Here is a 288,358-nt window from a genome sequence, read left to right as displayed (position 1 = left end):
CTACAACAGGAAACAGATGTGGTGTAACCACAAACACCACCTTTACTGAAAGAGTGAGTAGTTCCATGAAAAAAAAATAAAATGAAGTACAAAAATTAAATGGCCTCAGAAAAAATACCAGATATCCTGCCTGTAGGATAAGGGCTTTGCTTATCCTAGAACAACAATGAATGAAAACCTATGGCCTCATGAAAATATGGCTTATTCAAAATAAATGAATTAATGCTGAAAATGTGGTTGCATTTCAAGATGCTGCACTTAATGGTCAGCAGGAACAATAAAATAACAACTTCGAAGCATTACTTCTATTTTAAAGTTACAGACTAGATTGCACAGTGATATATTCTAAGGGTCTTTCTTGCTGTCAGATACCCTGGATTCAATCCACTCTTGAATACCAGTAAACAACTATGATAAATAGGCTAATGCAGTGAATTTACCTTTTTGATAATCTGGGATTTGAATGTACGGTAGTTTACACTTGTCATTTGATTAGTTTAAGTCTAGAGCTCAATCATTATACCTATTTGATTTGTAAAAATAACATTCAGCTCTGCTTAGAGCTCATGCTGGAACCCTGCCAAAGCTATGCAGACTAGCAGTCCGCTCAGGTCTAGCGGACCAAGGCCAGTGGCAGTAGAGACTAGTCAGATGTACACTAGCTTATATCCACAGCACTGAGGAGATGCTAATAATATAAACTGTCCCTATCGGGCCATACTTAGGTCAATATCAAGCATAAGAGCCCAATTCAACAAGGTTCCAGACAGCCTCAGTACTGACGACTCCCGGAGGAGAAGACAGCACACAGGCTCTGGAAAGAACACACTTTGCAGTGTAAATCTGGGAGACTGTCAGACAAACCTGATATGATTTACTTGTAATTAACCTAGTGCCATAAGCAGGGTGACAGCGTGCAAACCGTTACCTTTCATCTTAACTCATGAGCACAGTTTAATTTTCAATCTAGAACCACAGAATCATAGACCAGCCCAGGTTGGAAGGGACCTCGAAAGATCATCTAGTCCAACCTTTTGTGGGAAAGGGAGCCTAGATGAGATTATCTAGCATCCTGTCCAGTCACATCTTGAAAACTTCCAGGGATGGGGACTCCACTACATCCCTCGGGAGGTTATTGCAGTGAATGATTGCTCTCACTGTAAAATATTTCTTTCTTATATTGAGATGAAACCTCCCCTAGTGCAACTTATACCAGTTGCCCCTGTCCTCTCCATGTGGCTCCTTGTGAAGGGAGAGCCTCCATCCTCCTTGTAGCTGCCCTTCAAGTACTGGAAAACTGTGATGGGGTCCCCCTGAGCCTTCTCTTCTCCAGGGAGAAAAGACCTAAATCCTTCAGTCTTTCCTCATAGGGCAGGTTCTCCAACCCTTTGATTATCTTCATGGCCCTCCTTTGGGCCCTCTCCAGTCTGTCTGCGTCTTTTTTGAATTGTAGGGACCAGAGCTGGATACAGTACTCTAGGTGCAGCCTGACAAGCGCTGAGTAGAGTGGGATGATCACGTCTCTATCTCTGCTAGCAATGCCCCTGTGGATGCAGCCCAGGATCCAATTTGCCTTCGCCGCTGTAGCAGCACACTGGACTCATGTTCAGCTTGTTGTTCAGCAGGACCCCCAGGTCCCTTTCAGCAAGGCTGCTCCCCAGCCACACAGATCCTAGGCTGTACTGGGCTCTTGGGTTATGTGCAAGGTCCTGCACATGGGATGAGTTGTCTTTGTTAAACTTCACATAGTTCTTGCTAGCCCACTCTTCCAGCCTGTCTAGGTCTCTCTGGAAGATGGTTCTCACTTCTAACATGTCCACCTCACCACCCAGTTTAATGTCATCAGCAAACTTGGTGAGGGTGCTTTCAATCCCATCATCCAGATCATTTATGAAGATATTGAACAGCGTGGGGTGCAGTATCGATCCCTGGGAGACCCCACTTGTGACAGGCTGCCAGCTTGAGTAAAAAGCACTGATCATCCCCCTCTGAGTGCAGCCTGTGAGCCAGTTCCCTACCCATCTCACAGACCACCCATCCAGTCTGTATCTTGACAGTTTGTCCAGTAGGAGGCTGTGGGAAACAGTGTCAAAAGCTTTGCTGAAGTCCAGGTAAACAACGTTCACTGCTCTCCCCATGTTGACAGAAAATGTTATTTTGTTGTAGATGGTGATCAGGTTAGTCTGGCATGGTTCGCCCTTGGTAAATCCATGTTGGCTTTTCTCAATCACCCGCTTCATTTGGCTTGCAAGTTTCTAGGAGAACTCTTTCCAGGGACTGAAGTAAGACAGACTGCCTGCCTGCAGTTTCCTGGGTCCTCTTCTGGGCCTCCTCTTTTGGACGTAGTTATAAATAATAAGGGAGCAGGTAAGTATCATGAACACTAAGCTCTCTCTCAGGATGACTGGAACAGAGGAAGTCAATAATCAATGAAACTTTATAAACAACAGCCGGTAACTCTGTATCTTCAAAAAATTAAACATTACTTATAAGAATGGAATAGGCCTCTGCGATAGACTGAAAGCCCCCAGCTACACTACAAGGTGTTGCCAGAATTTTATTTATTTCACAGACACACACATCAGTACAACAAAAGCCAAAAAACCCAAACCAAACAACTTCCTCTGGTAAAATCCATAAACTGCTCTAATTTCAGATACAAACATCTTAGAACAAAATGAGAATAACTTGAACCTAAGCCCTGATCTTTAAAATTGACAGCCAATTTTTGGACAAATGACAGAGACTTTAGCCATCTATTGGTTCCTGAACTTCAGCACCTTTACCAGTACCAGCTTACAGATCCTCAGAGAGGCCAGGAGACCCCGCTTAATATACGGGACCTCAATTGCCCTGCTCAAGTACTACTACCATCACTGCACCAGCTCTACAATATTTCTAGCAGGGACCACAGGTGGAAACCATCTCTCCTCACTGACTCACAGGAAGGATGCAATTGTAGCATTTGTCTTCCTTCTGAAAGGATAAGGAATAAGAGAGTGTTCTGACTCGGTGGCAATGCTTTGCATGTCATGTGTCCCACAAATGCAGAACACACTAGCTTGTTGTTTCCTTGGTACATGTTGAAATATACTCTCAAATATATAGTTATGGTTTACCTTACAGCATGAAGAAAACCCCAGCCATTTGGCACAGACTTATATGAAGGAAATGTCACAGAAAAAAAGGTAAACTCTTCCTGAGCAGACCTTAAACTGTTTGAGTCATTCTAGCGACAAGTTGCGTTTCTTGCCACAGTCTAGCCACACACTCTAGGAATAGATACAACTGAAAAACAATGAGGTGAAAAGGTGAATTGCTCATGAGTTTGATCATTAACACTGATCTGCATAAGATGATTGCAAAGAAGTATTACTGTAAGATGGCTGTGAAATACCGAATTCAATACATATATCCCAGATATTTCAACATACCATGGAAAAAGATCTTGAACGAGGCCTGCATTATACCTGAAATAGTTTAGGAATATTCAAGGCTTAGGCTTAGTTACTTCAGCCCTGATTACCCAATGATAAATACTTACATGTGCTGTTTGTTTGATGCAACCCATACTGACTCAGTTCACGACACTGCTAATCAAGGATATGACTGTTCATCTTCCACCTAAATGTACATGAATCTTACTGTATCAGAAAAGTGAAAAACAACACTGATTCATTAAATTTATTTGGTTAAGGGAAAAAAGAAAACTGGGGCAGCATCTCTCTTAAAAATAACTCTAAAAGATAGCTAGAATGCCTTCTGAACATTACATTAGCATTTTTTCAGACTGGGTGTGAGAACTATGTACTTTCAACTTGCTTCTTTAAGAAACGTAAACAGAACAGACCAGAATGATTTTACTGTCATGGCTGCAGTAATATCATACAATTAACACATGTATCTACTATAAAACAGCAGCTCTAAGAGAGGAAAAAGGGACATCTTGTCTAAATTTTCAGTTTTATTAGTCTTCCCCTCTAAAAAAAAAGTCCTGATCAACTATACTCTCTTTGACTGAGCAATTGAAACTTTAAACTCAGCTTGAGGAAATTATTCTGTCAGTGTCACTAACTTACTGTTAATAGCATTTTCCCTCAATTCCAAAATGTTAAGGAATGTTTTAGCTATGAAATGGGAAGCCATCTCTTCACTGCAGTAAAATCCTCAGAAATCAGCAGAAGGGATACCTGGAACCCTTTATATTTGCTTCAGAAACCAAATGCCTCCAGCCAACTCCACAATTTCTTACTGTTAATTGTTTTATAATAGCCATTACCAATTTCTAATTTAACAGTTCCCCAGCACCCTCAACTTCCTTTTGAGTGCTAATAATTTTGCCAAAGAATTCAAAATACATTTTTCCTGAGCATGGATAATATTCCTAATAGGACTGCAGTGAAGATAAATATGTAAAAACAGAATAGAGATTAACTTCATAAATAGCCCTTTCTATCATGCTGCAGACAGTTATAAGCTCATTTCTTTCACAATAGGACAACTTTCCTAGCTCGCTGATCAATCAATGCCAACAGCAGAATTGTTTTCTCAGCGATGGAATTTAATTTTAGAAACAATTGGTTGGGTTTTCAATGAAACGGCTCAAATTAGGTGAAGTGACAAGCAGCCAGGGAAAGGAGTTTATAACCATTGTGACAATCAAATACGACATCTCCTAGGCAATGTCATGCAATACAGAAAAACCCTGCATTCGTAAAGAACGGGCTAAGGCAAAAAATTGAGCTGAAACGATGAACAGGATGAGAAGAGAGGTTTTCACAGAAAAAGAGGCTCCTCTGAGAAGATTCAGTGGTAAAACAGGTGAATAAAGATGTTTGGCTATGGAAATTAATTTTGGTACATTAATACAGAGGGTGGAGTTGCAACAGTCAGAAGGTGTTCTGTTACACAGGCATAGGCTATAGGGGTAACAAAGGAAGCTAATTACTGTGATTTTGCAACTTACCATTTGTCAACTAAGTCCTATGAGCAACCATACACACGCTTCGCAGGAAGCAAAGGAGACTACCCAAGACCAACCTGAACTCTCACAGTGGTTTGGGGAAGTTTTACAAGATTAAGTTCAGCAACACAGCTTCTAATGCTCTTGCACATGGGCAAAAGCCTCTGTTCTCTCCTCTTCCTTCCCAAGGTACTTTCTTTCAGTACCTTGTCCCAGGAACTTCTTATTTTTAATTTGTTCTCTACCTAACTGGGTACTTTCCAGACTCCTCCATAAGCAACTATAATTGATTTTTTTTTTGTAGAGGGAAAAAATGTGGAAAGTTTTCTGCTGTTTTGGCAAGTCCAAGTGGTTCAGGGAACAGTCCAATGAGTGACTCAGCCAGTGCAAAGCTGGGGGCGGTGGGTGTCTCTGGGATACTTTCCACTTTTGGTGGCAGTAAGCTATTAAGTTGATTCAACTGCTCCCTTCGCTAAATCACTTCAATCCCAAGGGTCTCTGCATGTCCAAAAGCTTGTTTTTCCACCATATGTATTTACCTGCCTAATAAAAGGCATTAACTTTCTTATAATCCTTTTCTCACAGACCTTCGCAAAGTTACATCATCATGAATGGTATCAGAAAAAAAGCTTAGGTTAGGACTACAGAATCTCAGACAAAAATAAAAAGCTCGTGTCAAGAAAGCTGAATAATTATTAAGAGAGATCACAAGGTGTCCTGGTTTCGGCTGGGATAGAGTTAATTCTCTTCTTAGTAGCTGGTACAGTGCTGTGTTTTGGATTTAGGGTGAGAATAATGTCGATAACACACTGATGTTTTAGTTGTTGCTAAGTAGCACTTATCTTGTCAAGGACTTTTCAGTTTCCCATGCTCTGCCAGCAAGCAGGTGTGCAAGAAGCTCCGAGGAAGCACAGCCAGGACAGCTGACCCAAACTAAGCAAAGGGATATTCCATACCATAAGACATCATGCTCAGTATATAAACAGGGGGGAGTTGGCCGGGAGGCACGGATCGCGGCTCTGGCATCGGTCAGCGGGTGCTGAGCAACTGCATTGTGCATCACTGTTTTTTTTTCCCCCCTCTTTTTTTTGTTATATTCCTTTTCATTACTATTATTATTATTATATTTCATTATTATTATTATTATTGTTAGTATTATATTTTACTTATTAAACCGTTCTTATCTCAACCCACGAGTTTTACCTACTTTCCTGATTCTCCTCCCCATCCCACTGGGAGCGGGGGGGTGGGGGTGGTGAGGGAGCGGCTGCATGGTGCTTAGCTGCTGGCTGGGGTTAAACCACGACACAAGGTCACGTGAATGCTTCTGAAGAAGCCCAGGTCCAAGATCAGTACAATCTTTTTTGTATGGTAATGCAACTAAGCTTGGGAGAAGGAAAAAAAAGCCAGAATATTGGAGAGTAAGGGATAATAGCAGACTGACAAACAGCACTCAGCTGAATCAGAAACACAGAAGATAGCTCAGTATCTCTTCACATCACTCCCCAGCTTGCCTTCAAATATTAAGTATGTCAGACTCAGTGAGGTCAGATGATGGCTCTAGTTGTTTTAGTTTGAGGGATTTTTGTGTTTTCCCTTAGGTAACCGATACTGACTGCCAGCAGAGGTTTTTTACTTTCTAGATGAGACAACAGCATAAACTAGAATACAATTTCCAAACTCCAACAGGAAAAATCTAGGAAGCATGTATAACACATTAGTGGGATCCAAATGCTGTACTTCAATCAGCTCCATGCTGGGCCATTGGGAGCCATGAGGTTTACAGAGCTATCATTAGCAAAATGGGACTGCTCATCTGCTAGCAAAGCTTGTAAGAAATATTTCTGAATTTCCAACATGGAAAGTCTCAGTCAAGCTGCACAGATGTAAGCAACAACCATGTCTGAGAAAGGTAAACTTTTACTATTAATGATAATGTGCAAAAAGCTTACAGAAATCAGAGCAACTTTCTGCTTGAACATGTCTCGAGTGTGGGCATCTGCCTCTGACATGGCCACTCCAGGCTCTCCTTAGAGTTAACAGAAAAGAATAGGTGCTTTTAGAGTAGGACTCATCCAATCTATTCTAAACATTTACTTTAGGGTAAAGCAAGGCACACTGCAGAAGTGCTGATTTCTAACATTTTCTATGAAGGCAACAGAAGGCAACTGACTGAGCTGAAGGTATCTACATCTCATTAGATGAAAACCATCCACAGATTTCAGGGAGAAATGCAGATCTATGACACAAGAACCGTTTTAAAACTGAATGTCAAAGTCTTCTGTAATATCATATAATTTTTAGGGCAGTAATTTCACTTCTTAGAAAAATACCATGCTTGGTACCCAGATCACAGAGTCAGGTTACTCTTGGACAAGAGTTCTGGCTCTATCTATCCAAAACCTCTCGGTATCCTCTTTCTGTTGCAAGGTGCTGGGAATCTCTCCCTGTTCCATTAAGTATGACAGCCTGTTGATAGGAGATCTCTCAGGACTTCTCTGAGAACTCATCAGCACAAGTGGTTCATAATGGGTGTCTCAATAATCAAACTTTTCACATTTCAGTTTTATTTAGATATTCTCAATTTATCAAAAGCAATAAAAAGTTGACTTCTTAATGTTCCTGAATTGAAACTGGCATGGATGTTTTAAATATGTTTCTTCTTTTTCACTTTTACATTAAAACACTTTGAACAGCTGCAAAAGGTACATGCCTGACAGACAACTCTGTAGCACCATGATCAAAAGTCAAAGCAAAAAACAATATGTCTTTTTTTTTTTTTTTTTTTTTAATAACAAGCTTACAATGCCAGGAGGTCCTGCCTCAGCATTTGGGGTCCACAGATAAGAGGCCCCTCAAATTCTTGTATCTGGCTCTTTGACAGTCAGGAGACCTTACTAATATGTGGTCTGTGGCTCTCATTCATTTGTTTTGTAATATAGTTTTCCTATCTTGGTCTGCATCATGAAATTCAATTCTTCCCTAAGTTCATTCAGAAGTTCAAAAGAAACCTCCCAAATGGAAATTATACAAAGTATAAACTAATTTTTTTTTTTTTTTTAAATAAGCCCTTACTTTACTACTAATTTCAAAATTCTCTTCTTTTTCTTAATGCAGGCCTAGCAGGCATCAAGAAATAGCTGGAAATTCCCTGACAAAGTAAGCTTTAAATGTCTGAAACTGGGATGGAGTAGAGTGATTTGCCCCTACCCTCTGCAGCACACACTTGCTGTTCTTTGCTGAATGAAGTTCCCAAGTGCCACAACTACCCAAATGAGGTGGACAAAGAATTGTGGCCAAAATTAAACAGCAAAGCAACTTCAAGTATTTGTTTCAACTACCTTACTTCTCATACCTGCAAAAGCTTAATGCAAGTACACAAAAGCAGCTGTGTTCAACAGCTAGGAATTCAATGGTTTCTGGTTTCTGCTTCTCAATTTTCAAACCTCTGCTTCAAAGTATGGTGGATAGCGTAGGATCAATAATCAGGCTTACAAGTCATAAGCATTTCACAATACAAAGACTAATGCTATGAGACAAAACTTCTCAGTCAGAAAATAAATGGTGAATGCTTAGAAAACAAAATTTCCTTATTAGGGTGGCGGTAAAATTGAGGGAGTTGTCATCACAGGAAAATGTAGCCCTGCAATTTCAGGATTAGAATATGAATTAGAGCATTCTCTAGATGCCAAGCTATTAGCTCCTAGGTCAAAGACAAAAAGGTCCTCTCTGTTCAAGATTTTTGTGCTCAAAAAAGTCTTAGCAGCATCCGCTTTCTGTTGTCCGACAAGGCTGGGTTCTGAAGACTTGTGTGTACTTATGCTGAAAAACAGCAGGATATAAGACTTTCCATATTAATCATAAGGATTAGAGACAGTAATGCCAGGCACGGCTAATAGATTTGGGAATGCAGAAACACTTCAAGTTAGAGCTGCACTCAAAAAATCACTAGATAATGGATGGATCTGTATAGGAGGCAGAGTCTCCTTTCTTTAAACTCACCACTAGTAGGTGTAAGTGGGTGTCATCTCTGGCTCTGAGAATGGAGAATAGGAAAGAAGATGAATAAAGAAAAATGAAGCAAAGACTGAAAATTTGTGAGAAATCAGCCATATCATCATTATTTCCTCTTAATGCACCCAGCCATACATGCACGCAGCCATTTATAATTGCTTTATCAACAGGAGCTTTGCTGACCATTTTAAATCCAACCTATGCCTTAAAACAGGTAGCGTACGTGCTCAGAAGACAAATATTCACTTGAGCAGGAAAACATAAGACCAATTCAACAGAGCAGATCATACATTTTTAACCTCATAGCACGGCAGGAAAATGCTTTAAACCTGTAGCAAGTCAATGAGAAATCTTCCCTACTGGTAAGCACAATAGCAGCCATCCATTTCAATAGAAGTTTATCAGCAGTGAAACCTGACCGAGATAAATGACGAAGCTGTTGAGCCACAGCCTGCTTCTGCCTGCTGCAGGCTGCCAGATAAAATGGGAACAAAAGCTCCCTGCTGTACCCCCTACCAGTCTCCATTAACCCCTGCTGATGCTTTATTATCGTCTGGGGGCTCCAGAACAGCATAGCATGAATCAGTGTGTAAAAAATAAATAATAAAAGCTCATATGTAGCACAAACAAACGAGAAACATAGCTTGCAAGAAACATTCATTTTGGTAGCACTGCAATTAAATAATGGTTCTGAGGAATCCCACATACCAGAAAAAAAAGACAAAGAAAAAAGCACAATGTATGTAAAATCATGTATGAAAAAACTACTTAAAGGCAATAGAGTGCAAGTACACAAACATGTTTCTCCTGCTTTTACACCCCCCCCTTCCCCCCAATACATACAAACACATACAAGCAAAGCAGGGACCAGACATATATTCTGATGTCTTCATGTCCAATTCCAAGTTTCATCTTTTGATCATGTCACAAATATCCTCTTTGTTGCACCTCCTCCAGTGTCCTTTCTCCAAATGTAAGTTTAAACCATTTACTGGAGGTCAAAGCATCTTCTACTAAACTGATATAAAAAATGGATGGGAAGGGCAGGGAAAGTGTTACAAATCTCCTCGGATTCATGGTTGCCATAGGAGAGAAAGGCAGTGGGAGGAAAAGGGAAGACTTGAAATGTTAGTAATATTTTAGCCATCATAGATTTAGATAGCGTCATTGCAGCCTGAGATATCTGTAGCCTACCATAACAAAGTCAATCTCTCATAAAAGATTACAAAGGCCACACAAGATCCTGGGGAAAATTCACTAAGATTCATCAGTAAAGAAACTCACCACTACATTTGCATTACTTAACACATTAGAGGGGGAAAAAAAAAAAATCTACTTTAGACTGAACCATTCTCTTGGATGAACACCCCCTCTTCACCCTATAGAGCCTCTCCATGCTTTATTAATTACAGAAGCTGTATTGAACTCGCACTCTGATCTATCACTATCAGAGGTCATCGATTTTCAACCCATTTCTGCCTCTCTGAAGTGCAGTTAGCAAGTAGCAATATTACATCTAAGGAAGAACATGAAGTTTTTCCTAAAGCTAATGCAACAAGCTAACAGAATAAAGACTCCACAAACCGTCAAGGAACAGAATGGCCTCAACACAGGAAAAGAGAGAGGCTGTATGGGTTCAATCCAAAGGTCCACCCATCCCAGTATCCTGTCTCAGAGAATAATCAAAACTTACACTTACAGAACAGCATAATAAAGCAAATACATACTGAAACTTTTCAAGACGACTCTTTCATTCTACAGCAATTTACAGTTCAGTAATTTGTGGTTCAGAAGGCAATTCTATTTTCTAGTAAACTGCAGTGGAATTCCCTTTCACAGACTTACCCAGTTTTCCCAGTAACACATGTAAGCTTTTAACATCCACAACCATTTCCCCAACTTACCACACACTGTTTGAAGAACCATCTGCTTTTGTTTGTTCTGCACCCATCACCTGCCAGTATTATTTACGAATGCCAATTTCTTCTATCAAAAAAGGTGTGCAGGGGGAAGTCCTGGTCACCTTATACAGAATTTTCTTGATTTTATAGATCTCTGTCACATACCCCTAAATTAACACCTTCTGCAATAAAAAACAACCCCAAATCCTCAAACAAAACTAAAATTCAAAAACACCAAAGAAAAACCGTGGGAGAATTTCTCCTCTGTTGCTTTAAAGGTTTTAGCCAGGCTTTTTCAAGATTTTCTGTACATTGATAGGAGTTAACAAATGTTAACTTTTTATAAAAAGCAGCAGCAGTAAAATCATAACTCTAACACTTGGAGCCTCATAGGAAAAAAACCCCTAGTAATTCTGAAACTGTAAGATGATAAATCTTCTCCGATACCCTGCATAGATGTTAAATGACAGCCTGGAACAAACTCATTCTGCTGGCTCATATTGGTTTAAAAACAATGAAATGGAAATTGTCCCAGCAGACTTTGTGCCAGATCAGATATCTTCTGTCCTGCCACAGACATTGTAATGTTGGCATAAACATTATATCATGTGTTCTAGCCAGTTTGACAGAATTGCAGCAGTGAGCTCATGCCTGATCTAGATGAAAATTTCTACCACAAACTGATCCAGCACTGAACAGAATCATTATTAATGAATACGGAACTGTGGTCTGAGTAAGACTGAAGCGTATGAAAAAATCTCAGTGTTTTGGCAAGCATGAGAGTGGAGAATGCCCAACTTCCCTTTTGCAAAATACATTCAAGTCCAAGGCAGTATCAGGGCTGAAGTGCTCAATCTGTTATAAATCAATCTCTAAGCATAGCTAAGGGTCTTTTTCCCCTCTTTTCTCAGAGCTGGTATAATGTTAGGTGAATTACAGGCTCTAAATCTTGTTTTCAGGACAAAGAAAACTGTGCTCCCTGAGGGTCTCCCAAGGAGAGCTTCAAAGCAACTCACCTTGCAGGACTGGAGTTACTTTGACTCTGAAGGAGAACAAACAGTTATGTGACCTTCCAGCGCAAGACTATGACTTCATATTGACTTATCTGAAGTTATAAATAAATAAAACTATTTCGTAAGGCTAGAGAAGATATTGTGCCTAATCTGGTAAGTGCTGAAAACTACTTGCAATGGTAAGGAATCACTAAGGAAAGCTATAATTCATCAAAAGAAAGGTAAATCTACCAGGATATAGCAAAGGTAGATGGTGCTACTACACACCAGGTAGTAGCCAAGTCTCCTGCTTCCAGATAAACTTCTGCCATTTGATAATAAACTGTACAAATACTAAACAATAATATTTTCTCAAAGACTGACAAAGAGATAATAAATGTCAAATTTGTTCCATAATGTTATATAACAAAATAAACATAGGCTTTTCAATGTGGGAGAGAAGAAAAATGGCTTTCCCCACCCCACCCCACCCCCAATTAAAAGTTTCAGCAGAACATACCAGAAAAAGGAAAATCTATCCCCTTGCTGGAACCCTAATAAAACAATGGAGATGCAAATTATAGAGGATTTGTGGGAGTACAAATAACTATGTGCAATGAGATTTATTTCTTTAAAATATGTTCTACTAGCATCTAAGTTGAGCAGTGCAAAGAATGAAAGATAAATTTTTTTAACCTACAAACATTACTCCCAGTAAAAAGCTTTTTTCCCTGATGACCTAAGAATTGACTTATTTAACAAATCCTTATCATACTTTCTTAAAAAGAGGGATCTACTACATGGATATAGTTTCCATTTTACACACAGAAAAATGAGGGAAGAATAGCAAATAACTTGCCCAAAGACAGAGAAGAAACTGAATTGTTTCTTAAAGCACAAATCAATCATTGCCCCATTGCCCTTTTGGGCTATACCAGAATTTGAACACCTAGAAAAGTAGAGTAACTACATTCTATAACTCCATGGAATTAAAAATGCAGGTGCAATTACAAACCTCTATTTTGTCCGTTTTGGCATCTCCCCAGTATATTTTGCTTTCTGCATAATCCAATGCCAGTCCATTTGGCCAGCCAAGCGAGGTATTCACCAGCACAATTCTGTCTGAGCCATCTAATGCTGCCCTCTCGATCTTTGGGATTTCTCCCCAGTCAGTCCAGTACATGTACCTGCCAAGGAAACAAAATCTTATTAATCCAAACTTTCAATATTCACATAGCTTCTTCTGGACTACTGTTCCCCGAAACCACACCGCACACAGAAAAGTACATTTCTAGCCAAATATATTTCCTTACCTAAGTAAGGATGCACAAACGATTCAGAAAGCATTGACATATAAAAACACTGTCCCTTTACACAAAACTCCTATATCAGTCTGCTCAGCAAGACAACATAACCAGTACTATGAGCTAGAATAAACAGATCTACACAGTCCCCAAAAATATTTTTAAACAGGAGAATAAAACATAAAGATATGTAAGATGACTACCCAGGTGGTCAAAATAGAGCAGTAGTCCCTGTGCCTCAGAGCCTTAACTTTCAAAGAATCCCAGTATTTTCATTTTGAAGGCTCAGAAGTTTATCATTGCATTCCATTATCTGCATACAGGTAGACAGAGTTATCTTCTTTACATAACTAATATTTAAAAAAATGCTCATGAACAGCTCCTCACCCAACCATGGGATCCAGCACAATAGCTCTGGGTTCTTCCAGGTCTTCTGATATCAAGATTTTTCTCATGGTCCCATTAAGCCTTGTAACTTCAATACGGTCTGTGCCAGTGTCAGTCCAATACAAGTTTCGGGCAACCCAGTCCACAGCAATGCCATCAGGATGTGCGATCTGTGCTGTGACAACAAACTGACTACCTGACCCATCGATGAATGAGCGGCGGATGGCCCTAACTTCGTCATCGGTCCAATAGATGTATCCTTCCAGAGGATCAAAGTCAATGGCGATGGCATGACGGATGTCCTCTAGTGGCAAAACAATGTCTGTAAAATCTGGGGTGTCTAAGGAAATTCGCCTCAAATCTGTCCGGCGGGCTAGAAGCAGCAGTTCAGTGGCACCTACATGAACAAGGCAAAAACACAACCATCTTACAAACACTGTGCAGTAAGCTTGTAAATAGTGAACCTGACTCTGTACCATTTGGTACAAGCTAGTCTAGCTACCTTGATTTCACAAGACCTAACCAAACTGATGGGCACCAGCAGAGAATTCCACTCAAAGGCTTCAGATGTGAGGTTATTCTTCTGCAGAAGAAGTCAGATGTGCTTATAGAGAAAATTCAGTGGTCATTTCCTTGTCCAAAATGTATTACGTTGGACATGTTTTCTATCCATATCACTCCCTCCAAAGGTACTGAAATAGATATGCGGTGACTATGCTGCTATTTCACACAAATCAACAGATGGCCTGCAGCCTCTTAGATGAAAAATTAATTAAATAAATAAATCACTGTTTGCTGTTGTTGGTATAGGGGACAATCATGACAAACAAGCTGCATGTTTCAACAACACCCTTAGAAGGGGAAAAAATGTAACACAGAACACCACAAGTAAATCTCCTTTGAGAAACTCCTGTCGGAGGAATCAGATTTGGGAACTGACAACTGTCCAGCAGCCACACAAAGCAGGAGGGCTGTCAGCTTCTCCATATTTGTTGAGAATAGGCTTACTGAAGACATGGAGATAAGTAACAGTGTGTCTTATAAAGTCATTTTGAGCTGAAGCGTACAAAAGCCTTGCTGGCTTTTAGGTCAAAAGTCAGAATCACAATAAATAACTAAGATCAGCTTGCACTGCAGAAGATGTTTTCACATAGGGCAACACAAGCTGTTTAATGGTACATGTGCTGGGCATCTGATCAATGACAGATGTACTTATTGTCTATTCTAATTCATTCTCATTTCATTTTCTATTCTATGTCACTAGACTTCAATGTAATGAAGGATAAACCACCACCACACCCCATTCCAATTAAATTGGCTTATCAGTTTGGAGTCTCAGGGAGATAAGAGCAGCTCAGGCCTCAGGGAAGCCTGAGCTAAGGTGAAAAAAGTGTGCATCCTAAATGCAGGGAAAGTGTGTTGCAATGGCTCTCCTCAAACAGTGAGAGGAAAGCGTTTGGCAGGGACTGATGTAGGTGTGAGGACAGAAGCGGGGGGGAGGGGGAAGGTTTAGGAAAATAAATGCATCAACATCGCAGTGAAAAAGAGCCATTGCCAAGCCACATTCTGTCCATGTCTTGATCTTACAGAGGTATAAATAAGGGCCAGAAGACTGAAAGAGCAACAACTAAAGCAAGTAGGTTGCTGATGAAAAAAGAATTTTGGTGTCTGATGCCAAATTTCTTTTTAAAAAAGTCAGTAATTGTTGTTGCTGCTAGATGAAACCTCACTGCATGTCAAACTTTGGAGATAAGCCAAAGCAGCCATTGCTTCATTTACAGCAAGTTTAACACATTAAAAACATCTAAGACACGTCCACAGTGCTGCAAGAAACAGCACCTTTCAACAACTGAAGTTGAGAATATTATTACAAGTGTTTCTGATTGGTAGTCCAGAATGGATTAAGATCAGCTTTGGGATCCTCTGTCCTAAAACACCTTGTGTCCAGAAACACATGTACACACTACTCAATTGTTCTTCCAGTGAATAACTCTTATGCATTAATTAATATCAGGAAGGGGGAATCTGTAACTACATGTCTATGCATACTTCAAAATAATGTAAAGCATGTGACATGGTAAATGGAAAACAGCATGTTAGTAAGATTATTTTATAATTACAGAAGCAACTAATCTTGTCACAGCAGTCTATGTGTACATATGTGTTTGTTGCTATTAAGTATATCAAACTTAGCATCAAGATCCAAGCATTCAGCTGCATTATGGTCATATAAAGTATTAATACATAACTAATCCCAACAATTTAGGTTCAAGTAAGAAAGAAATCCCTTTCTTTCTTACCAACTTCATGGTCATTTATCCAACTTACCTTTTAAACAAAACTATGAAAATCATATTAAAAACCCAAACAATAATACCTTTTTTGCATTATCTAGTAAAACAGAGGTTGAGCAAATGCACTAACCTCAAATTTCTAAACAGTTAGAAAGCTATATATAGTCTACCATATACAGAAAAAGTGTAAGGCATAATTTAAAAATAATTTGTGTGGTCTAGCTGAAGTTGACCGTCATTTTGAAGAACCAATGCCAGGTCCCCAGAAAGACTTGGCTGAGTACAACGATGCCTTTGCTGAAACTCACCCTTAAAATTGACCAACTGACCTTCCAATTCTTCTCGAAGACGACCCATTTCAACAGCTTCAGTACTCTGCTTTCAGGTTGCAACACAGTTTAGTCAAATAACCCACTGTGTCTAAGCTTTAACTCAGTATCAGGAAATGACTGGCTTTCAGCAACCCATGTTGCACTCTGGATCCCTGAGCTAAGAATTTCATGGTCTTTATCTGGGGGCTTCGCTAACATTGCAGCCCCCAATCAAACACGACCCCCCACCCCTCCAGTCAAGCAATAAAAAGTTTAAAGCTTACTTTAGAGCTATTACCCACCCATTTGCAAACTGACACCTCAGCTGTTTAGTTAGATCACCAGTCATTCTGTTCAGGAAAAAGAAACTGAGTAGCAGAGAAGCATCTCACCTCAAGGCAGGTTGGGGGAAAGATCACTCTGAATGCCTACAGGCTTGTCCTGACAATAGCAAAAATAGCAAATGCAAGAGCTGGGCACATTTATGGACTGATCCCATTACCACCTTGATAGCAGTCAAGGAAAAATGATGGTCTCAAAACTACAACAATTTGCTCTTGCAGCAAACACCAGCTGTACAAAGTCTACCTGCTTAAGCACTGATCATCACTCAGTCAGAAGACTGCTCAATGTACTCAGGGTTTCCAGGACATAACAGAATTAACCAATTAACCAATTTTGTTCACTTCTATTCCAAAGACCAGTTACGATGCAAAAGCTAAAATGTGACAGCAGGATCTCCAGACTTCTTCACTCTGCCTCTTCAAGAAAAACCCTGCCTCTAATGATGAGCATGATGGAAAACATTGGTATGGAATCATATTTAAAAAAAAGAATGAAAAGGCAGGAAAAGACAATGCAGGTTGCATGCCAGCATAACTTCTTTTCAATTTATCAGCACTTACTGGGAGACTGGAATGAGCCATGAACGTATAAACCACCTCAAACCTCAACTGGCTCAAACACTTTCAAAAGGTGCATCGAGGCTGCAACCAGAGCTCTGACCTCAGCATTGCATATGCAGACCTGAGGCAGTTTTTCCTCTAGACACCTTGAACTGCACATACAGGGATGAAGTGAACACACAGGGGACTTAGAGCAGAGTTCACTGCCCACGCTGCTGTCTTCTCTCTAACTACTGGTGATCTCTACTGCACCCAACACAAGCATGCCTGTAGACACAAATGCATCTCGAATACAGCATTGGGTTTGAGGGCACAGACCACCTGGTATGCCGGGGTGTGCCCTCATAGCCTTCAAACCATGGTGCGCAATGTTCCCATGCAAACACTTGCAGCCAGAGTAAGCATATGGCTGTCCAATATTTAAAGTAAGGTCCATCTGCCTACCCTCCGTGTTGGTCTCCCACACAATCCTAAGTGATCTTAGCAACGCGTAATTTATTTAAAAAAAAAAAAAAAAAAACTCCCAAACTATTCAAATTGGGGACCAAGCTCAAGATTCTTTTTAGCAGTGCCTCAAGTCATGGGGTATTCAGGATAGTCAGCAATTTTTCTAAAATCAAGTCCCTTACTTAAGAAGTCTAAATATGGACATAAAAGCTTTACTCCAGATTCTTATTTTTGAGAGCTTTAGCCTACTTTTATTAAGCACTTTGAAAGCTGGGATTACAAGCTCACGGATGGTGCATTACATTAGTCCTGGAACTAATACTTTCCTCAAAAAGTCACTATTAAAAATCAAAATAATTTAAATCTATGTGCTAGCTGAAGTCAAGGGAAGGGGGAGAAAAGGGGAAACAGAACAAGCATACAGATACATGCAACGGCATAGCTTTAAAGTCCAATATCTAATGCCCTGCTAACCTTTACAATTAATTACATCTTCTCTACGATACAAAGGCCTCAGTCATTTGTAAGTTATTGAACTTTAAAACCATCAGTGGTTGCTGAGGCTAGTACAGCTACACAGACACATGCTCAGGAATTCACACATAAGAAGTGCTAGACCTAGGACATGTATAATGCATTCTCTGTATCTGAGAAATCAAGATTATTAATACATCCTCAATAGAATTACCACACATTTGACTACAATATTTCTTTCCTAAATGTCTTTCCCCCGTTGTAAAATCACTATTGTCAGAGAGCCCCTGATACTACAATACAAACAAGACTTTGTTCATCTAGACAAGCTCAACCTTAAAACTACAAAGGCAAAAGGACATGCATCTGAAATTAATCAGATATTTTTTCTTTCCTTTAAAAGAAATGACAGAATTAGGGTGTTAAATTAACATCTTGATCTGTGCAGTCAAATCAGGATTCTGGCTATTCCCAACAAAGCAAATTACCCACTGGGCAGCCCTAAATTGCAAAAGGAAGTGCAAATTTCTGATTCCTGCCTCCAGGCCTATGAGGGAAATAGGATGTGAGCTCCATGGGCAAAATAAAGACTTTTCCTGGAAGAGAATGGAATGGCCAAAGCAAGGCTGAAATGAAAGTCTGAAGCAGTGCTTTTTCTTCATGAGGAAACTCGCATCTCCTTGCTCAGCTGAAGTCACCATTGGTTTTCTCAGTACAAACCACACATCCATATTGCTAGTAGCAAATGGGGGAAATAAGTAAAATTCACTACAGGCAAAGACAGAAGCTGAGCACATGGCAGAGAGATCTTTGAGCACTAATAAGAATGTAACTCCAATGACAAACTCTTAAGACAAATCTAAATTTTCTTATAAAAACAACTATCAAACAGGTCATTTAAACGTAGCACTGCCAAACTCAGAACAGCAGTGCCTATAATACTGAAAAAGAGAAATCTCAGTATGTCCTGCAGAAGAAGACAATAAACTACCAAGAATACGACAACAGTAGGTAAAAGCTCTCTGGTAGAAGTGCCTGGGTGCTCAGACAGGACTCTTCGCTTTGGACGTTACTGACCGAGGAATAGCTGGCTATGAAAACTGCTTATTCTGCCTCTTCTTTGAGGGACAGGGATTTACAAACTTTCACCTAGGCAATGGAGGAGCGAAGAGCTTGCTACAAGCCCACATCTCAGTTATTTAACTGTTTTGTTTTGTAAGAGGAACAGAAATTAAGACATGAACGACCAGCCAGTATTATCAGTTACTAGAAAAACAGCTAATTTTATTTCAAGTTATCACCCCTTCCTGAAACACTATGGAGAAGTGTTTCTAAATGGAGGGGGGGATGGGGAGAGTATTATACTCATACCTCTCACAAGAAATGGTAAAACTCCTCTAAGGTGTGACCAAAAAAAAAACCTACAAAAAAAACCCGGAGAAACTAACACTGGAAGAAAGAGGAGGGAGGAAAAGATTTCCTATGAACCAAGATTATTCAAAAATGCTAGGTTGTCATGGAAACTGCTCAGGGAGGGTCAGCCAGCCTCACCTTTGGCTGCAAGGATCATCTGTCAATGCCAAAGCACTGCAAACACCACAAACACGCACTCAAAATTCACCCATCAAAATCTTTCCAGTCCAGGCCGGTGCTCTCAACAGCACAGCATGAAATGACGTTCTCTCCTTAAAGAGGCTCCTTTCAGCATGAAACAATTCTGTTTAGGAACCAGTTTGATTTTAGTCTACTGCTAGAAGACAAAACCACCTTAAAGAAGAGAAACTCTTAGCTTCATTTTTCACCTTTCTTCACCTGTAAGTCACCCCTCCCTCCTTCCTTCCCCCACAGTCATGTACATGTTCTAATTGCAAAAGGAGATTTAATCACTCGGTGTTTCAGTGTTTCAGCATAATAGACACCTACTGAAACGATCCAAGGTAAAAATGTTCAGTTCTCAGGGTTCAGCTCTACTTTCACAGCAGATAGAGTAAACAGGCAAGTACGAAGGGAAAAAAAACAGCCCAAGAAACCAGAACCAATCCTCCCACCCCACACACCTGAAAAAAAGAAAATAAATTTACTTCCCCAGGGTCACTGAGCAGCCTAAGAAAGGAAGTCAACACACAAACACGTACAGATTTACATCTCAAAATCTGGTCTGTGGCTAGTCTGGCTCTGTTCTACTCCCTTCCCCGAATCATCCCTGAATCAGTAATTGCAGCCTTTGCAACTACGAGAAGAAATTCCAGTGAATCTCTGCCTTGAAGAGCTCTGGAAAGTTGTAGGTCACTTGTAAAAGCCCTAAGCCTAGCACCCGCACCTCTCTTCAGTGAGAGGAGTGAAAAACAGTCAAATATACTTCATTATTTTGGGGTAAGCTCAGCTCTAAATGCTGAACCTGAAGCTCCCTCACGCTCCTCCCAGAAGTTAGTTCTGCACAGGATCATCAAAGTTAAGTGAAACCAATGGCTCTGATGCATAGTTTGAGTAAGTTGTTTCACTTGGGTTATGTACTAACTTGTTTCTAAGTCCAAGAAGCAGTGGTGTGCAACACTCACTGAGCTAAATAAACACAGACTCAATTTTCTCCCCCCCACCTCCCCACCCATTTTTCTTCTTGAAAAGGGAGAGGCAGAGCGTTTTGGAAAGATGCAATAGAAAAATGGTGGTTACAAATGCAACATTATATTGACAAGCATAAGACAAATAAATGTTCTTGTATAAAGTTCTTTGCATACAGATGGGCAACATGCTGTAGTAAACTGGTTAAGAAAATTTCTGATAAAATGGGAGCTATATTTTGTGAGCCAAATATACTTTATGGCTGACTGGGAACATACAATTTTTCTTCTCGTGTTCAGGGAGTGGGAGTAAAGTGCAACAGTTACAAATTCTGAGACATAAGCAATGGCTGAAAAAGTGAACTGATGATTTTGCGTATCTCTGCATGAGAAATTGAAGTCCTTTTAATAAGGTTTTGGGTTTTGTTTTATTTTACTACCATTCCTCTACTTGCCTGTGGTAATTTACTTTGATACACTAGAAAGTTGCCATTCAGCACTTCAGCACAGGGCAGTTAACCTGTGTGGCAGGTTGTCTCCATGAGGACATGGGGCTAAATCTGAGCAGTGAAGCGGGCACTTCTGTGATACAACGACCTGTTCCTTGGAACACAGCACAGGGGGAGCAAAAAGATACAGCCCCTCTTGCCCGAAGTCCCTGGCCCTTTTCCTATCAGCAGCAGGTCAAAGGGAAGCAATTTCTCTCTCTCTTGGTCTCTCCAGGGCTTGTTCCAACTCTTGCCCTTAGTCCTTCAGCCTCTGCTGCCTTACCTTTCCACCTCTGCTTGGCAAGTGACCAAACCTTCACCACTCCCCATCCCCGACATGGACTTTTTGTGCAGCTCTGCTTTTGGAAACATGCCTGTATTGGGTAACAACTGCTTTAGCTATCTGCTGCCACAAAGGAGTTTATCCGTGCGTATCAAGCATTTTTAAAAAAGCACATGAATTTGTGTTACATTCTGACTAAATATGACCAACCCGGAGCAGTATTATTAAAGCTTGTTCCTTGTACTGGCAGAAATGGAAGAAAAACATCTTGTGCATATATTGGTAAGTTCTTACAAACAATCCTGCAAGGCTAATTTGGGAGCTGCTTTTGAGTTTTTCACATAAAAGCAGCAATTTATTTTAACAAGGTTCACACAGACACAAATAGCCACACAAAAATAATCAGCAGAGAGCATGAAATAGCATGAAATTAAAGAAAACACTGAACAGTAGCTGACAAGCCTAGAAGAATTTTTAAAATATAAAATGACAATTTAAGAAAAATTATTCCTGTATACATTTAGCCTACTTACAGTAAGTTCTGCTGTATCTTTCTGTTTCTTCCTCCATTTACTTTTGCCATAGAGAGATGATATGCATAAGAGATGGTTATTTATGAATGAGCTAATTATCTCCCAGTGTTTATTTTGATCCTGTTAATGTACTACAGCAACCACAGCACAATGTCACAAGACCTATACTTACAAAATGTAGCAATTTAAAATCATATACATTAACCCACAATGAGACACTAAAAGCAGTTTTGGGTGAGCACTTGCAGCTCTAAGTCTCGATCACATCTTGAGTTTTAAGGCTGAAACTTTCAACACCTCTAAAAACATGCCATTCTTTTCAGTTCCTCTGTACAGACGTAGGTGCCTAACTTCAGGCATGTGAACTGAAAGAGATTCCACGTGTATGTGTGTATAATAAAAGGACATCAGATCTTAAAAAAAAAAAATTGTGTTTATTGTACAATCCTATTAGTCAAATACTAATTCATGAACAATAATGTTAGAAACACTTTAGAGACAACAGAGGAGGTAGGTATCATTCTCTCTAAGAAAAGGGAACAAGAGAGCCCCCCAGAAACTTGCAGGGAATTAGTGACAAAGACAGAATCGCAACTTAAATTTTGTAACTGGAGGTAACCTGTTCTTCAGTCATGAGACTCCTTTTTTTAAAAGTAGAGGGCATTTTCCAATCACTTTTATCTGTACTGCAAAAGCATGCATGATTTCACAATTTGCCACCCCTAATGTGCATTATACAGTGAAGCTGGAAGAACCTCCTTCCCTCCAAAACCTACTTTGTGCTTAATCTAAAAGGATTTTTAAAAACAAAGCCTACCATCTTTGCAGGTCTTTCCATTTTCAAGAAGTTTCACACCAGTGGGACATGCACACTGATAAGAGGGCTTGGTAGGAGACATCAAACACAAGTGGGAGCAGCCACCATTATTAATTCCACATGGATTTGTAGCTGTTAAACATAAATCACACAGATTAATGCTTCTGATAATGAATGACCTCATCTCATGTGTTAAGACACATACGGCATTTGAGTGGTAGAATTGGTGGCAGCAACACAGATTAAAGAAGGAAATGATAAACACAGAACAAGGAAAAATTAATTCCAAGTGTTGAGTAGTGGGGTATTTATGGTACCAAAATGCACGGATGTTGAACGTTTCCTTTCTTGGGGAATTAGCACTTAGCTCTAAACAAGAGCCTTGTTTCAGCTCTGCTCTTCTCATTTTCACAAACTATTCAGCATGTCAGTGCTGAATGCATAGTAGGTTGTATATATAAAAACAAAATGCAAACACAGTAAATTAACACAATGGTTAAGACAGTGGTTATTACACAGAGCTAGTCTTGCTTAATATCATCTGCCAAATTAACACTACTTTCCATTCAGGAACTACTACTTGGAAAAAATAAAAATACCACGTTGTCTAAAGTTATGGCACATGAAACAGAAAAAGGAATACGACAACAGGATAAATGTGGCAGGCAGAAAATAAGCAAGAGGGGGTTTTTTTGCACTTAAAAAAACAATGTAGAGAATATTTGGTTTCTCTTTGGGTCTTTTCCCAATCTCTGCATTGGAAAAATTGCATCATGACACGAGTGAAGCCACCCACCGCCATACAGAAAGACTAATTAAGATTTTTGCAAATCAGTTCCAACTTGCAGTTAAAAAAAGAAAGCAAGACAGCTTACCATTTGGCTGCCTCTTTTGGCTGAAAGCATGGATATCCATGGGAGAGAAGATGTTGGAATGTATTTCACGCAGGTCCTCCCCGGAGTGCTTGCTGCAGGCCAAGATCGAATGCGTGTTCCAGTCAGTCCAGTACAACGTGTCCCCAAACAGCGTCAAAGCAAAAGGATGTGGAAGGGAGCCTTTAACCACTGCTTGCCTAATACGAGTACAGGGAAGAAAATGAACGCTCAAAACACAATTCATGCTATGGTTTTGCTTGAACATAGCTTTTGTGAGAAGAAGTTTTACAGTGTAAGCACTGTTGATCAGAACTTTCTATTTAGTTACGGGGAACAAATACAGTGCACCCACTTTGGGGAATGATATGGGGGAACAACACAGGAGTCCTACTTGCAGGCTGCCTACTGATGCTGAGATGGCCAAGAGATGCCAACTGAAATCCTTACTTAGGTCTGTGGCTATTTCTTAGCACCCTTGTAACACTCAATACCTGTGGGGCTCTATATCACCATGCGCAATGGGGAGAATGCCAGCTGATTTTATGGAAGTCTGACTGCTACCTGCCAATATACAATGTCCATCATTTCCAGCCTCAGCAGATTTCAAACTGAGACAACATTTGGTCAATTAGCAGTCCACCCATCTCTTCCAGTTTCACTCTTTTGAACCATCAGAAAAATACTCTAATGGCAAATAGTTTCACTATAAAGAAATCCTTAAAGTTACTTTTAATGATTCATTATTATGATAATTATTAAGCTATTGTTTTTATTATAAGCAGTGCCATTAAACAGAGTTCTACTGATCTGCCATGGTAATGGTATCATTTCTAAGCAAACTGGGTCACTGCCTGTCTCCAGGTTCATAAACAAAATTAAAGAGTATACCCATATATTTTATGTATATATACAAACACAGGCTCATCAGCCATCACAAAAATGCAGCACAAACATTACTGAAGACAGTTTTTCCAGGTTCTTGCGATGTAGAAACTAATTATCTGTACCCAAGCTCCTCAGAACTGGAATTAAGTAGCTCAATTCTTATGGTTATTTTATTCAGAATCACAGAAAAACTTAGGATGGAGAGGATCCTGGAGGTTATCTGGACCAATACCCTGCTCAAAGCAGGGCCACACAAGTACCATTTACACAATTGCTTCTTCCCACCTCCTTTCTTTTACCTGCGTGGGTGCACATGCATTCCCACGTATGCAAGCTCCCACTGAACAGTGGAGATCGCCATCCCTCTCCCAGACTAAAAGCGTAAGGGATTGACACACAGCTCTACTACTCCTCCAATATAGGGTACACCATGAACACCAGCGTCCCAATTTTCTTCTTGCAGGGAAGAGTCTCATTATCTGTCTATTTACTGAGGAAACACCCCCATGCTGTATGCATCACTTCTGCAAAGAAGTCGGTAACTGAAGTGGTTTAGTAGAGGACAAAAATACTCTTACTTCCAAATATTTTCCATTAAAATATAACAGAACAGTATATTAAAGCAAGAAACTTGAAGGTGTCTTCTGCCAATGATTCTGAGTACAAAGAGACTGCAGTCATTACTGCTCTTTCACCTTCGCTTCAGGAAAAAGATGCATTATCTTTAAAGCTTCTATTTTTTTCTGCTCCCGAGAAAAACACATACATTCCCTTACTTGTCACTCCAGTGTTCCAATTCTACACCAAACAAAATTTTCTATTTCTTGATATTTTGCACTCAAAAGTAGGACATATTATCTTTCCTTTCTTATCTCTGTCTGGAGTCAGGTATATATTTGCTTCTAATTAAATGCACCAACTAAGCACCTTACAAAAGACTACTGTAATAAAATTTACAGCTGAAACCTACTAGCCAAACAGTGAAGCCAGAATGACACAACGCGCTCCAGTACCAAGAATAAAGGCATTCTAATTCTGTAAACATTTTTACCGACCCCACCCCCAAACCCTAAATGCCTTCAGATTTGAATAATTTTAGTTTATAGCAGGCTTGGAGACTAAGTCTTTATGACAAATTTATGACATTTGTCATATGGGACAGAAGCAATAAAAGTCCAAAGCTCTCACTGCATCCAAACCTGCACCAAAGACAGCATGCCCATGCGCAAGGGAAGCCAAATTTTTCTGAAGCATTCTGACTATCCTGCAATTCACTTTAAAAGAAAAAACAGAGGATTTTTAAATGCCATTAGTACCTACCATTCCTAGTGGGAACAAACCTTTGAGTACAATAGACGCTGCTAGACGTCCCCAACTTTCAGACAACCATTATTCATATGACAATGCATAAGGTGAACTGTGACCCTTATTTAAACCAGTCCTTATCTGGAGAGATTCAGGAGCACTTCATTTGACCGCACCATCAGCCACAGCCTTGAAGCAATTACTCTTAAACTTGTATAATTTTTCTTGGCAGATATAAGGTACCGTCACATGAAAATGGCTTTGGGCCCAAATACAACAGCATGCATTTCTTGCATTTCATTAAGATGAGTATTACCAGTAACACATACTCCATATCCCCCGTTTCCAGCAAGCCATTACAAGGTGATAGCTCACTTCCAATCAGCAAAACCAGCAGGGCTTTTTTCCCCCCCGAACATACTCCACGGGCCACACTGTCAGCCTTGTTGAACGGCAGCCACATGATGTGTGTCAGTACAGAAGCAGTGGCCGAGTTGCAATAAATGAGCCCCCACAACCTAATGGCGGGGGGGGGAGGCGGGGGGGGGGGGGGGGAGAAGGGCTGGAGAGCCAAGGTGCTAAAAAACAGGAAAATGAAGGGGAGAGTGAGCAAGAAATGTCCTTCTGATGGCTGCCATGAAGCAGTTATGCTTTAGTGCGATCTGCATTAGGAACTGCAGAGCTCTGGTTTTGGTAGGTGAGAAGATGAGTCTTGACTTCTGCCTTGACCAATTATTTACTAAATACACCCAGGTGAATGAAGGGGACCAGAATGTCACCCGTAGCACTCAACTGCTGCACACAGTTGACAGGAGCAGGCGCTTCCCACCTACAGTGCATTTCACAAGCACCCGCGTGGGGTTTGGGAGCAGCCAGGTCTCCACGTTTCTGGCCTCGCTAATAAAGCCACCGACCTGGGTACCAGGTACGGTGCTGCAGGTGTAATTGGACTGACATGACCTGACAGCTCTTTGGTGGCAACCACCTTCAGCCTCTACATTATCAGCCTAGGCTTGATTAGAACAAGTGATACGACAGCAAAAAGCACTACAACCTATTATCCTTCACTAAGCTCTTCAGTTCCTTCAAACTGCTGTACTCGTATCATTAGTCTCGTTAAAAAGAGACACCAGAGATGATGAGAAAGGGAGAGATGAGGATAAGGAGTAATGTTATTTGTGCAGGAGACATCTCTAGGGCTTCAGCAACATGCAAATTGGCTACATATTAGATGGCACTAAGCACACACTAACTTTAATAATTTTCCCTGTGCCAGACATATAATCACACAAATTTGCCTTAAAAATCTTGATGGTGATTGACATTTAAAACGTCACCATCTCTACTCTGTTTAGTTGGCTGGGAAGGAAATGCAGAAGGGGACAGCAGAGAAGGAAGCTGGGAGGAGAAAGAGAGAGAGAAAACAAGCAGTTTCCACAGAAATTAAATTCCATCTGTGTTGTGTATCGCGATTTCCTAAATACAACTATTTATAGTATCATCATGGTAATCAGAGATGCAATTACAATACAAACTTGTTATAGTAAAGAGTTTTCTACTGCCTGAGAAAACGTAGATCCAATTTAAATACATTCACCTTTGTTCTATTCTTATTCTGTTAAAGAGGCCTGTGAAATACTTTGTGAAGATAAAGGAAACAAATAATAAGTTAAAGCAGGCATTACAAAAGGGGCTACTGAACTCTGAAATGGAATACATACATGAAAATTCATAGACAATCTATTCAGTTTTATATTAACAATGACAAAAGTGCTCCTGCTTCAGGATAATATGCATTTCAGACAAAGACTAAACTCACTTGAAATAAAAATTAAGAGTAAAATGACCAAAAAAGATTAACTTTAAATTCGTATCCTTTATCACGACCAGGATTTCCTCAGTCTGCCTTTATTTCTTTTTCAACTAATACTAGCTTCAAATCCAAAGCTAGATTTTAGCTATGAAATTTAAGAATTCTTCGCATCAAAACAAAGCTACCAAAAATCAAGATAATAAAAATTTGAAATATCATCAGAATTACTATTTTTCCCTAGAATTTTAACAGATAATGTTTTATATCCACGCATAGTAGCATTTCTCCATAAAAATAAACAAGCAAACACTTTCAATTAACCAAATCCCTTCTATTCTGGCTGCATTACGGTTCTCTAATTTCAAAAACTGATCAGAACACCTGTAGAAAACCTGGGGTACTTTAGACATCCTGGCCTGTACGTCTCTAAACCATTAACATTCCAGCTTCACAGTCACTAAACTCCTTTCAGGTGACCTCTGAGGCTGCCTGCGCTCAATCTCCAGGGCAGGTGCAAGAATTTTCACATTTATGTTTCAATCCATTTCTCCAGTGTCCCTCTGGAGGATCCTGTACCTATTACCATCTCCTAGGCTATTAGAAAGGGAAAAAAAAACCTACTGTTGTATCAGTCTTTGCAATCCCATTTCAAATACAACTGTGAAGACTGGGAAAAAAATGAAAGTAATTCATCTTAATACTATGGCAAAATTTACCATATTGGCATCCTATGACAATACAATATTAAGACCTGGAAATTCATATCAACTAGAGGTAAAAGCTTTCTGATTACTCTATATATTGTTGACAAAGTCTTTAAGGGATGTTTATATCTGCATTTACTGAATTTTAATGTATTTTCCTTCTTAGGCTATACCAGATCAATTTTCAGTTAAAGATACCTGGGGGCTACATTCTTATCAGGCCTTCCCCCCCCCCCCCCCTTGGTATATGAAAAACAAACCAGAAAGTTGTTATGCTGCAAATACCATCACATCTTCCTTCATGAAGAATTAAAAATGTAAAGACCCATCTTCTGAACCTTGCTTTTAGTGCTCATCATGTTAAAGAAAGCATATAACAGACAGGCTTGCATGAAGCAAATTATAATATTTTACACAAAATGTTTTTCTCCATCTACAGATTACTTAATGCCTGAGCATTCAGGAAATTGCAAGAATTACACAGCTTCAACTTGTGACAATTAGAAATATTAGCAAGTGGCTGAAACACTTACAGCATGAATCCCGCACACCATCAGATGAAGCAGGATGAAAGACCAACAGACAACCATGTAACACCACACCAAGGATGCCACAAGGAGGGCAGGAAGCTCCAGTTCCTTCAGAAGCTAACAAGGTTTCCTCTCCTGCCAACCTAACAAAAATATTTGCAAAGCAAACTTGGAAAACTAAGCTGGATTTTTACCATGAATGCTTGTTCAAATATTCCTATCAGGATATAAGCCTGGTTCTAATTACATGAGAAAGTAAACAGGAAACATGACTTGTGGGATATAATACTGTCTTTTAAAACCAAAATATTTTCTCTTTTGCCACTTCTTTAAGCCACAATTGCCATGTGTTTCCAGAAAGTATACGTAACAAATAACAGGTCTAGCAATGACATTTCAAATCCCACCTTCAATGAAAATCTGAAAAAGTCAATCAGAAGTAAAACTGTGGTTGAGAAATGAAGTCATTCTGTGGGGCATTTTTCAGGCAAACACCATCATGACCAGCAGTGTAGATGAAAGGCCTCCGGCAAGAGGGGAGGAGACTGGGAAGCCAGCACGAGGAGATGAGGGAGTTTAGGAGGAGGTGCACCAGTAGATCCACTGACTGCTGAGTGGTCTATGTGCTTCCTAACTGAAGCTGCTCTTCCTTTGCTTTCAGCAGAGCTATGATCCTGAACTAATTCTGCATTTGCCATCTCAGGTCTTAGAAACAGTATCGACAAGCTGCTCCATTGATCCACCTGGGCTAATCACCCTGCACTACATATTTTTATTTAAAGTCTAGAAATATGCAGAGACCTGTGACCTAGTGACTCTGGCTATATACACAGTGTATGTGTCTCTCACACAGTCAACTACATACGTTTTGAAGCTCCACTTTTCCAGCTTTTTATTCCAGAAGCACCTCAGGGAAGAACCAAGAAATTCACCCTAGCTCTGTGTCCAAATAATCTAATTAATTCTGCTTATGCAGGATTCTCTAGCAGTTTTAATTAGGGCACTATTCGTCTTCTGCACCGGCCTGTAATGTGTTGGTGAGGTATTGAAACAGGCTTTTCACCATAGACTGGTTCCTCTTCACTGCTTGAGGATATTAAGCATTTTTTATCTTACAGAAATATACACAAAGATATACACAGAATGCAATATTTTATACCTTGCACGTAATGTCATATATTGTACACATCATAGGCAAATAATGAAAAAGAAACTCTTCTAAATGCAGGGACACAGTATTTTTAGTGTTTCATCAAATCTGCAACTAATCATCTGGCAGACAGACATGAGCTGATGCTTGAAAACAGAAACTAGAAAAATCAATGCTCGAGTGCAAACTTAAAGACATTCACCTCCTCGCAAGAGCTTCCCAGCTTTCTGACAGTTGCTGAAAGTATGTTTTCTTACAGTGGCCTCAAAACCCATCTCATTAGCACAAACACTTCCTGGGGGACCTTGTAAATGCATTTCCCTTCAGCCAGTAATGTGTTAACTTATTAATTAGAACTGCTGCTGCAGGGTAAAGGAAGAGAAAATTAATTCAAGAGCTGCCTTAGCAGGCCAACCTATCTCGGGTACTCTACTCACAGGAGAGCTGTGTGCAATTCAGTTTTGTTTAATTAGTCCCACAAAAAGCAACTGTTCGGTCTGATAAGAGCGGGGCGAGAGCTGCAAAAAACAAAACTATCTCTTCTATGCACCAATTTAATTTTTTAATTATTACATTCTGACATGAAAAACTGTTCGTTTCTTTCTCTCTCTGGCAAACCAAGGGCATTAGTCATCAATTTCTGCACTCTTCCTCTCTGTTCTAATGAGCCCATCACTGGAGTAGCTAGGGCTAATAAGTCCCAGGGCTAGCAGGTAACGAACGATACATCATCCCCGTAAAATTTGCTGTAGAGGTTCTCTCATGAATTTATGACTCTACCACATATTTACTGAGTGCTACTGCCAGCACTGTCGTACTGCTTGCTAGTTTTGATGCACAGGCTCACCGACTCCAAAGGGAACTTATCTAGGTCCTGTCCGAAGAGGTGACAAAAAAAAAAAAAAAAAAAAAAAAAAAATCAAGGCTTCCTTTGTTTCTCCCCCTGCATATTCCTCCCACCTGCCTACTGTACTCTTCCACTATCCAGACCCCTGCAAGCAAGAAGCAAAGCATCCATGCATATCAATGTCCTTCTCTGACAAATCTTTAAATTTTAATTCTTGTGTAGTGCCAGGTGTAGAGACGTGATAGTCAGACTACAGGAATAAAAGGACAAAAAAAGTTATGGATTTCTTACAGATTTAGAAATATGCCAAGAATGTTTTCCTTTCACTCATTCCAAATTTTAGACCATTGCAGTCTGAACCTCAATACTTTAATACTGTCAGCGACACTAATTAAAATCTTTTCCAATTCACATTGTATTCTCTCTCACCATCCAAACCACAAAAGCAGTTCTTTGAACTGTTTGAAATTCTTTTTTTGATATAAAGATGTTAGTTCCTGCTAACTATTTCTCACTTCCCCCAAAACAATTAAAACTCATGTCATCCTGCTTTACACGAAGCTTTTACAATCACATTTATCTGCTATAGACTCTTTCCCACTTCATGTTATGCAACACTAAAAAACTTGAGACAGATCAAATCTTTACTCATCTGCTCCCTTTGCTGAAAAAACTATTCAGATCTAGAACATAGTATTTTTATGAAGCTATATGTCTTTCAATAACTCAAATGCCTTTTTCATTTCTTCAATAGCTCCAGCTTCCAGAAGCATAAATATTTTCCCAGACATGTTGACAGTAGGCAAAGCAGCAGAAAGACTAGTAACACTTCCAACGATAAAACAAAAAAAATCTGGTTTAATCAAGAGAAATTTAGATAGCAACAAAAAAATTAAACTTACTTTCTAAATATAAAACAGCAGTTAGAAGAATGGCCTAAATATCAAGAACAAATCACCAAGACTAGCAGTTTCTAAATAAGCCAAAAAGTCTGTTTTAAGTTAGATTATGTACTCAATGATAATGATCTTGTCTTGCCCCATTCTTAACTGTACAGGAAAATAACTCTAAAAGGTGACCCTCTTAAAAGCAGATTTTAAAAGGCAGTGGTGGAAAAAAGGTGGCCTAATCACACAATGGCATCTTTTCACATGGAAACAAGGCTATTTGATCATTCTAGCTGTGTCTGTACAGTATCCATCTCCTCCAACCCCATATCCCAATGCATCTTGTATCTCTTGGCCAACCACTCAGGAAAGCAGGCATCACAAAATTTAGGGTTTTATTTTTACTTTTACAAGTTTTCCTTAACAAATGGATGGCTGTGAAGACACGAGCAACCCTAAACCCCATGTATATGACCCACCTGACAAGAGGAACAGCTGAAATAAGCTGCCCAGGAACACTTTGTGGAGCTGCCAGACCCAGCAAGAGTGCACAGGGGACACAGACAGGAGCAAGGGATAATGCTGGGTGAAGGAATATGAGAAGCCATAGGTGCATTTGAGGGATGGCAAGAAGGAGGGAGGAAAAAAGGGGGGGCGAGGGGGCAGGGTGAACAGGGCATAGGAACATACAGAGAGAAGCCAGAGGGGACTGCTGCTGGGGTGGAGGGATAAGTAGAAATCCTTCTACACCCAGATGTTATTAGTTCTACTGTTCATAGAAAAATCTGATTAGTTTTTCTCCTAGTCATCGCCACCCCAAAAAAAAGAAAAGACTGAAGGCTTTGTGGGTTTGGGGTTTGTTTTGGTTTGGGGTTTTTTTTCCACTTAAAAGGAAGATCTCAAGGGTTTTTGTTTTGTCTGCAGAATTAGAAATTGTCTTCTCTTTTTTAGTATCAGAAAATCAGTTATTGAAAAAGATTAATCAAATAATTAAGAGCCAAAATACAGAATTACAGCTGTAAAATATCATATTGAGAGAGGTGAATTTGCTGAATAACTGAAAGACAGTATTTAACAAAAAGAGAGTCACTTTAGACAGCCCCAGAAGATCTTTTTTCCTAAGACAGGCAGAGGCTAAGAGGTCACAGCAGAGAAAAAAAAAAAAAAAAAACCATAAAACCCCATTGTAGAACAGATTAACTTCTGCAATTCTTTCCTTTTTCTTCCCCTCCCAATGATGTAATTGCAAAGAATAAAAAACAAAACAAAAATGCCTGGATACAGATGTTGACTGTTTTCTGAATCTTCAGAACTTTCTCATGCCTAGGGAAAAACAGGTGCTGTTAGAAGTGGTGTGCGCGCTTCTGAGCGCTTAAGGGAAGTCATATATGCTTTCCTCTCTAAAGACAATTTCCCTTTCTTCCCCTCAAATGGTAACATATTAGCATACTGCCATGAAATATTTCTGATACGTTTCAGTATCAGTCTAAAAAATAAAAACAAAAACTTTAAAGTATTAGACTAATTGTTTTGTTTTTAATGAATATGTAAGAAAGAATTAGTAGATCTAAAAATCTAAATTACTTGTCTATACAGGTTTTTATTATAGGTTTCACCAATCCCAGAGAATTTACTGTGGAATGAGGTAACTGCTGGGACCCAGGTGACTTCACTTCTATGTCATGAGACAGCTGTTAGATGCAGCTTTCTGCGGACAGACAAGGTTGGTCAGCCCTTCACACCAAGAAAGATCAGCACCTTCACAGCCTCATCTCTAGAATGAATCATTTCCAGGTTAGCCAAAGGCAGACCAGGGAATAAACACCATTAAAATAAAAACAAAATACCAAACCCAAGTATATTTACACCGCTGCGCAACAGACCACCAGTAAGGGAAAGATTGCAAAGAAGTCTGTAGCAAAAGAAGACTGAAAACACAGTAGTGCCAGCAGGAAACACCGAAGTAGCTCTGCAGCCAGAAAGACTGGAGACACTAGATAAGACAGGGAGGTTTGTGCTCCGTAGGAAAAACACAAATATAGATTTGGATGGTGGTGGTGTCAATTTTTGATCGGTGGACACTTTTCAAGCAATTAACATTTCAAAAAAATTCTCTACATACTGCATCATTTTCCAGGGGGTACTATCAAAAGCAGTACCATTTAATGCAGCGCCCAATTATGCACTCTGTTCCTAGAAGGGCAGCCGCCAGACTGCAGTAGTGTGTTGTTACACTAAGGTGGTCCTTTCCCTCTCATATAAATAGAAGAGCACAAAAAAAGGTGACTCAAGAATAAAACGAGCCACCAAATTATCCTGTTGGACAAAGCCACTGAAGTGCGTTTTAGGTGTGATGGTATCAGTAGTCATTTTGGAGTGGTACTTTCTTCTCACTGGCGTTATTGTTTGGAGGGTGGGGTTGTTTCGGTTTTGCTTGTTTCTGTTACTCCTACAGCAACTGTGAGCATTTCATATTTGTATGAGAATTTCACATTTGGACTGCAATTTTTCAGGTGGCAAGCTGTCACATTGAGCCTCACGTGTGATTGCTATCAGTAGAGATGACTCTTTTTAAAGTTTTTACACACTGGTTTCATGATCTCCCTATTCTTATCACGGGAGATATACAACATACAAATAATTTTTAACAGAGAAAGAGATTTTAGGGTATTCCAGTTAACCTGCACCAATTTTAAAAAAAATTAAAAAAAGACTCAAGTCACTATTGTACATGACAATTCCTATCCCTTTCTCTCCATTACTTGAAAATTTATGTGACAGTCTTCCTTTTTTAAAGAAAGTATCACTACGAAATATTTCTCTTTTTTGTTACTATTAAGTTTTCTTTCTTGTGAAATAAACAGCAAGTGAAGGACTACTTCAAAATAGATATCCTTATCTCCATGTTTTGAATTAACAAAGCTAGTTATAATATTTATATCCAAAGACACAAATTTAAAATTGCATCCAACTCCTGTTACTTTCTACGAACAAACACCATTACAAAAATACTGCATGAACTTTTGGTCTCTTAACAAGCAGAATTTAAGAAGAAAATGACATAACCTTTCAAACCAGGGTTACAACAAACTGTGGAGTTCAAAATAAATACCACAGGAAGACAGTGGATATGTTTCGTGCGTGCTGCCTATGTTCCTACTCACAAGTCCACACAAAACACCTATCTTGTCAATATGATTGATTTCTTTATGCCAAATTAACATTTGTGGTGAAAGAAGGGACAAGTTCCTAAGAGGTCAGAACGAAGAGCATAATAAAGGACATTTCATGCCCAGATAAACCAGCTGAAGCATCACAAAAATTTGCAAAGAATAACCTCAAAAAATCATCTCTCTATATGATACCTTGGGCACAAGCTGTGATTGATTTGTGTGTGCAAACAGTACTTGTCAAAGCTACCTCATTTAATGAGGAGGGTCATCACCCAAATTAGGGATAAATGCATATATACAAAGTACCAGTTATACCCTTAATTAAAAAGTAGCCGTGACTGGATCAAAAAGAATTACATCATTGCTATAAAACTGTTAGAGGAAAACAGTCATTTTAGTATAGTTCTCTGTAAAGACTGTTTTCCACTAATTTCCCAACCCCTAGGATTAATGAAACTGAAATATTAGTATATGATGACCCATTTTTTCAGATTATTTTCTGCATTTCTGAATACCACAGCAACAGAGCACAGAAGACCTATTGAAAAGGGGCAGTTTTGCTACATAGTCTTACACAATGAAGAATAGAATTCAAGGATTTCTTTATGGGACTGGTTCTGAGAAAAGACTTAGTGAGAGTTACAGGATACCCCAAAGAGGAGCACACATTCAACTTCACAGTGTTGGAAAGGGGAGGATGGGGAAGGATAAAAGCTTCTGATAGCACTAGTTTGCGTAAAATTTTGCGAGTGCTAACACGACGATTCCCTGCAACACAGCTTATGATGTTGCTTAAGCAACATCTGCTAAGAAAAGCACCACATTACATATATCAAACAAAAACTTCTTACCTATGACTTCCATCCAGATTTGATTTGTGGATGAAATTCAGTTTAGCATCTGCCCAATAAAGTTTCTGTTCCTCATAATCCAACGTCAGTCCATTTGGCCAATATATGTCTGTGTTAACTATAATGGAGCGGCTTGAACCGTCCATCCCAGCACGTTCTATCTTTGGCACTTCTCCCCAGTCGGTCCAATACATGAACCTATAATTATTTTAAAAAGAGAAAAGACAAAAAAAGAAAGTAATCACATATAAATCTACAACTGGAACATTGGCTACAACTTTCAGTAAAGGCAAAGGCGCTCTCTATTCCGCAGAGACAGTGTCTGTGGAGCTCTGTTCTACTGGGTAAAGTACACACATTCTGTGAAACACAACAGAACAAAGTTACTTTACAAAAAGCTGAAGAAAAACAGCTTAAGACAAACCCACAGTACTACGTCATGTTATACTTCCATATGTTTGTTTCTTTCCTTGGGTCAAGTGAGAAAGTTGGGGATATCCAACAGATCCTGACAATAATCTCAGAATTCAACATTAAACAGCGAAGATAGATATTACAGACTATCACAAAAGTACACCAGCCTCTTTAACATGGGTCAGAGCATCGCGGGGGAAACAGAAAAAGAAAGTGTGTGGACTTATAGTGGACATAGCAGTTGCACGCGAGGCAGTGAAGCGGATTTGATGGAAGACCAATTCATGTCCTTTTTTTCCAGAGAAATTCAGAGACAGGCAGCTAAGTCAACATGTTTAGAAGCACAGTCTGCACCCAGTGACTGAGCAAAACACTCTGTAAAATCTTTTAAGACTAGGGAAGCAAGTTTTAAAACATGTTAGCATATACTGGCACATGTTTAAACATGATTTAGCCAGTAGTGGGGGGAGGGAAGTTACCTAGTTGCATTTAAGACTGAGGTGAAGCAAGGGAAACCACTTTATTATGGCTGGAGAATAGTAGGGGATAAGAATATTTGTCCTTTTTCTGCAGGTGGTAGAAAGTTGATTTACTTTTGTGGGTTGTTAACAGAATGCATAACTAAACAGAAGTAACATATAATATAAACAGATCTGACAAAGCGTGTCCATGGCGCTTGCTCTGTTTTGTTGTTGCAGCTGGGACAGACAAGAAGACTACTGTCCTAAATTGCTTCTCATAACCTCCTGACATCTGCCAGCATACCTGCTTGTATCTGTGCTCCCTAACCTGCCTCAGTCAAAACAATCCAGATTAGGAAAGATCTGAAGCCTTTAAATTAACCCAGATCATCACACAACCACAACATGTCACTATATGGTGCCCACATGTGAAGAGGCCTGGCCACCCATCCTTTAAAGAAAAACAAATGTGCAACACATTTAAGAAACATTTGCAGATGAAGTTATTCTTGGCAAAGACTTATTTTTTTTATTTTAAAAGGTCAGGAAATTCCATGTCATATTTTCCCCCTTAATTCATGTTTACAGTGTGTTTGTTTTAATGCAGAGCTATATCTGCAGAGAGAAATGCAGCTGATTAACACAAATATTGCCCTATTCGATCCCAAGTGAGTCATTCTTCATGGAGCAACGTGCCTGTCTTAAACACAGACCACAAATATCTGAGGAGAACATGTGAGATTTCTGTAGGCATAAACAAGTGCTACAGAGAAACTGGTTTTTCATCAGGAAGAAGGGAAAAAAACCAAATAATTTTCAGATAGGTAGCACAGAAGCAAGTCACCTGGTCAAGCTATGCAATAAGAAAGCTACATACTTGAAAAAAGAAAAGTTAAAAAAAGTCAGGCAGCATTTCACCAGCAAGCACATGTGAGAAAGAATAGAGAAAAAGAGAGATTTATTTTAAACTTCTTTAAAAAGATCCTTCTTTGCCCCAGCTGTGAAGTCCTAGACTTCCAAATACTTCATCAAGGTTAATAGGTTCCAAGGCTCTGGCCACCCTGCTAGACCGATTTTTCAGGCTGAAACAGCTCATTAGTTGCTGTACAGCCTCATCTTATTCCCTGTCTCCCTCTCACCTCTCATGCACGCTGCAATTACTCAAGCAAAAACAGGTAAGGGTAGTTTGGTAACAAAGAAAAGCCTTCCTGGACTTCGCAAAACCAGCCCTATTTCATTTGTCAGAGGAGCACACATGCACATAGAACTGGCTTTAAGATTCAGTAACATTTCCAGTCAGCTCTGGTGACCTCTGCTTGGTTTCTCCAATAGTTTTTTTTTCCCCCACTATCACCTGTTTGTTTTCCTCCACCTTGCTTGAAAGCCTACAGGTTTTAATATCTCAATCAAAAATCTTTGGAACCAGCCCTGCTCCAGCCAACGGCATCAAGGGCTGTGCTTCACTTGGGAAGTCTGGCTTTTCACTGCTGCAAAAGTAATGCAGGTTATAGCCTGATGACCATTTCTTTCAGTAACAGTTGCTTTTAAGCAACTTCTTGCAGATCATCTTTGCTTCCAGTACAAGGCTTATATGGCCACAGAGGAAACTGGATTCAAGGAACAAGTCTAGGGTAAAAATCAGTTATCAGTCTAAATGCATTCCAGCACACAGCTCCATGCACACTTCCACTTGCACGCAGGGTGTAGGTTTCTATAGCTGACCCAACCAGCACGGGTGCCAACAGTAGTCACTTTCTTACTCAGTGCACTCAGGTCCTTTTCTGCAACAGCTGAGCAAGTACAGGGTATAGGCACCGGGTATAGGAGCAGGAGGGGATGGAAGAACTGTGTAAAACAGCTGGAAGAAATGCCCCTGTCGTAACCATGCTTTAAGTTAACTGCAACTGATAAGAGGCAAGGGAGACCTGGCTAACATCCAAGGGAGAGTGGGGGGGATGGACAGACGAACACAACTGCAAATTCCCATTGCTGCAGAGGTCTTTCTATAGATTTTTCTACAGAGACCTCAGATCCCTCTTCCAGGTAATTTCAAACTGTTCACATATGTGTGCTGGTTCCTCCTTTCTGGAAGGCTTAGAGATTCTTGTTTCATTATATAATGGTTGGTAAGTAATCCATACGGAGACCATACAGAAAGGAAGATGTTACAACATACAGACTTACTGAACAATGGTAAGCCAGCCATACAAACAAGGTAAGGTCATTCTCCCTCCTCCCCATCCTCTTCAAACACATTTAAGTATTTCCATTTAAAAAAACCAACCAAACAACAACAAAAAAAAGGCCACCACCAAAGCTCACAGGATAGAGCAAAATATTAAGTGAAAAGTAATGTTTTATGCTAAATTATGGCATTCAGATACCACCAGAAGACTACTGTTCCGTTTGCCTCTCTTCTCATCCAGTTATACCTTGCTATAAAATTTAAATCCAGGAATCAAGATTTTAATTCTGGCCCAGAAGAGGAGAAAATAGAAATTTAAAATTAAAATCTATACTACCATTTGAGTTTTAAGGAAAAAAAACCATATGTAGGTAGCATGTTTACTGTACAGTGGTACAGGCACAGAACTGGGCTCCATGCTGGGCAATCCCAAATCCATAAGATCCAGAGGGCAATACACAGACATGCTGTAACTGACTTCAGCAAGCCTGCTTGGGCCCAGAAACAGGAATGCTTTCTCATGCTTCTTAACTTTGGCTCATAGTATTGTTATTCCAGGCAATTACAACCAGGACAGGCTGGTACTAGAGCTCCGGACCTGTCCAGCTGCTTCTTACTGCCTCCTTGCTGAAGGTCACCCCCCACCGGGGTCAGAATGGGGACCACGAGCCCAGACCCTGCTGCTGTACTTCACATACCAGTTACTTCATCCAAACTCATCTTCGCAAGGAGTTTAAAACTAGTATGGAGAAGCTGTAGTGCAGCAACGCAATCAAATGTAAAAACTGCCAAACTGAATAAATCTACCCTACGCCTAGGGATTTTTAAACATACATGTCATACTTTCATACCTAACAGGAGTAGTAGACTTTAGCAGGAAGACCTTTAATTTAGTATCATATCAACCCATATAGAGACAAATCTCTCTCCAACCTAATAAGAAGTAATACCACAGCTGATGAAAACTGATCCCGTTAATCTAGTCTTCTTTTTCCTATTTAAATAATTAACCACTTGTCCTGGTTTCAGCTGGGACAGAGTTAACTCTCTTCTTACTAGCTGGTACAGTGCTGTGTTTTGGATTTAGTGTGAGAATGATGTTGATAACACTCCGATGTTTTAGTTGTTGCTAAGTAGCACTTATCTTAAGCCAAGGACTTTTCAGTTTCCCATGCTCTGCCAGCAAGCAGGTGTGCAAGAAGCTGGGAGGGAGCATAGCCAGGGCAGCTGACCTGAACTAGCCAAAGGGATATTCCATACCATGGAACATCATGCCCAGTATATAAACAGGGGGGAGTTGGCCGGGAGGCGTGGATCGTGGCTCTGGCATCGGTCAGTGGGTGGTAAGCAATTGCACTGTGCATCACTGTTTTTTTTACTTCCCCCCCCTCCTTTTTTTGTTATATTCCTTTTCATTACTATTATTATATTTCATTATTATTATTGCTAGTATTGTATTTTACTTAAGTTATTAAACTGTTCTTATCTCAACCCACAAGTTTTACTTTTTTTTTCCCCTTTCCTCCTCCTCAGCCCACTGGGAGGGGGAAGGGGGAAGCGGCTGTGTGGTGCTTAGTTGCTGGCTGGGGTTAAGCCACGACACCACTGTATTTTTAAAAACTTTGGTTTTAATCATATAACCTTAATATTTTGAACTGCTTCATTATTTTTCACCTGTTGTATTTTCTCCCTACTGTTAAATGCCATGCTTGTCAGACTTTACTAGCAGACTTTGGAAATGGTTGCAAGCTGTTATAAAAATCTAACAGAAAAACAACAACAACAAAGTGTATTTCTATCTATCTACGCTTGTAATTTTAATATTAGGGACTCATGTCAGGCAACGATACAGCCCCTCACCCCTTTAAGGAATTAAGGCACATCAAGTATTTGACATACACTTATAGAAAAGAGGAAGGTTCTTAGACTGCTGTACTTAGCTGGTATTTTGTTTGACTGTGGCCCAGAATGTTGGTTTATCTTATAAGGTTATACCATCTATAAAAATTATGAACAAATAGAGGAAGAGCTTTGATGTTTTTTCCCTACAAACTTTTTTCTATGCATCTTTAGATTCAGCATTTTTAAATTTTTGCATCTTGGGTAGGTAAGGTGAACCCAGGCAATAAAACTTCCTCTTAAAAGGCATCAGAAATCACTATGCACTGTACAGCTGTAACTTCACAGTTTTGATTTGCCCCAAATTAAAAGGTTTTGCCACAGCAAAAAAAAGGAGGAAACAGTGTTTCTTGGTTCCATTCTGTGCAATGAACAAATATAATAAATAACAGAGCTTCTTTTCTAAAAAGCTCATAAAGTCTAGGCACACTGACGGCAGAATATCCCACATACATAGAAAAAAGCTTGCAGAGTACAAATACCAAGATTAAATGCTATAATTTAGCAGTGATTTCTGACAGTAAGCACAGAGGGAGAGAAATTCATCGCCAGCACCCATCAGCTTTGCAACTTTCTGATCCATACCGCTTCCCAACGCTGAAGCAGATCCTTTCAGCCCTACTATCCCACACGAAACTAGGCTCCTGCTAGGAGTGTCATTAAAACACCAGCCCCCATCAAGATGCATGCAACTGTTTCACTCATTGAACAGAGATACCCCACGTGACACTTAGCTGATTTTAAGGCAGTTAATTGGGACACCTTACAGGGCAGACAATCGTTTACCTTCCTGAACATTATTCAGTGGGAAGAACAGCTGCTTAATTGGGACAGCCAATTATTTGGAGAGGCCCTTCACAGTGAATGCTCCGACTTTGCAATTATGCTCATTTCAGCCCCTAAGAACCTCTGAGCTCTACAGGGACCCAAACAGCCGCCAAACTTCAGAGCCTGCAAAGGTTTCAGAAGTGCAGCAACCCCTGTGGAGCTCATCAGCTCTGCAGTGGTCCTTGTGAAATGCAGCCTGCTCTAGCTCCAGCACTAGCAGGACTGGCACTCATCTAATGAAGAAATACAAAGTTAAATGATAGGCACTAGAGTAGCTCAGCAAAATTACGCACAATAAATGTGCATTTGGCTACCGAAAATAGCTCTTAACTTGAGAAGAAGAAATGTTCGCAGCCCTTCAGGAGTTTAAGAAAAGACATTTGAACCAAGTAACCCTTCAGGTATCCTTAACAGAACCTTCTTGAGGCAGGTTCACAGAGGGATGGAAACCGCAATCCAGAAGGACATAATAAGTATCGAATGACACAGAAAATGGATTTTCAAATAAGAGGGCAAAAGTACCACAGGAAGGTTTTAGTACAAAGTTTCACAACTGATTGCAAAATTCAGGAAATATTTTCAGTCCTCCAAGAGAAGCAAAAAATGCACATAGCAAATTAAATATGGAGATAATTCTTCATAAAAGAGAGGAAGAAATATCCCTTTGGGGTACAATCAAGATAAACATGAGAGAAAAGATGTTCTTAGCTAGCTGAGAACTGTAGTTTTACAATAGCTTGTCTCTGTGAATAAGTAAGTGTGGACATTAGTTGAATGTCATTTTCAGAGTTGCTCCACAATAATTTCTTATGTTAACATTCAATGCACTCAAGACCATTTTTTGTGCGAATTTACTTACCCTATGCAGCTTTTCAGCTGCCTCTACAGCATCACTCTTGCACATACTAAGAGCAGCTATGTGGGGAATGGGTGGGAAGTAAGTAGTGAGCTACTAACATCCTAACACACTGAATCTCCTTGCCCTAAACTTACTGGTTTTAGGAGCCCACAGGTTTCCAACAAAGCTGCAGTTTCTCATTTCAGCTAGGCACAGCTGGCTCAGAACCACCTGTCTTAAGCATTGCTGCATACACCAGACAAAAAGAAAACAAGATTTCTTTCACTGAAAACCAAGCCTTTTTTATTTTACTTTCCTCAAAAGCATCAGTGTGCCTAGCAAACGACTGAACAACCCAGATGTGAACAACCCAGATGTGCTCAAAATGCTTGACAAGCAAGCACCAGCGGACCAAGCCACACCTTTTTAACTCCCCCCACCCCATCCCGCCATCCCCATCCCCTGCATCCTGGTGAAGGCTGGAGGACAGGCAAAACTCCACAAGTGCTTGCACCTCAGCTATTCCATTTCACAGCCCAGATTATTAGTGCTCAGACCATCAAAACTAGACATGAGTCTGTCCAGTGACTTTAACACAATGACCTGTAACAGAGACATCTCATTTTGCCACTGCTGCTAACAAAGCAGTAACCTTGCAGAAACAGAGGTCAGTAATGACAAACTACTGCAGCCTCCATAGCTGATCTGTCAGGGATGCTAAAAGAGTCGACTGACAAGAAGGAGAAATCAATGTGCAAAATTCCATGTCTTTGTATGTCTACCATACACTAGAAAAAGGTCTACTGGAACACATATTTTAGAAGGCATACAAATATTTTTCCCAGTATACTCTATACTGGTTCCCTCAAGAGGAAGCAGCTATCCTGGTGATAGTACTTTTATGCAAATGACTACATTTATCCTAAGATATCAGACAGTACACTAATTAGGCAAAGACCCACCTGTAACCAGTGTGGCAATATGAGGATTTCCACTTCAGAGCTGGCTTTAGTCTCCTATTCAGACCTTATCTAGCAGGAGAAAGAAAATTATCTCCAGACCTTCCCTTTTCTTGGAATTCATTTCTAAAATAAGGGATAAATGCAAACAGTCCAGTTTTGGAAAGAAAACCTGTGATGAAGTGATCAGAAGCTGATGCTTTGTTTCCAGTTCAGTATCAACAACACAGTATAAAGCTAGAATGAGATCTGGAGATGGTTTTTCACAAGTCCTAAAAAGAATACCTTAGCAAAAACATTGAAAGTCATTCATAAGAAATCAACGTGGAAGCACAAACTTACATGATATTCCCATTTCATAAACAGAAAGAAACAACTCAGTATGCAAAAGCATCTCTCACCCATCATGCTGTCTGTTTTCAGGTATTCTAGTTTAAAGAATATGCTGGGCAATCTGACAAGAAAAACACAGATGAGAGATTGTTTTTCATTTTCACCCAGACACTTCTGAGAGTCTGTGGGAAGTAAGATTTGACTTAACTGTCAAACATACACTGATGCACTGCAGAGTCACATGCATATGGTTGTCCTTTCGGTCACAGGTACCAAGGAAAAAGAGAAAGAGGTTCATTAAAAAACAAGAAGCAGCTATTTTTGCTGAATGCTCACAAAGGCAGAAATTCAATTGTTTGAGCAGGTGGAAAGGTCTCTTGCTCCTCGAACTTGTAAATTAACCTCTCCTATCTCCAGACACAAAAGGTCTAACAACATGCCTTCCACAGTTATGTAACAGAAGCCATTTTCTGGTTTCTCCTAGAGCAAGCAGGAAATAAAGCTTGTCAGAACTTAGCAGCTTTTAAAAACAATATTTGAAACAACAATTTTTGCAGTTTAAGCCAAATAAATATAGAAAGAAACCATTTCCCCTCTCTGTTACCTATTTAACACTGTCCCTAGACCCTAGCTGACTGCAAGATGGAAGCAAGATGCAGATGTGCTTTGGAAGCCCTCAGCCAGCCCTTTGCACAGGAATCACTCCAGATGTAATACACCAGACGCTGCGAAGTTCAGCCAGCCTTTTAGCAGCAGGTAAGCCAACAGACAACTAAAACATAAGTTAATGTAACAGAAGATGGACAAATTAACAAAAGGAAAATTCTTGCCTTCCAACCTACCTTGGTTCTTCAACTATAACAAGAAAATAGCAGACGAAAGCAAACCAGCTAGCAGTTTTGACAGACTTTCAAAAAACAAACACACAAACAAAAAAAACCCCAACAACCGTGCCACAGTCTCTCAAGAGGCCAGAAAAGAAGCTGAGCCAGGACCGCATGCTGCCACTGGGTAGCTCTTCAGGGCTGAGTTGTCTTACAGAGGTCTGCCCTGGCAGTGCCTCGAGCTGTAGTTGCTCAGCATTGCCCTGGAGGAGCCCCCATACACAGAACCACCGTTTCAAACAGCTCTTTGAGATCCTATTAAAAGGTGCAGATCTACACACCTGTGAACTGAACAAAATGCTGAAAGCAAGTATAAAAGAATATTTAGCTACATTAAAACTATAAGTGGTGGAGAGCAGTGAGAAAATGGTGGGATCACTGTTTACCGTCTTTCCCACATAAAATTTAAGTTCTTTGTACAATGAAAAATAATCTGTTTCTTTACAGGGACTTGCACTAAAAATACAAACATTTGCACTGTATTTAGTTTGTAAATGAGAATTTAGAATTCAGTAATTTCAAAGAGCCTTGTGCTGAAACTAGACAAGTCAGCTGCTACCAGGAATTTTTCACTCCCTGCTTTGACACACAAGGATCTTTTCAGTTCAGTCATAACCAAACTTGCTTCTTACCTTTCAATAAAAACCTGGAAGAATTCTTCTCCTTATCTCCTTATGCATCCTGAATACAGGAAGTGGAGAAAGATTTTCCCTATACTTGTATCTTAAATTGAAGCCCTAGGAGCTCACCCACTTCTCCAGGGCAGGAGAGCACGGTCATACATCCTAATCGTGTCGCCCAGTGAATAAGGGCGAGAGGGAAAAAATCTACCATTTGGCATTTTGGGCTGTTTCTAGCAAGCAAAAATCTAGTCATCCCACCGTACATCACTGTGCAAGATTTTGAGTTATGAACTGCACATAGGGTAGTACATAGATACATCAACTACACTCACATTAAACAGAATGTGCTGGTATAGCTATCCTAGCAATACTTAATGCAGACGCAGCTTACAACAATAACAGTTTTTATCCGAGACCTACTCACTTAACTTTATTCTCTGTTTTACTGGATTAAGCTAGGGCCCAATCAACTCCCTGAAGCAGCTCACCATACCATCAAGTGGGTACCTGTGCTAAAACATGAGAAGGCAGGACAGCACAGCCAGGAACAAGAGGAAAGATTAGCTGAAATTAGCTGAAAAATACATCAGGGAGATGCCCTGTCTTCCATCAACTGAAACTGGGGAACGGCATGTTCAGTATCATTATATCCTTCTGCAATTTTTGCTCGGTGAGATTTTTTTTTTTCAATCATTCCAAGTAAGTCTTTCATCAGTAAAATATCCCCTCGTTATTCAGCCCCTCTCTCAGTACACTACTCCCAACTGGATCATTTTTATGTTCTTGATTCCTGACTCCTCCAAGAAACCCTAATGAACTTTAACGGTTTACTAAACCAAGCTGGCTCTTACCTTTCAATATCACATTTCCAGCACTCTACTAACTCTTTTTTCATAGTTTCCATCCTGTTGTTTGGTATGTAAATCAGGCTTACTTATATGTAACCATCATTCCTTAGGCTTTTTTTTTTTTATTAAATGAATTCATAATGTCATTTAGGAGTTCAGTACATTTTCAGTGCAGTTCCTGTCCTTGTGATTTGTTTATCAATTTGTTGATATGGAAACCAACCTGATGCCCTCAGTAAGGAACACGCAGGCAGGCAATTCATTCATTTCAGCTTTTCTGAAATGGCTTTATTTGCCTTGACTTTTTTTTTTCTTCTATACTTTGATCATCCACTAGACTCACTAAATCGCTTACTCTCCTGTAAGAAAGCAGCATGCACTAATTAGTCTTTTCATACTACAAAATTACCAAAAATAAGGCCTTATTTTTAACCCATCAAAAGCTACATGATGTTCAATACAAAATAACCCCCTCGCAAAAAAAGGGAAAGAGGAGAGATTGCTCTATGGAGGGTAAAAAGAGTAGAAATAAAGGGACACAATGTAATTAATGCATAACAAGACAGGCTACATTACACTGCAGATTTGGTTAGAGCCCTAATTCTGGAGATACAAACCTAGGTGGGCTTGGCTTTTACTGAGAAGGAGGAATGTTTTCACAGAGCATTTAGAAAGGCCCACTAAATGCGATCTGAATACTGGCCAAAGGCTTCACACTTGGATGAAATAAACACCCCTTCATTTTTATATTGAAAACATTATTGTCAAATAACCTAATGTCTGAGACTTGACTCAATCTTTTTCTAGGTTACAATTTGCAATAAAGGAAGTAAGACAGCTTTTACTTTTCCATTCCTAGTTTAAACAGCTCAATATCAAGTACTCAGATTCAATTTTTACGGAAAAAGTGGCTATGCATTCTACAGCAACTACGCTTCTAGTATTTATGCACCTGGAATTCTGAAGTTAAAAATCAATTAAAACAGCTTCAAATCCAAGTCATCAGCATTTCTCCCTACAAGCTTCTTTTGCAGGTCATTCACCTGCTCTTCTGGTAAAAGCCAACATTAACCATGCACAATTGCATACAAATCACTTCCAGCACAGAGATGCATTGAAAGGGGGGAAAAAAAAATCCCAAATCCTCCCCCAAGCACAGGCCTTACTCACTAGGCACTTTCTAACAAGGCACAAAGAAAATGCTCACCAAACTATTACACTAAGGGGAGAAAACCCACGTATGCTTCCAATCACTCAAAAGTGTCAATGTAAAGCTTTCAGCTCAACCCTGAATTGCTCAGAAGGGGAAAAAAAAAAAAAGTGCCGATTATTTGCCATCTGCTCACAGAGTTTAAAATAATTATACTAAATACCATTAAAAAAATTTTAAAAAATACAGGCTGTTTACAAACAAGCAGAGAAGTACTCTTCTCTGTTTTCACTACAGCATCTGGAAAAAGAAAAAAAGATCACATTTTTAACAATTTAATTAGATAAAACCACAAGTTTTGAAACTCAGCTGGTGCTTGGGAGGGGGAGTGGGAAATGGATACTACAGAAATGATACAAGGATATACTGATAAACATTTTGGGAAAGGGAAATCTACATATACTTAGCAACAATGTGAGGAACTATTGCATACAGAAGCAGCCTCTAGAAATTGCACACCTTATTAAAAAAAAGAGATTTTCAAAATCAGCAAAAAGCCCTTTTTCTTAGTGTGAAACTCTGATGTTCACAAAAGCAGAAAATAATACGCAAAACATTGCTAGAATTTTTAAATAATGTTGCTTTCCTGCCCAATAAATACTATACCGATAAAACTGATTTGTCTGTTCGCAGTTGCTTTTGCCAGAGGCCCAACACCTCTGGGCTGCCACTTTTCCACCTCTCTCCTGCATCAACGCAGAAGGCGGAGAGTTGAATCACTGATGCAGAAGGGACCAACAACTACTCTCATTACACCTACTGGCTGGCTACCTTCCTCTGCACTAATAAAAATACTTCAAGTCCTCTCTGAAGAATACATCTCTTTTTCTTCCCTTATATCACACACAGAGTCTCCAAGCATCTCAAAGCAAGCTAGCTATTGCCAGCCCAGACAGAAAAGATTAGCACCCCTCAGTCCAGAAGACATCATCTGGCCCAGGCTTTGTGAAGCATGGAGGATCTCCTTGCGCTGCACCAATCCAAGGGGATGAAGGCAGTGCAAGCAGGGCCTGCTTGCTCTTCTTCCACTCAGAAACCCTCCAAAGAGATCAAAAAGAGGTGTTGGTGACAACACAACAGGAGAAAAATGTAGAGACGTGCAGAAATCCCAAGTATAGTGCTGGCACTGAAGGAGCCCACCTAGGCCAATCCTATTAGCTTCTATTTTCAAAAATCAGACGTTTTACTTAGGGTTTACCTCTGATTCAACAAAAACCAGCCAAACCCAACATTACATGGCACAATTCAGAAGTATGCAACACTAGAGAGTATTAAGCAGGGAGAAACCATTCAAACATAACAAAATCTGTCTGATTCAAAGCTTTCCCTGCAGAAGATAATAATTTGAGTGGTTTTACAGAAAAAAAAATCATACAACTATTTCAGAGTATTTTAACAAAACAATGAAATAATTCTTTGCATTTAACTTGCAAAACCAGTTGTCACGGTAAACAAAACACTAACCACATATAAAGTAAATTCTATGCTAATACATGTAAAATAAGCATAAGAAAAAAGCTCAAAACCAAATAGACATTTTTTCTATATCTAAATATATTGTGAATTTACAGTCCAGTACTTTAAAGACTCACTGTTAGGTATGAGAGATCCTTCTAGTATACAACTGTGTTATATTAGAAAGCTGGCGGTCTCTCTTACCCAGCTATAAAATGCTCACCAATTTTCCATGTAGGAATAGAAAATGGCAACTTTAAACATGTGATTTAATCTGATATAATATTTGTTGCTGTGTTTTCACTCACTACAGTTCATCTGTTAAAAATCTGCAGAAAAAAGGCACAGAGAAAATAAAGAGTTGGGAACATTAAACTTAAGCATAGCAAAAGCCAATGTGCACAGCTGGGGAAAATTTCTTACTGCTCTGAACCAGTGGGAGAAATCTGCTTATTGAAACCGAGGAGCACAGAAGGAGCTCAGGCACTAACCCTGTTTGAACAGGTTGCAAGAGGGGAGAAGGGAAGTTTTAGAAGTGCCTTTTTTACTGCACTCCTTACCTATCCTATACTTTAAGACTTTTAAAGAAAAAAAAAAAAGAAAAAAGAAAGAAACCCCACCAAGTTACAGCTTGTTAAAAAAAAAAAAAAAAAAAAAAAGAAGTGCCTGGTACATTTGTGTTTTGAGTAATTTTGTGGGTACTCAGCACAATGATGGTTAATTCATTTTATAAGCGTAATATATATGCACCATAATTTACCCTTCGGAACAGCCTGCTGGCGACAACAACACTATTGGTCATTATCAAAAGGGAAGGGGAACAGTCACTCTCCCACATTCAGCAGGATTTAAGCCAGCAGAACACATGAAAAGGCACTTCTGCTTGTACCTAGATCCTTATCATTGTTGCAAATTGATTTTTAGTTTTGATTTTGCTCTAGGGCCAAACTTACTATTTCATTTAACAGGAATCTAACATATCCAGCTAACTCAAGGATAATATTTGGAAGAATAATTTAAAACATGAGAACATCCAGAGGGAAAACTGAAAAGTTCAGGCCTAGAATGCTTAAAACCTGCAATGCACAACGCCACAAAAGAGCAAGTGATGCATGTGTTGATATACAGCCGGGAACTCCACTTCTATCACATCCTGAACCTGCTGGTGGTTTTCTGTCTTTCAAACTTGGTGTTGTGATGTTCCTTCACCTTTGTGTTTCTTTCACAACACTTTGTTACCAGACTTGTTTTAATAGCGAGAAACCCACAGTCCTCTGTGCCATTCTGCAGGTGCCTTTTGAGCTTCCCCTGCAAAACGAAGGACAAGGCAGCTGAATTTGTAAGTGAGAACCTAACAGATTGGACACTGAGCAAGGTAAGTGGACAGCATGCTCTCTTCTGAATCATAAATATGCCACTGAAGATCTGACACGCACATTTTAAACATTACAAAACAAAATTGGACAGCAGACTGTGTCTGAGTTTTTATGTGAATTACTCCATACAACTAAATTTACTTTGCAAGTGGAAAGAGGACATACAAATAACATGGTACGGATGTAAGTACCTGTCCCCCCAATCAGGTAATCTTCTAAATTCTTGCCTATGGCCAACAGGTGAGTGAAAGCAAAAGTTGAGGCCACAGGAAAAAAAAAATAGCAGGTAACAAGGGAAGGGATCAATCCCAGAGACAGGGGTACACAAAAAGTTTAGATCATTCCTCATGGTGGTGCCAGCCTTAGGTAAGCTTCACCCAGAACTGAATACCACTATGACAGCAGTTACTGACACTTTAGAAGTTTGCACTAGATATAAAGGCTTCAAGGGAGCAAGAGCACAGAGAAGCTCATGGGAATATGGAAATGTGTAGCAAAGCACACGTGAAGAAAAGCTGGTGGCTGATGACAATCTTGTCTTATACCTAAGACCAACATGATGAAGAAACATTACCAGCTGGGAATCCAGATATGGAGGAGGTTGAGTCTTGAAGATATAGTGCAGAATAACACTCCAATCTCGCCAAAATTACCTAAATAATTTATATGAAAGAAGTCAGGAACAATGAACAGAAATCTGTAGATTCGGTAGCAAATTCAAGAAGTTAAAGTATCCTGATACACCCCTGCAGCACAGCTGCATTTCAACAGCAAGCTACAGCTCAGCAGAAGCAACACCAACTTAATGATTAGTAATTAAATTCACACAAAAATTGCATTTTTAATAGTTTAATATGTGTAGTCTTTACACTAGGCAAGATCAACTATTCTCCAGTGTACAACTGTTAATTTCCAGGGGTGGGAATGCAACGCGAGAGAGAACGGTGTTTTCAGCTGCTACACTACTCTGTTCTTTCTGACCATTGACATATAACACAGTGGGTTTCAGCCCTTTTTCCACTGCAGGAATTGCTCTAGCGGGACAACTGAAAGGATACAAATTGTCTGTCAAATTTCTTGCCACTAAAACTACACTTTAATTATTAGTGCTCTCCCACTGTTCTCACTATATCCCTGTTACACCCAAAAGCAGAGGTTTTAGTTCTTGGTATAAGACTATTCCTCTCCACTATTACTCAGCTCTAACTCAGTGAAGAGTTTCTTAAGTTGACTGAACACTGCATCCATTCACCATCAACCCAAGTCCGCCAAGCAACTGTATATCACTCTAATAAACTCCAAAGCAGGACAGCGTTAGTATCCTTTTTTTGAAGAGAACAAAGCACTTAAACTCCAAAACTCTTCTAAGAGTCTGTCATGGTTTAACCCCAGCTGGCAACTAAGCACCACGCAGCCGTTTCCCCCTCCCCACTCCCAGTGGGGTGGGGAGGAGGAAAAAAAGTAAAACTCATGGGTTGAGTTAAGAACAGTTTAACAACTAAAGTAAAATAAAGTATACTACAAACTAAAAATAATAATAATACTATTATAATTGTAACGAAGAGGAATATAACAAAAAAAAGAAATAACACCCAAGAAAAGACAAGTGATGCACAATGCAGTTGCTCACCACCCGCTGACCGATGCCCCAGCAGCGATCCACCCCTCCCGGCCAACTCCCCCCTGTTTATATACTGGGCATGATGTCCTGTGGTATGGAATACCCCTTTGGCTAGTTTGGGTCAGCTGTCCTGGCTATGCTCCCTCCCAGCTTCTTGCACACCTGCTTGCTGGCAGCGCATGGGAAACTGAAAAATCCTTAACTTAGGATAAGCACTACTTAGCAACAATTAAAACATCAGTGTGTTATCAACAGTATTCTCACACTAAATCCAAAATACAGCACTATATCAGCTACTAAGAAGAAAATTAACTCTATCCCAGCCAAAACCAGGACAGAGTCACAACTACAATCTTAAGGGTGAAAAAGATTGGGGCCAAAAGATAGCTTCATTAATAGTGGCAGCACTGAGTATGACTGCTGACAGCTTGAGACTGGTGTCTAAGCCATGTATAATTTACAGGTTTCACTGTATATGATTTCTGTCCCAAGGCAAAGTACGATTAATTCATCTAGGTTCTGGGTTTTCCTTTAAGCTTACATTTTCCATGGAAATGCAGTAACATGCTCATACAACCCAGCTCCTCAAAGTTTTGCATCAGCCAGCACTTGTAACAAAATATAAGAAAGTAAAATCCCAGATTATGTATGCGTATGTATGGATATTCTTTTCCCCAAGAGCTGAGTTTATGTACATCAGGGATGCACTCAAATCTCAAGTGCAACAATTTCTGAAAACTATCTGTGTACACTTCCAAAAAAAAATTGTATTTCACTCTAAATTTAATTTATTCCTTTCATATCGTGTCCCATTTAGCCTGTCCATTCCATGGTCTGCTTCAGATAACAATACTTTCTTTTGTTGTAAGTCACGAACAGTAATCCCTTCATGCCTGTTATCCAATTTTACCAAAGGCTTTTATCTGCTTTATTGACAATTACTGTTTAACTACTCTTCTCTGAACTGAATTTAATTGTAATAAAATGGATCTCCAGTTCTGTAAATTACAAAAAAAAAAGTTTGGGATTATCACTGAGGACAAAAACATGTTTGGAAAAGAACTATGTGAAGAAATTCAAATAAGAGGACAGAGTTATTCTAATAATACACAGAAGTGATGGCAACGGTAAGATTTTCCCTCAAGTGTGTAAGAAATGTAGACAGCGAATTTGTTCAAGGGAGTCTTAACTACTCATAACCTTGCTCCTGTGTTTTTTTGTGGACTGCACTGTGAGCTGCCAGAATAGGTTGGTTTTGCACACTGGTAATAGTGAGGAGGCAGATGACACAGACAGACCAGGGAAGACTGTGATTCAATGGTACCCGACGCTGACAGCTTGACAGAACCAGGCCAATTGCACAAAAGGAATAGCTAGACCAGAGGGATACACTCTTGTTACTCGAGAATGGAAACAAATGCATATTTACCTTAACTTGACTAATTAAAAATCCAAGAAAATAGGCACTGCAGCTTTTTCACAGCATGGGGAAAGTAAATGGACTTATCGACAGCAGTAGGGCTAGCCCTAGCTGCTGAAAGCTTCTTCTAACCAACTCCCTTCCTACATCGATAACAATGCCGATCCCTAAGTCACAACTCAAATTTGAAGAAAGGGGTTGGGGGCCTTGAGATATTTTTTCCACCTAGAGTCTAATGTCTTCAGGATCAACTGAATGAGTTGACATAACTACCTGAGAAAGGGCTCTTCCAGGCCAGCAAGAATTCATTCTGTAAACGAGTCTTTTTCTAGGATAGGAACTGGAGCCATATTCAATACCATGCTCTGTACTCAGGGAAGCAAAGAAGCTGAAGTTCCAAGTAATACATAAAATTACAGGGTTGTACATATTTATGGCTTTACTATCACCTTACAATTTTCAGTATGAAAATCTTCTCTACTCCGAACCCTTCAGTGCTCCTCTATGTTGGGCTGCAACACCTAATAGAAGGTTTTCTGAATTTTCTTTGGAAATGAATGCTATAACAACCATGAGGACTTCTATTAAAAGGAAAAAAAAGAAGGGGGGCGGGGGGGGAGAGTATAAGGCTTCAATTTGCTTCACAGATAAAACAATTATTTTAATGGAGATTAAATACAAAGACACTTGCCTTCATCACAGTTTTATCAGGAACAGTGCTTTAATGACTGCGAGAGTCTAAAATATATGCAAGTCAGTCTCGTCTTACTAAATCAAGGCTGATGTCCACTAGGGAGCCTCCAGTGCAGGAATTTCTACGAAGCTCTAGTTTCTTGAACTGGAATAGGAGAGTGAGATGACCCTTTTGCTCAGTGTTTTACACCACATTAAGAAATTATCCAATAAACTCACATTTACGGTGTTTGCTTTATTTTAGGGGGCATTTTTGTTTTTAAACTCGATTGTTAAACTATAGTCATTTTCCAAAACAAGAACATACATTTTTGCCTCCTTCCTTCTTAAAGTCCATAGAAGCAATTGCGCTCACCAAGTTTGGCACTGAAACAAATCATTATTATTTCTAAATAATCGGACAGTCCTCTGAGGGGAAGCAGCATTAATCACAAGGTCCAATTTTAGAACCCAATTCCAAAGGGTGAGCTCGCCAGCTAGGCTCCTCAAACGAGAGGTGGAGAGTAGTAGCAGCTTCCTGCAGAGGTTACAGTACTGCTCTGACTCAGCGCAAAGAGAAAGCCACCCTTCTCCAGTGACTCTAAAGGGAGTTGAGCTGGCTAGCTCAACTCAGACAGTTGAGTACCTAAGTACTCATGGGAATATCTCCCCTCAAAGATCGTTTTCTGGCTCACTTTCAAACAGAAAGGCACAAACTCACTTTCTTTTTTGGGGTCCAAGATAACAGTGAAAGAAATACGGCTTGCTCAGCTTGGCAAGAACTCAGCTTTCACTTAAATCCTAACATGAGAGGTTACTATGTGGGTTTTTGTTCTTTTCAGAGGCAGTCAAGTCACCAATCCAAACTGATGTCAATGAGGCAGTTATATCTGGGACTAAGTGAAGACACAAACTTCTGCTATTTAAGCAGGGACATCGTCATCTCCTCTGTAGGTAGCTCCCCCTAAAGAGATATGAAACTTCTGTCAAAGCAGAGACTGGGGTTTTTTTCAGCACAAAGAAAAAGCAAGCTTTTTCTAGATCATTTAAATAAACTTTATACACATTGACTACCTGTTACAAAAAAAAAAATAGTACCAAAGATCTATGTGCTGCTTTTTCTGTAGTGCATCCCCTGCGATGAACTGGCATCTGCCTGGGCCCTCTCCATTAGCCATACTTCTAGGACAAGACACAACCACTCTAATAATGACTAATGGGCAAAACCTCTGGAAAAAAAAAAAAAACCATAACAATGCAAGTTTCTCTGTGAACACTGGAATTAGGAAAACTTGGTCTTCTAGAGAGAAGCATGTCATGGCTAGTTTCCTTGAAGTCTAACGAAAACAGAGGCACTGAATGAAGCATGTCCAGCAGCTACAGCATTTGGAGCGGGTCTGTCCCTGTTACAGACCTGTACGATGCCACCGGGCTCCCACCGGGAGGTGAAACTGGGGCCCGATTTGACTGAAATTGAGCAACAAATTGCGAAGATCAAATTGGGACTTATTTTCTGACTTAGGCTCAGATACCTACAGTATCCACACATGCATCTTAGACATTAGCTAGAAATGGTGCTTGTCCCTATTTTTAGGCTATTGTCAGCTCCTAGGTCCATCAATTTTTTGTGTGTGTGTGCTCATTGCTAGCTTAACATAACCCAATCTCATACGCACAGTGTAAAGAGCTGTGAACATTGCTCTTCTCAGCTACACAAACCTCAGATACATAAACCTGTAACCTCAGAGGAGCTAATTAAGAGTACAGCAAAATTCTGCAGCAACCCTTTTCCTTATCACTCGTACATGTGACCCAAGGTCAGGAGTGGAAATTGCCACCCATCACCAACTCTCCCACACTTGTAACGTGTTTTGGCTTTTAATCACATCAGCAGAGGTAGCAAGAGACACCAAACATCCATGGCATGAAACACGTGGAAAGCTAGATAGCTAACAGAGCTGTTGGTAAAGCTTCTTGTACAGAGAAACATTAGCTCTTGTAGTACCACTGAAGGGAATGGCTTGCTGATCATTTGGTTAAACCCTCCACTGGAAGCACTAGTCTGTGCCAGGACTGTTTTTGAGCTGCGCGTATTTAAGCCAAAATTATCAGAGAAAACAGGTATTAGTTTGCAGCACAACCTGTCACTAATTATGCTGCCCCACCAAAATAGTATCCAATCCCCACACCATTAAGCAAGTCAAACATTTGGTTAACAGCTGTCTTGACGAGATTGGAGAGGTAGATGAGGCCCATGAACTATTTACTTTGGCAGTATAATGCTGCGACTTCTTTTCTATCCTTCCAATCCAACCTGTAGAAGCAAGAATGCATCCTGTGCTGGAAGGTGATGGAGCAAGAATATTTACCAAATGATAACAAGGGTCTGTTAAGCAACTGTGTATATTTCCTCTTTTGCATCTGATCATATACATAAAGACAATACGACTTTCAGGAAGTAAGCTGCTTAGTATTCAGACAAAAGACGAACAAATCACAGGGTGAATTAGAAGGCTGCTGGTTGCAATTTAATGACATTGCTTTTGACAAGTAATAAAAATGCTTCTGCATTTCGTAGTGTGGACTTGGATATGTCACCATGAAAATCAGACCTTTAACAGGGGTGACAGAGAACTTGAAAAGCATCTTAATTTGTAATAACCTTAGAGAACAAACACCAGTGAGCAAAAATTAGAAAACTGATAGACAACTTAGTAACTCTTAAAAAAAAGATTGCCTCTGAAAACAGTTAAAAGATAATTAGCTTTCCTATATGATAACCAGAATCTACAACCAAGACTATGCAGGTCAACCAGCACAGGAAGCTAAAACTTCTGACAAGGGGAAGAGACCTCACCTCTGAGGTCTCTCAGATGCTCTGTTTCTGTCTCCTGAAAAAAAAAAAAATTTTTTTTTTAATCCATTTTTTTCCCTCCTCTATATTCTTATCACCCTCTTGCCTCCTAGTGTCTGCAAGACAGGTATTAAAATTCTGATGACCCAGATAAGCTTTACGCCTACCTTCCATGTAGGCAATACCCAGTGTAGCACAAACTATAGTGCCAGGATGAAGAAGAGCTGACAAAGGAATGAGAACTGGGGATGTGGAAAAGGCAGTACTGTTTCTTTTAGCAGGAAGTGTTTCACTCTGATCTAAGTCCTGCCGTCATCAATGAAACAAAACCAAAGTTTACAAGTTATCACTGAAGTGGAATAACACTTGACAGTAACATTTGAAATTGAAAGATCTACCTGGATAGAAACACCTAAGAACAGTGAGAAGATCACAACACTACCACAGCCGAAAATCCTCAACCATTTTATCAGCATACAGCTAGCTACTGTGGGATGACTGCAACACAGCTGGAAGCTCAAGGCTCCAACCATGCGAACCAGGATGACAGCCTGATGAAAAGTTGTCAAAACAAATGTTTCCACAAAACATTTCCATTTTGATGACTCAGCATTTTCTACAAACATAAACCATCAGCTAATTCAACTAACTGAAAATCCTTTAATGCAAGCGTTAGGCTCTTACTTCACCATTTAATGTAGTTTATATAATTCAACTCCTCAAATTAAGAAGGCAGGTCAGCACCTCTGTTTCTTTATAAACAGTTCAGCGGCACATTAGCACCATGTTTTTTGCATTTGGGGATACAGCAATGGAAAGGAGTGCTTTTATCACAAACATTCCTTGAGTCTGTCTCAGCATCCCCCAAAGTGTTCCCAAAAGTGTTTATACTTATTCTGGGTTTTGAAACACATTTTTGCTTTTCCCCTTCTAATTCGTCTAAACTGTTTGACAAGCAGTGCTGTTATAATGAACGTGCAACAGCATAGCTGCTGCTTCATATATTTTAAAACACAATCAAAAGGCTGGCACAGCGTTGGCCCAGGCCTACGCCATTCAGGCAGACAGAATTTCAGTACCTCTTCCAGCAGGCATCTGCAAGAGTGGGAGGAGGGAAAAGGAAAAGCAGAGAACTGCGCTGTGCTCACAAACCAGCTAAATAACATCAAATGTCTTGAAAAAGAAAGTTATGGCAGGAATAGTGATTTGCCCAAGATTTCTCATCAAAACAAACAAACAAAAACCAAAACCACAACACACCACACAAAGAAGAATCGGAAACCAAATCCTCAGTCATCCATCCCTTGAAAAATGTTGCAGTAAGCAGTGTATTTGCTCAGTGATACACAAATCATTCATTCCACCCAACTATAGTGATAAGGCAGACAGTACCACTATCAAAACTCTTGTCTTTTTAGACACATTACACCACTGAACGTCTGACGCTTTTGTAAACTTACATGCTTGTAACTGCTGCCATTTCATGGCATGAAGTCTTCAACTAAATCTGTACATAAACATTCCTTACCTGAAGAAGTTAGCTCTGCAAGCTCAGATGATGCAAACCAACCATACTGTTACTATTTTCTACACACTGACTTTACTTGTGTAAAATATCTGTTGACATTTTAAGAAGAATGACCATACTGTCTGGATGCCTGTTACTTTATATCATGGCCTGATTTCCTTCTAGACACAGGAGTTAAGCTTTCATTATACCAAGAGTTACACACAGAAACCTTCCCTTTGAGAGATCGCCTATTTATCTATGCAAGTGGTTTGACAGCTTTTAACTTTAAATTAAATAGCATCTGACCCTCAGCTAAAATATCCAGTTGCTAGGCTTCCTGACTCCATACTACCACCATTCCCCAGGCTACGTTTAGACCTTTACTATACTGAAAACTCGCAGCTTATGCCCTTACAGATGATAAACCATCAATTAAACACTCCCCTAAGCGATTACCTATTTTAGGCTTTGTGCAGTGTTGTGATTTTAAAACTATCATCTATACGCTTAAAGACAGAGGAGAAATATTTCCCTTATAAACAATGCCATACATATTCCACAACAACCACCTTTATGTTCTACAACATTAATAGCCTTCTGCAGAGTAAATACCTTCTCGCCACACAGCTCTCACTATGGTCTAGTTCGGAAAACAACCACAGCTATGTAACACAACCCAGCCATATGACGTGCAGCACTGCCATACCACCACAGACCCCGTGTGACCTGCCACTGCTTGCTCAACTGCGGAGTTTTCTTAGCACTACAAGGTGACAAGACCAAAACACCAGCTGCTTGGCTGCAATAGTTTTTGCCGTCCCCAAGAATCAGAACACACAAGACCCAGATGAAAGGGGAGACAGTTTGCATTTCTTGAAGTCACCATCTTCAAACCGCCCTGGCCTGTGGCCATCAGCATTTTGAACAGGCTCCCAATAGCTTACGCAGACCAGATCTGGCCATCTCGTCTGTGAAGCTGTTCAGCCAGTTCTACACGGCTAGAAAGAGTCAGTCGAGCACTTCTGTGCCGTGGGCGTGCACACAACCTCTACCCATTGACTGACCAACCAAGTGCACAAGACAACAGACACCTCCAAGTAGACTTGGGTTCCAAGCTAGCAGCTACCATTTCCATGTGTTGGTGTACGCATTATTCACACAATCATTCCACAAATCATACAGTATTCTACTTAAGTGTTTCTATGCAAAAAGAATTATTAAACAACAACAACAAAAAAGTGCACCTACCTAAGTCTCTATCTATGAACAAATATCCCAGTACAGTACATTTACCCCATTCACAGTCACCTTGGAAATTGTCACAGACCGGGGAAGACAATTTTCTAACTGAATACACACGGTGTTACCATTAAAATGCCAATTCAATTGAATGGTAGTTTTCTTCTGGCAGCGACAAGAGTTTGTCTGTGGGATCATTCAGTTTACTTCTGTTGACACGTTTTGCCCACTCTTGTGCTTCTGAAGAGACACAAAGGCAAATAAAAGAACTGCTTCTCTAAACAAATTCATCCAATGTGCTCTGAAACATGTCAAGAGTGACACAGTGCAGATTAAAGGCTGAAAAAGCAGAGGAACTCTAAAAAAAGTGATTGGCAAAACAAAAAAGTTTACTTCCTTTTATGATATGCGAAACCAACTCTGCTTCTGATAAGAGGAATAGTAGTAAAACATTTTGGTTGCAAAGAAGTGGTAGAAAGGAGAAAAACAGCCTGGTGTTCACGTGTTTTTGTGGAAGACACTTTATCAAGCCACATTGTCCTCACTACTGGTCATTTTTATTTAAGTTAGAACCTCCTATCTTTCTATTCCACTTTCATACCTTCCCACTTCAACAGTTAGCATAGTGCTAGACATAAACTTAAAATTCAGTCAAACCTGTGAAAGAGACCAAGACTAAAATAAAACTGAATTCTGAAAGAACCCATAGAACTCTTCCACTATTAAACTGCAGCTACCCTTGCTGAAGGGCAACTCTATGCCCCAAACCAGAATGCTGCCCATGCCCACTACTGTCTCTGAATTCACTGGCTGACCACAAAGAGTTTCAGTTTCTGAGAAGAACTTCAAGCACCTTGAATCCTAAAGTGGGTAACAAATCTATCCATGAAAAAAGGTCTTGGATAAATAAGACACTTAAGCTCTGAAATAAAACTGGGCATGGCCATTCTTGTCAACAGTTCCTATTGCTGAAACACTGAATAAGGTGTTGTAATCAAATTAACTATGTAACAGGGCATGTGAATTGCATAACTCAGCCTACAAATGTCTAGGTGGAGATTGCACCAGGCCATAAATTACCACTTTATTAACTTCCATGATTTCTTGTCGTGCATAGAAACACAACTACCTTAAAACAGTGTTGTCTTCAGTTACGCAAAACAGGGTAATTCTAGGTGAAATAAAATGATTTAAGGTCAAAAGGTTTGTTCTGTACATAGTTTGCCTACAACTTTTTTGTTGACTCCCTGGATACAGCAATTGTTCATAACATTTTATGATTTTGGAGCATTAAAATTTTTTTTTTTTTAAAGACTGACAACTCTACAGTTAGCCACGCAAATAAAACACCAAACTGTCTCTGTGAAGATTAATACACAGCTCTCGACAGTATTGAGAAAATAGATGCCAGAACTTAGCGACTTCATAATTCCAGAGGGACAGGCTGAAATGAAGAAACAAGTCATGTAACATCTTCAAAGTCAGTCATAAAAAGGCTAACTGTTCCCATAGATTTTTCTTATTGTTTCTAAAAAAAGGAGCCAGAACTTTTCCATCAGAAAAACATTAGTCAAGCACTCACTGAACATATGTTTGACAAGCTGTGTCTTATGTTCATGTGAACTTCTTGACCATGGTCACACCAAAAGAAACTTATCTAGAAGCAACAGACAACGATGAAAGTGGCAAGTTTCATGGTTCACCAGAACAATATATTTGCCAGGAAGATGCACGTGCAAGAGAAAAAGGTAGCCATTCTTTTCACAAAAAATAACAAAAATTATCAAGCATAGAATTAACCTGATACTTGTTCTCACTACCCAGCTTGTGCATTTTTCAAATTCTCAACAAAACTCCCTTTTATTAACTAGATTTGGCAGATACTTACATAGGGGAGAGCAGTCATCCCTTACACTGTTTTAAACATGATTTTGGTCTTTCCTTATTTAACAGAAAAAATACATAGATCAAGCTTACTCATATCCTTTACCATCTCAAGGGAAAAAATTTGAAGTTAATATTCAGCAGTTCCTGAAAAGAAGTTTTATATAGCATCTAGGTCCTGCACTAAGAAAACAATCATTTAAGTCTGGACACTGGAATGCCACAAACTCTCTTTGTGCAAAACCACAGTTCTCTACCTAAGCAGCATACTCAACATTGCTATGACAAAATAACTATTAATGCTGTGATTTTATCTGTCCGAGCTTCAGGGTCTACCACAAGCCAGCCTGAAAAACCAGGCAGTTCACAAGACAGATTCTACGAACCATCTTTAAGATACTTTGGAAAATAGAACTTCAGAAAGAAAAACACTTAAAAGCCACAGCCCCAGAGGATATGCTTAATGTTTACATTATATACATCCCCTCAAAAAGTTGAAGGTAAAGCATACTTTGAAAATTGAAAGTCAGAGAAGTGGATGGTGTACGTGGTGGTGGCAAATATTGGGGGTGAGGAGGGGGGGAGAGAGAGAAGAAGAAAGGCACAATTAGATAATTTGGGTAAACACATGTTTTTTAAAACATCTCATCTTCCTCCACTTCAAAATGCAAATATTTCTTCTAACTATCCTTTTTAATGCAGAAACTTCACTGAGTACAACTATTTTCAGAATACTACTGACTTTTCCATTAGTACAAAATGAATATTTTTTTAATATATTCACTTCATAAATTTACTGTATAGCTAACTGGCTCTGCAGATTCCTTCATTGGCACAAAAGAAATTTTTTTCTTACTTGAGCAGGCAATTGTGAATTCAGGAATGACAATCCCCCAACAAACTCAGTCTTGGAAATCAACAATAGAAAAGTCTTATGCCAAATCATTCATGAGCAGGAGCCTAAGATTAGACTTCTTAATCTGTAATACGACAGGCAGCACTCAAGTCAAGGTTTAAGTATCAAGTAACTACCATAGATGACCTTCCACTTGATTTCAGGAGTGTTCTCTTTAAGCCTATTTAATTTTTCAGGATCACTTTCTTTCCTTTCGTCTAGTTTTAAATACAGGACTTCTGCTAGTCTATAAAAGAGCTGTCAGGCAGCTTTCCCCAATATGACAAATTTTACTTCTCATTTTCATAAAGTTACTTTTAAAGTATCTTAAGAAGTTTCTCTCTCCTCTATCTTTTCATCCTTCCAAAAATACTGATAGCTACTCCAATCTCTTAGCTCCAGGACCACAAACTGCTAAGTAAGTATTCAGCCTGGGTCCTGCAAAACGTTCAAGTACATTTTTAATTTTGGATGAGCAGTCCTGTCAAGATCAACAGAGCAGTCACAAGTAACATATGCTTATGAGGGTCACCAGACAGAAGTCTGAAGGCTTTAGCCTCCAAAAGACCTACACTCAAAACAAGTTTTTCTGTAACTCCATTCAGTTTTTAATGGGTCAACTTCTGTAACAGATTTCAGGCACTTCTTATTTGTAGATCATTTGGTGTATGTACTGCATTTACACTGGTGAACTCTACAGCTAAAATATGCATACACACACTTACGTATATCAACAGCCATGTGCATGCACATGTGGGTGAACATAATGTAGTCCACCATCTTTACAAAGTCACATCTCTTTATTCAGTGTTTTGGCTGAGGTTATGTATTTCTAGGGTGCCACATGTCAAATTCTCTAAGGGAGCTTTTAATGTGTCATTTATAAGGGGGATGAAGGGAACGGGCAAGACGGTTTGAGAGATTTTTCAAACCATGCAAGTGGGTGGGGAGGAAGAGTCCCAAACTATGCAAATCCATAGTCTGTCTCACATTGTGTTTTGGAGAATCACAGAAGACAACTAATACTTTCACAGCCACACATGAGAAATTCGGCTCATAAGATTTCAACTTTAGATTACTAGCAGTTGTTTGCAAAGGGCCAGGCTTCAAAAGGAGAAGAGTGACAAAGAACTTAAATAGGAACCAGAGCTCAAAAATCTTAATCTTCCCACCCTGTTGCACGGGTGGCCCTTTGGCATCTGTAATCCTATTCTCACTGAAGAAAATGGTCAAATACTTCCGTCTCTGTATCTGTACAGCTCCCGGATGACCATAAAGTCTATCAAAACTCAAAAATCACTAAGCCTTTCTCCCAGTCGTTGCTTGGCTCCATTCAAGTATGTCCTGCTGCACATTTAAAAGCTCATGCATAGAAATCCTCTATATTCTGACCTGGATTTTCCTTTTTTAACCTTCATCAGCTAATTATCTGTGTGAGACCAGTTGATAGCATCCATTTTATATGAAGGGGGATACAGAGAAATCAGAACATGCAACAATAGGGCCATGGGCCACCGTTTATAGGGAATCTGCCCCAGACAGGGGAACTTGGGAGCAAAAAGCCCGTCTATGTTTCACGATTATCAACAAGACTGCCCTTTGGCTACTTACTAAACAGTGCGCAAAACGCTCTGGTTACATAAGCTGATGAGATTTCACCAATTTTAATGAGGCTAAAACAAACACATTAATATAAAGAAGTCTGTTTAGGAACTCACTGTTTTCTGAGTCTCATTTCTGCCTTGAAACAGAAAAACATTTTTATGCAAGGAGACAATTCTTCTCTAGTTAAGTAACAAATTTCTGTCAAACCTCAAGAACACATTGTACTTTGATACTTTCATAGTATCCATCTTTTTAAATTCAAATTTGGTTTGTAGCTATAAAACGTTGATTAGGACTATATAATTTATTTAATGCTAAAGCTTTTAGTGGTTATGAGCAGCAATCAGACCTTTACTAAAACAAATCTCTGGTTTCGCTATTGACTACTTGGCCAAGCCATTCTGTGACTGCCAGCTCAACGATAAGTGCTGGCTTGAACACCACATCCAGCAACCCTTCTCCTCAGTCAAGCGACTACTTTTATGCACATCTAGGGGCCAACAGAAATTCTCAGTCAGAACCTCCAGCCATCACTTCTGGCCACAATAAGCACATTATTAAATGCTGTTTAAAATAGCATGTCAGACCACTGCAATAAAACAACAAATTGTTTAATCAGGAAAGCACAGTAAAATCAATGCACAACCCGTACTTTATGCAGTTAACAGAACATTTGTGTGAGAGCTCATGATCAGGTGAAGCATCAGTTTACCAACATACACACACAATAAAACCAGACAACCCTGGGTTGCTACCAACTGCTGAAGCTGCATCATATTTCAAGTGTTTACAGTAAGAAATAGGCATGTTTTGTTTTACACATCTGAAAGTGTTTTTCCAGGATCTTCTTACAGTTTGAGACCTACTGGAGCCCGCTACTTTATAAACTGCATGTACCTCTTGAGCAATTTCCACCCCCTGCCTTAATTTTTACCTCAGACTAACCATGCTTATATCTAGATCTAAACATGTACTTCACAGATTTTTTTTTAAATTACACAAGAAAAATGCATGCTGAAAATAAAAAAGAAATATCAAAATAGCATCTTTTATTTCAGCTTACTCAGAAGTTTGCCAGAGTTTAACCTAAAAGTTAGACAATGATATAAGATACAGTTTTATTCTGCAATAAATGCATTTTTAGCAAAAGAACATTCTACTCGAGAATTGAAGATATTTCTATGCATCACTACAATACACAGCAAAAGAATCACGCAAGCTTAATTTGCAAGACAGCTTTCTTTAATTTTAGGATAATTTTTAACAACCTGCTAGAGCAAAGATAATACTTATCCTTTAAATAAGAAAAATAAATTTCACACTTACATAGATTTATTTAGGAAAAAAAGCTCTCCGACTTAACAGTGCTCTTAGTTGCATAATCTCCTATCTTTACCACTTCTTGCTCGAAGTGACAGAGAAAACTTAATACAAGTAATACTTTATGCTGAAACATGGAATTAAGATGTAAAAGTGAGAAACGACAAAGTTCCCATGAGAAATGAAAATGTAAAGTATGTGTTAAACAACCCTGGGGAAAGAAAGGGCGGGGGGGAAGACAGACCCAGAATGAATGCTGACTTTTTTTCTCTCTCTCCAAAAAAAAAAAAAAAAAAGAAGAGTGATGTTAGAAGGATTCTAATTAAAGTATTAAGGTCCAGAAAATGTGTTACTATTCTTTATATTTCTACTCATCAGTCTGAGGAAAACAAGGTTTCAACATTTATGGGGGTTTGGGTTGTTCATTTGGTTTTGGGGTTTTTTTTGGGGGGGGGAGATGTTTTGGACATTGGTTTGTTTAGGTTTTAAGGTACAACACAATTAGCATGTTTCAAATATAAGATACAACTAAGCAGACACAGATACCACAAATACATATTACATATACATTCTCACCCACACATATGCATTTAAAGCACACAACTTAAAATCTAGCACAGCATCACTGGCCCATCTGAAGTGACTCTGCTCCCACAGACAAGGCTCAGGTTTTTCTATTGCTTTCTTTTATTATGAAACACCCACAACTGGGCCAGATATTTTAAAATCAGCCTGGAAGGTGGCATCCCATACCGAAGAAACAAACAGACCAGAAACTTGACAGAGAGGCTACAGTAATACAACAAAGAGTTAAAAGGAGTAATTATCCAAGCATCAAGCAGAAATCCAAAGCACTAACTTTTGCTTTGCTCAGCTCATTTTCAGGTCTTTTATACACAGATCCTGGTACCACTTCAGGTACAGGCCCAACTAACAACCCTGCCACACTGACTGTAATGTGAACCATCTTCTCCTGTTCTGGGGTCACCACACAAACTCTAGAAACACTTACTTAGGTATTTTATTAGGCCACCTCACAATTTATGTCCCTGGTATGTCCTCCTTTCTTACTAGCTGCACTGTAAAAGCTGCATTTGCTCAACGTCCTCTGTACAATGTATTATCCCATGACATTTTATCTGATCACTCTACAGAGAAGACAGTACTGAAATACACTCATTCTCCACAGGGATAGTCTTATTTTTTCCAGGAACACAGCCAAAGAAAGATGGTTCTTCTATAGACTTTTTCTTTGTTAATTGTGCTGAACTTTCATACAGCTGAGTGTGATAATTTTAATTTTTCAAACAAACTTAATCCATAGTTTATTTAAAGAATATTATCAGTCTGTTTCAAATCATGCTAGCAAGTGGATTTATCAGCTTTCTTCAAGAAATGAGCCATAAATCAATCTTTTTTGTCAACAACATAAATCCAACAATCAACTTCCTCCACAGCAACAACGGTGACTTTCTGCTCCATTTTCTACAATGCAGATCAAAACCTTTGGTCTAAAGTTTGGACCAAACTTTAAACTCTAAAATGGACACATTTCAGTCACTCCCCAAAACACTGAGGGGGGAAGGAACCCAACCCACAATCAACCAATCCTATCTTGATTTTAAATAAAGAAAACGTAAGATTTTTTCCTCCAGCATTCCTCCTTCCATCTGCACACTCCACAAGCCCATGAATGAGCAGACTCATTAACGATAAGGCCAGACACTACCATGCTCCTCTTATCCACTGCAACTCAGGCTGAGTCTACATTACACATTTCTGCTGCAAATGCACTTGTCAGGTGTACAATGTGTTGGCCAATACATTGCAGCAAGAACTGTGACTATAATCTCAGTTTATAGCAGAAAGTGCATTTTTGACAGTGAAGCTTATTTAGAAAGGGAAGAAGATGGTGGCAGGATGAACAAAGTTTAAACCACACTGCAATGAGCTGTATTTGCTAAAGGCTAATTTGCCAATAAATTTCTTCTGGTGCAGATCTGCTTTAACACACATTGTCTGCAAGGCTCATCATCATTTCTGAAAAAATCCCCTTTAAAATATCCTGCCTTGAAATAATAAAGAGATTACAAACAAAACTTTTCCCTAAGATGAAATATAAAAATAACTTCTTGCAGCAATTTGCAATTATTAAGCTGAGTCAGCTGCAACGGTGCTAGTGAGCAACTGAAAGCTCTCTCCTACAAGTCTTAGTAGATATCATGGATTCTCAAGTAATGATTTCCTGACAAACACCGCTAAGTTATGTAAGTTATATTTGGGGGGAGAGGAGGATTACTTGTTTTTTATGTTGGTTTTTTTTTGTTTTTTTTACTCTGGCCCATTCCCCAGAAATAGCATAGACGTTCTTTTAAAGCCACTCTGCTTCCTTAACAGCCAATGCTACTTTGAACTTCTGAAGCAAGAACGAAGAACGAACAATGTATCAGATTATAACTCTCTGCTGTAGCTTAACATGGCCCCTTTGAGTTCCTGTTAATAGTTATTAAAAGTTGTTTTAGGATTATTTTAATTTTTAAAAGTCTGTGAACAAACATTTTTTAATTAACATCTACCTAGTAATGCTTACCAGAAGTCTAAAATCGTAATTTTAAAAATTACTTTCCTTGTGTTCACTCAGCATAAAGCTTCATTCAAAATGTCGTTAGTGAAAACTTGTTTGTTCACAATTTTTTTTTTTAAATACAACAGGTCTTCATAGTCTAGACCTAGATGTTAAGTTATAATTGTAGGGACTGAAAATGCAGATAAACAGAAGCATGCCCAAAGACTCATCATCAAAGGTTATTCACACAGACCAGAAATTACTACCTCAGTTTAAATACCTAGTTCTAACTTCTGAAGTATCCATTGATACTTCACAGTAAGTTGCATAAAGTTTACTAATTCTTATCACCGAAGCACTGAGGTACACGTTAAGGGATAGGCCAAATCATCCTCTTGAATGTTACCTTAAATTGTCAATAGACTATCATTTAACATACCATATTCGCATGCCTCACCGGAACAAGTCCGAAACTGAAGACACAAAGTGAAAAAAAGCCAATGAACTTAGTGTTTTGACAAACTCTACAGTGTTTCAAGATGCTACTAGCTTATTCACAGGAAAGTTGGCAGAAGGGAAAGAACAGCCCTCAACTGATCCAGTCCACAGTCTTGTTTTCTAGGCCAAGCACTGAACGGAGGGAGGTAGGGATGAAAGGCTATTTTCAAATTTGCCTACAGCTAAAAGCATCTACAACTTTAAGATATCTGAGACTATAAGAAAAATGTTTGTCCTGCACAAATCAATTCTGTGCACTCTAGTTTGATTTCTAAACAGCCAAATCTCTCCCATCTCCTTCCACAAAGAGAAAACTAGGTAAAACGCTTGAAAATTAAAGAAAATATGTTAGTGAATATGTTCCTCTGAGTTCCTGGCAACCTCTGGCAGTAGGGTAAGGACAGGCAGTCAATGGCAGTAAAATCTAAAACCAGCACAGCAAGATTTACAAGAGAGGTCACCTCTCCAAGCCTTCACTCTGTTTTAAATATGTGGGTTTCTGGTTACTTTCTGGTTACCTTCCTTCACCTCCTCCTTCAGATGAGGTGAAAAGAGAGGAGGAGAAAGAAATTAACATTTTGAGCTGTGCAATAAAATGACACCTTTACAATTTTAGCATCTAGCCACACAGAAATATCCTAGCATTGGACTGGAAACCAGCATCACATGAACCATACATGACAAATCTCAAACAAACCTTGCAAAGTTTTGTGAAAGAACCTTTCAAAATTAACAGACTGTCAAGGAGATTAAAACAAAACAAAACAACCCCAAAACCTAGAGTTAATATTCAGCTCTATTACAGTAAGTGAATAGTGTCTGATCTTGTTCCCAAAAGCCACAAAGATCTTCATAGGACCAAGAGCCAAACCCAAAACATCTTATACTTCAGAGGCAGAGGGAGTTACAGTAGTTCTGGGGCAGAAGATGGCAGGGACATTTCAGATGCCATGCTAGCCTCTTGCAGGGTGAAGCACCGCTTTGCATGCTGCTGGGTTTTGAATCATGCAGTATAATCCTGGCCTAGGCAATCTTCTCTGATTTGTAGTCTCCCATGCCTAGAGATTCAGGTCACCCAACAGTCCCTGTGCTAGGATCATCCAGCTACTAGCAACATCGGTGTTGCATTTTAGATCTTCCAAGAGTTACATGCAGCTCAAGAGCCAAGGCAGGCCACTCCTGATGCAGTGTCATCAGGACAACCTGTGCAATACTACTGCAATCTTTTGTGTTAGCTTCATTATCTTTAAGTCACCAAAAAATACCTTTTGGTTTGTTTAATATCCTAGCTGTCTGTCGTGGTTTAACCCCAGCCAGCAACTAAGCACCACACAGCCGCTTCCCCCTTCCCCCTCCCAGTGGGCTGAGGAGGAGGAAAGGGGAAAAAAATAAAACTTGTGGGTTGAGATAAGAACAGTTTAATAACTTAAGTAAAATATAATACTAACAATAGTAATAATGAAATATAATAATAATAATAGTAATGAAAAGGAATATAACAAAAAAAGGAAGGGGGGGGAAGTAAAAAAAACAGTGATGCACAATGCAATTGCTCACCACCCACTGACCGATGCCAGAGCCGCGATCCACGCCTCCCGGCCAACTCCCCCCTGTTTATATACTGGGCATGACGTTCCATGGTATGGAATATCCCTTTGGCTAGTTCAGGTCAGCTGCCCTGGCTATGCTCCCTCCCAGCTTCTTGCACACCTGCTTGCTGGCAGAGCATGGGAAACTGAAAAGTCCTTGGCTTAAGATAAGCGCTACTTAGCAACAGCTAAAACATCAGAGTGTTATCAACATTATTCTCACACTAAATCCAAAACACTGCACTGTACCAGCTAGTAAGAAGAGAGTTAACTCTGTCCCAGCTGAAACCAGGACACTGTCACCAGAATTCAGTGATGTATTTGCAGTCAACAACATCTTCTGATAAACAGAGCCTCCTTAGGTGAAGGAAGATTAAATACACCTTATAAATCTACGTGCTAACACCACAGCAATCTGCAGATTTTGTATCAGCTTAACACTTGCATATAAGTCAGCTATAAAACCTCAAAATTAACTCCTTACTGCACAGGCCAGGCTATACAGCAAATGATTAGCTGAGTGCGCTAATTTGCTGCCTGTGAAATACGTTAGTATCAGCAGAGGAGCAGCAGAAAGATTTTCAGCCAGAAGCAATCTGCTCAAGGGAGAGGTGGCATCAAGCAAGAGAAGCTATGAAGCAAAGCCTTCAGTTATTTGCATTATTTTGGGAATTTACATCTAAGGTGCCATTTTATATAATACTAACTTGCATGCAAACAAAAACACCTTCACTCAACAGGTGAATTTACAAAGAAATTCTGAATTTTTTCATTTTTAAAATGTTTTTTTCCCAAAAATCAAAGATACTGTAACTGTTATTAGAACTGTCCATTTTCCTTTCCTTATATTGTTGTATAACATCTACCACTCAACAACAAATATTACCAGTTCCCATGAATCTTTTGCTATGACCTTTGTGCTTGATATGCTCAGACACAAGTTTCCAACTTTCAAAGAAACAAAAGAAGTAGGTCCATAAAGAAAGAAAGTATACAAATTCCCTGCAAAGGTTTTGCATGAAAAAAATAAAGAGAAAAGTCTGCTGGGGGAGGGGTATGCGTTAAATCTGAAGATCTTCCCCAACATGCAAAGTACTTCAGAAATCAACTTCAGCTGTCATAAAAAGTGTTGTAGCTCTTTGTACCCTAATTCCATTCATTAACTGAAAACCTTTACAACCCGAAAGCTTTACAAGAGTTTAACAATTAAGGTAACTCTATAGAGTAACTTGATTTAAAACATGTCCTGAAAAGTAAGCAATTAGTCAGCACTTCTAGCAGGCACTTAAAATACCCTTTGTGGTGAACAATACATCTAGAAGTGAGAAAAGCCAGTTCATTTTGATAGTGCTTCTTATGAAGAAAGCTGATCAAGTTGTCTAAAGGCTAATTTTGGGGGAACTGTAATGATGATAATGAAGTCTTTTCCCCGAGGACAAAAGGGCTGCACAAATTTTAAAAAGTAACAAGAAAACAGCAGAACAAATATACAATACTGCATTTTCAAGCAGTACTTGCTCAAGAATCTGAATAGATATGCCTTTTTTTTTTTTCCATATTGAGTGCTGAAGCAGAAAAACCTCTTTTCCACGTGCTCAACTTTCACATGAGCAGTTCCTAAATCTGGTGCTCTCCTGCACTCGGTGGTCTAACACCTGGTCTTCCCCTGGCAAAAAGTCAACATTAAAGTGTCAGAGTATGTGTTATTCCCAGCTGCTGATCTTATTAAGAGGGTTTCATGTTTTAACACAGGTGAGGAATAAACAGTTTCAGAAAGGATGACTAGAATTGAGAAGCCTTCCTGAAACTACCCTGAAACACCCTGGCTCACTTCGAAAGAAGGCTGAACAAGCACCCCATTCCCTTCCTCTTCATCAGAGGTCCCTTCTCCTCTCTCCTGGTATACACACAATATTTTATTGAGTATCAGGACAACTAAAATAGAAAAAAGTAAAATAAACTGTAGTGTACGAACGTGAGAAATGAGAAGCTCAAACCTCAAAATGTATGTAGGAGATGGCCAGTAAGAAGAGTCTAGACATTTTAGATTCTGATGGCTTCCTAGACAAAAATATCAGAGTAAAAATTAGACTTGGCTGCTGTGTCTCAGTTACCAACAGAGAAATATTTTCCATTAGTAAATGTATTGCATTTCTCATTATTGATAACAGACATGGGAACTAGTCTAACTTCTACTCCAGTATTTCAGTTACACATATAACCTCACACACAATTAACAGATGGTTTTGGCAGTGGTAGCAAAGGCTACCCAAACCAGTTATTCATTAATCGCCCCTACTGTTGCTGTAACATGCTCTGAAAGAGTCCAATCATACTCCTCCGAACTATCACAACAGCACTGAGTAGTGACCTTCAGAGAACAACTGTTGAGTATTCTACAGCAGATAGGTTGCTAAAAAGACCAGAGTGTTGGTGAAACATTTAATTTTTTCTACATGGGACACTGCCAAGAAAATGCATTATTTGTGCTAGCTTATACTGTTCTTAACATTTAATTTCTAAGTAGGTATTCTCAAGTTTTCAGTAAGATAGATAGATAAATATAATAAATACACGTGTACACACAAGCACAGAACAGACGAGCAGTTTGGTACTTAAATCAACTTGATTGTGAAATACTTGATGTATGCTACTTTAGATCAACTACATTTGACAAATAAACTTTAATGAAAAATTGAACTTGTGGGTAATGATGACCTTAGTGTAAGTTTTGCTGCTAAATCATTTCTTTTCATGAATTGCAAGAGTTTATAAAACTGTATCTGGAATAACCATCAACTGAGCGTAACAGGAGATGGATTAGACTGCAGGAAAATGAGAGGGGTTTTGCTTTTCCAAGTTTCAGGTTTTATTAACTGTTCTTAGATCCTTTTATGGCTTATTCCTACCACTGTCTGCCAGGCAACAGTGTGAAACCAAGAGACATTTACAGGGCTAAAAAAACGTAAATATTAGTGAAAGAAGCATGCACACAAGAACAGTTCGGGGATTTTTGTTTTGTTTTGTTTTTTTTAATTTACATCCCTGTGCTGACGCCACCCTTCCACCTATGTTTCAAGCTTTGGAGGCCATTCCGAAATGTAACCAGATTAAAAGCTGAGAGGTTTTCTGTCATAAAACTGCATACGAGAATTGCAACTTTTGCAACTGCAATATGGTAAGACAGAAAGTGGATATATTACTGTATTGCCTTCCTAAAACATACCCTTCATATAACAACTTTGAAAGTGACCTCTACAAAGATTTAGAAGACAAAAATATTTTGTCCTTCAATTACAGTTGTTGGAGGGTTTTTTTGTTTTGGTTGGGGTTTTTTTGTTTGTTTGGGGGAAGGGGGGGTTGGCATTTGGATTTTTTGAGTTGTTTTGTTTTCGTTTAAATCTAAGCATATTGAAGTGATTACTCCTGCTTTAACAGATCATCAAGTATGGAGAAAGTTACGAGTTCACTTTACCTTTGATCTATTTCATTTTTCTTCTTGTAGTTTCCTCTTTGTGTAAAGCATTACGAAAGGGTGCAATAGTACGTAATCATCTAGTTTTGATCACTGAGCATATTACTGTACATATTCAGAAAACACAAATACTCTTTTAAAAAAGACCAACTGGCTTGACAACAGTGCATTATTCCTAACTAACAAGAATCTCAGTCTCTCTGGTTATAAGCCAAATCAAAACCACTTCTGATTGCATTTTTCCTCCCTTTTCTCTCTCAGTTATGGGATGGTGGGTGGAAGGGGCATGAGTGTTACATCTTTTCTTGCATTCTTAAATGGTTTTAGAATCTAATAAAATAAAACTAATGCTATCCTTGGCTCCAATTTATAAGTTGTAAAGAGATAGGAAAAGCATAAATCCATCCTTTTGTTATTTCCAAAGCTGGAAAGGTAAGTAATGCAAAAGAAACATCTTTCCTGTTTATATATTGTCAAAGACCTATTGAAACTGTGGAAGAAAATATTCATATCTCTATGAGGTTCAGGAAAGAAGCCATATTTTACAAAGAGATTGCCTTCTTTTGGAGGAAAAGACCCAAACACTCAAGTTCAACAAATTATAATATAAAGAAGCTGCAAGCAGCTAAAACAGCCCTCATCTTTCCAAAGAAACAATACATTGATTTCTCCCCTCAGAAAAGCTGACTGAAAAAAATACGTGAAATGACAGTACAATAGATGCATTTTCTCGCTTGTTCAGGGAAAAAAGACAGTATAAATAAGATCTATACTACAGATTTAAAAAACTATCAAAAGATTACACAGCATCAAGGGTATTCCTTTAGTCTTTCACTTCGGGAGAGCCAGTCACTTTATCACAGATGACCACCTACGGGATAACCTCAAGCTAGTCATTTACATAACATTACCAAAAACACCACTGAATTTAGCACTTCTGGCAACCACGGCTTTGTCCCAAGAACAGAACAAAAAGATTATACTGTAAGTCACATCCAGGGACTGAAATGAGAGCTGAGAAGAATTAGACCTGTTCTAGAACACGTGAAGCCAAAACACAGGACTTTTTAAAACAAAGGTTGCCTCAAGGGTGGGGACAGAAACCCTTCTGTAAATTTTCTGGTTAAGTGCTAAAACACGTCTCAAATTGTTATTAATACAGTGTACTGATTTCTCTCATTTCTTTGGCTGTTTCAATAAAGCATAAATATCAACAATGAACAAAGGTCCAAAAAATTCCATTACTGGACACTGCAGAGTGGCACAAGCCTGTCCACAGGCAGCTGATGGCCTTTCAAGCAGATTATATCGGGGTTTATGTTAGAACTTCTCCATTTCTGTTCATCTTCTGCACTACTGCCAAAATAAGTTTCTAGTACTTTTTTTAAAGTCTGATGATTCCTAGTTGTTCACAAACCAATATGAATGCAATTTCAGAAGTGCAAAAGTTTTCAAATCACACTAATAGAAAGAGAAGCAAATAATGCAGAATGGCTTAGGATAACTTTGATAACAGTACCATCACTTATTTAAAATCATTCAACAAACAACAAGTAGCAGAAATTTTAATATTTGTAATTATGTTGTTTTAACAAAGACTTACCCTCTTGCAGGATCTAAGGCAATTGCTCTGGGTTGATCCAATTCTTGCCAAAACAAGACTTTTCTCAGTGATCCGTCTAAATTAGAAACTTCAATCCGATTTGTTTCAGAATCTGTCCAGTATAATTTCTCTCCCAGCCAGTCACATGCCAGCCCATCAGGTGACAGAAGTCCAGAAATGACCACATTTTGTACACTCCCAGATTTATTGAATTCTGTTCGTTTAATGGCTTCTTCACTGACATCACTCCAGTATATCAACCCCTTTACAAACACGAAGTCCACTGCTGCTGCGTCCTCTAAGCCACCCACAATCACTGTGGCATTCTCCTTTCCATTTGCAGCATCCACCAGTCGCAGATCACGTCGGTTCGCGTACAGCAACAGCGGGGCAGCTTTACATGGGAGAAATAAGGGGTGGGGGGACAGACAGATGCATTAACACCACTCATACTAAATGTAACTTGCACTATGATGGTGCATATTAAGAAATATTAATAAAATAAAAAAAGGTGGGGGGACATTTTGAAGTTTGACTAAAAAGCACTGACTTGAAGCCTTTCAACAGTGCTACAACTCAAGATGGTAATTTCGTAATGGGCAGCTCATTATTCTGGGATGTGCATTATTAAAATAAGATTAAAGAAGAAGGGAGAGAACAAAGAAAATGGGGGTTTGAAGTGCCCAAATGACACTGTTCTGTAGAGAAGGATGCTTAAATAAGAATCTGAAAGACAATGGTAAAGCAGTTTTCTAAGCATTCAGTGCTGACCCACCTGAGCAAAGATTCTTTTTTTTGCTAGAGTTTAGTAATATACATCCCACTTCTATAAAAGCATAATTCATGTCAAGCTATCAAAGCCACCCGTATGTTGACACTCTCCGAAATTATGCATCTTGGACATTTTACATATAATACATATAAATACAAAATTCATTGCACAGCATGAGACGAATGTTGTTTTAGAGTGTTGAAGTTGGTACGAGGAGGTAGGGAGAGAAATAAATCTACAGGAATGGACAACACTGAGTTCTTTCAAACTCAGCTCTACCACTCCTGTTTAGTTGTCTAACATAAAGCCTTTATTTTACGTGCTTTATTTGCTTACTCCATCCATTTACACGGTCTGTATATTTTTCATACACTACACCCAACATGACTAATGAAAAGTAGTAACCATGAAAACAGATAGTTTCTTAAATGTAATATGGCTGTTTAATTGTCCTTAACCACAAGCTATATATAATGTTATGAAAATTCCAGCCTCATTCCTACTTCAACAAAAGGTTAAGAAAAATACTACAATTGTATAAAGCAGACAATCACATCCTTTTAAACCCGCTATCAGAAAACATTTCTACCTTTTCCTGTGTTTACTCAGGCACTGTAGCAACAGAGCTGTACAGCAGCATTTAGATACATACTATGATTGGCATACTAAATGCTCCTCTACCTGTCACCACACAAATTTAACAAAAATCTTGCAGATTTATTCATCAGCATAGGTGGGCACTTTAAACTTCTAGCAGGATATATGTCCTAACCAAAAGGCTTACATTTATAGAACCAAAGATGTGCATGGTTGAATAACGTCAAGGGCTACACTGCCAGAAAAGATACAGTTCCTTGTATGAGAAACTCAAACTGAAATCAGAAGTACTAACACACACTTCAGAAAATTCAAAAGCTAGTTTTCAAGATCAGACGACTACTCTCATTACCACAAAACTGTTTATCAAAGACACTGCCACACGCATATTGGGAGAAGCTGAAGGAAGTAAGAAGTTTCTTAATCTACCTACAAATAAACAAGTTCTGCTATGTATGTTTGGAAGCTTTTTACTTTTTCTTCCTTTTTTTTTAAAAAAAAAAAACAACAAACAAAAAACCACAACTAAATTGTTTAGGCTGTCATCCTAATTTTAGAAACACTGAATATAAATTGATTTATAACAATCTTTAGATAGAAAGTTACCAAAATGAGGGGAGGTGGGAAGCTTTGTTGTTTTTAGTAATGCTAAATTTGTATTCCCTCCTCCAGAAAGCAAGTTTTTATTGTGCAGCAAAACATTCAGTTTAGAGATTATATTTCCATGGAAAAGGAGTAGACTTCTTTAAATTAGAAAGCAGAATCCTTATATTAAGTAGGTTTATTACCTTACTTTGCTATCTCCTTCCCTTCCTTGCATAATTTCCCACCCCCTAAAGATTTAAAATTAATTACAGTAGAGTTTCTTGAAGTGCAGGTTGCTTATGATGACAGCATTTTTCAGAAAAAAAGTATTCAATAAACTGAAAGTGGTAGAAAATAGATACGCAATAAAACCCTCTACTTTTTAAAGCCTGCATACAATTGTAACCTGAAAAATCTAGTTAATAGCCAGCTCAATGTCATCTAGTGCACCACAGGAAAGCGTGCAGCCAACTGGCAGAGCTCTCTCTAATAAGACAGCATGCCCAGCATTTGAAAAAAGGTAAATCCATGCACAAATGAGTACAGGTTCCATTATTATGTGCAACACGGAGCAAGAGTACCCATGCACACAGCATGCACTGAATTGGAACACCAGGCATGTCAAGTGTAATCACCGAGGCCTGAAGGCACTGCTGAGCCTAACACAACTGCATTGCATAGGTTATTCACTCCTTGCTGGAGCTCAGAGCTGGCTGAGGAAGGACTGGAGAAAACCTCCTTTTCATGAATGATACAAGTTAGTTGAATGACAGCTCAGAAGAAACACAGTTACACTTAGGATGTGTAGTTTCATGCAGATTGATTCAAAGCTGCAACTTGTAACACATTCCACAGGGCTGGCAGATGAGGATATTAAGCTTTCCAATTTGTTGCGACATTCAGGAATGAAGCATGCATCACCAAAATAATAAAAACCAGGTTTGTTCCCCCACCCCCTCCAACCCTTCCCAGAAAACATGAAGGCTTCAATATCCTATAAAACCCAATTACTAAAGTTGGCATCATTAGTACCTAGTATCATCTTTGCCATTTACTTCACTCAAACAGCAATGCCAAAAGGAAAATTGTGGCAGAAGATCCCATCCTGCCCCATATAACTCCCTTTAAAAGCAGCACAGGACACTGAAAAGACAGCTTTCTTGAATAACGTGGTTATGAACTATACTAATAACCTAAAGGAAGAATTCCAAGAGAAACTCCTTTCAAAGCTAGGCAACTATTTTGCAGTTTAATTTATAATGGGGCAAAGAGATACAACTCAGAGGTTTTTTTTAAGAAGCTGAACTCTTTACTTATGTTTCTATTTCCCTTTCTATAGACATCGTAAAAATACATTTTTTAACTGCAACAAACTATAATACATTGAAGAGAAGCACACATTTTTATAAGTAAAAGAAAAAACACCCATTGTGGAAATCAACAACTGAAACAGCAATGAATATTACCATGTCCTCTATCACCTGAGAGGTCTACATGTAGTTTATTCTTCTAATTAAGGAAAAGTACCCAATACAGAGTAAAAGCTATGCTTAGTTATAAAATAACCTTTTTTTGGTATCCACCAGCACGAAAAAACATTTGCTAAGAGAACATAAAAGTTACAAAAACTAAAGTTTAACACATTTGAACCGCAACAAAAATAACTTAAATCATAAGAAACTCCTGCCAATAGTGGGTCACTGAGCCTAACTGCTTCTTAACTCCAATATTCACATAACACCTTCCCTAAGCTTACCACATTCAATATTAAAATCCAGACACTCCCTTTTTTGCCTTACCTTTACAACTAGAATTCTATATCAGCATCCTTCTCCTCACCACCAAACTCCAGTTCTCATACCAAATATTTCTCTTTGCTGCAACTCTTGTCTCTCTCCCTAGCATACTGAAAGTTGCTAATCCCCAAGATACTTAAGTATGGTTTCCCTAACACTTGTTTACTTAAGTCTTGCTTTGTACATCTGATTTCTGAGCATCTGATACTGGCTTAAAAATGCTGCAGCCCACAGGATGCAAAGTGACGAACCAACATAAAAAGATCATTTTACCAGCTAAAAATGTTTTTCAGTTTTTTTGGTGTTCAAGTGGCAACTTTAAGCTGTCAGAATTTGTCATGCTTTTCTTTAACTAGTCCAGAGGCCTTCTCCACAAGTTTCCGCTTGCTCCTTTCCACTTTCAACAACCCATGACACCTCTGGGTGCCACGAGGTCAGTGTTATCTTCAACACGCTCATTCTCTTTCACTGATGTGGAATTTAGCCTGGTTAAAGCAATTAGCATAGTTTCATTTTCCCCAAACCCTTTTTTCAGATTCCCAACCCCCAGCAATGCTGTTCTACCCCCTCACTTAGCTAAGGGCCCCTCCCCAAGCTGATTCAAATCATTGCGTCAGTGAAAGGTTTGACTGGGTTAGCGAGTTGAATCAACTCAAGAAGTGGTCCGGCAAACTCCAAAACTAACATAAGGCGAGCAGCAGGGAGCTGGAAGGGGGAGCAGCTCTCCCCCTTTCCACTGGCAGCCTGCTAGATCTGCTCAAGATGCGACTGCAGCCACATCCTTTCTCCCTGGCTCCACTTTCAGCTGTCGGTTCCCAACCTCTCTTTTGTGTTGGCACTAGCACTTGTCCCGTACCATGGCGAGACAATGCAGGGAGCTAAGCCAGCAGAAGACAACCGTGCTCTCCCCCGCACCTGCCAAGAAGTAGTTTTTAGCCAGCCATCATCCAGAACCAGTTCAGAACAAAACCAGATAAACAATAGTTCCAGCACACCAGGGAAAAGGGAGGACTGCATCAGCTTTCACAAATTAGTTGAACCAGTTGCTTGTGAACCTCCAATTTAGGAACAGGACCTGCCAGACTAAAGGTGGCCACCATGTTGCGGCAACCTGCCCCAGAATCCCAGTGCAGCCCAGCCAGTAATACTGGGCAACTGCTCACATTGTGGAAAGAAATACCCATGCAGGAGTCCACTGGTAAGAAACCCATGGATTGTTACATTGGAAGATGTCATTGAGCTGGGAAGAGAAAACTCCCCGTCTTTTAAAAGTCTTGCTGAAGAACTCTGAGCATCTAAAGCTGAATTAATACTGCCAAGCACACTGGCACGAGGATGGCAAAGATGAGGACTGGAAAAGAGGAGATGCAGTGATGAGACGTGCCAAGCAAATACACACTGTCCTGGATGAGGCACACTAAGCAAGGATTTCCCAGACGCCTTGATGGAATGACATGCACCCACATTCAGCCCACAAGGGAAGGAAAAGCAGATAAATGGGCATAGATAACCAGCAAAGAGCACTAAGTGCAACCTCCTCAAAACCATTCTATTCACAAAACTCCTTGTATGTAATACAATCCTCCCCATTCCCAAAATGTCCCACAGAGAGCCAACACAAGAACATAAGAAAAACTCTCTGGACTGACACAAGGATTCTGGCACAGTCAGTTGTGAGGACTCTCCCTTCACTCCCCAGGTTTCAAATTTCTTCATCATTGCTTATGCTTATAAGGAATTCTGCATATTTGTTATCTGTGAATGTTTGAGTTTTGCTGCTCAGTTTGGCCGAGCAAGAAGGAAAAGGTTGAGGTAGCACTGGGAATAAAAGCCTGGGAGACTTGTATCAAATAAGAAAGGCAAGTTGCAAATGAAAATAAACTTCCCCCAGAAGCAGGGACCCAGCCTCAAGAAATTTATACAGAGATGGTTCATATTTTCAAACAAACAAAAAAATCACAAGGAAATACGTAAGAGTTTCAGCACAGCAAGCAGCAGGCCAGGATTTTGCACCAAGTGCTCCATCACAGCACTTTTCCTGATTTATTCCACACTATTCACAATTCCACGCAATTTTTTTAAGAAAACTAATGAACTAACTTAACAGTAGCCCCCATTCCACCTTCACCGTGAACAGAGAGCTCTCTTCTCTCCGAACCTCCTTGTTCTCACAAATATACTTGCAGAACACAGCAGGCAACCAGGACTTTAATAAACAAGCATGAGGCAGCCCAAGCTTGTCAGAAAGGACCTTTTCTCCTCTTTTCAGCTAACCTGAAGTGTATTCCACATGCTAAAGCCATCCAAGGGCTGTTCAGATGGTAAGTCAAAAGATCACAAGAACAGTTAGGCTTGCCAGTGAATGCGATGAGTAACCACATCAGCGCAAAAGCAAAGACACCAAGCAGCAACAACAGCACTTGGATTCTGCACCAAGGTTCTGCCATTTTACAGGCCTCTGGCCAGACAGGAGCTGTGGAGACCAAGACATCCTGCAAGACTAGCTGGTACAAAGGCAGTAAGTCATCCTTTAGCCTGCTGAATAACAGGAAAAAAATTCTCTTACTACAGAGCTAGAAGGATGGAGGCAAGAGAATGAGAGGAGGAAAAAAATGGAGTACAGGGAATGATAGAAATACCAGGTCCAGGCATAAAAAGCCAACACACCTGGCAGAGTATAGCAAAAGCACACACGACTGAAGTACACCAATGAACTGCAGCATATCATAGGCAAATAACTTTCTGAATGGCAGGCATCTCCTGTCAAATCATCCTGCTGGAAAGAGAGCCATAGAGCCAGCAGTTGATGACTTCCAAATTATCACAGCATGTCTCTTCTCAGTGTTAGGTAGCACACTCACACTGATCCTCTGTCCATCTTTCCATAACATTGACTCTCCTACTCTGAAGTTCTTTCCATTGCAGCACACTACTTTAGCAGCTGACATCTTCATAACTTTATATACTGAACCTATCTTGTTGACAACAACCTAGGATGAGCAGAGTATTATGCTCCCTGGTCAGGCATCTGCTTGCAGCTGCATTGCCGTATAACACTACCACCTTCTTCCATTACCCTGCTACTTACAAGAGGGAGCCACAAAGTGGCAAGAAAATAAAGGTGACCTGGCAGCAGCACAGTACACCTTCCCAGGCCAGCAGCAGACTCTGGAAAGCAGGAAGGCTCCTAGGGATGTGTGACCAAGTCGTACCATGATCCACATTAATGTCTGCAGAACCTCAACGTTACACTTCCCATTTCCTCAGGCGTCTTCATAACCTTCCTTCAACACTCTCCCAGTTTCTCAAGTAGTTGTCAGAATAACACACAGTGCTGCAGATGAAGTCATACCAGTTCCACACACATTGGCAATACTTCCTTAGTTCTACTGGAAACACCCATGTTTAAATTGACAATCTGTTTAATGAAAAAGTTAGTATGCATGTAGACTGCTGCAAAGCATCTCTTGTCTGCAAGGTATATTTCTGACAGTTCTCCCGAGCACGCACCTTCGCTCATGTGGAAAAAGAAATCTTGTTTGGCTACACTGCACCAATTAGAGTCCCACGTCTGAATAGGGATGATATTTTGCAATCCAAACTTGAAGCTGTATGATGACAGATAAGACGACCTGATCACACTGAAACAAAACACTACCCTTCACACCTTCTGGTGTCATCATTTCCTACAGTGCTTCTAACAGCAAGAAAACAAATCAAAAGCCTCTATCATATCCCTCATGAAGCTGTTGAAAGACTGTGCATTAAGTCCCTCCACTGAATTAGAGCACCAAGACTCAACATTGTGATGCTATGACAGAGGTAGCCCATTTCCCAAAGCCTAGGAAGGCTAAAGGCCGCAAGATACACCTTGTACACCCTGGCAAGCTGAGACAGGAACACTCCAGTTTGTTGCTACCCTGGAGCGATCACAGTTCATTACGTGTTCCAGCCTGGACAGCACGTGTGTTTAGGGGTGCACATCCAGTCGAGAATGGCCTGGGAGTGTTTGCCCTCAATCACTCCTGCCAGCTCACTTGCCTCCATAGCTGGAGGACCCTATTTATACTGGCAGGCACCGTGTGGGAATAGCCCCAGCCAAGGGGTTTCACCCAGATTGCTAATAGTTCCATGAGGACCAAAAAAATCCACACCCTGAGCAGCAGCACACTGGTTTACCTTTAGACTAACAAAGCCTTTTTCCACACTGACAAGAAGTTCATAGGCATTGAGCTACCCTTAGATGACTTTCAGCAATTTATCCGAGCTGGCATGCCTGGTACTTAAAAAATATTTCTGAAGTGTGTCAGTTTGTCTCATCAGGTAAAAATCAAAACAACTTTTTAATTTATTTACTCTGTTTTGTGGTTGGGTTTTTTTGTTTGTTTAGATTTTTGAAGCACTATCAGGAAGTTGCTGTAAAGCATGAACACAGAATTTAGCACAAAAGACCCCAACTGGAGGACAGAATGACCCATAAAACAGCAAAAGTTGCCAGCACTGACGAGTACACCACAAAAGTAAGTGACAGACCTCGGGTGTGACACAATAGTGGGACTGATTTGGGGCGGAGGGGGTGGGGGGAGCAGCAGTACTGCCTTGAAGGCTTATCACATTTTCATCCCCGCTTCTCTGCAATTCTTCAACAAAGAACGTATCAGCCGGTGATATCCAGTCCATATCTATCCAATGATTTCTTAGTGACATACTTTCCAGACCAAGCTTGGTGAATGGCACCTTTGTCAGTTCTTCCATCATAACAAATATTGAGAACAAAATAAGCCATACCTCCAACTAGTAAAAAAATTTCACAGATTTTGTTTCTCATGCAGGTAAAATACTTTCTTCAAGACAAAACAGTATCAGCAATTTTGCAAAAATATGAAGGATTCACACTGAACTAGAAAATAGTTTTATAAGAAAAATGAAAGAAAATACTCACAGTGCAAGTTTAAAACAACTTTCCATCAGCCAAAATAAAAAAGTTCTCAAACCAAAATTACACTTTAAACAGTCATATTCTTAACACTATTAAGTTTACTACAGATTAATATAATAAATAACAATTCAGTTCAAATGAACAGTTAGGGACTGTTTTCAAAGGGTAAGGAAAGATGTGCATATACTTCAAGAATTTTGAAAATTATTGCACATTTGATTTTTTTTTTTAAACAGTTGGACCTACGTGATTTATTTTATTTTTTTTAACTCTCAAAAACACTCACATCCCAGCACTATTAATGTCAAATCTTCAACATGCTTACATTAGATGTAGTGACACATGGGGGGGAAAAAAAAAAACACAACCAAAAACCAAAACAAAACACACACACAGAGGATCCCTTGAAAAAGGTGAATGAACTTGTCTTTTTCATATTGAATAGGATTCATTTCTGGTAATCCTAAAGAAAAAACAAACAAACAAACAAACCAACCCATAAACACAAAACCACCCAACTTGGAATTATTTTACTTATGAATTTTACCATTACCTACAGGGTAAAGGCTAACTGTTGAGCCTCAGTTAAGTTTCTGAGTTATTAGAACACTAGTGCATTTCCCAAATGGACATAATAAGAGTCACTACAAGGTTTATAAATTCCTACTCTTCTATTATTCTTAATATTCCCACTCTATTGATCCATGTGTGGACAAGAGGGTTCTTGTATTTCCAAAGTGTTAACATTTTAATTAACATTAATACTATGAGTACAAGCAAGAGTTTTTTTCACTGCTTTGACAGAACAATAAAGGAAAAAAAGTCTGAAATTCTACGACACCTTACATTTCTATTACTTTCCACATACCCTTGACTTCCAGAATTCAAGTAAACACACCAGCTGCCTTCTAGAAGCCTGAACTTTCTGACAATGGACAGAGGAGAATGCTTATTATTGAGGAGTTCTGAAGCCATAAACAGTTTAAAAACAAAAAGAGACAAAAACCAAAAAAACCCAAAAAACATATGAAATATGTTTTTCCTCTGGGAACAGATCAGGGCAGGAGGGAAGAGTAAGAGGAAAAAAATAAAGGAGAAAATTACATTTTGGTATCATAGAGAAGGAAAACATGATTTTTGATTAAGCAAAATTATATAGCTAGTTGATTAAGATTTTCTGTCTCAAATACAATTACTTTTCAAGTCTGACATCAAGAGCTCACACATGGCCCTCATGAACAGAATTAAAACTATAATCCCATTTCTGCCGCATTGATTATATCACGAGGGAGTAATTCTATTTAGGTAATGTGATCCTGTAACAAGATACTAAAAAAATCTGTACAAATGTTGCCATTTTCCATGTCTGTTTATATTAAAAACATTTCCTTATTGTTCTCTCCGTATAAATAATGAAGCTCAAAAAGCATTCCATCCTTTAAACTGATGTGCTTCTTTCTTCAAATAGTTTATAACATTTTGCAAAGGAAAAAGTATTACTAACTAAACCATTGCTTCTTTTAGCCTACACTTTGAATGGTATGTTCTTAAAAGCGTATTATAAATCAAATGGAAAAGGTATTACAGTATTCCCATTCTAGTCATAGACTGGTAGGGTTGACTCCATTTCAAAATTGGTGGAGGACTGTGCCAATTACATTGAAATAGAAAGGTCTGTAGCAAGATAATCACAAGGAGACAAAAAACCCACCCTATTTTCATAACCGTTTCACAGGAGAACATACCGAAAAGGAGAGACCACGACAAGCTCATCTCTACTTGCAAACACCATCACTGTGTTCAGACCAAGTTCTGTCCACGTGAGCAAATATCGAGCCTGTTCACATTATAAATATTTATGACGAGAGATTCACAAACTACAAGAATATCTAGAGAGCTTAATGAAGGCTCTCTATGTCAGCTTGCCTGCCAAATATATAAATAGGAAAAAGTTACTTAATATTTAGGGTGTCAATACCCAGCATTTACATACAATCCATTAGAGATGAAATGCTTTCCCCTTCCAAGCCCTGGACAATTACCACAAAAGAATGACACAGCTTCTTTGTTTAGAGCACTGTGTATTCTGTAACTCTGCGAGTGGTATATACTCTGAAACTACACAAGTGAGGTGTAAGTTGAAAAAAATAAAGGTTATTATTAGAGAATATGTATCTTTCACCAAACAGCAATTACCCTCTAGAACAGCCATCACTACAAAGTGCTTGGTACAGAAGAAGCGGAAGTATTCACTGCATGCTCATCCTAAACCTCATGTCCACACACCAAGAGTCACCCTTGGTGAGCCATAGCGTTTATGTTCAAGGGCTCATCTTTTAAGCAAGCAATGCCCACTGCTTTATATGAACGTGAACAGATCATCCCTGAAGTCTGCAAGGCAGTTGCATGCCCCCATGTCTTTCTAAGCAACTTATATCACTTACTGGTAAAAGTCCATCTCTGGGAAATTCCTTACCAACGTAAATTCTGCTTCACTGGCAACAACTCCCTTCAAAGTACAAACGGCCCCCACGTGCCACCAAAGAAGTGGGTGGCAGCAAAGATTTTCACCAGCCACGTATAGTTTACTAACCAAACCTCTCTCGGGTGAGCGGGCTGAAGCATGAGGGCTCCCCAGCAGGAGAACTGGGAGAGGAGCTGACAATGCTCTCAGGCACGGCAGAGCCACCGGCTCAGCCAAAGGCAGGAGCATGCAACAAAGCTTTAGTAACAACTGCATTTCTGGTGCCACTCAACAATAACACATACCCCTCCCTATAGTACAAGGAAGTGGATTCTTTTGAAGAAGCCACCAGCAAAGCAACCCAAGTATTTAGCATTTCATAGGAAATTAATGAGGTTAAATATGCTGGGGACAAAGAATATAGTGTTTAAGTCTGCAGACTGGCTGCCAGAGTAGATGAATGGTGACAGATCAGAAACTGAGACCTGTTTCTCCCTGTTTTCTTCCCCTACCCCACTCCCTCAGAAGGAAAAAAAAAAATTATCTTTGCTCTACTTGATTTGAACTAAAAAGTAAATCCCATATTACGTGCACTGCAGTAGATATTTTTGAAGCTGGCATTTTTGAGATGTGACATCATCATAAAGGTGGATTACAGATGTCCAAAGGAATCAGATTTCTCCAGCTCCCAAAGACACAGTTTTAAAAGGTTCCTATGCTCCAGATCCTGACCTATCTTCCTGCAAAAAAATCCTTCTACCCATTCTGCAGCTTCTAGACAAATTCCCTACTTAGAACTCAGGGAATACAGATGTAATCAATTCACTAGGGAAAAAGGAAACAAATATGGTTAATGCCCCTCTACCAGTATTGGTGTGAAACATGAACAAAGCTTTTCACCTGAGTATCTTTATATAACCCCCACTGAAGGATACAAGAAGCCCATCATCTGCATACACCTCTGACCAAATACACACAGCTTCACCCATATACCCAGAACTTCCCCATATCTTCAGTGCACCTTGCTAAGAATGCTACTTCACCTTACCTCCAAGACATAGCAAAAAATTCCATCAAACTTTCTAAGTTCTAATTTTTCAGTTTTAAAGAAAAGCTAAAGCAATCTGATGATAAGTGAACTATATCACAGAGAAGCAATTGCAAAAACTATTAAAGTAATGGTGGATTTTGTAACACCTTAGATCACGCTAATTTTAGACTGTTATATGGAGAGATGAAAGAGGAAAATGCATTGGAAATCACAGCAGACAAAGGCGTACTGATTTCTGAGGAATCATACAATGAAAAAACATGACTAGAATACGGTTGATTCAAGCTTGGGTGAAGAAATAGACCATGACGATTGCAAAAAAAAAAAAAGATATTTCCAAGTCTCATTGTCAAAACTTCAGTATTGTACAGTCCTAGGTGAAGAGACTCTTTGCCTGAAGGCAAAAACGTAGCTCCAGCTGGAAACGCCACACTTTGTCTCCAACCCAAGTGCTTCAGAAGTAAAAAGCCTATACCTTGTCTCCTTCCCTGACTTCTAGTCAAAAAAATACGTGCAAACACCTCCAGTCACAGCTTAGCAAATCTTGAACATTAAGCTCTTCTAAACTACCTGCAAATGAGTCTATCTAAAAAGATAAAAAAAAAGCAGAGATGATCTGTTTATCAAATGCAAGTAACAACAGATTAAAACAGTAACAATATTAAAACAACAGATTAAAACAAACCCTCTTCTGAATGCATAAGAGGGAAGCAGTAGTTTTAAAATGCCCATTATCAAACAGGCATTTTGATTTCTTCACTAACTGGCCTTAGGTTAGAGGTTGCACAGAGGTCTGCAATGTTCAGTATGTCTGCACAAACATCACTTACAAGATTCCTATTCAAACAAGAGCTTTATGCACTGTCTGCATGATCAGGGTTTAAAAACCAAACCAAAACAGCAATTGCATGCTGACTGGAGAGTTATTTCTGGAAGAAAAGTAAGCCATGAATACTTGTGGAGGAAGAACTCTCTCTTTATCACTTATTAAAAAGTTGAAACCTCAGTTTCACACTTATCTGTAGCTCCCTGCCAGATGTGATGACACTGCTATTGCCTCTTTGCAACTGTCAATTGTCTAACAAGATCCTGATTGGTTTCACAGCTGTCATGAAGAATACAGCAAAGCTGCCATGAAGCAGCTCTAGCTCACTCCTCCATACATACCCTCAGGGTGCGGCTTCAAGAAGCACTGTTGATGGTCACAGAGGAGGAAGCCCAATCCCCCAAATCAAACCAGGGGCCAAGAGAGGAGAACAGAGATCGCACTGTGATGAGGGTCAAGAGGTTCCAGGAAAGTGACTCCTTTCTTCCATCAGCCAGAATATGGAAAAAAAAAAAAAACCAACCAACCAACCCCAAACCACAGAACCTCCACAGCAAGCTGTCGTGAGAGTAACCTCCTGCCTCTTAGAAATCCAAATACCTGCCCTGAAAACGTCAGTAGGATCTGGCTTATCACAGTCCTTGGATGACTTTGAAAGAAAGATGCCTTGCCCTGTGCATCCATTTCTGGCTAGTAATGGCCTGGTACTTCTTCAAGTCCTTATTAGTTTACAGGGCACTGCGCTTCCAGGTTACCACTTTTGTTCCTTTCCAGATTAGCAAGTAAGTCTACCATAGTTTCCTCAGACTAATAATCACAGTTCAGTTGTTGTAAACCTCTGTCCATTTGCTTTTTTTAAGTCAGCGAGAACAGGGAGGCTAGTTCTGTAAGCAGAGGATGCTGCAATCCACAAATATACGCTATTACATCTTCTGAGTTTCACTCTCCAGCACTGTTGGCTTGGCACCCTTCACAGCACTGACTTCACAAACCAAATAGCGAACTTCGTAACTTCACCTCTACTGTCATGTATAAACTTATTCATACTCATGCTGGCACTGCCTCTGCCTCATTAAGGAACTGCTGACACCTCTTCTGAACTCGACACATCTTATTCAAACCAATTCTACTTGCATAGATGTTGTTTATTAGGGAGGATGCATGCATTAAAATTTGATTTTTGTTTCTTCAGAGTTCAGCTGTTCCTGCTGTTCCTCTCTATCTAAGGTAACAATTAGCCAGTAGGAAAATTACTATTGTGTCACAAACAGATTACAACTTCAGGTAGGTGATCAAACAGCAGGAGACCATGAACACAGAAGAAACAAAAACGCTGTTCGGATACAAGTGTCCTTGGCAATAGACAAAGATGAGAGACAAGAAAAGAAATGACAGTCCGGATGGTTTATAAACTGAATGTTTCTTCAAAGTGTCTTATTAAGCATCATCAAGTATGCAAAAATTTGCAACAGCACACATCACTGTTTCGAGATTAATTTGAAGAAATTACAGTGACAATATGATGTGACATTACATATGACAGCAATTTCTGTGCTGTCATTTGCACTAGGTTAAACAGCAAGTTAGAGCCAAAGGAATAGTTTATTAAGAACGGGTATGACCGTTACTTAATAAAATGAACTAATCAGGAAACAGTTTCTCTCTATACTCCAGACCCAACTTAACTTTCGAAAATCGGGGTTTAACTGCCACAATATGAGTACGAAATGTTACACAGTCTATTTAAATAAGTATACTTGTATCTTTGCAAACAGGATACAATATGGCAAACAGATGCATAGGGAAAAAAAAAAGGGTATGGAGGAGAGGAAAATTTTTGTTTTCCAGAGCACTGAGGAACTGGAGACTGAGCAGCTACTTCAACATAAACCACCTTTACTGTAGCTTTCATCAAAACACACTAGTGATGAATTTTCTAAATCAAAGTGTGGTTGATTAACTGTTAGCAATTAACCTCTTCCCCCAACTAGTATGAAAAAATACAAGTAAACAGCAAAATAATGGATGCAAACACCACAGGTGATTTCTTACCAGAAAGACTGAACACAGAGAAATAGTTACTGTAGTTAAGTTTACAGCATTAAAAAAAAAAAATCATCGGTTTTCTTACCAATTGTGCCCTATAAGACAAGAAATGTCGTTGGAGAGGAAAAGTGGAACAAAAATTCTCAGCTACTTTAAGTGACATCCCCTTGTAAGGCACTTGACTGCTGATTTAAAGCTGTATGAACATCCGTGGCAGTTCACCAGTGAAACACAAACTTCTCTCAAGTCCCAGCGCAGAGCCAGCACAGCTGAGAGGAGCATTCATTCCTCTTCTCGCCAACTCCGCACGCTCACTTTGCTGCGAGGAGGGTTTCAGTGGAACACCAGTTCCCGGGTACTTTCCAACCCCCCCACGCTGAATACGTGAGGCTCCGCGCTCCCCTCCACACCCGGCAGGATAAAACCCCGCTCTGAGAGAGGAAACGAGAGGAGCCTGGCGATAGTAACAGCGATATCAGCCTGACACCGGCGTGGCCGAGCTGCTGCCCCAGAGCTGCCTGCCGCCCACCGCCAGCTCAGGGGGTACGGAGAGAGATGGGGGGGCGTGTGCTGGTTTTGGGGGCTTGGGTTTTTTTAAAAAAACAAACTTGAAAACAACAATGGGGCGGCGAGAGATGCGGCCAGTGGCCGCTGGCAGGGCGGGCGGCTCCCAAGCGCGGCCCGGGCCGCCGGGCCGGCCCGGGCCGCCGAGGAACTTGCTCGGGAGCCGGGGAGGCCGTGGCGGCGGCTGGGCGAGAGCGCTGCCCCCGCGCCGGGCCCCGCGCCCTGCCGGCAGCCAGGCCTCTCCCCTCCCGCACGCCCAAACATGGCCCCTCGCCACCAACCCTGCAACTTTTCCCCCTGCCCCCCCCGCCGCCGCCCCGCTCACCTCTCATCAGGGAACAAAAACTGCAGGCAAGTAGGCTGCGCAGGACGGCCCCCATCTTCCTTCCCTCCTCGCTCTCACCGGCGGGGAGGCGGCGGCGAGGAGCAGCACCTCCGCTGCCAGTTCATGCTTCCAGGCGGGCGGGGGAGGTGGCGGGGGAAGGGGGGGGGGGGGAAGGCGGGGAAGGGCGGCCGCGGAGATTCCCCCCTCGCCGGTTCCTAGCAGGCCACTTGCCCCGCCGCGCCGCCGCGGGAGCGGGCGCTGCCCTCCATGCCGGCCGCCGCCGCCTCACCGCAACCGCCGCGGCCGTTCCCCCATCCACCCCTCCGGTCGCTCGCTCGCCCGGCCTCCGCCTCCGCCGGGCGCGCACAGGCGCAGGGATACAGTTCTTCTTCTTCTTCTTCTTCTTCTTCTCCTTCTTCTTCTTCTCCTTCTTCTCCTCCTCCTCCCCCCCGGCCCGGCCTCGCCTCCGCCTCCCCGCGCCGCGCCCGGACGGCTCCTGGCTCCTGGAGCAGCGCCCGCCCCCCCGGCACCTCTCCCGTCAGGGAGGGGGCGGAGGGGCGGGGGCGGCCGCGCGCGCACGGGGGCAGGCGCGCGCAGCCGCTCACACAGGGACAGTCTCACACACACGCCCGGCCGCACCGCGGATCACAAAAGCCCGGCGGGGCCCGCAGCCCGGCGGGGCCGGGCCGCGCCGCTGGCAGGGGAGAGGGCGGGCGGGGTCGCGGCGGTCCCCCGAAGTGCCCGCCCGCGGGCAGGGTGAGGGGACGCGGCGGGGGGGCGGCCGGCGCTGTCGCATTCCAGCGGGACTACTTACCGCCCCTCACGCCCTCCGCCGCCTGCGATGCGGCTCGTGGAGCAACACCGGACCGGGAGGGACGGGACTACTTTCGCCACAGAGCCGAGGCGGCGGCGGCGGCGGCAGCAGCACAAAGGCAGCGGTCGCTTTTCCGCCAGGTGAAGGCGGCCGCGGCTCGGCTGGGCAGCGCGGGGCACCTCAGGGCCCCTCAGGGCCACCGGCTTCTTTCTCCTGCCTTGAGCGTTGCCCGGCCGCCCGCTTGTTCTCCGGGAGAGGCGCGCTGGCGCCTCCCGAGGTGAAGGCTGCGGGGTCGGGGCGGGCTGCGGCAGCCCCTCGGCCCTTCCGCGGGGCCCCGCGCTCGGGCCAGCCGCGGGGTCATGCTGGCGTTTAAATATTTATCGCCCTGCGCTGCCCTGCCGATTGAATTAGAAACAAACCTGGGGGGAACGGGCTGTAGTGTTAGAGTATCGCTCGGGGGAAAAAAAAAAAAATTAAGCAATACGTTAAAATTAAGTTACAATTAATACCCCCAGTGTGGAGATTCAAGAGCAGTAATCTTGATCTTTCCCAGAGAAGAGCTAGGAGGCATTCCTTATCAGTAGGACTTGCTGCTTGGCTGATGTAATGGTGTGTGATTTATTTCCCAGCACTTTTGGGGGTGGTTTGGGTTTTTGTCCCCCTTGCTAAACTAAATGTAGTAAGCTGGGTTTGTGCTACTTGGAGCGGTAGTTACAAATAAACTGAGTGGCTGCTGTGCTGTGTTTAAACGTAACTTACTCTTTTCCCCTATTACATCCATGTAAACACAACCTTTTCTTTCTGAAGAAGCTAAAAAGTTAGGATTTTGTAATACACCCTCACTTAAAAAAAATCTTCCCTCCTTACCTACTTTGTTCATTCCTAATAAACAATACAAAATGCAGCTTTCTTGCATTTCTTCTAGATTAGAAAATCTACTCCAGGATTTCTACAGGGAACATTAAGTCTAAATGTCTACATCACATTCTCCCTCCCTCATGGAGTATGACAGCTGGTTAGTAGGATAATGATAGGCAGAACAACTTACAGCAAAATATGAGATCCTTACATTCAGAAGTCTGTATTATTTTCAGGATTATTAGAAACTTACGGAAACATTAACTTTTAATTTCATATCTGTTGAACATATATTTTCACAGCTTTTCTTGTGATTACAGTAGGAGATAACATCTGGGCTAGATTAAAGGCCCAGGCATTGTAGACTGACTCTAAGATCAGGCTCCTGGAGTCATGTGATAATATCAGACTCTCAGCTTTTACTGGGGAAAACAAAGAAAACTCAGAGCTTTTATTTCCAACCTTCAAGCTTGCAAAAAAACATTTTGAAAATGTAAACAATGCAACTCAGCAGCAATACCTGCCCGAGGCCAGGTCTACGTTACAAAATGTTGTCCTTGACTCTCTGCCGGATGAAATAGCCTCCTCTGTTACTGCACTGTCAGCTGGGAGGATTAGCAAACTCAAGCAATGTCCACGTGGATAGTGGAGGGGAAGGGCTTCCCATGCAAAAATGTACCTAGACAGTAGATAACCCACACCTAACCCTTGTCACCACTGGATTTTGCAGGAGCAGGCAGAAGGAGCACACCTTTATTTTCACTGTTTAATTGGAATCAGAGAAGAAAAAGAGGTTTGTGGGGGTTTTTTTCCTTATACTGTACACTCATAATGTTGCACAATCTGTGATTAACCTCTTACAAAGTACAGCAGATCTGTAATGAATTCTTCATATCTTAATTGCAGAGTGCACAGCTGAAGAAAACCTCAAGCCTGAACCCCTGCATCACAGAACGCATTTCTCTGCATGCCGTTCCCTCTCACATCTTACCTGTTTCTGCTGGAAACACTGGTGTCTTGACTATCTCCCTTGGGAGCCTGATCCTCTGCCTGGTTGTTCTTACTCTTAAAGATGTCTTGCCTGCTGTCCGGGCTGACTGGTTTTATTTTTAGCTTTCGAACATTATATGCTGTCACCCCTCACACTGGTGCATTTCACCGTTTTTCTATAACTCGAACCCTTTCCTTTCCTGCTTGGATTTTCTCTGAGCCATTTAATGATTATTGACTTCACCTCCCTCAGCCTAGCCCTTTTCCCCCACAGCCTGCATAGACACAATCCTCCTCTCTCTATTCCAGCTCAGGTAGCCTTTTTTGAACCCTTTTTCCCATCAATGCTTAGGATTCAAGACCAAGCCTATATATCTCCTAACTGTTTCTCAGCTTTACTTCTAATTCATACATGTAGAATTAACTCCATGGCAGAGGTTTTTACAAAGTAAAATAGGAGGCAAGATTACTGCACACAGAAAAGCCTCCGACAGGCAAGGTTTCTCTGAGATGGTTCTGTTCCTTTATTTGAGCTTCAAGTCAAAGTAAATGGGAGTGGCGAGGGAATGTCTCTTTTGTTTTAGTAAGAAGCTCCCCTTGTTGGTTGCAGTTATTTTCATGAACCTTAGAAAGAGAAATGTCGTTTTGCTGGCTCAAATCCAGTCTGAGGCTCCAACTGCTAAGAAACCTGCACAGCCTTACCCTTGCCTCCGGACTTAGATGGTGGCTCAATGATACAAGAGCTTTCACAGGATTTTTTTTTTTGCACTCGGGTTAGTTCCCTGGTTTGGTTGGTGGCCCAGCCTCACAAGCAGTTGTGTCAGCCCACAGGACAGCAAGGGATGGCAGCTGGAGCTCCTGAAACCAGCAGCAACCGCCAAAGTCACCCTGTCTTTGAACTGTGCCCCGAGTTCCAGTGGAGTCAATGGGATCTTTTGTAGGACCAGGACTGAAGTCCCTAATGAGCAAAAGCTGTTAGGAGAAGATGGCTGCTCAGCAAATGAATTTGTGGCTGCCCACATCACAGAAGCCACTATCATAATTAGCTCTCTCACTGAATGTCTCAACAAGAATTAATGAGCATGGCATGGTGAAATCCTGGTCCCTCTGAAGGCAATGGCAAAATTCTCACTGACTTCAAAAGGGCCAAGGTTTCATACTGAAACTCGAGCTCAAGTCCTCTCTTGCCCCCAGCAGGAAAGTCTGCAGCACAGTAGCTTGGGAAATGGGATGTGACGTAGTGATGACTTCACCAATGATGCCTGTTACAACCACTTCGCAGATAAAATAGGACACCCTGACTTGCGGCATCATCACCTTGCCACTTTGCCTAGGTCATACAGTTTATAAAGAAAAATGCTTCATCCAACTCTTTCCCAAAACAAGGTCAGCTCTCATAAATGGGATAGATATGCCTGACAAGGTTTATCCTGTTCCAAGAGTGCAATGGGTTCACCGTGGTGTTCCTCTTTGAACGAATAGAGTACCAGATCATCTCTTCCTTCCTCAAGTTCAGTAACAAGCAGACATACTTTTCCCCTCGCTTTTACTCCCATACCGCATGAACTGCACCTTTTCACCAGGACATAGGCAGCTTATGAGTGATTTCCTTGGACTGATAGTCATGTCTCTAGTCCAGAAATTTTCTCCAGGCCATGCGATCTTACTTGTTTTTGCAGTTACTGTCTGCAGGGTTCCCCACAGTCTGTCAAACCACGGCAAAAACTAGCACTCCCGCTACTTCTGTGGCAATTTTCCCATCAAACATCCCATCAAATCCCTTTTTTTATCACATACAGAGTTGCCTCTTCTCCTTGTATTTCAGTGCTACCTTATTTTCCCCCCCATTAAGTATCATATCCATTCATTCTTTCCCATCTCCTCTACCAGAAGAGGTTGCCTGGTGCCCAGGATGAGAACTGCATTTCTTTGTGGCTAAAAAAAAATCCTTACAACAAAAACTTCACAGAGGGGAAGGTGCTCGAGTTCAGCAGCCCATACAGGCAAGCTAGTCCAACAGGAATCCAGCGATATCCCCAAGGGGAAATATGAAATAGGATGACCTGAAAGGCTTGGGCATTTTCTTTACGCCTTTGGAGGAGCGTTTGGACTCCTGCTGATGGTGCATCCAAGGTCAGGCTGTCTACCTACTACCTCTTTTCTCGTCTTCCATCCCCCAGGGAGTTGAAAACAGCACTGCCTGAGGATACGCTTCTTCAGCAGTCGTGTTTTCAGTGTGAACCATGCAGGATTCTGATTTTAATTTGGCACTGCCCACCAGACCACAGGGCAAGTCCAAGACTTTCCTTATGAATATTTAGCTGTGGCTACATTTCAAAGCCAAATTATAAAAATGTCATTTGAGAAAGTTACAGTTCTAAAATTTGTAAAGTACTTTAATGCTAGGTCGATGCAGCGAAACATCCTTTTAAAAGAGCTCACATTTCAGGCTGACAGACACCAAAACACTATTTTGTTTTAGTTTGCTCAAATTTTCAAAACCAGTCAGCATCTGGGCTCTATTAACCATAACGTGCATGCCTTTTAAGCAACAACAATTTAAGAATATTTCCTTTTCAAACTCCTTTCATGGAGTTCAGCGTTTTGCAATATGCATCCATAATATTTAACAATTCTGCTTTGCACTGCAGCCTTTGAAGTTTAAAAATTAGTTACTGGTAAAGCGTTGTACATTTGCTCACAGTCTTTTAGTCACAGGGATTAATGACTAGAATTTATGCCTATGGTCAAGACAGGTAAGTCACTGTGTCACAGTAATTAGCAATCTTCCCTACAACAATTTTCAATCTTTATGTAATGTACACGGTGTGACACACCATCTGTGCATAGGAAAGAGCTCATTTGCAACTCGAAATAGCCACTTCTGGGCTAAAGTGCTGTACCATGGAAGTGCAGTTTATGGAAAGCACAGAGACTCATTCCTCTCGGTTCAAACTCTGGGAGGAAGATTCATATTTATATCTCATTTATATTTATATTTGTATTATTTATATTCGTATACAAATTAGTCTGCAATTCAGCCAAGACACTAAGCACCTCAAGAATATGGCTGTGGATCATCAACCGTGATACCTCTTCAGGGGTGTTGTTTTTATTAGCTGTTAGGTAAGTTCTCAAAATAGGCTAGAAAACCAAGATGAGTTCCTCAGAGCAGAAAAGAGTGCCCTCTAATGGTTAATGCTTAGGTTTAATGTCTTGTGATGTTTTGTGAAGCCCTCCTCTTCTAAGAGTTTTGTAAGGTAAGGTGACACAAATGCAAGATGTTGGAACAATTTATTATTTCAAGGAAAACCCAAATCTTTTTTACCCTCTTAATTGCTTTATAGGTAGTAATTAAAAATAAGGATGGAGGTATATTCTTGGTAACATTTTCATTAAATTACCATTACCCAGGATTTCTCGGAGAAAAATCGATGCCTCTGACAATTCAGAACTATTACTCGTACTCTATTCAAAAAGTTTTATGTTTCACTGTGGGAAGCGTGTTTCAAGGCCTGGAAAGGTAGCATGCAGGACATACGTAAGTCCCCAGTTTATTTCAGAATCATAAAAATGACTGTGAATGCCCTAGAGCATGATACCACTCTTGAATGAGTAAACTTCAAGGACAAAATCCTTACCTTTTTTTTTTTTTTTTTTATCTTTAAATCAACTAATCACAATGCAGATAATAGTTTTAATTAGTTCTTGCTCACTTCTCAACTAATGAAATACCAAGATAATCGACAGTGGCTGATTCTACAGTCTATCCTTTTTTAACAGACCTTGCCAGTAGTTTAGCTAGTGAATTTCTGGTTTATTAAAAACATGGTGATCTTTGCATTAAAGCTATAGGACTTGGAGGGAATGGCTGAAGTGGAAACAGAGTGCCAAATTCTCACCCCTGCCCCACTATCAACTGGCAGCAGCACTAAGTGCAGGGAATGCTGTAACCACCCAGGCCTCCACAAAAGATACTTGAAATACAGGCACAGGACAGCAAAAAGCTTGGCACACACATTCATCCCGGCCATTAGCTAAAGTGTCTCCCATTGATTTCATTGCCTGTTAGAGCAGGGATGAATGTGGGTCCTTAAGCTTGCACTGGCTCTGTATATAAAGGTTTCCGTGGCTTATGGCCTGTAAATCATTCCTCATGTGATGAGGGGATGGAAGAGGCAATTATATATGGTTGAAGTCTCATTCGCTGCTTTTCCATCTCCATTAGTTCCTTGAATAATTTCCTTACAGTGTGGACTTCGATAAAGACTCTTCCAGCACAGCTGGCAACTAAATGTAGATAAGTGACAAAGGAAAACACAGAGAAAGACAGACCCACTCCTCAAATATATTTGTTAAAACAGTTGTGCCCGCTATAAGGATATTATTGAAGGATCATCATATTCCATTTTGGAATAATTAGATTATATTTTCTCTTCTCAAGAAAAAATTGTGATTAGAGTGAGGCTATCCAATCCATTCCTCATCCTTCCTTTTTCCACCCCCTCCCCAGTCAAACCCACAAAGACAGTATTTGGTCACATGAATCTTTGAATAAAAGACAGGGAATTGTGTCTGAATAGCCCTGACTCATAAAGCTCCTTCCAATGCCTTTTTCAGTGTCGGAGCTTTGCAGTTAATGCAACTTCTACTAATTTTTTTCCTTACTACAATTGTGAAAAATCTAATACCTTTAGAATGATCTGAAAAGAGCTTACACAGAACAAAATCCCCGTTTAATCTTGGCGTATTAAGAAATCTTTTCTTTGAACAATACATTTAAAATGCTATTTTGCCCAAACACTTTTTTTTTTTTTTAAGATAAGTAAAGCTCTAAGTGTTGAAAGAAATGATGATTTAGAGTCCTATCTTCGTTTGTGGTTTAGGAATCCTGGCACTTTAACTGAACGACAAATTAGTGAGGATATGTGCATCCTATGGTACACTGTGGCAGTAAATCATGAGTTCAGTATATCAAAAGGTGTTCCAGTCACCATCTTAAAAAAAACAATGATGGGAGCCACAGACCCAAACCACTTAAAGAAAGGAGAAAAAAAAATGTTTGCAGAGCATTGTATATACCACTTGTTTAGTTGTTGCTCCCACTTAGTGTACTACCCCTCAGTTAGAGTCATAGAACCATAGAACCATAGAATGGTTTGGGTTGGAAGGGACCTTTAAAGGTCATCTAGTCCAACCCCCCTGCCATGGGCAGGGACATCTTTCACTAAATCAGGTTGCCCAAAGCCCCAGCCAGCCTGGCCTTGAACACTTCCAGTGATGGGGCATCCACAACTTCTCTGGGCAACCTCTTCCAGTGTCTCACCACCCTCATTGTAAAAAATGTCTTCCTTATGTCCAATCTAAATCTACCCTCTTTCAGTTTAAAACCATTGCCCCTTGTCCTGTCGCTACAGGCCCTGGTAAAAAGTCTCTCTCCATCTGTCTTATAAGCCCCCTTTAAGTATTGAAAGGCTGCAATAAGGTTTCCCCAGAGCCTTCTCTTCTCCAGGCTGAACAACCCCAATTCTCTCAGCCTTTCTTCACAGGAGAGGTGCTCCAGCCCTCTGATCATCTTCATGGCCCTCCTCTGGCCCCGTTCTAACAGGTCCATGTCTGTCTTGTGCTGGGGACCCCAGAGCTGGATGCAGTACTCCAGGTGGGTTCTCATGAGAGTGGAGTAGAGGGGGAGAATGACCGACCTCGACCTGCTGGCCACGTTTCTTTTCATGCAGCCTGGGATACAGTTGACTTTCTAGGCTGCAAGCGCACATTGCTGTCTCATATTTTATTTTTCATCTACCAGTATTCTCAAATCCTTCTCTGCAGGGCTGCCCTCTATCCATGCATTCCCTAGTCTGTATTGATATTGGAGATTGCCCCAACCCATGTGCAGGACCTTGCACTTGGCCTTGTTGAACTTCATGAGGTTCACATGGGCCCACCTCTGAAGCCTGTCAAGGTCCCTCTGGATGGCATCCCTTCCCTCAAGTCTATCAACTGCACCACTCAGCTTGGTGTCTGCATCTGCAAACTTGCTGAGGGTGCACTTGATCCCACTGTCTATGTCATTGGTGAAGATATTGAACAGTATTGGTCCAAATATGGACCCCTGAAGGACACCACTTGTTACTGATCTCCATTTGGACATCTAGCCATTGACTGCAACTCTCTGGATGCAGTCATCCAGCAAATTCCTTATGCATCAAATAGTCCATCCATCAAACCCGTATCTCTCCAATTAAGCAACAAGGACATTCTGCACATTCTATAGCTTTTACAAAACAGCAAGGTTTGGGCAACCTGCACTTGCTCTCACTTTATTTGGTTTACCCCACTGAGTGATCACAGTGTACAAGCAGAAGAGTTGTAGCTCTTGGTCTTGTTCAGTGCCCCAGCAGCTCCCCCAGTTTCTGCACAGAAAGTTTAGAGTACTCAGCTATGCATCTGCCAGTTCTCTTTATTATTCTTTCCATTAAACACATGGCATGGTTTATACTTACATGAACACAAAACATTTGAGGCTCGTGCCTATGGTGTGGCTGGAACACTTGTCATGGCTCTTTGAGACAAAGGACAAAATCTGTTTTTTCTGAGATGCTGTTTTTTATTTCAATAGATTCAGAAGGACCTCTTCATGAACAAAAACCACTCAACATTATGCAGGCCTGGGTCCTTGACATATGGATCACCCAGTAATTATTTTGCTACATAGATACCATTTCAAAAGAAAGTTTAGAATATCAAAATTCACGTTTAAAATACTCTTCAGTTTTAAACAGGAAGATCTGAAAACTAAAGCAAAACACAACCTAGCAAATACAAAGGCAAATTCCCATTTTCTTTCCCTGTGCAAAACCTCCACTCTTGAGCAACGTTGGATAGACAACGGAACGGCTGTGCAGAAAAAGTATGTGGAGGATAGATACTGAGTTGTCACAACTGATGGTAATAGGGTAAAATAAATATAAGTTGAGCTGAGTTAAAGATTAAAACAAGACCTGTTAAATTTTAGGTCAAAAGCTAAATAAGAAATACGCAAAGTCTTTCCTGGAGAGACCTATCTTGTTTTACTAGGTCCATTATGAGACCTGCAACCAAGGTCATTTCTAATTAGGACTTAATCAACATTCAATCAGGTGAAAATTAACTAAAGGAAAAAAAATAATCGGGGTCAGTTACAAAGTTATAACCTTTACCCCAAAAACAAGACTCACCTTTTGAATTCACCTTTCAAGCCTGCTTTCTTTCTGCAGTCTCAGCTGGAACATAGGCGTCAGCTGACAGCAGAACAAGTACAAGAACCAGTGTGTCACTTGCCAGCTGATGCACAGTGACTTGCCGTTGTGGAAGGTCATGGACCCCAGCTGCTGCATCTACCCACTTTAACTCCATCTGGATTGCTGCCCAGGATAACTTTCTTCTATGTTCCAAACGCCTGATGTTTTACAAAGTCAGGAGACATTCCAGACACGAGGAAGTAAGCTGCACTGTAACTGCTTGTAGCACATATGCACTTTATTGGTTGCTCTTTTTGCTATTTCTGGTGTAGGCAGACTGAGTTCCTGGAAATCACTTTTGTTACCAATTCATGGGGTAGCCATTGGAGATGTCTCCTGTCACCAGCGATACCCATTTTTGGCGACTGCAAAAACATCATGGCACTTGAACTACCCTCAAACTCACTCTTGAGATGGGGTCTCCAACATACATCTGGAAAAGCTTACACTCTCGCTGCTAGACGTAGCACATGGATAGACTTTGGTGTTCAGCCCTGTCACTTTTCAAACTCTACCATCCTTTACAACATTCACTTGAATGGGGTATACTCTTGCTTTATGTATTTGTCGGTGTAGGAAAGCCACATGCATATCTTGTTAAGTTTAGTAGGGAGCAGCACAGCGCGAGCTGTTCTCACTTGTTTAAGACTATACCTCACAAACAAATTATTTTCTGCCCTTTCTAAAACCGAGTGCTCCGTAAAGGCAACATATAGCATGTGCCAAATCTGGAGTCTTTCCAGAAATAGTGCCTGAGTTATCACATGGTGGAAAAACATTTGAACTCCGTATTTTGTGCCCTGAAACAAAACAAGGACAACTATTGTCATAGTTAAATAATCAGAAGCAGCTGGGAAAATGGTTTTTGGATTCTTTCAGAAATTTTACCTCTGGGCTGAGAAGTCCTGTCATCCTGTAAGGCAATTGTTTTGGAAAGTTATGAGCCACTAAGTGGGAGGACTTGACTTACAACCATAAACTATGTGCTGGAGGACCTCCCACTGACATCAATGGAAGTTGCATGCACAAAGACAGAGCAGCACATGGCCACTAAAGTAAAGGGATCATCTCATTCCTAACGTACTTGGGCTACACAGGACTTCAGTAGTGTCAGTGGAACTTGGATTTAAGGATAGGGAAAAAAGGCTTTTTCATAAAAGCAAACAGAAAAACTTACTTGGAAACTAACTAAACAGCAAGCAAGCCTATAGGAAATCTGTGTCATAGAGAGGGATTTTCTACCAGCTTCCAACAAGAATAAATCTTTGAACTTTGTGCAAATTTTCAATCTCAGTGTTGTTGAGAAGAGTTGCAAAAGTCGCAATGTCAAAGTCTAAGCACCACTGACCACATCCTTCTTTCAGTGTAAGCGGGGCATGGAGAAAACCTGGTGCTGCTCCCAGTGGCTTTGGAATGTTCAGCCAGAACTCAGCTGCTTCTTTGATGTGGCAGGTACCAAAACACCTTATAAGTACTTATACCTTATATAGTCATCCTTACCATCCTAGCATTTTGAAGAAACACCTTTGTGGTCTTCAGAGTGACTGCTCAAATCAGCAAATGTTTCAAAAACATGCCTATGGTTTAGCCAGTCTAACCTACAACATCTTGAAATTGTTCTGGATGCTAACTGCTTGTTAAATTTCTTTGAGAAAATACAGAGTGCACAAATTATCTGATGACTATTCCTGGGTGTTGTCAGTATGATGGACTTTTCAATTTTCTATTAAAAAAGCAAACCAAAAAGAAGAGGGACCAGAACACCTTAGACATGGCATATCTAAACTCTTTTGCCACTTAAGACAATGACATTTTATAGGTTGGAAGGAGAGGAGTAACAGAACAGAAGTTAATGCACAACCCTCAGGGTTTTTTTTCATGAAGTAAGCCAATATACAGGAAACAGTGATCCAGCGTAGTTGTACTGAAACTTAAAAATACATTTATTCATTGTTTATAATACCTACCAAACACAAAGAGGACAAAGAGCAGCAGTTTTATGCTTTGCACTTTGATATCCTCAAGAAGCGTAGAGACCTAGAAGAAAAAGGCAAATTCCAACTGTGAGATTAAGAGTGAGTGTAGGCTTCCTGAAGATGAAGAAAAATTTTCAATATATCCCAATCCTTCAGGGGATCTACCCATCACGAGGCTGGTAAAGCATCTGGGAATAGCATGTACACTCCTGAAGGGATGTGCAAGACTTTTAAACGATGAGGGGATGCAGCTATCCCATAACTATCAATGAACAGGGAGGCAGAGAAGTATATTACCTATATGAGAGAATGAGTAATGCATAGGAAGGGCCCAGCATTCTAGGCCAATTTCAGGAGTGTGACAGAGCACAAAGTATAGCTCCTCTATATGAAGGGATACTGGGTGGAAACTGTTGACTGCAATAGTGGCACTTCAAACTCTATACTTCTATCAGCATGGAGTGTGGGATGGTGGGATCAAAGCAGTATCTAATGGTGTCATCAGATTCAAATCCACTAAGATGGTTTTGTAGGAGGAAGGAGAACAAGATTCAGTTTTGAAACTGTCTTCTCATGTAATTCTTCTTTGTTTTTTGGGGTTTTCTTTCTTTTTTGTTTTTGTTAGTTGGTTAGTAATTTACTTAAAAGAATCCTAGGTATAAGCATTTCGTACTCCTACAGGAATTACAATAAACTGAAGCACTATTTGAAAAGAACACGCTATACTGAGTTTGCAGCCCTTTGAGGTAGGGACTATGCGCTCTTCTCATCCAGCTCAAATAGATCTGCTATTTATTTCTTTATGATTGTTTGCAGTGGTTATAAAATCTGGGCTTTCTATTTGCCTTACTGTACAATACCACAAAACAGTTTTGTTCATGACAGTCTATATTTACACACCTTATGTTTGCTCAGCACTATAAAGCAACAACATGAAAACAAGCAGCTACAGCATTTATTACACTCTCCAGGTGATTAAAGTCAATCAGCTTTTGGCCTTGAGCCATAACATAACTGGTTACCTTCAGAAAGAGCCATCCCAAGTGCACAGATTGTCATCATATCGTGATAGCTGATGATCCAGTGACATGAGTGTGGTGCACAGTTAAGACCATAGGAGATGTCAATGGAAAATTAGAAGAGCACACAGAAGTTTTAGATAAACAGTGATGAAAAGCGTAACAAACTGGATGGATTTTTTACAGTTACTCTGTCTCACTCCTTTCTGTTTCATAATACAAGAGCGTTATCCAGACAAATAAATAAGCTCCAAAATGCATATAATGAAGCATCATAGTTGAAAAAATGATGATGGGAAATTTCTCTCCCCTGCTCTGTTAACTGGCAATGCCAATATGTGACTAATAATGCAATCTGATTTAACATTATTAAAATAGAGAAGATAATAAGTGTAGTTTTGTTGTCGTCTACAGCTGTTCACTACCACTACCACTATATGATATAGTAAGAAGTTTTAAAAGTGTGTGTGTATAATCCTCCACACAGAGCCTTCCAATAAACAAACTAGCTTCCCTATAAAACATTTTTGCAATGAAATAGCCATTGATTGGAAAGTTAAAAACCGAGCTAATTACAACATTTTTAAATTGGCATCCTTAAAACTTGTCATTTCTATTTAATAAACTGTTGTTGCCCTCTAGTGTTCAAACACAACTTGTAAATGCCCCTCCAGAAAGATCCAAACTATCACCTAACAATTCCCCGTTTGTTCTTAATCCAACAAGACAAATGGATGGCAAAAAAAAGGTGTTTCAGTACACCTGCCTAATACCTACTTGTCTTTGCTCAAGCGTAAAAAAGGATTTTTAATGTAAGAACATTTAAAGTTGTTTGTTTCACTCAAAAATAGTGAAAGGCCACTCAGCTTGGCATCCTCACCAAATTAGTCATGGTACCCGTGCACCTCTCTGCTTTACTTCTGCCATTCACCATGCTTGATACACATTGCTGTTTGGGTCGGAGGGCAATGTTTCTAATGATAGCCAAATACATGCCCAGTGCTCTGAACGACCCTGAGATATGTCTGCCTGCCTTCTCTTGAACATATCTCTACTGTACTGTACCGTATCAATTAATACCAACTCTCTCTCTCTCCAACAAATTAGTTATTACAGCAGAAATGCAGTGAGGATTCAGGGGTTGTTCTCAGCACCTCTCCTGCAATAAGCTGCCGTGATGGCATCAGCAACATACAAGGCTTCTCACGAAGCTGTAGTTCTTTTGAGAGAAAATTACAGTCAACCTCCGATCTGCGCCTGCATTTTTACAGCCCACAACTGGGCCTAGTACTTATCATTTTATTAACTCATTTCCCAGAAATGTTGTTCCCCCTCGTCATCTTCCTTGACCAGAAACCTTTGAAAATAGCTATTAAAAAAAAAAACAAACTAACTAAGGTTAAACCGATAAGCTCATGAACTTGAGATACTTTTCTTTTGTAATTTTGTTCACTTTTAAGAGGCTATCCAGAATGTTTTTCATTTAAGCAGTCAGACTTAAGCAGTGTAGAAGACCAGCTATGAAGCAATTTGCAGCCCCCATATAGTAAGAATTCAACTTCTTGACATAAGGAACACTGACTTTTCTTTGATCTTTGAATAATGGAATTTTCAGAGAATTTTCTGCATAAAGTTATTATTAGAGCTCTCAGAAAACTTGCTTTGAGGCCACTTTTGGATCACGCCTGCTTCCCGCCGCACTAAGCCTGACAGATCTAAGAACCTCTTGGATGTGAGTCACGTTTCATATTTTGTACTAGAATTATTTCCTTGTATTCATGAGGCACCCTTCCTTCTCTGTCTTCATGTTTGTTGTTGATTATGCTGCCTGCCACATGGATACTTTGAAATCTAGTCTTTCTTCTAAAAACAGGTTTAGACTGGGTGTATGTGAAGGGAAATGTGAATAATATGAACTGGAAGTTGGGCAGTGAGCAGTAGATGCTTATAGGTACTCTCACTCATCTCTTGTTGCAGAGGTGGGGAAACATATGGAGCAGCTATGCTTATTACCAGTCACATGAAGATGACCCTAGAAGCGAAGAGGGTGCGCTCTGAGAGCCGGTAAGAGCTCTGTGTGGTCAGGAGGGACAGCAAGTCCAGCACTGTTGTAAGCAGCTCTTTCAAGAGCCACCAGGCTGGTGAGGGAAGTAGGAGCACGCCAGAAGCACGAAGATAATGACACCTTGTTCATCCACTCCTGCTGACTGCAGGAAACTTCCTTGAGGTTGGCACCCTCCTACAACATAGCCACCACTTTCCTTTAAAACTTTTTTACCTCTCTTTAGATGTTCAGCAAATGGAGACCACACCTTTCTGTGTGTCTTTCTGCCAATAATACAGCTGTTGTCTTTGCTAAGCCCCCTCACAAGTTTCTGCCTGCTCTGCGATCAGGTGTTGAGTCTCAGCTGTTAGGCATTTAGGTGTATTAGAACGGATTCTCTCTCGTGCATATGCCAAGTCACTTGGTTGTGCCATTTGCCACGAAAGACCTTGACTGCAGCTTGCTTTATTTTGATATGATAAAACCTCTTTCTCCCTAATACATACCACAAAAACCCAATGTGCTACAGGTGGCGAGCTCTTTGGAAAAGGCAAACTCAAATTTGCAGTATGTGGTTTTAAGGATAGCTTGTGATGTATGCAGAGAAAAACATTAAAGATACATATATATCCATAAACTACATATAGCTAAGGAAAATTAAGCCAACTATGTTATGTGTACTACAATTTTTACTGTTTGTACCTGAAACCATTTGGATGCAAAGCTCTACTATTAAGTACTCCTTTAAGGCTACAGATAGAGTAAATAGGATTGCCAGACAGCCATGTAACACTAGGGCATTTGGGTGCAAATAGCATTGAAAACACTCACATGCTGCACAGGTACTCAATTTATTAGGTGTACTTCTATTCCACTAATCTTGTCACAGTACAGATTAAGCTCTTCAAATGCTTTTTCTCCTTAAATTTAAGACCTTCTTAGCTTAACTTGGATTTTAGTGTTTATTTTCTGGATTTAGTAATAAATCAAAAATGATAGACATTACAGTTCAGCGTAGAAAAATCAGTTCTCTTCCCCACCAAAGCCATCTGCCGCTTTCCCATTGGTGGCCAAAAAAGGAATCCATCCTCTTCTAAGATTTCAGTATCTACTGTTCCGTTTCAGAGTTGTCCTCTCAAAGATGAGAGATGCTCCTCACAATCTTATTCCCTCTCCCCATCACACATCAGCATACATTCCATTGATCAAGTAATCCAGCCTAGTATAATGCCTCTTCTGAAGAGATTCGTGTATCTTCTTCCCCGTCAGTGCAATAACTAGCAACAAGAATATCACCCCAAAAAGCAAAGCTGCTACAAGGCTGCTTTTTTCTCCCAGCTGAATGACACCTTTTCCTCTCAGAACACTCTCTGGCAGGTAGCCTTCTGAGTCAGATGGGTCATAACCCTGAGGGTTGTTTTGGGAAGCCGTGGGGGAATCACTAGTAGACAGAGCGAAACCTGAAAAAAAGAGGAGGGTAACATGGCTGGTATCATTGGAAGAGACAACTGTTGGCTCAGGAGCGATGGCTGGAGTTCTTAGCCCTGACAGGGTGGTAGCAGATCTGGAATTCGTGGTCACACGCTTGGTTGTAGAAGAAGTTGTGGGACTGGAAAGAGGAACACGAGCAACAGTGATGGTGGTGGCAAGGATACCAGGTTTAGCTCTAGCGGTCACAGTAGGCGGAAAGGCAGCTGTGGCCGTGGTGGTGGTGACAGCAGTAGGTTTAGCACCACCAGGATGCAGAGAGGTTGTACGAGATTCCAGTCGGGTGGTACTTGTAGGCAGAGGAGTGAGAGTAGTACTGCTGGGTTCAGGAGCGCTAGACTGAGTGGTGGGGAATGAAGCAGAGGGGTTTCCAATTTGAACAGCAGAAGATGTATTTGGCGGCAGGTTAATTACTTTCTGCCTTGGGATGGGGTCTAAGCTCTCAGGATGTTTTGCCCTTTGAGATTCAGTAAAAACTGTATGAAATTCAGTGTTGTCTAAATGCTTGGCCATGTGGTTCTGGAGTTCAGATGCCTGATGAAAGACAGGTTGTTGCAAAGCAGCGGTACGATTCTGATGGCTAGTCTGACTGTGAGAAATAAAGGCTCCAGCATCCGAAGACAAAGAATACCCATTTGAAGAGAAGTCCTCACTTTCGAAGGACGTATCCTCTGGGGCATGGGTGTCTGGAAACAGAAAGGAAATACCACTATTTAATTAAATCTATTTTTGACTACCACAGGTTTACTCTATTTGTATTTCTTACTAAGAGAGATATAAGGGGGCTCCAGAAAGTAATGACTAATGAAACTGAGGCATCAAGATCTTCCTTTCTTTAAAATATGCACAGTGACTTTTAAATTCTGTCTGTGTCGTAAGACCTGTCAGCCTCAAGCCTGGGCACATCAGACCCTGACTGCAGCTTCTTACAGAATTTACCTGTGCAGAGCGATCATCCCAATCTGATTGTTTTATACTCATATTGCATGCATCTAAGTGTTTATTTAGAGGTGATAAGCAGTGTGAGTAGGCCCATTGCCTTCAAACCTTTCTCAGCCTCTGTCAGTTAAGAAGTACGTATTATCAACCTCACTTTTATGTCAGATACACGTTTCCACCTAGCCAAGATGATTATATACTCCTCTTTCTTGTAATATCCAAGCACCCTGTGATGGCTTGACACAATTCAGTTCACATACAAAAACTGTCTTATGATACAAGATGGCAATAATATCCCCATTTTATAGGCCATTTTATACACATACTGATTTGTAGGAAAGACCTGTGCTCCTACTGCCATGCTAAAAGACAGACACTGCTCCAAGAGTCTCCAAGGTACTTGCAATGAAGGCCTCCACAAGATGCAGACTACACTTTATAATTTCTCCAGAAGTCGATATGTATTCCTTGCAAAACAGCTGGGTGAATGTCATTTAATTGAATTTGGAAGCAGGGCAACAGCGTTATGTAACAGGAATTCCATACAAACGATAATCCTAGCAGCTACTTGATTCTACACAGGTATTAGAGAGAATTCGGGTGAGCACAAGTTCTTGGAAAGACTGGCTAATTGTTATAATTTAGATTTTTATATATATAAAAATTTTATAATTATATTTATAATTACAATATATATTATCATTCAGCTGCCGCACAGAACATTTAAAAGGGAACATGCTCTCAAGTAGTTCTGACTCTCACTCGTCTCTTTTTTTATAGAAACAAAGAGGTTTGTTAACTGCACTGGAATTGAAATAAATAACAAAAAGTCCATGACATTTTCATTGTCACTTCTCTCTCAACTAGGAACTCTTATCTAGAGGGATGGATTTATTTCAGTTTTATTACACATACAAAGAAGCCTAGTTGGCTGCTGTCTTAATAATGTATTTCCAAGCCTTAAGACTCCACAAAAAACTGAAGTGCAAAAAAACCCACCGAAAACAACAAACCAAAAAAACTGGCAATGCTTTAAACGAGCACAGCAGCTACTTCCCTTGAACCATAGACACCAATTTTAATCCTACCCTTCTAGTCAGGCACCAGCTTGTTAGCAAAGTAAGATCCTAAATAGAGATTATGGACTCCAACCACAAGGTCTGACTTAGAGAAAAGCCATACTCTGTTTTTAGAGAATGGCTTTAAATAACAAAATGTTCAGTTATTACAGAATCAGAAACTGTATGGCCAAAGATGCCCAAACTCTCAGCTGCTTCTGCAGCTCTGGACACTTTTCGACACCAGCAAGGAAATGGCCTGTCACCACCACAGAGTCAGTCCCCAACTCACTTTTTCCCTGTTCCTGATGCACTCCCATGGCCGCTCCCCCCCGTGTGTTTAAACAAACAGCAGATGTAGTGTGACAGCTACAAAGCACTTGCAGCATGCTATGTCATCTTCAGTTTGCTCGCCTGGGCAACAGCCAGAAAAGCACGGAGCGTTCACACAGCATTTGAAGGACAGGTGGAGGGAGCATGGGGAGGCTACATGACGAGTCCTGCACGGGAGTTAACTACCACTGCTACTCTGCAGCACTCAGATTAACTAATGTAACTTGGATTAACTAATGTAACTGCCTCCATTAACTACTCCACATTTTCAGCATCAAACATTGATTTTATAGTATTCTTTGTCTCCATTTCAGACTACAAGCTCCCAAATGCAATTGCCCAAAACTGTCACGTGCGAGGTACAGCTGGGGTACTAGGATAGATATGCTTGTTGGTAAGAAAGAACAAGGGCACTACACCAGTCAAACTTTAAAAAGAGATTAAAAAACCAAAGTGGTCCTGCTGATATCTAAAATCCAATAAGCTGCATTAGAAACCAAACTTCAGGTTGGCACTTTTAAAAAACAAACCAAACACCTCCTGAGCATACTTTGCTAGGACCCACCAGTCTTGCCTGAGTATCTTAGTGGGGTGGAAACGGCAAGCGCCACAAAAGTACAGGAACAGCAGAAACCAGAAACGTTATTTCTTTTTTAGCAATAGCTCTTTGCAACTGGGACCAGGAAATGTTTTACTTCCCAAACCATAGGTTGTGTCCATTAGTTAGCAGCCACAAGAATAGTTAAAAAAAGAAAAAACAAAATTTCATAGCATCAGTATTTTAAGTTGCTTTATTACCAATAAAGTATCTTTCCCCCTTTTAGTTTGGTTTTCAGTGTAACCACATGCAGATTTTCATATGAAAAAATGAAGCTTGAAATGTTTGTCAGTACCAACACAGCTCAGGTGCTACCTTTGAAAACTTATTAGGAACATAAGGTAAAGAAGCTAGCATAATCTTTCTATAATTCAATGTTCACAGAAGCTAAAAAATGCAAAATGAAAGAGTGATGGTATATGCAATCAAGTTGTTAACTGAGCATTACACTACATGCAGGACGAAAGCACAAGCATGATTACATTTCTTGTTTCTTTGTTTGAAACTCCTCTATTCTGCTAGGGGAGAAAGAGCTAGAAAAATGATAATTTTACAGGCATGCAATTCATTTGTTGCACATTGCTTTTGCCCAAATCCTGTGTGATTGTGCTTTCACAAAAATATTTGGTAACACTATGCGAATAATCTTTCTACACATCCTGCTGTCACTCCTTGTGTAGTTCCTCTTGGAAAAGTTCTCTTTTTCAGCAAAAGTTCAGTCTCTGGAAATAAGAAATTTCTGCTCTCTCAAGCAGCCACACTGAAACCACCTTATGAACTCTTGGCAGGAGGAGAGTCTAATTATCAGTTTCTTATCTGAGTTGTTCAAACAGGTCTGGTGCAAGTCAACATCAGTCAACAAGTAAGACTTGCTATTAAAAATCCCACAGCACATGACAGATAGCGAGAAATTTCTGAGTGTGCAGCCCACATGCCGTAAAGCTTTGAGTTTAGACAGTTTGCATCTGTGCTTCATGTTCCCTAACTGAAAGCAGAAAATAATGATTACTATTGCCAATTACTCAGCACCATCACAGCGGTGCTCCAAGGCTTGCCCAACATTTTCTCAGTGTTTCTGCCTGCATGTATTTGGTATTCATCAGTGTAGCATGGATCCTTTGAATATGCAGATGGCTACAAGGGCATTGTATTTCCATTGCTTTCGGTGATACCCCTCAGCATTACGTACAGGAAATTTTCCTTCTTGAATATATCAAGATGGAAGCAGCTTCTTTTTGTTTTAAGCAAGGGAAAATTGTGAGGAGTTCTGAATCTAATGTGAAGGAATTTCATAAGGGTCGGGAAGCTGGGCCCATGCAGAAGCTCACCACACACCTGCCCATCCATCTTCCACAAAGCAAAAGAGCAGCATTTTCAAATTACAGTGCTTGGCTTAGAACATTTTACTAAAAATGCAACCCCTAAACATTTTCTGGTCACTACTGAAACTCACAGGTGTAAAAGTCATCTAGTGTGGGGACTGGTGGCTCTTACTATCATTTACCTCTAGTTATCTTGTAGCTCACAAGTCCTGTCGCAGGTTTCATTGGACAAGCCTCTGTGCTAGGGCAGTAAAACAGGTAGCAGTTTGGATGTGCGCTTGTCCTTCGAGCATCAAAAATCATCAAATTACACTTCTTGCCTCCTGCAAAACATGATAAATACGTTTCAGCAATAAGAACTTTTATGGCATCTTGATAACGAGCTCTAGTTTGTTAAATTAATTTTTCTGCATGTGAGTAAGAGGAAAACTACTAACATATAACCTTCCTACAGGAAAAACAGCCCAGGATTGCAAAAGAATGGCCCAGGGCCAATATATGAAAAGTCACACCTTCCTCTTCCTGTACAGATGAACTTGGGGAAATAATGAGTCTAATCCCTCATCCTCCCCTCACCCATACCACACTGGCACCACTTTATATAATAATTTCTCGCTTACAAATCCTGATAAATCTGAAAACATCTTTGATATACTCATGGAGAAGGAAATGATTGATACACTTTTCCATATCACATCCCAGGAATCACGTGGCTTGCTGCTGCTTGGGGTGTCACCTTTACCACCGTCGTTTCTACTTGCTGCTCTACTTCCTACTGCTCCAAGAGCTTGATGCAAACCAGTGGTCTCAGAGAAGGCTGAGCACTCTCATTTTCGGCTAAAATTAAACTTACCACAAAATGTCAGTCACTTTGTAACACGTCTACTAAATACAGCTTACACATCTTAGAGTTTGGGGATCTGAGAGGTTTCAACATTTAAAAGTACCACTGTTTCTTTGCTGCAACTATTTTCCTGAACACTACGGGGTCTTGCATTAAGATCTAACATCACACTTGGCAAAACAGGATAGCAGCCGCAAGCTGTCACTAGTTACAGCGTGAATGAAAGGATAAATTAACGTTTCTGTGCCGAATACAGAGAACAGCACTTGAACACCATGCGAGCCCAAACTTCAGAAGTAATTTCCCAAGGGTTCGTACGTACTAACAGAGAAGACCAAAGAGCAGCCGGTTACCTGAGAGCTTTTCCCCCAAGCAGCAAGCGCGAACGCAAGCCTCTGGGGTTGGAGTGTACACTGGCTCTGCGCCCCTGATGCCTTTGGGCAGCGATAAGTTTATATCGATGATGGCATTTTCCATTTTCTCCGCGGAGCACTCTTGACTCAGGGATGGTCCGGCCATCACGCAGGTGATCACCAGCAAGCAAACCGGCCACCGGCTGCTACCGGGAGACATGGTCACTCGGGTGGGGTCTTCGCGGGGCTGGGATGACGCCGGCCGTGCGGCGCCCCTTGCCACAGGCGCACCGGACCCTCCTCGGCCAGAAACCGGATTTCGCGGCGAGCTTCCCGAAGCGCTCGGTAGCCGGGGAAGCCGCCGCCGAGATGCCTCCTCTGCTCCCGGGGTGGGGACGCGTTTCTGGGGGCACCGTCGGGCCGCTCCCCCCCCCTCCCCCAGCCGCCCGGTGTCGGGAAGGCAGCGGCGGGGCCGGGCTGGGCTCCGCTCCGCGGCCGGGGCGGGAAGGCCGCGCAGGGGAACGGCGGGCGCCCCGGCCCGCCGGCACGTCCGGGAGGAGGGGCCGCGGGGGAGGCGGGCCCGGGCCGCCTGCCTGCCTGCCTGCCTGCCCGCCCTCCTGCCTGCCCGGCGGGGGCTGCCGTGGGGTCCCCCGCTCCTCCAGCCGCTCGCCGGCCCCGGGGGCTCGCCCCGAGCGTCAGGCGCAAAGGAGAACCCACCCAGTGAAACTCTTCAGGTCGAGGCGGGGGTGGCGGCGATGCGGTTTTGCTGGCAGCCTGACCTGTCTGTTCTCCGGCTGAGATCCGCTTTTGGAGGCTGTAATGAAAGCGATTAATAGGCATATCCTCGTCTAAATGGACATGTGCATATTTCGATGCCTCTGTAAGCGTCTCTTTGCTACCTGAGTAATCCCGTTCAAATCATAGCCAAGCACAGAGTGTTTGCTGAATTGGAGTTGTATGCACAAGCCTGTCTACTGGGAGCACGGACTGGCAGCTTAGCCATTCTTTCCTCAACAGCCTTAGTGCAATTGCTTGCTTAAATAAGGTTTTTACTTGGAAATTTTTCATTTCCTCTTTTAATTTTTTTTTTCTTCTTATTTTTGGGCAGTGTTTCAGAGTAAAAGTGGCCGAGAGTAAGGAGTGCAAGGAATAAAGGGATTATAAGATATATTCCTTCTTTTTCAGGTCTCTCATCCTTAGAGAGAAGGATGAGAATACTATGAATACTTAGAATAATACAGTTGTCTGTAAATAAAAGATTTTCTTTTTAGGGGTGGTCCATTACCTGAAGAGACACCAAAGGGCAGGTTATTTTACACACTGTAATGTTTAGGGTGGAATAATGAAAATAGGGAGTCTGGTCACGTCTGGCAGACATCTGCTGTTTACTTTAAAGAGAGAAACTTAAATTGAGGTGAGATTTCTTGCTTCTCTGAGATCCTTCCCTGGAAGGGGCACAGTGCCAGCAGCAGCAGCGAGGGCGCATCCTGCTTCACGCTGCCCTGCTGCCTGCCCTGCACTGTGCCTAACACCATGGACCCACGCCAAGGATGGGCGGCTGACTTGTTCTTCACGCCCAGTCAGTCCCCATCTCTTTTGTTAATACAGCTGGGGGCTGGCTTTTATTTGGACCTAAGTGCTGTAAGAGACTGAGCCCATCATCTCATTTCACATCAAATGGCCAATTTGGGGCAACTCCTAACGTTTCGCTGTGATTCTCGCACACTTGGTGCTTTTTTCCTGACATTTTCAGCTGCACTTGTTTAAGAAATTGTTTATTTCTAGCCAGGTTTCCCTGTTTTACTAAACTGGTAAAATTATTTTCACTGTTAAAAGAAAAAGCTGTAAGAGAGTGTGAATATTTAAGGTGTCACCTATTAACCGTATCACACAATGATACACACTATATGGGAATGAATACTAAAAGCAAGCACAAATATTACCTGTGCTATGTGTTAGGCAGAGTCCCGGCTGCCACCTGCCTTTGCTTACATAGTGGTGGTGGGGGAAGCTGAGCTGAAAGAAGCTCAACAAAAAAGGCTGAAGGTCTGGCTAGACCGGTTGTAACTGGAGGGTGAAGAAAATGGTTCTTCACCGGGACTATTGGGATAGCGTTAAGGGCTAGGGGTGTTGGGCTACTGGAATGATAGTGAATGCAGAGACCTGCACAGAGACAGGCATAGACGATTATGGGAATATGAGAAGGGCTGATATGACAATATGATGTGAGCAGGGCAGAACAGATACTATGGGATGACATGATTGCCCCAGTCCAGCCACCATTGCTTTTCTCCCCCCTTCCTACCTCTTCTTTGTAGGGCCGGCACCCACCCTCCCTGGAAAGAGCAGATGCAACTCAGCCAGGCTGATGAGGTACGGGGAAGCCAAGGCCCAGCAAAAGCCATGCAGAAACCACTGCCGCTGGCTAGGAGAGAGCCAGCCTTGCCCAGAGGCTGCTGTGCTCCCCTCCCCACTGAGATGGGAAGGAAGGGAGGCCGAGAGAGGGGAGGATGGCTGGACCCTCTCAGCCCTGCGTCACGGTGCTAAGTTGCTAAAGGTGTTTTCCTACCTCTGTAGAGCACCTCTCTGCTTGGGAGCTGGTGCCCTACAGGGTGAAACACCTGGGCGCAGGTAAGAGGAACTTCAAATATATATATGTTAGTACATTTGTGGGTGTTCACAGTCCCATACACTCACATATAGTTAAATGCCTTGCCCCCAAACTAGTCATTGTAAACCAGTCTTGGAGAGTCCAGGAGCGTGGCTCCTGACCCACCTTGCCCAGGTCTGCCCCCACCAAGGGGACTGCCCCCATCTAATCGGGACTGCACACCGATGTGACACCCCCGATGCAGGGGCAGGTAGGTCAGGGCTATTCCTGTGCCGTGTTGTCCCCATGCACAGCTTCTGCCTTAAGTCCTAGCCAGGCCCTTCTGAGGAACCTGCAGCTACATGTTTAATATACCAGACAGTTTCAAATAATCCCCTTATGTCAAGCATTGAATACACAGAGTAAGTCATAAAGGAAAAATGAAACTGGTAAGAAATTATATAAAATATTTGCCAAGGCCTTTAAGTTGCTTGGGTCATGGTAATACAAACATCAGATTTGTATATGCTAATGTAGATACATACAACTGTACACTGTTTCAGAAACATTAGTTTAGTTACCGGCTGCAGGACACTACAGAGGACCTGTGTTATATCCACATTAGAGGCAAAATAAAGAATTCACTTACACAACTAACACATTAAAATATACCTTTATTTTAATAACGTTTTCAATGATAAAATTCCACATGGTAGACACATATGTTGGTTGATAGGTAAATTAAAACTCTTCCGGGGTGGTGATATACCGCAAATTCACACTTTCACAATAATAAATGAAAACACTTCAGAGAGGAGCGAGAAGTCCATTACACAGAAGTGGAAAGGATGCAAATTGAAATTAAATGTGCTGATCCAATGCAGCTAATATTAAAATTTGTCAGAGACTGATGGATAATGTCAACTGACGTTATGGCAAGTACTGGTTAGGCTGTAGTCCTACGGACATCATGCACTTTACCTTTAAACACTGCGTTTCTCTTTAAACACTGCCAGTCCTTCCTTAAAAGCCACTGAGATGACTCACGGGTGTGACTTTAATCATGTGTGTGCATATTGCAGATTGGGAACTTAAGTTTGTAAACCGAATTGTGCCAACAATAGTTTGTTCTTCCCCCAAAATAATTACATTGCTTTCTGTCGTGGTTTAACCCCAGCCAGCAACTAAGCACCACGCAGCCGCTTCCCCCTCCCCCTCCCAGTGGGGTGAGGAGGAAGAAAGCAAAGGAAAAAAAAAAAAGTAAAACTCGTGGGTTGAGATAAGAACAGTTTAATAACTAAAGTAAAATATAATACTAACAATAGTAATAATGAAAAATAATAATAATAGTAATGAAAAGGAATGCAACAAAAGAAGGGGGGGGAGAAGAAAAAAAAACCAGTGATGCACAATGCAATTGCTCACCACCCGCTGACCGATGCTCAGTTAGTTCCCGAACCGCGATCCGCGCCTCCCGGCCAGCTCCCCCCTGTTTATATACTGGGCATGACGTTCCATGGTATGGAATACCTCTTTGGCTAGTTCAGGTCAGCTGCCCCGGCTCTGCTCCCTCCCAGCTCCTTGCCCACCTGCTTGCTGGCAGAGCATGGGAAACTGAAAAGTCCTTGGCTTAAGATAAGCGCTACTTAGCAACAGCTAAAACATCAGAGTGTTATCAACATCATTCTCACACTAAATCCAAAACACAGCACTGTACCAGCTACTAAAAAGAAAGTTAACTCTGTCCCAGCCGAAACCAGGACACTTTCATACTATTTATTTGTTATTTTGGCAGGAATCAAGCAGTTGTTCAGGTAGTTGAAAGAAAGGTCTATTATTATTAGGTTACAAAAGCACAAAGTACAGCCTACAGCTAGCAAAAGGTGGTGTTGGATTGGGATTGTCTTCCCATAGCCTTGATCTCGGTAACAGCTGTGAGGTGCAGTTCCCACGAGATAGGAGCATTATTTTGGTGTTAAATCACATCTTGGTGGCAATTAGCAACGGCAGCCAAGAGGAACGATGCTGAGTTCAGCGCAGAGCTTTTGATGACGCGGGGCATCGTGCGTGAGCCGAGAACAGGCTTGCTCAGAAGCTAGCACGCACCAGCACTGTTCCGTATTTACAGACAGTTCTTCTGTCACAGACAATTGTGTGGCTTCTTTGCTGATTTGACTGTCAAATACAAAAACAGTAAGTCTGAAGTCTCAAAGCATGTTTCCTTCTCCTTTTCACTTGTGTTTTTTGGTTTTTTTTTCTTTTTTTTTGCTTAACCTGAGTTGCCTGTGAACTTTTGGTCCGGGCTGCTTTTACCTCGCTCCTGGCACAAGGATAAAGGCAGCCGGTGCCACCCGTTTCCCGCAGGTGACCCTGCCCGGTGCCCTGCCGCGGACAAGGGGCTCCAGGTTTGGGATGGGGGGGGGGGGGATGATGTCTGCGAGCCCACCAAGCAAGCCACGGGAGAACAGCGTGGCCCTGCCGGGGGTGGTTTTATCGGGCAGCCTGGGACGCAGACCCAGCACTCTGGAGTTTGGCGGGTTTGCCTAAGGACAGAAAAATTAATATCCGTAATTAAAAAAATAGATTAGCGCTGTTTTGCGCCCCCACCCAGAGTCCCCCGTGCGCGCTCGCCGCCGTGCCGGCGGGGCAGCTTACAGGAGGGCCGAGGTGAGGGCCGGACCCCCCGCGGGCCCAGGCGCCTTCAGGCCGCGGGGTGCGGAGGGGAGAGGCCTCCGGCCTCACACCCGCCATCTCATCCGCTCCCTTCGCTTCCCTGCCCCTGCCGCCTCGGCCCCTCAGCGGAGCCCCGCCTGCCCGCCATGCCGCGCCGCGCCGCGCCGCGCCGGGCGGGGCCTGCCCGTGACCCGGGCGCAGACGCCGGCCGGCGCAGCCGGAAGCCCCCGTCGGCGGGCGGCGGTGGCGGTCGCGGGAGCGGCGCTGCCCCCCCGCGTTGCAGGAGGCGGGGGAGGAGGCCGGCGGCGGCGGCGCCGCCGCCGCCATGGGAGCGGAGCAGAGCGCGGAGGCCGAGAGCCGCCCGGGCGAGCCCAGCGCCTCAGGTCGGTGCCCGCCGCGTTCCGGGGCGGGAGGGCAGGGGAACGCCCGTTGGCGGGTGGCGGCCGGCGGGGCGAGGGCCCCGGGAGCGGGGTTCTCCGTCCCTCTGGCGCGGCGGGGATGCCTGCGGCGGGGCTGCGTGGTTCTGTGGCGGCGCAGCGCCCCGCTGCAGGGGCCTGGCGGAGGAGGCGAGGGGCGGGGGCGGTTGCTGAGGAGAAGGGAGCGGCTTTTTCTTTGCGAGGCAGCAGCTGGTGGCGGCCCGGCCCTTCCTCTGCGGCGGGCGGGGAGGGCGCCGCGCCCGGTTCGGGCGGCGAGGGGGGCGCCAGCCGGGTGGGGGGAGGCAGAGCCGGCGAGGTGGGTGCACCCCAGCGCCCGGGCGAGGGCCCGTCTCCCGCTGGCGGGGCGCGGGAGGGAGGGAGCAGGGTGCGGAGCTCGGGGGAGAGTAACGAGGAGGGTGTGAGTGGTGCAGGTGTTTCAGAATAAGGCGTTACCTGATTTTGAAAAACTTTTGCTGAACATAATACGTTCTCAGAGAGAGGGTGAGAAGGGAGCTTACAGTCCTTCAGTGATCTCGGTAATGTGTTTATACTATAAAAAATGTACCTGTACTATGTTAAACATAGCGACATTTGCTTAGGGTTGAATTCTGATGGAACCTGCATATTAATTTGATCGTTCCCTTTCCCTCCCGTATCCTTTCAGCATCTCCGTCGCCAGCCAAGCAACGAGCAAAAATGGATGACATTGTGGTGGTAGCCCCAGGAACACAATCCTCCCGGAATGTCAGCAATGATCCAGATGTTATAAAACTGCAGGAAATTCCAACTTTCCAGCCCCTTTTGAAAGGTAAGTGATTGTTCTTCCTCTGTTTTGAAAGGCCTTTTTTTTTTTTGTACCTAATGGAGTGTGTGCTTTGTGTATCCTGAGGTTCCTACTGAAGTTCCTATTTCTGTCCATATTTTTCACTACCCCTCTTGTTTTAAACCTTACTTTCTTTTGTTCTTTCGTAATTATTCCCAGCCTTGGTGGATGAACTGGTTTAGAGGTGTGCTAGTAATGTTCTCTGCAGTGGAACCCTCTACTGTGAAGACAGTACAGCTCCAAGCATGCCAGCTTGCCCTGTACCACTGGTTCGTGAGAGATACTGTGTTACATTCTAATATATAATGGACCACAGTCTCCAGTTTTGCTCTAGGCTCTTAAAAACATCTGTGAGTTACTCTCTTGGAGTCGTAGTGTCGTGGTTTAACCCCAGCTGGCAACTAAGCACCACGCAGCCGCTCGCTCACTCCCCCTACCCCTTGGGATGGGGGAGAGAATCGAAAACAAAAAACCTCGTGGGGTGAGATAAAGACAGTTTAATAGGACAGAAAGGAAGGAAAAATAATGATGATGATGATAATAATAATAATAATAAAATGACAATAATAATACTAAAAGAATTAGACTATACAAAACAAGTGATGCACAATGCAATTGCTCACCACTCGCCGACCGATGCCCAGTTAGTTCCTGAGCAGTGATCCGCCCCTCCCGGCCAACTCCCCCCAGTTTATATACTGGGCATGATGTCATATGGTATGGAATATCCCTTTGGCCAGTTTGGGTCAGCTGTCCTGGCTGTGCCTCCTCCCAGCTTCTTGTGCCCCTCTAGCCTTCTTGCTGGCTGGGCATGAGAAGCTGAAAAAACCTTGACTTAGTATAAACACTACTTAGCAACAACTAAAAACATCAGTGTGTAATCAACATTATTCTCATACTAAATCCAAAACACAGCACTATACCAGCTACTAGGAAGAAAATTAACTCCATCCCAGCCAAAAGCAGGACACATAGCTACCTGTGTATGGATTCAGTTGCTTGAAATCAAGATTTCTTGTTAGGGTTTCCAACCTACAGCAGATTTTGTTCTTGTTTTCTGGGGTGGGGTGAGGGGGGTGGACTGAGGCTTGTGTGGGTCCTTAAGCCCAGTGCTGACAACATCCCTTTATATCAGTGGACTTCTTAAATTCCCACCATGTCTTTTTTTCTTTGTTTCTTTTCCTCCCAGTCTTTTTTTCTCTCTTCCCCTGCACCCATTCTTTGTTCCTTCTGTTCTGTTCAAAGGGAAGTGAAGATTTAAATCAGAGTTGTCAAGCCTACAGTTTACCAAAAACTGTTTGTGCATTTTGTGGCCTGGCTTCTAGCTACCTCTTTTTCTGGAGACTGTGCAGCATCCTTAGTATCTGAAAGTCCCTTAGGAAGGAAGATGTCTGGAGCAGCCTGCACGAATTGATTTGGTAAAAGCAGCCTGCTCCTGGGCTCCTCTCCCTGGAACAGTGTGGGTCAGCAAACTTGTGTGAATGTGCTGTGTAGCGGACACTCAGTGAGCCAATGTTTTTTTGAAAATATGAGGCCTACTGTGCATGCGTACACTGGCTGCAGCACTTGCTCATGCCTTGTAGGCCTGCTATGACAGAGAGGAAGGAGCTGGGATGTTTAGCCCTTCCTGCTGCTGGATGAAATGATGTGGTCTTGTATGGCTGAGAGCTTAGACACTGCTGGTCTGAGTGTCACTGATTCATGCATGGCTGCTGAGAAGATATAGCAGCCACTTTGCCCTGCAGGCATTGCTAGAGGTGACATAACATCACAACATCACTTTTTGGACAGAAACTTTTTTTTTTTTCCCCCCTATGTGTCTACTGCATGAGGACCCTGGAACATGACTAGAACTTGTGGACACTATGATAGCCCATCGGGCCAAGTATTTGGCATTTTATTGGGTACTGCTGGATAGGGGTCTAGACATGCGCAGCACTGACTACTGTTTCCAGCAGAAGGGGCAGAAAGATAGGGAGGCCACTAAATTGGAGAAAAGCAAACATTGATATTTTTGGGGCTGGTACTGCAGTCCCTCTTGTCCAAGGAGAGTGTGTGTGTTGGTTATACTATAGATATATTTTTTTAAAAAACTTTACAGAGAGTGATGTAAAATCTGTATTTGATTTATTTCTGACACTTTCACTGCCGTTTTAGAATGGACTGTAAGATTGCTGATGTTGGCACAACGTTCATGTCAGCAGCAGGCTGGGTCATTACCTTTGGACAGAACATGCTTTGCCTGAGTCCTGCCTTGCACAAAAGGCAGAACCAGGATCTTGCCAGTGGCAGTTTGCGATGTAAATGCTGGAACCCAAATCCACAAAAGAAATAAGGAAGTTTTAATCTGAGAGACCAAATTTAGACGATGCATTAACATCTGGCACAGAGGTAGTTGTGTTTGTATAAGAGCACGATGACGAAGAGTTTCAGTTCCACCCAGCCTCAAACTGTGGTGAGCAAACCTGGGTTGCATAGGAGCTGTGGAGGTCCTGGGAAGCAGGACTGGTGATTGCTTCCAGAGGCAGTGTTACTGTATGGGTGATTGAGGAGGAGGGATACGGAGCTTGAGGTAGGAAGTGAGAAAGAAGAGATAGCAGCAGCCGTGTGGCTGAGATAGAAAGGTTGGAAGGCACTGCCTTACATGGCCACTACGGGTCCTTTAACTCCTAAACGTGCATGCGTTGTTTGATGGAAAGTCATCTTGGTCACTGAGTTGTTTTTGCTGGTCTTACTTCGGACCTGAAGCTGTGTATGTATGATAGAAACCTTCTTTTCTATTTCTATCACTTGGCCTGCTAAGGGTTTCCCTCTGAGTCTTTTAAGATGTGGTGACATCTGGTGACTGCTTAAGAATATTGCATGCTTAATCATGTTTACTTTTGTGAACAGCTTTTTCAGCCTCAAATACTTGTTATTACTTCAACAACAGGACTGCGATGCTTGTGTTCATTACAGAAAGCAGTGTGGTCTGTTGAGTGAGTTGAGTCTTGAGAGATCCCAGATCTACCGCAGGCTGGCTCGAGAAGCTGTTCTGTTTTGGACTGGTCTCTTCTCTGTGTTCTTCACATGCAAGATCATATTCCTGGAATGGATGAAGAAGGATACTAGAGATCTTTTAGGAGTTAATCCTAAAAACTTGTGTCTTGTGATCTACCAGCTTGGAGAGCTGAAGATATGAACTCATAGCCCTTGTGAGCTTCATTATTCTTTTCAGTTTCTCCTTATCTAAGCAAAGCCAAGGGGTTTTATTTTGCTTTTAAGTCTCAGAAGCAGCCTAATAGTTAAATTGATGGACTGGGGAAGCACATGGTCATGAAGAGACTGCATGTTCTTGAGAGACAAAGCACTTAAGAGCCGAAGCACTAGTTTCTCCTAGCCATATTGAGTTGAGCTTGTGATCAACGAAGCTGGAGGTCTTCAGCATTGTACACACTTGCATGGAAGAAAATGCCAGTGTCATGTCCATTACATCTTTCATACTAGGTTTTCCTTGACTTCTACAAAAAAAATTGCACCTCACAGTTACAGCTGTGATTGTGTAGGGTCCTTCTGAGTAATGTTTGTCGCCTTCAAAGTACCGTCGTTGTTACTGAGCATGCATAATAAGCAGTGTTTGAGAGGTCAGCGTTTAAGCATTTGCTGATTCCAGTGTTTGAACCTGTCGGACATAGCCATTTGGTGGGGTAGGTGCTACTGTCTTGAAGTGGTTGTGTAGCACCTACTATGGTCAGTCAAGGACTGGAATGTCTTTTTTCTTAATGCCAGGGGCTATCTTCTCTGGTGCTATATTTATGTGGACAGAAAGGGGAGAGTGTCCCACATGTGGTGGGTTTAGGAAGGCGTTCCAGTGGATGCCTGTTGTATTGACATTTGTACATGTCAAATCCCAGTCCCACCCAAACTGAGAGGAGAGAAAAACTACTCTTAGGGAGTACACCTAGGAGTGAAGTGCCCGATTGCTGTTCTCCAGAAACGGCTATATATTTGGGGTGTTCGCATTTCTGCGTCAACCCCCACCCCCACCCCCGAATGTAAAAAACCTTCTATTAGAAATGCTAGCAGGGAACTTCACTGCTTGATGAAACAAGACTTCCCCCCTCTCCCCCCCTGTTTTTTTTAAGTGGGGAGGACAGTTTATAATCTAGACTCCTGGGAGCAACAGAGGAAGTCTCCAATCTTCTCCCTGGTCGCAAGTATTCCCTGTAGAGACCTCTTTGTAAGCGATACGGAACAAAATGTGATATGCTGTTTCTTTCCTTTATGCGGCTTCCTGAGGATATTTGCATGAAAATGAAGCTTCTATCTGTTCAGTGTCCCTGGTTCTTACAGTCTGTTCGTAGCATGAAGTCATCACCAGCTGTGTATAAAATCAAAGTCATCGTCTCTGGGTAATCCAAAATGGTGATACTTTTGTAGCTTATGAACAAAGCAGCCCATCTTATGAAGGTGTTTGGAAAAAACCTAAAAATGTAATTTTCTGTGTGGTCATGACTATGGAAGGTTGATAAGGTACTACAGCGTGGGATTTCTCTCAGAAAGGCTCTTACTAGATCTGTAAAGTATCACCTCTGACCAGGGATTTGGCTTTTATGACCAGGGGATCCTCTTTGAGGATTGAGGACTGCTGGCAAGAGATGGAATCCACTTGACAAAGTGCGGTTAGAGCACCTTTACCAACAGGTGGGCCAACCTGAAAACAAGAGTGTTAAATTAGGAATGATGAACAACCACAGTTAAGTGAGGAAGCAGTGGACAGGGTTGAAAAGCAAAGGGTGAATATTCTGTTGGTTTTTTTTCTCTGCAGTTTTTCTTGGTAATTAAAGTAAGATGGGTGGGGTAAGGAATTAAACATTGTTACAAAGCTTCCCAAAAGCTTTTGAAAAGGGTGTTTAGGTTTTAATTTTGTGTTGTGAAAACAGAATGCTCACTGCATTCTTCCAAAGGGCATCAGCATCTCTCTCCAGCCTCAAGAAAGACTGAGGTCTGTCTTTCTGGTAGCAGTGGAGTATTATGGTAGACAAAAAAGACAGATACATATAAAGGACCTAGTAATTAGTAATATAGGAGAAACTGTTTGAGAACTGGTCATCCAACTACAATATAATTCCTATTCTGTGCCAAGGTCAGCAAGACCTAAGGCAAACAAAATGTTCGGAGCTCGATAGTAGGAACAAAAACTTTGACTGGTGTGTCTGTTAATTTAACAATCAAATTAAAATGGGTTGAGACCGACACTCTTACTTTCCTTGACTGATTAGTTCTGAGAAAGGGAGCAGGACATGGGTGAGGTTGGAGTGACTGTCTGGGGCTCTCTTTTGGGTGGCTGTCTTGTAAGTGGCATACTCTAGATTTTGTAAGACAAAGTAAATCTTGTGGGTCTTTTTGAAGGAAGTCAATGTAATTGATACCCGTTCGTGACTATGTCTTCTTGCAGGGAAAATGATTTAACTTTCATTGCCAGTGGACTAAGTGAAAAGCAAAAGGTTCCAAAGTTTGTCTTAGAAGAAAAGTCTTGTTACTTATTAGTTACTTAGAGGAAACTGTGTCACAAATAGATTCTAGGCTACATCAGTGGTTTCTGACGGTATTTAATGTCAGGTTGGTAATTTGTATTGGAAACTCCAGATACAAAAGGGTACATTAAAGAAATGGACTTGTCTGTATGATGGTGACCAAAAGATTTCCAAGCAGCAATCCTTCTGCCAGGCATGTATATAAAATAAAAATTTGAAAGAAATGAAGTCTAGAATGGAATCATAGAACCATAGAATGGTTTGGGTCGGAAGTGACCTTTAAAGATCACGTAGTCCAACCCCCCTGCCATGGGCAGGGACATCTTCCACTAGATCAGGTTGCTCAAAGCTCTGTCCAACTTGACCTTGAACACTTCCAGGGATGGGGCATCCGCAACTTCTCTGGGCAATCTGTTCCAGTCTCTCACCACCCTCATAATAAAAAAAAATTCTTCCTTATGTCCAGTCTAAACCTACCCTCTTTCAGTTTAAAACCATTGTCCCTTGTCCTGTCACTACAGGCCCTGGTAAAAAGTCTCCCTCTGTCTTTCTTATAAGCTATATTTGTCCTATGGAAGCTTTTTTTGGAAATAAAATTGTTCCTACTTATGGCTAGAATTCTGTACTGGTAGAAGGTCTTCAGCATGAAGAAGCAAAAGAAACAGGTTACTGTCTCACTGCAAAGGCACTGTGTGAGCAGAAGCTTCCTTACATTGCTGTGCCTCCTCCCATCCCCATAGGATTTTGTGATTAGCTTGCTCTCCAATCTCATTTCATGGTTCTTCTGGTCACCCTAGTGGTATTGTGAGCATTTGAGACATCCTGACTGGCTGACAAAAACTGCCAGAAAGGCAGTGACTTTTTGCTTCAGCTGGCCAAGCTCCATCAGTTGTTAATTTTGAAGTGTGTCTCTTGTCATTTCCAAATCCAGTGATCAGTCCCGTTAATGTTACTGGGCTACTTGTGTCTATTGACAGACTTGCAGACTGCAACCTGGTTTTTGAAAAGGGAATGTCTTAGCAAATGGTCTTCATGCTTTATTGAGACGCTTCTGGAACATCTGAAAACCAAGGTGTGTTAGTAGCCCATGGCTTGTATAGAAAATGGTGACTTTCAAGTTGCATTCCATTCGGTTTGGTGCTAAGTTAAAAATTCAAGTAACACACGGGTATGGGAAGAGAAATTATTCTTGTTTTGGAGACCAGTTCTTCCCACTGTGTAAGAGTGACTTTAAGTTTCTTCTTGTATTTGGTGCTTGCTGCACAGTAGTTCATTGAATGCCCAGGCTGGCAGCTTGCCCCTGTTGAAAGGGGGACTTACTCATTGTTGCTTTTGCTTCTGGCCATGTGGGCATGTCCCCCCATCACTCTGGCTCTGGTATTTGTTGGGCTCTTTGGTAAAAGACATATCTTTACTGGTTAGTTCCATGCCAGCTTGGTGAGTGGAGCCAGCTTGCAGGAGAGGTCAGTTGATGTCTGATAATTGACAGGAGCAGTGGTGAAGGAGGAGCCCAGGGCATTAGATCCCCTTCTCAGTAGCAACCTGTTAAATTGGCTCAAGTCTGGTGACTTCATTACACCTTGATAATGTGTTGGTAATGACATTGAAAGAATTAGCTTAAGTGTTGCCTGTTCTGTCTAGTAATGGTATCATACAGAGGACTCTATGATGTAGGCTGTGAAGTAGCTGCTCCTGGTGAAATGTGATTAAACTGCTCCTGGGATGTGCCTGGGTTGTCTGTCCAAAACAATGGTTCCTGAACACATCTCTTTACTATGAGTCTGCATTTAGCTGGAAACTAGTTCTGCATGTGGGACCTTCCATCTTAGCTGTGTGCTGCAGTTGTGCTTCATTTCCTCTTGCTTTCATGTTTTGGGTTTTTCCAAGGTGAAGGACTATTTGCTGCTGCTGCTGCTAATACTATATTAGGAACAATGTCTTTTTCAAAGTTTAGGAAGACAAATTCATGCCCAGATGGTAACTTAGGTGCCTTATGAAATGAAAACTGGAATCGGTTCTGTGTGCTGGGCAGATGCCCTCTGGCTCCTCCTCAGCTGATGGCAAATGCCTTTTTGATGCCTTTGGTTTGAAGGCCTGTGCTGCGGTCTGTCAGGGCTGCTCCTCAGGTGGCAGTGCAGGGAGGACTGTAACCTTCTTCTAGGTGGGTCTTGTTACATGTTAACTGTAATGTACTAAAACAACACCTGCAGTAACTTGAAACAAACTTTTGGTAACCAGTCCCCTGTAAATACTGGCAGTTCTTTTGTGCTGCCATTTTCCTTGTCCTTTCCTCCTCGTTTGGAGGAAGCGGTTGCCAATATGGTGGTAGCATCCCTTGGAAACATACTTAGTACTGAGCGTAAGTGGTACGTACCATGAGTTCACTGAATATGGGCTTGTGGTTGTTTAGAGATAATTCAGCAGCCCTGTCTTGTGTTCTGAGTTATCTGTGGAGGAAATCTTAATTAAACTAAAAAAATCATTTTAATGCTAGATATTTAATTGTTGAAGCTGTTGCTGATTGCTGCTTGGCCTGCTGCACAAGAATGTGATGATACTGTTCTTTTTGTTTTGTTTTGTTTGACTGTTGACAGTCTTTGGTTTGTTGTGTGCAAGTTCCCTTGAGAGCGGGATCGTTTCTGTGAGTTAGGCGATGTGCTGATGTGTAACTGGAGACTGTGGCTTACGAACAGTTCAGGTATGGGTCGTGCTGAGACTGCAGATTGCATTTGCCATCATATGCAGCGTGTCTTCTGTCAGAGGAACTCCTAATCCCCCCAGCACTGAGAAGCAAAGTTAGCGAGGTTTTCTGAGGCTCTTAGTTAAGGCTTACCTGCATTCCCAGGCATATCACGTAGGTGAGAGGTGGCTTCTCTGCAGACCTACAGCAAGTTACTTGTGGTGCACTCCATTCCTTTGTCTGTCAAAGATACATGGTGATCATCTTGTAGCTTGTAGCCATATGAATGATATTGTGTGCAGCTCATTAGCATCCCCTAGCCCAATATAACTGGATTCTTGTCCTACAAATACTACTGCTGTTTTTGTAAGAATAGCAAAGCATGGGAAGAGGTTGTTCAGTAAGGTTGTGGCATTTCTGTCCTTAAAGTTTTTAAGGACACATTAAGCAAAGATTTATCAGGCATGCATTAGAAGTACATGAATAGATTATGGCTAACCCAGTGAGATATGTCCTTACTACGCTGCTCGTTATCCATATTTACATTGCTTCGTTATTTATCAAGAAAGGTATTTCACAAAGAAAAAAAATGAGGCCTTTACTCTGAAGTGTCTAGGGTGTAGTTTACCTGGCAGTAGTGTAAGAAGGAAACCAAAGTTACATGGCAGAAGGAGTCTTGAAAGATAGGTCTAGCATGAGGAGTGTCCTTTTTGTCTCAATATGGTTTAAAGTGAAAACTTGGCAATGGTATTTTTATTACAGCTGGTGCACATCTTCAGCAGAGAAGCATAGGGAGATACTGAGAAATCTTCTGTGAGAGAGAACAGTGGTGAAACTTGTGCTGTCGTACGGGTGCCGTGCCGATCTTATGTTGTCCTCCAATCACAGGAAACGTAAGCTTGTGTTAGGCAGCTTGAAAGGATTGTTTATACCTTTATAACTTTTTAAATGAGGTCACTTTTCAGGCAGGAAAACTACTTGTCTGAAAAATATCAATGTATTTATCTTTCTGGCATAGTATGTAGAGGAAGGATGGATGTTTAGAGTTTATTGCCTTTAAAGCAATAGATTTTGTCACTTCTCACTCCTCAGTATTTTCTGCTGACTTACATCCTCTCTTCTTTCCTTTACCTCGCTATATGCTACTTCTTTCATTTGTTGTCTAGGGAATTGAGCTAAGAGCACACGTTAGTGAATTTTGTTCCTGTAATTCTCAACACATTGCGATAGTTCAATCCTTTTTAATTCTGCCCCTATGTCTTACAAGGAGGATCTGCTTGTTGCAGTATTTAACAGTACTGCTGAGGGTGTAGGGCTCTAACAGAATTCGCGACATCCAAGATTGTTGGATGGACCCCATGCTTAGTGTTCATAACAAGGTCTGTGAAAGTGAGCATGTTGGGTAGAAAGAAATACCAAGAATGATTATGTGAGTGCACATCTGCCTGGTGGTTTTGTGGTTGTCTTTTTTTTTTTTTTTTTTTTGGTTGGTTGCGGGTTTTGTGTTTTGTTTGGGGTTTTTTTTTTTTGTTGTTATGTTTGTGGACCAGTATTCTGTATTATGGAGAGCTGTGTCTCCATTTTGGTTCCATGACTCGAAACTAACTCCTGAAAACAGAACCCAAAAGATGTCTCAGTTTTGAGGAAAGGAGCTTTCCTTTCAAAAGATAGTTGGAGGAGAGGAGGATGATGGTGATGTCCTATTTCCATGTATTCCTCAGTGGTTTATTGACTATTTGGAGACCTGGAGTAACTCAGTTTTGTGTGAGAGAGGATTTGAGTCCGCGGTTAGGTATTCTCCAAACAATATGCTCAACACCAGTTGGGAGAGTGTTAGGGACTGTGGATACTCAGTTGTCTACCTTTTCCCCCCTGTCCCTTTGCAAGCTGTTCCATACTGTGTGGTATAATTTGTGCATTGGCAGATAAACAGAATGAGTGTGAGCCTATCTGCCTTGATGATTAGCCTAGCATCCTCATTCCTGGGTGAGTACCCTTGAGCTCCAATTTCTGCTGAGGCTAATAGCTGTGACTCCTGTCTGGACCTCCTCAGGCATGTATGGCTCCTCCCCACCATCTTGCTGCATGTGAATAAGCATTGGTGGTCATCGCAAGTCACCTGCAGATTCTCCTTCTTTTACCTTCACAGAGCTTCTGTGACAGAGCTCTCCAGCTGGCCTCTACGGCTCCTGGGGTGCAGCTACCCTTTGGATATATTAGAAGATGTGCTGAGGAAAAATACCATGTGAGTTAATCATGCTCTGGCTTACAGATTTGCCACACACTTTGATGAGGAGTACCTGCACGTTGGCCAGTGTACCTTGAAATAACTATTAACTGGTTAAGGTGAAATGAAAATAATTATTTATAACATCCAAAATATATAGTGTAATTACAAATGTTTACAGAAGGTGTAATCTCTTTACGTCAAGAGGAGATTGGAAATCAGATGCATCTGACTGATAAGGTGTAGGAGCTAGTGTGCTCTACAGGAGTGTTGCCGATGAATCTTTCTAGTTCAAGGATAACCGTGTGATGGGAAAGCACTTGCAGAATATTTTTTTTTTTTTTTTTTTTTTTTTGTCCTCGAAGGACTTCAGGCATCTAAATCTGGATAGATTTTTTTTCTTCTCCTTCTCTGCTTCACATTTGTGTACTTTTATTCAGCATTATTGTCTTGCTCATAAGTTAAGACTTGCTCATAAGACTTGGTTGAGTCTGTGACTGAAGGGCCAGTGAAATTTCTCTTCCTGCCTTCCCCATCTGGTGTGTCTGTGGGTATCTTTCTCTGATGTATATCCTCTGTTGAACCTGATGTTTTATATCAATGAAAATTGCATGCAAAGAAATGTTCCTGTTAGAAACGTGTGTAGGATATATATACACACGAGTGTGTGTATGTGTATTTATAGAGATAGATCTTCAGAGTGATTACTCTCCAAGACTGCTCCTGTAGGGATATTGGAACCGTGTTATTCAGTGGACTAAAGCCTGTAAAGTAAGTTTCCCCTCTGTAGGCTGGATGAGGTTGGAGAAAGAGAGGGGGACCTAATGGAAGCTCCTTCCTAGTGCCATTAGTTTGGTTCTCTCCTCTTTAGCTGGCCACTGTGATGCCTACTGCTCCTTTTACTGTTGCTGTATTCATTCCAGTATAATGAAGTATTTGTGTTTACTAGATAGGAACTGCTATGTTATGTGTTGGATGCTTGGATGTAGACAAACAAGAAGTTTGTGTCTGGGACGTGTCTGTCATGCTGGGACTGAAGCATCTGATGATCAGGGAAGGGATGGGACGGGACCTTGGAGTGGTGACTGAGTTCCTGAGGGGAACTCTGACACGTGGACAGAAAATTTTAGTGTCTTTAGTTACTATGGCAATGAGCAATATAGACGCATTCAGATAGAGATGCACGGGAAAAGGCTGTGGATGCTGAAACGAAATACCTGACTTTTCTTAATGGGAAATGTCTGCTATCTTGAAGGAGAGGATGAATGGTAATTACATATTTGAAACAACACTTTAGTGAGGAATATCTCTGCTTATAACAGATTTCTCTGTTACCATCATCAGTGGTCACTTCAGTTATGAAGAAGTCTTACTCCTCTATCTTCTGGTGTTGAAGATCTAAAATAAATCATAAGAAGAAAATGAGCCAGACGTGCCAAAGGTCACTTTGCCGTTACCTCCAGGACGGGCCTGCCATTAGGAATCAGTGAAACTGTCAGTAGAAATTGGGAAGGAAAAAGTCTAAAATGCTTCTGAGCTATTCACTGCATCCCTAAAACTCCCACCTCTGTCCTCAAAAAAACAAAAAAAACCCCCCAAACCACAAAAGAACCAACCTGAAAGTGTTTTGGCCCAAAGTCCCTATTCTAGAGTGTCGTGGTTTAACCCCAGCCAGCAACTAAGCACCACGCAGCCACTTCCCCCTCCCCCCTCCTAGTGGGGAGGAGGAAAGGGAAAAAAGTAAAACTCGTGGGTTGAGATAAGAACAGTTTAATAACTAAAGTAAAGATAAAAATACACTACTAAGAATATAATAATTGTAATGAAGAGGAATACAACAATAAAAAAAAAAAAAAAGAAAAGTGATGCACAATGCAATTGCTCACCACCCGCTGACCGATGCCAGAGCCGCAATCTGCCCCTCCCAGCCAACTCCCCCCTGTTTATATACTGGGCATGATGTTCCATGGTATGGAATACCCCTTTGGCTAGTTCAGGTCAGCTGCCCTGGCTATGCTCCCTCCCAGCTTCTTGCACACCTGGCAGAGCATGGGAAACTGAAAAGTCCTTGGCTTAAGATAAGTGCTACTTAGCAACAACTAAAATATCAGCATGTTATCAACAGCATTCTCACCCTACATCCAAAACCCAGCACTGTACCAGCTACTAAGAAGAGAGTTAACTCTGTCCCAGCCGAAACCAGGACATAGAGCCCTGTTGCTTGACATACTTTCTTCCAGGTGCCTTCCCAGCAAAGATCAGTGAGCTCCATACTTCCCAGCGGGCACATGGCTGACTGACGGAAAGCATCAGCCAAGTGCACTATGCTGTTTAAACCTCATTCATCCCCAGTACTCCCAGTTGTGTGCGGTGGCAGGACATTTCTTTTAAATTTATTTTTCCTTCTCCTGCACTGAAAGGCTGAAGATGCACTAACACGCTCATTTGCCAACAGTTTTTTGTTTTTCTAAATTGTACCTACCAATATATGCCTTAACTTTGAATACTGTCGCTTTAAAATATATTTTTGTGTGTGTGTATGTGTGCATACACTATGCATGCTATATATAGTATGTATATACTATACCTACAAGTGATGTATGTATAGTATGTATTTCTGTACATACAAACTGTAGATGTATAGTTTACTACTTGTGATGCTGCTTGGTCCCCTGTTAATGTTCTTTTGCTTGACTGGTGGCCGTTTCTGGAATGCTTGTGTCTTGCTGCTAGACCAGCAGCAGTGTTGCAGTGCATTGCTTTTGAAAAATGAATGTTTCTGTTTGATCTTAGGCTTTATAGGAGTTAATAAGTTTATCTAAGTCCAGAAGATTATTTGGTTTTAGGCCAATCAATTTGTTGAGAAAGACTATGATAAACCAAGAGGCACAGTGTAAATTATTACACCCTAAATCCTAGGTCTTGATATTTCTTTTTTTCCCCTTGGGTGCTGATTCAGTTAAGTAACCATGGTCAAGGTAAAGGATGAGTGGGTACTTCTGTATCTACTGCCTATCTGCAGTTAACTGCACTTTCTATAACATCACATCATTCAAAAGCTCTACTTTCTTTATTTCCCTGCCCAGACACTGTTAGAATAAAAAGCAGATTCCAGAAAGTCATATGTGTAGATAGTACCCTCCTTTTCTAATTAAGAGTTTGACTTACTAAAATTATATAAAGATAAAAAGGTTATTAAGGTAGAAGTGAAAAAACAAGTCTGCTCAAGCCCTAAACCTTGTTATCAAAGCAGCATGGTGGGAGCTTAGCTTAAGTGTGTTCTCTCTGTATAATTGTGTAAGATGAGGTTGACAACCAAGCAATAAAACACAGATCAGCAAGCACATTGTTATAAAACCTTAAAGTTTAGAATCAAATTTGATCTGCCTCTATTCCTTTCTTAGGGCAGCTTAACAAAAAGGAAAATAGGAGTTTTGTAGTTCATTTGGCTTGAACAGTGAGGTTCGACATACTGAATTTTGTAATATTCCCTCTATTTTCCATGTGGGGCTGGTCATGGTATGCTTGGCTTAGTTGTCAGCACCCTTGCATACATAAACCAGAAGATGCACAATTGCAGATTACATATTGAATCCTGAGATCCAGATAATCTGCTGGAGATACTGCTTTTCAATTTGCAATAGTAGCAAAGTTAATAGTAGTAATCTTTAGTAGGAAGTGGAATTGCTCCCTGTTGTGGTTGTGTATAAGCACTACTCTGCCAGTGTGCTGTACAGCTCAACTTGGAAACCTACATCATCCTGAGGTAGTGGTCAGAGAATGGACTACGTTAGTCAACGATAAGGGGCAGGAGCAGATGTACGTGCTGTAAAGCAATGGTTTGTTTCAGTAATGGATGTTCAGGGTGAAATTGCAACTTTGCTGAAGTTGAAGGCAAAGCTCCTGTCAGTTCCAGCAGAGTGAAGATTTTTTGTCCCAAAATAGTGTGCATTTCTGTATAATTTAAGCTTGTATGGTAGAGTGCTAAGGTTGATGTTTGAAGTTTAATAGTAATAAACATGTTCTGGAGAGAGTGTGGAAAGTTGCCCAATAAGATTGTTAGACTTCACACTCCTACCACCCTCCCACCCTCAAGCTAGATCCACAAGGGACTTGGTTGTTCAGAAGATGGGAACATCCTTAGAGGTTTTGTGCTCACCTGTCTGTTTATACACTCTGTATTAAATAACCACAAGCTAGAAAGCATTTGTAGCTCAGAAGGGATTGTGGAGACTGGGATCCGCACTACTTCCTTCTCTCTAGCTCTCCCCCTTTTATTTATCCACCTCCCTCTTGGTTATTCCTTGGCCACGCATACTGAGCTAAGGGGCTCCAGACAGCCTTTGGCATCAGAGAGGTGCTGCTGAGATGCTACTCAGCCTTCATAAAACTGTGGTCACCCTTGGCATACTTTGAAGCAGGATTTTAGCGCCTGGGGAGATTATTTTTTTTTTATGATGGAAACTCTATCTTCCAGCAATCTTAAGACACTTGAGAAGTTCTGAAGATTGCACTGCAGTGATGTGAGTGCCTTTTGTGGGCTAATGTCTTGGATGCTTGTGGACTTTTTTATTTGAGGTTTTCTTCTTGTGTGCGAGTGGTTGAGTTCCCTGGGTGCTTTTACCTGTGTTGCACATGTCTACTTCTCTCATGTTCCAAAATGTTTACTGATTGTAATTCTGGCACATAATTTCCGAGAAGACACATGATATGCCCTGGTTGGCCTTGATGTGTTTATTAAATGTAAAATATCATGCAGTGCAATATCTCCTGCCTGCCTGACTCTTGTATTAGAGATCCACTTTGAGCTGATTTGAGGCACTGTATCCAGTATGTTTTTTCATGTGGTAAAGAGTTGAAGGGCAAAAGTAAATGCACATGCTGTTACGAGAGGTATTTTTTTTATGAGGTTAAGAGCAAACAGTAGAAGTACTAGGCTGCTCTTTGAATTCACTTCTGTGGTTTTTTTTTTTCCTTTCAGTAGCTCATGCATATAGACGTTATACTCTTGAAATGGTAGGTGAGTCTGTTCTAATGCAGTGAAAATTCGGACTTTATGATCGCAGGCTGCAGTCCTCTAATTGATACAGTTGGGATATCCCTTAGATGTCACTTGTGTAACTTGCACAGACAGAAATATCAGAGTGCAAAGTGCCATTCGGTGTTGCAGTAAAAGACCTGAGAAGGTCAGTCAATAAAACTAGGTTCTTTCCACCATGTTATATCAGCCTGGCAGTGATGTATTGCGCCCAAGGGAAAGATGTAACAGCGGTTGGAGTACTGCCTTTTAATCTGCCTGCTGAGCTGCAGCTGGGGAGTCACAGGGACGGCGTTACACGCTGCTAGTAGGTAACTCTGCTGTGCAAGAGAAACCTGTGCGTTTTATACCTCGGGAGTAATGAGGCACAGCAGCAATCCTTCAACTCAGTGCTGCAATGTCCTTTCTCTGTTTTCTGATTTGCTGTTCTTTACCCCTGTAGTCCTTTGTTAATATGAATATTGAGACTTGGAAAGACTGCAGTCTAGGTAACTGCCACAGGGTGTCACTGGAATACAAAAGGAATAGTAGATGTGCTTGAAAAGGGCTGGAAACCTTGCTGAAACAGGGCGTTGGAAACTGCTTTCTCTTCAAGCTCTTTTCATGAACATTTGTGTTCTATTTGCATTCGTTGTACCAAGTGGCCAAGGTCTTGGTGGCCTTGCTGGCAAGCTGGGTTTGGTACCAGCTGGACCTGTGAGCTGAGCCACACAGTGCTTAACTGAGAGGCAACTGCAGCCTGAAACAGTACTGGGTCTGTGAGGAGGAGATGGAGCAGAGATCTTCAGCTGAAAGTCTTTCAGAAGTCTTTATGATCTTGAAAAATAAAAATCTTGTGTGCCACTTATTTTCAGTTGTTGATACTAGGGTTTTCTAAGTGCGTACGGTAAGAAAATGAAAGTATAGATCAGCAGTAATTCAGATGGAAGCACTTGAGGTTCGGCTCCTGTGCATGGCTATTGATCCTCACCTCAGTACACCATCTGTAACATTGAGTTTAATAGTATTTTCTCGGCAACACTGTTTTGATCATAGATGTGTTGAAGACTGAGGTGTTCTCATCCCAAGATACTGGTGCATAGTAAGCTTTTCCTCAGTGGCCCATTGTGCTGGGAAAAACGTTCATCCAGCACAGCGAATGGAACTGGAGAACTGATGTGTCTAGAAAATGATTGCAACACCCTCTCCTTCCCCCCAGCCCAGCCCAAAAATGTTCAGCTCAATCAGATCTTCTTTCCAGTTCATCACCAGCCCTGCAAACCACTGTTGCTGCCAGAGTGCACAACATGGTATGAACTGAGACCAGTGGGTGAGGGGAGAGAGGTGAAACGAGAAAGGGGAAGAAACATGTATCTTTGAAGTGATGGCCTAAAATTCCAGACTTTTACCCCACCTTCCTAGCGTGTGGGGTACAGCTAATCTCATGTAAATGAACACATTTGTTTGGGGAGAATCTTTGTATTGATCAGATATGTCTCTTCAGTTTAAAATCTAATGCTTTGCTAATTCCCAAGTTATTTCTTAGGAGAGGAGTGTGGAAGGGGAATGTCTTGAACCTTCATCTCTGTTGCCTTGGAAATGTCATTAAGAGATCTTGTCTCCAGTCTATCATGCCAGTAGAAGCCCTTTGACTTTGCAAGGGATTTATGTGGTTCTCTTTTCATTAATGCATTAATGGGAGGTGTGTACCAAAACGTCTGGACATCAACTGGAGAGTAATGTCCTTCACTATATGCTGTCCAAACCTTTTGGTGCTTGGGAAGGTGTTGACGCTCACCAGGAACTTGAGGCTATAACCTATTTGCGTATAACCGGTTTTTAAAAATTAAAATGCTAATATAGGCAACCTTAATGCTTGCCTAAACTTGTTTTCAGTGAGACACCGTGCAAAATTGCTTGTGCATGTTCTCCTCCCCCTGATCTCACTGTTCAAAGTGAGATTGCTGGCAAGACGTGCCTCTTCAGCACTTGGACATTGGTATAAAATTACTGGAGTCTGAGTTTCCTCATTTAAAATTCATTGTTTCTGCAAACTCCTTGTAAACTCATGTGCCAGCTACGAGGGATGGGAAGCCATGTTTCAAGTTAAACCAGAAGCAGAGTGCAGAGGAAAACCCTTCCTCTGAAGAATCCCTTTCTTTTTTAAATACTACCTGGCTCAGACACGTGATCATCTCTTCTTACTAGGTTTTTACTGTGTTATGTCCTTATTGTGGTGGATTTTTTCCTGTGTGTGCAGGAAATCCTTCAAGGACAGGATGCTTCTGTGACTGACCCAGCCCAATGTACCTTGGCATATTGCACCTTCTCTATGCCCGTTATGTGTAACTGGAAGCTGACCTGGAGTCCACTGCACTGCAGATACTACTTGCGGTTGTGGCAGTGTAAATGGAATGTTTCCAAAGAGCTCCCTGGAAAATGTGATCTTCCTATGGATCAGGGCATTATAAGTCATAGTGATCAAGAGACTTCAAAAAACATTGTAACTTTCATCTGGCTGTGTTTCAGTGAGTAACCCTTCGCTTTTAGGTCTTGATGAGACCAAGAAGGTGGTGTGATGTGCTCCAAGAAGCAGGGTGCTGCAGTACGTATTATCCTGGTGATGTGTTTCACAAGTTTTAAATAAAATTGCTTAAGTTTTAAAATGTTCTTTTCAATATGATACCAACCACAAATAAAACTGCTGGAAAGGCACTGCTGACAGTCTGGGTGCTGACTGATCTCTCTTTGCAAGGAATGGGTTGGGGATATTTAGCTGGCTCAGGAGGAGGATGGGCAAAAGGTTGGTCAGGGTTTTATCAATTCTCATTCTTTGTAATAGCAGTCTTGGAGGATTTCTGTCAGCTAAACGAAGCCTGAACCTGAAGGAAAAGCTTGATTTTCCTTTTAATCCTTAGGTCTCAATTTCATCTGAGTAAACAGAATTTTTATCTGTAATAGGAAGTGGAAGAGGTACTGGAGATGGGACGACTTCTTACATAATGCATGCTGCTTTACCTCCTGTGAGATTAAGTCTTGTTTTTCTGTGATATGAAAGTAGCAAAAAGCAGATGATTAGAATAGAAGTACATGTTTACATTTATACATTTGTACAAACAGGATGACTTAGAGTAGAATATTTACTCTTGCTTTTTGTTGCCTCCCATTGAGGGGTCTTGTCACCAATTTTAGTATTAACTGAAATTTGGAGTCAATTTGGGTGGTGGCTGAGTTGCTTTCATTGCAATAGTTTGAAATTCTCTACTGTTCTACGTTTCCTTAGTTATCCATCTGATTTGTTATATTCTGTGGTAGAGAAGGCAGTAAGGAAGCATACAGTAGTCATTGAGATGAGAGGCTTTATGTCTTTTCTTGAATGTTTGCATAGATTTTTTTGTTGTTGTTGTTGTTAACCGAAATCATTCGCAAGCTCTGAAGTGTGCTTGGATGTATGGGTGGCAGAAACAAAATTGCTCTTTTATCAGAGGTGAATCTAAACTTCACACAGCTTTGTCGTCTTTGGAGCCAAGAGCCCAGTGGAGCTTTAAAATGGAATTGACTGCACCTCTGCTTTTTGCTAACACAGGGTGGTCCAGAGACTTGAGGTGCTAGTGTGGATTCACTTTGGCCAACCTAGCACATGAGGTGTTGTGGGGTGCTGCTGGCAGAGGAAGGGGATTTGGCTGTGGCTTCAAATTCTGTGGGCCACTTGGCCTCTTGCCACAACCTGGCAGTACAGAAGTTACAAAAAGTGCAAACCCATGGGGTTTTTGTCCGTGTTGTCTTTGACATCTTAGCAGTAAAACAAAAAGCCCGGTAACAAATGCAGTGTCCTATGAGTAAGTATCACTCCAGGCAGTTGGAATTTGCTTGCTTCATTTCCTAATAAAGACAACAGGAGATAAAAATCAGACTTTGGTTCACATATTAAATTGGTCTCAAGTTGTAATTGTTTCAAGGGTCCAAATGGCTGGTTTGATGGATTTTATTTATTTATTTATCCACACTGTGAGTCTAATTACACTAACTGTGATCCTGGCGTGAACAAATTGTGTGCAGGTGTTATGTGATACTTAAAGCTTCTTATCGGATGACCAACAAAAAGAGAAGAATAAAATGTCATATTAATTTATTTCAATCTCTCATAATACCTAGCTGCCAGTGAAGCAGCATTATGTAGATACGCTGCCTACCTGTTGTCCTGTGTTAGGAGATAAATGTGATGCTTCTGTCTGTCCTTGCTTAGCTGTCAAGTGTTCTGTCTTTAATATCTGGATATTGGGAGCATCTGCTGGTATCTTTGTGAACAACAAAGCTAATGATAGTTATTAGTGAAGTTTCGTGCAAAAATGTGTTTCTTCTGCTATAAAAGAGATTGCTGTTCCCTGTGACCTCATAAACTGTTGCTGTGCTACTACTTCAAACAACAGGGGGTTTAGGTGTCTTGCTTTTAAAAATTATCTGCTGCTCTGGGGTATTTCTGTGAATATACCATCTATGTGAAAGACCCTGCTACTACAAAACTAATTAAAATCTTAAGTTAGATTTGTGCTCCAACTAGGTGGTGGTTTTTTACTGTGGTTTTTTTAAGTTAGGAAGTATAAGGCTCACACAGTCCTGTTCTGTGTTTAACAATTTCGTAGACATGTAGAGGTGCATTGCTGACAGGAAGGGGAAGGCATTGACTGTCACTGCATGTTGAAATGGGCATGTGAAGTATTTCAAAGTCTGTTTGCTAAAAGTTTAGAAACTTCTGGAGCTGATGAGGAACTTGATACAAACCTAAGTCTTGTATTCACTAGGTTGTAATTATTACAACTGTAGTAAATGTGGAATTTGATCAGTACTGAAATGGATGTCATAGCACTTAATGTTTAATGAAGACTAGCATGTTAATAAATCAACATATCAGATGTCAAAGGTGCTGTTGGAGACAAAAATTAACAGACCTGAAGTGATGAAAACAGGCACATTCTTCTGATGTAAAATGCAGAGGCTGACGAGCTGTCAGTTGTCAAGAATGGATTCAGACTCATTTTGGAAAGTCCGTTTTATGCGATTCTTCTGTTTTGAACATACCTATATGCCTGACTTTTGCAGTGGAGGGAGGCAGGGGCTTTGTTGAACCTGGAAGGCAGAAGTTTTCCGTGACGTTGGCCTTGAGTTTCTCCAAATCAGCTTTTAAATATATTACCCTCAATATTTTTGTTTTTGAAAGACACAGGTTTTCTCATCTTAAGAAATTTGGACCAAAAGTGTAAAAGCATTTAAAAAACAAACAAACAACATGAAACAAAACACCAAAACACCAACAAAGCCCTCACCCTGCTGGTTAAAGCTGTTTGCCTGAAGTATGTTTCTCCAGAAGGCCTCTTAAAATTGCATGACTGTGATAACATCCAACAGGTGAGAAAAGAGGTGGGTCCAAAAGTTGGGTACCACACAAACATTGCATGGTTTTGTGGGTTAATCACTTGGGTACATAAATTATTTCTTTTGTCTGGTGATCGCTAGTACATCAACTGATGACTGAGCTGCAGTGGTGTTTTAGACTTCCTGTTCTTTATTTTAAATGCCAAATGCCTTTATTAGTATCTGAATCCAATTACTTTTGTTGCCAATGTTTGGATCTGTATTTGGATGAACAATGTGAAGACTCAACCTAGCTTTTAATGCCAGGCAATGGGACAGATGTGGGAAGAGTAGATTTATTTTTCATGTCATAGTTTTTACCTGTGCAAGGAAGATGGTGGTGTTGTGTCTACCTTTGTACCACCTCAGCTTGCAGAAGAAAGCATCTACAAAGGTGCAGGTTAAAGTTTTGATTGCATCAACTATTTAAAATCTAAATTAAAATAAAGTAGTTTTCCTGTGCAGTGAATCGACAGGAGTGAGTTAGATACAGAGGCACTGTGCTGCGGCAGTAGGACTGATGTGAAAAAGGTTGATCTCTCAGTAAAGATACAGAAAACTGGTTGAGTGTGTTGGCTAAAAACGGGCTGTGCTCATGTGTGCCATCTTGGTCAATGTGCAAAAGGGAAAGATAAGGGTAGTGCATACAGGACAAAAGAAAAGGGAGAAATTGTTAAATATTGACAGATCAGGTACACTTTTGGAAAAAGGGGAGAAAGTGAGGATGTTTGTTTTCCGACCCCTGATCAATTAATATTTAACCAGTGGTCATGGGTGACTCATCTCTACTATGTGTTCCTTGTAAATGCAAATTTAAAATGAAAGAAAAATAGGATGATCAGCGTAACCAAGGAATTATCTGGGAAATAAAAAAGGGAAAACGTTTCTGGCAGGCAAGGAACTTGAATTGGCTCATCATGGGATCCGGCAGGCACTGGGGCTGGCATGGGGAGAAATCCCATGGGTTGTGGAGTGAGGTCACATCGGGGCCAGCTGAGATCAGCTTTACCAGTTGTGGAGCCACAACCTCATGCGGTTGAGTAATGCTGGAGCGTACAGGCTTACGGCTGCGGTTGCTACGTCATTCTCCATAAATCCATCATAGAGATTTCCATCTGGAAACATCTGGCACCATGCTGGTTCAAACTAGCTGACCCAGCTAGGTACTTCAGAACTAACGAGACACTTACCTTGGTGGTTTTAAGGCGAGCACGTTACCAAATTAGGTTCTGGACTCGATGTGGAGAAGATAACGTGCACAGAATTTATTGAGGCACTTGGGTTTCCCGTGAAGCGTCCCGGCCGTATTTGCCTTCCTGCTTTGCTGACTGGCTTACCCCCTTGGAAGTGTGGAGCAGGGTTGGAGGGCGGCCGTGCAGCGACTTTGGGTGGTGGCACGGTGGCAGGAGCGGAGGTCCGGCTGTCTCAGCTGGACTGGTGGACTTGCACCTCTGTGGCTTTCTGTACAAATATTTGGTATTCCGCTCTTTGATTCCCTGTTTGGTTTAGTGATTTTTCCAAAAGCAGGGGTGAACAGAACAGGCTAAGCTAATAATTTGGGGTGCTTTTCCCCTAAAAGCAGCAGAATTGATCTTTTATTTGGAAAGCAGCCATCAGAGTGAACTGAGGTTGAAAAAAAGTGCTGAGAGTGTTGACAAACCTTTTGTTCAGAAACTCTTTTGATGCTGACTACTTTGATGCTTTTGATTTTTCCCTCCCTCCTTTATCTTCTTAACTCAGGGGGCTTAACAGGAAAACAAAATCTGTACTACTACTAATTTTTGACCCTACTGAAGTTTTTCAGAAGGCCGATCACAGACTATACTGTGATAAACTACCTCTTTATTATCCACATTGCTAGGCTTATTTTTCTTGCATATCAAAATAAGGTACAGTGAAATCGAGATAAGAGCGTATTATTGTACTGTTCAAACCCTGAATATCAGAAAATAAAATGAAATAAATCTTACTATGCAATTGAAAAGTACAGAAATCTCTCTCCCCTCTGTCACTTCCCCAGCTTCTAGTCTGTACTACCATGCCTGAAATGAAACTTGCAGTGTGTGTGGGTTCCTCTCTTTGACTGAAGTCTCTGTGCATGTAAGAACAAAATAAATGTGACTTCTTCTCAAGTGCTTTTCTCCTCCTGTGGCCCACCACACTGGTTACTTCCCCTTTGAAATATTTCCTTCATGAAATGGAGCCACAAATGCACCCTTGCATGAAATAGAAGGGATTTGGGTTGATGGCATTCGGTTTTAAAAAAATAAAAAGAGATTTTCTAGTATGTGAATTTTTAGAAGCAGAGGCATTGCTCAGGCATGAGATGGTTGAGGGGGGCTAGACTAACAGATAATGTCCTAAATTAAGTGTGTCATGGTACACTTAATGTTTTTGTTGCGTAAGACTACTTAGCGGGTTGTTTCTTGGAATTAAAGGCAAGTTGTATGTTTTATTATTATTACTCATTTTAACTTAGGTATAGGTGGAGCTAATATCTCAGTAGGATGGGGGGGGGGGGGGGGGGAGGGGGAATTGGCTTTAGCCCAATATTTACTAGTGCCCAAAAGGGTGTTACTCAGTCTCCATATTCAGCTTAATATGTCAGGCTACAAACCAAGTACATCCTTGGTACTTGTGGATAGCTTATTATAGTAAAAATGAGAATGATTTCACTTTTCTTTCAAATATATGGTAAGAAGTCTTTGGACCTCAGTGTAATAGTCTTTATGTGAGCACGTGTAATGCTTAGATAACTTTTTTCCTAGAAGTTTTAATGAAATAGATAAGTTTCTCCAAAGCATTTGACAAACTGGCATTTTTCCGTGAGCAAATCTAGCGTGTATATTCATTGGTGTGCTTTGACTGCTTTCACTCAGCAATAATATTTACTTTTAATGCCCCTCCCTCCAAACTTGCTTCACCCTCCTCGTTAATAGGGCGGTTTCTGGAGAGCGTCTGCAACAGGAGCAACTCTCCAGGTGTGCTGGGACTGTTCCCTGCGAAGCCACTGAGGAGCAGATAGATATAGGTTGAGGAGCAGATAGATAGGTTGAGGAGCAGATAGGTTGCCGTCTCCTGAGCCACAGTTAGCTGGGTGCCTTGTGCCATGCTGTGGTGGAGCAAGCACAGCAAAAAAGCAAAAGTAGGGTGGGGTGGGATGCAATGGAAAAAAGGGGCTGGATCCCCTTTTTGATCACAAGGGGAAGAATCCATGCCAAAGTCCTAGCTGTAATATGCCTTAACGTACTGGTGTCGGCTATTCTGTAAGTACATTTCCACTCCCTCTGCATAATGGTAAAATAAGGTAATGTCTCCAGTCACAAATTCACCACACCATCTACTCTGTTGTCTGTTTAAAACTCTGTCAGTGTAATTTAAGGGAGGGACAAGAGTTCTGCTGATGAGAACTTAAGTGCTATTTCATTAAATGTTGGTATTTTGCTCAGAGCTATTGCTATGCCACTTTACATTCTCAGCTGTGGGACATTTTCTTCTGAAATTAAGCTAGGATGTGCTCACTTGCACAGAGCTGTGTGCAAATGCCTTCCCCCCGCTTGAGTCTCAGTTATCAAAGTTTGGAATCCGCTGTACCTAACTTATATCTAATTTTGTTCATTTAACACACTAGACTTGTTCCAGCCAAAATGTTGGCCATGAAACACAGGGATAAGAAAATTTAAAGCTTGAAAGAAAAATTTTTAATTCTTCCACAGGAAATGCAATAAATGACCTTAAAATGGTGCCTAATCTCATGTTTATACTAAACTTCAACTCTTGTTTGTCTGTTTTTTCCTTACAAAAGGAATAAACATTCTTTGAATCTGTAAGGGTCAGAGAGCTGAAAGACTCCTGTGTTCACGTGTGTTCTTTTTTCATTCTATTTTTTTCTTCATGGTGACATTTTAGATCTTGCCTACCTGAAGAGCTTTATCCTTAAAATAATACTTTGCATCAGGATGCGTAGTGGTGGAAGAGCAGCTGCTCCCCATGGAGCTTCCTGTAGTTCCAGGGACACTCAAAGCCAGGGCTGCTGCCGCTGGAGGAGCCAGGTCCTCTTCTCCTGGGCTGCTCCCTCGCAGGTGCTGGCGCAGGTATTGCTATTGTAAAACACGTCAGGGAATGGCGATGTGCTATGCTAAAAATGCTACTTTACACTGGCGTAAAGGCCACAGTTCTGCTGATATTTTGGGTCAAAACAGATAATTTCTTATCAGATTAGGTTCATTGTTGGGTTTTGGTGGGTTTGGGTTTTTGTTTTTTTTTTTTTTGTTTTTTTTTTTCTTTCATTTCAGCAGTGAGCCTTTGAAACAAGACCTGGGATTTCTGATGATGTCATTCTGCTTAATAAAAAAGCAAAAAAGTTAAGTAGCTGTTTTTGGTTTTCATAAATATTTAGCATTAAGTAGAAATGGATCATCAGGACTTCTGCACATTAGAAAGCAGTAAGACAAGTGACAATGCCAACTTTTTTGTTTTTTCCTTCTTTAACTGTATGCTCCATGACACCTATGAAGCAAAAGACAGACTCACTTAACAGTGGGCCCTAATGTTCAAAATGGCCTCAAGTTACACCATAGCAGCTTTTGATTCAGAGTTGAGATAGGAAGATCTCCTCAGTATTCTTGTCCTTGGAAGGACATTGTTGTGTCTTCACTAGAAAGACCTCACAGTAGGATGATTCCATCAAAGATTGCAAGGTTTTAAAGAAATTTTTTGCCTGAATGTAGGTAGGCGTTAACAAATTGTAAAATGTACAGTTTGGTTCAAGGAGATGCCTTACATTCCCATTCTCATGTGTAGTGGCAGTGTAAAGATATTGAGGTGATCTCTTCTGACATGTACCTTCCTTGTAGAAGGAGATTTTAAAATGACTTTTGTGTACAAGCTTACTTTAAAAGTAAATGCTAATATTTTCAAGAGTAATGAGTGATGTTGGGATCCTTTGGTTTTTGGATACTTGGTTTTAATAATGTCTTTAAACAGTCCTAAAATAAAGGCCCCTTTCCACAAGCTGGAACCCTTTGTGGTATCCTAGTAGTGAAAGCATCTCCGATGTCTCGGGCTGCAGCTCGATGTGTGCTGTAGGAACAGATATGAAGCTTGAAGTGGTTTATGCTGCTGATGGCTGCTGGTCATCACACCAGGAGCATGACTGGTAGGACAGTTCTGCCATAGGGGGCTGTTGCACAAGGCAGGCCTAGCTGACCTAGCCTTGCACTCCTGTTAGAGTGGGTCCTACGCTGTCCCCTCCATCCTTCCTTCCTTCCTTCTTCCCACTGCTCCTGACCTGGTGGACCTGCAGTGAACTTAAGCAATGAGAGCAGATGGGTTTGCTCCTGGGCCTGGGAGTTGGATTGGTTCACGGAGAGGTCTAACGAGTACCAATGAGGATGGGACCACCTAGTCAGGAGCACAGGGGTGGTGTGAGGAAAGAGGACACTTACTTTTGGTGGCTGTGGACTGTTGGACTGGCTCAGCTGGTGGTTTTTACTGGCACGTAAAAATAACTCGGTGACTGTACACTGAAACACATAAAGGGGACTCCTGTGATCTGCTTTGCTGTCTCTGCTTCTGGGAATAGTAAAGTCAAAACCGGCTATTTTAAGAACATCTTAAACCACTGCAGCCTTTTATTCAGTGACTATCTGTCCCTTTTCAGTGAATGTTAAAAACATTGTCACAAAGTTGATTTTTTCACTGTCCCCTGCTTCAAATGCAAATAAATAGTCATTGCATAGTTGTTTTCTGATGTCTTTGAAAGAAAGCTATTTCTGCAAAGTGGATACAATCTGTCTGTTATCTGAGCAGCAGTCCAGTGCGTGGCTGAACTCCTAATCAATTCCTGCGCGGAGAGGATGCCTGGAATATAGTTCAGAAATGTTCTAGATTCATCATTTCTTAATAGAGGGATCAGACTAATGCATTAGTTTTGCTTTTTGGCTACATCTAGCAAACTAGCACCTCATGGAGGATTTGGAAAAGTAAAATAAGGAAATAGGCTGCTTTTTTTTTCTTTTTCTTCTTAAATGAACATTTGATTCCTATCAAAATGACATTTGTTGCCTTGAAATTGTATAACCCTCTTGTATTAAAGTGAGGCAATCACTGAAGAACTGCAGGTTTAAAGGGTATTTGCTCTGAAAGCTTGCAGAAGGCAAAATTTCTCTGGTGTGAGCAAAGTGCTTGGCTTGGGCTTTACCTGCAGGATGAGTATCATGGGGATTATTGTTCACTTCTTATGTGCAGGTTGTACCTAGGGTTCATGTAGTTCATTTGCCTATGCTGATGGATGGGAGAATATTAAAATGATGCTGTACACAACTGGAAAACTCTGAATGCAGAGACTGATGGAGAGAGGTTGATGTCCTCTCCAAGGCAAAGTGAGACAGTCTGGCTCCTCAGGGTCAAGTTATGCAATGTAGGTTGAGCTGATGTAATAGCTTCCTCCTGTCCAAAGAAGGAGAATACACCTCCTCACATTCCTCCTCTGTGTGTTGTTCCCCCTCCATTCATCCTTATTGAGTCTGACATTTATCTGACCCTACGTGAAGCTGATTTGTCTTGCCAACCTGGCAGAAAACTCTCTTTGTGCAAGGTTAATTTTCCACTGTTAATAAGCTGATTTGGTTTACTGCTCTATCAGACAAGTGCCAGGGTTGTTACAAGAGAGGAGGTAGATACAGGGCCACCCCTTTCTGATAATGATGAACCATTAGGAGTGAGCTGATACAACTTCATGCCAACGCTTTGCTTCTGTGGCGCTTAAGTGAGTATTGCTGCTTGATGACCCAGTCCCTTCCCACCTTTCCTTTGTGCTTGGCTCCAGCACTTGTTTGGATGATGTGCTGAAACATGTTGGCATCTAAGCTGCCATGAAACCACGGTCTCCAGGTGTGATAAAAGAGCTTTACCTGTTTTACTCTTGGTGAGACTCAGGTTTCGCAGAGGACTTCAACTCCCTGCTGGCATTAGCCTGGTAAGTGCATGCTGGCATCACGTGGCACACGTGTGTCACGCTGTCTGCCCCCGGATCCTGCTCAGAACTCCAGGGTGCATCTGTCCTTTTAGATGAAGTCATGTGTCCTCGTCTGATTGCAGCATTTGCTGGGTAAAACCGGTCTAATAGATCGTACTTCTGCCGTTTTATATTGTCAGTTGCATGTATATTGACTGTTTCAGCTGAACTGTTTGATTTTTTTTTTTTTCTGTTCCAGCAAACTACAGTAAGAAATTTGGACCTAACAATAAGTCTCTAGAGGAATAAAATTAGATTTTTTTTTTTTTTTTTTTTTGGCCATGACTGCAATTGTTCTGGATATCAAAGACTCTTACTAATTCTTTTTTGTTTTTAAAGTCATTGAATAGCCTGTTCATTCTTGGCCGTTTTCTTCTATTCCTCCTCCTCTCAAGTGGTTGCACAACTTGACATTAAAATCAATAATTCCTCATTGATAATTGCTCTCAGGCTATGACATCAGGATTTTCTGGAAATATAAATTCATAGTGCTGATAGCAGACTATATGATTTCATTCTGGAAACTGGCCAGTACAGTTGGGCTCCCTGATGTACAGGATGCAAGGGAGGAGATGATACAACATTAGTGTGCGTATGTGCCTGACACATTCGGTCTGTGTTTTCTATTTTGTTTTCTAAGGACTGCTGTGTTACAAGAGCACATCTTTAATTCAGGTGTGCTCTGATAAAACCAGAGCATCTCCTTGCTATTAATTGTTTGAATATTTCGTTTTTCTGATTCATCTTTCCTGTTTTCTGCCTTTGCATTATTTATTTTTGGCTGGCAGAGTGAATTAATTGCTTCTTAAAAATATTGCTGCAGGGCTTAGTCTGCCACAGGCATTCTAATTCTTGCCTTTCTGCAATTCCTGATGGTCTAATATGTGGGTTTCAGAGGCCTGGTGCAGACCTGCATTGAGGCAGCGCTCTGCTCTGAAGCAGATGTGTTCAAAAGGATGATCAGGAACATTCTTTGTTTGCACGTGGGCGGAGTAGGCTCAGTGTTCAAGTGAGAAAGACCACGGCAGGCGGCTCCAGAAGTTAGGAATTGCAATTAGATGCTGGAACAGTCGACCACAGGATGCTGATGGGGCCAAGAATTTAACAAGGTTCAAAAAGGAGTTGGATGTTTGCTTAGCGGTTAGGAATAGAGGGAGTTGGCAGAATAAATGATTACCAAACGTTTTGGAGGGACTCTCAAACCTTATGTTTTTGAGTCTGTGCTGGTTTCTAGGTATCAGGCTGGGTTACCCGACTTCTGCTGATTCTAGGGCTCTTAATATTGCAGGTGAGGTGCAGGACTAGTCAGACCTCTAGTTAGTGATCCACTTTGGCAGTTCTGTGTTCAGAAAACTATGCCCAAGGCTTTTGGGGACTGGGAACATCACATCTGTAGGTTTGGCTTGCAATGCGGTGTCGTCTTGTTTTCAAACGCTTTGGGGGTGGACTCTTTGTGGTAAGGGAAGATACTTGCACCTTCAGCAGTAGTACCATTCCTATGTGAACTCCCAGAGTGCCTTGGTGAGGAGTAATGTATGTTAGGGGCTGACTTTTAGACAGTGTAAGGGAGACTCAAATCAAACCAGTGAGGCAGAATCATTCTCAGCTAATAAAGCTATTAAGTGTATCCCTGAGCTCAGGCTGTACACTTCCTCCAGACCTAAGCCTGTATCTTTTGCAAGAGACTATACTGGGCTTTGTAGTTGTGCCTGCTTGTTCAACGTTGATTTGTACCTCTTTGCAAACCTTTTTATTTTTAAACACGTTTGCCTCACATATGCATTGTACACACCTCAAGCACTGCAGTGGTCTTTGGGGAGTGGCATGAGCACAGCAGGTTTCACCTCCTGACGTTCCAGCTGGCTTGCCAAGTTCAGTTCGGGCTTAAAGCTGGTTGAAGGCAGTCTTGTTTTCCCTGCTCCCTTGTGTTATCCCTGCCTCTCATGCAGCCAGACAGGGAGCTGAGCCAACTGAAAACTTAACCCTACTCTCTCTAAAAATAACACTAGTTTGCCTCAGTCTCAGTTCCCTGAACTAGCTTTCCACCTAGCTGTAAAAGCGCCAGTGACAATGTAAAGGAGAAGTCAATATAACGTGGCCAGTTGTATATGGGGGTGTAGGGCAGCAGGTTTGACTTAAATTGGCTTACCCTGTATGCAGAGATACTGTATTTCTTCCTGCAATCCTAAAAACAGATGCCAAGCAGAAACAAGTGGGGGTTTTATCCCCTTTTTTTTAATAAAAAAGAAACTTTCAGTCTTTGTGCTTAGGCTTCCATGAACTATCTTCATCTGCTAAGAGGTTATTTATTTATTTTGCTGCCAGTTTTAAGATAAAAGAAAATTGGTAAAAAAATCCTATGGGTTAAGTCCAGTGCTTTTGGATAAAAATGAAAGGGAGAGAATTTTCGTCCTCTTCCGATGTTTGCTGGAAAAACCTGTTGCAAACAAGAGCAGTGATATGGTAAAGGAATGCTCATTAATGTTCTCTTTCTCTACCAGCAATGTAATTTCTTGATAGTTAAATGGTAGGGTCTTACTCTATGCCTGTACCAGTTATAAAAATTTTCTTTAGGAAATGACAATAGGATGGAAAGAAACTTCCAGGATTGCAGTGTAACAGCACCATGGATGAACGAATTAAACCCTGCAGCATGTGGTCTGATGACTGTTGAGAAGTTGGCATTTGTCTGTAGGGAAAGTCACCATTCTTTTTAATCATTTAGGTGACATGAGTGAAAGACAATGTTACCTTCAGTAAAGCATGGTTAATACCAGGAAACATAGGAGTTTGTTTACATTGTGATTTTTGTGCTGCAGCCATAGTTGAGAAGTGGTTAGTTTCTCCAGAGCAAGGGTTTCCTGCCCTGTGGTGTTCTGTGTTTTGAACCTGTCTGGGTATCTGGCAGTGGTTGAGTGAAGGTTAACGTCTGGGATGCAAACTGCTTGCTGTCTTCCAGGTTCTATACTGAGATCACCCCTCTCTCTAATGGGACTCTTGCAGTGAAACCTGGAGGATGCACCCTGCTGCAAACCTAACTCCTCAACCCGTATTCCACCTGGTTAAACCAGGACATATTGGTTAAAGCATGCAGAGAAATAATGGGGCAGCTATTGCAAAATGTACAAAGACTTACTTTCTTCTTTTCAAATTGTACTGAGACATGACGTTATTCTGGTCTCAAAACTGGTGGAGACTGTGAAACATGTTTTATGGTATTGGCCTGGTGGAGAAGCAAGTGTATTCTTAAAGACTGAAGGTGGGGAACTTGGAGATAAATAGCTATGACGTTTGGCATGCTCTAGGAGGGTAGAGGTTGGGATAAATGAGGCAAAAGGAGTGGCTTTCTGACATAGAGCTTGGAATGCTCTTGGTAAAGAGGACCAGAGAGGGACTTCAGGCCCTTTGCTTGGAGGAGGGGAGGGCAAAGCTGCTCCTGTTAAAAAGACAAGCTCCGCATGATTGTTGAAGCCAGTGGGTGCAGGTGGCAGAAGTTGCGTGGGTGGAGGGGTTAGTAGCTAGTTCCTGTGTGACCTCGGGGGACCATTCTTGTGTACTACAATTCTGGATGGGAGTCATGCATGATTTTTAAGAACTTAATGGGCATCACAGGAATTGTAAGTTGAAACACCTGTGTTTACCTTAGTTATCTCTAAGGAAAGACTTGGTGTGGATTGAAGTGTTCTGGTTGAATGACAGGTGTCTTTATCAGCTTCAAGGACTGAAGAGTTGCATGCTAACCACAAAAATTGCCACTCAGAAATTTTGCTTTTTAGGCAAAAAGAAGTATGGGAGGAACATGTGTTTCCAAGCTCTCTGCAGCCAGCATGTCTAGAAGTACAGGGGATAGTCCTATAATTTTGCTAATGCTGTAAGAAAAAAATACATGTTGTGAAACTTGCAGTGCAGTTATGGAAGTAGCACTGAGTCTAAATGTGTGGGGTGGGTGCGTGCGTACATTCACACATACAACAGTAATTACAATAGCCTAAAATTCATGTCCCGACCACAATGATGTTGCTCCATTTTTCAGTAACTAAGAAAGGAATTTGGCCCAGTGAGTGAATTTGAAATGCTCTCAGTTGGCCCGAGTGATCCAGAAGCATTCCTTCATGTTATAAGAAACATGTGCATTTTAATGTTCGCAGGCGGTGACTGCTGTGTACCAGAATGCAAACGGAGTACGCCTTGCTGCTGTTGCTTCTTCTCTAACTCAGGCTGAACTTGACTAGTTTGCATTAACCAAGTGAGATAAAAGAGGCATAGTGCAAGTACTGAGTTAGAGCTGTGTGTGAGTTAAAAGTCCTGTTCTGGTAGCAATTCCTCGTAGCTCTCTGTCAAAAGGATATGGTATGAGTCTACTGCAAAGGGGTAATGTGCAGAGTAGTTTTATAATGTTCTTCAAGAGTAGTAGGGATTTCATAAGTACTGTTTACAAAGTCATGGGTGCCCTTACGAAGCCTAATTTTTGTCTTTGCCTGTCGCTCAGTATTGCTGGGGGTGGCAGGTGCCTCTGGAGACAGTCTAGTCCAATTCCCCTGTTCAAAGCAGGGTCAGCAAGAGTGGGCTGCCCAGGACCCTGTCTGGTTGTGTTTTGAGTATCTCCAAGGATGGAGACTCCGCAACCTCTCTGGGTAACCTGTTCCAGTGTTTGATCACCTTCATAGTAAAAAAACCAAACCAAAACAAGCTTATGTTTATGTGGAATTTTCAGTATTTCAATTTGTGTCCATTACCTTCTGTGTCCATTACCTTCTGTGTCCATTACCTTCTGTGTCCATTACCTTCTGTGTCTGTTACCTCTTGTCCTTTCAGTGCATACCCGAGAGCAGCCTTGCTCCGTCTTCTTTACTACTTCCCATCAGGTGTTGATCATAGATCGGATTCCTCCCCGAGCCTTCTCTTCTCGAGGCTGAACAGTCCCAGCTTGCTCAGCCTTTCCTTGCGCGACAGATCTCTAGTCCCTTAATCATCTCTGTGGTCCTTCACTGGACTCATGCCAGCATGTCCATGCCTCTCTCGTACTGGGAAGCCCAGCACTGGACACAGTACTGCAGAGGTGGCTCCTCCAGTGCTGAGCAGAAGGGAAGGATCACCTCCCTCCACCTGCTGGCAACTCTTCCCAGTGCAGCCCAAGATCTGTTGGCTGTCTCTGCTGCAGAGGCACGCTGCTGGCTCATGTTCAGCTTGCTGTCTACCAGGACCCGCAAGTACTTGTCTGCAAAGCTGCTTTCCAGCCAGTCGGCCCCCAGCACATGCTGATGCTTGGGATGATCCTTCCCAGGTGCAGGGCTCTTCTGCATTTGTTGTTGCTGAACTTCATGAGATTCCCATCAGCACATTTCTCCAGCCTGTCAAGGTGCCTGTGAATGGCAGCACAATCCTCTGGTGTTATCAGCTGTTCCTCCCAGTTTTGTATAATCTGAAAGTTTGCTGAGGGTGCGCTCTGTCCCATCATCTAGATCATTAATGAACGTGTTAAACAGTATTGGCCCCAGTATCGCCCTCTGGAGTAACACCACTAGTAACTGTCCTCCAGCTAGACTTCGTGCCACTTACCACAACCCTTTGAGCCTGGCAGCTCAGCCAGTTTTCAATCCACCTCACTTTCTGCTTATCCAGCCCATTTAGAGGTTGTATGAGGTTAAAATCTGTATCAGTAAATAAGGACCCATCAAACCATTGCTAGTTCAAAAATCCAGATAAATATTGCTGGAAACAGGAGATTAAATAGTAATGGAAAAGCAGACAGGGAGGCTGCAAAAGAACAGGGAGAGGAAAGGAGGTGGATAAGTACAGTTTTGGGTGGAAGGGGAGTTCTACTAATTAGCTATGGCTTAGCTTTTCCTTTGTCTATAAGAGACTTTGGAAGTGTGGACTGACTTCTTTTTTTTGAGAAAAGTAAGTCAAAATGATAGGAAGAAAAAGCTCACAATCTTATTTGGAGATCTCAAAAAGCTGCTCAAAAAACCTGAGCCTTGCCATGACTCAGTTTCACAAGGACAACTGGCTGAAACCAATGTACTGGATTCAAACCCTTCTTGTCCCCATAGGAGAAAACTTTCCTTTGATTATTGTTGATTTATACAAACTTTTCTGTCTTGAGTATGGGAAATGATCCAGTACTTAATTATTAGGCATTGTGAAGCTCAAGGTTATGCATGTTATGTACACGTTTATCTCAGCTTGTTCTGTTTAAATTGATACTAATTGGTTTTGTTGAAAGCAAAGCTTCTGATAAGATGTCTTGTTATCAGCGTTCCTGCTAAGCTAATTAAACCCCTGAGACAGCACTGCTATATGTTTTTTTTCTTCCTGTCATGAAAAAAAAGTGTTTATTTTGTTCATAGGCGTATGAATTCCTGTATTGCAACTATCACCTCTCTTGTTACATAGGGGTTTATCTTACTGGGAGGGCAGCCCTGGCAAATTCTGCAGTCAATCTATCTGTTGAAACAAAACAGCCAGAGACTGCCAGAGAGGTGTTGGTCAGCCAAATGCCACTATACTTAGATCGTTAATTATAGTCAAGGTCGTTTGGGAATTTGTGTCCCTGTCAGTATTTCTGTGACCAAACATCCCATTTCCAGATACTGGAAATACTCAAATACTTCAAATATCGTAAATTATGATACCCTAGAAAAGAACTCAACCCTAAAATGAGCACAGGTGTGAATATCAGCCAGGTTTCCTATGGAGCTACATCCCTACGTGTCAGCCAACAGTTGTTTCACCTTTAGGACAGTAAAGCAACCACCGACGTGGTAGCATCAAATGGATGTGCTTGTATGCCTTCAAAAATATTCTCCCCTCTTCCACCCAAGCTCTGACCACTGAGTTAAGATATGTTTCAGTGCAAATGCTTGTAATAAATTTGGTGCTAAAAATGTGCTTCATGTATTCTGGAAAATCACTCTCTTTTTTTTTAAATTGTATTTTAAGGCTTGCATGTGTTGTTTCTATTTGTGTAGGGTTTTATGCATGCTTCGCTGGAATGATATTACATGTTCAGTTATAGATTTGTAGTGTTGTTTCTATGTAAATTGTTGGTGCATCTGGCTAGCTGTTCAGTCATGAAAAGTGACAGGATAAGCTTGAGGGCGATCTGTTGCAGTAGTGATGTAGCATCTTATTAGGCCTTCAAGACAAGAGGAGAATTTCCGTTCATTTAGATGGCCGTCTTATTGGGACCCCCTCTCTCTTTTCAATAAGTAGCACATAGATTAATCTACTGGACCCTTCTTTGCAAAATATGTATTTGCAGGCTAGCTGATGACTTTATTTTTTAACTACTACTAATATTTTACGGTTTCAAAAGAACTGTTATGTAAAGAGGAAATAAGACCTTGATCTTCCCAAACATCTTTCTAAAAGATAAGCAACCTTCTCGTTGGAGATGGGTTTAAAATATGTCTCATTTGTTGCTTAAAGTGTATTTGAGAGCCTCAATGTTCCTTCCTCATGGTTTGTTTGAGAACATATTTCTTGCCTGACCTCGACTATGGTTGTTGCTTGTACTCTGCCTACTTGTTTAGGGCATGACATGGTCATGAACTTCAATGGGAGCAGTTAAGGCTTTTAGAAAATGAGGCTATGAATACAAGAACTGTCTTGTTTGTTAACATTTTTTGTCTGAAATAGAAAACAGTAATAGTAAAGGAAGCATAAAAAACAGTGAGAAACTACACAAGGACAGAGTTTGCTATTGTGTAAGAGGATGTTGCAGGTAGCCCTGTGGCAGCAGATATCGCTAACATTTGTGAATTTGTAGGAATGGCTGGATCCAAGTGATATTAGCTTCACCACTGAGAATTGGAGAGGTTGAAGAATCAAAGGACAGGTTGACTGACCTGTCTGAACACTGGATTCCTATGCTTTCTTTTAAGCCAGGTCATCGCCTTCCCTTTCTTTCTTCTAGAAGACTCCTCTAAGTGATGGTGGCAGGGAGTAATTTTCTGTGTCAGTTTTCCTTAGTACTTCTAATGCTCTAGTACAGTTGGTATGTGTTAATGGTAACATTTGAAAGTAATTTTTTTTTCTTCACTTGCTTTCTGAAGGTAATTGACCTTCATTCTGTCACATATAAACTAAAAGGATGATGTTTTTATAAGCTGTTCAGAACAGCTGCAACTTTTTCATGAACACCAGAGGAGGTTTTAGGACTAGTTTCCTAGAAAAGCAGGAGCCTGTAGGTTGATGCTACCAGAACATCTCCTTCCAATTACAGCAGACTTTTCCTTCTGGAAAACTGTACAAATGGATTTTTCTTTCTCCCCGATGACCCAAGGAAGAACACAGTGGTGGGTGCAATGTATTTGTCATCCTGTAAGCTGAAGTTTCTGTAGAGTGCTTCCTCTTCAGTGGAGTTGTAGATAGGAGCCATCGCAGGCTAAAAGGTGTCTGTTTTCATTCTTTGTTCATTGCGAGACATTTCAGGGCTCTTGACTTTTACTCAACCCTTTTGGTTTTGTAAAAATCTTCTCTCCTCCTTGCTGTAATAGATTGTCCATGGATTCCACGTTGCTGGGACAAACAGTAATGCATTACATTCAGTACTAGTTGCCTGAAGGCACAGGTTGATGTTCTTCAGATAAATGTCAGCTTGGGTGAAATGCTAGGGGAGTGTGTGAGCAAGAGGATCATCTGCTTCCCTTTGCTCCAGAAAGCTGGTGGCTTGTGAGGAGAGGCCAGAAGAAGGAGGGAGGGGAGAAGAGGAAAACATCTGAGGTGCTTTATCAGATGGGGGTGAGCCCAGAAGCATGAGACAGCACAGATGCCAGATTTGAGCAAATACTGCTGAGTCTTGGTGGAGAGTGCTGCTGTGCAAGGAGAGGAAGGTACATCAGCCCATTAATCAGCTATGCCTCTTCACTAACTTTAGAGCATGCTAGGGAAGGATATAAGAAAATCTGTACAAAAAAGAGAAAACAAAGGTCAAAAATCCATAGGTCTGCATTCCTGAATTGCTTTTTGCACACGCTTTGTTCGTATTTTTTTTGCTTCTCCGCTGTATCTGCTTTTTATTGTTCATAGAGGGACAAACAGACTCTTGTTCCAGAGGGAAGGGGGTGGCGGGAAGACCCGGGTAAGCGAGGAGGAATGTCCTGTTCACTGCCTCACTCTGGCTCCAGGTCGAAGATTGGGGGGGGGGGGGGGGGGGGGGGGGGGAGGGGAGGGGGTTCAATGTATAAGGAGCAGCAAAGTGTCAGAAAACAAGCGACAATGAAAACAAAATGCAGCCAGTAACCTTGGGGCTCTGACACTGAGCAAATGTTTATCAGAGGAAGGTTCTGCTGGACATCACCGGATAAGAATGAGTTGATGTCACTCTTGGCAAGGGCGGGAGCTCGGTTTTTTCCACACAAACAGCACAACACGGCAAGGGGGAAGGCAAGGGAAGGGTGGCAGGAGGGGAGGGGAAAGAGGAAGAGGAGGAGAGTGCTGTTTGCTATAAATTGGGCTAATAAAAGTATATAAAAGCATGGCTTGTTTTGTTGGAAGGGGTCTCAGTGCTGGGACATAAATAGACAAAGGTTAAGGATGCTTCAGGGCTCCTCCTACACTGCGGCTCTGAAGAGCTGTACACAGATTCCTGACGGCCGTTGCGTAATTTGCTTTGACTTGCTCCCAGTCGAGAGCGTACTATGGGCTCATTTCTATGGCCCTTATTCAACAAAACCTCATTTGGCTTTAATGGGAATTTTTGCTTGAGTAAAGAAGTTCAGCTTTTGTGACCTCTGGTAGCTTCAGTGCCTGGCCAATGAATAGGAGGACCTCCCCTCACCCTCAACCCCTGCATACCCTTCTTTTAAAGCTTCATCATATTTTATAATTCAAGTAATGCAAAGTTTTCTCTGCAGAAAGAGAGACTTACACCAGGCAGGCAGCAGAACAGTGAAAGCTGCCTTCCAACAGGTACCACTCAGAAGCTAAGAAGTAACTACTGGTATTTGGTGAATTTGATGGTGAGCGGTGTTGGAAAAAACCTCAGAAAAGGTGTAGATATAACGAGTGAATGTTGTGATAGAGCAGTTTTTTCTAAAACTGCTTCTAAAAACAAAACAAAGAGTCTTCTAAAACCAAAAAAGCATGGGAAATCATTAACAGCATCTAGTCTATGAGCTGTCTATACTGGAACACCTACTGCTGGTCGTCCCCTGTATGAATGCTCTTGTAGAGCATAGAAGTGACATGGCTTTTTATTTAGTTATTTTTTTAAAACTTATGACTTGGTCTAATAACTTTTTTTTTCTTTTCCTTAACAAAAATAGGAGTTGTATAGTGTTTGCTCTGTTTGTATTCATGCGTTCTAGTTCAGAGCAGACCATTTCTAAAGTGGCACAAGTTAAACTAGAAAAGAGCTCTCCTAGGCTGGAATAAGTGCCAGTACTGAGCCTTCTAGCAGTACAGATATGAGGTATTTTGTGTCCTGTATCCCTCCCTTTTCTCATCTCCACCATGTACACAAGTTGCTACGAGCAGCCTACAGCTACCCAAACATCTGTAAGGTATTTGTGTAGTTAGCAAACAGCCTTTCAGGATATTGAGCGCTTGTGGAAAATTGGGCCATTATTTTTCAGAATGTAAAAGGATTTAAAAGCTGGATTGTTGGTGGCACAAACTTTGCAAATCAATTTAACAATGTAACTTACATTCAACTGGCTCTCATCACCAGGCGTTTAGAGCCGCTGTGGTAGCGTAAGGAGGCAAAGCTTTACATTTGACCCTCCCGTTACGTGATTCCCTCGGGTATATATGACTCTCCGGAAGCTTTTCAATTTGATGACTTCCTGCTAAACCATGCTATCTCATTCAAAAAATACAGCTAGCGTGGCGTTGATTGAATAGATTTGAGTGCTCTCTGTTGAATGACCTTACTAGACATGTGCACACTTCAGGCCTCTTTTGCAATGACTCAGCCCTGGGTATGAGCAAAGAACAGCGCAGCAGACTTCAAGGCAGACTGGACAAGGAAAAGCTGTTGCGTTTGTGCTGGAGCCGTTTAGAAGTGCAGGCAGTGTAGCTGGGAAGGAGGAACAGTCAGGTTTGTTGTGTGCTCCACTCCTTTACTGAAAGCTATCAGAATCAAACCATTTAACTGCTGCTGCAAGTGCCGTCTTCCTCTCCCTAAATTAAGTCAGAAGAAGAGAGGAAAAAAATCACATATTCATTAACTAGAGGTTGAATGAAAACATTTAAGGTACTAATGCATTTCTAAGAGAGTCTTAAGAACTCAAGGCTTCAGACTTTCAAGTTTTAACATGTTCTAAATTGGTTTGTACCTTAATTTTAAGGCAGTTGAGGAGTTAGATACTGTTGTATGTTACTGTTGCTCGTGTCTTCTGTAGAGTTAGTTTTCCTATTCTCTTTCTCCCCCAACCCAAGAAGAGATGCATACCTGTCTGCACTACCACGGTTTGTTTTCATATTGCTTTTAGACTTTTTTTTGTTAGAGTGGAGATGTGGAGTCAACATGTTGATACGTATTTATATTAGTGAAAACAAGAAATGCTCCATGGTTTCAGAACAAAAAATGGTAAGGCTATTCTGTCATCACCCCTGTCATTACAGATTCCCAGATGATCAAAATTCTTCCCCTACAACTTCTAAAAACAATTTTGGGTGATGCCCTTCTGCATGCCTTTTCTGAAATCTACCTCTGAGCCTGGTTTTGTACAGTTTGAAAAAGCAGTGCTAAAATCATTGCAAGAGTGGGTGTGTTTATTTAGGACCCTATACCAAAATGGCATCTGGAACAGCTACTTTCTGTTAACAGCTGGAGGTCTTACAGCCATCCTGACGTTACTGGTGAGCCTAATGTGAACAAAGTTTAAGCATGCAAGGTTTATCACCTTCATAAGAAACCTAAGAAAGTATGGATTGCATCCTGCAGATGGAGAACCTAACGTCAAAATCATGTTCCAGTAACAGTGAATCAGTGGTAGATGTAGTAGTTAAAGGTCACTTAAACCTGGATATACTGTTCATAGGACTTCAGTATTTTGCTGGGTTCAGTATTATACTGGACCTGATGGAGGGTTTTCTGAAAGTTAAACTGAAGCTACCAAGTCTTCAGACTGTGCACAGGAACAAGCTACTGCAGGTAAGGAGTCAGCGTAGGTGCAGCAGCTACCTCTTGTAGGCTGGCAGCGGTGAAGCGAGGCAGCTTGTCTCTCTGGTCTTGACAAGTAAGCCACCCTACCTTGCATTTCCCAAAGGGAGACAGCCTGCGTTCATGGCTTATTGCTGCACTTTTGATTTGTGTACCCAGGCTCCGAATTTTACTGAAAACCAGGAGGATTTCACAGTGTAAAGGCATTGCCACTCCAAGGTGCTGCTGCTGCTGAAAACCGCCGTTGTCTCTTGTTGGGGTTGGCTCGGTGGCTGCGCAGACCAGGTGCTCTGGTTGGGTGGGTCGGTGGCAGAGAGACGCAGTTCTGCTGAAAGAGGAAGGCTTTTACTGGATCAGCCAGCTTGAACCAATATGTCCCACAGCCGTGTGAGTGCTAAGCCTGGGAAAGGGTGGCTGGGGTCAGAGTGGCACACAGCCTTTGGGAAGGGGGTGGGTGGGGGAGCAGGGACCCCTTCTGGGGCCGGTTGGGCACCCCTTACCCTGCAAGTGCCAGCGCAAGAGCTGAGCCTGTGTCTGTTTAAACTGCGGTGGCAAATTGCTGTGGAAGAGCAGTCCAGCTATGGCTGATATGCAACACCAAGTGACTGCCTATAGGCATTGAAGCATGATCCTTTCTTCAGTCTTTAGTGATCTGAAAAGCAAAAAATCTTAGATGCTGTCTCACGGGAATGCTGAGACTCTACAATTTGTTATGAAGAGCTTTAAATGCCAAATGTAGTGAAAAATAACTGTCTCACCTCTGTCATTTTAAAATAGCAGCAAATGCAGATGATGCCCCACCAAATGTTTAATTTTCAATTGTTTTCATGTATAATGTTGAAAACTTAATTTGGAAGCGTTCTGCCTTTTTTCCTTTTTTTTTTTTTTTTCTTTCCCTGTTTTTATAACAAAGAAGAGTATTTGCCTGGCAACAAGGCTGTCTTTGGCTTTACAGCTCATCCCTTCCTGGTATTTTATTTCTTACCTGAAGTCAGAACCTTCTGCACATACTATAAGAATTAATTGCTGTCAGTGTCACAAACCAAGTTGTTGTTTCAGATGGTGACTGAAGAGAAATTGAGGTTTATGGGCATGTGTATATATATTAATATAGAATAATGTGGTTTTCTTGAGGTGCCTTTCTGCCCCGGTGGTATGTTGCAGAGGGGTAGAGGTGTCTGGCTGGTTCTCTCTTGCTCAGGGGCTCCTCCTGGATGCTGCAGGATCCAGGGGCCCTGGGTGCTGCTGGCAGAGCAGTCCTGTGGCAGCCGGGCGCTTGGGGCCAAGGAGGTGAGTGCTGCTGCTCTGCTGTGGCAGGAGGCCTGAGCTAGGGGAGCAAGCCTTGCTTCTCAACACGTAAGCCGCAGAGCGTTGCAGCTCTGTTGTCTGATTCAGGCCCCTTGTTAATCATTAGAAAGATTACAGTGCCGGAGCCTCACCAAGAGTTGTAACTGGCTTTGTGCACAAGCAGTACCCGATGGAGATGTGTTAATTGAAATGCCCTTAAGTTTCTCTTACAGTAAACCAAGTCAGAAAGTCTGGTTTGTTTGGGTTTTTTTAAAGCCATACCAGATGAAATACTCAACAGTTGAGTAACTGTTCAGTGCTTTTAGTTTTATTTGGCAATTGTGCATATTATCTAGTGTTATGAGCAAAAGGAGTAGACGGATGTCCTCATGTACACATAATTACTGTAACTGGTGGTATTCTGATGCTGTATGCATCCATAACGTGATGTATTTTTCTTTCTCTCTTAGTGTAGTCAGAGGATGCTGAGAGTGAGTCCTGTGCCTGGAGGGGCTCTTACAATTTTGCATGCCAGACTCTGCCACAGACTGAGGAAGAACATCTGTCTGTTTCCAGATCATCCCCAGAGTGGGAGAGCTGATCGAACAGCTGAGGGGAGGAAGGACATACCTGTAGCTGTGTGTTTTGTGCTGCTTCTGAGGCTTGTTGGCCCTCTTGTGAGCCAGTTTGGCTTGGTGGGCTGAAGGGGAACTAATAGTGACAAGTGGGTAGTTTTCGGGTAGGTTGATGAGCTGAATCCACCTGTGGAGGATCTCAGTGAGAACCAGAACTGGTACAAGGATGGGGCCTGGCCTGCATGGCAAGGGGGGGTGGCAGAGCAACAAGATTCATCCCCTTTTCAGCGGCAGAGCGCCCTAAGATCAGCTCAGGATGTAGTTCTTCGAGGGTACCTTGTTAAACAGGGACAGGGGGCTTTTCCCGACTGCTAGGAGGCTTTCCAGCTATAAAGGCTTTATAGGTCTTGTAATGGACCTTGTAAGTACCTTGAGGGAGACGTGATTTAGGATGAATAAAGCTCCACCTACCACGTATTTAGAACCATTACGGTGAGGAAGTGAAGTTTTGCTATAAAATGACTGATACTTTCCATCACAGACTTAGGAAATAGGTTCGTGCTGTGTGTGAGCACACCATCAGCAGACTGTATATTAAAAAAAAAAAAGGGGGAGATGTTTTTACAGCTGCACTGTTTGGGGGGGTTAAGTGGAGGGAGAAATGAATTGTTATATTCTGGGTATCTCTAACCGCAGAGGGAGTGACGCACGTGCTTGGCGGAGCTGGAATGTGGAAGTTGTCGGGGCTGGCTCCGAGATGCGTCTCCCTGGGCTGATGGCCACGCTGGGACTGGAGTCATTGTCTTCCAGCGTGGGGAGCTGGGGCTCAAGAAGCTCTCAGGCTCACTAACCCTGTGCTGTTACTTGTAACTGATAAAAGCGGTACTCCTAGGTTACCGTTACCTATGGGTTACCTATAAGGACAGAATCACACAAATGTTGTCATTAGGTATTCAAAGCTTGCTTAAGTAGCAGCTTATTTTAATAGTAAGATGATGCTCTTTCATAATATTTTACTAGTGAGTTTATTTATTGAAGTGCAAAGGGAATGTAAACTGTCTGCTACAGAGGAGCTGCAATTTGCTTAATATCCCCCTCCCCCAGGGGATTTTAAAACTCTTCATGCTAGGGATTCCTTATTGTGCTTTGTCTTTCTTCGAGGCACTTTGCCACTTGACAGTATTTGACAGGAGATGATAAACATGGAGGTAATACAGAGCACAGCAGGCCACTTCTGTGTAACTGTTGAATGTTTTAGGTGCCCTAATAAGCCCCGCAAAGCTGAGTGATTAGTTTTCTAAATACACTGTCAAAAGTAAATAGTGTGTGCATTGTCTTCTCCTTCTCTCCCAACTCAATCTTTGAGTAATTTTAATATCCTAAATTTAGTTGTTATAATTTCATGCCAGCTCCATGTTTCCTTCTGGCCAGGGAAAATACTCTTATGTTGCAACACAATGCTAGGAACAGTAATAGTTATTTAGATACTAATACTGCTGGGAAAATTACGTCCATTGTATCCCTTCAGTTACTTCTAAAATCGGTTCTAATGGATGCAGGAAGAGAATCAAAGCAGACTGAGAAGGAAAAGTATATCAGCGCTTGAGTTTCGCTAACCTGAATTAGGAAGGTAGGAACAAAACCTGAGTATTTAAATACAGGTGGGAGAGCTAGGACAGGGATGAAAGCATTGGTTCAGACTTCGGCAGCAGATGTTCACAGAAGAAATGTCAGATGGTAGGATCATTGAAATAGAAAATGTCTCTTCCTGAATAATTTTGTGCTGTTTGGGCAGTGGGTTTGCCACAGAAAGAAGTTGAATTGTCTGAGGGCATCCAGGTTCCCAAAGTGATGCTTCCTTGCTTCATACTGAACAGGAGAAATGCGGTGGGTAGACTTCTCTCTCCTTTACTCAGTTGGACTTGCCAGTAGATAACCACTTACCCTAATAAACAAAATAGTCCAGTTAAACTTGTTGTAAGAAAAAGTAAGGAGCAATTACTTAATTTCTGTGAAGTATATGCTGTATGAGCTATGTATCATTTGAAAAGTTTCATCAGCCCCACTTGGACTTTGCTATTCCTGAGTAGTGCAGCCATTCCAAGTCATGCTGGTAAAGCCTTCAGAGAAGAAATAAGTATCATCCAAATTAAAATTTGGAGGTGAAATGGTAGCCCACATTGCTAGCAAAATGGCTGAGTGGTAAGTTGGGTTGCATGTGAGAAAAGAAGATAAAGTAAAAAATGTCAACTCTGTTGCATTTCCAAATGACTCTTGTTCTTCACTATATTTTCCTGAATGCACATAGTAGAGAGAAATTACTACTCCTAGTACCTGTGGTCAGAAAGTGTGAATAGTATATTTTGTACACTGTTTCTTTAATGTATATTTTAGATAGTGCTCTTGGAAAAATAGACAAAGGCCATGACATGGCCATAACTCTTGGCCATGATGTTATTTTTACTATAGCAATGTGCCTTCGCTCAAGCCCTTAAGGTTTGGGGCTGCAGTTGTAGTTGAGGATACAGTGTTTGCCAGAACAGAAGTGAATGATTTTAAGTCCAACACTTGACTGTATTTTGATCTGATACAGAAATTCCCTGTGAGGAAGGAGGAAGAAAATATCACAGGTGTCTACTTTTTTGTGATGATACAAAAATGATAGGAAATAGATGAAAAGTGCTGCTACATACCAAATAGAAACCTTGTATTTCATGTATATAAATGATGGTTATACCAGCATCAGCACTGTGCTTTGTTTGCAATTATAAAGCATCGATAGAAAGTTTCATCAACACATCCTGTTACTTCTTTAAAAGGAACTCTTTCAGTGAAGCTATCTTTAAAGTTTTCTCTGCCACTTTTAAAACAGTTTTCTCTGTCTCTGGAAAAGAAAACTGAAGTAAATGGCCTGTTCATCAGTCTTGCTCTGTGCCATGCTGTGCCAATAAATTGCAAACAGAAAACTCTCAAATTGACATCTGAACTGAAGAAAGTGCCCGAAAGTTTGGCAAAAACCAATACAGAGCAATATTGGTTAATCTAATAAAAGATGTCACTTGTTGAAGAAGCATACCTCATTTACAGGCATGTCGTAGATGTAATCTGTGAGCCTGAAGTGGCTGGCCATTTTGCCTTAAATCGTCTTTCCTGTAATGTGGTCTCAGGCACAAGGCCTACGAATAAGTTACCATGGGGAAAACTATGTTGTGAACTCAGGCTTGCAGCACTTCAGCTACGCCGTAGTAATTGCCTGTGTGTGTGCTTTTGCCTCTTCATAAAAGCAACACACTGTACTCTGCCCCCACTGAATTTACTTGGGGTTAGTGTGTGTACACAGGCTGGTTATTGTGGAATAGCAAACATGCCCCAACTTCACGTGGGTGCCCTTGTGCTCAGAGGTGACTTTAGATGTCACCTTTCCTCTAAACCACTGAACACTGGTTTTCGTTTTTTTTTTCTGCTAATATGTGCGATGTCGTGTGGATGAATATCCATGCACTTTTGCCTAAAATAAAATAAAGATTGCTGTGAGGCTAATCTTTATTACTAGTAATAGAATCAATTAAATGAGTTTTAGCTTGTAGATTTTTGGGGTTTTTAAATTTTATTTAAAAGAAATTGAATTTATTTGTTCCTGCTGTCCCTTTTCTCTTCCATCTACAGCATAGAAAACTTTGCATCTGCTGGCAAATTTCAACCAAAGTTTGCAGTGGGAGAGAGATATGAAAGGTAGTTAAGGTCCTATTATTTCAAGGAAGATGGGTAGACAGGTGAAGTTGAGACTCTCTCAGTGCTTTGCATGCGTAAAAAAAATTGAAGTGACAGCTTGCTGTTGCTGAAACGGAGAAGTCCCCCTCTGTCCTTTCCTTCCCTCTCTCCTGCCTCTCCTGGGACTAGCTCTAGTTTTTGATCTCCTCATGCTCTGATTCCTTTTGCTACCCTCGAGGAAAAGGAAAACCATTGGATTAGTTCTCTGTGGTTTTAGTGAAGTGAATCGTTTTCTGTGCAAGAGCTGTGGTGAAGCATGTGATGAGGTAGATGGGAGTTGGACTTTCCCTTTTGTGGAGCCTGTATGTGGGGGTCGGAGGGAAGAAGCTGTTGATTTGGCTCTGCTTGTCTTATGAACCTTTATTAGACGTCTGAGAATCTGTGTGGGAGAAACCATGTCGATGCTCAGTGCTCAACACTGATGGTGCTGTAGGAGAGCAGGCTCAGCTGCTGCCGGCCTTGCTGGCGTTTGGTATTTGAGGGCTAGAGAAGGGGAGAGATGTTCTGGTGGTGAAGTCATTAGGCCAAGGGACAGCAGTTTCCATGTGGTCTCAGATAAATCATTTAATCTCTTGGTGCCTCAATTCCTCATCTTATAAAATGACGTTAGTCTTCTGGCCTTTGGGTTTGCAGAGTCCTTAGGATAACAGGGTCAGTTGTAGCCTGTGGATATCACGTGCTTACGTAATCAGATGATGGTAGGTCTTGGGTCTCTCTTGATGTGTTTTCAAAAAAAAAAAAAGTTGCTGCAGAGTAAATACAGCTTATTGCATGACACAGGACCATTGTCTCTCACTTCCCTGTGAATTACCCCATGCATTTTTCCAGCCTTGTGCCTATTTTTATACTTTGGGGTCTGTTGGAGGAAGTTGGCCATACAATATTGCAACTGTGTAGTTAAAAACACTTCTTTCCCATATTACTTCTGTGCTCTAGAAGTGAAAAATCAGTGGGGAGGTGGACTGGGTAGGATCTTGGCTGCTTTTAGTTGACAAAGTGCAGCTGTGTGCTTTTCTTCAGAGTATACGGTGTACGCTTTTCCCTACCTGAAGCTTCAAAAGAAGGATATCGATAGACATGCTTCCAATTTTATGGCAAAAACTGCTAGCGACTTTTTGAAGGTGTAACACTGGGCAATCTCATACTTCCAGAGAGGCATATCTAAGTAACTGCAGACTGAAATCTCAGTACATGCAGATGGTGCGCTATTTTCTCCTTTTGGACATTCAGGTTTCTAACAATCCAAATGAGGAAGCATTTCTGATTTCTTTCTGTCTTACTTCTGTTCAGATGGAAATTTTAATTTGGAAATTTTTTGCATCACTCAGACATTTGTGTTTTGCAGCAGTATTCAAATTCCTGGTCATGATCAGGCTCCATTGTGCTAACTGCTGTGTGGATCATACAAAGCATGGGGCAAAAATCATCACATCAGAGAAGCTGCAAACTTCAGTGGTGCAAAAAATTGTGTGCACATTATTGATTATGTATAGCCATCCCTATGTGACAGGAGAAAGCTTTAATAATGTATAGAAATCTTTGCAGAATCTAGTCCTAAGCAAAAATGAGGCTCAATAGGAAAGCAGAAATATCATAAACAAATGCTCTTTTAGTGTAATAAATAATAATAATAATAAAAAACAACAAACCCCCCTTTGAATCACAATTTCTTCTAATGTAAATTATGTGACCTTAATAGGTGGAAATCTTAAGAGCGTGGGGTTTTTGTCTTAGAATTGTAGCAAACTACATTTTTATAGAAGCCTAAATGTCTTGAATCTTCTTAATGTTTGTTTTTTAAGACAAATGGTGGAGGAACAAAAGGGGAGGTGATTTATATATCTTGGTGAGTAATGTCTTACAGGCAATAGCCTACACTGCGTTAGGAGGCCAAGGCGCAGTATTCATACTGAGAGCATATTTGAGCTCTGTGGTCAGAAAAGTTGCCTGTTAAATGATGTGACAAGATGAGAGTCTTCAGCCCATCCGTCACCCATGCAGAAGTAAACGATCACATGGTACCAACTCCAAAGTAGAGGGAAAATCTGCTGTTACAGCCAACATTCCTTGCCACAATACAAATACGCTCTTTGCTCACATAATAGCTATTCAGTTTGCCTACAGTCATTGTGTTCCCCCATTAAAGTTCAAAGGAATTGAAAATACACAGTCGACAAAGCCAACTTTTGTCTTGGAGTGAATTTTATTACAAGGTGTTTTATCAGTGAGATTTTTAGAAAATAAACTGGTCTGTGAAAAAGATCATGTGGTCATCCACATTTGACCTTAAAGATTTCTGGGTGAGTAGCAGTGATTTTATTTTTATTTTCTTTTTTATTTTCAATTTCTTCACAGTTGACTTTTACTAATTCTATGGTGTATGCCCTTTTCTTAAGGGTGGCCTGGGTTTCCAAATTTGAGCGTATAAATTTTGATGTTTCCTAACTGAGATGTTATTAAAAAAAACCCCAAAACACCAAAAAACACCACATCAAAACAAAACAAGCCCAAGAAAAGCCATTTTCACTCTTCAGGCTTTGCCGAAAATATAGTCTTTTCTTAGTCTTCAAGAATGAGAGAGGAAGTAGACAATTAAAATTCAAAGCATTTAGTCAATAAGAGCCCTGTAAACCTGATTACCTTATCTGTTTGGAAGTAATTTAATGCCTTTTATTCTGCTGCACATGCATGTGCAATTATTTCTTTTCCGTAGGTCATATTAAAGTCCTCCTGCATGGAGAACATATGGAAATCAGCTCTCTATCTCAGCTAATAGCAAGTTGCTGCCTCCAAACTTGTGCAAGCAGTAACGGTCAAGAAAGAAGACTCGGTCTTTAGGGATGTAATTTCATCTGTTTCTTGTGTGGATCTTTTTTTGGTACTTAGGATGCCTGAAGGTACTGGCAGAACAATCTCCCCATGCAAATAGCAACAAGAAAGGCGACTGTAATAGTTCACCTGTGGCCACTGAGGCCAGACTTTATTTAAGAAGCTGGCCAGAGTGGGTAGCTTCTACCCAGGAGCTTTAGAAATGCTTGATGAGGCAAGTTGTGGGGTTGATTGTTTTTAAGTACTCTTGGAACACAGGAAACTTCCTGGAGACTTGAAAAACACTAGTACTTTTTAAGCTAAAACTAATGCTGTCTTAATGAGGGTAAATGAAATGACTCAATGCTATTATATTAATAGTAACCATAGTCTACTGAAATTCAATGAGGAATAGAAGAACTGAAAAAGGTTTACTGTCTTGGATGAAATTTATGAAGAGGAGTTTCACAAAAAATGAGTATAGTAAGAGGAGAAGTTGGGAACAGCTGAAATAAGGTAAGTTTCAGGCAGCACAGGTGATTTTGAAGGATGGGAGAGGGGAAAACAGTGTAGTTAAAGCAGTGTGAAGGGAGCTGTAGGCAAAAAGATATCCACACAAAAAAAAGGCAAAAAGAAACTTGTGTTAGGAGAGCAAAAGATCACAAACTCTAGCGGGTTAAAGAAGAAATCATCAGGAGACCAGAGTAGAAGTTCCTTGAAAACAGCTTTCTACTAGCATATACTTAAAAGCTTTTTAGATTCTCCAGAAGCTTGCTGAAGAGTCTGGGATTGTCTTCAGAGAAGAATTTCAGAAAAGCAAAATCAATTAGTTGAATCAGCATTTGCTACAAAAGAAGTACGTCATTCTTTATAAGGATGAATGAGAAGTGTTCACAGAAGAGGTTTTAGAAAAAATGGTAACGTACACAGTAATAAACCTCCAGAAACAGGTACCAGAACCGGGAATGCCTCTGTAAAGTTGACAAGCTATTGCTGATCGTGGTGTGTAATCTGTTGCTTCATTTAACCTTGCTGTCAGGAGAAAAGGTGATGACGTGCAATACACTGTAATGCATGCTCTTAAAAAGGGTGTTGCTGATTAGTAGGTCCAGCAAAGGGGTAGCAATTATAGAAGCAACTGGATTGTTAGAGGTGTAACCATTATACATTGTAGAAGAATTGACTTAGCTTTTAAAGAGGGAAGTCAGGCCTCAGGTTAGAGGTGTTTGAAGGTGTTACAGAGGTAATCAGAGAAATTAAGTCTTCTGTGGGAGAGAAGACTGATCAGTGGGGTTCTTGAGCTTGGAAAGACAATGGGAGAAAGTACACCCCGCTCTATAGATTTCTGTTGTGTCACAGCACAACAACTACAGAGTAGCAAGTGAAAAGAGTTTTCTTCGTGCTATGCATAAATAAGCATCTTACTTATTGCCACAGGATATTGTGGAGATAAATGTATACATTTCAAAAAGGATTAGTGAAATTCAAGTATCGTAGCTTCACTGAGCACAGTATTTTGTACCTGAAATTTTTATTAATAACTTTTGGAGGCAGGAAGGTTGTGGAAGATGAAGAAGAACTGATAAAGATGACGTTTTCTAAATGTCCACTGTTGTCAAATGTTGGAAGCAGTATTCTGGGCAAGGTAGACTTCTGGTCTGATTAAATAAGGAGTTACTTTTAAAGTCTTCTCTTATTCCACAGAAAGATTGGTTAGCTGATGACAGCAACCCTTTCTGGCCTTAAAATTAGTAAAAAGACCACAGCATCATGTGCTTTGCTGTCTGTAATAATAAATTAACAACTGTGGACCTATTGGTTTTCTTTTTGTAATGTCTGCTGTTACTGGTTGAAAAGGGGATTGACAAGTGGAAATGCAGAACTCAAAAAGATATATTAATACTTTTCAGGTTGGAAAGCGCTCAAGTTGTTATGATTGTCCGTTAAAGCAGCAGAACATAACTATGGTGGGTTACTATGTTCTGTATGTATGTAGAATCAGTGTAGCATGTAAAGCATTTTTTCAAGAACTTCACTTCTAGTCATAAAAGTGCTTTTTAAACTAACAGCTTTCTTCTGCTCAGTAGGATGTGATTTGTTGGAAGTGTATGTTGACCTGGAACCAACAAGGAGATGACTAAGTAGGAGGAAAATGGTTTTAACATGCCTCTGCTTTGCCAAGGAATATGGAAACAATAACAGATTTGTCAAGTCTGTGGGTCAGCTAGCCTTGTAGTGGTATATGATATTTCTCTATGCACGACATACTTGGTGTATTGGGTTGTTTTTTTCTAAAGCACCATTTAGGAGCTGAAATGTGAATCTATCTTTGTCCCAGTTGCTGTTTATCACCTTCATGGGCATGCTGTTTACTGATCAGATGTATCCAGAGTAGGTGGGAGATCTTGACTTCTCTTCATTGTGGCAGGCACATAATGTGTTCTGTTGTCTTATTTGTTTTATGGTATAATTTGATAGCCAAGACTATGCATGTTTGGCAGTTGCCAAAGCATTTTTGGTCCATGCACTAAAGCTCTGCAGTAGTCCTCCCGTTTTCCCGTTTTTGTTTTCCCCAAGCCACGACATCTTCCATGCTGCCTTTCCTTATCACGCTGGGGTATGTTGCATCACTCATGTGCCAAGCAGTCTCTTCTCGAGGTTTCAAACAGCGCAAAGATGATTCCTGGTGTGCTTCCTTCTTTGGAAGAGAACCAACAGCTTGAAAAATGAGTATTCAACTTAATAAGAAATTAAAACTTTAGATGCTGTTTTCTTCCCATTTAAGAGCAGAACCGTGCTCTTGGGGGGTGGGGAGTAATAATCACACAGATGAAATCACAGGAACACCCTTTCCTCAGTGAAGAAGAGGTAGTAGCTCAGCAGTTAGTTGCTCTGAGATGTGCTGGTGACCAGGTTCAAGTTCTGGCTGTTTTGGGAGTGAGCCTCAACCACTCAGTGACCTCTGTCTCTCCCCCTTTTGGCACTTGTAAGAGTGACCTAATAAATATTTTGTTGCAACAGATATGATCTCATATCCTCTTACAAACTGTGTGTAGACCAGTCACTGAGGGATGGCCGTGTTCAGTGGAGAGTTCAAAGTGTGGGACAAGGCTTTAAGAAGGAAGCAGTGATTTTCAAGCGGAGAGTTGTTTAATAATACCTGGAGGTTTGCAGTGCTGGCCATCTCTCTGCTCTAAAAATGAAGCTTTCTCAGTGTTGAATTGCTAGAGGCTTTTAGATAGCTCCTCAACTTTCTGTTAGTATAGGAACAAAGGACACTAGCAACATCCTTTTTAGCCCCCTACTCTTTTCTGTGTCTCATTTTTGGTTCAGGGTTTTTCCCATGGGTCTCAAGTTTTTCATGGCTATAGGGAAGCATGCTGCTGTCTCTTAAGTGCAGAGCTTATGGAGGAGGTATTGCATTAAACCTGTTTGGGCTCACTGCCTGCTGCTGGGGAGAGGAGAAAGGGAAGAGATCTGTGTTCTGTGGCATGGGGGGGTCCTTTCCAGCCCTGCATCTCTCTGTTTCTACCCCCTGGACTTCCCTGGTAAAACCCCTCTGGGATCTGAGTGGTTGCAGTCTGTCTTCCATGAAGTTTCAAGATGACGTACTGTTGCCATCTGCTCTTTTGGAGCAAAGCTACTGACTTGCTAAAAAATAAAATGCAGTGAATTAATAAAATCATAGAATCATAGAATGGTTTGGGTTGGAAGGGACCTTTAAAGATCATCTAGTCCAACACCCCTGCCATGGGCAGGGACGTCTTTCACTATATCAGGTTGCTCAAAGCCCCACCCAACCTGACCTTGAACAGTTCCAGTGATGGGGCATCCACAACTTCTTGGCTGTCACTTACAGGCCCTGGTAAAAAGCCTCTGTCTTTTTTACAAGCCCCCTTTAAATATTGAAAGGCCACCATGAGGTCTCCCTGGAGCCTTCTCTTCTCCAGGCTGAACAACCCCAACTCTCTCAGCCTTCCTTCACAGGAGAGATGTTCAGCCCTCTGACCATTTTTGTGGCCCTCCTCTGAACCACTGCTAACAGGTCCATGTCTTTCTTGTACTGGGGGCCCCAGAGCTGGATGCTGTACTCCAGGTGGGGTCTCATGAGAGCAGAGTAGAGGGGGATGTTAAGAGAATGTTAATATTTATAGCGTGGGTAATAAGTAGTTACTGTGAACAACAAAAAATGGTGGATCGACTTTTTGCCAATAGGAATTTCTCCAAGGTGGAAGGCTGCATGGCCTTTTTCATGCTGTTGTTTACTACTTCCTTTCTTGCAAGTTGAAACTAAGCTAAATTGTTCTCTGGCATTGTCAGCATGAGCCCAGAGGTCTTTGGAGAAGCTAATTCCTTTGGCTTCTCCCTACTGCATCACCCAAAATAATACCGTAGTCTGTCTTTAAGCGGCATATGCTGTTTGTTTTTTACCACTACTCCAAACATTTGTACTGGATTGTATTTCCACCTCTGCCTTCTTAAGAAGGAATTCCAGCTGAACAGTTAACGTCTCCCTTCACTTGAGCTTGTGTTTTTCTCGATAGTGAATTAGAGGCTTCTTACAGTTTATTAATTTTGCTTTTAGCATTATGTAACCTGTACAAGGTTGTAAGTACATAATATAAGTTTGAGTAGCATGTTCCTTTATAGCTCATTTTACAGTCCTTGGCCTATTCCACTTCAAAATTCTCATAAGCAGTGTAAGTTGGCCAAAATACACACTTCATGTTAATTAAATCTCTTCAATAGAGTCTAATTTTCTTCCTTCTCTTGAAGTTGGTGAGAGATTAGTAATAAAAGAAAATTAGTTGGTTGATAGCATCATGTATTTGATCGGTGCAGAAACAGGATAACCGCCTCAGGTGTATGGTGAACTCTTCATTCCTATGTAAAAATTGAACATATTAAAAGTTGACAACATTATTTGAACATTTATCCTGACAAGATAATTTTATAGAAGATCAGAATTAACAAACTGAGGAAGCACTAGAACATGTAACGTACACATTTAAAAAAAAGTCTTATTTCCTTCAGTGGGTTGGCTCCCGTTAAAGTTTTGCACTTCAGCTTGAGAGATTTGCAATTGATGTTGCTGGACCTGAGATGATTCTTTCTAAAACTTAAAAAATAATTTTACTATTGCTAATACGGGGGTTTGAGACTAAATGGTGAAGTGTCTATTTCCTCTCCTGACCTCTTGACTCAGGCAGCGCAATTGTAGTGGGCAACAAGTCAGTAAAACAAAATTATCTTTTTTTTCCACTTAAGATGAGGAAAGAAAAGGTTTTGTGCAAAGGGTAACTGAGAGCATCCTGAGAGAATAAAATATTGAGTGTTGATGAAAAGTAAACGTACTTCATCGTATCTGATGAAGTTGCTGTCCTAGTTTTGTTTTCATTTCTGTCTGCAAATGTTTTCAAAGAGGTTTAACTTTCTCAAATTCATAAGATGCTTCTGACTTACATCTTGGTTTCTATCTTGTTCTTGTGTTTTGGCAAGAACTCGATGTCACCAGTTGTAGCTTCCAATAGGCATGGGAGCCATCCAAAATAGTTTCCATTTCCCACTGAGGTACATTCTTAGAAGAACTTTTCCAATCCAAATAACTGGCATTTATTACTTTTTAATTGCTTAGTCTGATACTTGCTTACATTTGCTGTTTTAATGTCTTTTCCTGTCTGTAAACTGAGAGTCCCAAAGGGCACATGCGTGCAGTCACTGAATTCAGTTTACATAGCTTGACGGATGTTTTGGGAAAACCAGACTGTGTGTATGTGCTGTTTGTCACAGATGGTGTCCCAACAAGAAAAAAGTTGTGCTAATGCTGAAGGAAGATGAAATGAAAGTAAATAAATGAAATAGCAAAAAAAGGATGGCCTTAGAGTTTAGCATCATTTTTTCCAGCAGCTTTGGGGAAAGCGGTCAGTATGGCACACGTATGCTTGAGCTCAGCAAAGGTTCTCAAGTTGCACTATGTAGGCAACAAACAATGGGCAGGAGAAATTTCTCTGGACAATTTTGCTGCTCTGGATATTACCAGTGTCCCAATTTTAAGTCTAATACCTTTTTTTGGTGAGCTTTTTGTGAAACCTGGTCATGCCAGTAGGTAAGGATCTTAATTCCATATTAAAAAAAAAAAGTATGTTGCTAGTCTTTGAGATTGTAAAGCAAAATCTTAGAAGATAAAAGGGTTCTGAAGCTTTAAAAAAAGGCAAGGTAGGCAAAACACAGACATTTCACCCCTAATAATTTAACTTAGGTCGGTCATTTTTTATTCAGGTTTGTTTTGGGGGACCAGTGAATTTTTAGAGCTCTGATTTTGACAGCATGATTCTAGTGAAAATAGTTTGAGTCCCAAGCCCATACGGGAATGCAGATCTCAACTCCTTCCCCTTCTGGCATACATAAATGAGGAGGGGGTTCATTTTTCACAGTTTAGGATTGTTTGTGGAGGAGAAGAAACAAGACTCACTTTACACAGCATATCGCTGAAAACTAAGCTGATGTGCGTTATGGACCTGCATTTAGAGTCTGTGTTTAAGTTCTGTCAAGGAGGGCTAAGCTGTATGGCAAACTGTTCTTTGCACTGCTATAAATCGTAAGCATCCATAAATCTTCAATCCATGCCCTTCCCACTTTTAGCCTTCACTGGACTATTACATTGCTAAAGTCCATTCAGCAGCCTAAGATCCTGAATTAGTTTTTCATTACCCCTTATAAAGCTTTTCTTCTGCGTTTATTCTGCTGCCTCTTGGCTTGCAGCTGAACTAGTTATATGAACAGTCAGATTAACTCTGGTCCTTCCCTTGCCTTGTAGGACTCCTCAGTGGGCAGACTTCTCCAACCAACACCAAACTGGAAAAGCTGGACCCCCAGCAGGTGCTGCAGCTGTGTCTTCGGTACCAAGATCATCTTCACCAGTGTGCAGAAGCGGTTGCTTTTGATCAGAATGCGCTTGTGAAGCGGATCAAGGAGGTACTGCCCGCAGTGTGCCTGCTTCTGGTGGGGAAGGGCTCGGGGTATTGGCTTGGCCATCTTGTGCTATGAGTACAGGTGCTTGCTGTAGATGGCCGTGGGTCACTTGCAGTAGTCCACTTCAAAGTAAACCCTGTAGAGAAACTTTGTGGGTGTGCACTTCAAGCAAAGTTTCCTGGCTTTCATTGTGGTTACTGTTAGGTGGTGTGTTTATTGGTTATGCCCTATGGTTCCTGCACGTAAATGGTGGCTGTTCCTCTGGTATGGCAAGTACTGCAAGTAACTGTTGAAGAAGTAAAAGATGACTGGAATTTTTAAAGGTAACATTCCTTATTTACATCTGTATAGCATACATTTTATTATGCCTCATGGTTAGGCTCTAATTTAAGGAAAGAAATGGTTATCTTAACATCTTCTATGGTTGGAGAAAGTAGTATTTCTTTCTTTCCTCAATGGATTTGTAGAGCTAGACTTCGTTTTCAAAGCCCGTAACATGCTGTCTCTTCTCTGATCCGCAAAAAGATCTTCCTGTGCTACTGTTTTTACCGCTAAACCATCATTTGAAAATCACTGATCTGCTTAAATATTCGGTGATACTGTTGGGGAGGAAATTAATTCCTGGGGTGAGCATCCTGCAATTGGATAGTCTTTCTCATGTGTAACTACTGATGCTGGAAGCAGTAGGATGGCTGACAGATTTTTATTTATTGTTTTCATTTAAAGTCAAAACAGACTGGCATGAGAGGAGATGCTGTTCTAGAGTGTTTTCTCACATACTCCCAGATGTGTAGAAGAACTGGTGAATGCTGCATATGTCAAAAGTCTCTGAGACCAAATATCTTTCAATGTCAAAAGAAAAATTTTTGAACAGGTGGTTAATTTTTATTCATGCAATATAAACAGTGACCTTGATTCATTGTTGCTCTATTGGCTTAGTGTTAAGAAAATCCCACATGACAAACTGGATAATAAATTTGATTCATGGGCTGTTTTGAGAAGCTGCTGTCATCATGAAGTTGTAAGCCCAAAATAACGTGGGAGCCATTAAAAAGGCCTTCTTTCTTTGGTGTATCAAGATCTGAGGCCAGCTATTACACAAGATGTAAAGATATTTGCAGATGTTGGTGACTCAGATCACACAATCTCAGAAATGGGATTTAATTGCCAGCCTAATGACAGTGTACTGCATTAATCCAAGCAGATTGTAATTCTTTTGGCTGTTAAAGTGAGAGGGAATATTGACATGATTTAAAGTCATGGTAGATGCCACCAGTGCAATCTGCATTAGTTGGATTTGCCTTCTATAGGGCAAGTGGTAGAGTCCCTCTCAAGTTAGCTATGGTGATGTTTTCTTCCAGGTTGTAAGGCTTATGATTTTTTTTTTCGTGTAAAATAAATAAAACAATGATACTGATATTGTCGCTAGCTTCTTTATCACAGACTCCTCTCTGACAAAGTGAAGGAGAAATGGGCGACTGACAAGTCAGTTGGGTTGTTTTGGGTTTTTTTGGTCACAACACTTAAGTAACTTCAGATGCTTTCAATCCCTCTGCCAGATCTGGTGGATTTTTACTGTTCATTTTCCTAATAATTTTTAAATGTTTTTCTTGCATTGGCTGTTCTGCATGTATGTTCTGGAGGAGCCAGGTGGGACCCTCTCAGCTTAAATCATTCTTTCCAAATTGTTTGGGCTCTCCTTGGTGCACTAAATCGAACTGCTGTTGACAGTTGTTGACAACAAGGGGTGCAGCTGAACTAGAGCAGGGTATCTGTCTTGTTACAAGTGTAGACAAAGGAAATCGCGTTTGGCTGCACCCATTTGTCAGCAATAATTTAGTTTTGCCATATAGGCAAACCATTGACCGTTGGTAAAGAGTAAAAATGAAAGAGAAAATGAAGTTTATTGTGAAAAGCATAATGCGTGCATGAGCTGGACAGTAAATTCTTTTATCCTCATTTTAGTAGTCAGTATTTCCCTTTTCCGTTCTTTGACGCTGTAAGCATTGAAGTGTTTTTTGTTCTGATAACAGACTTATCAAGTGACTGATGCTTTTAACTTTCCTACAAAATGTTGGTGAGCTTCAGTCCCTGATTTCCTACCATTTGTCTGAGGTATGTTCACTTCTCAGACTGTCACTGACTGTACTCAGTGCGGTAATAGTCCTACTGTATTGTATGCTACAGTCATACTGCCTGCAGCCAGGATTTTTTTTAGTCTTTCCTTCACAAAATGTCCCAGGGCATATATCTTTTGCTTATTGTCTGTGTGGCCGGAAAAAAAGTTTCCTGGTTTCTGGCAAAACTCAAAAGTACTCTTGTAAATTTATTGGTCCTTGATAACTCCTAATTGACTATGGTGGCTTGTAAATTGGCACACAATCTGAATTAAAATGGTTCTTAATAGGAAAGAGAATAAGCTAAGGAAAACAAAAACATAGCATGACAGTAGTTACTGCAGATCTAAGTAGACCCATCTGTGCGTTCTCTTACTTTGGGGACCAAAACAGTCTAGCTTTGCTCTCCATGCCATTTCCCTGTTTAGCCAGAATTTCTTTGCAGTGTGTTGGCTGGATCCATATCTGCTCCTACATGTAGAACCTGTGCGGCTTCCAGGTTGCTGTGACTGTTCTCTCTCAAGAAGAAATACATTTACCCAAGCATTTCCTTGAAGGGGAAAGAATTGAAGATGTGATTGAAGGTAGTTGACTCAACTGCCTCTCTTCAGCAGTTACACTTACTCATACCCAAACTGTTGGTTTTGGAAGGGATTGATTTTTGTGACAATAGGCTTTGTCTTCACTGCCAAAAAAAAAAGATGTGCTTGCATCTTTTTAGGGAAAAATAACCACTATGCGTTAAATATTATGTTTCATACTAATTTTTGGCAGCTGACTCACCATCTGTTGCAATACTGCATTAATTCCAGGACCACTGAAGTATTTAGGATTCCTTTTAATTTTTTCTCCTTATCAGTTTGAAAAACAACAGAACAGCAATTTGGGATTTATGTATGTGTTAATCCAGGGTTATGGCATCTCACAAAATCTGACAGTTTTCAAGAAAAAAGGCTGTGTGCAGGATTTGCTGGGTAATTTGCCTATGCTTTGGTATTTTGTAGGATGAAAACTTTTAGCTTATTGGATGAATCACCACATTATTGACTTCTGGGGGCATTCTGTTCAGATGGGTCTGGGAACGGGATCTAGTCTGTCTGCTGATGGTATGTTGGACCCATGTGAGCTTGTTGTATGTGTACGCTAGGAAAAAGGTGCATTTTCAAAAACCCAGTAGATAATGTGTTATAAAATGCCAAGGTATAAAAGGCAATTATAGCTAGTTAACAGGTTAAACTGATCTTACCTGCACCTTGGAGCTTTTGCCACAGAGTGTTTAATGATGGGGACAGAGTTGACGACGTGCCTTATGGAGAATGTGATACTTCAGGCTAAAAATCACAGGGGTGAACCATGATTTGCTAAGCAGGGATAAAACAATCTCGGTCTGCCTATTCTTGGGTGTTGTATGTGGAAAAAAAAAAAAAATCTGTAGTGTCTATCAGCGTGAGGACAAAAGAGCTCAACTGCAGTGTTTTTCCTTTGTTTCTGTGGTGGGTTTAGGGTCCTAGTTGTAGACAGGAGGTCTTAACTTGCTGCATCCCACATCCATCTCTGCCATGACAGTGCTGTAGATCTGTGTTACAACTAGTTCAAAGTTTTGAGCAACTCCAGCTGCTGTTGGGTTTATAAGAGCTGCGTGTGCTCTCTTTGCTGGGAGTGTCCGCCTCAGTTTTGTGATCTGTAAAATGGAGGGTTTCTGCCAAGATTAGTTTGAAGGCAAACGTTGACCAGTACAAAATACTAGGTATGACTTGGGAGAAAGGAGGAAATGAAGCAGGGAGAGGGCTACTTTACATTAAGTCCTTATCAGTGGAGGATATCTGTTTTGGGTGGCAGGGAGAGAATTTGGAGAGTCATCTGATAGGGGATGGTGAATAACAGGGAATGGGAAACAAGTAGAATAGGTAAAGGCTGGGGAACAGAGCTAAATTTTCAGAAAGGGCCCGTGATTTTGTGTGCCTCCAAAATTGTCTCGTTTCAGTGCCTTAAAAAAAGCTTATTTTTCATGCACAAGGTGCTAAGCTTCTCAAAAACCGCATCTTTCAGAATATCTGAAGGTGAGTATCTGAAAATTACTAGTCACACTTGAAAATTTAGGCCTAGCTTCTTTCTATGAAAGCAAAAGGGAAGCTGAAAGCCATCTAAGCTCCTTTCAAAGAAGCTTTGAATGAAAAGATCTTCAGCATTTCTTATTAGACTTCCAATATTGGTAAAGGGGATGTGCTACTCAAAGTATCCTCTGTACCCTTAAAGGCAAATGTAGTTCCTAGATAAAATGTGCTTAAAATGTATTTGAAAGTGGATTATTGGAAGGGCTCTTATGCTTTGCCCTAAAAATAAATATTGATGCAGTGTTATCTGTAGCTTTTATTGCCATAGGAATCCCAGACTGACAATAATTTTGGAAACAGAACACTTTTTACAATACAAAATGAAATTAAAAATATCTCAGTCTAAGCTGGCGCACACCTTTGGGGAAAAAAACCCCACATTTTCAAATATAATAAACATTACTTTTATGTTCTTAACTGTTCTTAATAGTTAAACAACTTTTGTCTGGGCAGGCATTAATACCAGTAATTGGTTTGCCATATAGCAAATTACAGTGTATGGCTTGTTTCACACCTGTAAATTCTTCTATGGGAATAGCTTATTATTTTGAACAAATATTCCAGAATAAGATGTGTATGGATTTATTTTTTTATTTGTTTGTTTTGGTTTTTTTCTTTACCAGCTTGCTGCAAAAAATAATTGTAGTGGACTTCTTTAGTATGTAGTTAAGATGTCCAGAAATACATCCCTTAATATTTGGCAAGTAAATAACTTTTGAAGCCACACATACACCACATCGTGTCTCCCAATATATTTCAGCTGTTTAAAATTATGGATAGGAGTTAAATCATTATTTTCTATAAGCAACAAGTCTAGTGCATTTGACAGACTAACAAGCATTTTTATACACAAGCATTATATACAAGCACATTGTAGCTTATCCCATGCATCTAAGACTCATAAATTGTGATTCAACCATTTATGTCACCACATGTGTGAAGTAAAACATGCCCAGCAATTTGGGGATTTAGGAATTTCAGTTTATTTTTTGTGAATGCCGTGTGGCTTTTTGACCTTTATTGCAACTACATTGTTCCTGTGACATTGAGTGTTTGTTTTATCGAAGAGACCTGTCACCTAGTGGCAAAATGTGCTGGGGAATGTGGCCTGCAGAGGTCATCAACATGGTTTTGTTCCACCCTGAGGGAAGGATGGGTTTGCTATGGGCAGGGCCCGTGGCTTTGAACCCCTGTCGTTAGAGGTGAGAGGGCTGGCAGTGGTAGGGACAGCTTGTAAAGGTTTGACATTCCCTGGTGGAAATTAAAGAACAAGATACCTTGAAGATGGTGATAAAGGGAAAAGCTTTCTAAGTACAGGAAGCTGTTCCATCGCCAGGAATGAATTAATCCTGGGCCAGAAACCTTGGAAGGACATTGCCTGGCTGGGGACTAGGTTGATGCAGTGCAGGATTCCATTAACCAAGCCTGCAATTAGACTTGGGGTGCATGCCTTCTGCAAGCACACATAGTTTCTACTGGGTGATGCACCACAGTCACTCTTCTTACCTCCATCCCTCTCTGAGCAGAAAGATTTGGAGTGTCTGGGATTCATCCCGTGCTCCAGTTGCAGTTGACCAGTGTCCCTTCAGAGAACGGACTCAAATGAAGGGGAAGTTTTGTGGAGGTGTTTTTTGCTTGGTCTTTGGTTTTGTTTGTTTTGGTACTCTGCTGAGATGTTTGTTGCCATTCCTGTTAGTTATGGTTTCCCTGTAGGTGGTATCAGAGCTGAGTTTCCAAAACTATTTGTGAAACCTGTTTTCAGCAGACATGCCCTGAGAATGATGCACCTTCTGACTAAACTGAATTAGGCCAGCAAAATATGAATGGCCGTACCAAGTCCAAAGTGCTTCTTCGACTTCAGGCCTTTGCTTCAAGGTCCATATGCTCATATGGATCAGACCACTAAGTTACCTTTCATCCCATTAAAGGGAAGGGCTCAGAGGATCAAAAGTAAGCCTGTTTAAGCAAAGCCTGGCAAAAGTGAAAATGGAGATGTGTTTAGTTTTGACACAACATATAAAGACTTTCTAGATGAGGCCGTGTTAACTTGCAAGCAAAATTGAGCCTTTTGGTTCACAGACTTAAATTAGCAATGCCCCAAATCCAGGGAAAGAGGCCTGAGAATTCCTTGGAATATAATATTTCTGAAATGGGGAAGAACCGGGCTTGAAATACCACTTGTATTTTCAAGGGATTTAATGCCACGCTGCCATGCTTTTTAGAAAAGCTAGGGAACATAGTGTTCTGTAAAGAAATTGGTACCTTAAATACAGTCTTTGGCGTCTTGGAATTAGGAGATTGATGAGGACTGTGGCAATCTATCAGGCTCTTTATTTCTCCTCTCTTCTGTGATGAAGTGTTATTTATAAAGACTGGAATCTTAACAGGCATTGTCATGCAGAAATAAATGCACAGGGTTGTTAAGCTGGAAACTACCTTCATGTCCTCTAGTTGATCTTGCTCATTTTTCTCCAGCCTGATGTGCAAGTAGCTTGAATTCTCAAGTGGTGGGGTGATGTCTTAACCAGCCAGCATCAAAATGGGAAACTGCTTTTGAAAAACCATCCCAATTGCTACTTTAATACATAGAATGAATGTCTTGCTGTGAATGCCCGAGGCAGATGGCCAGTGCTCTGTTATACACAAACTTTATGAAGTGATCTAGCAGTTATTAAGGAAGAGTAAAAATTGTTTGCACTTGTGACAGCCTGAAATCTGTTGCATTAACATGCACTGCTTCATTTGGTGTCATAAAAAAGACCAGTCCCTCACTCCTAGAATATATGTGTGAAATGAGTTCCAGCATGTTCCCTTCTTTTGTGCTTTGGTTTCTTATGGCCTTTTGAGAAAAGATCTAGACTGGAATTATTTTCACCACCAAATTTCCAAGAAAGAGTAGAAAATTAAACTTAAACAAGCATCCAGCAGTTAGAAAGGTTTGTATTATTATAGAACTTAGGTGCTTAAGAGACTGGCACTGAAGATTGGAAGTCTAGTATGCTAAGCCTTACGTTAACACTTTCATCAGGATTAGTGCATGGAGTTTATGATTATCAGGTACCAGAAGGTATAGAATTCAGTTTCTTTTCACAGCCTGTTTAAACTAGGAAATTGGGTTTCTCATTCTAGCCTTGTTTCCCCAGGTGGAAAAAACCCCACACAACAATCAACCAAACAAAACACCCACCCCACCCCAAAACATTGTAGATCTTTAAATAGGAATAAGTAGTATTGAAATCCATTCCAGAGTTAGCAGACTCGATACTGAATTTGGGCATGAAACAGGTTTGAGATACGAAGAAAGCAAGTATCAGCCTGGGGTGTGTCACACAAGGTATTCCCACGAGAAATAGGAATGCATTGATTGTATTGCACAAGGCTGTGAGACAATCTTGTCTGACACAGCATGCGCAGCTCTCGCTATGTTCACGGAAGGCAAGTTCATAGTACAACAGAAGGGTTATAAGGATGCCTGGGGAGTGGAGAACCTTGGGGAGGAAACTGGAAAAGCTTTACCTGTTTGGCTTAGTCAAATGAAGACCGAAAATGGTATGATTTCTCTTTCTAAATAAGTCTGGGGTTAATGTAGATTGAAAATGGTCTTCTCCTCCCTGCTGGCTTGTGTTGATACAGGAAAAGTCACTTTACAGGCTTTCCTTCTTAACGATTACCTCCTGTTTCAATGTTGAATAGAAATTTTCAAGGTGTCAACTCTACCTCTAAGTGAGAATTGGGAGGGTAGCGGGGGCTGGGAGGAGGGGAGGTGTCAGGAATGTTAGCTAAAAGCTGTTCAGCAGTTTGACGTTCATTTTAGATAGGTTAGCCAGTATTATTTGCAAATATTTGGAGTTGCACTGATGACTTAAAGATGCTAGGTGGTAGGCTGGGGGAGTGGGGTTGACCTTGTGTTAGCAGCCCTATAATTAGCGTTCTGATAACAATCAGATGTGATCTGCAGAGATGACTTCATGTTGAAAGTATTAGAAAGCCTTAGTGCAAGTAATCTGTCCATCTTGCTTTTTATGAAGGGTAGGATTTCCTTAATGCTTCTGTGCCATTGGGGCATGCATGTTTCTATACAAGAACATTATTAGCCATTATTTCAACACTGCTCTAGAGGTATGAAACATATCATTTACTACTAATTAATTCGTGTGGGCGTTGTTCCTGACTGGATGTGTCATCTGCCTCTGGAAGCCTGGATAAAATGCTGAATTATAGTACAGTAGAATACCATCTAATCAAGTGTATGAACTGTGCCAAACTGTGGTGTAGTGGACAAGAAATAAGATTTTTCTTTTTTACTTTTTTTTTTTTTTAACCAGAAGAGAAAGTGTTGTATTTGAGGAGCAATTGCTGGGACTGGCAAATTACTGAAAAGATAAAATCCTAAATCAGGTGAATTTCAGCTGAAAAAGGTGCTCAGGTAGTTGTTGTAAAACAAATCAACATAACAGCAGTATATGGCAAGGAATTTAAGAGTTTTTAGGGTCAGAAAGGATTCTTGGGTCATAGCCTTTCCTTTTGCTTAATCCAGTCCATAGAATTTAATTCTTGCTTATGTCTGATCTAAGCTACATGGGAACCGAAGATGAACTACTTACTTTTCAATTATAAGTTCTCCTGCCAGGTCATAGTGTAAATTTTCAAATGCTTTCTCGCTTTTGATCAATTTATTCTAGAGATCCATTTGTAGACATAAACAAGGAGAGAGAAATACTCAGCCTTCTGTGAAAATTGAGGCCACTGCGGCTCAATACAATAAAAATGAATGCTCAGAGTGCATTGGAGTTACCACTACTCACTTATTAAACTTTAGTCTGAATTGGTGGTCATGGTATGTACTCTTGTTAGCGTATTTTGAACAGGAGTCTATAGCCTCAGAAGAGCTTGCTATGGAAATGATCTGTAGTGCTCAAGATTTCCTTGAGGCTTTCCTGAAGCCAAAGAATTACTATCAGATGTTGTGACCTCCAAAAGAGTGCTGGGACATTTGAGCTTCAGCACTGTGGTATGGTGGAGTCAGTCTTGAAAGTAGCTCTTCTGGGAATGAAGGAGTAGATCCTCCCCTTCTCATCATCACTGGGATGTACTTGGCTCATTTCATGTCTGTTTGAACATGAAAGAGCTCATGTAGAGCTTCAAAAAGATCTTTCAGAAATTTTTCAGATTATCAATGGCTAACATTGCTAGAGCTGACATACCTTTCAGTTTCCCTGGTGAGAAGTTGTTGATTTGGACTTTCATATGAGAACTGTGGCTGTCGGGGAAAGAGCAAAAGCTTCATCTGGGCTGTCAGATGTTCAGAAATCCCCAATTCCTGGCTGCTGGGCTTGTGCCCCTGCACATCTCACACTTCAGCCTTCTTGCGTGTGTACAGGCCATATGCACAGCACATGGGACATAGGTCTGATGCAGCCAGATGTGTTGGACTGGCTGTGTAAGTGCGGCAGGGTGCTTGAACCCATCTTTGTCTGCAATTCCCCAGACAAAAAAAAGAGGGAGTCCTAGATAATCCTTTTACTACTTCACAAACTGTAGAAAATGGTTAAAACTCATCTCCTTTGCATTCTCTGAGAACAGATTTAAGAGCTTTTTCTTCTTAAGTAGTGTTCTATTCTAAAAAACGCTTTCTTCTAGTGTATCTAACCGTGACTAAATATGGCAAAGATAGCATCCCCTTTTGAAAAATTTTGAAAGACCTTCTGTAGGACATCTGGAAAAGAAGACCTACAGCTGTCAGGTCCCAAGTGTGAAGCTGAGAATAGTATCATTAGATCAGATGGCTTGCAAATGTAATGATGCTGACTATTTTAGATAGCACCTTTTCAGTCTGAAATGAGAACGGTGGTGTTTTCTGAGAAACATCTCATTAATGATAGTGGTCATCTCTTTTCAAATTGAAGCTTATTTTTGATGGGAAAACCAATTTGCTTAAAGCTAGTCATTCTGACATGTTGAAAGTACAGAACTGAAATTTATGATAAAATAAAACCCTAAGGGTAAATAACATCTACAAGTGCTGTTGTCCTATAATATTCAAGCTCTGGCTGGATATAGGAGTATTCTGAATGAGTAGTATGGCAGCAGTGTAAAATCAGGAAATAAGGGAATTGAAGGCTGTGTTTTGTAGCAGAATTATTAGGTAGTCTGAAATAAAAGTTGTATAAGTTATCGTTTAGGCAACAGATCACTCTGTAACAGATACAGATTTTTCTTTCTCCATGAACAGCTAATTAAAGACAAGCTAGGAGTTTCTTATTAATTTCTGTGGAGTTGTACTCCACAAAAGAAAGGTTTTGTGAGGATGTTGCACACACAGGTTCATTAATCTTATGTATTGTCTGGGTGGTTTTTCGTTATTTATTTTTCTTAAACTTTGTCATTTCGGAGAGGTATGGAAGCATTTCTAATGCTTTGAATGTAACATAACATTTTTTTAGTTGTGATAAGTTTTAGAGATGACTTTTTAGATGGATGTAGATTGTTCTACGAAAGCAGCAACTGAAAGCTCTTAAAAAGCGTTCTTACTAGTTAAAGTCAATGAGCTAGAAATTGCTATAACCTTTTCTTGGTGACAATTTAGAAAACTTACTGATAAAATCAGATAATTCCCCCCCCCCAAGAATCTTGTGCATTTAAAAGTCTGACACAGCCACAGCAAACACTGAGTTAGGATCCAGGAACATATGCAGCAGGAGAGGTGGTGCTTCTCTTCGCCTGGTGGTCCTGCCGCTTCTGTGACCGTCATGCTGACGGGTCAGTCAGGCAAGCTGATGGGACAGAAGACCAAACCACTGAAGAAGAAAGAGCCTGGGAAGATCAAACTTGTTTTGTTCTCCCCCGCCGACTTACGTGCAGAACTGAGCCCGTGATTGTGCAGCTAATTTGGAGGAGGAGGGTGGGACTGCTGCTTTGCAGCCTGAGGTTGCGTTGGATTTTGTGTAATGTGAAACTGTGCCCTGAGTTTCACTTGCTTATGTTATGGTTTAGCTGTTTTGAGAGAAGGATGATAAGTAGTTGTGGTGTTGAGGGAAATGTAAGTAAAGTCAGTCCAGTAGAACAGGAGTGTGATATGAGATGTATCCAAGCTGGAGAGCTGGCTACAGCATCTACAGCACCAGATTCCAGATGGCTGCTAGTTGTCAAGCTTTGCTGTCTATCTTCTCCCACCTCTGTGAAGTGGGGCCCTGCTTTTTCGAGCGCTTGGAAGTCTACTGGTTCATTAGTGCTGGGCGAGAGGTAGGTATTGTTTTAATTGTAGCTTTAGAACACCTTTTTTTTAGCAACAGTTAGTGATAGCAGTCATAACTTAAGCTTGGGGGACTGCCAGCTGGCAGAGGGATGCTGGTAGCTCTCAAGCAGGGAAGGCTCGAGTCGGAGCTGTGAGGGAGACGTGGGCTGAGGAGGTCAGACTGTGGGGTAGCGACAAACATATCCTGTCCAATAACGCAAAATGCAGGAAGGTGGAAAAGCTAATTTCAGGAACAAACCTTCTGAATAATTTGAATTCTGAATTCTTTTGTGCAACCCAAGGCCTCCCAAAATAGTTAAATCTTGATGTTACAGACACAGCAGCCTATCTTACACTGTCATGTATCTATTATGGCTCTAAGGGACCAGGTATGGATTTAGCTGTAGATCTTTCGAAGTAAGGGCCCTGATGGACCTGTTAATATTATTAAAACTCAATGTTAGAGCCAGTTAGTGGTCACTCTTCGTTCTCTAACTTGACTGCGATCTGTGCAATGCTTAGGCAGAATAACCCTTGGCAATTGTTTAGAGCAATGACAAATTACAGAGGGAGCAAAAGGAACATTTTGTCATGGGATTCGGTCTTGGATGTGATAAGCAAAACTTAAACACAAATTATAATTGTTTACCTGGCCATGGTGCAGAGGAAGGGTACTCATGAGAGCTGTACTCATGACCTTTGCTGAAGAGAAGGACATGGGATCCTTGGCTGGGCGTCTCTGTTTTCTGCCCTGGCAAAGATGCTACCCAGTAAGTTTATCACTTACCAGTGTGTGGGATGAGTGGGAGAAACAGAGGATGTTCCCATCATCAGGAAGTCATCACGATCTATTGTGCAAACTTTGCGTGACATTATCAAAGAGAGAGAGGAAGAGGAAAAAAAGCCATTCATTGAGCACATTTGTTTTCAAGCAGTACAGAAAGAGGAGCTGTCTTCAGTTTTAAGTGCGTTGATTGAAAAGTATTTTCACACCAGCACATCGTGACTAATATTCCGTGCAGTCATGTTCCCGCCTGTCACTTTCTGATGCGGTTTTTGTGCAGCTGCAGGAAGGAGTTCATTTAACCCCAGCCAGGCACCTGACAACGTGAAAGGAAAGGCCGCTTGTGCTTGGAGCGCTGTTCTAGCAAGAGAACTTTGTGGAATAAGGATTGCGCCTTAATTGCTGCGTTTTTTTGAGTGGCAGCCATTGGGGATGGGAGCTGACAGCAAATTGTTGGGGCAGAGGGACACAGGACAAGTGGATGTCTAGCTGAGCTCTTGAAGGCTGTTTCTGAGTGAGGGGGAAACAAAACACCTTCTGGCCTTATTGGCATTTTAAGGAGGGAGTGGAGAAGCCGGGAATGACAGACCATCCTCTTATGAGACGTATTTGTGTTGTTATGAATGTCAGCAATGCCTCTCTATAAATTTGATTCCAAGTTTAATGAACTTCTTTCTGATTGCGTTTGCATGTTCTGCAACCAGGGAAAATGTGTCTAGCTGCAATTTTCAGTCTCAGTCATTGAACTAACAAGATGTGACCTCTGTGTCTGAGAGCTCAGGACACTTACGTGCCCGTGACAGAGATGCTATAAAACCACGCCAGGTAAGAGGTATATATAGGGCGCTGGTTTGTTTTCAGTGTGGTCTCTTGAAAAGAATTGGGCAGTGTCCAGTGCTGACCTCAGTCTTTTTGTGGGCTAAATTAATGTCTTTATTCTGCTTGGCAGTGTGGGCCAAGAAGAATTTTAAAATGAATGCAAGAATTTGTGGTGTGCAAGATGTCTGAAAGTACCCTCAATTGTTTTTGTGTTTCATCAGTGTGGTGTTACAAATGGTCCTGTGTAACGCAGAGGAGAGTCTGTGAGCCCTTACTGGTTGACAATGTGAATGGTGTAGCAGGAGGGGCTGTGCTGGGGCCCTTTTAAGTGGGGGAATATCCATCTTGCACTGTTGTTGGAAGTCATTATGAATCTGTTTTCATTTGAAGAAAGAAAAGCCCAGTAGATGTCATTTCATGTTTAAAATGTGAAGCTGAGGCATAAATTAGTGTCCTGGTGCTGCTGCTGCTGATCCATGGAGGAGTCATGAGCTTTGACATAGAAACAGACCCAAACTCTGAATGTCACTGGCTGTACAAAAAAAGTATGTCATGCTGGAAGGTGAGTTTTAGGCTTGTCTGTTTTTATGATACTATACTCCTAAAAGAAAAACTGAAAAAACTCTTCCATCCTTTTCTATGTAGGAAGAGGAAAAAAAGTCCTGTCTTTTACTGTGGGCATGTCCAGCCTCGAGTTTGCTGCTTTAACAGAAGGAATTATTTTTGGAAAGAAATAAAATGTGCATTGGGAGCTCTCACCCCTTCACTGACAACACATCTTTTTTCCTCAAGACCAGGCTGGGCAGTACCTCTTGCTTTGATGAGAATTAGGACCCCAACCTGGTGTGCTGGAGTTTACCCTCTGCTTTTGTTCTGTTGCTTCTTAACAGGCTTCAGGTCCAGTCTTTTGACTCTCTAAACTCTTCTGTACCTGTAAGTTGGGGGTGATGATAGCTTACTCAGTGGTGATGTCTGAAGGAGAAATTGGTGATGGTGAAGCCTCAATGGTGAAGTCATCGTGGGGCTGCTGACAGCGCAGCTCCACATCTGTCATGGCTTATGGGTACGGGATAGTGACCTGCCAATGGGGGAGTTGCCCGCAACTGTGGTGGCCTGGCGTAGTAGGAAGCTCGAAGCAAGCAGAGCAGAAACAATGGCTCAGATAAACACTTGCAGATGGTTGTAGGGCAGTGGAAGAGCTGCTGGCTCTGAGGCGTCTTGTTGGGCTTCCCAGAGAGCTTCTCAGCCAGGGATGGGCAGGAAGGCTGAGACTTGAGTGTTTTCCAGAAGAAAATGTGGCAGGGCCTCATGTCGGGGAGGTAGGAGTTGATGGGAGCTGCTCAGAGAAGGCAAATTCACTCATCTGACCCTCCAGAGAGTCTTGAAAAGCAGGAATGGCCTTGGCTATAGGCAAGGGAGCAGACACTTTGCCTAAGCTCCCCTTCTCCAGATGCTTTTTATTGCTACTGTATGGAATTAAATAGATGGGAATTAAGCTGATTCTTACGTGCGTTCCCTGTTCATTGCAGATTCCTAAAGGACAGTTTTAGTCTCTGTGGTGGGTAAATAGGGCTGACTCTCTGAGTCCTGCAACTGAAGGCCCCGTCTGAGCGCCAGAGGAATGGGACTGCATGCCAGGAGAGGTAAAAGCACAAGGTCTGGCACTGGAGGAGCTCGCTTGCAGGGGGAGGAGGCAGGAAGGATGTAAGTGTGTATTTAGGCCCGCTTCAAGGAAAGCTGCAAAGAGGCATTGGCATTTATATACAGGAGTTAACAAGTAGCTTTTTTTTTTCCCCCTAGTTAAAAGGCCAGGTTCAGTCTGAGTAAAAATTGACCTTTCCTCACAATTACTCAACTTCAGTCCTCCTTGTTATGTCGCTGGCTGTGCAGCTGCCGTGGCCTCCTGCAGCAGGCAGACTTGAATGCTAGGTGTAGGGAAACCATAGGAAATGCTCACTTCCACCCTTTCTCATTTTTGTGAGGCAGCTTTTTTTATAGCCATTGTGAAAGTGTCCAAAAGTAGCAAAGAGCTTGGAAGGCCACTCCGCATTTCTTTTTCCTTTTGCAGGTCAGCTTCAGCTTCTCCCCATGTTCCCCTCCAGTAAGTGGATGTTACTGGTATTTACACAAGGAGCCTAAAAGTCAACAGATGGAAATTATTGGAATGGAGAGAAAAGGGGGCCTTTGGGTTTTTTGTTTCAGAGCTTGGTAGATGTGAGCTTTGCCTCTTGTGCAGCACTGTGAGGCCATGTGGAGAACCTGCCTGTGGAGGAGAACTCCAACACCAGAGGAGGTTTCTGCCTGGGTCCCCGCACCGCTCAGTTTAATGAGGCGTGCTGGCTTTTGGTAGGTTTCCGACTGGCTGCCGCCCCACGCCACTGTCTCTCATTAGGTAGGACGTATTTAGGCACTGGATTGAATTTACTTCCATCCCGTGCAGACCTGGTGGTGGTCTGCTTTTTACACACTCCAATTTACAGAGCTAGCGCCAAGCTACTAAATTATTAAGCTGGGGTTTTAATAGAAACCCCTGTGTAGGCTTAAATTGTTTCCACTCTATTTGGAGTTTCCTGCTCTGCTGGTTTTTATTTTGTCCCGTGCATGAAAGCGTGGAGGGAGGAATTCACAGGAAAGCACAGAGGCAAAGAGGAAGAATTCAGCCTGAGAGCACTAGAAAGTATGGACAAAATAAAAGGTTAATCAGTACTGTATCCAGCTCTGATGGAGGTGATAGGGGAAAAAAACTGCTTCCTAATCCCCATGACAGTTCAGCGGAAACTTGTGTGTTTGTTTTCAATGCTGTTTGTAACTTAGGTTTCTCAATAAAATATTTTCTTGCCCAACTATTTTTGACTTGACCTCTTCCCCAGGGCTTGAAAGGGACATTTGTCAGCAAACACAGCTCCCCCAGTTTTCCCCCCAGTGTCAAACCCAGCCGCCACCAGTGGGACGGCAGTGCTCTGTCTGGTGGCACTTCCCTCCTCGGTGGAGGATGCCCCTTCCAGCTTTGCACTGTTTCCACCCAATCCTTCCCTTGCTGCGGGCTCTCCCCTACAGCCCCGCACCACTGTGTTACTGGGTCAGGATTACACTTGCCGATTAAGTACTATGTAAGTCAGATCTGGTCAGCACGGCTTGTTTTTCAGCACTGCACCGATAAATTTGTGTTGTCCCTGATGACAGGTACGATCGCTGTCCTCCACTAAATGGGTTGACTCTGTCACACAGTTAAAGTGAGGGATGTTGTTTGAACCTGTGCTTCCTGGTAGACCGGGAGTTCTCAGCACTGATTCCCTGAGGCTGCTGCATCACGAGCAGTGACCTCCTTCCTCTGGGGGTAATCAGATGGGAGAGGTTCGGAAAAACGGTGATAAGAGGCGGCAGTGCGCTAAAACTGGTCAGCATGTGTCCACTCCTGCCCTTCACTCAACAGCCACTGTGGGCATGCCTTGAGTCCCAAGCGAGGGGACTGCTTTCCATGAGGACAGAGCGTGGTTGCAGGATGCGTGCCCACTGCTCGGACATACCAGTTTGAAGAGCCAGCGCACTGGAATGACTGGGGTTGTTGAGGACAGCTACAGCGAGCCAAAGCAACCAAGCTTCAGGTGTGCGCTTGATGGTTTGGAGCAGATCTGTTACCAAGCACTCTGAATATATGGTACATCTTAACAACATGTAAAACAGCTTAAACGATCTGACTCGGCTCATGTGCATATGGTACTAGCAGCTATCGGCTGAATCCCACCTGGAGTTTGCAGGTCTGGCTGAAGAGAAAGTTGGGCTGTGAATTTTAAAGGCTACCTTCGTCACTCAATGGCAGGAATAGCACTGCAGTTCCTGTCATTGTCATCATGCTTGAGCCGTGTTTGGGTACTTACTGTGTTTAATTGCATGGCTGATTTACTTAATGTCTCTCCTGGGGTCACTCATAACACTTTTATTTTTAGGATTCGGGGAAATTAGGGACACTAGCAATCCATTGTGATTCTGTTGCAAGGCAGGAGTTTTCTAGACAACTATGGTAAAAACAGCCATGGCTTAGTCGCAGAGTAACCTGGCTAAGCCAATGAAATTAGCACTGGCAGGTATGGTAGAGCTTAACGCTTGCAAATGAACAATCTCCACTGAAAATATACTACAGGTGTAGGCGGAGGCCATGAGTTCCCTAGGTTTGGATAACTTGGAGGATATGCATATGGCTTATTGGGAAATCCCTGGCAGTACCTGTTTGCTTTCAACCCTGTAATTAAAGACTTTTCTCATCAAATACTCAGTGTTTGGGTGTGGAACTGAGGTGGTCATATGTCCTCCCCGGTATACAGCTATGAATAATCCCATTTCATGACAAACGGGTTATGTACCTACAAAGGAGCCATAGAGTATGTGGCTGGTATCTCCAGTGGGGCATCTAAGGTACTTCTTGGTTGCTTTTAGGAAAGACAGTGTGCTGAAAGGCCTGCGGTAACAGTTGGCCTAATGCGCCTCGCTCTGCTTGTTGTTTTTAAACAGATGGACCTCTCTGTGGAAACTCTTTATAGCTTCATGCAGGAGCGCCAGAAGAAGTATGCCAAGTATGCGGAGCAGATCCAGAAGGTCAATGAGATGTCTGCCATCCTCCGCCGTATACAAATGGGCATCGACCAGACGATCCCGCTGATGGAGCGGCTGAACAGCATGCTGCCAGAGAGCGAGAGGCTGGAGCCCTTCAGCATGAAACCTGACCGGGAGCTAAAGTCTTAGCTGATCCGGCAGGCTCCCCCTCCTCACCTTCCACGCTCCAGTGTTCAGCACAGACGCGCTTCCAACGGGCTGTACTGGCAGATGTTTGAAGTGGATGGTGGTGCTGCCTGCCTCTCTGCCAGGGCATCGGAGGAAGAGCAGTGTCAGCTGCCAGAACTGCGCAGCCAGGAATCCAGGAGCATCCCGGTCCTGTCATCTGGAGAAGATGATTTACCGTTCTTTCATCTCCCTCCTCTTGCCCTCCTGTCTCCTTTACCACTACCACCGCCTGTGCCGAGACATCTGTTTCATTGCTGTGACTAGATTGGGGTTTACAGAGGAGGAGTTTTCTTTCATCTGATTTTTGTTTTTTGACGAGAAAAACTCAAAGGGATACGGGGTGTGACAAACCCTCTAACATGGTTTTTGTGCCACTGGGGTTTAGACGATTAGATGGCTGGCAGGTATTTCTGAGATCCCCTGGCCTTGGAAATATGTGTGTTTTATAGGTGAAAGTGCGGGAGCCAGGAACTGGCTTATTAAAGTCTGCCTATTATCATAATTAACATGGTTTGCGTGGCAGGGTTTTGGCATGTCCTCCTCGAGGCTCCTGTTTTTATGGGCTCACTAATTTATGAGGCTGTAAAGGAGTAACTGTTCCAGATATGTGTGTCTGTTAATGTTAAGCAAGCCTTAGCATTCCTCTCCCCCTTGCCCTGGCAATGTCCCCATGCCCCAGCTGGTGGCATTCCGTGTCCCTCACCTTGCACAGTGATTCTGACAGGCGCTGGCACCGACCTGCTCACTTTGCATCCCAAAGTTGGACACGAGGTGTCTTTTTCTATTTTTATTGGGACGCTCCAGTTATCTTGGTGCTGTCTTTTTCTACCAGAGGGATGCAGTTGTTTCTTTACCTTCAAGTGTATGGAGTTGGGAGGGAGGGAGACACGAGAAGTCCTTTGGGTCTTTGCATTGGCTTAGCTGCTGTCATGCTGAGAGCTTGCCTGAGCGTGGTTTTTAATGACTGAAACCACATGGCCCTTTGGGACCATGCTCAGCAAACTGCTCCAAAGGCAACAGGATGTTCTTGCCTTCTCCCAAGCTGAGGTCCCTGCTGCAAGGCAGGCAGTGTGTCCACGCCGCCCGGGTGCTGGGCTGGCCTGGCCTGTGGGAGATGGGTTGCTTGCCAAGTCTGCCACTGGTCTGCTGGCTGCAGGCGATTTGCAGCACCTCTCCGAGCTTTGGTTTCTCCCTGTATAAAACAGGGGGATATTTTATATGCTGCTGTAAAAATATTTACGGATCTAGAAATAGGGTTTAACAGCCTGCGTCGCCATTGCGGGGCAGCTTGTGTCCGCAGCAGAAAGAGCATGAAACCAGAAGTGAGGAGCTCTTGGTTTGCTGGGTCAGGGGTAGGTTTGTGTGTGTTATGTTAGTCCCAGGATGCTGTTGCTGGCGAGGAGGCCGAAGCACGCCCATGAACCCCAAGGGTTGTTGTATGTCAGGAGCGTGGTTCCAGTGGTGAGGACAGCCCTCTTTGAGAGAGTCAGTGACAACCCATCTTCCAGTACAGCACAAGGCTAGGTGACTTGCCAAAGATGACTTGCTTTGATACCTCTTAGTACTTAAGAGTACTTAATCAGCAAAAGATTGTCTCTCTTTGGGAATAAGAGCGCAGTAGGTTTTTGATGGTATTAATTATTGCCTGGTGGCAGGAAGCAACAGGCCATTCTCTTGTTGCGTTCCCAAAGGCCGTGTAGTGTAGAGTGAATTTTTGTGATGCAGACTGCAGCCAACTTTGATGTGTATATCTGAACCATAGCGGTGATTGGACCCCAGGACCCGCTGAACACTGTCTGAAAGCAGAGTCCCGTAGAAATGAAGCCCCCTGGAATGATGCCCTGGGAACAGCAACTGACTGCTTCAGAGAGGGCAAGGAACTCAGCAGGAGATTTTCTAGTAAAGGCAGCAGAGTGGGCCTCCTCCTCTGCTGCTTCCACCCCAGAGTTGTTACATAGTTGTATATACATAGCCCTATGCTGTATGTTGCACAGGATGTAGCGTCAGGCTTCCATCCTTGCTCATGCCTCCTGCAGTATTTTACACTTGGTTTGTTAAAAGCTTACATGAGACTTAACCCATGAAAACCTGCTTGTCATGGCCATGCCCGTGAGGGTCGTCACGGAACATGTCTCTGCCTCCCGCCATCAGACACACCAGAATATTCAGCAGCTTTAAATAGCAGCTGCAGGCATTTTTGTCCTCCTTGTCCAGATGATGCTGTCTGGAAGTTTAGAATGTGCGACATTCAGCTGTCTGCCAGACGGGATCATGGATATCCCACACCCTGGCGTGCTGGAAGCCTATACCGGTGGGAAGATCCTGATATTGGATCTCGAGGCAAGGGCTAGGCTGCAGATGCTCTCTCCTGTAAAGCTCCTAGACATTTGGCCTCATGCTATTAAGTATCAGATCAAAGCATTGCTCCTTGTGGTGCTAATGAGGGCAAGCGAATAGTATTCCTATCTGAAAGCTGCAGGAGCGAGGGCTGCCAATCAGTTTCTTCCTTTTTTGCTATAAAACACCTAGACATTGGGCTGATAATGGGAGAAAATGCTTGTTCCTATGAACACTGGCCTTTAAGCTTGTGGATATGCTGCTGGATACGCTGTGGATACATATCTAGCTCCCAGCTAGAGCTTTCTGAGCAGCAAGAGTAAGTTGTGAAAAACGTTAATAGCTTAACTAGAAAGAAATCAGAGCTGAAACGTGAAGACCGACCTCTTCCAAAGCACGCAGGTCATCACCTTCATTCCACAGGTGATAAAGTGTTGTATGGGTACTGTAAGATAGCGTGCACCCTCTAACTGTTCTCAAACGATGGTTTACAGTTTTATTTAAAACATTGTCACCACCTTCATTAACTGTAAGTCTTTGGACCTCTCACTGAGGGGAAGACATTTCCTGCCATGTCTTCTTGAGCTGCTATTTGTTGCTTGGCTGCTCCTCATTTGCTTCGCTCTGCGTGCCGCTGTCGGCTCCATCTTGGATGCAGGTGATGCTCGAGGTGAGACTGTTGCTTTACTCCCTTTCACGCTGTTTAGCAGGAGATTTGAGATGTGACTGGAGTTACCTTTCTGCTTATGAATTCCCTTTTCCAAGCCAAACGCTGTTGGAGAAGGCCTCGGATATCTCTCACGAATGTACTAGCCATTACTTCTACCATGAAGTTAGTGCTATGAACAGGGAATAATCTGGCGTGCTCCACTGAAAACAAACATTTCTGCCCTTTTCTGCTTTCTGAGGTGGTGTGTGGTCTGGGGTACAGGCTAAGCTTCTTGATATGCAATCTTCTGAAAAGCTGGAGAACAGGGCGAGTCTCTGGGTCTGTGGTTCCCCACTGGCCGGAGCTGCTCTGGTTCTTCCCCTGACTCTGCTGTTGCGACCCCCGCTTTGTGCTGCCACTGGTGCTTGTTGCGTCCTACACTGATCGGTGTGCTACACGCGCAGAAGAGGTTCGCTTTGTTGTTTCCGTTGTTTTTGTAATTTAATGCATTGACAGGGTGCTAAAGTGCCAACCTATCTGCAGGGCAACTTCTGTGAAGATCTGGTGAAGGGGACAGAGAAGAGTTTTTGAGGTTTTTTTAAATATATGTATTTTAAATTAAATGTATTTAAATATATTTAAATATTTAAAGTGTATTTTCCCCTCCTCTAAGCTTTTACACAGAAAGAGTAGAAATACATGTTTTCACAGGCCCAATCATTGCATCAGCCAGCCCCTCTCTCTCAGACTGCGTGCCAGTGGTTTCCTGAGGTACTGTTGTAATGTCCCTCCCGTTCCCAAGCTGCCAGAGTGTATTTTGATTGCCAGCTTTGTGGCTGAGTGCTCCTTGGTTTATGGGTGGTTATCCTGTTCGCAGACTTGCTCTGCTTTCAGCTCCCTACATGCTACGTGTTCCACAGCTCCAGCATTAAAACGTTTGGTATCGTTCTTTTCCAAGTGTGTTGTTTCTCCAGTTGCCTTGCTTATTCTCCATTTACAGCGCACCACTTCTTGCTGTGATGTCTATGGACAGTCCACACGCTTTAGCGTGGGAGGTCATATCTTAGCTTTACTGCTTTGTACACAGAACCCACCTTCATGCTGTGGAGATGGCTGGTTTAAGCCGCTCTGGGGCTGCCTCTGCCCTGGGACTGTAAGGAAATGTGTGTCCTGGAATGAAAATAAATGTTGGGGGTTTTTTTGGATGCTGTCCTAATTCTGGTTGGCACTGATGTCCAGTTTAAATAAATGATGTGCGCAGCGATGCTTGTGACTTGCCAGCAGTGGAGTGGGACCATAGTTCAGCTCGCTGCCTACCTTTTCTGTGCTGGTAGCCTCTTGGAGGTAAAGAGGAGGGTCTGGGACCGATGGACTCAGACACTTGTGTAAGACTGCAGCTTCCCTGCACAAAGCACTTGTGGTGTGAGACACTCTCTGCCTGTTTCGTTAGGGCACTTGCACCTTGTGTGCACCCTACGGCTTTCCTAAGATTCAGCGGGAAGACTAAACATGAGCAGCGAAGTATTTCTCATTTCTTTTTTTTTTTTCCTCCCCCACACTTATCTTCCTGTCAAAAAGAGACCATGTCCTGACAGATGCTTTACATCAGTTCTTTGCCAGATCGCAGAAGGAACTAGAGCTGGGCATCCTTGGGCAGGCTGGCTTTCAGGGTGGCCCCTGCCCTGCTGGCTGCTCATCTCCTCCTGCTGATTCTTCACACATCACTGAATGGGTCAGTTTGCACTTTTATCCAAAGTTCAGCCTCTTTTCAGCTCACCTGTGGTACTTCTCTGGGGGTTGTTGGCTTGCTTTCAGCTGCCACAGTTAGGTTTTAACTTCTTCATAACATGAGCCTGCACGGGACAGCCTGATCCACAGCAAGGTGACACAAAAAGGAGAATAGCTCACCCAGTGGTCCCCAAAGCCAGGGTAGATCTGAGGTGGTGATGGGTGTGCTCAGCGCACCTATAGCATTACAGAGCTAATCCTCCTATGGCGTGGGAGAGGAGAGGAGCATTCAAAGGGCAATTCTTAATGTCAGCTGCCTAAAATAACCCTTTTTGTCTTTTTAAAAGCTTTGTATTTTAACAGATGGAGAGTGAGCACTGACCTCATAGGGAGTCTGTGAAGGTAATGAAATATGATATGCAGCTTACTACTGTGTCCTAGCAAAAGGGCTGCCCTGCCCCAGTTTTGGGGAGCCGATTGTGGACAGGCATTAACAGCCCTGTAATCTGCAAAGCACCTTACGACCACTGTGCGCACTTCCTCCCACAGGAGGTGGCAGGAGCCTGCTGTAGTGCCATGAGCATCTCCTGGGAACCTGGTGATCTTAGGGAAGCCCAGCTTCGAGAACATCCCGAGATGGAGCCGTTTCCTGCAGGAAGCAGGTCATTCTAATAAACTTAGAAAATCAGTGGTTTAGAGGAGAGTAAGTGAATGTAACTGCAGGAGAACGCTGTTCTCCTGGCATTGGGAAAGTAAAGTAGCGATGGTCTCTCACCTACTGCACAGGTGCTGCTGTGAACAGAGAGAGATGTAAATGTACAGGGGGTTTTTGTTTTGGTTTTGTTTTGTTTTGAAGTGATCTGATGCCCCAGCCTCATCGCTGCCTGTAGTGATCACACTTTGGCTTTGTACAGCAGTGGTGCTTGGTGTGAAGGTCCCTGTAAACAGCAGCTGAAATCCACACCTCAAAGTGAGCAATCCCTTCCAGCAGGGCAATTCTCTAAAAGTCTGTTTTACAGCATTTTATATGCTAGGAAAGCAGCCCCTTCCCAGAGGGGTGGGTATTGCAGGCTAGAAATAGTTCCCTTTTTCCTTTTCTATTTATAGTGGCTCTCGTTAATATTCTCAAAGTGCAGAACAGTCGAAGGCTTCGCATTTCGGCTCAAGGGCCAAGAAGTTCTCTGTAGGCATGGTTCAAAGCGAAAGGCCAGTTGCCAGGCTAAGCCTATGTATTATGAACCCGTTCTTCTACCTGAATTCCCAATTGTGGTTTTGTGTGTATAACATAACAGTGGTGGTGTATTATAATGCTATAATGCCTAAAAGTACTAGAAAAACTCTACTTTTATCTCAGAAACTAAGAACAAATAACAGGCGAGCTAGGTTGGTCCCTGTTCAGTCAGGGTGTGGCTAATTAAAATGTCTAGGTAGGCGAGTTTGGCTGAATCTCAGTAATTTCAGATTTAAAACACGGCAGTAACAGCCTTATTAGGACTCCAGTGCTGTCCCCAGGAGAAGCGCCAGGCCGCTGTTCTGGGCTTTTGATACCACCACTTTCTGGTAGAAGTCAATTTGTAATTTGTGCTGTGAGTCAAAGCATAATGAGCAGTTAGCTGATCAACATATAGTTAGTAAAAACAGCAGCTCACATAATTACCACACTTCTGTGCTCTCTCTCACTCCCACCCCTACCTGCCTAGCCCCTTCAAAAGTAGGGCTACCTGATCCATGCTGGGGAGGGGTTGCCCTGTTTTCAGTCCACTTCACTCTAGGAATGTAACTGTGATGGTTACATCAAGAACCTAGTGACCTCAGGGACCTCTTCCCAGTAATGCCAGTCAATGAAATGAAAATTAAATGTTGATGACATGCATGAGAAGCATGTCAGTTGCCTCTTGGGTTTTGACTGGAGATGGAGTTAGACTGTCTCTTCACAGAGCTGTCTACTGGCAGGGGCAAGAGTGGAGGGATGGAGGGAACAAGAGCAGAGAGAATCCTGCAAAGCAGGCAAAAGGATGAGTGGTGAAAGCTGAAGTGCCTGCTTCAAAAACAGAGCTTGAGGGAACAGACAGAGCTAGTCTGACCTACTGGGATCAGAAGCGGACTTTGGAGTAGGGTGAGGGAAGGTAGAGCAGGTAAATCTTAGAAGATTGTCAGGGCAACCTGTTTTGTAGGCTAACAAGCTGATGCCATTTAGGTCTAGTATTGTGCATGGTTCTTGTTTTACTGTGCAATGGATGCAGGCTTTCTATGTAAGAGCTAGTACGTCTTGTTTGTAGAAAGGAAGCACAGAAGCTCACGCAGGTTCTTGTGCTCTGGCTGATGGTACAGTCTCTTCTAGAGAGGCCAAAGATTCTGCATTTCCCTTTCTGGGATTATGCTTTGAAATTTTCTTTAAAAAAAAAACACAACAAATGCTTCTGTTACTGCACCTGAGTTTGAAGACGCTGTTACACAAACTTGTAGGCTTTGCCATCTAAGGATATAACCGTAGCAGCCATATTCTACTGCAGGATTTAATTCTAATATATGCTACATTTGTATAAGTTATTCTCTGAAGGAGCAATGAGGGGCATACCCCTCCCTCAGCAATTGCAAGTCGCTCTGAATGCTTCAGGACTGGCAGAATCAGTCAAAACAAGTATTTAAACAAGTAATTAAATTCTTCAGCTAAGAAGTATGGGAGGCAAGAAAAAGCATGGGGTTCGTTCTATGTAACTTAATCAATTTGAAATACTTGGTTCAGAAGGACTAGCACAGCTGCGTTGGGAACAGTTTACTCCCAACAGTATTAGACATTGTAAGATGTTAATGCAGAGAAGCACCACTGTTGCTGTCCAAGGGTAATCAGGAACAGGTAAGAGACTTAAACTGTAACTGGTGCTGTAAAATCACCGCTGCTTGCAACAAGCGGTCCAAAGCTACCCAATCTGTGTCACTCATTTACAGGCACATGTCCACAGAGAAGGACATGTATGATAAAGATGAGCCCCTGCTAGTCCTGGGTGCTGGCAAGCGGGTCATACTGCAGGCAGGTAATGCACACTCCACAGCCAGAGGCACACAGGCTCCTTCCTCAGCTGTTCTATATAAACAGGTACCATTTCTGATTTTATTTCATCATAACATACAGGTAATGCTCATGACACAACAAGATGAGAAACTCACATCTCTCTGAACCATTTAAACAGCTTGCCATACACCAAAGAACATTATATTCATATTCAACATGTACACATTTCCCCCCTCGCATCCTCCACTTTGCTTTCCAAACTTCTACAAACCATTTCCAGCATTGTTCAGGTACAGGACACTAGTTCAGATAGGAGACAGGGCACTACCCTGTGCAGGACAATGGGGTTAAGGCTTCCTCCTACAGGAACCCGTCCCCTAAAAATAGTGAGCCTACAGCTTTGATTCATTCAGTGACTATAGTGTACTGGAAATCATGAGGAGCCAGAAGACCAGATTTCAGTTCCTCAGAAGGTGATTAACCAAACAAAACCCAAACGTACATATTTGTATATATAGAGAGAAGGGGAGAACACACACATGTGAGGGAGCACAGAAGACAGGAAGATTCTGTTTCTGCCTCTAGGGATTGATTTGTGTTAACCCCCATTAACTGATTTAAATCAAAGACACAGGCTTTTACTGAAACCTAGCTGAGAGGAGCACTGCTAAACCATTTACATAGGTACATACACAGGGTGTGTATACATGCTGAAAATAGTTGCAATGTAATTGCTTTCACTTGATATGTAAACAGAGACAAGTGGCAGTATGTTTAATGAATAGCCAAGACCTGACATGCTTTCCAGTGTGGTGTCAACCTATCCCTTGCCCGGACTACCCCTTCTTCCAGCATCTCATACACACAGCACGAACACAGCCTCTGGGTTCGGTTACTCCTGGTGCTGCCTCTCTCTGCCTTTTGCACTTTTTAGGATCAAGTTAGTCAATGCTGTAGCTTTCAGTGCTATTTTCAACAGTCTGCTGTAGGAAATTAAAGTCACATCCTAGCCACAAAACAAAACAATGACAAAAATCTTCTCCACTTTTCAATATAGTAAAACCTGAGATTTGAGTCACAAACTAGCTAAACTTACAGTAAAAAAAACCAAACATAACCCAAGCTGCTGACTTGAATTAGGGCTTCAGTTTGCTGCTGACAAATTTTTTTAAAGCTGTTGGCCAGGGGTAAGTATTTGTTACATGTGATTTACAATTTTCAGCTGCCTGCACTGAAATGGGACAAAACAATATAGTTCCCCCCAAATACACATGTTCTGAGGGGTGCTGGGGAAGACCGAGATAACACATGTGCAGCTCCCATCGGAGCAGGAAGGATGAAGCTTTACGCTGTGCCTCTGGTACTGCCCCTCACTGACTGTAAACCTCTTGCAGCAACGTGCGCACATAAAACCATTTGAGCAGCAGCAGCCAAGGTACTGCTGCATGAATGGTGAGCTGGAGGGGAAGCAGCTGGTTCACTGTCAAAAACAACACAAGAAGGGCTGTGCCTAATCTCCCATGAAACGCTCCCGCTGGCAGCAGAGAAGTGACACCTCCTTGAGCTGGCGTGTTCCCCTGGGGTGGTGAGGGTGAGGACGTGGTACTGGCCAGCAGCAGCACGGCTACAAGTGTCTGCAGCCAAATCACGCATCGGCACGCTGGGAAACCAAGACCCCGCGCGGGGACAGCGGACAACAGCCAGGATCAGGTTTCTTTGGAGCCGCGAGTACAGGAGGTGAGCAGGCTTCCCATTAAAGCTGTCTCTTAAACTCCCTTTCTTTCACACCACACTATAAGATGGGATGCTGGAGGTCATCCCCTTCTGTTTTCCTTGGACAGCCAGCCAGACTTCTCTTTCTCAGATGAAGTCAGGAAAACTAATGAGAAGCTTCTATCTCCAAGTCCCCACAGTTTGGGTGAGGATGTTGGGATGGAAAAAAATAACCACCTGAATTGCCCCCACCCCACGCATGACTGGAACCACATATGAAGAGCAGTTCCTTAATGGTACTGCTCAGTTAAGGACAAAAGCCCATCCCACCTCATTTTTTTTTTTTTTTAAAAGCTAAAAAAGCACCTTCAAGAGCTGTCACTTGGCAAGAAAAGGATGTTGCAGTATTGTACCAGCCACTTCTCTTGCACGTAACCCTCAGTATTAACCACTCCCTTATACCTTAGAAGCCAAAGCAGCTACCCCTCTCCCAGAAGCCAGCTTAATATCAAAAATACAAATACTGCTCATTTTATGTTTCAAAAGAGGGGGAAACAGTCAGAAGTATGGTTCATTTGTCTTTTTTAAGAATTGCTGCTGAGCCAACTGAAACACTTGTGCGTAGACAGCTTTAAAAAAAAAAAAATCAAATGTGGCTAGTCGTTACTTGTTCACATTGCTTATGAACTGACTACCAGCATCTGGCAGCCATAAAGCCCTAGTTTATTTTTTATATTTTTGAGGTACTGGGTTTTTTTTCTCTGAAGCAGCTCTCTAACGAATCACCTAAAGCCTATCCATTAGAACAATAGTTACACCAGTATTTACATTTGTCTGAACTGTGTGTTCAGACCAGCCTTGCTGTAAAATCAGTCCCTACGTCCTTTGGAATCGCTCCCGGTCTCCTTTCTTATGGGAAAAAGGTCTCCCTCCAGAGGTTGGCTCAGTGTCAGGGCTAAGGTGCACTGGTGAGGATGTGGGGCATGAGGAGGGGAGAACAAAACTAGCTTTGATGGGTAGGAGCGTGTTTCAGTGGAACCAGAGAAAGGGTTTGATACCAAGAGAGCTTCCTTTTAAAAACCACTGAAAGGATGTGCAATCCATTGCATATAATTGCTTCCTCTGTCAGGGAAAGATCTTTGAAATGTTCGGCCCTTCTCCAGGAAAGGGGAGGAGAAAAACCCAGCAGTACACTTGGTCTCCTCAGGCAGATGCTCACTTGTCATTTCTTTGCCGTACTAATCTAGTCACTGCGTTCACACTGAAGCCTCGCATTTCTCCCCTCTCCCCCCACCTTTTTGCACAAAGTTTGTTCTTTTCAGATTTACAGGGACCTCTCAAACGCTGGGGGAGCGGCCTGGAGGGGGAAGCAACTCCGATACAGTCACACAAGCCTGCTGCCCCTCAAGACACTTCAATGATTTCCATGCTGCCTGAAAAGCTCGACTGACTGCCTACTTTCCCCAGTTCTTCTCTGGATCTGTTGTCTGACATGATGCTCTCCCCAAACTCCATCTGGCAGCTTCTGCGCTTAAACTGCTTTTCAAAAGAGCTCTCCTCATGCCAGCTCCGCCTGGAGTCACCTCGATCACCCTGCTTTGCCCTCCTGCGCACAGCACAGGCTTGGTCACAGCCCGTGGGCAGCTGACTACAGCTGTAGGCAGAGTAAGCAGCGCTGTTCCCATAGATGGCGGAGGCAGAGTAGAAATGCGAGGACTCAGTTGCAAAGTACCAGCTGTTGGTAAGGGACGTAGCCGACGTCTGAGGAGCCAAGATGTCCGAGTGCCAGCCTTTGAGGCCCAGCCCAGCAGCAGACTTCGCCAAATGCTGCTGGCTGGTGGAGAGACCAAACAAGAAGTTCGTTCGGTAGTTGTCTTCCATGCTCCCGCTCCGGTGGAGGGGGTACAGGAGTGACCGCTGAGTGGTGGCACTGCCGCTGGCTCTCCCCAGGTGTTGCCGTTTGCTCTGGCTATCCAGCTGCCAAGTGTTCTGGGGTTTCTTGGGAGGGTTCGCTTCCTCTTTGTCAGGGCTGGTTTCTGGGGTCTGCTCCGAGACCTCCTGGACAGGGGAGAACTGACACAACTTGCTGCTGCCCTCTAAAGCAGTCGCATGTTTGTAGTATTCCAGGGTGTCTTCGGAGGAGGCAAAGCCCTGAACCGATGCAGTCACACAGTTGCTACTTGCTGAGTAGGATACAGATTTGATATCCAAAGAAAAGGAGCGCTTCAGCCGGTTGCTGTCTTCCACCTTATCGAGGGAAACGTGCAGTCCGTTTATGCCCTGTACCAGTGGGCCGTCTTCCAGAGGGGAAGAGTGCCCACGTGGTGCACTGCTGCAGTCCGTCAGCTTCTGTTCCACGATCTCGGAGGTAGTGGTAATGCAGAGCTGGTTAGTGGAGAGGCTGCTCTGCCCACCTTCTGGGACCAGCACGTGCTCACTGCTTTTTTCCAAATGCAGAAGTTTCAGCTTACTAATATGTCCAGGCTGACCGCTCTGGTTCTTGATCTTTTTCTCAAAGTCCAAAAGCTGGCCCAGAAAGTTGAAGTTGGGAGAAATGGTTGGCCTTTTTTCTTTCACAAATCTGGAAAGAGGGGACAAACAAACCAAAAATTAATTTAAGGACCTGCTGCTCAGACCTGAGATAACCCTAGAGCGATTGTTGTGAATGTTAACAGCCTATTCTTAACTTATTGGGATGCTTGTTCCATCAAGCACAAGTAACTTAAGGATGGAGTTAGAAAAAGGCAGCTTTTAAGCAAGATGATAATGCTGGATGCTCTCAATTTGCTCTATAGCTTACTTAAAAGTGGCTAAAAAAGGGGAAAAGAAAGCATTTTTTTTTTTACCTCTTTATGATGTCCATAACAAGGTTTGAATGAATCATTTTCCTTATTTTACTTCACCAGTGGGATCTCTGCTACCTCGGTTTCTGACCAGTTAAGAGCTCCCCAAGTTCTGCATGAACAGCATCAGAGCTCTAGCCAAGAGACCTTGGCCTCCCCTGTGCTACACAAAGCAGACCACCTTCCCCGCTGTTCAAAGGGATGAAATCCCATGTTCCTTTCATGTCTCTCATGCTGCTGTTGTTGCAGTGAGTGCTTCCTACCCTGTTTATCTTTGTCAGGCAAGACCAAGAGCTCTGATATATGCTGACCTTATACAGCAAGTGTCAGTGATTTCTACCATACGCTGGTATTGACCACTGATACGGTCATCAAAAGGAAAAACAGAAAGGAGCAAATGCAGCATTAAAACAAAAACACTCTCTCGAGCCCTGTAAAGTGTTCAGCAGTAAAGGGCAACAGTATTACCAAATCACTGGAAGAATTAACCTATTTTTGAGTCCCATAAGAAGCAGCCTGACTCACATACCCGTGCCAATCTAAGCATGCACTTACATACTTGGTTGAATATGGAGAAGGTGCAATGCATGTGTAAAATGTTCTCCTGAACCAGGACTCTCAATGTATGAAAGACTTAAGTATTAGAAGTCATGTCATATACTTCAAAGTTAAATACAAAAGCATACTTCCTACCTGTCTGATTTGCAATATAGCTAAATAAGTGCTCTGCTTTTTACAGGCTGTAAAACAGAAAGCTGCCCAAATCCCTCCTCCTCTTTCTTTTTTTTTTTTTAAAAACATTCTTGGAACTATGATGAACCAGATGACAAGGGAATTAACAAGGGAAGAAACCTTGAAGAGCTAAATCTAGTACAAACACACATATAATGGATCACTGGGAAAATTAAATACTATTAAAAATAAAATCTCTGGGGATGTGTACAGAAGGTGAGTGTGCAATCATTAAAAACAGCATGAGAAAAATTCAAAGGTGTACTTGTGTACATGTGTATACACTAGCACAAATACAGGCAAGGACATGAAAAATATCAAACAAAACTTGCATTTTTTTTTTTTTTTTAAAGTTGCCAAACAACAAACAATAGTAGGAACAGTCGAGCTGACATGATGACCTGGAATATCACGTTGCACAAACTGATAGTGGAAGCTTCCACCATGAAGTGTAACACTCTCAAATGGAGAAAACTAGTAAGTCTCCTCTGGAGAGATTCTTTAGCTTGATCTCTTAGCATTTAATTTGGGAGCTTTTATTCCAGTGTAAGCAACTCGCTCACAAGATTTCATACAGTCTTCATTCATTTTTTTTCCAGTCAAAGCTAGTTGTATTTGTTATTGGGTTAGTTATTTAAAGCAAGATCCTTCTGGTCAACATTGCAATTTCTGGCCTGTGTTCTGGTAGCCTCTCCAAAACTCTGTTCCTTCCACTTTCTCCTCATCTCACTCCAAAATATTGGGCAGTCCTAAATTTAAAACTAGCTTTTTAAAAAATGAACAGGGTACAAGAAAGTCTGCTGGATCCCCCTGACAAATTTTAAGGCTTTGCAAACTCTTTCATTTCAAAATGCACACTCTTTTTTCCAATTGGAAAACATGCATAACATCTAATTTTGATGTTTATTTCCCTTGTAGAATCCATTATACAAAAGAAAAGATTAAAAACGTTTATTTCCTCAGATCTTTCACTTCAAGTAACAGTATCACCTTTTTATTTTTGTAATCGTGTCAGACAAACATTTTATCTAATGACTTTCATTAACTCAGAGAAAAGTATTCTTCTTTCAAGCTTTGCCAACAAGAGATCCCAAACCAATGAGTGAAATGTGCTGCAGATGGTTCTCACTAAGCCATATCAAAGGAAATATAGCAAAATATAATCTAAATTTCACAGTAGTTGTTCAGTATCTACAGTGCAAGGAGAAAAAGGTCTAGGATGATTAATCCTTCACACTCAGTTCACACTTCTGGTTAAGAAACGAACTAGAATTTAATGCAGAGATTTCGTGGAGGAATTTAGAAGCAGCACTTTAGAAGTTCCCTGAAGCATGTGCATTTTAGAAGTGTTTAGTACTCCACAGCTCTAACCTCCAGACCACTACAGCCTTTTTCAGTGACTCAAGCTTGTACCTTGCACAGTATCCATCCACATCCACTAATTCATCCATATTATCTATACCTGTATAACTGCGAGTTTTCAGCTACGCCTCTTAACCAAACCTGTTTCACCATACATGTTGAAATTACTGCACAACACCAAACTGTCAGCAGGCTCTAGTAAGAAACTGTGGAAAACTTCTAAAGGCAATGGGAGATAGTTGTAGTTCAGGCACCTCTTACATGCACTGTTTTCACTGCATACGTAATTATGTTCATCAGCTTAAAAGAAAATGCCCCATGGAAATCACGCTCCACAAGGGACTATCAAATGTTCATCTTTCTGTCCTCATCAGTGTTTTAGAGATGATGGTAGCACACTGGTGATTTTGAAGGTACTCCTCTCCACCTGCTCCAGTGCAATTGTTTAAATTGCTTCTGCACAACGCGTGTTATAGCGATGCGTCAGCGGTGCCAATTAGCCTATAGAGCCCATCAAAAAAAGAAAACTGTCATTTTCTGTACAACACAACAAAGCAGTTTGTTAAATGAAATACAGAAGTCATGGTAAACTGCAACCAAGCCACCTGAAATGTAGTAAAGTGTTCACAATCCAAATATAGAAAAAAGTGGGATTTGAAAGGTTAAAAAGCAGGGGAGGGAAGGTGGTCTCCACAAAAATTCCCTAATGCCACAAAGAGCTGATACTTCAAAATACTTTCTCCCAGAGTTTTTGGTTGACTTTAATACCAACAAAGAAGCTTTCTTAATTTGTAGACATTTCACCTGCAGGCAGTTCTTTGGGAGCATTACCGAATACCAAACTGCAGTCAATAGATCCAGCTGAGCACTTGTCATAAGCATCATTATAAATATCCTCAGTTCTCTTTCTTAAATCCTATCCATTCCGTTCTCTCTCTCTGACTTACAAGATATCGTTATATGCGTGCTATAGCTGTGTGTGTATATGTATGTACATACACACACATTTAATAAGCAGTTTAAGTTGCACGTATTTGCCTACTTGGAGCAAAGACCAACATCAGCATTTTGCAGGTGGGCAATTAATATTAGCTGTGTGATGTCTACACAACACCATTAATTTGTTTATGGAGGAAGCCTACATTTAAAACAAGAGTGTGCAGAGGCCACTGAACTACCAGATAAAATAACATGTCTGCTTCTACCCTTGGTCATATAACCTTTTATCATTCACCTTAAAAACAAGCCAACAGGCACAAGAATTAGTATGAAGGGAAATTTTCTTCTTACCTGTAAGCTTCATCTAAGGACATATCCATTCTCTTCATGATATATGCAATAGCGATTGTGGCAGAGCGAGATATTCCAGCTAAACAGTGCACTAACACACGGCCATTTGATGCTTTTGCTTTTTCTACATAGCAAAGAAATGGGCAAGTGTCAAACTCAGCAGCATTATGCTATGATGAGAAGTTTCCAAAGAAAGCAGTGTTATTTAAAATTGTTCAAAACTTCCAAATTAACTGCTAATTGCAAATCTCGTGGAAGCTTTAAACAAAAATCACTTATTTTCTCTAGCACTGTATAGCATTGAGTATAGAAAAAGCATGCGACTACACACAGGAAACATACTGCAGTTACAGCATACCACATTTTAACGTGCACATAAACAACCCTATTTAGGTGTCTGGGAAAGGTGATTGTTTCTAATTTTATATGCAAGTAAAAAGCAAGCATTCATGACAGAACAATTTGGCCGGTTCAAATTTGGCTAGCTCACTTCTCAAAGCTAAAGACAGGATCTGTATGTCCAATTTTCTAATTCACTCTCTGCAGACGTATATCAGGCATCTACCAGGTTGCCAGAAAGCAGAGTTGTGCTCTTAAAAAGTGTCTTTGTTCCGTAAGTGCTGGAACATGCAGTGGCAGAATCCCCCGATGTTATTTTGCTTCTGTGCTTACAAAGTAATGGTGATCATGTACATAGATCCTTAGGGTATTTTCATACCACCCAGAAAGCATTCAGGTCTTCTCCAGCCAAAACAGCAAGGCAGACACACAAAGGAATCCAGAAACTGTTTTAAAGAGAGAATTTGAATTTTCTTCTCACCTATAAAATCAACTGATTTATCCAACCAAGGCAAAATTTTCTCACAAAAGCTGTCGTTCACAGGCACTCTCAGGAAATGGGATTCTGGAATAAAATCAGGCTTTGGACAAGTATTGCTGGCGTTCAGTACGTAGCCAATATCATTCTGCTGCATCAGCTCCTAGGAAAGAGAGAAAGATTAAGCCTAGAGAAGTCAAATGGTACCTTTGGCACATTACAAAGCTAAAAACCAAACTGAAATTCGTGTTGGAATTGCTCTAGCTGTATTAGGGGCATTCTTTTGTGAGAGACAACTCCTCAGTTCTTAATTCTTCAAACAACTTTTAATGAGACATCCAGTGTGTCCAAATAACATATGGACTGCAAAGCCCATAAAACCAAAGTTAACAAAGAACAGAAATAATGGTAGCATACCTTCTGCTACTATGAAGCATCACTTCCAAGAGAATGAATGTTTTGCTACTTTCGTTTAAATTCTCACCGTACAAGCTGACAACATAACCAAACACTTCCCACATGTAGTTTGCTGACCCGAATATGTGTTTTCTGGATCACGTATCTAAGACTGGGGTTGCCCCATCACAGATATTGGTGAGAAATATGAAATGAAACGGATGCGTCCTGCAGTCACCACTTATTGTCCAGGACTTCCTTGTTTCTAAGGCAACGTGCAAAACTCGCTCAAAACCTTGAGAGAAGCAGCTGAGTAAGAGCTGAAGACCTTGAATTAGACCATTTTCACACAGCACTAACTGCAGTTTTACAGGAGTTCCGCTTTGTGGTTTACGATTTAGTTGCTCATATTTCAGTTTTCAGTCTTTAGTCCTCTTGCATCTCAGAGATTGTCACAGGAACAAGCAAAGAGACTCAACGTATAAAAGTCAACTGGGCTTTTTAAATAAGAAGTCAATTTTCATGACGGGGGGTGGGAGGGGGGAAAGACTCCTCTTTTCTGCACCTTGCCATATTCTTTGTATTTAGAGTTGTGCAAAATAGCATCTGATGCAGTAGGTACCTTAGTGCCAAAACATGTGAAAAAAGTACTAGAAAACTAGAGATGGCTCTACCAAAACCATCCAGTCTCCTGCAAGTAAGCATCTTGACACAGAGAAGCAATTAAGCAGGTTGGAGTAATACTGATCAAACAACTTTTCTGGTTCAGATATGATTTGGCAGTAAGTGACATGCAATACTATGCTTGGACAGTAGTTACACTGAATACAAACACTGGGGAGCTTTTTGCCAGATTTCTATGGAAACTAATGTCTGAAACATAAAAAAGCCCCAAAAAATCTGATTTTAATCCTTTTGCTTTTATAGGAATGATATAAAAAAAGAAAAGTTATGTCAATCCACAGGAGCAGCAGCAAGAATGAATTCTTACACTGCAGATTTCAACTGGAGATCTACCATGAAAATACAGTCATAAAGCCAAATGGTCGCTTCTTCCCCATATATATTTTTTCTCTAAGCATAAAGATGTTTTAGTGAGGAGAAACAGGGATATGGCTATTTAGTTGAAGAGCCAGAATTCTATCTTGTTCAAATCAGAGCAGTCTAAATAATATGTGATGTTGAGTACACAGGTACACCACATATATGTTACGGTGTGTATGCAGAAGGGCTGAACACACGCACACATATATGCATACATAAATTAAATGTTCAGTGAGAACAAGGGACTGCAGGAGAGAAGGAACTCTACATCAGTCATTTGCAGAGGAAAGTGCATAAAGTCCAGCCAGTAATGGCTGTAAACATGGAATTTACATGAATTTCTACTAGCAAGCTGAACTTGGTTGCCTGGAGCAAAACAAGCAGCTCCTCCAAACTTTCATCCAAAGTCCCTCACATCAGCACATTCAGAGGTGCCTGAAGGTGTGGGCACCGTAAACTAATGAACATACATTATATCGTAAACATACCCATCCAAGGGGAACATGAGATGACCAATTACTTGCAAAGCAAATAATCAGAAATATAATTTCCAGTAATAGTCAAAAAAAAAAGGGGGGGGGGGGAGGGGCTGGATCTGTCAAGTTCTCAGCCTTACTGCTTCTTACCCTGCTAGTCTCCTAGGTCATGCTCCCAGTAAAGCTCACCTTCTCATCAATGACAACAAATGCCAATGTCACTGATTTCCTCCTCTCCCTTCCTTCCCGTCTCCCCAACTCAACCAGCAAGCTCCCTTCAGCCCTGCATGCCTTTCATAGCCGATTCCGTCGCACCTTCCTTTACTATATTTAGCTCCCATACACCAGTAGACCTACAAGTTTAAAAGCAGGAGCACTGTAAGGAAGTAGGGGAATATCTGGAATTATCCCGAGAGGGAAGGTATTGGGAATGGGGTTCTTGGCACAGAGGACTAGCTACCACTAGACCTGCGGTATCTTACGTGTGCAAGGGAGACCCCCGATCCCCAGCATCTCTGCCTCGCTGTCCCGGGCTACACAGCTTTCCCCTTCTAGGATCCCAAGCTCTTCAACATCAACTTTCGCATCTGCTTTAGATCACTATGTTGAAATACTGCCCCCAAACCAGCTCACCTACTGTTGTAACCGCTTAAAGATGAAGAAAAACTGAAATAGTAGGTACAAAAGTATAAGCAGGGTCATGAACTTTATCATGTATAAAGGAGCGAGGCGATGAAGGTATCCCTAACCAATGGACTGCCATGATACATGTTTGTTCAGAATATAGCTAAGGGGTGCTGGCAGGCTGATGAATGTAGAAGAAGAATAGAAAAACTTTTTTTTTTTTTAAAGCATAAGCACTGGTGGGCCGCACAGTCCAACCATCACGATTCCACAGTTATGCAAGGTTTTTAATGTGGAATTGATTATTCAAATGAGAACGAGAAGGCTGCAGATGCCAAGTCTGAAATCACCGAGCCAAAAAAACACCCAAAAATGTGTTAGTGCTTGTCTTTGAGACTAAAGCTAAAGAAAAAAAGTTATGCTTCCTTCTGTTCTAAAGTATCAATCATTCCCTGTGCAACACGCTCCAATATAATACCATAACAGTGCCTTCATTGTAAGGCACCCAAGAGGAAGAAGTGAATTACGATGGGAGGAAGATCCAGAAATCCTAATACTAACAACTTTGTGAAAAGAAAGTAAATGCTCTTTTGTCAGCTTATTTACATTTTATGACTTATTTAATCTGAAAATTAATGGCACCCTAAAATGTTATTTTGTTCCAGGAAATAAAATCCAGGTCTGGAAGAAAAGAAAGAGAATAGTTATGTAAGTAGCAAAGCAGAAAGTTTTACGGTTTAAATGCTGGTACAAAACATGAGGTGTAAGTAGGAGTCTCGTTCAGGCCTGTAACCACAACGCAGATTTTTTTCTGTTACACTAACTCTCAGAAAGGACACTGCCACTCCCGCGTAGGTTAGAATTTAGTTTGCCTCTCTTTCACAAAGAGCAACAAAGATGTTCTGTAAAAGTAAGTACCCTCTTGCAATGCCACCAATATATTGCAGAGATAACCACCATGTATCACACTGAGACCCAAAAACTGAAACAAACTTTTCTGTTAGAACTTTTATGAAGACCTTTTATGAGGTTTTTAGTATTTCAACACTGCAAAAAAATATGAACATTTTCAGAATTACGCATTTAGAAAGAAATCTGTAAAGCAAAAATATAAAAAAAATCTCCTAAGACTTTTCTGAAGTAATCATTACTTTTGCTAAAGGACACAAACCAAGCATTTGTGTTTGCATATCTTTCATAAATAAAGCATTATCAACAGAGGTACTAATGGCAAATAGCGTTAGTATTCTTAAAAGGTCATGAATACAGATTGTCCTGCAACAAGACAAGCACTTCCCTACCCATGCACTCAGGGATAAGCTTATAAAGAGCCTGAAAAGATAAGCTCATCTTGATAAAACATCTTTTAATCGTCAGGTTGAACAGTAGTGCAGATTAAGAGTTCTTTTTGCAGATATTTTTGAGACATTTTAATTTTAGAGAAATCGGTATGTCTGGTCAATGGAAGGAATCATGGGAACTCACAGATAGCATTTGAAGGCAAAAATAAGGTCAATGTGTACAACTACATCTTAATAGTTTTGGGAATCTTACTAGGATTTTTCAGAAACTCATTTTTAAAAAAATCTGGACTTGAATAAATAAACCCCAAACCTCTACCCTTATCTTAACAGAAAGCTGACTTCTTGTCCCCAGTAACCAACAAACCAGCAAGGCCATTAAACCAGAGCATGCAAACTTAACCACTTACCAGCTCCTGGACTGTCCTAACAGAGACAGAACTTTGCTGCTTGTCCCTGGTTTTTGTTTCTTGCCCTCCCCTTTTGAATGTTCTTCACTTCCCAGCTTTCTTACCTTGTATTGGTACTTCTGGGCACTCAATGTAGTAAAAGTCATCCTCCTTGCTCTCCCCAATACCCCTGTGTAGGATCCAGGCTTCCCCAGAAGCAAAGTGTGTTGAAGGGAGAGCAGCAGAGATCTGTTGTTCGTGTTTCTAATGTGCTGATGTCTAGCTACCGCTAATTTTTAGTTGAATCAAGAAACTGATTAAACCCAGGAAACTGGGAGTGTGCTGGTTTTGGCTGGGATAGAGTTAATTTTGTTCATAGTAGCTAGTATGGGGCTGTGTTTTGAATTTGTGCTGAAAACAGTGTTGATGATACAGAGATGTTTTTGTTATTGCTGAGCAGTGCTTACACAGAGTCCAGACCTTTTCTGCTTCTCGCACCACCCCACCAGCGAGGGGGCTGGGGGTGCACAAGAAGCTGGGAGGGGACACAGCTGGTACAGCTGACCCCAACTGACCAGAGGGACATCCCATACCATATGACATCATGCTCAGCATATAAAGCTGGGGGAAGAAGGAAGGGGGGGACATTTGGAGTGATGGCGTTTTGTCTTCCCAAGTAACCGTTACGTGTGATGGAGCCCTGCTTTCCTGGAGATGGCTGAACACCTGCCTGCCCATGGGAAGTGGTGAATGAATTCCTTGTTTTGCTTTGCTTGCGTGCGCAGCTTTTGCTTTACCTATTAAACTGTCTTTATCTCAACCCACGAGTTTTCTCACTTTTACTCTTCTGATTCTCTCCCCCATCCCAACATGGGGGGAGTGAGCGAGCGGCTGTGTGGGGCTTAGTTGCCGTCTGGGGTTAAACCATGACATTGGGAAAACGTCAAGTGGATTCTAAGAGGTAGAAATTTGTTCTCACAGATTCTTTAGGTTAATAAAGGTACCAATATTACAGATGGAAGCCATTTTGGATTTTCCACCAGCAGTCACTGAAACTGAAGAAGGAAGATAAGCTACCGACACTAAGGTCTACTTCAGTGCAGCGAACAAGTGACATGCTCAGAATAAAGCATTGCCTGCGTTTGTTCAAAGTAAGAGCAAAAAGGTACAAAACCCAAGTAGATCTGTGATCGTAAGATGTGTATTTGTCCTAAAATGGGTAAGACGTCTAAGAGGTATTTTAGTCGTCAATGAAAGAACTTCCAAAAGACTGACTGTCAAGGATGACACCAGGCGGTAAGAACTTACTGAACTTTCTGTGTATTATAGGCTGTTGTTTTTGTGGTTTTCCATACAAAATGGGAAACACAGTAATCCTTGATCGTAACTCCCAAGAATGTGTGAGGAAGTACAAATCTGACCAACTCCTGGGGGTCTTACATCAATTCTAAAGTATCTGCAGCTGCAGGGCTTCCTTCAACACATGCTGAAATAATATCAAGGTTGTAGATTAACAGGCAAGAGAGCCACCACCAGGTCTAAACTCTTCCTGTCAACGGCTCTGCCACACTCAGGGCTCATCAGTAGTAGTTGCGGTTTTAGCCTCCTCCGGCTCTATAATGAAATTCCTGACCGCTGCTACCATTTGGATTCCTTTCCTGGTGAGGCACATGTAGTGTGCCTGTGCCCAACGCTTATTCATAGGCACCAATTTACTGCAAGGAAAGGGAACAGCCTCTTTCATTGCTCTGTGATTATTCACCACTTAAAAGGCACAGCACTGGAGTTCCAGTCACATCCCAAACGAAGCAGCAAATCCCTGGCCCTGGAGGAGAACAAGTTGCCCCCTCACTCTCACTGTGACCTAGGATAGCACTTGCCATTCACACATTGAAACAAACAGCGTAAAAGCATCTTTCTAATACTCTACCATCGAAAGCAAGGCTTTTTAAAAATTTTTTTAATTTTAATTACTTAGTTCTTGCTGTCTTTTGTTTGGGGACCACAAATTACTTTTGTGGTAGGAAAAGTGATAAACTGCTTTGACATCCATCATAAGTGAATCAAGTTTGAATTGCTGACTTGCTACCTGGCAGTAAAGACACAGAAGATTTTAAAGGACAAAGTAAATACAATGACTGCTGACTATCCTCCATATAAAAGATTTTTCTGTGTGCTCTATTAATGCACAATTACCTTCTACATGATTGCTTGTGTATCAAAAATCCCTTAAAACAATTGTGAAAAATCTAAAAATAGCCTATTAAAGGCCAGACTGGGATGGAGTGAAAGTAGAAGAAACCAGTGAAAAATATGATAATGGTCAAAGTATATGAATTTGATCCAATTACAGGACTATTAGGATAGTTCCTGTCTTAAGCTTTATACATGGATAAAAAACATACCCATAAGCCTTGCACATAATTAAGGCAATATGCTAGGGCAAAGCCCTCCTCCACTCTCCCCCATCCATGTATTTAATGCCGGCTCATGAAGGCTGTTGGAGATTCAACTAATGAATAGGACTGTCAGATAATACGAGAGGCAAGAGGGCACATGCAGCAGAAGTAATAAAATTTCCTTTGTGAAGGGACCCAAGATGCAGATTGTAAGCAATATGAGTTGGTCTCCTCATGGAGGCAAACATCAGTGGATATACATAGGAATATAGACCTGTAGCCATTTGAGACAAGCTCTTTTAGACATCTCATAGTCTAGCACCCTACAAGTGCTATATTTGATGACTTTGCTGACTATTTTAAGTATACCAAAATATCCTGGGCTATTCTTTAGGAACAGAAATTATTAAATGCACACGTATTTAGAAACAGTAAGAGTTTCTTAGCACAGTGCTACCATAAAAGCTCATTTTAAATTACCCCACTGATTGTCCAGGTCTGAACATTTTATTAGGTGTACAAAGATTTGTTTGCAGAAGTCCCTCATTATACAATTCATGGTATTTAAGTGCTATTTTTTCCAGCACTTGAAGGAAATACTAAAAACCAGAAAATCTTCCTTTGTCCTACTGTAACCATTAATGTAGTTCTGTTAACATCCAAGACCTGCCAAAACAAACCAGTCAGAGCTATACACAGGAAAGTACCTGACCTGCTGTAATGGCGGATTTGATAAGTTTGCTGTTGGTTGATAGGTTACTGAGGAAGGTACCATATCATCTTCTCCGAGATGAAGGAGAAAGGAGACCAAGTTTCATGTTACATGACACGTGGATTAATTATATGGTCTGTGTATCATTAGTTCTCACATAGCTTTCCATGGCTTATGCACAGACAGCTATTATCTATATCTACTTTAGATGTTTTATAGCTGTAATGACGCAGCATGATAGTAGCATGGACAAAGACATGTGGAGATTATATACTCATCCAAGTAAACAACATGACACCCAGAACGCTCACCTTGTTGAGGACATCCCGCTGACACCCAAGATAGAGATGAGGCAGGATTCTGGTTGGGCCAATGTTGGAGACAGGCAGGCAGGGTTGAGAAATACAAGTAGGGATGAGCGTGGATTTTCCTTCACAGAGACCGGGGAAAGAGCTGGAGAACTCAGCAAATCCACCTGTGAGAGGAACAGTATATATTTAATTTACATGCAGTGTTGTAGGCATTGGTGCCCATACCAGTTCTCGGAAAGCAGCATTTGTTGCAGGAGATGGAGAGGCGTTAAGGGGCAGCAGGAAAGCCTTAACAGAGGAACTGAACGTGTGCTTCTTCCAGACGTACCGTGACTGTGCGGAACCATCCATCAGCAGGCAAGGCCTGGCTGCGTATTCCCACTCTGCCTGGAACGTTTATTTCTCTCTCTCTCTCCCCCCAGTCCTCAGAAGTTTTTGATGCTTCTTCCCATTCTTAATGATATGTGGTAATGAGACTAAAAAAACAGCCACAACACCCACCACACTAAAAGCGCACACACCTTTTCCTCTCCGTCCCAGCAAGCTGTTTTCTAAACACCTCCTTCTCCTGTATTAGGTCTATAATTAGACTTCATTAAGAAAAAGTCATGTTTATTCAATTTGGTAAAAGCATCAATATGTGGTTATTAATGTTTGCTTTTAAAATCCTACCTTATTATTTTCTATGCTGCTCCATAATTAATATATTTCATCCAACACACTGGAAGAGGTTTCATCTTTCAAAACCACACCAAGCCAAGGCTTCTCCATCTTAAGTGGGGGAGGCCAGGCAGAGGGCGGACTACAGGGGAAGACTTCACCCCAGCCATGGACTTCCCTAGCAAATCACCACAAGTCTCTGCTCCCTTTACTGCTAGCTGGTTCTTCATCTGCACCAGTTGTTAGGCCCTATCCATATTATGGCTCCAAAACATTTTCATTACCGTTTCCCACCACTGCATTAAACCACTCAGGAAAACTAGAGTGGAATGACTGGTAACACATTTAAATCCACCTAAAATCCCAGTGGCCACCAAAAATGCTCCTTGGCTGTTTCACCATCAGCATGGCACAGCTGCTATGGAACATGAAGGGAATAAAAAGCGAGGCTGAGACTGCTCTAGACACAAATACATAAAATGCAGCTCAAGCTCCATTTTTTTTTCTTGCTCGGCTAGTTCCCAGCTTCCCTCCCATCACAAGGCCTGTGTTACAAACCTGTGCTACCAACTGTGGTCCAACTGGCCTTACCCCCAGTTAGAAAACAAAGCCGAAGAAACCTCCAGCAACGAACTTACACTTCGTCTAAACACGTTCTCAGAAAAGCTATCTAGCTTTTTCCAAGCCTAGCTAAACCCCAAGCTCAGCTCATTCTCATACTTCATCTTTGCAAACTAGTCTGAAGAAGAACTGGAGGCAGCTGCTTAAATCACTATTTTATAGGCTTTCCTTGACTGTTCTCACCATTTAACATGGGTGAAAGTTGCAAACCACAGTGAAAGTCCCGAGCTATTTTGTCACATTAAAGCATAGAGACAAGCGGAATTTTAACTGAAGGAAGAATAATTATAACCTGTCCAGAACAAGGCCCCTTTTTATCATCAAGGAAGTGTAGTATTAATGTGCTAAATCTGCCAAATGCTATGTTCACTATTATTACAGTTTGAAGACGTGAATTAAAATTATTCAGGAATAAGATAACGTACTGTTTTGTCAAGGCTTGCATTACCGTTGCCTGAATTACGCCTATTCTTTGGATTTGAAAATCTGTATCTTTAGTAAATGTAGAAAAAACCAAGGTAATAGCCATGTGTGTAACAGCTCGTTTTATCTGATTAAAAAAAAATGCCAGCAAGCAGATTTCAGAACAAAAGTTTTATGAACAGTGATTCCTGTTCAGTCTCCTGACTTACCAAAAAAAAAAAAAAAAAAACCAAAAACAAACCCCAACCAAAAAAACCAACCAAAAAAAAATCACTTGTCTATTTTGTTAGATAAATTATTTTAGACAACCATGACAATGCTCATCATGAGAATGTGAGGGTGAGGTTGGACTGTATGGGATGGGCGGGGGGGATGCTAAGCTAAGGCACTGCCCATCACAGAGCCATACCCCTAAACTGAAGGACCTAGGCTAGGGGCACAGTAAAGGTTAGGCCATGACATCTTCTGTTCCTATTAGCTGGGATTCCTCCTCCTTGCTTTACAACCTCCCTGTTCAGGAGCACAGATTCTGCTTGTTCAACGTATCAATCAAATGACAGAAGGAGTTTGCAAAACAATTCTCTCGCATACTTGCTAAATTTTCTTCTGTATGGCATAATGTTTTCCTCTCTGTTATAGGAAGCAATCCTTGAATTTATAGGCATTATCTGCCTGTCAGATTAAATTTAATGTAAGATACAGTGCCCAGCAGTTCCTTGAGAGGTTGGGGGAAGAAGGGGAAATCAAATACTGTTTTTTGGTTTCATTTCCTTATTCTTTATTTCTTGGGAAGCTTGTTGGCTGCTTTCTGGATCCTCTCTCTGACACAGCTGGAAACAGAGAAGTGACTTTTCTTCCTTACAAAGCAGCAGCACAAGCAAAGAAAAGATTTTACATGTGTGCTTTCTTTGCAAAAGACTACATGGGCAAAGTTCAACAACAACAAAAAAAGTATTTTCCCAAATACCTACGGATTGGTCTCACTTCTGTATGAACACTGCAACAAGAAATTAAGCAAGAAGCTAATATGCAAAAAAACTGAGATTTTGGGAGATGGAACCCATGCTCTGTCATCATAAGTGTAAGGAGCAATTTTTTATTTTTATTCTAGGGCTCTGTCAAGGAAAATTTGAAGTGATTCAAGATTAGATGCTTCAACACTTCAAAGTCATGTTTTTTCTTTCTACTCACGCTTTCCTAGTAACACGTTGCTTCAGTATCTTTACAACATGAATTACAACCACAAAACTCTCAAATCGGATAAGGCTGACATTATATTGCCTATCTTTACACATGCTCCCAAGTGAGCCCTCCTTTCCTTTGAATATATTTTAACCTGGTATTAGTATCAGTAGTGAACTGACTTGAAAAAGCATGAAATTGGTGACTTGTTTCAAATATTAATCTATCTTCCCTGCTATCTTCTATAACCATTTCAAAAAGTTAGTAGCTTTTCCACAAATCTGGCTTTGATTTATGGCACTCACAATAGGAAAAACATGTTCTAGATCAATGCTTTTAAAAAAACACAAACAAAAAAACCCCATACCAACAAAACACACTCATATATGCATCCTGTTAAACTACTGATTTCTTCTAGTACAACAAACATAGTATCAGGGGTCTGGAACAACAGCATCCACGCATATGATCACTGAGCTGTCGTGTCATGATGAGACTAACTTACAGTCTAAGGAACTGCACTCATCACAATTTGCCTGCATTAACTTAGAAAATATATCTATTTTTTTAAATATATAGATATATTAAAAAAATAACAGCACCTAAAGATGTGTAGAAAAAAAGCTATTTATTTCACATGTGTCTGTTTTCTAACACAGATTATGGCCCCCATGAGTCCCCAAAGCTGAAGTCTACACACAGTCTACATGAGGAGCTGCTTATGAGAAAAGTGCTTTAAGCACTCAGGCTACCCATACAGTTCTGCTGTAAATGAAGCAGACCGTCTTCAAAAAACAAACTTTAAACATTTGGAAAATGAATGTAGTCTACAGGTGGGAATGCAGAATAGAAAATTGAGCCTTAAAAGAAAGATGGGATGGGTTTAGTTTCAAATTCCATAATTTGAGGATGACCTTTGCATCAAGACAAATTTCATCTTTAAATCTCCTTACCTACCTCAGTTAGAATAGGGCTATTGGCAGTGCTGTGCAGGTTTTTTTAATACGAGAAAATACACTTTTCTTCTGGAGCTAGTTTCTAATTAACACCCTTTCTCCCACCACTACTCCAGCCTCTGCAAATAATAAATCAATCACAAGAGCATGCTGAAACTGGGGGGGGGGAAATCTACAGGTCATTAACAGAGCTACTGGGTTAATAAAGTTTCACTGAAGTCTTTGATAAATGTAACTGGGCCCTGGAAATAGATGACTGACAAATAACTCCAAAATATTCTCTCCTAAATAGCTGTGAACCATACAGGTTTTCTGTATTCTTGATGGTGAAGCTGAGCCGAAACAGCTCTCTTGACATTCAACAAGATGAAATCACTTCTTGTCTATTTGAATGTTATGGACAGAGGAAGGAGGAAACGGAGTAACTTTTATGTATTATGCATATATCTATAAAATTTTGCTTGTGTTTAAAAAGATCTCCCCCGCCCCCCCAGAGGCTTTTGAAGTTTCTCACTCTACTTTTTCTGATATTGATGAATTAAATGGAAGACACTTCCATCACCACTCATGCAACAGTTCCATCACATCTGAAAACCTTGATGGTCAAGAAGGATAAGCAGCACAATGCATCTCCTTCTTCAGTTTTAAATAGGTGGTTGCTTCTGTCATGACTGCACATATGTAAGTCACTATATCCTTTGGCTGGTAGCCAGTAGCTAACAGTACTCTTAAGTCTGTCTTACTTGAGTAAGAGGCCCTACCCAAGTTTGAAGGAAAAAATCTTTGGGGATGATGAGTTCCATCATTATGGGAGCAAATTAAAGCAATATGAGACAGAAGCGATTTCAGACTTTATCATCCAATATATTTTCCAACATGAAAGCAAAAGATATCAAAGTAGCAGTGGTAAATTGTGATGTTCAGCTGGTTGTCCCTTATGTTTCCAAGACAAAAATCAGTTAATTAAATTCTGCTCTAATTTTAGATGATCCATCAGAAGACTGCAAAGTTCTGTAACTGTCCCAAGGTAACTCAGCTCTTGCTTAGGTAGCTTGTTAAAACGAACAGACTAGCAAAATTATTTCAGTTTTAACCAAGTGGCAAGCATCCCCTGGCTGCAGCACGTTTAACAAACAGAAGTACCGTACAGCATTCCAGTGCTGACTTGTTCTGTTCGCTTCTTGTGGCTGCGACTCACACAAGAGTTTCTACAAAACCACGTTAAGATGCCAAAAGCTGTCAGTGGTTTTGCAGCCTAGCCCTTGTGTGTGTGGCAGACAACCCAACACCTCCTAGGTCTTTACAGTAAAGCCTACGTTTCTTGCTTACAAGACTCCACATCCATTAGCAGAAATTTGGCAAGATCCAGTAAACTACTCAATTACCCTGTTGCTATGGTTCTGCAAAGTGGTGACTACAACTTTCCTTTGATCAAGTCACTACCGTTTCCTCACTATGATTGTGATCGTAAAGGTACGATCATTAAAGGAATCTTGGTATCAAGTTTTGGCTCCCTTCTCAGCCAACTCAGGAAACAAAATAGGGCCAAACCCAGAAGGGATGAAAAAGTTTCAGCAAAATTCCACAGTAAAAGTTATTCTTTCTTATAGATTCACTGCATAAATCCTCACATAAATAAAACTCCCAACTAACTTTGCCAGCAGCAGGAAGAGAGGGAGAGAAGATGTGATCAGGTGGCAACAAATGATAGCCAGAGAAATGTTATTGATTTGGGAAGAGCTACCTTTCACTGAGGGAACGGAATCCATCCAGATCCTTATGGCTAGTTGGTTTAACTACCATCAGAGACAAATCCTAAATTAATACAGAGGAATAACTACCGAGAACCACAAGCATTTACATTAGCTCATCTCTGTTACATTCTATGGAAACAGACCGGGAGCATTCCACAGTGCTGCCAGTTGCCGTGCCGCAGTTGCAGGGACAGTAACTCTGTAAGCCAGTATGGAGGTTTGCAAGTGAAAGGCCAGTTAAGCCCTAAGGTCTTGGTTTGAACACTTAATAGAGTTGTAAGTGCAGACAACATTTTACTGGTTTTACCCAATACTCAATAAAACCATTCCAGTTAAATGACACCATAATAGGACATAAAACTGGGGTGAAAATGGTGGATGTTTCCTATGTTAATTCCATGTTATACTGGTTTCTCTTCCTCCTCCCTGTCTTTATATTTCCTTCGAACAGATCAAACCACTTAGAAATGTAACCAATCAAAATTAGACACGACAATTTCACAGGAAACATACTAATTCTGAATTAAAAACTACAAGCATTTTTCTTTGCTTATAGAAGGCCAAGTACTTGTGAGACTGATTTGGCATGGGGAAAAGCAAAAAAGTTAAGCAGAAACACCAATCTACTAAAAACTCAGTTTTCAAAATGCAAGTGTTCTTCATTCACATCAACACACATCCCTTCCTCACACAAACACAGATTACTCAGCTTTGGCTTTAGGTTATCATGGCTGTTTGAGTGAAATTTTGTCTGTTACTGAGCAGATCAATACCTGCATCTACCCTGCACACTTCTCCCATCCACCAGCCCAGTATCCCCTTTGCTCTCCTGCCCTCTACCTCCCCCAAACGCCTTTCTTTTCCGCAGGGTGCTGGAAAGAGAGGAGAATGCTGTTTTCTCCTCCTACCAGCTTTCAAATTTCACCTTGAGCAGCTCACCGATGCTTTCGTGTCATACTACAGTAACCAGGCTGTTGGTTGGCTGTATTTACCAATGGTTACGTTAGCCAAACAGGCCCGCTTCAGTGACATCTCCCCCATCCACACATATTTTAAGTCTTTCCTCTGCATGCACGTTGAATACAGCACAGATGTTCCCTCACACATTCATCCCATGTCTCAACTTGCACGTATTTCTAACATACAGAAAAATCAATCACGAGGCAATCCTAATATCTCTTTAAAGCTGCTTTTAAAATTACTGTTGAAACAGCCAATTCTGTAATTCCTTTCCATCCTCAAGTGTTTGCAGAGATCTGCACCAGAAGTTTTATCCTTAATCATCTAGAGATAGCTGCTCTTGCTAATGAGGCAAGTGCACACTGATAGAGTGCAGAAAGGACCAGAGACCTGACTATACTTCAGAGATAATGTGGATTAAGGTTGGGTGTGAAATTGAAGTGCAACAGCTGACGTGCCCACAACTCTACAGTGGAAGTGAAACATAAAAATAGGGGACCTTCCCATTAGGTGTAACTTGCTTTTTCTATATAACTGTCCAAGTACGGAGACAACTCCTACAAAGATGAGAGCTCCATGCATATACAAATTCTAACAGTAAAAAACTTAACCAACAAGCTTACACTGCATTTGTTCTGGGAGGATTTCTTACTACTTCTTTGTAAAGGCAGTCATGAAACATAACTTGGAATGAAAAAAAGATGAGAAAATAGGTGTTCACATCACTTCATGTGTTTCCTATAAGCCTGTCAGCTAAAGCTCGAAGGAGAACGCCAGCAATTGCTTTTCACGCCCAGAGCCTGGCAGAAAAGCCGAGGCAGAGGCGAGAAGAGAAGATATTCAGCTAGAGAAGAGGTTGGTAACTGAGATGAAGGTGCTGGCCAGCTTCTCCAACTAATGGAGACCAATCCTAAAGACCAGAAGAGCAGCCTTCCACTTTCACACTAAGCAAACATGTTTTTCAACCAAGTAATTCAAGGAGCTGTAGAAACCAAAGAATCCCACCTGCAACTGGTGCCCATCTCGTGGTGGATCCTCAGGCAGCTATTGCAGCCTGAGCTCCCAAGAAGCTCCCAAGCTTCTTGCATTGCTGGGGCCCACATGGCACTGCTGCTTGGTCACACCAGCAAATCCACAACCAGCTCAGCTCAACCCGAAACCACCTTTCAGGGAGAGACACTAGTTTGAGGCTCTGCACTGTACTGGTGCTCATTTCCCTATGGAAATGAGCTTACAAGAACATCCCTTGGCTTACAAGAACATCCATTATTTTTTTCATTTAATTGCTCCTTTTGTCAAACCTTATTGAAGCTGACCAACAAGCTTAAACATCTTTTGTGGGTGACAGCAGAGACAGACAACATGGCAACTCCTATGACCTTGGCTTCCCTAAAACTTCAGGCTAAGAAAAGCCTATGAAGTGTTTTATACAACATCCCTGCAGATCCAGCGGGCCCTGCAGCTCTGCGTGCTTCACACGGGATGCACAGAAAGATCCCGTCTTGTGCTCCTGATGGAGAAATAAGAGACAGTGAATGTGTCTGGTTTTCACAGGTCATGGAGTCTGCTGGAAAAGCCCAAGGACAATGCAGACTGGTAAGAGAGCGAACTTTGGCATTTCTCTTAAGTGCCACTCAAATCAGATGCTTCTCCTTTTCGCCCCCACTTTGGATTCTGACTGTTCAGAAAAGGCCAAAGGGAGAAATTAGCTTTCTTCAATGAATTCTTGCAAACAGACTAGAAACAACTTCCTTCCTTTTCCCACAAGACCTAATTGTCTGCCAGTTCATCAGTGTTAACCCAGTGACAAACACAATCATTTTAAAGCAGGGAGTGGAAAAGGTCTAAGACCCAAGCGATGAGTCAAAAAACAAAGACTACATGCATGTACTAGGAAAGGATTGCAAGAAGGAGACTTTGAAGCTTGTGGATTTGGCAGAAGATTCCACCACCTTCGTTAAATCCAGAATTTGCATCTTCATTAATGGCACTAATTATTCATAAATTTTATATAGCCATATACCAATAAATATTATATTGGTATCCCTTTTTAAAGGAAAAAAAGAATAAAAAACCAGCAAAATTAGCAGCTACCTCTACAACATAATATTTAGACCCTGTAATTTTAAGTAAGCCTTACCAAACTTCTGTATTCACCAAAGGTATGCAGTGGAGTACATTCATGTTGGGCTTTTTTTCTTCTTCTCCTAATAGCAATTTAGAATTTGTTACTGGTGAGTAAATACTGGTAAGTGCTAGGCACATAACGCAACATTACTGAAAACTATGCTAAAAAAAAAAAATCAAATTTAAACAGCACTACAGCAAAGACAAAAATATACAAAACTAACTTTAACGTTTACTTTGCCTCAGATCAGATCAGAGGCTCTTAATGCTGTGACTTAACAGTACTTTCACAGTCACATTCCCATCGAACATTAAAATGTTTATCTAAAAGCTGCAGTATAGATTTTTCCCTTGCCGTAAGGAAGGAAAGTTGTAAGCTTTCTGACTCACAAGTTTCATGAAACTACAATGTTTCCACTCTGTTTAAACGAGCTGCAGACCTCCACAGGCCATTACAATGCACGCATTCCAGCTCGGCTCCGCAGGGATGCTTGCCATTTTCCATTACATAAGCTCAGGCCGGAGAGCCCCGTTAGGAGCACTGCCATCCCCGCGCCCGCCCTCCCCTTCCCGTCCCCTCTCATCACCCACGGGGAGTCCTTCCACCGGATTCAAGGTTTCACGGTTTGGGAAAGCTAGGGGTGTTTTTATTACGGCGGCGTTCAGAAAGTGGCCCGGTTATGCTGGGTGTTTTACAAGCACAGTAGCAAGGGAAGTTCTTTGCCCTGGAGGGTTTCTGCCTTTGGTAAGACAAGGTTAATAGGCAGGTTAAGCAAACAAGGTTGGGGGGGAGGGGGGGGGAACCGAGAATGGGGTCAAGCCCCCCCTCCCACCCAAGTGGTGTATAGGAAAGTCAGACTAACGACAAGTAAAGAGCATATTGGACACTCACGCTTGCCCTTTCTGCCTTTAAAGAAAAAAAAAAACAAAACCAAACCACCTTCATCGTAATTTCAGTCAATTAAGTTTCACAAGCATCCAGAGGTATCCAAAACAAAAGCAAACTTAACAAGTTATTCTTGGGTTTGAGAAATGTTATGAGAGCTCCACACTAGTCAAACTTTGCGCTCTCTCAAAAGACAGCAAGTGGATACACATATGAAAGTAATAAACCCTACTCCCATTCTTCAAGTGCTTAAAACAATCATGGCACTAAACGAACACTCAAAACTGCATTTTAAGTACAAAGGGTGGGAGGATATTCACAGAGGACTGGCTGTAGCCAAGGGTACTAGTTTTTCTATGTTCTCATTAAAAATTGATGGAGAGGGAGACTTTTGAAGAGGGTGATTCAGAGCTAACCTCCTCTCTCGCTCTTGTCTCCTCCCCACCAACACTGGATGTACTCCATGGGTTACAGGACCACTTGGGGAATACTGCACTCCCTCAGCAAGATTTTTACCTCTTTCAATAGAGACTTGCTTCTAATGGCATCAATCAGTCAGAGTATCAGGAAACCTGGCATCATTGTGCAACTCTCCTTCCTTCTCTAAACACTGGCGGGGTATTTAACGGCTCATTCTTGCTATAATTATTTCAACTTGCAGATAACTTGATTATTTTAATCGATGACCGCCATTTGAAGGTGTGCTCTTCTCCTTGATGCACTCTGCAAAGACTTACATATAGGGAACGCTCAGAACTTCAGTCAGCCACAACCAAAAGTTATTAAGCCCCAAATCCAAATGTTAAAAGGTGTCAGGACATTAGACAGGAATTTATCAGACCGCACGAACCCCAGCTACCTCGTGCCATCTTTCAGTCCACACTGGGTACCCTCCTACTTGGCATATGGGACTGCAGAAGCACGGAAGAAAGCTCAGTCTCACAGCCCAGGTCACTTCAGGAGATAGAAATGACCAGCTCTACCTATACGAGAATATTCTTAAGATTTCCTGCTCTGCTGCCACAAGGCACAGTTTTTCTGGTGACAAAGCACGGAGAGAGCACTGGGCTTTTTTTCTGTCCTGCTTTGCTTTAGGCAAGTAGAGACAACACAATGGTAAACGTACCCTAGAGATACTGGCATTTTTATACTAGTATTCCTTTAAATGGGCTTCCAATTTCAAGTATTTTTAAGAAAAATGCCAGCATAAACAAGACTGTAGAAGAGTTCCTGACTTGTTTCCTTCTCCTTGCATCCTCCATGCAAGTCTTCCCTTTTGTACACACACTTTGTTAGGTGAGAGACAGGTTAGGGGGAAACAATGATTTGGGAAGTTTCTGCAACAACATACCTTTTGCAACAGTCCCTGGCTAATCACTCACTATTTTGTTTCCAGGACCTTTGCCCAATCTCACTGAACTCATTCTGTTTGCTTTTTCTTTACATACTCACTCAGCTTATGACTTCATTCACTGTCCACTGCATACGTCACCTGCATTTGTCACTGAATAGAAAATGAATAATTTATGTCTTTCTGCTTATCACAGTAGCTTTGTGCTCTGTAGAAGCTTATCAGACAGCTCTTGTGAAAGCAAAATCCATTAAACCACATTAAAGCTGACATTTTTCATAGGCAGAAGGGTAGCAGAGATTAGTAGGCAATTCACCACTTGGGCCTCCATTACCTGTCAACATCACTTTTTCACATGGTGACTGCACCCACAGTCCAACCATGGTTTTGGGAGGGAGGCGTACAGCTCTGGCTCCGTGCTCAGTGGTTCTGCCAGTCAGATGCGGGCTTCATGCTGGGCACCTAGAAAATCTGTAATTCTCTACTAGTAATTCTCTGAATTATACAGCTAACCTGTGTAGTAAGTAGCACGTAGAAGTTTATGGACCCCTTTTCAAGACAGCTGTCATCCGACTGAAGGATGGCACCTTCATCTCCAACCATGAAGCAAATTTTCTACAGACAATATTTAAGTATACACAACCCTGATTACATCTACAGATCAGGTGGATGCTATTTAATGAAAGGCATGGCTCCAGTGGAATACAGTCACGTACAAATCTACACCTCAGCGTACTGGCACCGTGGGGGGTAAAAGCGTACAGGCAATTCCAAAAGCTCACAAAAGGCTTCCAGTATATTTAACTCCCCTTCCACCCGTACACTGTATAATCTGGTACATTATGTAAGTTTTCCATATTGTTTGTTCTCAGTGGCATTCAATACTGCGGTACATCAAGTCTAAGTGGCAATTCAAGTGACTGACAGAAAAATGGTTTTTTCTTCCTTCATGGGTTGCCGGCAAAATATGCTCTGGTCGTGCAGCACTAAAAAATTCTTAGAGAGTTCAGTGAAACTGTTCCTATGATCCTGCATTACAGTACAGTAAGTTTAGCTAGTCCTTCTGGGACATTTACCATTGCTCCACATCCAACCAAGTACAACAATTCTTGCTTTTGGTTTCAGTTCAGAGCCAGTACAGTGTTTCTGTGCTAGGCTATTACAATTTTTAATGTCAGGTTGGAAATACAGAAAGGCAGGCATTTCTGTTTTTTCAGAAATCCTTCTGTTTACAGTGAGTCTTCTGTACAAAAAAAAAAATCCAACACAAAATAAAAAGCTGTGCTTCATCTTCACAGGCAACATTTGAAAGGTAACCATCATGAAGACATCTGTGCTTGCACAAGTAGGAGTAAAACAGATCAAGAAAAGTAGGTAAGAGCAAGTGTTTTAGGAAAGTAGAACATGAATGATTTCCATTGGCATAGTGGAACAGAATTTAAGCAAGACTCTTAACGTTTACTGCCTTAATAATGCTAATTCAAGCAAGAATCGGTAGTCTGTCTTAACTGTTTCTGCAGAGCAAGCAGAAACATCATAAAAATACTGTAACTAGGAAAAGGACTCAATGAAAGTAAATCCAGTTCTCAAAATATGGGAAGAGAAGGAATCAAGTCACATCCCTGTGTTTAAATCTTATTTAACTCAGCGGAGTAGATGCAATGATGGGAGTGGGGTTAAGCCTTCAGTACCCACATTTCAGTATTTTACACACTTAAAAATTAAGAACCAAAACAAATATTTAAATTCCTGAAAACATTCCCCACCAGATTATAAATATTTTTATGAGGTTAGATCAAGAGCTTAAACTAATTGGTAAGGGTTCCTTTGAGGTCTTTACATTAGTTACTTCAATGAAAAACAACCTCCAGGGTAGAGCATACCTTTATGCACAACCTAAATAAAAAACCACCTCTCTGAGTGCTCAGTAATGGGGGGAGGCAGGAAGAACAGATGCAGGAATTTCAGGTATTTGTTAATTGCTCCTTATTCTATCCCAACAAAAAATTATTTTCCTACTGCAAAATGTTTATTTAAGGTCACTATTTTAAATAAATCAGATTGAGTGGCATAGGGAAAACTCAAGTCCAAAGGTTTTTCTTTTTACACGGTGCACTGACCCCTACTCTCATTATGGGCCATAAATGTTTATGAGAGTTCGTCATCAGCTTGCTGAGACAACACATTTTATCTAGTTTCCTAGAGCCACGTATCAATAATCTCCAAGGAGCTTTCCGTAAGACCGAAACTAGCACCTTCTCCTTCACCCCACATCCCAAAAGGTTTCTTGTGTGTGCGTGTTTGTTAAGTAGCTAGCTTTTAATAGAAGAAAACAACAGGACTGTGAAATGTATTTTCTTATGTAAGGATTAAAATCAGAGCAAACTCATTGTAAGAGAAGAAAATGGTAGAGAGCTGAAGAAATAGAGTTGACATTAATTACTTTACTACCAATTCATCTTAGTTGGGTATATTTCCTGAAATAAGCACTTACCTGTAATAGATGAGTAGTAAACACTTTCCTTGCATTTCCCTTTTGTTCTTATTATACTCTACCACTGGTTTTAGAGCCATCAGTTGTTTCTACATTCATAAATATACCCATCACTATCTATTTAACCAAAAATAAGACGAAATTCTCAAATCTAGTCTTTGCTAAGAGAAATGCATTTGACATGCTAAAATAAAAATCCTCCTTTCTGTAAGCAGGGTTTTAACATATTAGATTCTCTTGCTCTCCCTCTAACGCTCAAAATAATCCTTACCAGCTGCACGTGGCTAAGTTCATCTCGGCTAGCTAATGTGCACTAGCATCTTGCATGTGGTTTAAGTTGCATTTTCATCTTGAACAGATAACTACCACGTGCTAGAAATAAAAACAAAACAAAATAATTTCTCATAGTATCATTATGATACATGCAACTGGTGTTTGCCCAGACTATGCACTGGGGAGCTGGGGAACACTCCCTTCCTGGTACTGTCCATTCCTACAGGAGCGACAGGCAAGTCTGAGGATGGAGACATTCTGGCCACCTCCTTCATGGGGTCCAGCAGAGGAAAAAGAAGATCAAAGCCATGTCTCATGCAACTGATCTATAGAGGGACAGTAGAAGGAAAGGAAGTTTTGTGATACTCTCCTCTGCTTGGCCTTATTAAGGATCCCCCCCAACTCCTCCCTGCCATGAGGTCTAATTCTCAGTTATTAGAGAGCTGTGTCTCTTTCTATCATAGAAATTAAGTTGTGAATAGCCTGTATTGCTGTATGGAGCTGTAATACACTTCTGGTTGTTAAAAAAAAACTCAGGACAGATGAGTAGAGTTGGGTATTCGAACAATAAAAGGATTTCTTAAGAGACATGAACTGCTTCTAGACTGGCATATTTTTTAAGTAACAGTTTTAAATTTAAGGGAGTATTAACCACATATTTCAGTGCTCTTACGTTAAACATTTACTGTGTCTAGACACCACACATTTACTTGGTGGCTCACATGGAAGAAGAGTTACTTAATCTAATATTGTAGTCCACAACCCACAGGTGTAATTCTTACCAAGACAGCAAAGAAAATGGAAGCACCAAACACAGCCAAAGCAAAACCCTACTTAGTTTATTGTAAGTACAGCTCACATGAGCAAACACATCTGTCCAAGTGCAGAAATTATTCGTTTTCTCTGTACTCACTTTCGAAACAGTTTGGGAAAAGTTCTCTCAGTAACACAACTGCCTCCCTATCACTTTCATCTGAAGTCACTACAAACCTCAGTGAAACCTTCTTGCTAAGAGGAAGCATCTCTCTGGAGTTCTTTCCCTTTCCTTCATCATTATTCAGTCTCTGACTGTAGTTTTAACATTTCTCAGAGACTATGTATACACTTCATTAGATCACTGATCGAGTCACTGCAATGGATTTCCTAGTTGTATTCGTCATTCCCTCTTCTTTCAGCCCTGCATCTACCTCATGCCCCTCCTTGTTCCTTCTTGTGAACACTGGGTCTACTGTTCCATGACAGAAATAACAACACAAGCGCACGTTAACACCAACAAATCCTGTATTATAAGGACTTGAATTTCTATGGATGCTTTGACCTCGGATTTAAAAAAAAAAAAAAGAGGGGGGTGAGGGAGAAGACCTAAATAAAGTACTACTATTTAAGGAGCTGAAGTTTAAAAAGTCACACAAAATAAGCTCCATAACTCTGGGAGATCGTTTCTCTTTTCTTATCGTAGTAATTACCAAATTAGCAAGGAAGAGATTTTCTTCCTAGCACGTACAATACTTAAAAGACCAGGGAAGCACATTTCTTTTACTATTTTTGACCCTAAAATAGCAGACGTACGCATCTAAAAAACCCTGCATTGATCAATTTCCATTTACACAGCACTAATGGTGTAATATATCCCCTGTAAGATGCAATTTCTAAGCATTATATGTATTATGCGTGTCACTATATGCATAAAGAACTACAGAAAAATGTATGCTATAACTGAAGTTTATACCAGCACTGTTGCAAAACTGTGTACATGTCTGCTATAACGATGGCATTTTCTTTCTTCTCCTTATTCAAGCGTTTTGGTTTTTTTCTTGGTACATCATACCTGAAAGCAGATACACAGAGCTGAAATTCTTCTCCAGTTTGCCCAGGAGCACAGTAAGAAAGCAGTCAGATGAGAGAGAGGTCACATCTTTAGAGCTTTGGTCATACACCACCACTTCCTGCTTGCAATCAATTTCAATCTGAAACACAAGTAATTCAGAATAAGATAGGAAGGAGGAAGACGATTAAAAGCACCACATTATCACCTGCATCAGCGTTCTCACATATTTGCTATGCAGCGGTTCAGATATATAGATTTCTTACGTAGCTGTATGCAAAACAGTTTTTATTTTATACTTAATATGCCTGATCATATTTAATTCCTTTGAGAGTTTGTAAATTGATTATTTGCTCCAAGTTGAAGCACATTCTGCAAGTTTCTACCATTAGGTAATTTTATGTCACTTGTAAAATGCTTTACCTTCAGCTAGGTTAGTTGGTTTGTTTAAAAAGTAAGCTTTTTAAAAGAAAGCCCTACCTCAGTTTCTGCTTCTGGGTTTTCTGTGTACAAACAGTAAAGAGATCTTACACTGCCTAAACCCACATGTTTCAGCCTTCTATACAACTTTATGTATAAAATACACTTTAGGTAACAATAATAATAAAAAGCTTCAGGTTTTAACATGTCAAAGTAAGAACGTAATAGATTATTTTTGTACCCAAAGCATTTGAAAAAAGTACCAATGGATTAAAAAAAACCCAACACCCCCCCCCCATAGATACACATTAAGTTTAAACAGCTTAGCTATTTTCTTTTCACTGATAACACTATTTAAAAAACACCCCCCCAAACAAACAAACAAACAAACCTCATCAAGCTACTCACATGAAAAGCATTTTAAACAGCAAATAGGAGCCAGGATTGACAGAGCTACAGTTTCTTTGCAAACTGTATGACCACTTGCTAAGCAATCCCCACCACCACGGACCCCAAAGAATCCTTCGAAGTTTAGAAGGAGAATGTTTCCTGCCTTAATTACATACATTTTAGGGACTGTGGTTTGCAAGACATACAAGAACCCTGAGAGCATTCTTTCTGAGTAATTTCTAAATCCCTCCCCATTACTCTGTCACTTAGGGGAGAGCAGGCTACAAAGAATCTCAAAGATAAACTTAGTAGTAATCTATAGCCTCTTAGATCAGGTAAGAGCTCAGCAAAACTCAGTCCCCTAGTTTTGTTTTTTTTTAAAAATGAAGTACCTAAAGAAAAATTATTACAAAATACAAGGAATAAGAGGAAAATGACCCCTACCTTGTGTTTTGCTGAATGTTGAATGAGCTCTGTAATCAAAACTTTGTCCTGCTGCAGCCTCCGCTTCATAAGCTTGGAGCAGTTGATGTTGATGGCATCCAAGATGTGGGACGTATTGTATTCCACAAAGGGTCGGCTATCAATCAGCAGCAATTTTTCTGTACCACTCTCCAGCAAAGCCACCAACTTCTCGGCGACAATGAGTTGAGTCCTGATCATCTCATCGGCCATGACAACAATAAGGCCTCTTTCACCACCTCCCTCTCTAATTTGCTGCGATGATGTAATGGCTGTGTACTCAAAGGCTTAGCCACACCATTGTACTAGAAGTGTATGAGGTCATGCTGGTAGTGACTGGCAAAAGAAAAGTTAAACCCATTTTCAGAAAGAGCTCTTCAACTGAATGTCTCCTCCTGCTTCCAGTTGATGTGCCGTTACAAAGGGTTCATTCCACAAAGCAGCCCCTCACATCTGATTCATTGGGAGATGACTATGGAGTAGCCATTTCACAATTCAAACAAAAGATGCTTTCTGGCTGCCGCTGCATTACATCATTCTTTACCTTTGCTCCCACCCATCAGCTTTACACCGGACTAAGAGCCTGTAAGAAGGGGAAGATGAAGAAAAAAACAAAAAACAAAAAACACACAAACCAGATGAGGCCATGAAAGTTTGCAGAACAAAACATTCAACTCTGAGGCTAACTGCACAGTGGTCTGTACCACATAATAAATACACTCCTGAGAGGTTCCCCTCTCTGCTGCATATGCCAAACACCTAGAGAGAGTGTTTGCAACTACAGTCTCTGAATCTATTCCAACTATCTTGCCTGGACAATTATCTTGTATTTCAGGCAACATACCCTGTCTTAATTGCAGACTTTTGTTGCCACTAGCTGTGCCTCTTCACAAGACTTTGTTAGAATATAATTAAGAGATACCGCCCTAAATCATGGTATTCCTTTCAATAGCAAAACTAATTAAATGCATTTCAGCACTTCACCACTTAGTAAGAAGTTGTAAAATTAGTTAAGATACATTTTTAAAGTTTAATGCCTTGGAAAGTATTTCACAAACCAGCACTGCAAGTCGGGGAACTGAAACTGTACAAAAGAAAGGACAAAACTTACATCCACCTCTCTCCTTTAAGAACATGGTTGAAGAGAAACCAGAACAAGATGCTACATCAGGATACAAGCATTTTATTTGAATTAATCACCAGACATGGAACAGAGGCCTTGTGAATACACTACTGAAAGGTAAAGCAGTGATCCCTGTCTCTGGCCGTTCTGGAGCAGGTGGGACAGTTACGTGAGGTGCATTACGCTTTTCACACATGCTAAATAATATCTGAAGCAAACTATATTTTAGTAAAATTAGATCCTGACAGCATCCGAACTACATCAGCTGAAAAGGCGGCGGCAGCAGAGCAGCAGAAACACTTGACATGTTTCACCACCTGTTTGTATTACTGCCTCACAGTTGTCCTCAGGCTTTTCAGAGTCTCCCAAAATACACTTTGATGGAACAAGTCCCTGTAGGAACACTCCTCAGAAAGGAGCCACCACGGGGCTTCTGTCCATAAGGGATTTAGCTGCATTTTAGCGCTTATAGTGCCGCAGCTATAGATGCAACAGAAAACATGAGTCAACTTGCTTTGGTCCCACAGTTCAAAACTTGGTCTCTTAGTGCAATCATGGATATTTACAGAGACAGCTGGCTACGTAAGGCTGCAAACAACCACTCCAGAGGAAACACAAGCCACACGTTCAGCTGCCTCGGTAATCAACTCCAGCAAGAGGGGACAGCTGAGGATGGTGACTTCTTCAACCGAGGTAGTGGAGCTCACAGGTTTGAGCCTGTACATGAAAGGACAAACCTGACAGAATTCCTCACCTTGTTAGTATGGCACACTGTTTGGAAATGAGCAATCTAGGTTCAAATCAGCGCAGGGTAAAGCCGGCTCAGCAAGAAACCACATGTCTCCAGTTTGCGGGTCTCACACCGTCGCATTCCCTATTCCAGTTTGGGGAAGCGATTTTAGGTCAGCAAAACTATGCAACACCTCTTGCACAAGGTAAAGTGTGCCTTCAGGCGACTCTTATGTCAGTTCTGGCCCATGCCACCCAGCCTGGGACCCAAGCAGCCCTTCCACCTCTGCTTTCTGCTGGCTGGGACAAAGCAAAGTAGCACAACTGTCACGAAACTGAAGTGGCCAGATGAAGAAAATAAAAATCCGATTGACTGACACTCTTGAGGCAGCGAAACATTTGTAAACAGAAGCAAGTTATGAGGATACATTTTCCTGGATTCTTAATGCACATACAGGTACATATGGGGATGAAGGTTTTACATATTTAAAAAAAAAATAATTTTACATCCTCAGTTTAACAGGTTCAGCTGGAAAACTTACATTTTACTTATAGTGTTGACTTGCTGTTTCAGTTTGAAATGTTTATTTATCTTAATTGCAAGAGAAGTCATGAATTCAAACTAATTTATAGATAGTTTATTAAAAGTCTTGTTACAGCAACAGGTCAGTTGTATTTAGCAGTGGGAAATCCCAGGTCAGCAGATGTTTTACTCTTTAGATATATTATACAAATCTGCATATACAAAATCTTAAATAAATTAAATTCTGAAAAAAGTACAAACTTCACTTTAACAACCCAAAAAAGAAAACTGAAAGAAACTTATTTCGTGAGACTTTCATGTAGCAATACAAGAAAAACACCAGTTTTCACATAAACAGCCATTAGGTTGACAAAATGTGACTTTCTATTTGCCCTGACTCTAGTGCTATAGAGCCAGTGCTTTTAAGCTTGTCCAGATAAATGGAAGCATATAGCAGTGAAATGCATATTGCTCTAAACTACAAAAATAATTGGAAAAATTACTATACCAAGCCTTAATTAAACCTATCTTTGCAACCTGCTTGGCAGGTGTGCTCCTCCTCAAAGAGCAGTCATTATATACTGGCCTCAGGAAGGTATCAAAAGACTATGCCGTTATGCAAGGGGGGAAAAAAGCGAAACTTGATAGTTGTGCACATTTTTTTGTTCAGAGAGGAAAAAAGTATTCTGCATTTTTTTTATTTCTCTTAACATGTCCTGTCACGAATTTTGATTCTCTTTTATTCATATCAAAGGCTGCCAGATACCAAAACCACTGAACTCAATGAAAACTTTTCCACTGGCTCTAGTGGGAATTGGCTCTGGCTCCTTTGTGAGCTACACAGTTTGCTTGTGAACTAGACAGTTTGTTTTGATGGGTAAATTGCTGACTTGAAGTCCAAGTAATAACAGGAAAATAAAGCAGCTGAGAAACTACAGAACTATAAAACGGAGGCTGTTAAACATAAGTAATCTTTAATCTGCAACTTTCAGTTTGGGTATATTTCTTATCTTCTAAATGCTTACTGCTCGCTGTCTCAGCCTTCACTCTCATATGATAAGAAGTTTGTTTCAGAAGACCCTTAAAAAGAACTCAAACCAGTCATATATGGTGACTGGGTAAAGAGCATGTAAAGAATATAAGGCAAGTGGGCTACCAGTCAAGAATTCTTTTAAATAACACTATTACCTTAATGTATAGCTATGTCTTAAGTTTTCAAAAGCATTCTGCCCATGGCTTGAAAGTAATAACAGTAATGTCACCTCAAGTTACTGTGATTGAAATCCTATTTTGACAGGAACATCTCAACATCTCCATTGGGCAGGGGAGGAACAACATTTTATCAATTACAGGTTTTTGTTTTAATTCTCTCTGTTTCTGGTAGTATCAGACTTCCGGACTCTTCCTTGGGACCTATCTAAACAAGAGAAACTGGCAGCCTCCTGCTTTAGGTAAACACTAGAGCTCTCCCCTTCCTGGTGACTGCTCTTATCATTCAGCTGCTATGAGGTGTTGAAATATCTGTTTTACTTCTAATCATGGTTCGTAAAAAGCTAAAATTCAATTTCTTGACTGTTCTCTTTCTGCTGTGCTACTTGTGACTTAGATCGCAATGGTATGTATTGACACCATAGTGTCTCATAAAATGATGCAATATAATGCTTTGCCCTAAATAGGCCATTATGTTGCTGATCTTCAAGCTAGGAAACCATCTTAGTCACAGGATGTTCTACACTGAAATCAGGATTACGGAAAAGTGACCCGTAATCGAGCTATGAGAATACTGCATGAAGTCACTCACATACACACTGGTAATACTGCATGGCTTCTCCCTCCTTGTCGATGGACTGCAACATGTGGCACTGCTTGTTACCTCTTCTTTTAAAGAAGAAAATTAAACTTTTATCTCACTGTAAAACTAAAAAGATCTGTTCCACACTTGCCCAGTATCTTTACAGTTTCTCCATATTGTTTAAAGAACCAAAACAACAAAAACCCTACTATCTTCCATACAAACAACAGTGGATCTCTAATATGTATGTGTAATGCTGCCACAGAACTACAGGATCTCTCTTCGCCTCAGGGATTCCTGTCCCCATCCCAAATGGCCCAGATGGAGCGAAGCAGGCAACCACATAACTGGAAACCTGGCACTTAAGTTGTGTGTTTGATTCTTCAGTCAAAATAACTCACATTTTGTACGCACTCTTAATTTCTACTTCTACCACTTCGACTCCAAGCAATTCCCTTACATCATAGCAGGATGCTTGTTTGAGTTATCTCAGGCTTTGGCTCATATGATAGCAACTATTTTTAAAGAGGCAGCTGTAGTAAGAATATATTTTAAAAACTCTCAGAATGACGCTCTAATTCTACTTCAGTTAAGGAACTAGCAAAGAGCTTATAGAAGCCTTGCTACAATCTCTGAAAGACTTCTACCTCACGTAACAAGATAACCTTGAAGTTGAACCTTGGCGTCATAAACGCTCAACAATTTTGTTCCCGATGTCACTAATGCCTGCTTTGTCAGGTGCCTACAGCAATGCTCCCACATACGTCACTGCTGCATGGCAAAATGCCAACAAAATAACTTTACAGCATCTGAACATTAGAAGGTCCTGAAGGGCAGCTTTTGCATCCTCAGCCTGAGACACCTGAAAGAGTTGATTTTTTAAAACCACTTATTTTTCTACTTTCTAGAGGCAAACACATGCACATATGAGAAAAACACTATCCTCCCCTAAAGTCAAATTCCCTTTCATGTTTCTCAGGATGGGCACCAGCATAAAAAAGAAACCCAAAAGCTGAATCGAAACAGAGGTAGGAGATCCTAAACTGCAGGACACATGCCACTGCTGGCACATCAGCTGTTTTGAAAGGAGTATTTGGCTTCACTGTTACTGAGCTGGGAGCTGCCAGTGGTTCAATAGCTGGTGCCAACACCATCAGCACCAGTCCCTACCACCACAGCCACGCGTGATACTCAACAAACAAGCCTACACAAACTCCTGCATCAGAAAGGAACTCCTGATCTGGGGATCACAGGGTGAATTCCTACTCCTGCAGGATGTTTTTTCCCCCCAACATCTATGACAGCCACAGCATTCCCTCACCAGCCTCAGAAAGATGGAAATAAAAGTTGTTCTGGACAGATGCTTGTAACCTATGCTACTAGAGACTGAGTGACAATCAAGGAGAGAGGGGGCCGATCCTTGCTCAAGTTGCTACTCCTCAGTAGCGAGAAACACAAAGTGTCTATGGAGCACAAGGGAAATAAGATTTCTACATGAAAGTGAAGAATGGCTATACTTCTTCTGAATTCAGCAAGCAAACCAATAAATTCCAGAGATCGAAAACAGTGTAAGTGTAAAGTCTGTGAAAAAAAAGTGTAACTGAGGTTACAAGAAGCCTATGTCTTGCCTGCCTTGTGCAGGCCACACAGGAGTGAGATTACAAACGCTTATAATTTAAAAGAAGAGCTCTGTTAACAAGGGCTCGTGTTCCTCAGCTGAGGGGAATGAGGGTGTCTTTTGGCTTTTCAGATGACTCAAGCAAGTGTCATCATCTCATAAGCACATCATTTCCTCACACTGGTTGGGGGGTGGAAGAACACAGACTTTCCCCTACCCTCCTGAGCACACCCTACTTTGGTGCAAGAGTGGAGAGCAGCAAGGAAGTCACTCAAATAGAAACACATTGATTTTTTTTTTTTTTAAAATGTCACTTATGTACCGTGTTGATAAAAGAGAAGCAGATTTAAGGATTTCACCCTGCTTTCCTTCACTTACCTGTATGATGAGAATGGCTGCTCCCTCCTCTCCTACTTTCAGTGCATTTGTACTTTAGATCTATATAGGCAGTCAAAATGGATAGTGTTCATTTTCTCTTCCTTGTAGAAACAGCAGCCACATGCATTTTAGATTACACACTGTACATTCATGAGAAAGCCGAGTATAATCCATTGGAAAAAAATAGATGAAGGAGAATTTTCTGTTCAGTACTCTATTGTCCTTCATCCTACTTCACTAATTACTCAGTTTTGAGTACTAGTTCTAAAGAAAAGTCACCCACTTCATTGTGCTCACGAATCTGAAAACTGAGACATGGAGAGACAGAGAAATCAACTTCCCATTAATAAGCTACATAAAAGACCTCCAGTTCAGATTTTTAAGCTCGCTTTATTTCTACACCTACTGCTCAGTGACATTTTTACCACCAGCACTCTAAGACAGCTGGGCTAAGCAAGATGAATGGACCTTCCATTTAGATAACAGTAAGATATTGCTTTTCATACAAATAGTGGTATTGAAATAATACAATGTGTTCTACTACCAAAACAAAACCAAAAAACATACCACCAAACCACCATATTTTGCTGACCTACTCAACACAGCCGTCAAATATGTGCAACGTTCTTGCAGATATCATCCACACACCATCACCAACTCTAAGCAGTAAGTCAGATTATCATCACTTGCATTTACCAAGAAGCCAACCTTTGACATTCACTGTGGAACAATAAACATTTATCAAGTATTATAGCAGGGAAACCTGACTGATAGAATGTGAGCTCATGGGAAGTGTTAGAACATGCTGTTGGTATGTTACATCACTCTAGTCAACAGCTCAGAGACTTTATCTGGGGACTCCCTTCTCCACCCATACAAGCAAGAAGCTCTTTCCATTTCAAAATACTTTTTCATTGCAGGTTCACAGCATAGAGTTCTGTGACACCCAGAATGAAAGCTTACCTAATCCACTCCAAACAAATACTATAATACATAACATTTTTAGTTTCCTATTGCCTGGGACACCAGGCAACCAGGAGAAGTGTCAATGGATTTTTAAAAGATAATACTCCCTGTATGAATTCCAAGTCAAAGCAACTGAAAATTCTGCAGTACTTTTATATGAATTCTTTATTGTTTCATGTCAAAAGCAATTACTCACCTACATTTAAGTCAAAATCTAAACAGGCTGAACAAGACAGAGGGTGGTCCACATACAAAGGCCAGCAGAGGGAAATACCTAAACACGGGGGGGGGGGGGGGGGGGGGGGGGGGGGGGGGGGGGGGGGGGGGGAATCCTTATTACAAGACAAAAAAAACCCAGAAAACAGATTTCACACTTTCAGTGCAGTCATTTGCTGTAAAACTCCCCCAAACACATGAAAACCTAAGTGAAAAGAGACTTACAAATGCTAGCATTCGTTTACATGGAAAGGGTCTGAAAGTTATGTTATACTGATTTTCTAAAATAAAAGAAAAAAAGCCACAGCAAATCTCTCCACTATCTTTAAAAAGAAAAAAGAAAAAGGTTGGAGATACTTAAAAAAACAAGCAGCGAACAAAACAACCAACAGTAGCCTTCCAAACAATTGGACATATCTCCCTGCTAGAAATCTAATCTGTAACTAGCATTCACAGGCGATGCATTTGCATGAATTCAAGCAAATTCACAAACTCTTGTTCAGTATTCAGTAGTAATATAGGAGATTGCCATAAGTAAGTCTGATTACAGCTATATTTTGCATGGACAAAGACTAACGAAACAGAACATCTCGGGCAATTAATCCCACCTCCCCACACGCTAAAAAAGCCAACACTGGAAACTGGTAACACTGGCATCACCAATCACTACGTATAGTCATACTTGTACAACTTCTACACAAAGCACCTGCTGTTCCTACATGAACAAATTAAATTATAACCTTTACATGAGGAAGTAAAAATAAACACATTGGTGTCAATTCCAAACCGTTTCCTGGGCAGCTAAAAACAAGATTCAAATCATCGCTATCAAGAGATGACAGCTCCGCTTAATCACTGTAACATAAACCATGATAATAAATTATTGCCAAGCACTGCCTTATTACGAAATCCAGGAGTGGCTCCGAACCACGTAGTAAATGATATGACAACCATGAAGAGCCACCGCAGCGGAGGGCTGAGCACATTACAACAGTCGGCGAACAGATTCAAAACCTACGCCATCTTGCAATGAAAAGAGCTACAAGAATCACCTCTCTGTCTTTAGGCAACTGCTCTAAAAACCTTGCAAATGCCAACAGTAGAACATGGAGCTAGAGCCCTTCAGACAGATAATTAAAGAGTTTGCTACCCAGAACACGCCCTGCTCACTGGGACAGACACCTTGACTGGGACCTGGCGTGTTTGTCCTTGGGAGGTCCCAGGCTGGAGATCCTCTCACTTGCCCATCGTTAGCACATAGGCATATGTACGCGAGAGCAGCAGGTCAGAGAGGTGGATGAGAAGATCTGTTGAAGATTGTGTCAGGTCCATTTCTCCCCCTGCCTGCTCCGGCTGGCAGATACCCTTTTGAGCCCCAGGAAGGGGCTCTGCACATCTCCCTTGCTTCTTCCCCTAGTCCAGCTGCAGAAGCCCAGCAGAAGGAAATGGAGAACAAAGAGAAAACTCATCCTACTCATCGTATTTGTCGCCATCCCCTTTTCTCATCTCATCCCTGGAAATTAAAACTAACCTAGTGCTTAACACCGATTAGGCTCTGCCTAGAGACAAGACCCTATGATCAGAGACCACCTTGTGACAGTCCAAGGAAACTAAGTACTGGGACAAAAAGCATCTCCCTTTTTGTTCCTTAGTGCTTCACGTGCAGTTTCTGAAGCCTCTCTGAAAACTGCCAGGTAGTCTTCACATTCACTAGTACCTGCCATCCATGCCTCTCCAAAGTCCTTACAAATAAACTAGCTACTACCTCTGGAAACTATATACTATTTTTCCCACTGTAATGAATAGAAGTAAATCAGGAGTTTAAAGCAGCCCCCAGGAGCCCTCATTTCACCATTGGGTGCAATCAATTCTGCTGAAAAGCAGACGAGAAACAAAGCATATACTTAATTTCAACATAGTTTACTGGAAGGAGGTGTCACCTTTTTAGAACAGGATCCACTCATAATTGAAGACCGAGCTGCTGCAAGTTCAGCCATAAGCATTAAGCGCATTTGGAAATTCCCTGGCAATGCTGTTAAAGGAACAGACATTTCCTGTAATTTTAGGAAACATTTTATATCCCCCTCCTCCTTTTTAGCCTTGGTGGTAAGAAGGGGGAGGGAGACAGAGGATACCATAATACCATTAAGTGAAATATGAATGAGCCACCCAAGTTTAAAGTGGAAACTTCAGCTATTTGTGCTTAGGAGAAAGTTTAAAAAAAAAAAAAAGTCTTTCATCATTAAGAGGCCAGGATTTTTCTGCTGACTTTAGGAAAAGAAATATACATCCTTTCAATTAGGGTGAATTACAAAAGGATATAAACTTGCCTTTTTACTTACTTCTGGCAAATAAGAAGTCCTCCAGGCCTTATTTAAATACCTTTTTCTATTTTCCAGAATTAGAAATGGAAGCCTTTTTTTCTCCGCTCTTGCTCAGGGCCTTCCCTAAACTGCAGCTAAACAAACCCAACCAGTCGGGTCACATGGAGGATTCCTCCCACAGCTACAGAGTTGTGGTGCATCAAGCAAGCTAGAAGCCAGGGAGAGTCTGAACAGTCAAGTGTGGCAGCATCCTTCTAAGGACCTCAGTACCTACCTCTCCTTTCCTAAAAGTTTAATCCTGTCCTTTCCTAAAAATCTAATCTTGTATGAAGTATCTGGCATAAAATTTACAGTAAGTTATAAAATTATTTTATTTATCTATGTAATCAGAGTCTGAAGAGATCCAACCCAAAGCCACAGCATGTAACATAAGAACTCACAAACCGAATTAAAACCGGAGGACAGCTACCTATCCTTACAAAACACATCATGAGTGCTATTTGGGTCCTGTACACCGAATGGTGAAGATTCATCATTTAATTGTGACAACTGGCAAAGTCCACGCCTGCCAGTCTCTACCAGCAACCGTATTTTAGCTTTCTATTCAAAGACACAAAGTACAAAAAGGGAAAACCTTAAAGGGTTGAACTACTTTATAAATCCTCAAGCTGTTGAAATTCCAGCATATCCTTACTCTTTGTAGAACAAGACTGCTTTACAACAGCCCCTTTCATGACACCAAGGTTTCCATCTACTACACAATCCGCACATCCCGAATCGGCTGACCATGTTCTGCACCTCTGCAGACCAACGCGAACAGCGGCTTTTGTATTTTACCTAGTCATCTTTTTGCTGAGAAACAGATTAAAACGAGGAGTGCTCTGAAGAGCAGTGCTAAATAAACAACAAGCACAGCAGTTGTAATAGTCTGTGCTACTTCTTTAAAAGGCTTCCCATGAAAGAAGATACGATGGGACCTCAGAGTCTTCAAATAATGGTTAGCCTTTAAGTTTAAGGCCTTTTGCCTAGTGAGAGACTTTAAGGGGGAGACATTCAAATAACATGGGCCCGCAAATAAGGAGACGAAAATTAAAAAAAAAAAAAAAAAAAAAAAAAGCAACTCTAATCTGCTTTGTGGTCACTGTATGATGAAAACAGAAGGTGGATCTGAAGCCTTCGTACAAGAACCAGGATGGATTAAAGGCAGAGGATAATGACGGTAATTTTATTAGGGAAATAAATCAGAATAGCCTCTGGGCAAGGCAGGGGTGAATTTCTTGCAACAGACTTTTTAATGACTCTTCTCTTAAATTAAATTGAATGACTAAAGATCACAGTGAGTCAATCTCCTTTAAGAACAGGGACATGTAAACTGCTTCCACAGGATGGTACGCTGTGGGTTAAAACGTTCTGGTCTTTCATCCATTTGAGGAAATGACACCAGTCCTCCCGGAAGGCAACATGCACATTCAACCCCTTCACATCAGGGCATGAGAAAGTTTGGAAGGAATTTCTTTTATTTTTTTATTTTTTTTTAAACTGTCAACATTAATACTTTGTTTCTTCCTGCTTGTGTCTGAAAATACAGTGCTGCACTGCGCAGCATGCATGTCCTGTCAGCTGTACAGAAAAACATCTAGAAGTTTAAAAAAAATACCTAATAAGCGTTAATTAAATCTGTTGTCAAATTCATTTAAAAAACCCTCTGCATGCTCAAAACAAAATTAATATTGTGAGCAGTGTATGCTACATAGTGATAAAAGCACACAGAAGCGTCTTCAGAAGGGATGCTGGGCCCAATAAAACATCGGCATTATACATACGTAAGCTCAGTCGTACTCAGTAAAGCAGTTAATTGGGTTTCTCCTTAAATGACATTTATATGTCAAGGAAACGGAATAGATGTGGACTCACTGTTTTCCACCAAACACGGTACAGCCCGACTATCTCGAGGTGGGGGTAGAGAAGGAAACGTACAGCTATATGGTGTACAGCAATGGCTCCCAATTAATGGGATGGAATAATTCAAGTTGTTGAGTGTTCCCAGAAATTAAACAGTTGCAGTAACCCCGTTAAGAGGTCTCCTGTTCTGGGCTGTGCAGAATAGGAAGGGGTTCGGGCTATGACATGCAGTGACTGCTGAATTGCAGATGAGGCCCAGGAAATAAATTAACAAACTCCTAGATCCAGACGATTGGGACCCAAGTCTCTTACCATGGTGTAAGACTCCTGATAGCTCACACACTGGGAACAGAACATATTTTCATAGCTAATTTGTAGCCACAAAGGTAATTCTGATGGCCTGCTTATTACAATTGCTTTCAAATTTTAATTTAATTGACAAGATGGTACCAACAGGGCCTCAGCTCAGGAACAAAAGCAGAAGTCATGGTACCTCACTGAGCTACGCTCCAGGTAATGTGCCCTGGTACATCTTTCCCAAAGGATCCCAAGTGTTTCTTTGAATTTGAATCATGTTATACAAGACCTGCAGCGGTGCCAAAGCCACATTTCTAGCATGGTAACTATACAGCTGAAAAGAGAAGCCATATATATCTTTACAACAGAAGGAGAGAGCAGAGGGTGAGTTATGTTCCCCAGCTGTGCCTCTTACATCACTATAAACATTACCATTTAAGTAGAGGAAGAAGACTGACATAACCACAAAATATATTAATCCCCCTTAAGAACAACTGACAAAATGTAACCACCATTACATCTAGTTTGCAAGAATTAAAATGGACCAGGATTTTTTAAATTTTGAAGAGCAAAAGCATGTGATACCAAACCGAGGGAGTAAATTCTGTTGTTATTACCTGATATGTGCCTTAGTCAAAGACCAGGGTCAACAAGAAATGTTTCGTAGCAACCTCACTGGGCTTCTAACAGGATTTTGAATAGCAAAGAGAAATAAAACGTATTCCTTTAAACTACATTTGTATTAGCCTGTTTGAAGTGTGCTTACATGTATGCATAGCTCTGTACAAATCTATAAACAAGGTTTTATATCTCTCCAGAATTTGTAGAGGTGCTCTGTTTTAGACAGTCCTTTACAAAGCAACCAGAACGGCATTGATTGTTGTCAAAGTAATCCCAACCTAGCAGAATTCAATATACTTCTGCAATAACTGAAGTAATATATCAACAGAATGGATCAACCTCAGTGCATGTGGAGCCAACTAAAATACTTGGAAAGAAGTGTAGCCCCTGCCAAGTGCAAGGTCCTTGTATTTCTTAGATATTCAGCAATGGAAGAAGCACCAGTTATTTGTCAATGATCATGGATACATCAATAAATAATACTGATTAGTTTTATAACAACTTACGGATTATACATAAATTCCTGTTGATACCGCTGGCAAGTGTTCTGATCATTTTCAGACAGACTTCAAGTCTGCATGTGAGCAGCCCATCGGAACGAGTTAGGTTTTGGTGCGCAATCCTGAGGTTTTTACCTCCAGGAAACTGATCCTGAAGGATAAAGGTATACGATGGGTGGTCCTTAATCACTTCCTTTATGTGAAGATTGAGGTCAGAGTGGAAAAAGAGCCAAGGAAGGAAGTCTGCAGCACCCCTCAAACACACACACACACCTTCCTGAACAAGTCCTTCGACAGTTTAGAGGGTTAACTTGTAGTTTAAATTAAGTAGTCAGAGGTTGGGATAGAAATAAACAGCTTGCACAAGCAACACACTGTGCTATTAAGTTTTTAGAAGTGACTTAAAAATTAGGTCAGTCTAATTTGTGGCTGATACTTTTTTCTTTCACTACTATGAACTCACAATGATGTCAGTCTCATGTTCAAACATGCCACATTTAGCAGCGTACAGGCTTCCTGAGAGACTCTCTCAGCCTTCCTTTGTGCAAAAGGCTTCTGCCAGATTCTTAGCTCATACTTCACTGACTCAGGCATGCCACTCCAGTTTCAAGGGAGTTACACTGGCTTCCCGTCAAATACTGCACAGTTTGGGTTTTTTTCCCTTTTTTTTTTTTTTTTTTTTTAAAAACTTTACTGACTAAAAGTTTAATAACATGGGGCCATATTCAGGTTACCATTTTAGGCCTCACGTTCATTAGACAACATCCAGAAGAGAACTGCCCATTAAAAGGTGTGGGAAACAGATGTGTTTAACTAATTCAACCCACCTTTCACTACTTAAAGGGGGCTTATAAGAAAGATGGAGAGAGACTTTTTACCAGGGCCTGCAGTGACAGGACAAGGGACAATGGTTTTAAACTGAAAGAGGGTCGGTTTAGACTGGACATAAGGCAGAATTTTTTTTTTTTACGATGAGGGTGGTGAGACACTGGAAGACTGTGGATGCCCCATCATTGGAAGTGTTCAAGGTCAGGTTGGATGGGGCTTTGAGCAACCTGATCTCATGGAAGGTGTCCCAGCCCATGGCAGGGGGGTTGGACTAGATGATCTTTAAAGGTGCCTTCCAACCCAAACCATTCTATGATATTTCCCCATCCTTAGCTGATCTAAAGAAATCCCAGATGTCCCTGTATTCTACCCAAATTCAGCTAACGCTTGAGGATGCAAAGCATCCCACTGAATTGGGACTTCATACAGAAATGCTTCTTACACAGCCACCCCAAAAAACCGAAGCACATTCACATACAGAAACTAATCTGTCTGCATAACTTTTGATGTTCAAGGAAGATATCTTTTCATTATTATTTCTGACACAAAACTTGCCGCAGGGTTTTTAAGCATGTTAGCAAAGATGACAGCTTGTGAAGCACAAGGATATTGTAAGTTTGTCTAGCTACAAAACTCCAAATGAGCCTTGGACCCAGCAGTAAGCTTTTGCAAGCATCTTTAACTAGACCCAAGCGAAGCAGCTGTTTGAACCACCACTGCTGCTTGTTTTGCCTGAATGGCAAAATTAAACTGAAAAAGATAAAGGAGAGATTTCAAAAGCAGTTATTATTCCCTTCCACTTCTCATCTGTCAGCAGGAGACCCGCTCTGAGGTGCCACCCTACCTCTCCCCTACTGTTTTTCCCCTCATCCTTTCAGATAGGCCCAATCAGCCTTTTGTGTGGCTGCTCTCTTAACTTGAGGGCACAAAAAAAATCTCAGGTGGGAGTAAAGGAAAGCCATCTAAAAATACAATGGCAGGTGAAAAAAACAGGTCACTTCCACAATGGCCATCTGCAAGCTCATTCTTAGCGATCCTAATTCTCACCATCTAACTCATGTTTATGCCTGTCACTAAATATCTATACTTAACATTGTGTGCATCTTAACTGCAGTCAGTCTATGTTTCCCACTGCAGCACAGAAACTCTACCTCACAAACACTCAGCCGGAGCAGAAGCAAAAGAGAAAAAAGGGTGACCATTTATATGCTGCTAAAGCATTTCTCCTGGGGCTACACTATGAGAGATATAATACTAGCCCAGACTGTCCCACTCTCTTGTTCATGACGCTGCGTTTCCCAACTGGTACAGATATTTTCATTTGGTTTGTTTCTTTGTTTGTTTTAAAATATCATGTCAGTATGTTCAAACCTTTATTACACATCCATGGAACAATGCTATTGCATGAATCCTTAACATGGTTAGCAAAGCATCCCACTCTGTCTCAGGAAAAGACGCATTATCTCACGGTCATTTCCAGCACCACATTAAATTCCAGCTACTCTATGAAAGGAAACATACAGATGTGGTTCACAAGAACTGCATATCCAACAGATCCCCACTATTACTGCTGTATCTGCAACTGCCCAAGGATACAGGAAAGGCAAGTCTTGCAGAGAGAGGTGACATCTTTTATAAGACCAGTTAATACGGAGTGATAAGAAGAGGGAGGGCACGAACTCCAGAATGCACAAGCCCTTTCTCACACACACGGACAAGAAACAGAATCAAACCGTGACACAGAAACAAAAGCCAAGGCTTCCAAAACATCTCCACATCCAGCCTGTCCCTCCTCCCAAACAGGAAAAGAAGTAGTCCAAAGCACATCCCGAAGTATGTCATAAATTACCCAATGAATCATATTCCTCATGGAAACTGTCTGGCTGAAGCCACATCACTGAAAATACAGGATAAAAGACAGAAAGAAACCTAAAAGACACCCTCAAAGAAAGAACACTCCCCCCTCCTCAAATTCTTGGAGTTAATACCAAAACAAGAAAATCCTGGAGTCATGAGTTACTAGACTGGTTGTACATTTTTCCCATAAACAAACTCTTCTCCGGATTATCAAGTTGTTTATTGTTATTAACTCAAACTTGACCTAGATTTAGCTTTATATTCACTGCTTTTGTTTCAAGTTTTAAGTGGGGTTTGTGTTCCTGAAACCTTGCCTGTCTTCCCCAAACTAATCAGTTTAAACAGAAAAAAAAAAACCCAACCAACTCTCTCCTTACAAACCTTTCTTATAGCCTGTCTGAAAAAAAGTTTGTATTTTCTGGAAAAAAAAAACCAAACCAAAACAAAACCCACCACAAACCAAAATAAAGCACACAAAAACCCCATACAAAAATGATAGTTTCCTTAAAAGTATTTTTCAGGTTACTGAAAAACTTTGACCATTTCCAGGTACAACTAAAAATGTACTGCACTACTCAAAAATTATAGAACTAGAAGTTTCATTCTACAATGCTACGAGGAGGCAATAACTTAGCTCTTTTAAAGTAAAACCAATTTTCTCTTCCTTCAGTTCCAAGTTGACTTAAAGGTATCAGTGAAAAAGTTAGCAGGTGAGATTAGATGCATTTGCCTTTATAAAGTCATGACAGTGATAGATGTAGTTGATGCGTTTGTTACTTAGGGGGTTTTTGTTTGTTTTTTAATTTTATTTGGATTGCAAAGAAATTTTAGCTAGCTAGTTTGCCACCTAGAGTGGTGTATGCAGTTAGGTTCTCCACAGGAACTCTGAGTGGCATGAAAAGACTGACCTTGGTGGTTTGAACGACTGAGTACAAGGAGTCATGGCAAAAACACACCTGAGAAGCCAATTTCTACCAACGAATGCCAAAAGCATTTCAGATCTGCAGACTTAGGCGAGAAATCTTTTCCAGAAAAGACTTCATCCCTGACTGCAATTGCCCTCTCTGATAGGATTATAGCACAGGTCAAAATGTGCAGGAAAAGAGTTGAACACAACCACAGAAGCGGAGGTCACCAGGAAAGACGGGAAGGAGAAGCACTCCTCCCACCCCCTTCAGGCTTCTTCCTCTGCAGCCACATCACCAGGCTCAAGCTAGAGCAGTAAATGCTTAGGGCACGTGCTTCCGAAATCAAATAATCCATAACCTGGGAGCTGGGCAAAGTCAAGCACAAATCCAAATAATTTTTTAGAACATCTATATTTTAATTTAGCTTAGACTGCTTTGGAACGGTGAAAATAAAAAAATCTATGACTTAGATCTAGAAGAAAATGTATCTAGTCTACCTGTAGCTACAATGCCTATCCAGGACTAAAACGTTCTTCCTAATCTTGTTCTCACCATCAGTTTAAAGCATAGTTTTGCCAAGGTTCAACCTTCTGGCACTCTATTGAAAGCATAACCACATAAGATCTTCTTGAAAACCAGCTTCAGGTTTGGCAGGGAGACCACCTGGCATCAAAGGTATGCCTATTGGTATGCCTACGGCCATATGCCTGAATTTTAGTCAAAAAGCAAGAAGCTGCAGGGATTTTTTTTTTTTTTAATGTGTTTGGCAGCTAAATTCTTCTGATATTCCATGCATGCCTCAGTGCAGGGACAAACAGTGTGCAGAGGAGACGCTTGAATCTAAGACTCATGAGCTAGCTCTGAACCAAACCACCAACTTGGTGCTCAAACAAGCCTTGACAGAAAGCAGGGTTTATTTGTGCAGGCTCACCCCATGGTGCGACTACAGAGCTTTCCATACCCAGGCTAAACACTTTCTCCACAGCACTCCACAGCGTAGGGCAGATGGACTAGGCTGAGCATCTCAAGCGGCACTGTCCCCCTCACTGCCACATCCAGAATGACCTGTTTGCGATTGCTTCTGTGTGCCATTACAGTACCAAACACCACAGAAAGCAGATGATCTCTTAAGCTTGCATTATTACTTCTGCTCAGACACACAGACAGCATAAGGAATGGAAAATAATCTTACCACCAGCACACAGAAGTCGCTGCAGACAACAGAGGTGGTCTGTATACAGAACTGAGTGAGAAGTATGCTGGAACAACTGAAGGAGAGGAAAAATACACTAGTGCCCCAAAAGGATGAACCTGGCCACCAGATATTAATCCACAAAACCTACAGGTGTCCCCAGGAGTTGATACACCTTTGGCTTTAAACAAAGCATGCACTGCTTAGATGGGAAAGGGGGACTTGTACACAAAGAATTCCTGCTCTGCTAGTACAAACAGACAGTACCTGCTGCCTGGGTCTAAAGATCCAAAGCCCCATGGCACAGTTAAAAATGCACCACTACCCCTTACGCTAGACTCCCATAGTTTTTCGGTGTGTTTAAGGTAAAACTCAAGTTAATAACTCCTTTCAGCACAGGTCTGTAGAGCCAAGTATGAGAAAGCACCGGCGTGATGATTGCTCACACGGTCTCAGCACAGCATCCTTGTTCTTACACAGCACGATAGGGATGTTCCTTACATAAGCGCCTTCCTTGGGGCGGTACTCGCTCAATAGAGGAGTAATTATTTAACCACGATCCCATCTGCTTTGCATTCCCATTAAAGAAAATCCTATGCAAAAAGGTAAGAGCTTGGCTGCAAGTCCTTGGCCCAAATATCATCTTACCAGCGCTGTGCTGCTTGCCAGGTCATCACTGTTTGTACACCAGAAGCTTGCAGCAGACAGACTGTGCCAAATCCAAAGAACTTTGTCATTAAAAGAAAAACTTTAAGCCTAACAGTAGGAAGTGCTCTCCATGCTTCACTAATCTTGTCAAACTATACTGTACAGACAATTAGAATTAATAGAAGTATTCTTAGGAAGCTTAATGACAACTTTGGAGCCATGGTTTCTCTGCTTCAGGTAGACTGGAATGAGGAAAACAGCGGGGAAGAAAATTTCTCTTGCTGTACTTTAGCCCCTCACAAACGCAAAAAGGACTCCTAAGGGAAACTGCCCCACTACAGACAGCAATATAAGTGGTACAGATCTACCCTGGAACATCAGCTTCTCTTTCTGCCTACCCATGGGAAATACCTTTACTACCAGCACCTGAGCTTGTAACCACAGAAAAGCACGATCCTGTTCTGCATTAGCTACTTAAAGGCATTTGAGGTGTTTCTTCTGAAAGGAGGGAACAGACAAAACTCACCAGCTCCAAGAAGAACATCTGAAAAAATACTTGTGCTGTCACCACTCAACACAGATAGAGATGTGCAATAAAATGGCCCACTCCTTCACTGCATTTTACACCTACTACTGTATGTAACTCCCATGACTTAAAGCAGTGGCTCCCAGACAGGCCACTGAATAGTCTAGGTAAGTATCTTCTAGCACATGTCTATTTTGACAAAACCAGTCATATCCAAAATTCTTTTGGTGAACAACTGACATCAAGTAAATGATTTACTGACTTAGAATTCATGTTTCTTTTTAGGGATAAATGATCATAGAGGACCAGACTAACTAAGAATCTAAACATGGGTACCTCCTTTTAGTATTTTTAAGGCACAAACAACTCCTCCTGGGGTCTTCCACAGGTCGTCTATCCATCCAGCAAGGATAAAGGCAATTCCCATGGTACTCCACCCAACCCTTGCTCTTCTCAGACATTTAAATGCATTCAGGTTTATCCACGAGAAAGCTTTTCTAAAGAGCAAGTTCCATGTCTGAACCCAGCAATTAGATTACCAATAGTTTCAGACATCGATAAAATTGCAAAATCTAGACTACTGATGCCCCAAGCAGGAACAGTGTGTTGCATTCACCACGGCAGAAGCATTCAGAACTTCACAAAGAGAGCAGCCAATGTGCAAAGAGCCGGGAGGTAACACTACCATCAGGGTTACTGAGATAGGCATCTTCTGACTGTCTCACAACAATTAAGAAAACCTGAAAGTTAAACAATTATGAAGGAGAAGAGCAACTCTGGGACACCTTTTATGCTTCACAGGTTTCAACTAAACCATAAAGAACAAGAGATTAAGCCTCCTGGAAGGTCTGGTAATTTTGTTACCATATTTATATTATTATCGTAATCAATTGTGTTTTGATTTTAATTTTTGAATCCAGAGGAGAGTTACTTAATCCATTATAAAACTATAAACATAGCTAAATTGTTTGAGGTTGACAGCCACACTAAGAGATAAATGAATTTGTGGCATCCTATACAGTTCAGTGAAAAACCAGCAGTACATATTAGCACCTGATGGGCCTTTTAAAGACACAATCAGATCTGAAAATTCAATCAGAAAACTTGCCAATTTGTTGTAGCTTTGCTTTTCCTAAAAAAAAAAACACCCTGAAAGCTCTGAAGCATATCTCAATTTAACACACACGTCCACTACTTTACTAAGTTCACAAAGAACACAGTAACAACAGTGGTCAAAGGGATGCGTCCTGCTGGAGCAGAAACAAGTTTACATGAACCATGTTTTGGGGACTGTCAGGAAACACCATGTGTAAACCCATCACTTTGACACCTCATCTTGTCTGAGATTGCTGTCTCAAAATTTAGCTCTGTTAAAACCTCCACAGCAAACCTAATCATATGTTAAGGAAACAACCACTGCTTGTAACACAGTCTCAAGAGAAAAAGTAGAAAGACCGGAATTAACACCAGAAGTTACAGAAGAAAGGTGGTTTTGTTTGTTTAAGACTTACTTTGAAGATGTCATCTTGTGCATGCCAACTGTTGGCAGCCATCAACAAAAATAAATTCTTGCTGTTAACAGCAGTTACTGAAAAGACAGGCAACTTAAGATGTTACTACACTTTCTTCTGGATTTTAACCACCACACATTGCAATAAAAACAGTGACAGAAAGAAAACATGATTAACTGATGGCCAATCTAGAAACACATGTCACTAGCTAATGGATTCACCTACAAATCCAGTCATTGCAGGTTTAAGTAATTTCTAGTACCCTCTAGTACACGAAGGAACTCAAAAATCTGCTACAGCCGAGAGGCTCCCCTTTTTGCATTCCCCTTTCCCATCAACTTACTTCATCTCATGACAGATTTCTCCCTAGACTTCTACATCAAAGCTAGAGTCGTATCCTGCCCATTTTTCCACTTGGTATTAAGACAATTTAAACAACATAGATGGATGAAAAATGCTCACCTAGGCACACAATCTCTTTTTGCTAGTAGCACAGTAGCATTTCCTTTGGCCTTGACTATGCTGCCCACACCTACGCAGAACACTGCGGTAAATATAATTTTCCAGACCTGTTCCTTTGACCACATGCATCTTCATTTTCTTCTTAAGCCATACGAGATAACACAAGACCCTCACCTATCTCACACTCCTTCCAAACACTTCCTCAAAACCACTACTTTGCCACAATGTCTACAAGGACTTTGGCATCAGTACTAAGACTATTATGTTGACCAGAATTGCCTAGGTGAACAGCACTCCTCTCTGCCTCTGGGACCACCAAACACAGCAGAGTCCATGGTCTGTGACTGGCCTCCTGGGTTCCGTAATAAATATCTGTATTACTGCATGGAAGGGATACTCTAAAAAAAGCATATATTAAGTAAAAATAAGCTCTGACACTGGTTTTAGATGCCAAAGCAAACAAGATTAGTACTCCATAAAGAAAATAACTGAGTTATTTACCACTTTGGAGTTCTACCAAGTATTTGATACAACGAAGCTAAAGCCAAGGATTTTAGTATATTTTCATTATAACTTGTTTTTGAGTAATTGGGTCTCAAGACAGCACTGTTTTTTGCAGAAAAAGGATGCAATCTCCAATACCTTTTCTCCACTTCTGGAGTAACACTTCTTAATCATTCCATTTCACAACAGTGACCTTAACAAAAAAAAAATGGAGAAACAAGTATTTTGATAACAAGTTCTCTGTGCTTAGTGTTTCATAACAATTTTATGCTTGCAGAGATGCTGTGTCATTCTGGACACAGTGTATTTCAAAATGGAAACCTATCAGGAAGGAATTTAGAGAATCATGCCTTCCAAATGAAGGGAAGACAGTTGATACAGAAGCAGAGAACGCACTAAACTATCGGTCCAGCCTTCCTTACTCCTTTAGTTGGTAAAATGGCACTGGCATTACATTTGAAGTCAACTGAAGCACTCTGTATATGAGGAACCGTAAGTTGCCATGAAGACTGATGAGGAAGAGTCTTTTCCTAGGGGAAAATAAAAACAAACAAACCCCCAAAAGAGTCTGTATGTGGCTGTCGGGAGGAGGGGAGGAATAACAGGAAGGAGGAAGAAATCACTTCGAATCTGGCATCTTTAATTCAGGAAAACATCAGAGCTCTTGCAATTCCCACAAACTAAACAAGGAATCACACAGTTCCCCCATAGAAAAGGGGGAAGAGTCAAGCCAATTTTGTTTAGAGAAGGAAGTAAGGGGAATACCATGCCAAATGCAAGAGGAATTTAATTTGATGAAGGAGAACCTACATTTCAATTTAGCCTTTGAACCACGGCAGGACATGTCAAGGGACATTCTTCATTCCATGTTTGTTGTTTACCTGGAAATAAGAAACTAAGCTTTTCCCCTGCTCCTCACTAGAATGATCTTAGTACTATGTCAGAAAGCTAGTTTACCATTTGCGTTAGCTCACCACTAAATGACAGCGGCCATAATACAACTGAGTTCACCACACTCATGGAAGGAATCCTACTAAAACTAGTACCACGCCGTTACATTTCAGAAATGGTGATTAAGACACCACCGGTCCAAAAGATCCTCAATTCAAGAAGAGAGAGGAAATTAAAAGCTGCATGTTTAGCTCCCAGCTGAGTCTGAAAGTTGCGGAAGGTATACATACCACTTCACAAGGAAAGGGAACAGGAAGCCAGGGAAGAAAAGAGTCATTATGTTCAAATGGTAACATTTTCGTGAGGTTACACAGGCCAAATGAGCATATCCCAGAAAAATGTGAATCCAAGCCTGGGTAAAGAAACAGAAAGCAGAATAAGTGACAGAAGATTGGGGGGGAGGGAAGCTTTAGAAGAGCAAAGAGTACCAGATGGAAAAATGTATCAAAACAATAAGAAAAATCATAGGAGCTGGTGCACAAAAATAGAAGGGTGCAATTAAATTTGATACTAGCAACTAGATAATAATGGCTGAGAAAGCAAAAACAGGTTTCTTTGCAAGAGCCTCTCCCACACAGGATGCTGGCAAAAGCTAAGTTCGAGATGGACTAAGAAGATCTACTGTCAGGACTGATATATCAAAAGAAGAGAAAAAAAAATTGATTAACTAACAGTAAGCCACCATGTCCTCAAGATTTATGAGGGAATTAAAGAATGTAAGGGCTGAGCAGAAAACAGAAATATGTAATGCCATTAAAGTGAGCTATTCCAGCATAGGTACGAAGTGTTTGTAAAACATGCTATAGGTGACAGAAAAAAAGAAAAAGAAAGAAAGGGGGGGGGGGGCGGGGGGAAATCAGTGAACTTCAGTACTAGAAAAACTTACTTAAAACTAGCCACACAGAACCTCTGGCAGACCAGATGATAGGCATTAAAGGAGCATAAGGCAAGAAGTGAGGGAGGATGCAAAACCACCCTTCTCCATCTGACCCAAACCCACCATTAAATTTGCCCATGTGTCTTTGGCATGTCAACTCAACTGTTAAAAGGAACTTTATGTAGACTTACTAGAAAGTCCATTTTGTAGTGTATAGCAAAAAGTTCCAAAGAATCTAAATCTTAAGATAAACATAATATTTACGACCATATGCACACAGCCATTCCCCACCACTGCGGAGATGGGAAAAAACTCAGAGGAGTGGGGGGGGGGGGGGAGGGAGGGGAGACAAATTGATGTCTCTGTTGATAGAAACAATATTGGATAAAGTTATTGGAAATTAACCACTTCTTCGGTTAATTCTTTAGCTTTGCACCTGGCTGAATGGCAGAGCTGTGTCGACAGACAGGCTACTTCAGCTGACTTGTTTGCACAAACCCACATGCAAATTTGATGCAAGTCAGCAAAACTCAGTCTGCATGGTCTGGGAAAAAAAGTCTCTTCCCTGAATGACAAAAGCCCTCAGCTGACAAAATGCCACCAGTAACAAGACTAGCACTGACATGCTGTAGGGACAGCAGTTGCATCAGTAGGATGCTCTGGATTCCTATCTGCCCTATAGATGATCTTCTGCAACACCATCTCTTCCAGTGTGGATGCCATTGCATTACAGCAATGCAAGCAGCCATACAGCGATAGGAGCTCTGCAGAGCTCCAGTTGAACCAGCAGAACCCTTTTACTCTAGGAAGGACCCCAATAAGATGATCCTGGTGTCAGCATACTATTACTCAAAGTAACTGTAAAGAACACTCAAAAAACCCAAATGATTTTGAGATTGAAAGTATACAAAAAAATACAGTGTTATGATTAAGAAGAAGTCAGAAACACCCCCTGAAGAGGAATGGGAGTACTAAATAGAGTTGTAGGTTTAATCAACACCTCCCCCAGAACAGCAGGCAGAGATGACACAAGCTATTAACAAATGAGGAAAATGAGAGTTCCATATGACAACACTGAAGACACTGGTACCATTTAAATTAATATGAGGAGAAAAGGGAAAAAAAAAAAAATCAGACAGGGTAAAAAATAAATAGACATTACTAGCCATCCATTCTCAAAGCAGAAAAGATTTTTCATTTTACCAAATAAGTATGATATCAAAGAAATGCTTTCAAGTTTTCAGTAGAAAGGGATGAGGTTTTCATTTCAATTTCCTTTGAAAGACCCAGTAATGATCAGAAATCACAAGCATATTCAAACAGATACACCATAAGCTACTAAATGCACAAAATTTATCTGCCTACTTCAGATAGCTATAACCACTAAAACTACATACTAAGTGTTCCGTGAAGACCATGTATCCAGATCTTCTCAATTCATTATACCCACACATAGCCTAAGAAGGTTTATCTGCAAGGCTGTTTTGCTTCGCTAGCTAATTAATTGCTCTTCTTATCATATAAAACATCAAGAAATCACTTTGAATGAAAGCTTTATAAGCTGCTCTGGACAGAGTATGCGTGTATACATACATATGTGCATGTTCATGTATGCATAAACAGCTTGTATGTGGGTGTACGTATAGAAAAACAAACACACACACACACATATATATATATGTCCTGCCACTGTTTTAAAGAAAAAGCATCCTGACAGAACTCAAGTTCTAAACTTGTCAGGTGGCAGACAAGCAAGAGTTTCCAATGGAGCACAAAGCTCTTGGAGCTCTGGGAAGCCAAGCCAAACCAACCCAACTTGAATACACAGCGGCAAACAAACAGCAATCATTTTTTTAGCTTGAAACGATGGTTCCAACCTTCATTTCCAGTGGGTAAATCCATGTAATGAACATACTTCTTGCTGCCGCTGCAGAAGACAAGCTTGGAAAGGAATTCCTCCGAGTTTCAACAATTCCTTTCAGATTGCCATGGACTGCAACAGGCTTACCTGCACTGCAGGACACGGGTAACTCCAACTCAAGACTTGGCTTGTGGGCCAAGTGCACAGGAAACCCCCAAACCACGGCAAAAGACAGGTCTCTGGAACAAGAGGAAATTCTTTTGCTGGAGCACACCTGGCTACTAAACCACGAAGCTCATTTCTACCCCCTCAACAGGCAGACACGTGAACAGGAGGCAGAGCCCATCATACCTTTGGATGCTCCAAGAACTGGTGTTTCAGAGCCTCACACACATGCATGCACCCAACTGACAGGGCAGACTGAGGGGGTACACCCCATGGCAGCTTACAAGCTAAGTCAGGGCTACCAGAGAGCAACCATGTCCCTTATGCCAGCTCACGTTAATTCAGTGAGCTGACTTAAACAGCTAAATCAGTCACAAACTAACTGTACAAACAAGTAGAATAAACAAACACACAAATAAACCACATCCAAACAATTTTCAGCCATTTCTGGTTCCCAGCTCTGGCTCACTGTGGGATCCTGAGAGCCATTAAAAGAGTAAGTTTGCAATGACAGTGGCTGGGAATACAAAAAAAGAATCACAGTAACTGTGAGCGTTTGGTGTTACCCACCATAGAAATGTATGCTACGTTGCACTAACTTGAGAGAGCTCCACCAGTTTCAGTGGATCCATGCTAATGTTCTCCCACTTCACTTTTACTGCTACTGAACGTATTTCTTTTGGACAACAAAAGTTATAGCAAGTTGGGCAGAATGCAGAAGAAAGGAGAGGGCAGCCTACAGAGTATTTTACTTCTAAGGTTTGTCTATGTGTCAAAAAGGCAGGTAATTTAAGGTCTGGCATGGAGTGAACGACCACCTAGAGCCTATGGAGCAAACGCTATGATGGATTTCTGGTCTGCTTCAAACAAAACACAAACAGGTTAGCTCAAACAGCAGAAGAGGCTCCTTGTGAGTTCATTCTCTGACTTCGCCTCACGTGAAGTATGAGCAGTCATAAAACACTACTCTAAGCAGCAGACTCAGGGCAGCAGCTAGAGGCAGAGGGACTGTGTCAAGCAGCTGGACTCGGTAACCTTTTCTACTAGCACAGCTGGAAAAAGACACTTTGTCAATAGCCTTTAGACTACTGTTCTTCTGCTTTGTGTATCTAGGTTAAAGCTGCTTGTGGCACTGACTAGTTGTACTTACAAAGCACTCACACCAATGGCAGCATATAACATAACCCAAAAATATTAGAAGACGAACAGCAGGGGCCTGGGGAAGCTGGTACATTTGTACCCGCAATGTAGTTAGAGGACATCAGCCTCTTGGACTGGACATATTCTAGAAGCAAACACAAAATATGCCAACTTTTTTTTTTTCCTCCCAAGATAAAATCTTCTCTTCCATCTAGAATAACTACATACATACCTGATTTTAAAAAAGCCACCAATGAATTACTAACAGCATGAAGAAAAATAGCAACTCACAACAGAAGCGTTTAGACAGGTCATTTTCCCCACTCCTCACCCTCTCAGTTGCGCTGAAAGACATGTCTTTACATGGACTCGGGAGCATGCTATTTGAAGCTTAAGTCTCTGAATGTTACAGATTTCCTACATGAAGACATGGTCTATAGCGCAATGTTCTGAAATAAACTCATTCTTAAATATTTACAAATGCCTAGCGATAAAGACCAAATACACAAACCCATGCAATATTATTCTCTCAACAGCTGCCACATATTCTAATTCAGCATTTCTAGTTTTTAATACATATCTTCCGTTACATGAATTATAAACCAAAATACAGACTCAGAAAGACAAAACGCACAACTCACTAGTGTTAACAATCTTCAGAAGATATCTTCTAGATGCACAAAGAGCATTTACTAGTATGAACCCACGGGAAGGTATACCTTTCCCTGTACTTCCTATAACTTGTCATTAGACTTCATTTAGACAGCCTGTCAAATAGCCTTTCCACATACACACAGAAAATAACCCTTTTTTATCAACTACTACAAGCTTAGTGTTACCAGCCAAAGTGGAATGATCCTATCCTGTTGTTACATTAGAACTATGCTTTCTGTGATTTAAAAGGCTCATTTTCATGTGCAACTAATGCAGAACTTCTTTCTTCCCTTTTAAGAATATTTTTCATCTCTGTTGACTCTGCTTTCTTCTTTTTTTTCCCCTTTATTTAGCCCACATAAGTATATTTTTCCAACATCTGATCAATACCTCTTCTTTTCCATTATTCCCTGTTCTTTCTCTCTCTCCAGTTCTGTTCCTTACACACATCTCCCTTTTCTACTATTTTCACAATGACAGATGTTGACCCTAATACCACACAACTTTTGAAACTGGACATACTGTTTGAAACTTCAGCTCCAGAAAGCGATAAGCCTAAATATTTCCACTGTAGTGCAATTTAACCACATTTTGAGTAAAAGCAGAAGGATCACAGCTCTGTCCACAGATATCAGAAGATAGTACTGCATTTCAAGTCAACCATTTAAACATAAATCAGAACAAATTCTGCAGAATTCTGAATTCAAGGAAACCTATTTTACTGCTGGTAGAGAAGCTGCAAGATGTGGTTATATGTTGGTGGTTTAATTACTTTACCTTCATCATGTCCCAAAGCAGCTGATCTACTTGATGCCTGTCCCACTCCACCTGTCCAAAAAAAGTAATGCTATTTTCTACCAATAGGTAGACTTCTCCAGCTGTGCTTTGATGTATAACAATTGACATTTGAAAAGGACAGACCTTTCAAGGAGGAACTTACGCTTGTAGATTCTCACTTTGCCAACATAAACAGAAAAAAATAGGTAAATAAGCAATAAATAGCTAAGTAAGAATAATGTTTGACTGTACTGAAAAGCACTATCACCAGTTGGGCCAAATATTAAGCACTCAGTAGAAATGCCTTACTTTGGTGGATATAACACGAAGATTTTTCTAAGTGTACTTTATAATTTAGTTAAGCAAAGCTATATAAAAATGTGCTACTACTGGATATCTACTCCAGTATCAGGCAGGTTCCAGGTCAGGGAAAGCATAATATTAAGTGATTTTTTTTTTAACTTAGGACCTCTAACATCTATCATATGCTTAAAGTTTTGTTTTCTTTCTTTTTTTTTTTTAAACCAAAATTGAACTGGAGACCACGCATGTCAATACTGAGGTATAACTATTTGCTGAGCATGTACACACAAAAAAAAGTAAATGCTCAACATCCCTTCCAAGTTAATCCATAACATAAATTCTTGGCTTTGAAATATTCGAAGACTTAAATCATCAACACCATCTTGAATTTTTTTTTTTTTTAAATTATTCATCAAGCCATGAAAGCCATTTTTCTGCCAAAGTAGACAGTCTCTTCAAGGAAAAGGAGGAAGAAAAAAAAAATAGAAAAAAGAGGAAAAACCACCATGGAAGGACTTGGCAGCCTTTAAAAATTCCCCAAACAAACACTGCGTCTCTCTAAGCTAGCATTTGCTAACAGTGTCGCTGTCTGCAGCTTTTTTTGTGTGCCCGCCACTAAGCAGCACGTAAGAACAGATAGTCCCAAAGCCTCCTGAAAGGACAAGACCTGAACCTTTAACCTGACTCAGTCCCCCCTTCCCCACCCACCCACCTCCCCTATTGCATTACCTCCTTATTGTTGACTGAAACACTAGACAAAGTCAGCAACTGAAAAGAACATTCTGCCTACTTTAATGCAAAATCTTGAAAATCCTCACCACAGCTATTAGAAAGATTAGATGATCATTGGTTGAACCCTCTCAAAATCCTGTCACTAAAAGAAAAAGATTTAGTGTTAAACAGCAGCTGTATTTTCACTTAGCTATGCAGACATTTCATAGCCACTTTGCCATACTGGCTTATGTCTGGGCGTTTGAATAAAAATAGCTAATGTGCTTACTTGTTACGCCATTAAATAAAGTGCACAAAGGAATTGCCAGGACTGTTTTTGCCCATGAAAGGCAATGGTCATTAATAGCTTGTATTTGCAGAAGGCTGTCAGAGGAACAGCATGCCTGAGCTTCCTCCACAGCTTTCTATAGGTTTAACCACACATGAGGTAGCAGGGGAAAAGACACCACACGTTTCCTCGTTCCAGAACAGGTCACACCTGCAGGAGAGTTGGCAAGTCATGCAAGCCTCAGCTGGAGAAAAAGATTCGAGTCGTGTAAATTTGAGGGGGCAGAAAGATGTGGGTCTCTTCATGGAAAGAGTATCTTGGGAAAATGTGTAATGATAGTATTAGTTATTTAGTTAGTATTTCGACACTTTCTTTTGCTGTCCTGACTAGTATCTTGGAGATTTGCACTTGTATTACTATTCTTTTTCACCCATTTCATGTTTGAAGGAGTTAACTTTCTTTCAGTAATATTTTGAGAGGAAATAGGCAACAAATGGGCTATTCATACAATCATGTCTAGGCTGGATAAACAGATTTTTCAGGCATCTTCAAATAGGTCCACCTGAAAATCACAGCAGACAGGCAAAGTGAGCCACGCTGAGGAAACAGGCTTTGTCAACTGGATGGTATACAAACACGGATCACCTAACAAGCAGAATGGAGGACTGAGAAGCTGACAGCATGCTCATAACATGTCAACCATGAGAAGACAGGGATTTTCACCAGCTGGACAAGAGAGCTCACTCCACTGACCAGGAAAAAAATATCATCATACATATTCAGATGAAAAGTTACATGCAAGAAAAAACAAAACAAAAAAAAAAAAGGGAAACAGTGAGAAAAACAAGGTAGCAGAGGAAAGTACAAGCAGCTTTATTAGTTTGTCTAAATATGCCCTAAATAAGTCTCCTACTAGCTAGGAGAACATGAAGTTTACCAGCTCTCATAAGGACGGTGCCTGTTTGCCTTCAGCTGCTGTGTCTTCCCTGAGATACAGGACTATGAACCTATAGACCAGTCATTGTTGATTACCTCTCTTCAGTAAGGCCTCAGAGCACTCACTGTGCTCTGAGGAAGCACTTCAAGGAAATTAAAACGACATGAGAGTAGCCTGGGAGAAAGGGGAAGAAGGTACTGGGTCCTGTTTCTATGAGAAGAGACTTGCCATCAATGCAGAACTCCAAACAGACTATGGCAAGAGAGATTTTCACAGCCTATCCTCAGTTTGGAGCACACCTGCCTTGCACCCAGGGTCTTGGGACAGGCAGAGGGAGCCCTACTAAAGTGGTGACACCACTTGCCTTCTGCTAATCTGGATTCAATCTAGTGCGTACTTTCAGACTTATTTGGACCTGACAACACGTCAACCCAACGCACTAAGATTACTGCTGTACTTTTTTGCTGGAATATTCTTTGTCTTCACTTAAAAACTGGCAAAGGTTTATGAATCTTTGTTGAAACCAAGACGAAGTTTATTCTGTTTGCTCCCCAAGTGTTCTTAGTAAGAGGCCTCTACCTAAATTCTCTTATTTTAGAAAGACACTTCTGAGTACGATGGGGTTAGAAGAGAGACATGTAACACAAAGTTTCTGCCCCCTCCAGCTCTCTTCCCTCCCAGTTTTCCAGAGTTCAAACAGACTCCCATGAAACTGTCAAGGACAGCAGAGCTGGAAAGCAAGAGAAAACACTGAGTCCAAGCATAATTTTTAAAGAAAGAAGGTATGAAATCCCAACACCTAAGCAGATTCCCACCTGTAACAAAATACTTCTGGGAACTGTATACATGATAGGTGCTATACTTATTCCAGATAGCATTAATACAAGTGGAAAGTAATCTCATGCCTGTTCTTTAGGCAAATGTTCTTGGTGCTTACGACCCACTTTTGAAATTAAGGCTTGTTTCAGCAGCGGGATGGCATGTTGAGAAAAGCCCTCTGAAGTGTAGTAGTTCAGACTCTTTGCATGTATTTAGAAGATGGTGTTTAGAAGATAGATGGCTTCCATGCTTAAGGGACTATATAAACTTAGTGAAATCTGCACTATCGAGAAAGTCACTCCCCTGCAAGCACCATCTTGCAGATAGAAACCCAAGTCCTGACCTGGGATTTGAGTCTTTTAAGTCTGGGGTGAATGATTCTTACACCTAGCCATCAAGAAGCAAAAACAACACTTGGGCTATTAAAAGTGTGGTGTTTATATCCTAACATGAATTATTCAGCCTTTAAACATGCTTTACTAGGGGTTCAGTATGAGCAAAACGCAGTACCTAATCAATTTTATCCAGAATAGTGTGGGGGTAGGGAGCATTGCTTTCCCATTTTAATAGCAACATCTATGCTACACATGCAGAGCCAAAGCCTTCTAATCCAGAAGGCTGAATACATACTAGTTATTCAAGCTCAAGAACGTGTGCATAAAAGGAATTTCATACAATTAGTCTCTGTTGTCCTCCTCGTTTTATGCTCTCTGTAGAGTTCTCATTCCAATGTTGCTACATTAGACACTCAGACCCATCTTTTTGCCTCCCACAATGTCTTTAGTAATATAAAAAACATTAGACAAGCAGGCAAGGATGTTTAAAAAGAGAGCATTTGTACAAGCCACTGATCTATCATTTAGTCAACAAACAGGCTCAATTCATAGATTATTATAGTAAAGCAAAATCAAGTGAAGCACAATGAAAAAGGGTAACACTGTTTTAGTCTCAACATTAGAAACCATGTGTCATAGTTTTCTGCCAAACTAATGTAATGGAACACAGGTATGATTTTATGAAGAAAAATTTTCATACTGTTTTAGCAGACTATCACTCTGGATAGCATGTAAAAAGACCTTACGGAAGAAAAAAATTACATTTATTCTTAACTAATGAAAGCCTCTGCACACCTCCACTTGTGTATCTTTATTTGCTAAACAACCAACAGAAGTTTATAACTTAAGCTTGAAGCCAAACGAGAGTGCAAATTTACCTGAGGAGGTCCGTGCAAGGAACTGATCCTAGTTTCTGAGAAACAGGATGAAAACTTGTACTACACAGGGCAAAATTAGTTCCAAGAACACACTAAAGAGAAGCTGTATAGGTTACTGGCAACGTACGGCTCATATTGTGACCAAGAAAGAGCAGAGATAACTGACTTCCTCTCAAAGAAGGACCTTGTTTCAGCAGTTGCTTTCATATATTCACGCAGCACAAACGCTACAGCTTTGGACAGTGCAAGCGCAGAAAAGCAGCAGCACAGGAGCTCGCAAAGGGCCCTGGCAGAAGAGATCATCCTGCATCCCCGCAGCCCCACAGGAAACCTTCCATCACTGAGGCAACACTCTTTCCCCTCTTTCCTAGCCTGTCCAATTATTAATTTGGGGTTTTTTTTCAGCCGCCGGAGCACTTCATAGGGGCACAACATGGAAAGCTGCCAGCCTTCCCGGAGCCAACGCCGAGTAGGTCAGTCTTGGCCTAGCAGCAGACCACAGAGCGCAGCAAAAGGAAACGCAAGGCCTTGAACTCACACCCATCTTCCCTCTCGTCCTCCATACACACACCCTAGATGCACATTTTGTTTGATCGCTGAGGAATAGTAATTCACTGGTGGCCAACATCATCTCCACTGGAGACTGTGATAGCTGCCAACAGGCCCTATCCATAAGCAAACCGAGAACTGCTCAGATTAAAACTATGCAAACCCAGAAGCCAAGATGCCAAACTTTACCATTACTGTGTATTTTTGGCTTCCTTCAGGTGTTATGGGAAGTTACAGAGTAACTATAATGGAGATTTCTTGTTTGGAGCTGCCAAGCTAATACCGATCTAGAGATCAGGTCCGGTGAAGGAGAGAAGTAGCGGTACGAACTTCCCTGTTCCCACGGCCATCTTCAGACGGCAGCAACACTGCAGAGCATGGGGCATCCCAGCCTCTAGCCTTGCTCCAGAGCCAGTTTCATCTCAATTAGCTTTGATATCAGGGTAGTGATACTAATATACTAGCGATAAAGAAAACCCTGAGGATAGGGTCCCCCAAGTAACGACTAAGAAGTCGCCTAAAGTTACAGTGTTTGCTTCACCTTCACGCAAATGACTCCTGGTCTTCGGTTAATCGCTGGCTTTAGTCCAGGCTGACATCCTGATACACATCACCAGGCCACCCATCACCTATGGCTTTTGATTCATGCAGAAAGTAGAGGCCACTTATGCAATCAACAGTCCTAACGAATGACGCATTACCCTTTGTTTATGAAGAGGGACACCAAATACATCAGAGAAATATTACCGATACTGATATGATATGTAGTTACTGATATTTAAAATATTCTACAGAAACCTTCCATGTCACTACACTAAATCTGGAAGCAATCCCTAAGGAATTGTAGGGAAAGTGAACGTACCATTCAACGTATCAGGGACACGGCTACTTCCCTATTACCCAGAAAAACAGCTTCTTGACAATTCTTCTTAAATAATCATGGACGTACCGTTACACAACCATGCACAAAATACTACAAGATTGCAAGAAACGTTTAGTCATTTGATCAGCATAACAACAAATCTGTAGAGACAGATTCACAGGATTCGCAGGCCAAACCCACATTTCTTCCTAGGGGTGAAAAAAAAAGCAAAAAAGAAAAAGGAAGGGATGTGCCAATCCTTCCACACCTCATCCTTTGACAGTAACTACTCTACACCATCTGGCTATTAAGGATTGTCAGCACTTGAAGAATATCTATGATGCCTTCCTGACTGCTCTTACAGTCTTTCTTACAAGAAAGAAAAAAAAAAAGGGGGGGGGGGGAGGAAGTCCTAGAAAATTCAACAGACATACTATAAAGTGAAAGCTATCACCCAGCCTCCTTTTTCTTGAGCGAAAAAATGCTTCAACTGTGCTTACTGTATTTCTTAGAAGATTTGTATGTTGAAAACAGTGAATATTCCTGAATAGGTCTACGGATTAAGGCATCAAACTTTGAAAAGACAGGTGATGTAGCAAGGCCCTCACCCTGCACACAGCTCTTAGTGCACAACGCATTGGAGCAGAGCTCACTTGAAGACCAATGCAAGTAACAGAAATCAACAGCTAATTTGTCTATTTGGCATTTCTTATGGAGGTCTATAAGAGAGCCTGAATTTGCCCTCCGAGGGCTTCTTAAGGCCTACATGAATCACTTATCTTAAAGGCAGAAGAACGGCTGACCCGTCCCACCATCCAGTCTCTAGTAACTCCGTACTACTTCACTCACCCCGTCTCCAGCTGCTGGCTGTGAATACAGAGACACAGGACTCCCAGGGCAGAGTCATTTTGCCAAGGAAGGTGCACAAGCACATGGCAGATACAACCGCAACTCCTCCCACGGGCTGAGGGCTGGCGCGGACCCCAGAGGAGCCAGGGCTGGCTTGGGAGACTGAGCTCCTCGCGAAATCCATTTAACACGTTCCTGCACAGCTTCTGCTGATACCGTTCCTATGGACAGTTGAAGCTATTCTAGCTAAAAGCAAACATCCTTGCCAGGCTAGTTGCCTTCGCTGAAAAGAGCAGCAAGCATTTTACAGAAACAAAGATAAATTGAGCTCCCTTTCTTCTACAGAAGTTTTTCTGGTGTGATTTTGTTCCATTATGTCTGCTTAGGTAGCTAACAAAACCAGAGCTACTGGAGTAGGAATGTATTTATGTATCTTTATAAAACATGTTGCATTTTTAAATGCTTGGTTGGGCTTTCTGGACCTTTGCACATGTATTAAACCGTACAGCATTTTGCAGCTACCACCTCTAATTAGCACAGGAACTGGCACCTTCTCTGCTGCTTTTACTTACTTGTTCATTTAAAAAGAGACTTTGAAATTGTGTATTAAGATATACTGAAGCACTGTTGTATTAAACAAGCATAACGACCAGAATTTATTACACCGCATTTTTTTATAGATTCCTTCCTAAAAATATTAGTAAGTATACTCAGTAAATGCAGGATTTACTTTTCAATATCACTATTCTTTATATCTTTTGTCATTAAAAATTAAAGCTAAAAATACGTGTATACCCCCCCCCGTTGCATACTTGCTCCACATTCAAATAGAAACCCCCAGACAACCAACATAAACAACTGTGATGAATGCTTCAATCTCCAATGGGCACTGGGATGAACACCATAAAAAGAAATTAAGACTTACTATTTTTCCACCTCCCCTCAAAATACAAGAGTCTAAACCAACTCCTGTTTGGTCAGTTGTGACTTTGTAAACTCTGTATCTACCAAACCACACACTGCCAGGAATAGCATACATCTCAAAGCAAGGATTACAAAATCATTTTGGGGTTTTGGTTGGGGCTTTTTCTTTTAGGAACCCCAACACACATCCTTACATGGAGAAACAGTTCAATTTGCTTTTAGCTTTCAAAACTAGCACAGATCTATTTATTCTGCTGGGTATACACCGAATGTTTGAACAAAAAAAAGTTAGTCATAGGTCAGACAATACAGCTCGCTATGACTACACCCTTCACTTGAAGGAAAACCGAAAGATCGATTTTCTGTTTCAACCAGCCGAAACAACAGTAAAAGAAAGTAAATTCTCCTGGCTGTTCTTTTCTAAAAAAACAGCTTCCCATCTGACATCTAATGAAATGTTTTTTGGCTGCTGAAAAATCCTACCATTGGTCAGGCTTTGCAACAGACACATCCCATACACCTTGTTCGGCACGCACTGATGCGCGCTCAGCTCCTCATCCCCGCCGCCTCTACGGGGGGAAAAAAAAATAAAAGTCAGGAGAGGGTATCTGTCAGGCCGCATCCTGGCGCCAGCCACGGAGTGATGAGCTTACGCGAGTGCAATACCAGGTTAACAATTTGCAATTTGCTTCACTCCTGGACTCCACGGCAGCCCTCCATTTTGTCAACTGCCTCAATTTAAACGTTTTCCAAGTTGAAGGCAGAACTTCAACATTTCTTCGGGAGCCCTTCGGGGCTTTAAAGCATCCTCGACCATTTTAAGCAGTGGAAAGCCTATTCGGAGCCAGCACTGTTTAATAAGTTTAGAAACGCAGACGCGCACGCCAAAGCTTATCAACAGCCTCCCCGAACATGCCCTGCAGACGGTTTCGGGGCGCGCTGAAGAAGTCAGCGGTCTCTCACTCATCCCTTCCAGCGGCGAGCTGCCTCCCCTTCCCCGCACAGAAGGCGCCCGGCTTTCTCCCCCCTCTCCCCTGCCTTTACGAGGAGAGGCAGGTGGATATCGGGAGGTGAGAAAGGAAGGGACGAGGAGGAGGAGGCAGAAGCCGCCGCGAGCAGCCCGGTGCCGGCCGCCCCGCAGCAGGTAGGGGGAGCGCGGGGCGGCCCGCCGGTGCCGGTACCGTACCCCCCTCCCTCTCACCCCCGTTCCTTACCACCTGCGGAGGCGGCCGGAGCCTGCCCGGGCCGGGGCAGCGACCTGTCCGCTGCAGGCGCTCTCCTCCGGAGGTGAGGGGGCGGCGGGGAAGGGCATGCAGGAGGAGGGAGGGAGGGCTCCTGTCGCCCGCCTCTCCCTCACCTCCCTCCTCCTCCTCCTCCCCGCCCAGCCCTGCCCGGCCCAGCCCGGCCCCGTCACGGCCGCCCCCCCCCCCCCCGCTCCCGGTCCGGCTTCCACGGGGCGGCCCCGGGCGCGGGGTCCCTGCTCTCCTCCCGGCACTTACTGTTTCACCCCCCGTCTGTCTGTCTGTCCCCTCGGCAGGGATAAAAGTTGTTGCCACCAGCCTCGCCGCTGCCGCCTGAAACAACTTTTGTCTCCTTCCAGCCGCTGGGAAAGCTCCTCTTTTTCCTTCTTCTTCAATACAAAAAAACCCCAACAATTTTAAAAAATAAAAAAGAACAGAAAAACTATATTCGGCTCTTTTTTAAGAGGGGGAAGCGCGAAGGTGGGAGAGGAGATGAGAAGAAAAAGGAAACATTTGGAGGTCTCCCCCCCCCCCCCCCCCGATGGCTTGAGAAAATTAAAAGGGGACAGTGATGGGGGGGAGGGGGAACACACTGAAAAGCTCGGGAGGGGGGAGAAAGTTGGGGGGAGGGGGGGGCTGTTGTTTTTTTTTTAAAGCCTTCGGTTCCCAGAAGGACCCAAACGATTACAAACAAACGGGCAGAGCAGGCAGGCACAAGGAGGGGAGCGAGCGAGAGAAAAGAGTTTTGCTGGTCAGTAAACTTCAAGCTGCTAGGATGAGGTCATTGGTGTAAAAATAAAGCGATGGCGTCATTTGAAACCAATCCCAGTGAATGAACTCAGCCGGGGGGTGAAGGTGGGGGGAGAGGGAGAAGGAGAAAGAGGAGGAGCAGGGAGAGAGGATCCCTGCGGAGAGACGGAGGCAGCCGCCGCCGCGCAGCCCCGGTAGCGGGAGGCGGTGGCGGACGCGGGGGGGCTCACGCTGTACCATGCTGTCACCGGGGGGCACACGCGTCCGCTGCCCCCGGCCTCCCGCTGGAGCCGCCGGGCCGGCCCCTGGGAGGAGCCGGGGCCGCGGAGCGATTCAACCGAGCCGCCGCCGCGGCCCTTCCCCGCCCTTCGCCCGGCCGGGAAGGCAGGCTCCGCCCGCCCTGCCCTCGCCTCTCCGTCCGCCTCGCCTCTCCCGTCCCCTCCCCACAGAGGCCGTCCCGCCTCAGTGTCCCCTTCCATCCGCGGCGTCGGGGCCTGCGCTCGTCCCCGCACCGGGGCCAGAGGCGGGCCCGCTGCCGTGGGCCTCGCCGGGCATGTGGCGCAGCACGACGCCGTGGCGAGCCCTGTCCCTCAGCGGCCTCCCCTCGCTGCTCCCGCAGCCCGCAGTCGAGCCGCGTTGTGCTCGGTGCCACCAGCTAAAGGGCCTTCAGCACCACAGCGAGCACTCCAGGTGGCTCCATAAATACTGGCCTTGTCTTTTAAAAAGTAACGCTGCGCAGTATGATGCAGAACCATTGAAGTGTTAAGGTGTCAAATCCTCCTGTGGGAGTGTTGATGTGGGCAGAGCGCCCTGTTGGCTACATGGTGCGTTGAGGGCCTTCACCCTTTAAATAACCTTGTTAAATAAAAAAATTACAAAATCTAAAACCAATAACTTGAGGAAAGTGAAAGTTAAGTCTAAACAGGTATACAGAAATATAATTATTTTTGTCTAACATGTTAACTAGCGAGGTACATCCTTCAGGGGTTTGATGCGTTCTGTCTGATGCATCCCTCTTCCAGGTACACCGGAATATTCTGCAGCCTTCTTTCTCCCTTAGAGGCATCACCCTCAGAGGCATCATTGCTAAGGGGAGCCTGCCGGCACTGCTGGGTACGCAGGACATCTTACGCGGCAGAATTCAAACTCCAGTCAGTCACCTCTGCCGGCTTTCAAATCCCTGTGCCACAAACCCTTGGAAGACATCATGAGAAAGGGGATTAACTGCATGGGTCCGTACGCTCTTGGTAGCTGTCTCTTCAAACAAAGTGCCTTGGGAAAGGCACATGGCTATCACCCACGGTAAAATGGTTTGTGTGGTTGGCGTTTCAGGAAGCAGGCAGCTCCGAACAAATCATACGGTGGTGGGCTCTGTCCTGGCAAAATTGACCAAGAACCACCTTGATGAAGGGCCTGGTGTTAAGAAGTTGCAAGCTGTCTCTCCTGAGGAAGCCTTGTTGGCACTCATACTGAACAGTCATGTCCTTTGCAAGGGAGTGCAGAGTGTGCGGGGGAGAGAGAAGTCCTAAGAGAAGCCCAGTCTCCGTAAGGCAGTGACAAAAGAAAGATCAAAAGCAGTGAAGAAATTGTGGTAAAGCAATTTATGTTGGTATGTTCACTATTTTGCACGTGTCTGTCTTGTAGTAGCCAAAGAGCAGTTTTGCCTTTTTGTCTCAGTTAACCAGTGGGCCTGAAGATACCTTTCGCAAACCCTGGAAGTGCCCACAGTATTGAAAGTCTGCACAGTTAACTGCCGGTTAATGGAGCTAGAACTGACCCATTTCAATGAAGGGGATCAGAAAGTCTGCCAGAGAGACTCGAGGTGGCAGCCAGTGCCCCAGCTTATTCAGACCAGAGAAGTGCAGGAACAAATAGTTCCAGCACGGTTATCCTCACAACGAGAAGTGGGGAGCAGCGGAGAGGGGCGCGTGGTGAGGAAGAAAGACATTTCAATTCTCTCTTCCCCTTTGTTGTCTCAACTCGGTAACACCTTACGTAACTGTTTTTTTTTTTTTTAATTGGGACACTGAAGAAGTTTCCTCACTGTAAAACTGTAAGAATAAAAAGTACTTGTGATCTTTTTGGAATATTTTTTTTTTAGCTGAAAAAAGGATATGTACAGAAACGTCTAGGACAGCAAGTTAAAGCTTTTTCAATATACAGTCAGGGTATTTCTTTTTCCTAATGTAATAAAAGGTGCGACTAAACCACAGTGATACCACAATTAACTCCTGCAGGTTGAAGTTATTACTAAGAATAACTTTTTATTTTCAGCTGAGCTTGAGCTGAGAGTCTGATCTGGGAGAGCATTGCAGGGTGAAACTGTACACATTTGTTGCTAACCTGAAGACACAAATGGAAGGAGTCTGGAGGACTCAAACACGGCAGCATCTGACCTTGCTTCATTGAGATTAGCAGCCACGTCCTTTACCTCCTGTTTGCAATGGGCAAAGCGTGCGTGTGTTGGCAGCTGACATGCCTCAGCTGGCAGGTGGTCACTCGTGAAGGAGCAGTAACTTGTTTGCGCGTCAGAGTCTAACTCCAGCTTAACTGTTTTTTTTCCTTGAAAGCCTTTTGTTTCTCCCTACCACTTGCACAGCAGGCTCCTGGAAATGATCTGAACTGCAGGCACAAACCAGGCAGAGAGCCAGACCTTAGCTTGGTAAACACCTGAACCATCTGGGAGAGGGACTGCCTGGCTTTGCTAGTGTTCCTGGCTGCTGACCTTCCCTCCCCAGGTTTTCAAATGTCCGTCAATTCTATGAAATGTATTTTACTACGTGTCTGGCAATGGATTTTTTTTTGCCTTAGCGCTCACTGCCCCTTTTTGGCAAAACGGTACTGAAAGAGTTAATGTTAGCATCCCTTTCTTGTGCCTCCTTATCAGGCTCATGAGATGAGAAGACCTGAAGTGTCTATATGGGGTAAAACAAGAGCAAAAGACATTATGGTGGCTATCCAGCAGGCTATGCAACAGCACTCGAACTTTGGCGCTTCCCCATGTCCTACCAGTTCATGTCCAGCTTCTGGCAGGAGGGGCCATGTGTCACCCCTCACTGCCCCTATTGCTGGGCGGCCAGGGAGGGGCAATACGTGGGTACGTTCAAGAGCTGGAGGTCATGCACCTTGTTTACAAAGGTTTCTCTTTATTTATTCGTAAAAGCTAGCATAGCTTTTTGTTCCTTTTCCAGCTAATGGATTTTGTGGCACTTCACTTGGTTAATCAGTTAGCAGTGATTAAACAGAGGAAAGATGAATGACAACCTGAGTAACGTCATCGTGTTTTCTGCGCAGTGGAAAGGAGTGGTTTGCCAGAGGAACCTCTTGCGAAATAAGCGAGAATTGAACTTAAAGCACAGAATTTAACATGCTTTAAAATCCCCTTGTGGGTGCTCACTTCCTCCACAGGCTGAAGTGGGCTTCTTGAAGAGGTTACCATTCCCAGACAGCTCCCAGTCGCTGTCACAGCTGTCTTCTGCCAAAGGTTACCACCTCTCCTACCTACCTGCAAACCACTCACGCAATCCCTCCCAAACTTGTTTCGGCCAAAGTCAACCAGAGTAGCTTAAGCAGTTTAAATAGTAGATGTCAGCTGAACTGGTTTGTTTTGGCTGAAACGGATTAGGGGAAACCCAAGTCAGCAGATGGGAAGTGAGGTGATGACCTTTTCATGGACAGCTTCAGGGGCAGTGGGTAGTTTGGCCTAATCTGCTTTCAGAGCAGACTGCTGTACCAGACATAACTGCTACCGACAGCTCTTCAGGGTATTTAAAAATAGAAGGGTTGCCGAGATATCCACATTGAAACATTCATAGCATTTTTAGATACTACTAGCTTTGTTGGCATAGAGAGCTGGGTACGGCAGTCAGAGCAGTGCAGGTTTGTGGGAAAGCAGCAATGGGAACACGAGGATTTGGAAACCAGTAGGAACAGAAGATGTAGGACTGAGGGTGGGGAAAGAGCAGAAGAGAGAGAGAAAAGTTTGCAGGTGGAGATCAGCGGGACATCACAGAGCTCAGTCTAGAGAGGAGGAATTTGAGTAGTGTGAGAAATGCAGGCATCAGAGACATAGGGTGCAGAGTAGCAATGCTCAGGGGAAAACAGTGAGTTAAAAACAACCAGTACCTCCCCATTCTTCCCTTGCATGTGTGCATCAGACCTGGGGAAGCTCTACCCCTCTGGAAAATGCTTAAATGAGAATAGCCTCACTAGTCTGTCGCTGCAGGTAGTTGTCATACCTCTACTTCCCCGTAGCTTCTCCAGGACTGCCAGATTCATAGCATGTCAAACAAGCTGGGGTTAGTATGCAAGTGGACAGGGCTAGGTTCAATGCAGATACGTGGTTTTGAGCTGGGAGGAATGTAAGACAAGATGGAGCAATATTCTTGTTCTCTGTAGGACAAGAGTGGATGATTTGGAGCAGTGGAAGGGAAAGGGAGCATTACAGGAACCGGAGAAGCAGAAAGTACAGAGAAAAAGGAAGGAGAGCATCAGCTGTCAGCTTCCCTGTATCTCCTTGCTTCATAAATCCCATATCCATTACTCAATAAGAATTTACATGATCCCTATCTCTATAGTTTCTGAGTACCCTTCATTTTTGTAAGTGTTTTGTGGGACAGAAGAATATCATGATACCATGTCTTATGGATAAAAGAATGAGTTACTGAGATAAAGTAACTCATTCAAGGTAGTATAGCAAGCCAGTTGCAGATCAGAGAACTGAACCAAGTTCTCTTAAATTCCAAATTCAACCACTAACTCATCCTTCTCCCTCTCCTCTCTCCCGTCTCTTAAAAGAAATAGTAACTTTTTTTACTTACCTGAGCAGGCACATTTAGTAAAATTAAGCACTTGCACAAAAGTTTGTTGGCTTGGTTTGCAATTAGAGACACACACACACACACAAAGGCTTTAAGTGAGATAGACAACAGAAGACAATGAGAAAAGACAAAGGAAGAAGTAATAATAATTTCTGATTCTATGGATGGGCTTTATAAACTTAGGGGCTTTTGATCAATCCTAATCATTTTAAACAGAAAAAAAGCAGCTATTTTGATGGGTAAGCCACTTCTGTATGAAACAGCAAGATTAAGTTTTGAGAAGGCACTTGAAATTGGAGATCATAATAAATATTGTTTACAGAAAAGCATAATAACATGTTGTCATCAGGAAACAGAATAATGAAATACTGTTCTCAAGAAACAGCAAGTTCAGACAAATCTAGAGCAACTGAGAAACTTAACTAGTAACATTTCTCACTTTTCTGTATATCTAAAGAGAAAATATTTAAATAACAACAACAAAAAGTGATACATTAAAAAACAAAATCACAAACACATTCCAGAAATTAAGATAATTGTCACAATAAACACCCCCCTCACCTTCTTTCTTTTCACTCTTACTCACTGCTAGTCATTTGTCTGTAGGCTGGTGTACTTGTATTGAAATCAACTTGTAATGGGCTGTAAGCACAGATGGTGTAAATCATCATTGCTCAACTAACACTTAAGTTGCTATGCCAATTTATACTATCTGGAGAGTAGCTTTGTACGTTCATGTTTTGTTTGTGGCCAATGATGAATCAGAACTAAAATGTATTTGTGTTTATTATGAGGGCAACATAAAATGTATGAGGTCTTTGACTATTCATATCCTTCTTTTTAACTACTTGAATACTTTAAATGATGTGAGAGTATAGTAATTAGCAACCTTAAGTACATTTTAGACTTTTTTTTTTCTGGTAATGAAATATTTTCTTAAGACTACCAAGGATACGATGAAAAAGGACAGCATCCATAAAATGCTTTAAAGTTGTGATATGTGAAATGTAATCTGGGTCAATATAAACCATTAAGTACAAAGTTATGTCTTGATAGCATGCTAACATAAGCTCACAATCAGGAAATCCGTTTAAAAGTCTGAATGTAGAAAGTGAATGAATAACCTGTGGTATTAAAGACCAGTTTATTTTTATTTATTTTTATTTATTTTAGAATACTTTTATTTTGAAGACATATACACAGGAGAGGAAATTTTCTGACAGTTTTAGAGTCTTCACCATTTCTCCTAATCCATTTTGTTGTTTCTGCCTACCTTTAACAGCTGCTGACACCTACAGATATCCTAAGCCTTGTGGATTTGATAGGTTGCTGGTTATTTTATTTCTATTTCTAAGGTGCAATTTGGGTGTTGCAGTAACATGCAAGAGAAACTATGTTGTTATTCAAATGAATTGTGAAAAAGATGGATTTCTCTTCTGTGGAATCATTAAAATGTACTTAATAGATAAAAAGAGCCTCATATCAAAAAAGAAAAAGACAAACCCATAATGGAAATGAAAAAAACTTGAGTTCTAAAAAGGAAAAGAAAACGGAGTTAATTACTATTTGTTGTTGCTGTGGGAATGAAGGGCATGAGCACCACAATGACCTGCATTTATAAGCTTTCATTCATATAAACCTTTAAGTGGATAACACCCAGAACATCAATCTTTTGGCCTCACAGTAAAAACATTCATAGAAAAAAAAGACTGTTAACTCTGAAGAGTGTCTTGTTTTGTTGAATGTACTGGTCAGAAAATTGTCAGTCTGGTACTAGCCCAATTGTCAACAACAGACAGCAGAGTTTGTCAAGGACAGGTGAAAGTATCAGGTTACAGGGAAAAGAAGCATGTGAACATTTCAGATCATGTCATTTATTTTTTTTTTAGGATGCAAGGTTAGAATATGCCTATTTTAGTAGCAATCTGAGTTCAAAACTTTAAGGTGGAGGTGAGGTGAAGGACTGCTTGTTTATTTTTATATTGCCTTCTTGACTACCCTTCCGATGCGCAGGAACAAGCTGGCTTCTCTGTATTAGGTATGGGTACAACTCTGTTAGCTCTACACGGGTGGTGGGGGGTGTGAAAATCTTGCAAGAACATTTCTGCTTCAAAGCAGTTTGCCACTTGTTCTCCTTGTAGCTGGGGGAAGAATCATTAATGTATTAAAAATGTTTAAAACCCTGGTTTATGTTGAGCCTGCAAAAAGAAGGGGAGAAGACAGTGAGGGTAAAGCACAGGGCTGCAAATCCAATGTTTTATTTTCTGTGTGAAGGTCTGCCTCAGACTTCTCATGACTTATTTGAAGCTGCACCCACTTACCTCAGATATAAATTTGGCTTGTTGACTCTCTGGTCATTAAAAAATTGTTTCAAGCCACTGATCAAATGATGACAAGTTCCAGATAAACATGCTGAAGAATGTGCATCTTCATGACCATTTAAAATTTAAATGGGATATTATGAAATCAAATGGGTCAGAAGGTTTTTTAAGAGGGGGAATTTCAAGTAGAGGACATGACTTTTCAAGACATTATTTCTTGGCAACTGTGTAAGCTCAGAAGAACTTCCTAGACAGGAACATATGAGGACAGATTCTTTTGTGAGCCAGGCAATGGAGACATTTATGGGAAAATGGTAGATGCAATTTGAGTTCCAGAATATAAAAGGAAAAAGAAGTCCCTGTTAGAAGGGCCTGTCTGATTACTAAGTTGCAGAAATTGTGTATGTTTATTCATCTGTTATTTTGTACTAGGACTTACAATTAAATGATGTCAGCTACAGTTTAAGAAAAATTGTTATTATAACTGATGATTCATTAACAATACCTTCTTACCATATAGTGCCAGCAGGAGATCAGGATGCAGTTGCACAAACGCTGTAAGCTGGATGTCACTGAAAGAAGAGCTTGGTCCCCTGTTTGGTTTACAGCATGTGAATGAACAAAGGCTTGAACCACTGCAGAGGAGACGGCAACATGGGAACAAGGATGCACAGCAATTGGTAGGGAAAGAGTGAAACAATGTGTGTCAGTGGCAGTCCCTACTCACAGGGGTGTACAGACCTTGAGAAGATGCAGGCAGATGACTTGGTTGAGCCCATCTAACAGGTTGCCGATGCCAAAAGGAGATGCTCTAGCTCACAGTTTCCTACCCTCTGCTTCTAACTGTGAGCTCCTGCCACTTTCCTTGCTGTGGATCTGGCTTTGTTATAACGCAACATGAGTTGATTCAGCTTGCTAATCCAGCAGAAGTAGATTAACTCTTTTTGACAGTCACTAGGTTGACGTTTGCTGTCCGACAATATTAGAAAAGAGCTCTTTACAATGAGAGTGGTCAAACAGTGGAACAGGTGCCTAGAGAGGCTGTGGCTTCTCCATCCTTAGAGATGGCCAGTGCTGGAACGGCCAAGGCCCCGAGCAACCTGATCTAAATTTGGAGCTGGATTTAATGTTGAAGTTGGCTCTGCCATGTACAGGGAGTTAGACCAGCTGGCCTCCAGAGGTCCCTTCCAACCTAAATTATTATATGGTATAGAGGGAGCAGTCATGATTCCTGTATCTTGTGTCCTTATTTTACACTGAGAAATCTCAGTGCATCAGTATCCCTGGCTGAAAATTTATCTGTCAAACATTAAGGTAGTCCTGTCATTATGAAATTTCAGTGTATAAATTTCTATGTATAAATTTCTGTATCAGGAGGAAGTTTGGTTGGATGGTATAAGTCAGTACTTTAAAAATATAGATATTGTAGGGTTGATCTCACTATTGCTAAACCAAACGTTATAAATCCAGGTTATTATATATGAATTTATTCTGTAAAAATTACTAAAGTAACATGTACACAGTTTAAGTTTACAAACAAGCTTAAATTTATGTTGAAGAGAGACTCTACAATAATCATATGATAATACATAATGTATTTTAACTGGTCCAGATTAATCTCAGTGGGTGTTAAAAACATACTCAAATTCTGTCTCTGCTTTGTCTTTCTGTGGCATGCCTGCAATGCAGCATGGCCTCCGGATTTTATTGGACCAATAAAAGTTGTTGTTGTGCTTAGCAATTGGACTTTTTTATGGTAGCAAATTACATTTACATCCATTTAGAGGCCCTTTCACATGGTAGGGGTGTGAAAAAAGGCCCTGGAATAAAATGAGTCAAGGCTGTATATATGTAATTGAAGGAATGAAGGTATGAAATCCTTCAACAACAACAACAACAAAATCCCTAGTAACAAATGCATATGTAAATATATCTTTAAAAAATACCAGAGTCTTATTCTCAATTACATACCTCCCCCTCCATAGCTGTCCATAAGTTGACAGTGTAGCTGCACAGGGTACATTTACTTCCAGTTAAATGTTCCTCAACACTTCTAGAGTGGTGCAAAAGGGCTGTATTGTACCATTCTCTTGTTTTTTCTCAGTTGTGCAGCCAGATTATGAACTTTATAAGCCAAAACCATACAAAGACAAAGCAACAAAGCCATCTAAATTGTTTATGAATTGTTATCATGCCAAGGAGCTTTATAATTTTTTGAAATTATTTCCATTTTATACAGACTGTCAGCACTACAGATTCAGGGACATCTGTCTTTTCTGCATTTGAGGACAAGTCAGTACAACCCTATCCTGATCAGTAAGGCACGTATCTTGTTTTCAGTGGTTTACGCAGGTATGCTCAAGTGGTTTGAGACTCTAGTCTTTCAAACAGACTTTTAAATAGGTATGTGCTTCCTATGGCACTTCAATGTATTTTGGTGGGAACACAGCCATAGACTCCACATTGTGTTCAGAGAGGAGTGCAAGCACGAATGCAACCACACTGCAAATTGTCTGGCACCAGGGGATTTGGACCTGAGATGTGCTGAACAGATCATGCATGTGTTGCCCTACAGTGCCAGCCAAATAAATGTGTTGCAGATAAATTTGCCTCAGCGTGCTTGCCTGCGCAGATCGTTTCTACACGGTGAGAATCTGTACTACACTGGCAGCGACTGCAACCTGTCTGGAACTACATAGTCGTTGCAGAGATTTTGTTCTATACGAGACGTTAAGTGAGTTGCTCCAGGTACATACACAGCAGCACTTTTCTAGGATTCCTGGATGCCCTGTGACACATCCATTAAAATTAGTAGTCTGCTGCCAGAACTGATGCAAGGAAATCAGGAATTGAGACAGATGAGACCTCCAGTGTAACTCACAAATTCCAGTTTCATTCTTTGCATTGATGTGTAGGACACCAGTCACCAACTTAAGTAGTGAATCAACCATTCTTTCTTGAAACTAGGAATTAAAAAATCGTTTGTTTTGTTTGGACTTCATTTTCAAAATCCCAGTTGTCTCTAAAACATGCTGGGTCTGATTGCTAGTTTAGAGCAGCTAAAGATCTCATTCTTCAGGAGTGTATCATCTGCGCTGCCTCGTAGCTTCTATACTCAGTTGAAAATTATGTCCAAGTGGGAGTCAAATGCTGACACCAGAAAGTAGACAATTGCAGCTTGGTGGTATTCTACATTTGTGAATCTCTGTTGTGCCTGGCCAAAACACGTGTGGAAGAGGAGTGAACTTGTAAGAGATTCTGCCCCTAAATCTCCACATGGAGCAGAGCCATTAAGAATCAGGCTTGCTCTTTCAGTACCTCTATCTGCAAATAGCTACAGTATAGTACAAACAGACATAATAATCCAGTTTATTTTGGATGATTGATTAATGGGAACATTACTTATATACTTAGTGCATGACATTTCCTATTACTTGTTCATATCATTTGAGAGTTAAAGGATATAAATACTTAGGAATTTGCCACCAGTTGGGTCGCCACCTGTCTGCTGAACACATTAAAGGGGGAAAAGGGTGAGTTGTATTCCATTTAAGAATGCTGTAGCTATCTGGGGGACTCTGAATAACATTTCTGACACTGTCAGGGGAAAATTTTCCATGGCAGTCTCAACACCGATTCAGCAATAGGGTCTTTTCTCCCTGACATAGCTCGACATTTAAAGGATGTTCAGAAAGATGGAGGTAGAGGGAAGGGAATGATTTCACTGAAGCAAGTTTACAGTGCTCTGGGGCTGACACTTCTTTCAATAAGACAAGTCACTAGACAGCTAAGGACTATATATATGCAATCAAAGTGAACTTTTAGCAAACAGCTGTTGATCTGTGTATAGATTCATCGCTTCCTTGGTTAATGTTTATACCTGACATCGTAGCAGTTGGTTAATAAATAGCTTGTTTGCGTGAAGAACTGGAGACTGTAAAAAACGAAAAAAATCTATAACAAACACACATGCAAATCCCCCACCTGCATTTCTTTTTGTAAAATACCTGTCAAACTGATGGCAAAGTTATTCTGTAGCATGACATCACTTGGTCCTATGAAACGACCACCAACGGGTCTATTCACAGCATCTATAATTAGCTACTTACCTCTAAGTTTCAGTGATTTTGAGCAGCAGACTGATGTAAATGCTTTAAATCAGCCTCTGGAGATGCCTTTGAAACCAAGCAGACTAATGCCTAACATGGGCATCAACACTACATACGTATGTCAGGCTTTCTCCTGCAGCTTAACCTGGGCCCTAAAATCATGGAAAATGCATGGAGAAAACTCATCGATGTCCTATTTGGAAACAGATAGCTGTGGATCTCAAGGGATCCGGGAGAGGATGAAAGCTCCTCTTGCTATAGGTTTACTGCCCTTGAATTACCTCACAGCATCATTTAGCTCTTTTTCTAGAGATACGTCCCAGTAGACAGAAACCACTAACGGTCCCTTGTGGAGTGCTATAGAGGGGGAGCCATTCAGGAATTAATAAAGCTTTAATGTACGCTGCTCCTGGGTCTGACAGCAAAACTGTTGGAGAACCTGCAGGAAAGGGGCACAGTGCCACAGAGAGCTTCTGCTCCATGCAGAACCACACCGCACAGTCTGACCATGAATGGTTTGTAACACAAGACAGCAGAGGCATAAATGGGGTAAGCTATTTTATATAGTTTTCTGAAACTCTATTGTCAGTCCCCAATTCTGGGGGGCAATATAGTCCCCAGTCCCAAATTCTTAAGGGAAATCCTGAGGTGGAAGTTAAAAAAAGAGCACCTGCTTAAAAAACAGGTAGCTTGATTTCAGTGTGTACTAGTGTTTCACAGAGCCCATTTCCTTATTCCCTTGGATCAGTCATGTCTGAAATTTGTTTAACAGTATTTTAACATTCAAAAGGAAAAATAAAAGTCCACAGTGTGTTTTTTGATTTAAAATACGATCCTTTTAGACACAGGGGAACCCCCCCCCAGATCTTGTACTTTAATGCTTTTTGCAAGCTAGGCAATATTTTCTAATTTTGATCTTATAATTACAGTTAATCCGCCAAATCTTCAAACAGTCACCACAAATCAATTATGCTTTCAAGTCAGAGATAGTCTGGAGCTTACAATTATTATATATATACTTATATGTGAATGACAAGGAGAAAATTAGTAGATATTTATGTGCATTTGTAGTCAATTTTCTTGATTGTTACATTTTTCATATGATAGTTTGAGAACTAGCAGTCTGACTTGTGAATTTAAATGCCATTTCTTCCAGTGAAGTCAAGACTGAAGTGAGCTGAGTCAGAGTAGCAAAAGGCTCAAAGTGCACTAGATCCTCCAAAATAGCTGTATTGTGCTCTGTCTCTAGCGGCATGCCCATGTCTGCCCTAAGCTGGTGTCACACCTGGGCAAATGCTGGTCCCCCATCACAAAGCAGGGCACCTGAATATGACACAGTTTCCATCAGGAGCATGCATTCAGGTTCCCTTTGCATGGAAATTAGAGAGGAGAGAAAGGAGCTGGCTCTTACCTAGGTCTCACCCAGATACTGGATGTGATCAGGGTATATGCCTGACTGAGGAGCTTAAAACAGAGTTGTTACCTAAATTACTCCAAATGCCTGAGAAGCCAGTCCAATTTGCTGTAAGTTACCAAGAGAGAAGCATGGGAGTATTTACATTGATTGTTTAGGTGTCAATAGTACTTCCCAAGGAAGGTGGCAGAGCATCAGGTTGTGTGAAACTAGAAAGAGATGTTCAAGAGTATCTGCACTTTTTTACTGGGTCACACCTGGTCCAATTGATAGGCAAAATTTTGCAACCTCACTGAAGTGAAATGCAAAATTTGATCCGCCTATTTTTGTAAATACATGCTTAAAAGTAATTTGCTCTAAACCCAACCTACTCAGGTGAATCAAACCATGGTTGCTCCAGCCATGTTAAAAAAGTGTTACCTGGTATTGTTCTGCCCCTTTCATCTGACCCATGCTCACTGAGCATGATCGTGTCCCTCTGTAACTACTGCCAGGTGCCATCACGGACACGTTTGTCGGCAAAGGTTGGTCAGCTCAGCCAATTCAAGCAAAGGCTCATTCAGAGAAGTGGAGTAGATTGTTGGCCAAGGGGAAGGGCAGGAGAGGCAATGTAGGCAAGGGAAGAGAAAACTTCGTGTTTTTTTCAGGAGATATTGGTGGAGTGGGGGCTCTGGGACACGCCAGGAAGATTTTGAGAGCCAGGGAGAAGGGAACTGATGACAGGTTAAGGGTCTCTGTTTCTGGAACAGCACGTTTTTATTTCCCCTGTATGGATGGGCAAGGCAGGCAGCCTACCAGTTCCCAGTAACCCACTGCTTATTTTGCCTGTTGCCTTGAAATAGCCCTGCGAATGAGTTTGTGTTATCCAGGAGTGTGTTCTTGATTTACATCCAGTTAATAGAACACTTTTCGTGGTGCAGCCTTTGATCCTGTAAGTAACTTTTGTTCACATGAGCAGTTTCATTAAATACAAATCCTGTTAAACGCAAATACAAGGCTCATCAGCAGTTACAACAATACTAGGAAATCCAATATGCTTAAAAACAGTTGCAAAACAGAAGTTAGCTGATACGATGCTGACTTAAGATGGAGTGAGCGGTGCAGACCAGGGCAAAGCACTGTATTTGATGACCTGACCCTTCACATGAAACACAATGACATTTCTGAAAGTAGTCAAGGTCATCATGGAAGTCCTCTGACCCAGTCACAACGCAGATCCAGCTTGCCATACGAGTCCTTCATTTTGTGCTCAAGCTATGCAGAAACCTTGTTTGTGCCCTTGAACAAGACAACAGTATCAGACTTAGATTAGTAAATGTTTTGAGTGTGAACACAGCCCATGCCACAGAATCAGGGCCTGGACAAAACTGTTTAAAATTATTTTAAGTGTTGTGGAAAGCAACCAGAAGTACTCTTACCAGAATGGTCAGCTACAGGCAGCAGTTTTTGGCTGGCTCTAATAGGTATGCATATGCAGGCATATTTGTTTGCGTAGGCCAAAGGGGAGGGGCACATTGCAAAATATCTTAAGAACAAAAAATGACACTGAGCTGAAGTGGATTTTTAAACCTCTTGAAAATGAACAGTAAGCTTTTTTACTAAACCAGTTGCGCATAGAGATCAATGTACACAATTAAAAGAAAAAGACTAATCCTGCTGTAAATTCACCTCAAGTATTTCATGAATTTCACATGATCCACCCACTTTTTTCTGTACCTCTGCAATTACCATATCAGCAGCAATAATTCTCTGTTGTTCAAGCGCCAGATACAGCATGGCTCTCACATTCATGAACGTGGCATATTGTGCTGCTCTGTTTGTTTGTTGTTTCGGAACAAGATTAAATTTTATTCACTTGCACACCGCGTTGAACTTTAACCCACTCTTCGTCATCTTCTTAATCAGTGATTTGTTTGTCTTGCTCTTTGGTTTTCAGTTTTTTATATTTAGTTTAAATTCTGCATGAAATCCATGTTATTCAAATGCCTTTTTGAACCATTCCTAGTTTTCCTCTCTTATCTTATTTGGAAGTAACAATCATATGTGTGAAGTATAGGAGCATCTGACTTTTTTTCCTCCCTTCTACTAGCTAGAAAATATGAAGTAGCTCCTTTCCAACTGCAGCATGAGCATTTTCATGCAATATTTTGATTTACAAATAGTCTATCCCTTCAGCAATATAAAAACTTCATGAGCACTGTTTCAAGATTTTGCTTACATAGGAAAGTTAGTTTGGCTAGATAAAGCTGTAACTTTTCTCTGTGTGTATATGCACAGGACAAGAGCTGATTGTTCCAAATTAACTTATTTTGAGTCCATTTTACTTGAGAAGTTAATTTGCAACAGCTAAACAGGAAGAACTCCCCTTGTAGATGTGAGTTCCAGCATTTGTGATTACAGAAGGCGCTCATCTTGTCACAAAGTAGAACATTTAGCAAATATGAGAGCAAACGCCTTATCAACATTTAATTATACAGTGTATAGCAAGTAGTCACCGATCAGGCTCCCAATGTGCTGTGCTTTGTTCAAACACTGATTAGATTTTAAAAATCAGCTTTCAAAGAGCTTTTATTTTAAATAGAATTTTCTTTTAATCATACCAACAAGGTGATCAATCACTGTACTTGTTAAAATGTGCTGTTCATGTGTTTACCAGGTCTTTCAGAGCTTTACCATATATATCTTATTTCTCTAACGTAAAAAAAAAAAAAGGTATACTTTTATCATAGTTATATAAGTGACAATAAGATATAGAATATTATGTAAATAAACAATTTTTTTGTCACTCGCCAGTGACAATTTAACTGATGGATATAAATGACAAGTTGAGGGAGTTCTCTGTCTCAGTATCAACAGAGTCTAAAAACTGAAAGACCGAGAGTTTCTTCTGGTATTTTCAGTAAAGTTTCTTCGGTATCAGAGTAAAGGGTATAGGAAAATGCAATTTCTTTATTGGTTCTACAAAAAAACCCCAAGGGATTGAAAGGCTGTTCTTGCACAATCTTTCCCCCATGGCAAATGAGTTAGCATCTCTATTAAAGCAGTTGGCATTTTGGTACATTTGGAAAACAAACAAGAAAATATCTTAACTGTATCCTTGTTTTCCCATCCATGGATGAACTGATCTCAAAGGCTCTGAATCTGCAAAGACTCCACAAATGGACAGTGGAGCAATTTCAGCAAAATGCTGAGTCTTGATGCCAACAGGTTGCAAGATTTATTCTTATTTCAGGCAGGCTTTCAGAGGAACAGATTTCCATTTGCCCAATTTAAAACATTTACAGTTCTAGAAAGAGAGAATAAACACCTCTTTGGGATGTGTTGACATCACTGCAAATACTAGCACACGATGCAAAATCACCCTGTGAGCTATATCTCTTTTTTAGCCACACTGACATAAGCAATGATTTTTTAAACTATTGCCTGATCACCAAACCCAGTTTATTTATATACCTCAAAGTCTCCCTGGATCTCAGAAGCACAACCCTTCTTTTAATAAATATAATTCATTTGAGCAGGGAACTGCCAATAGTTATTGTGCAAGACAGTTTGTGACATCATTGGGTTTAATACAAGGTAGTGTTTCCTTGGTGTGCATCACTATGGTTTAGCAATAAAACCATCAGGATGTCTCAGAGAATCACTTAGGAATGATCACTTACTAGGAAAAACAATAACCTGCAGTTAGTGAGGATGAGTTGGTCTAGTACACAGATCATCTGCCTTTAACCAAGGAAGTTTTACTTAAAAATCTTAATTCACTTGTGAGTCTTTGGGGGTCAAAATGGTGACCTGTTAGACAACATGAAAAAAGAAAAGCCCCGCTGGGTCATACCATGGGTCCATTTAGTTCAGTATTCTGTCTTTGGGAGTGGCAGGAGGAGATGCTTTTTAGGGACAATATGTGAACTTGGCCTTTTTCTGTGCTCTGCTCCTCTCAGACATCCCCAGTATCCCAAACTGTTAGATTAGGGATGGTGGAGAATACATCCCTTTAGTACCTCTTTATGAAACATAAATCTGTCTAATCCTTTTTTGAACCTGCTGAACGCTCTGCCTTACAGTGTCCTGTAGCAGTAAACTCCAAGAGTTCACTATTTGCTCTGTAAAGTACTTTCTTGTAGCTATTAAAATCAGTTTAAAACATCATAAGCTTGTGCGCTATATATGTGCATATATATAATATTCAATTCCATTCACAACTGTTCTTTCTGACAGACTCCCATTCAATTTGCATGTTTGTATTCATCTAGGAAGACAGCATAGCCATATTGGAAAAGCACACTGAAATGCATATTTTGAGTTGTTCCGTGCTAAAATATGGAAGCTCTTAAGTGTTTAGGCAGGGAACTTGTGCTTATCCTGGTCAGAAGCTGAGAGCTCTGCTTCTTGAGTGATATAAAGCAGAATGGGTAGTGTGGAGTAATGTAGTGGAAGGAAAAGATGCAGCTGTAACTTTAATTTGCTGGTTAAAAGGATTCTGGCCTTTCTGAATCAGCATCAGGGCTCTGTCTAATCTTCCTCCACTCATGTTGCAACAGAGGGTTGCCTAAGTGAGCTATGTTGGCTCTTTGCCACTCAATATTTCCCTTCACCAGGGAAACCCCCAACTGGCTTTTAAAGCCAGCTTTTATGGCCCCAGGATAGTGCCAAAGGTGGTACAAGGCGCCTCACCACCTTCTTCAAGAATTTGAAGGCAAAGATGGGGGAGGGGATCACAGGAGACAACCTAGGCAAGCTCATAGCGAGCTATTCCTTCCACTTTATTAGCTGGTGCCTCTTGCTTAACGTGCTGATCATGCTTGCTTTTTAAAATTTTATTTTATTTCAGGGGCAGAGTTGCAAGAACAGATACATCGGTTTTGGACAGGCAAATAGGAAGCAGTGTACAAACTGCCTTGTCTTTGACAACTGAAAAGCATATAAGCTTACAGAAAAAAAAGCCTATAAAAGTGCTTTGTCTCTGCCATCCAGAAAGCATATCCCTCCAAGAGGAAGGTCTGTGATTTAGGGGGAAAATCCCATGACAAAGCCTTTAGCCTTAACAGTTGCATGTAAGAGAGATTAAGTCATGGGAAACTCTTGTGAATAGAG

The 288,358-nt window shown here is 41.5% G+C and overlaps 4 protein-coding genes across 4 annotated transcripts in view; 1 reads left to right on the top strand and 3 right to left on the bottom strand.

Annotated features, from left to right (window-relative positions):
- Positions 1 to 90,860, bottom strand: part of LRP6 (LDL receptor related protein 6) — a 126,154-nt gene extending 35,294 nt beyond the window's left edge. Inside the window, exons 1-7 of the mRNA XM_050894834.1 lie at positions 90,724 to 90,860; positions 74,759 to 75,152; positions 35,695 to 35,892; positions 23,550 to 23,746; positions 22,675 to 22,806; positions 13,562 to 13,958; positions 12,886 to 13,057 (exon numbers count right to left, since the gene is read on the bottom strand). Coding sequence (XP_050750791.1) covers positions 12,886 to 13,057; positions 13,562 to 13,958; positions 22,675 to 22,806; positions 23,550 to 23,746; positions 35,695 to 35,892; positions 74,759 to 75,152; positions 90,724 to 90,778 — 1,545 coding nt within the window. The 5' untranslated portion in view covers positions 90,779 to 90,860. The remainder of the gene's footprint in view (positions 1 to 12,885; positions 13,058 to 13,561; positions 13,959 to 22,674; positions 22,807 to 23,549; positions 23,747 to 35,694; positions 35,893 to 74,758; positions 75,153 to 90,723) is intronic.
- A 15,654-nt stretch (positions 90,861 to 106,514) lies between these two features.
- MANSC1 (MANSC domain containing 1) lies at positions 106,515 to 113,009 on the bottom strand. The gene is made up of 3 exons (XM_050907361.1): positions 112,640 to 113,009; positions 111,625 to 111,765; positions 106,515 to 107,878 (listed from the first exon to the last, which is right to left on the bottom strand). Exons 1-3 carry the CDS (start codon positions 112,857 to 112,859, stop codon positions 106,884 to 106,886), a joined length of 1,356 nt encoding a protein of 451 aa, XP_050763318.1. The 5' UTR covers positions 112,860 to 113,009; the 3' UTR covers positions 106,515 to 106,883.
- Positions 113,010 to 118,227: 5,218 nt separating this feature from the next.
- Positions 118,228 to 196,602, top strand: BORCS5 (BLOC-1 related complex subunit 5). Its single transcript, XM_050910539.1, has 4 exons — positions 118,228 to 118,285; positions 118,983 to 119,126; positions 174,382 to 174,539; positions 192,114 to 196,602. The coding sequence occupies exons 1-4, from the start codon at positions 118,228 to 118,230 to the stop codon at positions 192,342 to 192,344; spliced, it is 591 nt and encodes a 196-aa protein (XP_050766496.1). The 3' UTR covers positions 192,345 to 196,602.
- A 3,578-nt stretch (positions 196,603 to 200,180) lies between these two features.
- On the bottom strand, positions 200,181 to 269,865 carry DUSP16 (dual specificity phosphatase 16). The gene is made up of 7 exons (XM_050897984.1): positions 269,824 to 269,865; positions 233,286 to 233,886; positions 232,035 to 232,173; positions 216,520 to 216,683; positions 208,871 to 209,030; positions 208,051 to 208,174; positions 200,181 to 204,404 (listed from the first exon to the last, which is right to left on the bottom strand). Exons 2-7 carry the CDS (start codon positions 233,514 to 233,516, stop codon positions 203,228 to 203,230), a joined length of 1,995 nt encoding a protein of 664 aa, XP_050753941.1. The 5' UTR covers positions 233,517 to 233,886; positions 269,824 to 269,865; the 3' UTR covers positions 200,181 to 203,227.
- Positions 269,866 to 288,358: the final 18,493 nt, after the last annotated feature.

The sequence above is a fragment of the Gymnogyps californianus genome, chromosome 1, assembly GCF_018139145.2.
Source record: "Gymnogyps californianus isolate 813 chromosome 1, ASM1813914v2, whole genome shotgun sequence".
Taxonomy (NCBI): Eukaryota; Metazoa; Chordata; class Aves; order Accipitriformes; family Cathartidae; genus Gymnogyps; species Gymnogyps californianus.
Note: the sequence above shows the minus strand (reverse complement) of the source record. Positions and strands in the feature narration are given on the sequence as shown.

Bases quoted from the DNA above. Each gene is read 5' to 3' on its own strand.
- MANSC1 (XM_050907361.1), bottom strand. From the start codon at position 112,859: ATGTCTCCCGGTAGCAGCCGGTGGCCGGTTTGCTTGCTGGTGATCACC. The intron at 111,766-112,639 runs GTAACCGGCTGC...CATGTTTTGCAG, and splicing joins CTTGGGGGAAAAGCTCTCAG to GAGGCAAGAAGTGTAATTTG. The intron at 107,879-111,624 runs GTAAATGATAGT...TTCTGTTTCCAG, and splicing joins GAGCTACAAGATAACTAGAG to ACACCCATGCCCCAGAGGAT.
- BORCS5 (XM_050910539.1), top strand. From the start codon at position 118,228: ATGGGAGCGGAGCAGAGCGCGGAGGCCGAGAGCCGCCCGGGCGAGCCC. The intron at 118,286-118,982 runs GTCGGTGCCCGC...GTATCCTTTCAG, and splicing joins GGGCGAGCCCAGCGCCTCAG to CATCTCCGTCGCCAGCCAAG. The intron at 119,127-174,381 runs GTAAGTGATTGT...CTTGCCTTGTAG, and splicing joins TTTCCAGCCCCTTTTGAAAG to GACTCCTCAGTGGGCAGACT.
- DUSP16 (XM_050897984.1), bottom strand. From the start codon at position 233,516: ATGGCCGATGAGATGATCAGGACTCAACTCATTGTCGCCGAGAAGTTG. The intron at 232,174-233,285 runs GTAGGGGTCATT...CTTGTGTTTCAG, and splicing joins AACATTCAGCAAAACACAAG to ATTGAAATTGATTGCAAGCA. The intron at 208,175-208,870 runs GTGAGAAGAAAA...TTTGCTATGTAG, and splicing joins TAAATCAGTTGATTTTATAG to AAAAAGCAAAAGCATCAAAT.